The sequence below is a fragment of the Cydia pomonella genome, chromosome 25 (assembly GCF_033807575.1).
Source record: "Cydia pomonella isolate Wapato2018A chromosome 25, ilCydPomo1, whole genome shotgun sequence".
In the NCBI taxonomy this organism is placed as follows: domain Eukaryota; kingdom Metazoa; phylum Arthropoda; class Insecta; order Lepidoptera; family Tortricidae; genus Cydia; species Cydia pomonella.
Window position 1 is genome coordinate 7161520 of NC_084727.1, and position 242352 is coordinate 7403871.

The following is a 242352-nucleotide window of genomic DNA, read 5'->3' on the forward strand; positions in this document are numbered from 1 at the left end:
CTAACCATTGTGTTGGGTAGGCACTTTTTTTTTACTTAGGCACTATCTCTCTACTCTCTGGTAATTCTGTGGGCAATTTTAAGTGACCGGCCGGCGTCTCAGAAAATATACTACTATAAAGATTGTCAACGTAAAAGATTGCTATCTCGCCCATGATGCCGGCAGTCAATGCCACTGTGCGAGCGAGACAGAGTACAGGCAGGAGGGGGGGGGGGGGAGCAGGGCAGCTGCCCTCCGAAGAGCTCAAATATTTTTCGTGCTTAGAATCGTTTTAAGTATTCTAGCTAGTCGTTACCAAAAAATTGCCTATTGCTCAAATGTTCAAATACTTAATAAAACCGTATTTGATTTGATCTTTAAGAGGAATTCCTAGTTGTGATTTTTCCATACAAACGCTCTCGACTGTTTCCTCCCTGGATTTTTAACCTAGAGCAATGATTTTTTCAAATAAGATCAAAATCATCAATATCTGTGCCGCTATGTTTTGCTTTTTTGGATTATTTTATTTTGAAGAAACTTACAGCGCCTCGAAAATCGCAAAAACGGCTCAATTGAATTGGCTGTAAAAAAAGGCACAGTATACAAATATTACAACAAATATCCAAAAAATCAAAACATAGCGGCATAGATTATTTCTTCCTTTTGCAATTTCCAAAATTTCATAATGATTAGTTCCGTTTTGGAGGAGGAAACAGTCGAGAGCGAAACCTCGATTTTTGAGTTTTTTGCGAGTGAATTTCGGTCCGAGCTGCAGTTGTCCTTATCGCACGAATTGGAGGCGGAGACAGTTGCTAAATATACGTACACAGAAGGAATAGTGATGGGCATAACATCCTTATTAGGGATTGCAGAACCGGTACTGTTTTAAAGAACCGGGATTTCCCGGTACTTTCGGAACTGGTCTAATTATTTCATTATTTTAAATAAAACGACAGCATTTTGCGATTTGACCACCTTTCGTATTATAATTTAATAATCACATTTTCTTTTACTACGTAGTAGGCAATTTTTTTTTTAAATTTAGTATTTTACATTGCTCACACTTGCGCGTCACAAGTAAGAGATAACTACTTTGATGTTTGCCACTAGATAGCAAATTTAATAAAATTACATTGACGAGGGGATTTATATATAAATATCGCAGTCGTATTATATAATCCGCCGTATTACATTACGGCTAGCCGATATCAAAATAAGGGCCATTTGCGAAATGCGGCGGTTCAACGATTAAGGTATGTTGGGTAAATACCGGATGCGGGTGAAGAACGTAGGACATTCATTTCTCCCTAATTTGCCAGTGTCCCCGCGTCGCTCAGGGAGTCGGGCTTGTGCTATGCGCAATCACAGAGAGCAAGGTAAATTTCGCGAATTCTTCCTTCTATCCGATCTTCGCCCTGTAATTTATTTTGCGTATTGTGATGAAACTGTGTTTGTTTTTGTGATTGTGTTAACAGACCTAGCACTGCTGTAGACCGATATCCGATCTTTACCTATTTAAAAAACAGCAGTGATTGTCAAACTTTAATTTTTCTTTAATTTACCTACTGACCTACTTAATTATCACATTTATTGTTTTCTTGATCACACTTTCGTACCATTATTTTTATCCAGTACCACTACCAGCGCGACGGTTACTGACAATGTAATTTTTCTCATTTCCGCAACCCAAAGGTTGCCTGGAAGAGATAGCTTTTTAGCGATAAGACCGCATGTTTTCTTTTGTATTGTTTTCTTTTATTGAGGTGTGCAATAAAGAGTATTTATATTGTATAGGGATGATGATATATGTTGAATTTTATAACAAGATCGAGTAAAATAGATAGCAAATGAGCAATTTTTCGCAATAAAGTACCTACACATACGGATGCATATATAAATGTGCACGCATACATACATTGCTAGTTTTGGATACAAAATAGAGATAGGGCTTCGAAATTAGTTTCCTTAAAATGCTTCAAGAGGGCTCTCTTTTCCAATATATTTACTTTACTCTTTACATACGATCGTTACATTTTATCAAAAAAAAAAGAATGTATATCAACTATAGATATAATAAATATACATAATTGCAAAATATAACCAACAAAATCACAATTTTACTTATTTGCCATACTTCAAGATGTCTGATGCTCTCAGTGATCTTGACCTTTTTAAAGAACTACTTAGTCTTTTTGATTTCTAAGTTTGATTCTTATTTTCTTGGCGATCTTCATTAAAAATGACTGGGCACGATTATTTTTTATTTTGATTTTTGTCCCTCCTACTTAAGTACTTAATATCTTCCAGTACATTCCATTCAATAAACAATCCATTTACACTTTCACTAAACCTGTACAGTTCACGAGATCTTAAATTGTCAAAACTTCGAAACCTAGCTATTATTTTAGTGGTTTTTCTTATATTATTACTTCGGGTAAACCTTACAATAAGACGTTTCTTAGCACATTGTTTACTTATCGAATTGCCTTATGACATAGGTATCAAAATTTGAGAGCCACAATTTTACCAATTTTTGCATCAGGGTTAAGATCGGATACAAAAGGGTACACACCGGACCTATTTCTTTGTGATACCTTATTCTCTTTCCATTAGAAACAACTTTTTTTCACCATCCGATGTTCTCCCTTGATGGCAAAACACTCGTTACCCTAGAAAAAAGTATGTCTCATCTTTACACAGGTACAAAACTAAAACCGTTCTATATTGAAGATTACCAAAATTCTGGCCGAATCTACGGTTATTATTTAACGATTCGCTCCGTACTTCAAGAATCTGTCATGTGCTGAGATCTCGAAAAAACATTTTTTCACGAGTTCTCTCAATTGGTCCCAAAATTGTCCGGCATTACCCCAACATACTTTACCCAGATTGTCATTGCGATACGTTCTTCAATAAGGCGGCCCAAGTTTAGCCCCATCGGACTACAAGTTAAATAGATTGTAGTTTAACAATAGGTATATTTATACCTACTTACAAAATTTCACAACACACCATGATCACTCCCAACTTACTGATACGGATAGGTACAGTCAAGTGTAAAAATATGGGTGTACACATCTTACTCAAAAATATGTCCCATAGCATCTTATTCCAGTGTAATAAGAGCGTAGTACCATATTTATGAGACGATTCTTTCGATACATATTTTTGCACTTGACTGTACGACGACGACCGAAGCTGGGACATCATTCTTTTTTGCAGTTTTTATCTATATGGTAATTAATAGATACAATATAATATAAAAATGAAAAACAATATTATGTGATAACAACAAAAACAACTTGCGTCGGGCAGCGCAGAATAAATTCCGTCTGGCTCGCGGGCGATGTCGACGGAACGGCGCGGCGCGCAATGAGCGAGCGCACGAGTCTCGCGTCTGTGTGCGCGCACTCACACTTAGATAGCTCCGGCTCCCGCCCACCGCAGCACGACAGAAACATAGCTTCAAAAATTCGAGATTTGAAAAGTTGCTCAGCTAGGAATTGCTCTTAAGTATGTATTTTGAGGATTCGCATGTCGAATTAACATTCCCATATCTAGCCGTTTTGTATAAAAGACACGGCGACAAGTGACACGAAAAACATTAAAATTGGGTACTCGACACATGTTGAATATTAAAACAAAACTTAGCTAAATGGATAGAAAACGAGTCATCTATTTTAAAGAAATACAAGGCTCCAAAGTCTCAGAAAAATATTTTTTTTTACTTTCAAAATGAAAATGGTATCATTCGATTCCTTACATTTTATTGAAAAATAAATTGTATGACAACTATATACATAAACGCTATATACAATTTTCTTGATCTTTTATGTAGACTTATATGATGTGACGTCACATCACCTTATCATTTTGTTAGAGGCGTTTCAATCGTCGAGTGCGAACGTCAGACTTTAACTCTCATTTCTGACCTTTGTGTTGCTTAAATGCCATGAGTCCTATATAGACATTTGATCCTCAGGAAAATCAAGATCGATTGACATTATTTACAAAAAACTGACAAGTAGTCAATTTGGAGCAAATTTTTAGTAGCCTTATTATAAAAAAAATCTTTATAAAACTGCTTTAATTACAAATTTAAGGCCTAAAATTTTAATAAGAATATAAAAGTAACAACATCAATTATTATTCTTAACATTTACTGAGCAGTTCGAAGTTGTGTCTTTTATACAAGATGGCGGCGCTAATATATTCTATCGTTGTCTTGTACTTATACAGGACAACAGCGGTCAAAGGGTTAATCCTGTCCACTTTAACCTTTTCGCCGCCACGTCAATGAAGTAATAGTGTCATCAACGCCACGTAAAAAATTGCACGAATACAAACCTGACCAAAACGACTTGATATGAAGTCGTGGCGTGTGGGGCACGAAATTTAGGGACTTTATATCAAGTTAATGGCGGCGAAAAGGTTAAACAGAAATAGTTGTGAAGCAAAGAAATTTCAAGCAATTTTACGCATTCAACGCCATCGCGAACTACGCGCTACGTTCGTAGCCATTAATACGTTTTTCCACTTCCGAAAAGCGCCTCCGAACAGGGATATAACCGCGAAAATTGAAGTCCGCAAATTGCAGGCATATTTCCTGTTCCTCTAATTACGCCTTAATTGGAGTAAAAGAGAAAAATCCCCGCAATTTGCGAAATTCGGTTTTCACGGTAGGCCCCCAGAACCCCCGTAGCGTAGCAGTGAATAGAGAATTTATTCTTATGATAAGACAAAAAAGCTGTCAATGTCACGCAATTTATTTAATTAATGGGTTTGTTGTAAACATATATGCAAGTCAGGCGTTACTTTTTTAGTTATACTAAGAAATTGTGGAGTTTTTTTGTTGTTAATATTGTGGGACATCTTACACTGCTCAACCTAGTCCCAAACTAAACAAAGCTTGTAATATAGCTACTATTAGACGATAATATATACATACTTATATAGATAAATACATACACATATATATAGAAAACAACCATGACTCAGGAATAAATATCTGTGTTCATCACACAAATAAATGCCCTTACCGGGATTCAAACCCAGGACCATTGGCTTCATAGGCAGGGTCACTACCCACTAGGCCAGACAGGTCGTCCAAGGCCCCACAGCACACAGTGCGTAAGCGTCACCTAAGCTTATCGTAAAAACGTTATGAGTACGAGACGCGTAGAGTTCTGAACACCAAGCGTCGCGTAAGCATAATCGTTTTAAAAGTGAAATCTCATTAGTTGAAATCATGGCGTCAGATGTCTCCGGTGGATATATTGAAAAATACTTTCTCGTCATAAGATTTTTTACGAAGAAGTTTCGTTGTTTACGCCTGTATTACGCTACGCTTGTACAATCACGACTACGACGATGCTTTGTGTGTGGACTCGTTTGAATTTGTTTGTGCTTATAGCACTCTTGTTCTACGCGCGTATTACGATATGCTTACGCGTCTCTTATGCTTACGCTCCGTGTGATGACCTTATTTAAATTAAACAAGCTACTTACTGTTAACCCCAATGATTCCGCTATTTCTGTGACAGTATATCCTTCTTCTTTTAGGAATATAATCCTATGTTTTGTGTAATCATCCAAGCGATACATTTTAACCTTCTCTTTCTCTTTAGGTTTTTCTGTTTTAGGGTTCTCCATCTTGGATATTAATTACATACACTGGTTTATAAATTACGTTGGTTGACACTCCAAATAATGTTTCAGGATTTTGCAGTGATATTCATCTTCAATACATTGGGCATCTGCAGTCTCTGAAAGAAATAAGTTGACAAATGTTATTTTAGTTGCAAATTAATTGATAGGATTTACTATGAACACTAACTACTACAAGTTATGTATTTATACAAAATTAGACACGGTGAACAGTTGACATAAAGTCAGAGGTAGGTTGGAAGCAATGGAGACTATCTTATGGAAATTAATACATATATAAATTAAACAAATGCTCAATAGGTACAACATAGGCACCGTGTTTTTATTGAATTCCGTTAACTTCGGGGTATCGGTAAGTATGTTTAAGGAAACTATATTATTATTTTTTAATTATTTTTATTTTTATAAAAGTAATTAAATGTTGCATATAGCGTTGTTATAACACGGACATCAACTAAACAATTGAAAACTGTGACATATCAATGTCATTTCGAACATCAATCGTCCGATAGTACTTACGTTTAGTAGCAAATGTATGAACTCATACTAAACACTAATCAAAATGTAAACAGGCCCTAAGGCAAGTGTACACGCTGGTAAGGGCTTTATAAGATATAAATTAATTATTGATTATCACCGAAATGGAGTTAATTAGAATACTTAATAATCTTTGAGAAAGTTACTTAATTTAAGCTCAGGGATGCACCCTTGAAATTAACGGAAATAAAAAAAAAACATGGTGTATAGAGATCGAAAAACAAGGAAGTCAGACACAACATGTAAAAAAACATTGTTACCTAGCAACCATTATTCTGAGACAGAATGAGGTTTTAATAGACATAATTTGTAATTATCTTGAAATAGAATGAATGAATGATGATTGAATGTTTTGAATTCTGTTCTGGTAAGAACATTTCTTTGTGTTTATCATATTTGTTTTTAAGTTATGCATTTTATCTATGTACTTTTCTATATGTATAAGTATGTATATTGTTGCGTCGTACCCCATAGCACAAGTACAGTGTTTTCATAAATATTTTGTTGTCATGTTATGCATATTTTCTATGTTCAATTATAATGACATTTATATATATTATTGTCCTATAATATTTAATTACATAAAATTTCTATTATTTAATAAAGGCAGTATTCGAGCTTTTGTAGGAGTCTAAATATAGCAAAAGTAAATAATATCCCGAAATAGAACACAGGCCTACATTGAATAGTTAACTAATTTTTCAGTAAAATTCTTCCAAATTTAATGATATTTCATTAAAAAGGCAACTAGGATACTTAAAAAGAAGTATTATAAGATTTACAAGTTTTACAACCAAGGCGTTGTCTGCGCCCATTTTTGCTGTACACGTAACAGGTCATATACATATATACAACGTGTGACCCAAAAATATCCATCCAGAACTTTTACTGATTATTGAGTACCGTATGAAAACTTAAATCGTCTAGTTAATGACGTAATAGTAAAAGAAGCTTTCTATTTACTTTTAGAAACAAATATTACGATATTTGCATAATACTTACAGTATAGAACCGAATCAGTTCGCCATACGAAGTAACCAAGTCACTTATAAGAAGACACTTCAATTTAAATATATATATATAATTTATTGTAGTTATATTACAATCAAGGAGCGAATTAATTGTTGATTTATATTATGTTATTGTTTTGATTCATCATTAATCTGAGAATCTGACAACCATTATTAAAAGTGAAGTGAAATGATTATAAATAGAAGAATGTTCAGGAATAAAAATATTCTTTTTTTAATAAATTTCGTGTTTTTATTGTGTTTGAAAATAATTACAAACAATCCATACTATGATTAATCCCAAATTACGTTACTGTTATTCATTATTTGCTTTTTAAGGTTTTATTATTGATATCAAATAAGTAAAATTGTGAGGATAAAATAAAAAATTACAATATTTTTCGAGTTCTGAACGTGTTTAATTGACATTTATGGAGGTGTTGCCATACAATTAAAATCGTTTTGCTAGCGACATCTAGTGTTGAGTAGGATAACCAAAATTAAATTGTATTAGGCTTGGCACAGACGCAAGGAATTTTCATTCAGCTTCAGTGCGGAATGATAAGTGTGAACTGAACGCAAATTGCGGGGGGACCTTTCTCTATTACTCTCACTAAGAAGTAATCAGAGTGAAAAAATAATACCCGTAATTGACGAACTTACATTTTCGCGGTTATAGCCCAGAAATCGAATGAAAATTTCGTATGTCTGCGCCGGGTTAGGTGGTTTCGCCTCCGCTTAGACCACATATACATAACACCCTTGTAATTTAGCCAAAAATGGTTTTAATTCGAATTATTAAATAAATGCTTATTTTTCCATGATTTATTATCGTGTATCATCTCCATGTTGCACATGCTCATGCTGACTTGACGCACCTTGATGTTTGACCATGTCAATCACCTCATGGCCTCATGATCCACCTTTTTTTTTTTTTTTTTTTTTTTTCTATGTATGGACTTGAAGGCGGTGTTGCCCATAGCCAACGTCAAGTAAAAGGGTGGGAAATAAACGCGGAAAGGAATAAAGGATATTCGGAATTTGGAAAAAGTGGTCAGGTCAGGTATGCTTAATAAAAAAAAATACAATGTGATAAATATACTTAATATTATAAAATAGGTACTATACTTTAATGTTATTATGGAAGATGAACCAAGCTAAGATGTTATATAAATCGGGGTTAATAAGCAAGGAAGGAATGTCTATTGGAAAGGGAATATGTTTAGATTGTAAAGTTTCCATAAAAACAGTGCGATCGTATAAGGGACAAGAAAAGAATATATGGTTAATATCAGCCTCATCAGCACCACAGTCACATTTAGGGTCATTTATAAATTGAAATCTAGCAAGATCAGAAGGAGCAGATGTATAGCCCAATCTCATGCGTGTTAAACATGATATTTCACGTCTTTTAAAGTTTTTATTGTAAAACCACGGCTTTATAGGGATGTCGCTTTGAATCTTAAAGTAATAACTTCCTGATTCCAGGCTGCTCCAAAACCAAAAGAACTCCCAGGCTAGCCTGAGATATCTTTTGGGGAGCAACAGAAGATCATGGCAATAGTTTTTATACGGAAATATATCACCAGAAGCAACAGCATCTACGGCCAGACGATCAGCCTTCTCATTTCCGGGAATTCCACAATGACTTGGCACCCATACAAAGTTTACAGTAAGCCCTTTCTTTTCGCATTTTAACAAGAGTTCTCAGATATCATATAACAAAGGGAAATTATATGCCATTTTAAAAGGTGACTTTAATATAAGTTGGAGGCAACTTTTAGAATCTGAAAAAATTACACATTTATTTAAATTAAACATGCAAACGTACTCAACAGCTTTATAAATACCAAATAGTTCTCCAGTAAATACCGAAGACTCTGGAGGGAGTTTAATTTTTTCTACAACATTATACTGGTGATGAAATACACCAACCCCAACACAACTATTTGTAGAAAGTTTTGATGCATCTGTGTATATGTGGTGCCAACCAGACCAATTTTCGCCCACTAAGTTGTTAAATACAGGTTTTGCACTTATTATATGCTTAATAATATTGGAGTCTAGAATAACTTGTGGAGAGATAGTCAAAGAGTCAAAGTCTTTCTCGTATATAGGAAGGGAAATATATCTGACAGTAGGAGAAGACAGAGACTTAAATTTAAGGTAGCTATTAATTATACAAGGACGAGTTCTATTACGCCAATATGGAGATGTCTGTATGTGATCATAAAGAGTCAATAATTTTGTGATCAGAGGATGTGATGAAAATTGCATAGTCCTAAAAATGAATCTGTCAGATAAAAATTGACGTCTTAAATGCGTAGGTGGGTCAACACACTCCACTTGCATAGCATTAGCAGAACTGGTTCGCATAGCACCAAGGATTGTCCCAAAGAGCATATAATCACTACGTTTTAAGAGACGGGACTTCCATACTAGCGAGTGGAATCCGTTTATTTCGCAAATCATTACCAAAATGTACGACAAAGAACTGTCAAAGAACCATAGTACCAACATAAGCAATTTAAATAGTGTAGTACGCTACACGCTTGCGTTTCTTATCGATATCGATATAATGGGGAGGGCTGAAATATAGACTCTTGTCTACAAATTTTGTACTCGAAATCAAGTTAGGATCGAGTCCACATTTAAGTTGTATGTTATATAGTGGATAGTTCTATGAGTGGACTAATACGAGGTCGAGCTTAATGTGGACTCGATTTTTTTTTAGAACACCTTGTTGTTCTTCACTAGGAAGGATCAAAGTAGCACTTTTCTTCCCTACTAGGAGGGATCACTTTTTTCCTCTTTTTGCATACTTCTTAGGTTTTCTTTTTGCATACTTTGTTAAATGAAATGGGGATGCGTTGTGATTTGATTTTGTTATTATTTTTTCCTGCACCAACATACACAAATGTCTCTGTTTGACCCAATGGTTGACTGGTAGAGAATGCCTTTTGGCATTAAGTTCGCCATTTGTACATTTTTCTTTATGTGTGCAATAAAGTTTAAATAAATAAATAATTGTTAATAAGAACATAATATGACATCGCATTATATATACTACTTAAGTTAATTTAATTTTTGTTTGACATACCATTTTTTTGTAGCATGTACTTAATAGATTAATAATTTTCATTAGAGTTGTAAGTACCTACTTACCTGTTAACATTTTGTGCCCTATCAGGGCGTCATGTACCAACTACCTGTTACTAACATCTTTTGTAATGAACATGACATAGAATGTTGAATAAATTGAAATTAAAATTGAATAGGTTAAATTCAATTTACACAAGAAAATAAAAGAATTTACTAAAACACATAGGAAACAAATAATAGGTAAATTAACAGACTCTCATAACAAACTAGTAATCGATAACGAAAAACGATGTAAAACATGGGAACTGTATATTGAGCAACTGTTCGAAGATGATAGAGCAGATTTGGATACAAACGTGATGGAAACCCAAAGCAACGTGGAGGGGCCACCAATACTCCAAATAGAAATTGAAAAAGCAATAAGAACTATGAAAGACGGAAAAGCTGCTGGCCCAGATGGGATATATGTAGAACTATTAAAACTATTAGATGACGACAATTTGAAATTATTAGTTAAAATATACAATAATATTTATGATAATGGAACATTACCAGAAGACTGGTTAAAATCCACATTCCTCGCGCTCCCTAAAAAGGCCAACGCTAAGACATGCGGCGACCACAGGCTCATCAGCCTGATGAGCCACGCCTTGAAAGTATTTCTTAAAGTGATTCACATGAGAATTTATAACAAAATCGACAAAATTAATTCAGATAACCAATTTGGATTTAGAAATGGTTTAGGAACTCGAGAAGCCCTAGTTGCAGTTCATGTGCTAGTGCAGAACAGTTTGCAATATAATAATAAAGTATATGCATGTTTCATTGATTTTGAGAAAGCATTCGATAACGTAAAACATGACAAATTAATACATATACTCAACAGGACAGAAGTGGACAGCAAAGATCAAAGAATTATCAGAAACCTGTACTGGAACCAGTCAGCCCACATTAAAGTCGGAACATCTGGCACTAATGATATCAAAATACGTAAAGGAGTGAGACAAGGATGCATCCTATCACCATTATTGTTTAATCTTTACTCCGAAACTATATTTCAAGAAGCTTTTGATGGCGTTGAAACTGGTATCAGAGTAAACGGTACAGTGATAAATAACCTCCGATACGCCGATGATACCGTTATCTTAGCTCACTCCCTACAAGACCTTCAACAACTTTTAAACCGCTTAAATACTGTCGTGGAAGATTACGGTTTAAAAATGAACATAGCAAAGACCAAGTACATGATAATGAGCAAGAACGCGGTGGAATCGACCACGCTGTCTATCAACGGTAAGCCACTTGAAAGAGTCAAACATTACAAGTATTTAGGAAGCTCTCTTAATGAAAAATGGGACCCACGGAAAGAGATACGTACAAGAATAGAGATAGCAAGAAGTACATTCATGAAAATGAACAAGCTATTCACCAACAAAGATATAAACCTGAAACTCAGATGGAGAATGGTTAAATGTTACGTGTTATCTGTATTTATGTATGGTGTCGAAGGCTGGACCATAAACCGAACCATCGAGGCAAAAATAAACGCTTTTGAAATGTGGCTCTACCGAAGAATGCTAAAAATATCATGGAGAGATCGAATAACCAATGTAGAAGTTTTGCAAAGAATGAAGAAAAAATTGGAACTTTTGGAAACAGTAAAGAAAAGAAAGATCTCATACTTTGGACATATATATCGTAACAATAAATATGTAATTCTAAGGAAAATAATAGAAGGCAAAATAGAGGGTAAAAGAAGTAGAGGAAGAAGGAAGCTAGCCTGGATGGATAACATTAAAAGCTGGACTCATATTAAGGACGCTGCTAACCTGAGCAGAATAGCAAAAGATAGAAATAAGTTCCGAGAGATGGTCGCCGACGTCAGATGATGACATGGCACAACAAGAAGAAGAAGGTTAAATTATTTAATTTAATTACCATTAATTATTTTTTTATTTTTTTATTTGTACCATAATAATTTCCTCATAGGTGATGTGAAAAGCAGTATGTAAATTTATCACGTGGTAGCAAAAATATTTCCACCTTAGGGTGGTATTCCACCTATCCAATTTATTGGTCCAATGTCATTGCGTCTCACTCTGTCATTAATCAAAATGCCATACACATTGGACAAAGAAATTGCATAGGTGGAATACCACCCATAGGCGTTAACACTTGAATACCTCACTACGCTAGGATTCTATTTTAGAATACCTCGTTACACTCAGATTGTAATTATAAAATCCTTCACTATTTTTTTTCTTACTTTTTTTTTATTAAAAGCACTATTTTGATCTGCAGATACATGTTTCAAGAAATGTAACTTTTATATGGGAAGATGTATCAGGTCTTCGTTCCCAACAAATTTAACCCACTGCCTGCATCTGAAAACATACAGCCTTGGTTATGTACAGTTTATATTCCAAGTGTTTGCTAATGAGATGATCAACTGATTATTTAGCGCTAATATGCATCTATAAATCAAATCAAATATGTTAAATAATGACCATTAATGCATAGATGATAGATAATTTTCCACTGAAAATCTTCGACGAATTAATTTTGTATCATATTGCATGCAAGTTCTCAGGAAATTTCACATATTTTATTTGATTACTTACACTGATATACAAATAAACATACAATTATCGATAGTTTTAGTACATCCCTAGTTCACAACTAAAAATAATATAAAATATCAAATTTTCGATGTGTTTAAAGCCTGCTGCACCAAAATAAGGTCAAAAGTATCTAAATCAATACGTACCGGTCTTTATCCAAGGGAAATTTCGCCATAAAATCCCTTATTTCGTGATTTTCTCGAGTGGCTCGCTTGCCACATATTTCACACTTAGTAAACCGTTTTCTCGGTGGCATTGTAACAAACTCGTTCTTTACTCTGAACACGGTTCACTATTTTGGATATTTTCACTAAATAATAAAGAAATTGCACGAAATACCCGAACAAAACATTGAAGGCTTCATAACAAACAAAACAATTAGGCTGACAGTTGACTTGATGTAAACTTGACAGAATAAATAGCACTGACGTTTTATTTTTCTTCGTTGGCAAAGATTTGCGAAACAAGTTCCATACAAAACATATTTTGTTCCTAGTTGCGTCAGCCTGGATTGTCCTAAGTGACTTATTCTGTATGACAATGATCCACCTTACGTACTCATGGATATTTGATTATGGAAGGTAGAGGCAAGGAATAGAATCTCCATAGGCAGAAGTGTTGCAAAAGTGTCCAGATGTCTGCTATAAATAATAGTTCCAAATCTCTCCAGAGTAGCGCTAGAGTAGCTAGGAACCTAGGCATTAGTGACGGAGTGAAGTGCGTGTGATTATATTTTTTTCTCAAGTATTCTAGGTATTGTAGCGCCACCTATTAATTATGGTTTTTTGTCGGACACTTTTTGGTATATGGAGATTCCATTCCTTAACTCTACCTTCCATATATTTGATTCATGACTTTGACGTTTGTGTTGTGCTGCCAATTACTGCCAATGTTAAATGCTAATGTAGAATAGAAATCACAAGACCGATTATCGTAATTACTCATTATTTATGTTTCACCCAGTGACCTCAGTGAGTCAGCTATATGCTTATCCTCAATACGTTCACGATACTTCTACAAGTGGCGTTCATTGTGTTTATGTCACTGCTTTCTATGAACATTATCCGTCACTTCACTAGCGCGAGGAGAATGGCTTTGATCGCTCCAGCCCTGTTCGTGAACCATGGAGGCGGACCCATGCCGCTTTTGGGGGACAAGGATCACGCAGGTCTTACGAACTTTCTCAGAGACGGTCTGAAGAAACATGTGGACTTTAAAAACGTTAAGGCGATTATTTTAGTGACCGCGCATTGGGAAGAGAATAAGGTGACTATATCTTCTGGTAATCATCATGATTTATACTTCGATTACTATGGTTTTCCACCAGAATCATACAAGTATAGGTATGATGCGCCTGGCGATCCGAAGTTAGCTGCGCGCATTCACGAAACATTGAAGAAAAGCGGTATAGACTCGCGTCTTGATCCTTCGCGAGGCTGGGACCATGGAGTCTTTGTCCCAATGATTTTAATCAACCCTGATGCTAACATACCTATAATACAGGTATCTGTGCTAAGCAATCAAGATCCGGAGCAGCATTACAAGCTTGGCCAGGCTTTGCATCAATTCAGAAAGGAAGGTGTTGCTATAATTGGTTCTGGAATGTCATACCATAATATGAGAGAGTTTTTTAACAGTCGTAAAGCAGGTAGAGTTATAAATAAAGAGTTTGATGACTATTTGAATGATGTATGTACAGCAGAGGAGGAAAAAAGGAAAGAGGGGTTGATATCGTGGAGAGAGGCAACAGGGGCGAATGACGCTCATCCCCCGCGCGCAGCGGAGCATTTTATGCCCCTTGTTGTGATAGCGGGAGCCGGAGGCTCCAAGCCTGGTGAGAGGATTTTCAATTGGGACATGAGTGGTGTCTTCAGGTTAAGTGCTTTTATATGGAAGGAGGAGTAAACATGGTATTCTGTTCCTAACATGTTTAGGATTAGGTCAAAAGTATGTTTAATTGCAAGATAAACTAACTGCCCCACTTAAAATACTCTTTCACATATTATCAATAACTATAATTTAACACATTCGCTACCAATGTTTTCGTAGTGCTACGCTCGTAGCCAATGCCAGAGTTTTCCTGCTGTGTAGAGGAAAGCAACTACAACCAGAGAACCCGCCGAGCGGGTTCCCGGTACTCAATGTGATAATTAATTATTTAAAAACCCCTATGCTAATCATAAGATTTTAAACCATTTTATGATAATGGCTTACATTGTATCATTTTGGAAAAGAGCTGATACTCTTCAAACTGCTGGATTGTTTTTATGAAATATTTTTTGATGTGTGTTTTTCAAGTAGTCACACTACTATACAATGGGTCTCTACCCTCTGGACATAAATGAATAGGACGTGTCGATTAGGGTATTTCTAACCTATGTACAAAGTCTCATTCCAAACGCTGTATTAACAGAGAAATTAATGATTTAATACTTCGCAACAGCCTGTATTTAGATGCAATTAAAGAGTATTGTCATGAAAATTGGTCCATCCGTTTGAGAGCTATGATGCCACTCTCTTTTTGCGTCGAGGATTTAAAAAGCTAAAGTATTATTTTGTAGACCTTTATAATTTAGGGCCCTATGTGTACCTTGCATGTTTTAATTGTGATTTGCCCCTTAGAAAAAAAATACTTGATTTAACACACTCAATGCAAGAATACACATTTATTACATGTGTCAATTTTTTTACACATTTTTACGAGTATGCACCGATACATCATGTTCACTTCAATGTTTTACATCAATTGTCCCTTATAGCATATTTATCAGAGGTACATATGCTTTATATTGTACAAGCTGCTAAATTACATGGACACATGAACGAAATTAACTCATGAAATGGCCAAATTGGTCATGGGCTTTTGTAGCTCACTGCACATGAGGAGGTGGCCAGATGGTAGCCAACAAAGCTGCCAAGGTAATTTTGCTAGATTCCAATCCGGATGCTTAAATGACTGTGATCTTGCCAGGTGATTAAGAGAACCAAAAGTATACTTTGTGATTAAAATTTAAAGCAATAATCTTTTGCTAATTCCTACAACAAATTAGAAAATTAAAAAGACTGGTATGTGACTGAAGTTTTAAACTAAAAAGCAGTACATTTTATTGATGCTTGCCTGCTTTTAATTCAGTTGCGGGGCAAGACCAAAGTTTTGTGTGGGCAAGGTACATTTAGCGAGGCCCTCTGGTGGCGCAAAAAAGAACGAATTTCTACGTTGCGTCCGAGTTTACGTATTTGAGGCGTGGGGACCGCAAGGGCCTGTTTTTACTGGCCTGGGTTATTAATTATTGTTAAATTTGGGATTACTAATACGTTGATACTCGAATCAATTTGATAATTGTGCTAATATCTACTAAACCCGAAGCACTTAAATACCTTCAATAAAAGAGCTTACCCCCATGTTAAACGTACTTACGACCCCTCTGGTTTTGTATTGGCAATGGGCGATGGTAATTGCTTGTCATCAAGCAAATTCTCTGCTAGTGCATCCTTCTATATCATAAAAATACTGCAAGCTCCAACAGTTAGTAAGGCATGTTGCTACTTGACACCAGATGCCATGAGTGTCGCGACTGAAGAAAAGAGTATTGGTCAACAATTTACAACTAATATTACAAACAGGAGTTGAAAATAGAGTTCCGGTTATAATATTAGCTGAAAATTGTTGAACATTAGACTTAGTTCATCGCTACCTCTATTGTCCAGTAGCAGTACTGATCAATCAGCTACTTTACGCTAGATGGCGACTACGAAAATAATAAGCGTTTTGGTAAAAAAACTGATGTATGGAGTAAGCACTATATGCTTACTTATTCTCTATGCATTGTCTAAAGTAGAAAGTGCTTCTAGTTTACTAGATATTTTCGAAATTACCTCACGTACAAACTTATCCCAAATGCACCTTAGGTATAAATCTAGCTACAATTATTTTAAACTTTATAAAAAAACATAAACTTGGGCTTGGGACATCTGTATTTATAAGACAATAACTATGAAATTACTTAATATAATATCACAAGACACTATGAGATTTATGTTTACTTATTATTGACTTCTTGTAAATGAGCATAATAGGTTTTCAGAAATAAGTGTATGAATAGGCGAGGCGATTTACTCACGCGTATGCTCGTTCTGTGTGTACCCGCCTAATTACCTTTTTTCAAAAAACGAATAACTCTTAGGTTATTTCGATTCAGAATCACGATGCTTGTTGATTAAAACATTAGTTATTTACGATACAAGTGCGGAAAGTAGGAAATTCGCAACGAGTGGAGATTAAATAAAACACGACCGACACAACACGACGAGATCGAATTACCTATTCGCACGTGTATTGTACAACGTTTTACAGTACAGTCAGCGTCAAATACTTTGAAGCAACCAAAGTAGCCAAATAGTTCGGTACACCCTATATTTAGTATGGTGTACCGAACTATTTGGCCACTTTGACTGCTACAAAGTATTTGACGCTGACTGTACATATGGCCCTTTAAATATTCGACATACATAGGTACGGAAATTGCTTATTCCCCCACTAGTGAGGGAAAGTAGCACCATATGATGTATAAAGAATAAAGTGTCCCCAGTTTATCATACAAATTTTGGTTGTCAGTTGTATGTCGGTCCATACAAAATGTATGTGAAAATGCGTCAAAAAACTGTCAATTTTAGGATATTTTTTTTTCCTTTTTAAATCGATAGTCCTCGTAGTTCTGAGGTTTTCGAAAAGAAAATGGTACACTTTTTTCTGAAAATGCTCTTAACTCATAATAAGGCGGATCCTCGCCCGAGCGCGTCTCCTCGGCCGAGGCACGTCTCAACTGGCCGTTTTATGCGCGAGGAAATTGCCTCGCGCGTAAGCTCGCTCTGTGTGAACCCGCCTATAGACCTTATTGCGGTTACAATAAAGTTAATTTAAGTATGACATTGTTATACGAGTTTTACATGAAAGTAGTTTTTTGTTGTAAGGTATAGCGTGCCTGAAGCAGTTATTTAATTTTAAGAACAATAATATACACATTTGTTAAAAAAATATATAAGTAAGCTAGTTTTATTTACACCTACGCTACCATTAGGTAATTAGTCCATGACCATATGCTATTTAGAAAATCGCTGCCGACTTAGCCTGGTCTGACTAGGAAAAAATCCCCATACAGTCAACCAATTTGATTCCTAAGCCCCTATAGAACCTTGTCGCTATATCTACAAGATGCATGACATAAACATCACTCAATAGGCCGTGTCGTAGAAGATCAAGTTGATTTATTATGACATGGTCCCTAGGAATGAAATTGGTCGACTGTACAGTTAGCAGCAGATATACCTGAGCGGGCAAGGTGTCCAAGAAAACATATACTTCAATCGTCGCACAAAATATGGACATCTAAGTTGTCTTTTTCACGTAGGCTTTCAGTTCGTCACACCCTTATTTAACCACAATGACAATAACGGCTAGAAGTCAGTGGTACGTAAGCACTCAAATGCAAGCTGCTGTCAATATTTATTTAATTATTTATTATTATTTTATTTAAAAAAACGCACGCACGCACGCGGGTGCTATTTGTAGGTGAAATCCGCCGCACGCGTCCGCTTCAGTTAGCGTTGCTCATACTATTTTTCGTTAACCCGCTCGTCCGCTCCGTGCACCCGCGCCAGCTAGCGGAGGCCCTTATCAATGTTTTTTTTTTCATTAGGTTTCCCAGAATCAGTAAACAATTATGTAACACATATATAAATTTCTGGCAAAAAGAAAAAATCATGCATTCAAGGGTTAAATATCTATACGGACGAAGTGCCACAAATATGTATACACGACCTTATTGCCAATACATTAAAGTTGTGTACATATTTTTGGCACTTTGTCCGCGTCGATATTTAATATGATGAAACAGCTCAAAATAAAAGGCAACAATACTTCTCCAAATCGTTTATTCATACAATATTTATAAAGTTCATCAATAACCTAGTATTATATGTAATGTATAATAAGTTACACTTAAGATGTATTACACCGCTGATTATCATTAGTTAATTCATAACAAGTCTTAACCTTTTCACCGCCATATCAATTATATATATAAAGAACTAGACGACCTGTCTGGCCTAGTGGATAGACCCTATGAAGCTGATGGTCTCGGGTCCAAATCCTGGTAAGGGCATTAATTCGTGTGATGAGCATGGATTTTTCCTGAGTCACGGGTGTTTTCTATGTATTTAAGTATTTATATATTATATATACCGTTGTTTAAGTACCCACAACACAGGCCTTTTTGTGTATTAGTCAATTTATGTAATAATCTCATATAATATTTATAAAAAAAACTTCAATTTGATTGTCGAAATACCATACAATAAACGTACCATTGTCGAGAGCGCCCTCTATGAGTGTCATTTGGCCTGCTGTCAAATTTAATAGCCAAAAAAAAATATGTTCTATAGGTATGGACTATGGAAGGTAGAGGCAAGGAACAGAATCTCCATATACCAAAAAGTGTCCGACAAAAAACCATAAATAGGTGGCGCTACAATACCTAGAATACTTGAGAAAATAATCAAATCATAGACAGCGCACTTCACTCCGTCAATAACGCCTAGGTTCTTAGCTACTCTGGAGAGATTTGGAACTATTATTTATAGCTGACAGCTGGACACTTTTGCAACAATTTTGCCTATGGAGTTTCTGTTCCTTGCCTCTACCTTCCATAGGTATGGACACGAGAGCAAGTCACGAAATGATGTAATGATAGCCAGCATTTGAAATTAGTCTGCCAAGCCATTTCCGTCAATAGAAATAGGCGGCAAAAGTAGCAGATCAAATAACGCTTCATAAATAGGTATTATTCTGGAACAGGTTAACAAAAAGTGATGTCTTCAATATAGAACAACTGATATTAATTAGTATTTAATTTGTAAATAGTAGGTAGTGATATCTTATTCTCAAGTACAAAGCCTGCACCTAACAAGTCTCTTTTTGACCCAGTGGTTGACTGGTAGAGAATGCATTAAGGCATTAAGTCCGACATTTGTACTTAATATTTTATGTGCAATAAAGTATAAATAAATAAATAAACAACTAAGACTGTAAAAGACATACTTTTGAATGCAATTTTAGACGTCAAACGTCTCTTGGGCCGCCAGCGCTTTAGGGTCTATGCCGGAAGCAGGGGATTTGGGGAAGGTGTTTTATATTTAGATGTAGTCGTTTTTAGTTTAGTTACTTAGGTTTTAAGGTTTAGTTTTATGTAATTTTGGTTAATAAAGGAATTATCTATATTTGGAAAAGTTATCCGGAATATCAGATACTTTTGGCGCGTTGTTTCATCCGCTACTTTTGATGCCTACTGTACTATAGAAAATATGAATTTCGCGCCTTTTTGTACTAACAAACTTGTTTAACCGGCTATAGTATTATTTTTTCGTATCGATAGCAATTTGAACCGCCAACTGACAGATGGACCAAAAAGTTTCTTCGAGGTATTTTTAACTTAATATCGTGCGCAAGTCACATTCACTCGTTCATTCATTCAATACTGTTTTTGCGATTAGTAATCTCTGTAGCTTATGGAAGGTAGAGGCAAGGAACAGAAACTCCTTAGGCAGAACTGTTGCTAAAGTGTCCAGCTGTCAGCTATAAATAATAGATCCAAATCTCTCCAGAGTAGCGCTAGAGTAGCTAAGAACCGAGGCGTTATCGACGGAGTGAAGTGCGCTATCTATGATTAGATTTTTTTCTCAAGTATTCTAAAACGTAGTGATTATATGCTCTTTGGTATTCTAGGTATTGTAGCGCCACCTATTTAGGGTTTTTTGTCCGACACTTTTTGCTATATGGAGATTCTGTTCCTTGCCTCTACCTTCCATAGTGTAGCTGAGCGTGTAATCATTCACTTCAACTTTCTTGACTCTTTCGCGCCATCTATTGTCGACTACGAAAATAATAAGCGTTTTGCTAAAAAAACTGGGGGCCTACCGGGAAAATCGAAATTCACCAATTGCGGGGATCTTTCTCTTTTACTCTCACTACGACGTAATTAGAGTGACAGAGAAAAATGCCCGCAATTGACTAACTTCGATTTTCGCGGTAAGCCTCCAGATGTATGGAGTGAGCACTCTATGCTTACTTATTTCTCTATGGTCATACTTAGATACATTCGGAGTAATTTCGAGCTGACAGTACTCGAATGGATTTTGCTTTTCATTAATACAGCTACAGCGGGGAAAAAGGGTAAAGATTTGTTAGAACTGAGGATAATTAAAAGGTTGCCGTTACCTTCTTAAAAAAACATGATTTTTTAAAAGTATTTTACATAACAATAAGCCAAAATGGGGTTAGGCCGGCAATTTAATCAAAGAGAATTTGATATAGAGGTGTATTGTCAAAGAAAACTTTGTAGCCACGTAAATTTACTGTCATCTTTCACATAATTAAACTTTTAGAACGTCATTTGACTTTAATTCTTATTTTTTCACTGATGTGTTCAACTACGCCACTTTTTGATATTTAATAAATTGAACACATATCAGTGAAAAAATAAGGATCATAGTCAAATGGCGTTCTAAAACCGCAGCCAAATAACACTAGACCCTACTCATAGTGTTGTGTTCCTGCCGGTGAGTAAGGTTGCCAGAGCTCAACGAGGGGGGGCGGGTTTAGGGTCGGCAACGCGCATGTAACTCCTCTGGAGTTGCAGGCGTACATAGGCTACGGAGACTGCTTACCATCAGGCGGGCCGTATGCTTGTTTGCCATCGACATAGTATAAAAAAAAAGTTTTAATCATGTGTCGAAAGATGGCAGTATATTTACGTCGCTACAAAGTTTTCTTTGACAATACACCTCTATTTCAAATTTTCTTGATGTAAGATAACCATATATAATGTAAGTTTGCTTAGTGTATATTTTCTGCTACAGATCGTGTCATTCACGAAGACGCTTGGCTTGACTCGTAATGTCATGTTATTAAAGGTTAGATTTGACAAATCTGCGCGTCATCGTGGATGACACGAACTGTAACTTATGTTAGTCAGTCTGTCGATTGTGCTTGGTGCACCGAGCGGTGCCAGCGCAGTTTCAACCCCATAGTTAACCCTTAAAACGCCACAGATAGCGAGCAAAGGTTTAAAATGTATCTCAAGAGGGAAGAATAGCTTTTCGAATCTAACGAAATAACGATAATTTTTCAATGAAACTCCATTTCGGGAGAAAACGGTTTCCGCTAAATCTTAACATATCAATTTGATTTTGATGTCGATCGCTTCAGCATAATATATTCTAGGTAAATAGGTTTCGCTTTATGAAAAAAAAAAAAACATTGTGGTAATAACAAAGATTTAACTAATCTATCAAATAAGTCTGCATGCTTGCTTACTGCTAATATATTATATGTATAGTTAATTGTTATCTTATAAGTGTAATTTTGTAATTTCTTCAGACAATAAATACTCTTTAGGGCTCCTCTACACGATGGCCCAGCGTAGGCCAGTCCAAGGGACGCAGCTATGCGGTGAAATGAGATAGCAATAGTCCCGAGAGAGTCCCTAGGACTGGCCTACGCTGGGCCATCATGTAGAGGAGCCATAAAACCGAACATACTAAAAATGGAAAATATTTAGAAGTGGAAAAACGTTTTCTCTTTTTGTATGGACGATCGCGTGGTATAACTTCCCTCTTCATATTCTAGTAATGTTTACTATTGCCATAGAGAAATAAAAAGTAATAGAGTGCCCACTCCATACATCAGTTTTGGTACCAAAATGCTTATTATTTTCGCAGTCGACATCTAGCATCGAGTAGTGGAACTCTCAGTACTGATACTCGACAATAGATATCGCGGCAAACAAAAAGTCTAATGCTTAACGTTTTTCAGCTAATATTATAATCAGGGTAACCGGAACTCTATTTTCAACTCCTACGCTTACTCTGGATATATTAGCTGAAAATCGTTGAGCATTAGACTTTGTTTGCCGCGATATCTATTGTCGAGTAGCAGTACTGAGAGTTGCGCTACTCGATGTGTTATGTCGACTGCGAATATAATATCATTTTGGTACCAAAACTGATGTATGGAGTGAGCACTCTATTAATTCTTATTTCTCTAAGCTATTGCGGAATATATTTTAAAATCGTAGTGGCGGTCATTTTTTTTTTTCGATATGAACACATTATGTCACTCTTGGCTTGCCATTATAAAAAAAAAAAAATGAAAATAAGATTTACGACTATTTTGATTTATTATGAAATAAACAAAACATGCCTTGTGTACATTTGTTTACTAAATTATTTACAAACCTTATAACTAGTAGCCTATTCTGACGTGTTACGAGCGCGTACAAAGTTTTTATGTCTATACTCTGTATCTAGGTATTTAAATAAAAGTAAACAAACATTTTGTGCATTTTCGGGTAGTTATAACATTTATTAGTTAACCAACCAAATACAAAACCGCCTGGATCTGTGACTGAACCTGACTTTAACCTACATTATTTGATCATGTAATGTTTTCATCTACCCTCAACTGGCTTAACCTTTTGACCGCCAAAGACGTCATATGACGCGCGCGGCTACAGCCCAATATCAACCTTCCAGCGTACCGACAAGGTTCACGATTACGCGCCGCGTACGATACGCGTGGCGTTCAAAGGGTTAAGGCGCCATTTGAGGGTAGATTTTGTTTACTTTTATTTAAATACCTACAGATACAGAGTATAAAGTAATATAAGAGCATGAATGGCGGTCGTGAGTTGCAAGATTTTTTAGTATAAAAATGTTTATTGGTACTTTTTGGAGATTACATACATTTAATATGTGTGAAGTAATGTTAAATGCATTTCGCCTTAGGGTTTTATGTCCTGAAAAGCACTGTATTCATGGTGTAATTGGTGTCGGATCTTTTATAACATTTTAAATAATTTAATAATTATTATTTTGGGGTGTCAGTTGTATTTCTCGTTGCAAGATACAAGTACGTGTCGCGTAAAAATATCTACCGACACCTTTTTGTGTCATTTATATAGAAATAAGTTTCGTTTTTGAACAAACAAGATAAGGGCGATAATAGAAAAAGTATTTTTTGTCGCGAGAGGCGTGTACAGTCAGCTGCAAAAATATGTATCGAGAGAATCGTCTCATAAATATGGTACTGCGCTCTTAATACACTGGAATAAGATGCTATGGGACATATTTTTGAGTAAGATGTGTACACCCATATTTTTACACTTGACTGTACTTCAGCGTCACAAGGCCTACCATACAAAATTCTCTTATTTTTTAATTTGACTTATCGTATAGTAAATTGGGATTGTAATTTAGTTATATAACAAAAGTTTATTGTTTATAAAATGCTCTAAGTAGATCAGGATAGATAACTCACCCTGCCTGCATAGAAACTTGTAGGGGGAGAAGTAAGTATGTAAACACTTTATTGTACGAGAAAATGAAATATTGATCATATCAGATAGAACATAATTGTGTAGTACAAAGGCAATTTATCTCTAAGAAGGGTTCAGTTATCTCAGCAGCTTACTTTGCTTTTTGCTTTGAAGGCTTCCAACCTTCACAGTACTTTGGGCCTTACGGAGTTCGAAATAATTATTATGTTGTTACGGGGGAGTAGAGTACGCTAGAAAGACATTTCAGCATTAGAGGGCGTCGCTAGGGGAAGGCGGCACAGGGGGCAGCCGCCCCCTAGAATATAAAATTTGTGGTGCACAGGGGGCAGCTGCCCCCCTTAGAGAATAAAATTTGTTACTAAATGTATGCCCCTTCCCTTCCCCTCCGCCATAGCAACTGCCCCCCCCCCCCAACCCATCGGCTGTCAACGCCCTAGGGCATTACCCGTCAGGCAGGTACGGCGGGAGCGTGAAGGCCGCTACTGGTGCAGCTGGTGCGGCGCGAGCACGGCCTGCGCGAGCGGCAGCGCCGACGTGATGGCGGGCGACGCGGCGCTCACGGCCACGCCGCCGCCGCAGAAGATCACCTGCACATCAAATTATAAGTCCACTGAATTCAATATGGAATAATGGCATGTTTTTATCAAGGAAGAACGTCTGCGATCGATGCCAATTTAATACTAATAAAGAAATAATTTCTTTATTCAGACACTCAGTGGTCCACATTTGTTTGTTTGTATATGTATATCTTATAAGCTAGGTTATTGTATTTGTACAATAAAATAAAATAAAAACTATTTTAAAATTGTATTTAATTATTTAATAAACGTCCCCACTTAATGGTACTTAATAATTTATGGCGCGTATAGTACGTCGATTCCTCTCTCTGCGGCCCTGACTACTGGCGGCACCCTAGGTTAGGTTTTTTTATAATGTGTTTATATTTTGTATTGTTTTAACAAACCTTACCTAAGATCAAATTTAAATAAAGGGAATAATAATTTTAGTTAGAATGGGATAGCACATCGTAACTGGTCAATTTCCAATATGACTTGGAACTTCGTTAGCCGTTTAAGAAGTATAACACTCTTTCAGTAGATGTCGCTAGGGTCTTCTATAGGCCTATATAGTGGAAAAATTCACTGGCTGTGAATGAGGTCTTAATATAGTTGTTAGCTTTGTAGCTGGCCCCCAACGGCTTATCCTTTGTCTACTGTTAACTAAAACCGCGCGTGCCACTTACCTTACTATACGGTTACTGAGTGCCAGCGAGTCGAACGCTATCGAAACAGTTTAAAATGTGTCCTCGATATGAACAAAGGCGCGTTATCGGAGAGCGCACCTACACTGGTTTTTTTAACCTTTGGACTAGACAGCGCGGTTTTAGTTAACAATAGACAAAGGATAAGCCGTTGCGGGCCAGCTACAAAACTCACAACTATAACACAGATGGTAGAACACTGGACTAGCGATCCAGTGACCGTGAGTTCAAGTCTCACCCAAGACAGTAATTTGTCTACTTTTATATGTATTCTCGTGCAATAATACTCAAAATATAACACATACTAATCGTATAGAAAACGCCTGTGCAATACCGCGTCTTTTCAGCCATCGTATTTGGTATAAAATATAAAAACCCCTGGCACTTACAGTTGTGATTGTAATCAAAACGTTAAAGACTGCAACATACCTGTTGCACCTGCGGGCTGGGCTGCGGCGCGCCGGGCGCGGCCAGCACGTACTGCTGCCGCACGCCGCCCACCTGACACACGTCACTCAATGAAAATGATTTATTTAAGTATCAAAATTAGATCTTATGACATAGGGAGCGTGCATGAACTGTAGGAGGCAGCACAGGAGCCGTCAGATTTTTGGCGCGAGGCGTAAATGTGATGTTTTTTGTTCCGATGTAGCCCACAAGATGGCGGAACCTACTATGCACAAGAAAACAAGTGACGTGTAAATGTACATGTTTATGGTTCCGATTCAGGCCACAAGATGGCAGACCCTCCAACGCACACGGTCCCTATAGTAGTAGAGTATAACATTTTTAGGAGCATTCTATTGTTAGATAGCCTAAGAATAGTGTCCTAAGCTAGGTAAATAAACCGCCGCTATATCTAGCAATGCAGCAAAGGTTGGTTGGGACACAAATATAAAAATTAGATAATCCGGATAACTTTGTTTGGCATTATCGAAAGTCATAATGTAATCATAGTCATGTTATCATTAGTCATAACTCTGAAACAGTTAACTTTTCAGGAATATCGTTAGGTTATCCTATAGATAGGATAGGTTAGGTTTGTTTTATGGCAATCTTGAAAAGTTACGCGTTTCTGAGAAAAACCAAATTACGGCTAACGAAAATGCGGACAAACAATACATTATGACTTAAAACGTTATGGTAAACAATAGAGTATATACGTATAGGTACTCGTACAATATCAGCTATTGTTTGTGACAACATTTTTTTATAGTTCAGCAAGTATCAACTACCCGTATTATATATGTCTATATATATTGAGTATTGGAGTATTAGTATTATTTATGAAGTGAAGTCGGGGAGGCGTGTACCTGGTGGAGCTGCTGCTGCACGGGCTGGCGCTGCGCCGCGTCGGCCTCCACCACCACCTGCTCCATGTAGTTGCCGCCCGCTGCAGGGAGAAACATAACATAAGATAATAGTTAGCATATATATGTTAGAGCATATGCTGAGTGGTGTCCAATTGTAGCCTCTATTACAGCATCATCACTGTAACTATTGCATGTTAGTATAAGTTACAAGTAGTTATAACTGTTTAGTGTATTAGATCTTCTTTCTTACTTTTTTTTTGTTTTCTAATGTGGTGCTGTTTGTAGATGGTTTTGCAATAAACGTTTTTCTATTCTATTCTAGTTACTTGTTTTACGAGGGGCCAATCTTCTTGTTTAACCGCTCGAGATAATAAGGCTAAGGATAAGGTTGCAATGATAACATTAGGTTAAGTTTATAATTATATAGTCAATAACTCTGATTATTGGTTTGTCGCTTATCTATCGCATTAGGTTAAACCTGCTAATAGATTTAAGTTTTATTAATAAATAAATAAATAATATTGATACCTGAGCGTTGCGAGGATTAAACATACTTTGCCTCGGAGTAAAATCCAAAAATTGGGTACTTGACGCATGTTAAATATTATAACAAAATTTAGCTAATGTGATAAAAAATGGGCCATTCATTATAAAAAAGTGAAGTTTTAAAAGACATATTGAGATTATAAAAAAAAGGCTTCAAAGGTTCAAAAAAAAATTTTTTTTTTCAAATATAAAAAAGAAAATTATACCATTCGATTCCTTACATGTTATTGAAAAATAAATTGTATGACAATTATACACATAAACGCAATATTTCACGGTCAAAATAGCAATTATCTTGATCTTTCATACATTTAGGACAGACTAATGTAATGTGACGTCACATTAAAATATCATTTCGTTAGAGGCGTTTTAATCGTCGAGTGCGAGCGTCAGACTTTAACTCTCATTTCTGGCCTTTGTGTTGCTTAAATGCCATGAGTCCTATATAGACATTTGATCCTCAGGAAAATCAAGATCTATTAATATTATTTACAAAAAACTGTCAAGTAGCCAATTTTCACCACATAAACGCGAAAAAAATACTGACTGTGAAATACCATAAAAATCAAAGCAAATCAAATCCAAATGAACGTAATAAAAACAATATCATTCAAAATCATAATTTAAAAGTCAGATGTATTAGATAACATAAGAAAACAATTTAAAAATTGCATCTTATTACTTTGCCCCACATGTGGATAAAATGCAAATTTCTCATTAGTTTTTGAACAACCAGGAGAATCTTTACCAGTTGATGTAGTGAAAAGATAGTTTATCTACACACATATCATAAACCTTCTATGATACCTAAAAATCCGTAAAAAATGGCCACCATTAATATAAACTGTTTTGTTACAACAAATTTATCTGTGAAAATGTTGTGATTGCTTCATTACTACATCAAAATCAATTTAGTTATATACATATAAAAAGAAAGGAATTCGATTCGACCTCTATTCTAATATCAATCGAGATGCCTTTTTGTTCGACATAAAAAGTAAATTGCTTACAATTTCACCGAGGGTTCCATACTTTTAGTATTTGTTATTATAGTGGCAACAGAAATACATCTGTGAAAATTTCAACTATCTAGCCATCACGGTTCATGAGATACAGCCTGGTGACAGACGGACAGACACGGAGTCTTAGTAATAGGTTATTCCCACTTGTTACCACTAAGTTGTTACCAGTGGTAACTTCTGGGAATTTTTTCCCACCTTTTACCACTCGTAACTACTGTGCAATAAAATCCCACTAGTTCCGAACAACTCGGATTGGTGGTAAAAAGGTGGGATTTTTTTTCCAAGTATTTGTAAAAAGAATTCCCAGTAGTTACCATTGGTAACAACTTGGTGGTAACTAGTGGGAATAACCCTAGTACTAGGGTACCGTTTTACCATTTGGGTACGGAACCCTAAAAAAACTCACCGGCGGGTTGCGGCGCGGCGCTCTCGCAGCCGAACAGGCAGTGCTGCACCGTCCAGCGCGGCTCGAACGGGATGTGCGTCTTCACCTGCAACATTGATTCCATAATATACCACCAGGTATAGGTACCATAGACAATGACAGGATTAACGTTTCATATCTGACGAAATAACGGTAATTTCGGGAGAAAGCGGGAGAAAATCTCGTTGATTTTGATGTCGATCGCTTCAGTATAATAAATTATAACTTTAGCTTTTTTTTAATTATGCTGTATATCGACCGAACTATCGCCTTATGAGTTTCAATCGTCGTTATACCACCTTACCACCTGCGGGGAGTCACCCGCATGTTGTATATCGACCGAACTATCGCCTTATGAGTTTCACTAGTCGTTATACCACCTTACCACCTGCGGGGAGTCACCCGCATGCTGTATATCGACCGAACTATCGCCTTATGAGTTTCAATCGTCGTTATACCACCTTACCGCCTGCGGGGAGTCACCCGCATGTTGTATATCGACCGAACTATCGCCTTATGAGTTTCACTAGTCGTTATACCACCTTACCGCCTGCGGGGAGTCACCCGCATGCTGTATATCGACCGAACTATCGCCTTATGAGTTTCACTAGTCGTTATACCACCTTACCACCTGCGGGGAGTCACCCGCATGCTGTATATCGACCGAACTATCGCCTTATGAGTTTCAATCGTCGTTATACCACCTTACCACCTGCGGGGAGTCACCCGCATGCTGTATATCGACCGAACTATCGCCTTATGAGTTTCAATCGTCGTTATACCACCTTACCACCTGCGGGGAGTCACCCGCATGTTGTATATCGACCGAACTATCGCCTTATGAGTTTCACTAGTCGTTATACCACCTTACCACCTGCGGGGAGTCACCCGCATGCTGTATATCGACCGAACTATCGCCTTATGAGTTTCACTAGTCGTTATACCACCTTACCACCTGCGGGGAGTCACCCGCATGCTGTATATCGACCGAACTATCGCCTTATGAGTTTCAATCGTCGTTATACCACCTTACCGCCTGCGCACGGTGGGCTGGCCATAGGCCATGATCCAAAAAAATGCATGTGGTAGTTTTAAATTTCTAATGGCTGTTTCTAATTTGCCGATAAACGTACTTTAATTAGGTATAAATAGTTCCTGTATAAGTAATTACCTTCATTCTATAACGAACCTAGAAAGTGAACACAACTCCCGTTAGTACGCGCTCTCTTATCAGAGACTCATTAAGTGATCGGTGATTAGTGGTGCATTCCTGACTAAGTAGTGATTTTAGTGACTATTATTAATATGGAGCTTAAAGAATCAGGTATGTTGTTTTAATTTACATAGATTGTTTAGCATTATAATAAAATATATATTCATAATATTGGGTCTACGCCACGGCAAAAAGTCGTATGAATAATGATTAGAATATTTTGTTGACTTAAACTTTTAGTTAATTTGAGACACGATTATAAATACGAGACTAGCATTATTTTGAAGCTCAATATTTCTAGATTAACGGCCATAAACTTGTTACTGCCTCAATTTGCCTATTTAGTATTTATAAGACTGCTACGCCTGCGTAGGCCAAGGCGTAGCACCTACTACGAAAATATTACGAATGGAAATTTACCTTTTTCTTTCTTTTTTAAGGTGATATGTACGTCGGATCTTTTACAAGGGGATTCGTATTTGAACTATGGCTCTCTACTAGTGGTTCAGATACAGAAAGACGTCGTCAAGTGCTACAACAACTAATAGGAATGGTGCCAGAAGTAGAAAATGTGGATACAAGTAATTTGGATAACATCATAAGGTACATTTGTAGTCGACTTGTAATTTATTGGAAATCTTCTTCGCGAACTAAGTGTCTAGTTCTTAGGAAACATTCGGACTGGTTAAATGAGAAACAAAATGTTAATTTGCCAAAAAATAATAAGGTGACTGAGAAGACTTTAATTATTGAATCGGGACAACCATCATCATCGCGCGATTCGGAACCCTCTACTTCAGCTCGACGGCCAATAAAGGACTTTTCGGCTTGTAGTAAACGGTCAAAACGCAGAAGGTTAGCAGCACTAGCATCCTTGGATTCATCAGCAGACAACGAACTGAGGAATAAAGCTAAATTAGAGACCAATGCTAATGAAGTCAATCCTGACGATGTGCTATCTCTTCTCACAGAAGCTAAACTAACAAAACATCAATATTTGTTAATACGTGCTTTTATAAATTCTCGGGCTAATCCTGTTTTACCTTCGTATGGTAAGGTAACTGATGCGAAGAAAAAGTGTTACCCAGAAAATATTAAAGTTACCGAATCCACAGCTGAGGTGGAGTTACAAAGCTTGCTGGATCATACAGCTACGCGTATAGTCGAATTTCAAAAGGAACTGATAACAGCGATACCTGAAGAATCCATGGGTGATGTGACATTAATAGGAAAGTGGGGCTTTGATGGTAGCACTGGTCATAGCGAGTACAAACAAAAATTTAGAGTATAAATAAGGTCTTATTTTCTGTTTTTTTATTATTATTATTTTACTAGTTTTTATTTTTAATTTTACACATGCTTGTTTGTTATAGTATTTAACATATTTTAAAATATATTTTTATTGTTTTAAGGTAACATAAACAACAACATAGACTTTAAAGGATTTACTAACTTTAGTTTTATATGTATGAATCTGTTTTTTTTGTAAGAATTTGTGAATAAATTAAGCATGATATATACCCTAACACGTGTTTTATTTAATTATACTACCTAATAATTAGCTGTATTACAAAAACAAACAAAGAAATCAAGAAAATTTACAAAATAATAATTATGACCGCCTTACTAAGGCGCGCGGGCCACCGTGCTGCGGGGAGTCACCCGCATGCTGTATATGGACCGAACTATCGCCTTATGAGTTTCAATCGTCGTTATACCACCTTACCGCCTGCGGGGAGTCACCCGCATGTTGTATATCGACCGAACTATCGCCTTATGAGTTTCAATCGTCGTTATACCACCTTACCGCCTGCGGGGAGTCACCCGCATGTTGTATATCGACCGAACTATCGCCTTATGAGTTTCAATCGTCGTTATACCACCTTACCGCCTGCGGGGAGTCACCCGCATGTTGTATATCGACCGAACTATCGCCTTATGAGTTTCAATCGTCGTTATACCACCTTACCACCTGCGGGGAGTCACCCGCATGTTGTATATCGACCGAACTATCGCCTTATGAGTTTCAATCGTCGTTATACCACCTTACCACCTGCGGGGAGTCACCCGCATGTTGTATATCGACCGAACTATCGCCTTATGAGTTTCAATCGTCGTTATACCACCTTACCACCTGCGGGGAGTCACCCGCATGTTGTATATCGACCGAACTATCGCCTTATGAGTTTCAATCGTCGTTATACCACCTTACCGCCTGCGGGGAGTCACCCGCATGTTGTATATCGACCGAACTATCGCCTTATGAGTTTCAATCGTCGTTATACCACCTTACCGCCTGCGGGGAGTTACTCGCATGCTGTACGTCTATCGAACTATCAACTTATGAGTTTCACTAGTCGTTATACCACCTTACCGCCTGCGGGGAGTCACCCGCATGCTGTATATCGACCGAACTATCGCCTTATGAGTTTCAATCGTCGTTATACCACCTTACCACCTGCGGGGAGTCACCCGCATGCTGTATATCGACCGAACTATCGCCTTATGAGTTTCAATCGTCGTTATACCACCTTACCACCTGCGGGGAGTCACCCGCATGTTGTATATCGACCGAACTATCGCCTTATGAGTTTCAATCGTCGTTATACCACCTTACCACCTGCGGGGAGTCACCCGCATGTTGTATATCGACCGAACTATCGCCTTATGAGTTTCAATCGTCGTTATACCACCTTACCACCTGCGGGGAGTCACCCGCATGTTGTATATCGACCGAACTATCGCCTTATGAGTTTCAATCGTCGTTATACCACCTTACCGCCTGCGGGGAGTCACCCGCATGCTGTATATCGACCGAACTATCGCCTTATGAGTTTCAATCGTCGTTATACCACCTTACCGCCTGCGGGGAATCACTCGCATGCTCTACGTCTACCGAACTATCAACTTATGAGTTTCACTAGTCGTTATACCAACTTACCGCCCGCGGGGAGTAACCCGCATGTTGTATATCGACCAAACTATCGACCTATGAGTTTCACTAGTCGTTATACCGCTTGATATTGATTTCAGAAATATATAGCAATGAATTAGTATACCTTGAGCTCGGTGGTGAGCATGAGGATATGTCGGCAGGGCAGCCGGAACACCTTGCTGAAGAGGCAGGAGCACTCCTGGGTGGACGTGCCGTACTTGCAGATGGCCACACTGCTGTGTCTTCTGGAACAAGGTGTGCTCTTACTATCTGGGTATACATCTTCAACCTAGCATTTTCCAGGCCTAGCGCCAGGGTCCACTTTCCTACTTAGTCTTCTCCACCTTGCCCGGTCTTCGGCATCCTCAGGTGTAAGATTGTTCTTGTTGATTGGTATCTGGGTATACATGTGTTATAAAAATAATGACTAACATTTGTGTAAAGGGCCAGCCAGATGGTGACCAAGCTTCAAACGTTCCCTTCCCTTTTTAGGGTTCCGTCGGCAAATGGCAAAAAACGGAACCCTTATGGATTCGTCATGTCTATTTGTCTGTCTGTCCGTCCGTATGTCACAGCCACTTTTTTCCAAAACTATAAGAACTATACTGTTGAAACTTGGTAAGTATATGTATTCTGTGAACCGCATTAAGATTTTCACACAAAAATAGAAAATAACAATAAATTTTGGGGGTTCCCCATACTTAGAACTGAGACTCAAAAAATTTCTTTCATCAAACGTCTGGGATAGGTCTTCAAAAATGATATTGAGGTTTCTAATATCACTTTTTTCTAAACTGAATAGTTTGCGCGAGAGACACTTCCCAAGTGGTAAAATGTGTCCCCCCCCCCTGTGACTTTTAAAATAAGAGAATGATAAAACTAAAAAAAATAAGATGTACATTACCATGCAAACTTCCACCGATTTTTTTTTTTGTTATTGCCTCTCATTTGATTGTCAGATCATATGCTATTGTTTAAAAAAAAATCGTCAGCCGGTTGTATCGCGGTGGTAAGAACGTCAGCTGGTCGCATGAACATGTAAAAAATAAACGCTTTACTTTTTATGAAAGTAATAAAAAAATAATTAAACATTGCTGTAGCATTAAATCAGGCGTTCCAAATAAACGGTTACACAATTTACACATTACGCATTCTTTGTGGACATAAAGTGGTAAGGCGCGTATTTTTTACATGTTCATTTTACAGCTGACGGTCTTTCCACCGCGATACAACCGGCTGACGATTTTTTTTTTAATACTACGTCGGTGGCAAACAAGCATACGGCCTGCCTGATGGTAAGCAGTCTCCGTAGCCTATGTACGCCTGCAACTCCAGAGGAGTTACATGCGCGTTGCCGACCCTAAACCCAACAGCATCTAAACTATCATCTGACAAAGTATCAGCCGGCAGGCGATGACTGACGATATATGGTCCTGGCCCACGGTCTAGTAGCTGCAGGAGGGAGTCCTACCTTCCAGCCCGGTCGTCGAGGCACTTCTGCGCGATCTTGGTCTGGTGCGACATCAGGTTGTACGCGTACTGCGTTATGGTGTCCGTGGGCGACTGCTTTAGTGTCTCCGTGTCCTGAAATAATAATTCATTGTCATACAAAACGATGGATTCATGTAGACCGTTGTACAAAAAATTAAAAGTCCTTCGGTTGCCAACGTTGTACATTTACGAAACATGTCTCTTTGTGAAAACTCATATTAGTCAGTATAAAATATCTAAACGTAGGTCAGTTTCTAAATTCCATGGACTCAATATCAGTTAACCATGTCATAACTCTGCTCATTTTGAAAAATCTGTTCTTTTCATGTCTGTCAAAATCTTCAACCACTTGCCAAATGACCTAAAATCCCTGCATTGTCAAGGATTCAAAAGCAAATTATTTAAGTGGCGTTTACAAAAAATGTTCTACTCAGTCAATGAACACTTTGTATCCACCAATGCTTAAAAAGAAAAAAAATGTTACTCCATTTTATTACCATTGACATTTAAATAAATAAATAATAAATATTATAGGACATTATTACACTAATTGACCAAGTCCCACAGTAAGCTCAATAAGGCTTGTGTTGTAGGTACCTAGACAACGATATATATAATATACACCGTGTTTTTATTGAATTTCGTTAACTTCGGGGTATCGGTAAGTACGTTTAAGGAAACTAAATGGCATAGTTAATTTTCAAAAAAAATATTTTTTTTGTTTTTTTTTTTACAATTTTTATTTTTGTAAAAAGTAACTAAATGTTGCATATAGCGTTGTTGTAACACGGGCATTACATTTAACTCAACCAAACAATTGAAAACTGTGACATATCAATGTCATTTCGAACTTCGATCGTCCGAGATAGTACTTACGTTTAGTAGCAAATGTATGAACTCGCACTAAACACTAATCAATAAGTAAACAGGCCCTAAGGCAAGTGTACACGCTCGTAAGGGCCTTATAAGATAAAAATTAATGATTGATTATCTCCGAAATGGAGTTAATTAGAATATCGGTGTCTTTGAGAAAGTTACTTAATTTAAGCTCAGGAATGCACCCTCGAAATTAACGCAAATCAAAAAAAAACACGGTGTATAATTATAAATACTTAAATACATAGAAAACAACCATGACTCGGAAACAAATATCCGTGTTCATCACACAAATATATGCTCTTACCAGGATTTGAACCCGGGACCATCAGCTTCATAGGCAGGGTCACTACCCACTAGGCCAGACCGGTTGTCAATAAAAAAAAAAATATTATGAAAAAATGTATTGGCCACTTTTCTATATGCATGACACTGACCTATTATTATTATTTTTGTATGTCTTTTCCATCACGGAACAATGGTGTTCCGGATCTTTGGGAGGCGTGCACGGAGCCAAAGCCAACACGTAGAGGCCCTTTTGACACTTTAATGAAATGTAAGGGGTACACCTAGCGGATGTTGCCCTTGCCCGCTTCAAGTTATTATTATTATTAATATTAACTTTTTTTGCTCGTCTTCCAACTGGTTGGCCACGTTGAAGAACAGATAGACGATCTCGTCAGGCTGCAGCTGACTGCGGACCAGGGTTTGGAACTTCTGGACCCTGAAATATAGTGTTACCCTCAGTCTGCTGACAGCGAAGCTTCGTCGCTCGTCTTCCAACTGGTTGGCCACACTGAAGAACAGATAGACGATGTCGTCAGGCTGCAGCTGACTGCCGACCAGGGTTTGGAACTTCTAGACCCTGAAATATAGTTTTACTCTCAGTCTGCTGACAGCGAAGCTTCGTCGCTCGTCTTCCAACTGGTTGGCCACACTAAAGAACAGAGAGACGACCTGATCAGGCTGCATTTGACTGAGGCCCAAGGTTTGGAACTTCTAGACCCTGAAATATAGTTTTACCCTCAGTCTGCTGACAGCGAAGCTTCGTCGCTCGTCTTCCGCCTAATTGGCCATGTTGAAGAAAATAGAGACAAATTCATCTGGCAGCATCTCACTGCGGACCAGAGTTTGGAACTTCTAGACCCTGAAAATAGTCTTACCCTCAGTCTGCTGACTACGAAGCTTCCTCATTCGCCTTCCAACTGGTTGGCCACGTTGAAGAACAGAAAGACGAACTCATCTGGCTGCGGGCCAGGGCTTGGAACTTCTAGACCCTGAAATAGTCTTACCCTCAGTCTGCTGACAGCGAAGCTTCGTCGCTCGTCTTCCAACTGGTTGGCCACGTTGAAGAACAGAGAGACAAACTCATCTGGCTGCATCTGACTGCGGACCAGGGTTTGGAACTTCGTCACCAGTCGTTCTAGACCCTGAAATATAGGAATTTAGTGAACACATTCTATTCCTCTCAACAAACGGTTAGGGTTTGCTTCAGGGATCAGAAAATCTATAGACTTTCTGTAACGCCATTTTGAAGTACTTACATGGGGTCGGAGAAAATTATAAGCTTATTTTGAACTACACAGACAAATGTTAAGATTTGAATACCTTTTGGTATTTTATTTATCGTATGGCGGTTACACACTGGTTACATACATATAAAAAAAAATCACAATTTACATTTCTGCAGATAAATACTTGCATCTTTTGTCAGGTGTTTAAAATCTTCAGCTGGTCCGTTGTATTTCGTGACGGGACACTTGAATACCATGTGCTGCACCGTCTGCTCTGGGTGTCCGCATTCGCACGCCGCAGACTCGCTCCACCCCCACTTGTGCCAGAGGTACGCACCAGTTACCGAAGCCAATTCTGAGGCGGTTAAGTCTGCACCATATTTCTTGGTTTTCCGTGAACCCTTGAGACCGTTTCCCTGGGTTCAACTCAAAAATGGTGTTGTCTACACTGTGCTGAGCTTCCCATTCTCTCATCTACGCTTGGTTGTCCTGATGTGATGGGTTGTGGGTGTGAAAGATTTTTGCAGGTGGGTTTCGAGACTTGAGTCGGGTGTTTTGAAAACTGCTCAGGTCCTTATGTATCGGCAGTGAAGAATTAAGTACCAGAAGTTTTTGTGACCTCTCGTATAAGCCATTTCTGTCTCCCGATGTCCGGTTGTGAGATGTTACTAAGGTCAGCCAATACAAAGGCGTTGGCGAGATGCAGCCCGTGATTATCCTCATTGTACTGTTAAGCTCAACATCCACACCAATAAAAATGTATGACAGAGTTTACCGTTCATAATGGTTTACCTTGTGTAGTATATTAGTATAGTTGTCAGGCTCGAGCCACGAGTCCAGCTTGGCGATGGCGCCGCCGGGGCGAGTCAGGGACTCCCACAGTCGGAGAGTCCCCGCGCCCGTGCCGATGATGCCGCGTTTCAACACCTGGAAAAACATAATAGGATTTTATACAATCGTCATATAATAGAGAGCTTTTCAGTCGAGTACCGTGTTTAGGCAACGAAGCTTGCTGAGTTGCCTAATTAAGGTACGAGATTGAAAAGCTTGATTGTATACAATACTTTTTCTACAAGTCGTCTAAAATAATACTTTTTTACTACAAAGACTAAGTCTTCTTCCTCGCGTTGTCCCGGCATTTTGCCACGGCTCATGGGAGCCTGGGGTCCGCTTGACAACTAATCCCAAGGTTTGGCGTAGGTACTAGTTTTTACGCGACTGCCATCTGACCTTCCAACCCAGAGGGTAAACTAGACCTTGTTGGGATTAGTCCGGTTTCCTCACGATGTTTTCCTTCTAGTGACTAGTAAATATCAGCTGATATTTCGTACATTAGTTCCGAAAAAGTCATTGGTACGAGCCGGGGTTTGAACCCGCGACCTCCGGATTGCAAGTCGCACGCTCTTACCGCTAGGCCACCAGCGCTTCTAAAGACTAAAGGAAAATGGGTAAGTATCTCAGTAGACAAAAATATACGTAGGTCACTAGATAAGACATACACAAATATGAAACAAATACACACATATATATATATATATATTTAAACTATATTTCCATAGACAATGTTCGGGCGGAAAACATTTACTTTATTTTTAAATTTACTTATTTAAAAATAGATTTATAGTTTGAAAACGTCGGCGTGGGCTAAAGGCGATTTACGCATATTGTATACAACATTTTCATTTCATATAAAGTTAAATAAATGTAATACTTACTATATTTAAAAAGAATGTAAATGTTTTCCAGCCAATGATTGTCTATGGAAATATAGTTTTAAAAAGTATGTGATAGGCCACCTGTTGGTTTATATTTGTCTAATGCAAAACTTTATCTAGTAACCTATCTAGTACACAAGAAATAAACGCGCGACTCCGCGCCCCGTGCACGTTTAGTCTTTTCTATGGGAGCGCGGCGGCTCTGATTGGTCATTTTTTAGGGTTCCGTACCCAAAGGGTCAAACGGGACCCTATTACTGAGACTCCGCTGTCCGTCCGTCCGTCTGTCACCAGGCTGTATCTCATGAACCGTGATAGTTAGCCAGTTGAAATTTCTACAGATTATGTATTTCTGTTGCCGCTATAACATAAAATACTAAAAACAGAATATAATAAATATTTCTTTCCAATCTCGAGGTTCTCATCCAATCACCGAAGTTAAGCCACGTCGGGCGGGGTCAGTACTTGGATGGGTGACCGTTTTTATAGACAATGGTACGGAACCCTTCCTGTGCGAGTCCGACTCGCACTTGGCCGATTTTACGTTACAGTTGACTACAGCATATCGAAATGAATATTATAGTTGAGTTGGGAGCTCATGCATAAAAAGTACACAATTATAGTTTGGTATACGAAATCTTAATTCAACCGTTATAGTCGACGAGTAGAAATACATAATATAATAGATAATAAACATATTCAGCATAAGTCTTGATCCTAGTAGCGACATCATCAGCCACTAGAGAAGCATCTTCCCTTCCCACCTTTAGCTCAACACTTCAACCTTGTCCTAGTCATCTTGGACGACGCCATTGGGTTCTTTATCTTTAGTAGTGTCGGAGTATGTTTTCCTTACCAAGCAGCGACCCCGTCAGCCGCTACGGAAGCATGTTCCTTACGGATCCAGATCTTTATCTAACCCTTGATTCAGCCATTTAGCGAGAGGACGTCTTGAGGTATTAGGTCTTGTAGTTTGTCTTCTTACCAGCAACTGAGCTGGTGTGTGCTCTCCACAGAGCATAAGTATGGATTCTGGCAGTGACGTCGTCAGCCACTAAAGAAGCATCTTCCCCACCCAGTTCTTTCTTAAGCTATCTTCATCAATTCGTAGTCCAATAATTTAGAGAGAATATCTTGAGATGTGTCTTTTAATGTGTTATCCTTACCTGTAGTTTTGCCAGAGTATGCTCCTCCGTCAGCAAGGCTAGTGTATAAGTCCTGATCCATGCAGTGACATCGTCATTCTTTCTTTAGTTATCTTCCTCCGACCCTTAATCAAGTGGGAATACCTTAGGACGTTAAATGTTTAAAGATATATTTGAGTTATCATACCTGCAACTGAGCCGGAGTGTGTTCTCCCCGCAGCAAGGCCAGGGCATAAGTCTTGGTCCTGGCGGCGACGTCGTCAGCAGCCAGAGAAGCGTCTTCCCTCCTGGCCCAGTCTCCGCAGAGACGCGCGCAGGCGCGGGCCGCCTGCCACACGGAGCACGTCACGTGGGAGGACGGGAACGCTGCGCGCACCGACTGACAAACAAAACGTTCCATTTTTTATTATTACTACTATACAGTTTTTATTGAGATAACAATATACATAATGGATATATACAGATGATTACTATAACTAGCTTATATCTAAAATAGGCCCTTGAGGCATTGTACCAAGGATCCTGGCGGCATTTCCTCGTTTTTAGGGTTCCGTAGCCAAATGGCATAAAACGGAACCCTTATAGTTTCGCCATGTCCGTCTGTCTGTCTGTCCGTCTGTCTGTCTGTCCGAGGCTTTGCTCCGTGGTCGTTAGTGCTAGAAAGCTGAAATTTGGCATGGATATATAAATCAATAAACCCGACAAAGTCGTACAAAAAAATCTAAATTTTTTTTTTTTAGGGTAAACCCCCTACACGTAAAGTGGGGGTGAATTTTTTTTTTCGCTTCAGCCCTAGAGTGTGGGGTATCGTTGGAAAGGTCTTTCAAAACTAATACGGGTTTTCAAGAAACATTTTTTGATAAAGTGAATATATTCGGAGATAATCGCTCCGAAAGAAAAAAAAAATGTGTCCCCCCCCCCTCTAACTTTTGAACCATAGGTCCAAAAAATATGAAAAAAATCGTGGAAGTAGAGCTTAAGAAAGACATTAAATGAAAACTATAGCGGACATGATCAGTTTAGCTGTTTTTGAGTTATCGCAAAAAGTTTTCCCTTCATAGTAAAAAGACTTACTTTAATTAGGTACTGATTATGCAAAGCCTATTTGTTTAACTCGGGTGAAAGGTACCGTTTCATCCCTTGGTTAACAATTTACTATACTTTAAGCTCCAGTTTAGCTTATTGTGACGGAAGAGTAACTACGGAACCCTACACTGAGCGTGGCCCGACATGCTCTTGGCCGGTTATTATTATTTATTAGCCCCCTTATTCATAAACGTCTACTAAAGTTGACAAGCCGCTAATAATCGTTTCTCCCTTTCCGACGTATTGGTATGATGGAAAGGGACAAATGATTATTAGCGGCTTGTCAACTTTAGTAGACGTTTATGAATAAGGGGGTTAAACTTTACTGCACATTAAAAAATTGGTTGCTTTGAGGCATTCTTCAAGGCTCGGAAACCGGTTAAATTTCTAAACCGTACTTGGGGAAAAACCTTTTCATTTCGGTTTCGCTCGAAAAACCGTTTTTTATGAGAACAGTTCCTGTCAAATTAACCGTATCTGCCCCAAAGAAGGCTAAAACGGTCCCATCAGCGGGAAAAGTCACGATGTTTTGGGATTCTAAGGAAATAATCTTTATGGATTTCTTACAAAAAGGTAAAACTATCACTGTGCAGTACTACTATAGTGAGTTATTGGACCGGTTAGATAAAAAAAAAACTAATGGAGACACGGGCCCCATCTGGCAAAGAAGAAAGTGTTGTTTCATCACTTGTGTTGTTTGTGGGACTTAGTCAATTTGTGTAATAATGTCCTATAATATTTATTTATTTATTTATCACGACAAAGCACCAGCACATTCTTCTAGAATTGTCGCTGCCAAACTAACCCAACTACGTTAAGAATTGCTGCCACACCCACCTTACTCACCGGATCTGGCACCCTGTGATTTTTTTCTAATTCCGAATATGAAAACATGGCTCGGGGGAATGAAATTCTGGTCAAATGAGGAGGTTATAGCCGAGACAGAAGCGTATTTTGAAGAATTTGACAAATCCTACTTTTTAAGGGAGGGGAAGAGGAAGGGTTACAGAAAACAGCAGCCAAATAACACTAGACCCTACTCATAGTGTTGTATTCCTGCCGGTGAGTAAGGTTGCCAGAGCTCAACGAGGGGGGGCGGGTTTAGGGTCGGCAACGCGCATGTAACTCCTCTGGAGTTGCAGGCGTACATAGGCTACGGGGGCTGCTTACCATCAGGCGGGCCGTATGCTTGTTTGCCACCGACGTAGTATTAAAAAAAAAGGGTTAAAGTGGCCGAAACGCTGGGAAAAGTGTAAGGACCTCGAAGGGGACTACGTTGAAAAAAAAATCAAAAAGTTAAAAAAAGTTAAAATACGCGTGATCATTTCTAACGCGGGTACTTTTTGATCCACCCCCGTAATTAAACAGACTGACATCTCACCTGCTGACATTTAGTCGGGTCTGCCACGACGCACCGCACTTGTCGCCAGGCCGGGTTGCAAGACTTGAAAGTGTCGAGGAGCCAAGTCAGATCGTCGCCGATCAACGCCGATATACCTGTACACAAAGAGGCTTTAATTACAGATGTCTCCAAACTATGGACTGTGAACCCAATTTGGTCCATGAACCTTTGGCCTGCGGACAAGCCCCCTGGCCATAGACCTTGGATTAAAAAAGTTTAGAGATCTTTGCCCTATTAAAATTAAAAATTGTTTATTTCGGACCATTAAAAAAATCCATAGCGATATTAGTAAAAAATCTTAATAGCTATCTTATTATCTATGTTAATCAACTACAAACTAATCCATGCCTTACCACCTCACCAAGAGGCTTTGCCCTACTTATCCCTCCCAATCACCACACCGACCCAGTATTTAGTGAGCGGGCAGTCGAGTCTCTCGGCCAACGTCCTCGGCATGCTGTTGTTGCTACCGCGCACACGTTTCAGCAGAGGCAATTCGTTACGTACCTCGTACTCTATTACGTACCTGCGCTGACGATGACCGACTTCCCGTTCCCGTCTTCAGCTAAGAACAGGGTGACGTTGTGTTTCACGCTGGGGCTGGCCGTCCCGCCCACTGTTGGGATGGTGCTGTTGAACTCGATGCCTGTAGAAAAATAGTCTTTTTAGACTTTAAGCTCCGGGAAGGGCTTTAAAATACCATAGCTCACGATCACAATCCTTAACTTATAGGGACTGCGCGCGTTGGAGAGTCTGCCATCTTGTGGCCTGAATCGGAACCATAAACATGCACATGTACACGGCACGTGTTTTCTTGTGCATAGTAGGTTCTGCCATCTTGTGGGCTACATCGGAACAAGAAACATCACATTTACGCCTCGCGCCAATAATCTGACAGCTCCTGTGCTGCCTCCTACAGTTCATGCATGCTCCCTATAGCTAATTGAAAAGGTTCCACTGGGTACATAGACAAGATGCCAATAGGGAGTATTACTGCAATGTTCTGGCACCAGAGAGCAGCACTATTATATCATAGAGTAACTTATACATACTATGCCTTAAACAGGTTTTTGATGTTTTACTAAGACATTGATGCATCAAAGCGGTTTGTTTACAGAGGCCAAACGCGAAAATCTAAATTTCGTTATCTGGCCTCTTTATCGCCGAAATATGCAAGAGTGATAGAGAGGCAGATAACGATATTCCTTTTTCTGGTTTCGTAGTAAGCCCTCAAAATATGGTAGTGGCGTCCTCTACGCAGAGTTTGCGTAATATGTATTGTTAATGCTCCGTAGCGAACGAAACGGATCTGTCTCTGTCGCACTAATAGCGAAGAGTGATAGAAAGATAAAACTACGCTACGCTATGGTGAGTTAACCTGTCGCCTACCAAGCTGTCGGCACCCGAGCAAAAAAATCGAAAAGCAAGCTTTGATTTTAATAAAAATGCTTTTCGATTGGGGTTAAAATGGCTGGAGATCTCCGTGCGTAAATACGGGGAAAAAATACTGGACGGAGATCTCCGGCCGGGGTAGATCGAGGGATGCTTTTTTCAAAAAAATTATATTAATTTTTGACCGGAGACATCCGTTCGAGGCAGACGACAGGTTAAGACTGTAAGTACTAATTGATTGATTTTAAAGAGATGGCAGCACATGTTGTGGTAAAAACGAAAACCTTTTTCCTAAATATTTACATTATCTGATATATGTAAAGCAATAATTTCAGATGAGTTTTCAGAATCATCATATCAGCCTTTCTTCCATTTCGCTACTTGTCCCGGTCCTGAGCTAATCTCATCCAGAAATGACCCGCAACGAATGTCGTCCACCCAACGAGCCAACGGACGAAGTTTTCAATAAGTAAGTTTTCTAACCTGTTTCAATGCAGAGGAACTGAGGAACTGCGTTGAACGCCATCTGCATGCTTGGAGTCGTGAGGTACACGCACTGGATGCAGCCCGATGGTGAGTGGAGTAGCTTCACTCCAGCATCTGCAGGTATCAAGAAAAGTGACCCCCTTATTCATATACGTCTACTAAAGTTGACAAGCCGCTATAATCGTTTGTCCCTTTGTGTCGTGTTTGTGTTCCAAAGAGTATACCAAAAGGGGAGGGAGCGTGGGGGGGGGGATGGTAGGGTAGGGTCGGCGACGCAGCAGTATTAAAATACACTATGAGTGGGAAATTTCGTCAAACCCGGTAGGGTTAGGTTAGTAAATATGTAAAGAAATAAACACTTGCCATAGTTGAGCTGGAGTTTCCTCACAACAAAGTCATACTTCTGGTTAAGCCAGCGGACGGCGCCGGTGCCTGTGGCCACCAGCTGCTCCTCTGTTGTGATCACCGAGGGCTCAGAGCTGCTGACAAACAGGGTTTCATCAATTATTATATTATAACTTTAATGTATGGAAATAGATTCTTAGTGGATGGTATGGATATGTACTATAATTATTAAATTATACTTTATTAGTTTGACAACTGATTTGGCCTAGTGGCTAGTGACCCTGCCTACGAAGCTGATGGTCCCGGGTTCAAATCCTGGTAAGGGCATTTATACGTGTGATGAGCATGGCTATTTGTTCCTGAGTCATGGGTGTTTTCTATGTATTTAAATATTTATATATTATATATATATCATTGTCTAAGTTTTCAACACCTGATTTTACCTGATTCTGCAACAATCATCTGCTATAGATTTGGTGGCCAATATATATGTCTAAGTACCCTCAACACAAGCCTTATTGAGCTTACTGTGGGACTTAGTCAATTTGTGTAATAATGTCCTATAATATATATATTTTTTTATTATTATGATAATAAGAATTAGTGTAAGTCATCATTTTCCTTGCGTTGTCCTAGCATTTTTGCCATGGCTCATGTGAGCCTGAGGTGCGCTTGGCAACTTAGAATTTAGTCAAGTTTTCGATATCTTGTATAGATCTTGAGATATTTAATTTATTTATTTAATATATTGGCATAGGCATTAGTTTTTACTTAAGCAACTGCTATCTGACCTTCCAACCCAGTAAAAGGGAAGGGAATAGGGCCCTATTTGGATCTTTTCGGTGAAGATATATATAGAAAAATACAATAAAACCTCATTGGTATTGTTACCTTTCAGCATTCTCTGTAGGCGGGTTCTCGATGATGGCCACCTCATACTCCTGCGGAGCCTCCACAGTCTGTTGGTTGTTGCTCATCTCATACTGCTGATAAGTGTTTGGTTGTTCCTCTACTTGTTGCTGAAACATAGGAAATAAATAAATTTAATTTTGGAATAAATATGAGGACTCAGGATTCAATTAGTTTAGTAATAGTCCACATCCTTCCTTCCTTAAGTCTAGATTAAAAAGAAATGTTGTAAGGACCATTATTGCTTTTTATGCTAAGTAATTGATATTGCTATACAGAGCTGTCATGTAACGGACACATTTCGGTTCATCTTTTTTTCACTGCATGTGTACTGCACATGTGTGTTGATAGCTTATTTGTCTTATTATTCAGTTGTTATAGTAGTTAGGTAACGAGTAACGTTAGGTTACGTCCGAGTAATACGAGTTAGGTAACGTAGGAAAAACACTTACATTGCTAACTTCAGGTGTACCCTGAACAAAAGTGGTTCCTTCCTCCTCCGGCTCCCCTTTAACATCATAAATGGTCTCTGCCATTACAATACGGCCTGACGAGTCCATAGTCCACATGCCACCAAACGCAAAGTTCGAGGGATTACCGCTTTGTTCGTACAGAATCACTGTATTGGGTCCCAGTTGGACAGGCTCTCCTTTCATATTCACAAACACTGGCTGCTCGAAATTCCCTTCCACCAGCTGCCCGGTGTGCACTATCTGCTGCCCTTGCTCCACAGGCACCTCCACAACTTGATTTACTACCTCCACTTTGTCTTTTTCCTCGTCAGTCTTCGCTCGGCTCACCATAATTTTTTTCTTCTCGCTTTCCCCAGGATCGTCACTTTTCCGCTTTATCACAGTTTTCTTTTTGTTTTTCTTGTCCATTTTTATTTGTTACACTATTTAATTGCACTAAAACGCGCATAAAATACGCTGAGACGTGATATTATTTAAATATTTGGAAATAAAAGTAACTATAGTAAACAGAGGTACGCCGCACCCATTTGACAACATTTTTCCTGCAGATTAATGTTTTAATGTGGAGATATTAAAATAAATATAACTACTTCACTAACTGCTGCATTATTAACAGCAAAAATGCTTGTTTGATAACATAAAATTGAGATAAAACCGCCGTATTTAAGTGCGAAAGGGACAACTCGACTCAAAGAGACGCCATTTTTAATCGCCACACATTTTACTATTAATGTTGCCATGTGAAAGCAATTTTCTCGTAACATTCATCGATATGCGATACACTTTATGGTTTGTTGTACGGTTGCGCTATTCGCTATGATGTTATTTTTTATTAGTGAAGATATTGAAGCTTCAATTAATTGCCCACCACCAAAATGGCTACGCCTTGAGTATTACATTTTGTACTGAGAACAGACAATGGGGGGCCTACCGCGAAAACCGAAATTCGCAAATTGCGGGTATCTTTCTCTTTTACTCTAACTAAGACGTCATTAAGAATGACAGAGAAAAATGCCCGTAATTGGTGAACTTCGATTTTTGGGGTTATAGCTACATATTATTAATCTGTGGTTATAGCCCATAAAGTCAAAGAGAATGTAATCACTACTTCACTACGTTTTCATAAAGTGTGGATGTAATTGGCAAGGTCCATGGGCAAAATCAAAAAATATAATGTCAGTGTCAAATAAAATGTTTAATTGAAGAAAAGATTCAGACTCACTGCAATTTTTATACTTAATTTCTCACATTTTTGCAGTCCGCAGTGTAACAAATTACTATTGGTCTAGATTTTTTTGTATTTAGCGTTTCGATACTTTTTGAAATGGATCCAATCACAGTTTTACAAAGTAGAATTGAACAACTTGAAGCAAAGTTAGGTTTAGCTGTGAGTCCGACTCCAGACGGTCAACAGGGAGATTCTGCTACCAGCCATTTACTAAACACGGCTCAAACTATAAACAATGCTACATTGGGACACGAAAAGCTCTCTGAAGCTGTGAACATGGCCCACGAACTGAATAATTACACCAACCCAAATTTTGTTGAAATAAGTGAGCAGAGCAATAAGCACAAGCAGGTGGTGACAGCTGCGGAGCCCGTGCTGCACTACCACTGCTCTTGCATGCACCGATGCAAACAGGCTGTTCCAGTATTAGAGTCTGAACCAATACAGCATGTTCCGGAAATGCAGGCATCTGTTGATAACATGCACCAAGCTGCAGCAGAAGTGAAGGCTGAGGCAGATGCAGTATCGCTTGGAATACAAGAAATAGCAGAGACATGCGGTGTGGCGGCGGCGGCAGCGTCGGAGCAACTGGCGGGGGTTGCTCGGCACGTCGAGCAGGCTGAGCAAAAGCTGTTCCCGCAGCGCAGGAACGGCTTGGATTAGCCGCCATCAATCCCTCGGTTATACAATTTCCACTCTACGCTGCAAGTCAAATTTACATCTGGACTTCTTTCAGAATAATCTGGATATTGATATAATTTGTCTACATTCTTCATTTTATCACAGTCATATTTTTCCAACTGTCTTACTTTTTATGAATTGGTAAACTTTTAAAGTTGTTATTATTTAAATTTTATTATTTTTATGTGTTACAAGACTAATAAAAATTAAAATAAATAATTGTATAGTATTTGTTCAACTTTCGTTTGAATGTCAGTTTTAACCCATTCATGGCCACCACACAAACCGTTTTTAGGGTTCCGTCGCCAAATGGCAAAAAACGGAACCCTTATAGATTCGTCATGTCCATCTGGCTGTCCGTTTATGTCACAGCCACTTTTTAGCTAAAACGTATGACTCAGCTTATGGGTCTCTGGCCTGGCGCGTATAGTAAATAAATCGCCGCTTATGAAGCCGGCCAGTTGAACAACATTATTACTAACCACCTTTTCTCTGTGCCTATCAAAAAAAAGATTGCAGCTTGTAGGAATGAACATTTTTACGTTTTACTTATTTAACTATCTGTGTTTGTTGTTGTTTTTTGGGTAACATCTTGGAAGTTCAATTGACCCAATTTCCGATTAAGATGAAATTTTGCATACATATGTAAATCAGATGACAATGCAACATTATAATTAACATGGAGCAGATCTGATGATGAAGACAGAAAATGGCCATGGGAACTATGTGATAAAACAACGCAAACGTATTGTTTGGGGTTGTTACAATTGTCTCGATAAGTATTAGTTGCATGTGAAAAACAAAGTACAGTCAGCGATAAAAGCTTGTACCAAAAATTAAAAATAAAACAAAAAAGTTCCGGTGATTCATAGCCAAGGTCATAAAATACGAAATCACTAAACAGCACAGCGGGCTAAGTACGGTCGCATTTTTATCGTCTGTCACCATGCCTGTCATGTTCTAACAAGTATGTAAGTGCGAAAGTGAGAGGCATAGTGATAGGTGATAAAAATGCAACCATGCGGCCACCGCAGGAGCACTATAAAGTTGGCGACGAATAAATCGTGACTAAATAATTTTTCCCATATTACTCCAAATTACATCTCTAATAGGGATGGGATGAAACAATTCTTGAATCTTGAACTCCTGTGAAAATACCATATGAAAGATAATACCGCCGCTCGGATGCATTCATTGTTTATTTTCCAAGTGTGTCCGATAAGCTTACACTTGGTCGGTCGTTATCTTTGTTTTGGTAAATTTAATTATAATATAGTAACAATAGACCACTTAAAATGTATTATAGTACTTTATTTCTAATCTACGGTAGAAACCACGCAGACGTTTAAAAAAATACAATATTAGTGGTGACTATTTCAACTGCCTTGTTTTATATTGTAACGAAAACAAAAGAATGGATATTAATATAATTGTAAGTAGGTAATTGCCTACCCAATACAACGATCACCAAATATATGACATAAAAGTACAGTGGGATAAAATCCTCGTTGCCTTACCCCGCACACAAAACAAAATATTCTTATACTACGGCTTGGTAAATGTTGCTTGCCATCATCTAAACAGTAATCGGTTGTAAAATGGTACAACATCAAACAGCTTCAACATATAATAAGCTTTAAAGCCAGCCAATAAAGTTTATTTTGGCCTGCTACGGAAACATTTGTAGTTTTTACAAGTACCCATACCCGGTGACCCATACCCTGAGTCATGTCAATAACTTCTAAAATATACATATTTATGGTATTTTTGAAATATGGATTTTTTTGTTTGCTTGCAACGCGTACGTATCTAGAATTTTAGTATATTTACTATATTGCACTGATAGTAAACCAAAATTTCATTTATTGCATAGTCATGAACATAATTACAAAATAAGATGTTACAGATATAATATAGTATTTTATGCAACAGTTGTATAAGAAGGGTCAAAAAAGGCGAGTGGCGAACATTGTAAAGGAATACGCCACGAGCATTTTTTGACCTACTTATACAACGTTGCATACAATACTTTTCCTACGAGTCAACAAAAATAAATCTTAATTTCGGTAAACAAAGCAAAAGTATATAGCCAAGACGCGCGAGCATACCTTGTAACGCGCCCGGCCCGTCCCGCGCCACGGCCCGCCCGGTCAGCGGCACCTACTCGTAATTCATGAGGCCCTGGTACTTGCTACGTGCTAAATTCAATTTTTTGACAGTTTTTTCTCGATTTTGGCCACCGTAGACTACGGAGACTAACAAGCAACGCTAAGCGGTCTTCGTAGTCTATGGGTGTTGCTATGAGTGTCACATGCGTGTTTCTGACTTATGAAGTAATTGTTTTTACTATGCAACCAAATGAATATTTTGTAAGTTGGCAGCAATGCACTTAGTTTAAAACTGTATTCGTTTTGATTTTGTTAGGTTGGTAGCCATTAATCGCAGTAACGTTATAGCGATTAAAAGCACAAGTGCTGTTATGAGGAATAGACAATTCTTGAAACCTTTTATGTATGTTCTTATATTCGCGTTAATGAATGCATAAATGACAGATAACAGTAGAGGAGTAGGAAAAGTCAATTCATGACACCCTGTTAGGGCATACAATATTGCTATGTCATTTACTATCTAATACCTTCTAGTACATTTTGTCATATTATATCTACCGTAATTAGTGTGTATCAAAAATCGAATAATAATAACATTCTAAAAATAATATAAGACAAAAATAACATTCCTTACATTCATTTTTTAACAATAATTAAAGTAAATAAGTATATACCTAAATAAAAAAAATTGAAAATAAAAACATTTCATGCAATAATTTAAAATTTGATTTCACAATAAATTAAATATTTTAAATTCTTATTTTTGAGTATTTGCGCTATTTTATTTTGCCAGCTGTTCATCATTCAAAAACTCCTCAATTGAATAGTAGCATTTGTGAATTAACATGTCTTTTAGTTTATTTTTAAATAATTTGTCACTTGGTTCCAGTTGGATACTGTCCGGGATTATATTGAAAATTGAAATGCAGTTATATTGTGGCCCATTTTTGAAAATAGCTAACTATAAGAATTAAACTATAAGACTTAGAATTAAACTATACTGTTCAAACTTGATAAGTATATGTGTTCTATGAACCGCATTAAGATTTTCACATAAAAATAGAAAAAAACTATAAATTTTGGGGTTTCCCATATTTAGAACTAAAACTCAAAAAAAAATTGTTTTTATCAAACCCGTACGTGTGGGGTATCTATGTATAGGTCTTCAAAAATGATATTGAGGTTTTTAATAACATCTTTTTCTAAACTGAATATTTTGTTTGATTCATTTTATACAATGAAAAATTAGATACTTATTAGAGATGTTGCTAAATGTCGAATTACACAATAACTATGACAAAAAAACACATTTTACCACTTTGGAAGTGTCTCTCGCGCAAACTATTCAGTTTAGAAATAAGTGATATTAGAAACCTCAATATCATTTTTGAATACCTATCCATAGATACCCCACATGTATGGGTTTGATGTTTTTTTTTTCAGTTCTAAGTATGGGGAACCGCCAAAATTTATTGTTTTTTTTTTTTCTATTTTTGTGTGAAAATCTTAATGCGGTTCATAGAATACATCTACTTACCAAGTTTGAACAGTATAGTTCTTATAGTTTCGGAAAATAGTGGCTGTGACATAAACGGACAGACAGACGGACATGACGAATCTATAAGGGTTCCGTTTGGTTTTACACGGGGTCGCTCGACAACCGATGCTGGTGTTGAGCTAATTAAGCATATCTTCGATGCCTGGGAGGAGTCACGAGATGCTATAGGTATCTTCTGTGATTTGTCTAAGGCCTTCGACTGCGTTTGTCATGAAACATTAATCAGGAAACTACACTATTATGGAGTTAGAGGAGCGGCACTGGATTTACTTAAGTCCTACTTAAATGGTAGAATACAAAGGGTCGATGTGAATGGACAGCGATCACCGGGGTCATTGGTCTCTATGGGTGTACCACAGGGGTCAATATTGGGACCTTTCCTGTTCCTTATCTACATAAATGACTTGCCATTCCTTGTAAAGACCCACCATGATATAGTATTGTTTGCAGACGACACTTCACTTATTTTCAAAGTCAAACGACAGCAACAAGCTTACAATGATGTAAACGATGCTATTTCAAAAGTAGTAAATTGGTTCAATGTTAATAATTTATTGTTAAATGAGAATAAGACTAAATGTATTAAGTTTGTCACTAGTAATGTAAGGCATGTAAAAACAAGTGTCATTGTGAAGGATGAGGAATTGGAATTAGTTGATAGTACAGTTTTTCTTGGTATAACTTTAGATTCTAAACTCCAGTGGGGTCCCCATATTGCTACTCTTTCGAATAGACTGAGTTCTGCAGCTTTTGCAGTAAGCAAAATCCGTCAGTTAACTGATGTAAAAACAGCTCGATTAGTATATTTTAGTTACTTCCATAGCATTATGTCATATGGTATTTTACTGTGGGGTGGTGCATCAGATATAAATACCATTTTTGTTCTGCAGAAGAGGGCTATTCGAGCAATATATAAAATGAACCATAGAGACTCACTGAGAGATAAATTTAAGGAAATTGACATCATGACAGTGCACTGTCAATACATTTATGAGAATATTCTGTATGTGCATAAAAATATTGCCGATTTTAACAAAAATTGTGACATTCATAATATAAATACTAGAAATAAACATAAGTTCGCCGTGCCCTTCACTCGGCTCCATAAAATTAAAAAATCATTCATGGGTAATTGTGTGAGATTTTATAATAAACTTCCAAACCATATTACTGAGTTTCCAATTAATAAATTTAAGAATCATGTAAAGCGTAAACTTATTTCTAAAGCTTATTATACCACACAAGACTACATGAATGATAAAACAACGTGGGATTAATTGTGATTCGAAATGATTAATTATTTATTATATTTGAATAATGATGATGAAATGGATATTTTATTATATTTGTTTGACATTTAGAATTTATTCTTTAAACAATCTAGACTAGTATTTTTTATACATTTTTTTTTGTATGACTATATTTTGTGAAAGTTTTAGTATTAAATTTGATCTATGAATTATATTCATTAGTATTATATATGGAATAATATTTACAACATCAATAAATTGCTCTGATAATTAGATTAAGATAATTATATGTAATACTGTCTTACTATTCATAAGTGCTTGTTGCTAGGCCTACATGAATAAAGTATATTTGAATTGAAGTGTATTTGAATTGAATTGAATTGAATTGCCATTTGACTACGGAACGCTAAAAACGATCATTTCGGCGAGAAGGCCATTACATTTAAAAAAAAATTTTTACTCCCCCACCATGGTGAGATATCGTATTCGTATTTCTGTAAGGTTCGTTTTTAATTAGGATATATTGTAGGCCATATAGAACACCTCGCCTGCTTACCTACTTATTACTTACGCCAGTGCGGGGAAACTCCAGCGTTCGGACGTGCTCGGCTCCTTCGGCTCAGCATTGCTCCGAGCAATTATTAGGATTGGCAAAACTTTGCGTGCACAACCACAGATAAGACAATGACTTGAATTTTGACAACCCTAAATATCTGAAAGCGAAAGTGCTGTACATTAGAAACAAGTTGCATTTTATCCACATGTGTGGCAAAGTAATCAAATGCAAATTTTGAGTAGTTTCCTTACGTGGTCTGGTAGAAATGACTTACGGATGATAATTTTGAATTATAAATATTTAATGACGTTTATTGGATTTGATTTTGTTTGATATCATACAGTTAATATTTTCTTGGGATTGCTGTGATGAAAAATTTTGTGGGTCACTCGGGGGCAAAATTTGTTTAACCCTCGTGCTTTGAAACCCTCGCAACGCTCAAGATTCCATTTTCGAACCACACGCTACGCTAGTGGTTCAATTTTGGATTCTTTTGCTTGCTCCCTGTATCCGTATTAGCACAAAGTTGTTATAAATTTGCCCACTTGTAAAACAAATAACTTTTATTTTGTCAATCGGCCAGCACAAATCGAAAGAAAATAAGTTTGTTTAATCTAAAAAAATATACACAAAATAATTGTAAAGAAATATAGTATTGATATATGACCTCTTTGTTATAAATAACAAAATACATTTTTCTGGATTTTTAGTAAATCACATCCCACCCTGCAAATTAGGGGATGGAAGGTTGTCATAAGCAACTTACAAAAAGAAGAGAAATCCCACCACAAACATTTTCATGTAAAATGTTGCCAAGACGAAACCATAAGCCAAGCTTCACAAACTCTACATCTTATTCAAAAAAAAAAGTGAAAAATGTATTCACTGTTTATTACTTTTCTGTTATAAAAAAGACACTTGAGCTCCCGACTGATCTAAAATTCATCAAGGATTGGTTTTTATTTAAGCGTAAGTTAAAGTCGTTCTTACTGACTAGATAGGTAATAAAATATTTGATAGGTAATTTAAGGTATTTATAATTGTTATTTAGTATTAATTCAAATGTATTATTGTTTATTATTGTTATTTAGAAATTATATTTCATGTAATTTCTGACACAATGTTTGTATTGTTTAAGAATAATATTAATAAATGAAAATGAAATGAGTGAAGTTAATAGTTGCTAATTATTTATACGAGTCATAAAAGCATATACAATACTGGCGGAAGTTTCGCTCAATTTAGTATCGCAGTGGGCAATAAAGTTATGCATGAATTGAGCTGATTTTACATTTCTTTCATAATTAGGTACTTATTATAGTGAACTACTCGCTTAATACTCGATAAAAATTCTGATTGGAAAGGAATTCAAGAAGTAAGTACCTTATACTTTGTTTCTAATTTGTTTAACCGGCTCGTCAGAATCAGTGAGGTACCGCACGAACTGGACTCAAATATTTGCTGCGCCCTGCAACACCGTCGACGCAGCTGTATATAAAGTGTCTACATTACCTTAAGAAAGTCGATGACATCGTAAGTCCGGATTTGTCCTGAAGGTAGCGTAGGTGGAATCTCGACACAATGCGAATTTTAATTCGTTTGTGGTGAGCGTTCCGAGTGTTCCGATTGAACGTCTATTCAAGGAGGAGTTGTGGCCGAAGGGTGTCAAGTTTCGGCAGTTCCGAGGCCGGCTTCCTTAATACACTGCGGGGTTGCGTAATGGATCGCAACCAAAATGTGCATTATTGTCATATGCAAGCTGCTTGTAGCGATACTATCTTGTTAAATGGCAAACCTGCATGGTGCAGTCATCGCGCGCACTGGCCGGTAATAAAAAAATATGCCCTTTTCGTCTTTTGTTTTTCTTCGGGTGAAATCCCGACAATTTGAAGGCGAATCGCACGACTCAAATTACATTTATCTACCGTATTTTGACGACCAGTTTGGCCTAGTGGGTAGTGACCCCGCCTACGAAGCCGATGGTCCCGGGTTCAAATCCTGGTAAGGGCATTTATTCGTGTGATGAGCATGGATATTTGTTACTGAGTCATGGGTGTTTTCTATGTACCTATTTATAAATATTTATATATTATATATATCGTTGTCTAAGTACCCTCAACACAAGCCTTATTGAGCTTACTGTGGGACTTAGTCAATTTGTGTAATAATGTCCTATAATATTTATTTATTTATCTAATGTTATTCAAGCTTAAACGCTATATTATTATATAAATAAAACCGGCCAAGAGCATGTCGGGCCATGCTCAGTGTAGGGTTCCGTAGTTACTCTTCCGTCACAATAAGCTAAATTGGAGCTTAAAGTATAGTAAATTGTTAACCAAGGGATGAACCGGTACCTTTCACGCGAGTTAAACAAATAGGCAAATTTGCATAATCAGTACCTAATTAAAGTCTTTTTACTATGAAGGGGAAACTTTTTGCGATAACTCAAAAACAGCTAAACTGATCATCTCCGCTACAATATCTATATTTCATTTAAAGTTTTTCTTAAGCTCTACTTCCACGATTTTTTTCATATTTTTTGGACCTATGGTTCAAAAGTTAGAAGGGGGGGGACACATTTTTTTTTCTTTCGGAGCGATTATCTCCGAATACATTCACTTTATCAAAAAATGTTTGTTGAAGACCCCTATTAGTTTTGAAAGCCCTTTCCAAAGATACCCCACACTGTAGGGTTGAAGCAGAAAAAAAATGTCACCCCCACTTTCCGTGTAGGGGAGGTACCCTCAAAAAAATTAAATTTTTAGATTTTATTGTACAACTTTGTCGGCTTTATTGATTTATATATCCATGCCGAATTTCAGCTTTCTAGCACTAACGACCACGGAGCAAAGCCTCGGACAGACAGACAGACAGACAGACAGACAGACAGACGGACATGGCGAAACTATAAGGGTTCCTAGTTGACTACGGAACCCTAAAAAGATTTCTTATTTAATGGGCTGACCCTAACCCCTTTCTTCTCGTTTACAATTGAAGACTACTCATTTTCTTGACAATCGCTGCTGAAGTTTTCATCTGCTTGCGTCTGGGCCCGCGTAGCCCTCAGAAGCACCTGCTGCCAGGATTCGTCGTTTGGCTCGATGAAGATCAAGAACGATAAGGCCAGTGACGATATTTTATTGTTTTAGAGTAGACTCGCGTACTGGCAGATATTAGTTTATTTTATCGTACATATTTTTTACTATTAGAACCTGGTTTAATTTAGTTATTACCCCTTTCAATAGAATGTTGTCAAGCTTTACTTATTCATTAATCATGTTGTTGCAGTGTTTGCATGTCTACTTTTTGCGATTGCGATAGCACCAGCGGCAACCATTCAGAAAGATATTAAAAACGACCCCCTTGTGTTCATATCGAACCCAGTGGAGTCCGAGTTCCCTGGACATTGGATCCCGCAGAGCATCCTCAGATTAATTTTAAATAGACCAAATCATCCTTCTACAAAACAGCCATTGAAAAATACATTTAACAAACTGCTTAAATCAGATACAAGAAAATCAACTACATCTAAAACTCCTACTCCTAAACCTACTCCCACTATTACTAAACTTCGGAGCGGTGCTACTAAACCTACGTCACAAACTACCAAAGAATTAACTACGGAACAAACCGCAAGAACTACAACCACCATAACATCAAAAGTACAAACTACACCAACAACGGCATCAATACCGGCATTAACAACGCCAATAACATCAACACCGACAACGATTGCATCAACAACACCTGCAACACCAACAACACCGGTAACAACATCAACACCAGAATCAATAGTATCAACTGTAACAAACGAATTAATAACGGTACGGACAAAAAGAATAATAACAACAGAAACAGTAAACAATCAGGACCCTAGCAATTCTTTGCACGGCTGATAAAGCTATTGAAAATATTCTGGTGTACGAGTATACAGGTTGGAAAAAAATAATTGGCCCTGGACGGAAAGTGCCTTAAAACCTTAAGCTAGCTCATTTTACTTAAAGGAAACATTCTTTTATTTATAAAGAAACAAAACTCCATTCAAAGATCTTTTACAATTTGCTTGTCTAAAAATATTATTGTATTGATATTTTGTACGACAGACGAGTGTAAGACCTTATATTTCTTGTAGAAAATATAACATTAACATTAACTGTATCGACTAGCGAAATAAAATAGTGTTAATTTTTTGGACTTATAAGTCGGTTCCATTCTTGGGCAAGACAAGTAAATTAAAAAAAAATAATGCAGTTTGTTTCTTTTTTTTTAAATAAAATAATGTTTACCTTAAGTAAAATGAGCTAGATTAAGGTTTTAAGGCATTTTCGCTTCAGGACACATAAATGTTTCAACCTTATATATAATTATGTAGGTTAATATGTTTATTCAGATATGTAATATATAATAAGTACACTGTCAAGCATCTTCGCCAGTATAGTTGCCAAAGAGATTGGTCTATAATATGATGTATTAAAAGACTTGTAAGTAAGTTTATTTATTTTATTTTATCGCATAAGGCGGTAAGCGCCGTTTTTGGCCGTAAAATCTTACTTTCTAGAGTCTATATCTTCTTATCGGTTCAATAAATTGTATGAAAAAAAATGAATGTAAGTTTCGTGTACAACATTTTTAATATATGACTTTTTTCGTGTGACTTGTAGTTTCTCCATAAAAGAATCATTACGACAGGCCGTTTTGCCACTAACTTTGTTTACTATGTTTGTCTTATCTGTCAATTTGATTTATTAATTTGTAAGAAAGGAATAAAACATGAATTAACTAAGTGAGGCTTGTAAAGTTGTATGCTCTACTCATCAAATAACAAAACATCTGCAAAAGATGATATACAAATACGAGTGTAGCACCACCCGCGCGCTTGTGCTGGGCTGCATGCTTCATCTTATTTTTTGCGTGTTTTAACCGTGGTACCACGGCTTTTGTACCACAGGGGACCACGGGTAATTATTTTTCCCCGTAGACCCACTGCACCAAAATGGGACTACGGATAATAGGGTTGTTTCCATCTACAAATCTTAGGGCAGAATTGTATTCCAATAAATTCTTTTGGATTATAAGAAAATGATAAACTACTTTTAGGGACCTGTAATGACCATATTTTTGTAAATATTTAATTTAAAATATCTTTTGGCAGACGTCACGTGACCAAGCTCGAAACGTCATTGAAGATTCTGATGACGTCATAACTCTCGGATGGACACTTAGGCGATTGACAGTTAGGCGATAAACATCAAATGACAAATGTCAGTTGACAGTTCGTATCATCTACGTGTGTATGTAGTTATGTGTCAAACCGTAAACTGTGATGTCACACAATTTTCAAAGAGCGTTTTGGGCGCGAAAGCATCTGTCAAAATATATTTTGTTAATTTAACATATTTAAAGCCGTTTTTAGTATAAAAGTTGAATTTTAGGATACTAGAACGCAGCTGTTTACGTAGAATTAAAAAAAAAAAACAATATTAAGTTCTGAAGTATTAATATTCGGTGGAGTTAATCGGAAGCTGCATGTTGTGGTATTTTAAATTCAGATGGAAGTGTTTTTAATTTTGTGAACGGGTGATTTAACAAAGTATTGATATTGATATTTACAGTTAATTGAATGCTGTATAAAGTTTTAATGCGATGTAAAAGTCAAATATGTAAAGTATATGCAAACTAATATGAAATATATATTAACATTTGCACTGCGTGTGCGTGTACTTTCAAAATTGTTTAATTAATACATTATTTTCACGTTATCATGACGAAGTCTCAGTTATCAATAGCTGTCCAAGTTCAATATTAACCCCCTTATTCATAAATGTCTACTAAAGTTGACAAGCCGCTAATAATCGTTTGTCCCTTTCCGACGTATTGGTATGATGGAAAGGGACAAACGATTATTAGTGGTTTGTAAACTTTAGTAGACGTTTATGAATAAGGGGGTTAGTAATTAATAACTACGCACAAAATTCTTACTGTCGAAAAAACGATGTTTAATAGGGTTAGATAAAGATAAGTCTGAAGCGATTTTGATAGCCTAGACTTTGCAAGTGCTATTTATAACGTCAATCTTCTTTGAAATTATGACGTATAAATAAAACTTGCATAGTCTATACCATTAAAATCGTTGCGGACTTATCTTGGTCTAACAATAGCGAAAACTTGTTCTCTTTCTCGTTCATGGATTCTGCCTTATAAACAGTGGCGGATTTACCAGCAGGCTGAGTAGGCTCGAGCCTAGGGCGGCAGATTTTGGGGGCGGCAAATTTGGGGAACGATTTTTTTTTTACCTCATAGAAATCAAAAAGATTTTTCTATGACGGTTTTCTGATGTCTTACAGATAGAAGTCTGCAACAAATTTTGTCGATGACTTTTCTCTCTCACTTGTCATTGCACATTCCGAGAGTAGCAAACTTCTATATTCTAGAGTAAAACAGCTAGTTCGCCGCCCCTCAAGCAGTAATCGGCCTCTCGCCTCTGCGCCCTTTGCCCACACTTCTTATGAGTGAAAAGAGCGCAATTGTAAAAAATATGCCCCTCTTTTTTTATTCGAATATAATGAATAATTTAGTGAATAATTTTACCGATTTCAATCTTATGTATCGACTATTATGTGTTTCACATGCACTAGTAGCTTCAGAAAATTCGATTGGAATTAAAAAAAAATCTTGAACAGTAATAGCGAGATAGTCTTAAGTCAAAAAAATATTTTTTCCCCGAACGCGGTATTTTTTTTAATGCTACAATGTTATCAATGACGTCAATGTTGCATGTGCACGTGGCGAGCTTCATTCTCTATTCCAATAACCATGTGGGTTACCCCGGTTACCCGAACAGGCAAATCGAGGCGAAAAACGAAAACAAAATCGGATCAAAGGAAAATAAAGCACGAAACTACGGAACCTTACAAAAAATAAAAAAAATACTGTCTCGTGATTCAAGCGACTTATTTGGGTGTGTGCTGTTATTTTTCGAAGTGTTTCCTGAATTTTATGAATATGTTCACAGCACCGGTAAGTAAAAACTTTTTATAATCATAATAAATTATAATAAATCATTTGTAACGAATCAATTTATTGAAAGAGCCCTGCAAAAAATTTTTTCATTCCGAAACTTGGAACATGGTCACGTTAAATTTTCGAACATTTTCATATTAACTATAATTAGTATTTTAAAAGATTGCTCATGGCTATATTGTGATTTTGTCTTTTTCAATTAAGCAAACATTAAAAAATAGAAATAATAATTAAGAATAAACAATTCATCGGAAACTGATTTTTTCGTGATAGCATAGAAAAAAATTACGTTTTTACGTTAAGGAGGTTGGCTACATACGATAAAAATTTAATAAAATTTGGTGATCGTGATAATATTCTTTAGCATCAAATACGATGACAGATTTTTTTTTCAATTTTTCGTCTACATAGTTGTCGAATAATTTGAGTTTACAATATGCAAAAGATATGCCTATGTAAACTCTAGTGGTGAATTACTCGAAAACTATGTAGAAGAAAAATCTTTCAAAAAATTGTATATTCATATTTAATACTAAAGAGTATGCAGAGTATGCTCACGAACTCACCAAATTTCGTCAAATTCTAATCATTTTGAATTTTCCTATGCTTTTAACATTACAACATTGAAAACGAAAAATTATTTTACGTGCAATTTCAACGAAATTGCTGCATTGTAAAAATAATGTATGATATGACAATTGTTGAGGCAAGGGCGGCAAAAACTATTCAGCCTATACCTTGAAAATTTGTAAATCGCCACTGCTTATAAAACAGATATGTTAGGTATGAATAAAACGCACATTTCTACAAAAAATACTTTGTTCACAAAGATAAAAATTCAATCACACTTTCCTAATTAAGTACATAGGTATTCACGTAAAAATGTTCTTGATTTTACAATCTTACACCATGATCATGATGTCAACGCCATCTAGTATTTGCACCTACAAAAAATAAAGTACCTACCTATTATTTCCCGTGGGAACCCATCCTTATTTGTTTTATTTATCAACTTACTGTGACAGAATATGTAATAATAATTGGGTATTTTTCTTTTTTGCATAGATATTGAGGTTATGAAAAGTGTACTTACACTTAACAGTTACTTTAAATAAATCACTAGCGAATGGCAGTTTTGATCGTAAAATAAGTATAAACAAGACCTTATAATATGAACATAATGCCTTTTACAAGTTCTACGATCATACTTTACCACCAAAATTACTACAATAAATAGGTACTTACACCAAGTAAATAAATAGTATTACAAGGTGATAACTAACTCAGTATGGATAAAAATCGTGAATTCAGAATTAAAAAAAAAATTAAAATGCTATGTAAGCCATTTATAAATTTGTAAATATAAACGTCTCGAGACAGTAACAGTTTTAACCCCATTTTTTAAAACTTATTAAAGTAACATTAGACATGTTTGATATATATCTTCCTTGTAGATGTGTAAAATTCTCTATATAACAAAATACTTTGTTCTATCTGTAAAAGCACATAAAAATAGGTAAAAAAAAAACAAATTAGCCGCATTCTATAGTCTACCTGCTGCTTGATTACATTAAAACTCTCTAAAATGAAAATAAATCGTTATACCTACCTAATTTTTAACCAAAACAAACCAGACTACATAAATAGACCTCTAAAAGAATCTAAAGTACACTTCTTTGAATCGAAACTCAAATATATTCAGTCGCACACCTGTATCTAATGTGATCATTCGGTGATCCTTACTCAAGAAAAAGCTCATAAAACGTAGCTTGGTGTATCTTAGTACCACTTCCCTTGACCCGGTAACGTCAAGTGGATTACGTTTGGTTACATCCATAATATCCCAGCGCATGCCAGTAAATGTTTTATACAAACAAGAAATCTTCGATTTCTGGCATAGTATAGAAAATATGATCTGGCAATTGGTTTCTGCAAGCGTAAATATTGCAATTGAGATATGACCAAAAACCTGGATAGTCTGTAGACTACTGTATTCTACTTGACGCTATCTGCATAAAAAGCTAATAGGCTAAAGGAGTTACTACATCTATCCTTTCGCCGGACACTTTCTGCCATCCGGCTGCTAAGAGGGACAGGGAAACAACCAGTGAACGGAAATAATCCATTCACTGGAAACAACATAAACGCTGTCTCATTAGAAAGTCCGACGAAAATAGTTGCAATAACCCCTGGTAGACTAACGGACCTGACAGCTTAATAAACAATGAAACGCGTAAGCAGCGCAGATAAAACCAGAGTAAGAATGGAATAGAAGCTCCTATTAGCCAATCCGGGCACTGGAATGTTGCTGCCAGCACCAGTACATGCTTGCAAATGGCTGAACAGCTCAATATAGTTCTTAGCTGGCTGGTTGGTTGTAGCTCTGGTAGGTTCCGAGAAGCCAACGGCGGTATTCTTGAAAAGCAAGTCGCGGGTTCCGTCGAAGCTGGAGAAGATTTCCATGTTGACGTGCTGGGTGCCTGAAGAGGCGGCGTAGCCGAAGTACCTTTCAAGGGTATCGAGGAGAGTGCTGATGCTGTTGTAGGCTTCATCTTGTCTGTAATAGTTTTAATCCTGGTAAGGGCATTTATTTGTGTGATGAGCATGGATATTTGTTCCTGAGTCATGGGTGTTTTCTATGTATTTAAGTATTTATAAATATTTATATATTATATATATCGTTTTCTAAGTACCCTCAACACAAGCCTTATTGAGCTTACTGTGGGACTTGGTCAATTTGTGTAATAATGTCCTATAATATTTATTTATTTATTTTATTGACACTGTTAATATAGTCTGGCAAACCAGTAGGAAAGATGACATTACAATTTTGTACAGGAGAAGGAGTTTGAATCTCCCACCAACATTTTTAAAAATTGCCACCTTTTCTCACAGTAGAGTTGTACTTAAGTAACAAATTTTGCAAAGAATGTGCAAGTGCCACCTGAAACGACAAGTTTCTGAGAAAATACGACGTATCTTTGTATTAGTCAACAGGTAAGTACCGTATAATATTCTTTTCTTCTCGCTACGCTCGTGGTTCAATTTTGGAATCTTTCGCTTGCTCGGGTATCAATATTAGCACGAGCGGTTAAACAACAACTTTGCCCCCTTGTAAAACAAATAACTATTTCAGAGTCCATCTAAACCAACTAAGTGTCGAAGGGGTTTTCTATGAATCATGTTTCTAATAGTACTGTTATATTTTCTATACGCCGATTTGGTGTCGTGTCGGGGCAGAGATAGATCATACGGAGTCTAGTAAAAATTAATATAAAATTGTTACGAGTTCTCCAACGAACCACTACACTTACATAGCATGTGTTATGAGGCCTCATTAATTGATTAATCATTATTCTATATCGCAAATATTCAAATGACATGTAATTTTTAATAGTTTCAAGGTCAACATTTGTACAAGAGCATTAAATTGAGTGTCTGGGTTAAAAAAAATTAGAGTTAGATACAACCGTATGAGATCCAATGCATTAAAGCCCAAAAAATCGTAGAATCAACGGGAAGCCACAATCACAAAATCGGCTGCCACAATAGGTCAATGTTAGTTGAAGCGACATGTAAAAGGCCCTCCAATATTAATATTAAATACGTACACATAGACCGGCCTCAGTGGCGGTGGGTGCGTGGTATGCGTGTGGTTTGTGGGCTTCACCGGCCGTGCTGGGCGTTTAAGAGTAGCCCTTGAATGAGAAAACTACACTAGGGATACTTCGCTTTTAAAGCCCTATAGATATATTCTCATTAATTTTGTCAACCCTGATCGCTTTCTTTGGATTAGTCGTAATATTTGCCACCCACCCACCCTTTTTTCTTTATTTGAGCCTCCTTAAAGGCTCTCGGGGTCACTCTTTATAGAATTACAAGTTACAAAGGGAACTTTTCACGTCAGCAGCTCGAACAAGGATAATTTGCTGCTTAAAAACAGTGAGCAAAATCGCATTTTGCTCAATGAGTGAGACAAAATAACATTCAAGTGACCTTTATATTTGAATGTCATTTCAACGTGCGTGGCCTAATCAGACCGCATCGCTCCAAAACACCCTACGAGTCTTCATTCGTAATAATTAATTAATGAAATAAAAGATTAAAATTTAATAAAACACCATATTTAACGTACTTTATTATACAATCAAAACAATGAACTTACGCAAATTTACGCAATTGTTACGCAGTAAATAATTCTACTTAACTACTTTTAACGATCTCTACTATAGTTGACAAATAGTAGTATCCGCAATTCGGACCGCATCTTACAAAGTTTTTTTTTTTTCAAAAAAAAGTTGTCGATTGAACTGTCAATTGATGTTCGTTAATTCATTATTTTATTGACACTTCTTTCGTTTTGTTTCATTGCGGTACCTAATTAAAGTTATATGTTAGAATACCTTCAGAAAACATGAGTGAAATAGTGAAGAAGACGGAGTACATTTTTCAGTATTTTTTGTATTTTTTGATGGCTGACTGACGTGAAAAATTTTGTGTACTACACGAGATCTAAGTTATTTACATCTCGTGCGATTTTGAGTTCCTTGCTACGCTCAAGATTCTAAATTAGATTCTTAGAATCTATTATATTCTTTCGCTTGCACGCGACTTAAAACTAGCACTCGAAGAAATATCAAACTTTGCTCTCTTGTTGTACAAATAACTATTGTAGGTACTTAAACGGAGATTACGGAGACATTTGTAAAAGTTTGATGTCTGCCACACTATAACCCTTTGAACACCACGTCTTTTATATACAACGCGTCATTGTAAACCTTATTGAAATGCACCAAAGTTAATATTAGTTACACTGTAACTGAGCGTCAGCTATCAGTTGACGTCTTTGGCGGTCAAAGGGTTAACTCATTTCAAGGATCATTTGCATTTCATTCTGTAAATTCTCTTGGCTGTTGCTCAAGAGAATCATCCTGCAGAAAGAGGCAACAATGGAGGTTGGCCGATTGAAGTATTATACAGATGGCGCCAGTATAGGTTTTACCTGTCAGTCCTAAGAAAGGTGTCAAATTTGCTTTTTAACCCTTTATAAGCTATAACGATGTCAGGAAATATGCAAAATTGAACCCTATGACTTTGAAAAAAAGTTCATAATCAGGTGGGTAATATATTCCCTCTAGCTTGAAAAAGCTTTTTTGGGAATTTTATTGCCTAGATGCAGTTTAGTCAAATTTCAAGGGAATGGCCTAGATGCAAAGTTAATTTTGAATGTAAAATCATTATTTTGTAAATTTACCTTCTAGTCAACACCTCGGAGTCCACCACATAAGCCAGCAAGCAGTTGTCATCCACATTGACTCCGTTCTGAAGGGCCAAGGTGTTGTTACTGCAGATTGCGCGGAACTGGGAGCCTTGCAGATTCAGGGCGGCCAGGTAATCTGTGTAGGTTACAGGTTTGAAATTGAGATGGCAGCACTATTAGCAACAATATTATATGGGGTTATTACACCTACTGTTTCGCCCGCAGCGAATGTAAAAAACATGGAAGACGCATGCTTATAAGTAATATGAATAACGTACCCCTTACGAAATGACCGAACGGGATGGTCTTATTGAATTTTTGCGTACGAGTAGCAGATAAAGCGTTATTATTAGTTCCCTTTTTCATAGCGACTTTAATTCATGCCCACTTTTAAAAAGTCCTAAGTGCTATGTCAAAACTATAGACTATGGCGGGTAGAGGTAATAAGGAGGAAACTCTCTTAAGGGAAAACAGTTGCAAGTGTCCAGCTGTCAGCTATAAGTAACAGTTCCAAATCTCTCCAGAGTGGCGCTAGAGTAGCTATGAACTTAGCTGTTATTGACGGAGTGAAGTACGCTGGCAGTGATTTGAAATTTAGGACCAACTGGGTGGTACTCAAATAGGTGGTACTGTGGCGCCACCTATTTAAGGTTTTTGGACGGACACTTTTTCATTCACAGAGTGTTCTCCATAGCTCTACCCTCCATACTGTAGACGTTTAGTTGTTTCCCACCAGAGCTTGTTGTTATCATGAATCCAACTAAATACGTAGGGTGTTTTTGGTCTGTTTTCAGGACTGTTACTTGTTTTTAATTTCGTCGCATTGTGTATATTCTGTCCCTTACGGGCGCACATGTGTGGCAACTCTATAGTACAGTCAAGTGTAAAAATATGGGTGTACGCATCTTACTCAAAAATATGTCCCATAGCATCTTATTCCAGTGTAATAAGAGCGTAGTACCATATTTATGAGAGGATTCTCTCGATACATATTTTTGCACTTGACTGTACCTATACTTGCTTTTATCGCTACTGACAAGTCGTTCCAATGGTACCAACTTACCGGTGATGTTGGTGGTATCTACGAAGATCACATCCGCGTCGTTGTTGGCCAAGCAAGACAAGGAACCGTTGTTGCCGAAGTACAGGTTGTTAGAGTGGTCCCAACCACAGGTAACTACAGAAATAATAATAATTGTTTTAGTATTAACAAAGGAAAGAAGTGCTGCGAATTGGCTACTTGATTGTTTTTTGTAAATAATGTCACACGATCTTGATTTTCCTTAGGATCAAATGTCTATATAGGTAGGACTCATGGCTTTTAAGCAACACAAAGATCAGAAATGAGAGTTAAAGTCTGACGCACTCGACGATTGAAACGCCTCTAACAAAATGATAAGGTGATGTGACGTCACATCATATAAGTCTATCCTAAATGTATGGAAGATCAAGGAAATTTCCATTTTGACCCTGAAATATTGCGTTTATGTGTATAGTTGTCATACAGTATATTTTTCAATAAAATATAAGGAATCGAATGGTACCATTTTCTTTTCTATTTTTGAAAGACCAAAAAAAAAGTTTTTTTTTTTGAGATTTCGGAAACTTGTATTTTTTTATAATCTCAATATAATTTTTTAAATTGAACTTTTTTATAATGGATGTGTCATTTTCTATCCATCTAACAATTTTGTTATAATATTCAACATATGTCAAGTACCCAATTGTTGGAGAGAAGATAAACTGAGGGCCATATACAACACCTATATACTTGGTAATGTTTATCGCAAATAAATAAAAGAGACTAGATAAAGCAACATGATAGGTCAAATGATAAGATACGACACTCTCCCTAAAATTATATTAGAAGGCAAGATCGAAGCTAGAAAAGGAAAACCTCGAGCAAGCTACACGCAGCAACTAAAAGGAAAAGCAAATGTCGTGTCTTATAGGGACCTAAGAACTTGGCCGATGACCGCGTAAACTGGTGTCTGCTTTACCGACAAGAGCCATGCTCTTATATGATTATGATGACAAAATAAAGTAGAAAATTTTAAATAACAAAACGTTAGGTCCGGATTTAGAGCACTAGGCACTTGGTATGGCACTTAGAAGGGTGCTTTATTTCCGCATCTCAAAACCATTGCTAGGTTGCCTGGGCCCCTAGTTCAAAATGCTATTAAAATCATTGTCGACCTTGACTTATAGGTAAAGTTCTGTTTATCATTTATTTTATCTTAAGCAGTTTCACTTCAATACTATACGGAAGGTTAGGTTAGAATTTGCAGATGACTAAAAAGTAAAAAAGTTTTTGGGTAAATTTCATTCTTCGTACAAGTTTTTATTGCTTACTGTATTAAGCCCGAACTCAATTAAGTTGCGTTGTTTTATCGCAGAGTTCCTATGGCCACCTCCTGTCTCCGTCATAAGATCAGCTCGATGGTACTATAATATTGTATTGTCACCAGACTTACTTATGTACCTATGCAAATTTTCAGCTTCATCGGAAACCAGAAAGTATGATTAGATTACAGACCGACCGACACACATACACACAGACAACGAGACAGGTGAAACTAAAAAGCTTGTAAAAATAATAACTTACAGTTGCTAGCGGAAGCGGCAGGAGGCTTGCAAAGACTGCAGAGATTTGTGACGTTGTAGTTCTGAAATGGAAACAACACATCCATATGTCAGTACCAGTACCGCATTTATTAGAATGCCTCGCAATTCATCATGAGTCTCATTTCCAGTAAAATGCACAACATGGCGAAGGCCAAAATAAAATCTTGTCATGGTATACTCCAGAAATCAAGCGGCTGGGCGAAAAGAAACTTCGTCTTTATGAAGCTCTGTTGCATCGGGACTCCCTTGACTGTCTGACTGACTGTCTTATTGTTATAAGGGTCGGTCAGCTTATCTGTTTCCCGCTTTCACTCATAGCTGCGTCCTTAATCAATTTAGGCGAGCCACTTTCCACTCGATCGAGCAGGCCTCGGACCGTACCAAGGTCTGTTAGTTCTTATAAGATTACTCACAGACTGTCCAAGAGCGTGTGAGGCGTCCTGGGCACCGGGAGCGCAGGCGCCCTCGAAGAATTCGCCTACAGCTTTGGCGTAGTCGCATTCTTTGTCGTCCAGCACGCCGAGCACTTGTGCAGTACGCACGAACGACACGTAGGCTGAAACAATGAGCATTTTAGTCATAAATACAGAAAGAATTAAGTAAGTACCTACAGATTACTAAATAATCAGTGCTTATATTTATGATATATGCTATATGATAAAATATAAGCTAATATGATAGTATGATTCATAGTCATGACCTCATGATTACAGAAAGCTTAACTATATGATAATGTATGCGAGAGAAGGTTCTCGAAGCGTGAAATTTCCGAGCCGTTATTCACTAAAGCCAGAAGGGAAAAGTGTCAACGATTAACTTCCAGATGTCACCCTATTCAGGCAGGCCTGTCTAATATCTGAGCCGTTTCTAACTAAAGCCACAATCATCAGGAAAACTGTTATTGATAGGAATCTACTTACAGATGCCTCCATATTCAGGGAAGCAGGCCTTCCTGCCGCGAAGGTTCTCGAAGCGAGTAATGTCCGAGTTGTTTCTCACTAAAGCTACTACTCGAGAGAAAGAATTGGGGTCGGAGTGCAGGTTCTGAACTAGCTTCACTGGTGTCAGGCTGAAGTGTCTGGAAATTTTAATAAAAGTGTGAGTAAGAATTTTAATAATGACTAATATGTAAAAAGAAAGTCATGAAAGAAGTAATTACAAATATACGATAAAAGTTCAATATTCCCTATTCCATACTCAAAATTATGGAACATTGGTCGGTCTTACCAGCCACGATAGTAAAAAGCGGCCAAGTGCGAGTCGGACTCGCGCATGAAGGGTTCCGTACCATTTATGACGTATTAAAAAAATTTTACTTACTAGATCTAGTTCAACATTTTACCACTTTGGATACACATTTTACCACTTTGGAAGTGTCTCTCGCGCAAACTATTCAGTTTAGAAAAAAATGATATTAGAAACCTCAATATCATTTTTGAAGACCTATCCATAGATACCCCACACGTATGGGTTTGATGAAAAAAAATATATTTTATGACTTATTAAAAAAACTACTTACTAGATCTCGTTCAAACCAATTTTCGGTGGAAGTTTGCATGCTAATGTATATCATATATTTTTTTTAGATTTTTCATTCTGTTATTTTAGAAGTTACAGGGGGGGGGGGGACACAATTTTTTTCACTTTGGAAGTGTCTCTCGCGCAAACTATTCAGTTTAGAAAAAAATGATATTAGAAACCTCAATATCATTTTTAAAGACCCATCCATAGATACCCCACACGTATGGGTTTGATGAAAAAAGATTTTTTGAGTTTCAGTTCTAAGTATGGGGAACCCCCAAAATTTATTGTTTTTTTTTTCTATGTTTGTGTAAAAATCCTAATGCGGTTCATAGAATACATCTACTTACCAAGTTTGAACAGTATAGCCCTTATAGTTTCGGAAAAAAGTGGCGGTGACATAATCGGACAGACAGACGGACATGACGAATCTATAAGGGTTCCGTTTTTTGCCATTTGGCTACGGAACCCTAAAAAAGGAAAGGAAATGAAAAATCTTCATTTCAGGCAACTAGTAGCCGATAGACATATACCTTAAAACTAACATAGATGTTATAAAATATCTTAAAACTAAAAGTACAAAACACGTCATGGCTGCGATGCATTACCTACACAACCCCGCAGAGTCAGAGAGCCGGCCGCGCAACCGTCAGAACTTGACACTCTTGGGCCATAACTCCTCATTGGTGAAGGTCACTAGACGTTCAGTCGAAACGTTCACCACAAAATAATTAAAATACGCATTATGCTAAGATTCCAACTTCGCAACATATTTTACAGTACATATGGGGCTACTTTATAGAACTAGTGCGAGAAGTAGCATATTAAGTTACTGTGTCGAACATTTAAAGGGCCATATGTACTGTAAAACGTTGTACGATACATGTGCGAATAGGTAATTCGCAACTCGTGTCGATTTAAAACACTCCCTTCGGTCGTGTTTTAATTTATCGCCACTCGTTTCGAATTTCCTATTTTTCGCACTTGTATCGTAATGTACTATTACGACCTTCGTAAGGTAAATGATGATGATATTAGAGATGTATTTACACTTACTGTCTAGCGAGGTATCCGTAGTTGGAGGCAGTGGCTAGGAAGTCTACGTTGCGGTCTCGCACATCTCGCAGACATTGGAAGGTGTCGGAACGCTGCACGCATGAGATCGTTGGCTGTAATAAAAAAAACATTTTATTATCAAGCAGAAAATTTATGTCAGCATGATGGATCTTTTGGTCTCTTGAGCATATTGCGAATGAAGTCCTCGGATTACTTGACTCTTAACTTCAGACAATAGGGTTGTTTCATCTACAAATCTTAGGGCAGAATTGTATCCCAATAAATTCTTTTGGATTATGAGAACATGTTAACCTACTTTTAGGGGACCTGTAATGACCATATTTTTGTAAATATTGAATTTGAATTATCTAATGGCACACGTCACGTGACTAAATTCGAAACGTCATTGAAGATTTTGATGACGTCACAACTCTCAGATTGAAACTGTTGACAGTTAGGCGATAAACAACAAATGACAAATGTCAGTTGACAGTTCGTATCTTCTACGTGTGTATGTAGTTATGTGTCAAACCGTAAACTGTGACGTCACACAATTTTCAAAGAGCGTTTTGGGCGCGAAAGCATCTGTCAAAATATATTTTGTTATTTTAACATTTTTAAAGCCGTTGTACAGTATAAAAGTTTAATTTTAGAGCAACTTTTAGTTAATATAGAACGTAATACAAGCGTTTCAAAAAATTGGAAACAACCCTATTTTGAGTATTCATTCATACTATTTCACTTATCGCACGTAGGTACAGTTCGCATACGAAGACCGTAATACGAGGTTTGAGGAAGAGGGAGGGTGTGTGCTGCGGGTATCGTGGATGATGATATTTTACTTCTTCCCTTTCTCAGATTCCCAGGCTATAAGCCGTAGCTCTAGCCCAGTTGAACTTGGCTTAAGGGGAGGGGTGACTACAAGTGAGTTAAGTGTCACAAACCTTGATTCCCAAGCTGTAAGCGGCAGCTCGCACCCAGTTGCACTTGGCTAGTTCCTGTGTTGACACGGTGCACCACACGCGAGGAGGCACGCAGGAAGTTGCGCTGTCAATGCTTGTTAGCGGGCGGCCTGAAATGCAAAAATGTACGGGTTATTATATTTTCCACTTCATTTTTCAGATATAATATATTCATCAGTTTTCTATCCTCCGGGTAGCAGTCACACAATATTTAAAAACCTGTTTTGAATTCTATAGTAAAAACCGACTTCCATTTGCTCGCCTTCCGCCTAACGCCCGCCATGAGACATTTGCTCATTCTTTATTTGTGCAGGGTAGTGTCCTCACGTTTGCATGTTTAAGTTATGCATTTCTGTCGAGTTTTCAACAAAATAGAAAGAGACTGCGATAGAAACAGTTTTAAAAATTACTAACCTAAGTAGGTAACTAACCACGGTGACTTACAGAGACACATAGAGACCAGAAGGAAAACCAACTAGATCATATTGCCAAGCTATTGCTCCCAAAGGGCTTAGATAATCTCAATGCAATAGAAAGAGATAAGAGGTTATTAAATACAGGTCATTATCTGCTGAGAGACAGATAAAAGATGTCACTTAGTAGTCTGAGTAAAGTTGGCTAGATAGAGCAGAGTGTCCTCCATGGTGACTTGCGTGGTTGAGGACTGTAGCATCAGAACTGAGTACAGCGGTGAGCACCAAGAGATGTCCAAGGTGTGGCTTGGTGTGGCTGGCAGCTTGTATATGGTCTTCCCTTACAGAGTATTCCCCAGATAGACCTTAACTTACTAGTCTGAGTGAAATTAGCAGGAGAGAGCAGCGTGTCCTCCATGGTGACTTGCGCAGTTGAAGACTGTGGCACGAGAACTGAGTATAGCGTGGAGCGCCAAGTGTTGTCCGAGGGGTTGGTGCCGGCAGGCCACCAGGTGCGGAGGTTGGTCTGAATCTCGTTGGCTCGGGCACTGGGAGTGAATAATTATATTGTACATTTTCTGATATTTTATTTCTTTTAAGTTCAGTTAAGAATTATTGATCAATTATCAAACTTAGAGGTGGCTACATGGGTGTGATCTTGCTGATTTCCATACCAACTGTGCAGACTGTAAATGATGGTTTGTCAACAAATTTTACATGCGAGCTGAAGTCAAGGTGACTTTAGACCACAGGCAAAGCCAAATCAGCTTTGGCTACCGCCTGCCATCCGGAAAACTCTTTAGACATGCGAAATAATATTAGATAAATAAATATTTGAGAAATTTACATACATACGTTTAGTAGTCAAACTTCGACAATGTTCTTTAAATCTGTTGTAACCTAGGCTGCTTTTCGACTAAGGTGGAGATGAGAGGAAACGTGGGGGAATCATATATCTAATAGCATTGGTTGTAATCCTTCGGAGCGATCAAACAATGTTATAGTTATATTCCGCACGCCATACGTTGGAGCAAATGGCGCTCCAATGTTGCAAGACCAAGGAACAAGGCGCGTCGCTGGTTTCAAATATTGGCGTTAAAGGCAGACAACGTCATAAAGAGATGGTGGTTCATCTTTAAGTACTTACGTAGTAGCGACGATGGCGCTCCAGTGTTGCGAGACGAAAGCACAGGGCGCGTTGGTGTCTGCAAGGTTTGTGGCGTTGAGGGCTAACAGTGTGCCGTCGGGGCAGAGAAGCGAGAAATTGCCAATGACGTCGTTGTTGCGAACCTGTAGGAAGTAGGTAGCAAAAATAATGTGATTTCAATTCTTTCCGTGAGAGGCCATTTTTAATTGTTGAAGTTATGAATATTGTTGTGGTTAAATTCATAAAAGATAGAGTCTGTCCGGAAAGAGAAGAGTCGTGGAATATATTGGGTCACATACATTCCACGACTCTATTCTTTCCGCACAGACACTAGAGAATGCTTCCTACAATTAAGCATAGGCAAATATCAACATGTAGTTCTTGACTTTACAGATAATATGTTCAATATTAAATAAAACTGGTGATTAAATAAATTTACGTGCTGATGAAAAGGTAGTGCTTTAGAGCTTATATATTTAGTTTCTTGTTCTTGAATGGATTGACATTGATGCTGAATGATGTGAATGATGAGATCAATTGATGAGAAATAATAAATGTATAGATAGATGTACCTTGAAGAACTCGCGAACATGCTGCCACGACACATAAGTGACATTACCACTAGTCCTGAGACACTCCAACGCCGTGACGTCGGCTTTAATTAATGCTTGTGCTCATGATGGACAAGAACAGATGACAAGCGATGCGACTTACAGTGAAAAACTCGCGAACATGGTGCCAAGCCACATTAAAGACATCACCCAAGTCCTAAGACACCCCAAGGCCTTGACGTGGGCTTCAAATGCTTGTATTTATAATGCAGAAGAATAATGATGGAAGATGATGACTTACAGTGAAGAACTCGCGAACATGCTGCCATGCCACATAAGCGACATCACCACTAGTTCTGAGACACTCCAAGGCTTTGACGTGCGCATTGTTGTTGTTGATTCCAGCAACATTAATGCCCATGTCGATGGTGTAGTCGCACGAGGAGTTCGGGCCGCACAGCGCGCAGAGGCTTGGGAACTGACGCTCTGTAGAAGAAATCAGAGATTATAAACTGAAATAGATGTCACAACTTAAAAGTAACCAAGTCGTCAAGCTGTCCAGATAATAAAAGTTAAGAGTCCATCTGAGAGAGTTGTTAACGATAAAGTCCTGCAAACTTGCAGCGTCACTTTAAACTTAATGTTTCATAGGAATATTTCATTTATGAGGGCGCTGCCAATTCAGTGCAGACTTAGTTTAAAGTCACGCTAAGGATCGGTTGCAACAAATTCTCTGTCTATCGCCGTTAAAGCTCGCTAAACTTTATTTTATGGGATGTTTCATACTTTACTGCAGAGTGACGTTGATTAGTCTGCTAATAGTGGTTTGTGCAACAGGGTCTAAATCTGCCCCAATTTTTTATACGTGCGTAATCGTATTGGGTCAGTCCATGATAACTCTGAACCGAATAGGGTTGTTTCCATCTACAAATCTTAGGGCAGAATTGTATCCCAATAAATCTTTTGGATTATAAGAACATGTTAAACTACTTTTAGGGGACCTGTAATGACCATATTTTTATAAATGTTGAATTTAAAATATCTTTTGGCACACGTCACGTGACCAAACTCGAAACGTCTTTGAAGATTAGGATGACGTCACAACTCTCGGATAGACACTGTTGACAGTTAGGCGATAAACAAATGACAAATGTCAGTTGACAGTTCGTATCTTCTACGTGTGTATGTAGTTATGTGTCAAACCGTAAACTGTGACGTCACGTCACGTCACTCAATTTTCAAAGAGTGTTTTGGGAGCGGAAAAAAAGAAAAAAAAATGTTAAATTAACAAATTTAAAGCCGTTTTTAGTATAAAAGTTGAATTTTAGGGCAACTTTTAGTTAAGAGCCCTTAATCCTTGGAGCGTTCTCCGATTTCACGAAATAACGCTCGATAGATGGCGTTGGCGCTCGGTACGCGAGCGCCGGCAACGCGACGCGCGTTTCAATGCAGACTAGAATAATCTTGATAGTTTTCAATATAATTTCAAGCAACATTAATTTTAGTGTCATATGATATCATATGGGCACTCTTTATTTTATTGTTTAAGCACAGTAGTTTTTTTTATGTACACTACTACTAAGTGTACAGACTACAGAGTGTACTATAACCCTTGCTCTATATTCTGTCTCTTTCACACCAATGGAAAATGAAGAAGTTAGTAAATGACTGCAGGTATAAATAAAGTATATTAGTGCGATAGAGAGACAGATAGTGTTTCGTTGTCGTATCGTAAACGATTGGCATGTTGGCCACACACTTGCTTAGTGCCTAGCCAAAATACCAATCGTTTGCGTATATTAGTGCGATAGAGAGAGAGTAGTGTTTCGTTGTCGTATCGTAAACGATTGGCATGTTGGCTACGCACCCATGATAGTGACTAGCCAAGGTCTCATGATGGAGTCAGGAGTAGGTCACTAGAACTCCTAATCTACTCATTATAATTTCATCGTATTTGAGCTCAATAGATTTGCCCTGACGAGTACCATCGATCTAAATGAAGTCCAGGGTCTCATGATGGAGTCAGGAGTTGGTCACCAGAACTCCTAATCTACTCATTATAATTCCATCGTGTTTGGGCTCAAAAGATTTGCCCTGACGAGTACCATCGATCTAGATGAAGTCCAGGGTCTCATGATGGAGTCAGGAGTTTGTCACCAGAACTCGTAATCTATTTATCATAACTACATCGTGTTTGTGCTCAATAGATTTACTCCGACAAGCACCATCAAATTACCATTATGATGAATAGATTAGGAGTTCTGGTGACCAACTACTGAGTCCATCATGAGACCCTCGACTTAATCTAGATCGATGGTACTCGTCAGGGCAAATCTTTTTAGCCCAAACACGATGGAGTTATGATGAATCAATATCAATCAATCAATCAATCAATATCTTTATTGCTTACTGTTACATAGGAACATAGCTTAGGTACATAAATTGCTATACATATGGATCTATATATTTATACTTATACTCGTATGAATGTGCAAGGTATAGCGAAAGTAAGCTACCTTCCGTACTAGTTTATACTGTATTACGGCAAGGTATCCTCCTCCCCTTCACCTTCAGCCCGCGGTCCATGATGTCATAGTTGGACATCCCATGTGTTTGAGTGTATACAGTAAAGAAAGAAGAAAATAAATTAAAGGCTTATTGCAAGGTATGACAAGGCTATGTTATAAACTTAAGTACTAATTTTATATGCAAAAGGATTTGGATACAAAGTCGCACCCTTGGTGCAATAAAGCCACATCTGCATAATGATGACTTTTCAGGAGAGAGGTTTAAAGATTCTGACAATCAAAATTTGAAAATATCTCTTTTATGCTTAATGTTAGGTTTATAAAATTTTACAATAACTGTTATATAATTATACTCTATTTAATACGATGTAGGTTATTCTAATTATTTAATTATTTTCGGAAATCGTGGGTTGCATGTGTACTTACGGCTTTATTGTCCCAAACTGTAGCAAACGTAAGTAGACATGCGTCTTTATTGCATGGATATCCGCATGAAGTATGTGTACATGCATCTTTATTTACCGAAATGTAATTTTAGTGGAGGGACGCAAGTGCAATAATAGGAACTGTTTAATTTTTATATTTTTATATCAAGTCATAAAATTGTTAAATACATAAACGTAATTTTAAAAAGAGTCAGATATTTAGGTAACCAAACCGCAAAATAAAAATAATAAACTAGTAAAACATAGTTCAATCTCTGCTTACATGATTAAAATTATCTCTTTCCTTATAATTATGTAATCGAATTTCAAGTATTGGTAAAAAAAATTAGAATTGGCCCTCTTGTCTGCAGCAGTAAAAAATATTAAACTATTTGAAATACGAATATAAGTAATAAAATAATAGTATGTTAGCGTTTAATTTCGAAACTGGTCTGAATAATGTACTTAGATAAGAAATGTTATTAATACTGTCTTACTTATAATTTGACTGATATATAATTTGAATTAACTACATACTAGAGGGGTTTTACTGAGGCATTTTGTACATAAAATAAATTTAAGAACAAAAAAGAGATTTAAATTACTAACCAAACAGTACATAAATAAAGTACAAACTTCTAAAACAGAACTTAGGTTCTGTCACACATGATTAAATTAACTCTTTATAAATCTGATTAAATCTTATTCCACTATATTATGGTAATAAAACTTAAGAAATACTCCTCTTACTTGCAGCTATAATGCCTGTAATATATTTGGATGGAGAAATATTTTATTATTTGAAATAAGTTAGTAAATTATTTTAACATCTACACAAACTAGTACTAATTATTTACTTAGGTATGAAGTTTTATTAACTCAGACTTACCTATAAGTTGACTGGCATAATGCTGACATATAATTTGAACTCTACTGAAAGTACATGCAAGAGGTATTCTTCAGTTTTTTTTTTACATAAATTGAGATCAGTATTGCAATCAATATTACAAAAGTATACAATTAAATGATTCTAAGTACCTATGTGTCTTCAAAATTTATATTACTCCTACTTCTTACATCCACATGGGCTGTTTGTCGTCTTGTTCTGTTCTTAACAATCACATACTTCACCTTGAACGGGTCATCTTTACTAATTGATACCTCTCTTACACTCTTCCAACTTATGTTTTCATCTTGGCTGTTGTTTTTCCAAACACGGTAATTTAACTCGCTCTTAAAATCATAAAAACTGTTTTGTGTCATATTTTTGACCAAATAAGGCTCATGATCTGGTGATCTGACCCATCGGACTAGAAGTCTCCACTCTTCAGGCGTATAAATTGTCTTCAGTGACGACGCTTTCTCAATAGTTGAATGAACACTATCGCCTTCATTTTGTGTATGTCCTTTCTCAAGAAAGGAATGCGATATATTGACATTATATTTATTAGCGGCGTAAATAGAGATAATGAATATTTAATATTCATAATACCTTATGCATAATGGTAACATGCCAGTAGTGCTGTTATTTAAATAAATACATATAAGATATATGAAGACACCCGGTTGCACACTAAATCATAATAGGTATTACCTACATTTCAGTATAATTTAAAACTTTACTATAATTAAAATTACACGCAATATTATTTATTAATTGATGCCTATACTTTTATTTTATTTTATTTGCGTTTGGTACTCGTCCATGTTTAACTTAGAAATATACATATATGTCACGTGCGTGCCGTAGAAAATAAGGGTAAATTCGCTGTGACAGACAGATAGACAGACATACCCACGAGAGATCCTATAGTGCGTTTTTTTTTTTCAATTCGGAAATACGTACATAAATATTCCTAAAAAAGCTACAATTTCTTTCACCCACTATCATTACTACATGCGAAGTGAAAATAAAAATAAACAAAATTGCGCTGCTAATCACTTTATAGTATTTATGGGTAATCTATAATGATATATAAATTAAAATTAAGCAGATTGGATCTATAATTATACCATTTTTCTGTGCTTAAACTATTCAATAAAGATGTATGTTTATCCATTTCATGTAAAAAGGGCGCAAGTGTATATATCGAATCAATATTTTGTGGCTAATAAAGCTACATGTTTATTTGCGGTTGGGAATATTTTGTGCAACAAAGGCATATGTGACATTGTGACTACCATTTTTAAGTTATATAACAGTATGATACAAGCAGAAAATAACACCAATAAAACATTATTAACACGTTTCTTTCAAAAAATATGTTAGTACCACATAGACCCGTAAAAAACAGACGCAACTGAACTTACATCGTCGCGTGCGCAGCTAAGGCGCTTGTGGTAACATCGGGAAACAACGACGCACGTGCGGTAGCGGCATTATTTCATTTTCAACTGATCACATGCGTCGGTGTTCGCTTGCTTTATTTAAGAAACTAATAAAGATACAGAAAAAAGGATTTTTGTTTTTGATAGTATACAACATTTGTGTAACTTTCGCGAGATAAAATCGATTTTGGTATAAAGTCACATGTGGCTTTATTGCACCAAGGGTACGAAGTGTATGTGAAGTCAATGTGTGTGTGTGTGTGTGTGTGCTAATATGTGGTATGTGTATATGTATAAAAGCGCAAAATAGATCCTAAAGGGCGGCAAAACGTAGCATTAGACAGTACAACAGTGCACAAAAAAAAAATAAAAAAAAAACTTCATTCAATAAATCAATTTGAGGTCTTTGTTGCGGTACATATGCATCCCAACAATCAGGATGATATCTGGAATAGTGATTCTGTGCCTTCATAATTTAATTGCTTGAGATACGCAGTTACAGCAATTTTACAGCCTCTGTTGGTATACTTCTGCAGGTCAATATGTTTTGCTAAACGGTTGTACAGGAAGGGCCCTAAGAAGAATTGAAAGTTATGAGCAAATTTTGTTTTACAGGGTGGTATGCTAAAGACTCGATCCCGTCGTCTTTGTAGAGGTCTTACACCAGAAGTATCCTTGTGTTGTCTGGAAATCAGCGCCACAATGAATAGCTGTCTAACAGTCAGGGCATCAAACTCCTTATAGATGAGACCAGTGGGATAGTTTATTTTTTTAGAAGTGGCGACCTTGATTATCGCGCGCTGGGCGCGTTCAATTTTTATCAGGTGAGATTTCTTGGCTCCTCCCCAGGCTTCAATACCATATGTTAGTATGGATTGACACAAAGCAAAATAAATACTCTTTACTAGTGGTTCCCCGAGGTGTCTAATATTTTTAAAAATATAGATCAGTTTTATAACGCGTGTTGTAAGTAAATTGATCTGGGAGATCCAATTGAGATTTTGGTCAATAAGTAGTCCTAGGTACTTAGTAAGTCTTGTAGACTCTAGCTTATAACAACTACAAGAAGATAGGAAGGGATAACCACACGAGTGGGCCTTGATACTGAAAGTATTATCTGGTTGAGTAGAATTCCTGATGCTGAAGGTGATATATTTAGTTTTATCAAGGTTCAGAGAGAGGATGTTCAAGTTAAGCCACTCCATGACTTTAGCTAAGCCCAATTCCGCATTGTTTTTAACCTCGTTCCATGTGGATCCATGAAAGATTAAAACTGTGTCGTCAGCAAAAGTGGTAATGTCCGCATTATGTAGTTGTAGGTGACACAGTCCGTCAATGAATATAAGAAATAGGGTTGGACCGAGCACGCTTCCTTGTGGCACCCCGAAAGATAGAGGCTGCTCGTCACTCACGTATTCACCCACCCTGACAGTCTGTGTTCTTCCGCTGAGGTAACTATTAAATAACTGAAGTGGAATTCCTCTAATACCAAGATGTTCCATTTTATTTACAAGCGATGGAATAAAAACAGTATCAAAGGCTTTTGCTAAGTTTAAGAACACGCCCAGGCATTTATAATTAGAGTCAAGTTTACGAGATATTAAGCTAATGACGTGATTTAAAGCGTCTGACGTGGAGATGTGCTTCCGGAAGCCATACTGATTTTGTGAAATAAACTTATTTGATTCGAGATAATGCAACAGGCGCTTGTTCATAACCTTTTCCAGAATTTTCCCTAGTGTTGGGAGGAGGGAGATTGGACGATAATTATTTATGATGCCCCTGTCACCCGATTTGTAAATAGGAATTATTATCGACTTTTTAAGTGCTTCGGGAAAGACACCAGTTGCCAGAGCCAGGTTGCAGATGTGAGCTATAGGTTTAGATATGGAATCCACACATAGCTTAAGGAATGAAGATGAAATTCCGTCCCATCCTGTAGAAATGCTGTTTTTTAGGGATAGTATAAGGGTTTTTATTTCCGTAGCATCGGTCGGTAGTAAGACAATGGAGTTGACAGGGCTTGCATAATAATTATTGGCAGGTTGATTGTTTTGATGGTGGTTTGACAGCATTTTCTCAGCAAGATTTTGTCCTACGTTACTGAAGTATTCATTAATGAAATTAACTGACTCTTGAGGATTATGTTTTAATTTCAGAATATCAAAGGGTTGAGATTTTTGTTTATTAATGTGGCATATATCCTTTATTACTTCCCAAGTTTTCTTTAAATTATTTTTATTTTTGTTTATCAAATCCCGTTCATAATTACGCTTTACATCGTTTAGAATACGGTTACACGTGTTACGATATCTTTTGTATGAAACTTGTAGAATTTGATTTTGAGGTTGATTTCTAAGCTTTATGTGCAGTCGATCTCGAAACCTAATACAACGGAGGAGACCAGGCGTAATCCATGGCTTATGGGTCTTTCTTCTATTGGGCACTACGTGGGAACCAGTATGTTTATCTAAGATAGCTAATATCGAGGATAGAAATAAATCAGTTGCTGTATTAGCATCATAGCACTCCATGACTTGGCCCCAATCGACGGTTGATATTTCTTCAGATGCGGTTTTAAACATAGTTTTAGATTGTACCCTATATTTGTTAGTAGCAAGAGCCCCTAAATTGGAAATGGATGTAAATACGCAACAATGATCGGTAACGGTGGTTTCGCAAACAAAGGTTAGTGCAGTGAGTCGAGATTTAATAAGACAATGATCCAGACAGTTGTCAAGGCGCGTTGGGAGGTAGTGACTTGGTATAAGTCCATGAACAGCCGCAGTATTCAAGTAGTCGCAACTTCTGTTATCGTTAGTTTGTGGTTTTATATCAATGTTGAGGTCACCTATGGCTATTATATTTGGATAGTGCTTGATGCTCTGGAGTAGGAGGTCTAGGCTTGTGATAAAGGGGTCAATATTTCTAAAACAAGGTGGTCTGTATACCCCTAAAATCACAAATTTATGTCTAAGTGTAATAAGGAGGCAGTTTGCATCGTCCAGATCCGGTTCCGTTACTTGTGCGTCGAGTCCTTCTCTTATGTAGGCCACCACACCACTATTCTGATTAAGATATTTTTGCGTAGAATAACTTCGGTAATTAGACATAATTGGTATAACAGAATCTGCAGACAACCAACATTCTGTTAAGATAATAATATCAAATTCAAAATGGAACCTAGATAATAATATTTGTAAGTTATTGAAGTTACAGTTTAGGCTTCTTATATTCTGTGTAATGATAGTAAGATGACCTCGATTTGATTGTCGGTTTAATAAGTGAATACACTGAGTAGGGTCTTTTAATAGATGTGAGTCACCAATAACAACACTCTTGTCGATATCCGCAGATAAAACGTCTAAGGACATATTATTTTCTACTTATAGTGCCGGCAATAAGGCACAAAAGGAACATTATTTTTAATCATCGCGGATATTGTCAGAGTATTGTCACGGGCCGACCAACACAACACTATTATTGTTAGGTATGTTTTGCTTTGCCTTTTTATGTTGATTTGATATAAGGATCTTTGCTTTATAAAGTGTTTATTAGTGTGCTGGTGTGTGTGATAGTTTGTGGTATGTTGTGTGTGTGTCAAAAGGAAGTAATTGTAGTTAGAAAATACATATCCAATATAAATTAAATCGCAAAAATCTATAATTAGTGAAAAGAATAACAAAAGAAACGAAAAATATAGGTATTTTAGGCCAAATACCACGGTAAGTAACACAGACCCGACAAGTCATAAGGATTCATTAGCTAGTTGATTTGAGTCCGTTATCTCGATGCCTGGCTGGCCCTCTTCTTTGCGGACGTACAAGCGCCCTGCAGATGTCCACGAAGCCTTATATTGGCCTTTTTTCACTGCCATCCTAGTTAGGTATTGTAGCTTTTTGCAATTTGGAGTAAGTCTCTCTCCAATATAGATAGTGCTTTTTGTTGGTAGTCCAATCAAAGACGTATTAAAGCTGTCTGTAATATTTTCCTTATTATAACTGCGCAACGCACGCAGCAAGGCTATTTTTTGGCTCACACTTGAAAATTCAACTACTATTGGTCTTGGCGCGTTCGGTTTACCCCTGGCCCGATAAATCGAACGCACAAAGTGGGACTCAAAGTCTAGGCTCAAGGCCTGGTGAATTTTTTTGAGATGGTCCGCCGCTTGTTCGTTGCTGTCAGTTGGAATGTTTCGAATTTCCACGGTGGTCTCAAGCAGTTTCCTCTGTAGGTTTTCAACCTGTCCGCTCAAGTTGGAGATAGATGAGCTGGCCACGGCTTCGTTCACTTCAAGTGCCTCGACTCGTGTTTCTAACTGTGTATATTTTTCAGTCACATTTGTCAGCATAGTTTCGATTTTGTTACTCTGCTGCTTTAAGCTAACTATATTTTCATCCATCTTATTGAAATTAGCCGCCTGCTCTGTTTTGAAGTCCTTGAACATTGCCATAAGCGATGCCATCTGGCTAGAGAGGTTATCATCGGAATGTTTACGTTTTCGGAACAAGGCAGTGTTGTTGGATTCCATAATATTGGCTGTGTTTGTACTCAAATCAGGGTTTGAGCAACTCTCTGCCAGCGGCCTCGTAGGTGTTCCCATACTTTCTGATTATATTTTTATGTGCAGATAGTAGATATTTTGAGGAGATGTATTATTTTATTACGATAATCGGGCGTAGCAGATGTCTAGAACCGTGTAGTACCATGTAGTTAAAACCTCTGAACGTAGCCCCGTAGCACAGGTAGGTAGCACGTAGCCGATACCGCTTCTTCACCCGCGGCGCGGTTATTCTAGTTTACAAGATAAAATTATGTTATTTTTTTAAGACACGGCGCAATTAAGATGACGTAAGCCGTAGCACGTGTAGTAGATGATTGCGTAGCAAATTCGTAGCACTGCTAGATGTTACGTAGACGATAGCATGGTCGCAATAACAGGTAAAAACAACGCGAAATGCACTCGTCGCACTTGCACTCACGCACTTTTATGGTCACGAAGAGGTTAGCACATTTGTCCCGCCTTATTTAAGCCAATAGGAATTTCTAATTTTATTTTATTAGCGAAAAAACGAGCGCGGACTTGGGGACACGTCCGCTCATTGCGGAGACCGGAGGGGAAGGAATAGACTAGGAGTTCTGGTGATCAACTCCTGAGTCCATCATGAGACCCTGGACCTGATCTAGATTGATGGTGCTCGTCAGGGCAACTCTATTGAGCCCAAACACGATGGAGTTATGATGAGTAGATTAGGAGTTCTGGTGACCAACTCCTGACTCCATCATGAGACCCTGGACCTCATCTAGATCGATGGTGCTCGTCAGGGCAAATCTTTTGAGCCCAAACACGTTAGAATTATAATGAGTAGATTAGGAGTTCTAGTGACCAACTCTTGACTCCATCATGAGACCCTGGACTTTATCTAGATTGATGATGCTCGTCAGGGCAAATCTATTGAGCCCAAACACGATGAGGTTATGATGAGTAATTTAGGAGTTCTGGTGACCAGCTCCTGACTCCATCATGAGACCCTGGACCTCATTTAGATTGAAGGTGCTCGTCAGGGCAACTCTGTTGAGCCCAAACACGATGGAATTATAATGAGTAGATTAGGAGTTCTAGTGACCAACTCCTGACTCCATCATGAGACCCTGGACCTCATCTAGATCGATGGTGTTCGTCAGGGCAAATCTTTTGAGCCCAAACACGATGGGATTATAATTAGTAGATTATTAGTTCTGGTGACCAACTCCTGACTCCATCATGAGAACTTGGTCTTCATCCGGGTCAAAAATAATAATGCAAACCCTAACGTAATTTCAAGTGAAAATGCGTTTTTCAGAAAATCGCAGCCAAATAACACTAGACCTTACTCATAGTGTTGTGTTCCTGCCGGTGAGTAAGGTTGCCAGAGCTCAACGAGGGGCGGGAGGGGGTTAGGGTCGGCAACGCGCATGTAACTCCTCTGGAGTTGCAGGCGTACATATGCGGGCCGTATGCTTGTTTGCCACCGACTTAGTATTAAAAAAAAGTAACACTGAAAATCCATCAATAAGCGAGTCTGTTTGGCATACTGTAAAAAATGAACTTTTATTAAGATTTTCTAATCGCAGTATATAGCACTTCTCGGAACTCCGTAGCTGATTACGATCGCAACGAATGCCTGACAATCGAGCACAGGTCCGTCCTCTAAGCGCGCTCCGCGCGGACTGTGAGCGGGGCGTCGCTGCTGCGTGATTTATACGTGTTTAAAAAAAATATAAATTTACGGCAATGTAGGTCCCATAGTTACGATTTTTTTTTATAGGTTAACATAAAGTTACAGTTTGCTACAATATTATTTTTAAAGCAAAATATGCGTACAATTTGCGGAAATAAAATATAATAAAACCCTGTTTTCGCCAAAAAAATGAAGAAAACTCGGAAGGTATTTTATCAGTTTTTTCAAATGAATTTTCGATTGTTAATCATTCCAGCCCCTCGTACGAGATATGTTGAATCGAATTGTAGTCATTCATGTACCAAATGATTCTTGTTTATAGCAAAATTGAGAACCGAAACGCCACATCTCACTGCAAAATTTGGAAAAGACTCCCAAAAAACCTCATTAAAAAAGAGGTTTAAAAGAGAAAATGAAAATTTGAACTGTTGGAGCCCCTAGTTTAGGAAACGATTATTTAAGTACGTTATCAGTTTTTGAATAAATACTAATAGTTACGTCGTAATCTTGAATGAAAAAGGAAGCATTTTACAAAATACGCTCGTCTGTAGGAATAAGGACTCTTAATATAGAACGTAACGCAAGCGTTTCAAAAAATTGGAAACAACCCTATTGGAAAATGACAGTGTGATATTGCCACCATAAAAGTCGAACTCCTATGAAAATATGACGTCTACAGTAGGACTTCCCCATTTACTTGCTGGAAAGTTGTTTCAGAAGCTAAGAAGTACATGTTGACTTACTAAGTTCGGCATCAACGGTAGCATTGGCGCTCCAGGCTCCAGGGCGACAGGATTCTCCGAAGAATTGGCTCAGAGCCGCCACTTCCATCTCCTCGGCTGTCTTGAACTTGTAGTCTGCCTCTGGGCAGCGGTCGGTGTTGGCGGCCTGAAACAACAATGTATTATAGAGAATAGAATAGAGAATAGAGAGCGTTTATTCGTGGCAAAATAAAAGAAGAAAACAGCATATTACTTATCTCTCTCTCTTCTCGAGTCTAAATTTCCCATTAATGTGTACAGAAAGATGGTTTGTACTCACGGATGCGGAGATACTGCGGATTGAAGATTTATACACTTTATAGAATTTCTGTGTAGAAAATTGTTTTGTTGACAATAGACAATTGTACGTAGATAAGTAAATGCAGGTTTCTTTCACAGAAGAGCAAGATGTAGGTAAGGCGCCTATACATTCGAGATGCGAGTATTCAGGGTTCTCAATGGTGCCTAACGAATTAGTGGCTCTCTTGTTTTGGGTTATGTCCATGGACGACGATGGCTGCTTTTCATAAGGCGGATCGTCTGCCAGTACCATTAATGTAAATGCGCGTTTTGCAGATATGCGAACCACTGCCTTCCTTAAGCGTGACTTTCAGCACTCTATCCTTCACTTTCTTCTACTTGCAAAGAAGGACCCATTCAAATCTTGCGTTATTATTTCCTTCAACTTTTTAATCTTACCTGAGTTTCAAGTTGCTTCTCAACGCGCGGTGACCAGCGCAGCGCAGCCTCGCCTAAGCCAGGGTGGCAGTACTTGCTGCCACGCAGTCCCTCTAGTCCATTAGTGTGGGTGTTGCGGACCACCGCCACTGCCTGGAAGGACACCGCACCTGGAAGTTGATGGTCAATTAGTATGGATATGAGCACAATAAGACAAACAAAAAGTGCTGTATTAAACTAGTTTGTGTTCAACCCAACAAAAGTTTAGAAGTGCACCTAGAGCTCAAAACTGATCCCACGGGAATTGTGTCGCAAGCCTAGCCACTACTTAAACATACACCGGCGATTCCCAGAATGTGCCGTTTGTGGAGCGTCCTGGACAACACTTAGACTGACTCTACACCAGTGGCGGCGCGTCACAAATATTCGTAGGGAACCCGGAGCTAATTTTGCTTTCCTTTTGTCCATAAACCGATCGTGAAAATACTCAACGGACTGAAATTAGACAAGCCGGTGGGAATCGAGTTCTTTGAACGATCCTCCACTGCTCTACACTGACCTGGTTTAGTGATGTCCCTGACGGTGGCAATGACGCGGTGGTCGTTGGGTTGCGTCTGCGCGAGGACCAGGAGCTCCTCATCGCTGAAGAAGCCCACGTCAGCTGTGCCGCGCGCTAGTTGTAACGCGCAGTCCACTCTGAGAAAAAATATAAAAATGGGTTAATTTCTAATGGAGGATCAAACACCGATTTGTAAAACAAAAGTTGTTATTCCGTCACATCATAGGGATACCCGACTTAATACGATAAGCCTTAGTTTCCTCTTGAGAAATTGCGTTTGGGTAATGGCAGTTCCATTCGTTAACGTAACTAGTCTAGCTACTTCAAATCTTGGGGTTGAGTGGACGAGCGGACTCCATGGTTTCCTTAGAAAGCCGTGGCAAAAATGTCGAGAACAACGCTAGGAACGCTGATTAAAGGTTAAATACCGGTTGCAAAAGCACGCATTGGTTATTGGGTATTGTCCTAATAGCGACAGCAAATACCGCGGGCGAAAGTTCGTTCCACAGTTTAGCTGTGCGAGGCAAAACTACCAAAGTAAGATTAACTCCTACTTCCGGTTTGACGACCGGTTTGGCCTAGTGGGTAGTGACCCTGCCTACGAAGCTGATGGTCCCGGGTTCAAATCCTGGTAAGGGCATTTATTCGTGTGATGAGCATGGATATTTGTTCCTGAGTCATGGGTGTTTTCTATGTATTTAAGTATTTATAAATATTTATATATTATATATATCGTTGTCTAAGTACCCTCAACACAAGCCTTATTGAGCTTTAACTGTGGAACTTAGTCAATTTGTGTAATAATGGCCTATAATATTTATTTATTTATTTACTTAGTAAGTACTAAATATATTTATCCTCCATGTGGTGTCCGACAACGGCGACCTTTAAAATTTCCTCTTAATTAGTCTTAAAATTCCGGTCGCGCTGTGCACAATAAAGCTTCCCTTGGTCGCTATATGTGTATGCGTAGGACGGCTTAGGTCTAGACTTTCGTTGAAGGCGCTTTTGGTCCAGGTGTTCAAGTGGAGCTTCTTCAAAAGTAGCTACACCTTCTTTTACCTTATTGCGCCATTCTGATTTCTGAACCGCAAGGTTTTGCGGTGTAGTAAATACTAACCGGGATTCAACGGGGGTACAGATGGCTTGAGAATCACCCAGCTCCAAAGCTTGGCACTGGCTTGTTGATGACACACACACTTGATCTGAAATCATAAGCACAATATAATATAAGAAATCGTAAATAGTTGTATATGTTACTGTAAAAGCCCGAAGTACGGTAAAACCTAGGATATACCGGTAAGACCTAGGTTTTACCGATGCCGATCGGTAAAAGCCCGAAATGTGAAATAATTAATGTTCACTTCGGGCTTTTACCGACATGAATTTGGTAAATCCTAGGTCTTACCACGTCGACCGGTAAAGGTTGAATAATGCACTGGTTCTTGACATTATTAGATGAAAATCTTGTATCAGTGTAAGGGGCGTTACATGTAGCGCCATTTAGAGTGATGCTTCGTATTGTTTCGGCTATTTTACTAGTCATATAGATCTAGGTCTTTCGGTTTTGCTGAAAGTGAGAGTGAACTCTACTCACTGCAAATTCGAACGCCGTGAGTAGGGATCTAGAAGTCCTAAGAGTAGAGTGTCACATACCCTTTGTAAGCAATATGCCCAGTTGGTAGGAATTTTCGGGCTGTAGCTAGCCGCTGTAATGGGTAACAGAAACGCGTTCCGTATGTGCTTCGTTTTCGAGATGACTAGGGTGCACTGCATAATGCAGAGATTATCATATCGCGACCAATTGGCATCTTGACTAGGTATCAAGGTTTAGGTATAGTTTACAGTAAAAACAAATTAGGTATCTATTAATAGTTCTCGCTTGATGAATCGATCAAATGACACCCAGGGGCTTTCAATTAAATCATTCAATCTTGAGGATGCTGCCTGTGGGTGAAGTTTACACAACGAGCCTATAACGCCTTGCGCGTTCAATATAATAACATCTTGAGGATGCTGTTGCGGCTGCCGAAGCACTGCAGCGCGTCCGGCATGTTCGCTGAGGCGCGAGTAAATGACTTTTTGCCATCAGGCGGAAAAGAATCGCCTCCATGCTGAGACGGGTGCGCGGCAGCAGTAACAGCCTACTCAAGGTGTTGGCCGAGCACCTCGACTGCCCCGTTACAAAGTTTTGGGTGGAGGTGGCAATTGGGAGAACGAAATAGAGTATGGCAACATTGGCAACCTGCGCCCCTACTCTGCACACATCTTAGTGTTTAGTTATAAGTTCTTATTTTTATTTTTCTCTTAGTACCTAATTAGCATAGTTTTAAGTTTATACTAATAGTCGTTATGGATCAGTGATAAACGGTTTTTTTTTATACCCAGGGTACGAGACCAAAATTTAAATTCGTCCTTTTCTACATATTAAAGGTTGTGCTAAACTATTTACTTTTATACCTAACATTTTATTCTGTAAGAAAAGGAGACACTTGACCTGTCCGATGTCCGACGCGTCGCGTGTGATGTCACGGCGCGAAGCTCATGAACGCGACCGCACAGGACCGGACCCTAAAGGCAGCAGTGCACCAGCGCCAGAGTACTCTGAACGTACCGAACGAAAGAAAAGTACGGTAAGCGATAAAAACTTGTACAAACAATGTTTTTTGTTTCCAGAAAAATACTAAATCGTACTTTTCTTCCGTTTTACATAATCCAAAATTCAAGTGTCTAGTTTAGCTTCCAAGATTAAGTTTTATAAAAGCTTGGAAAAACTCAAGTATCCGAAAAACACATGTACAAAGAAACAACTTGATATAAATAAGAAATAGTTTGTATTCAAAATACTACTTATAAAGAAATGTGTCGGAGAACTTTCCGGAGAATATTTTTGGGAGTAATGAGAAATTTGCTCTATCAAGTTTAAAATATTTTTTCGAGACCAGAGGGCCTACCGCGAACCACGTTCGACGTGTTGCCTCTCTGTCGCACTTGTAAATTTGTACGTAAGTGTGACAGGAAGACAACCCGTCGAACGTGGTTCGCGGTGGGCCCTCAGGTCGCTTTACTAATATCAATAAAACACACACACGCATTTAATTTGAGCAAAATAAGGAACATTATCCTAATAAATAAGATGTTTGCCACCATCATGTTTTGGCGTACCACAGCCAATCGCCTGCACGATTCAAGTGTGTGCTGGGCCGTGTCATGGCAGATTGTGGTTGGCTCTCTCTTCATTTCATGCAAGTAATGACCGTAGCAACCGTGTCCGGTTGTTACCTGCGTCACTCTGCAGCTGGGCACCCCGTGTTCTCTATCGAGCCACTGGTCGAATGACGGGAGGAGAGCCCCTATACTGCGGACTCCATAGGAGGAATCCTCCAGGTCGCTCTTCCAGCGGTCCCTCAGTCTCATGACAGCCTGTCGTTGCTCTTTCTTCGCCACCTCTGGGTCGAGGCGTTCTCCACGCGCTCTGGCCTCTGCTCTCATATGGTAATTTCCAGCTATCATTTTAGCTTCCAGCTCCCAGGGTGGAGTGCCTGCCAGGGCTAATGCCACCGCGAAATACACCGTATGGTATTCCTTTATTATGCGCAAGGCCACCACCCTCAGCGGACGCCTTAGGAGAGGCTTGGCTTTAGCCAAGAGCCTGTCTGCCCAAATTCGTGCCCAGTATAAGGCCATGCTCCGAACAACGCCCAGGTACAGGCGCCGACAAGGGGCTTTCGGCCCACCCACGTTTGTTAATAGCCGGCTAAGGGCTGAGGCAGCACCCACGATTCGGGGCGCTAACCTGAGGAAATACTGTTCATAATTCTACCTCCGGTTAAGAACAAGACCCAGGTACTTCATGTGTGAATTGATCGGAAACCTCTCACCTGCAACAGCTATAGTTAAGTTCTCAGGTAGCGCCCTTCCAGGTCCCCCGAAGACAATTGCTTCAGTCTTCGGGAGGGACACATTCAATCCTAGGCGTTTGATGCGACCCACTGACATCTTTGTCACTACCGCCGCTCTGAAAAAGTTATCTTCCATGTGCCTTCTCCGCACAGCCACCATGGTGTCGTCAGCTTAGCAGATGGTGATCATGCAGGGAAACTGCCCCCCTCCCCCCTTATGGCCCAGTCATACCATATATTCCACAGCAGGGGGGTTTTCTCCCTGTCCCACCTTCCGTACTCCAGAGAGAGCCGCCGCGGCTTGTTGTTGAAAAATTGTAACTAAACCTACAGCAAAACCAGAACAATAACAGTCAGCACTATGACTATTTTTATGAAATACGAGTGTTAATTATATTACCAGTGGGAGCGGGACAGTAATAAACAGTGTAACGATGCACGTTATTCTAATCAAAGTAAGATTAGGTTATACTGTGCGCGACTGTACAATCGCGAGAGTAGTCTCAGCGTAGCAACAACGTTAGCAGTTTTGATCGCGCGGTACGTTCAGAGTACTCTGGCGCTGATGCACTGCTGCCTTTAGGGTCCGGTCCTGTGCGGTCGCGTTCATGAGCTTCGCGCCGTGACATCACATGCGACGCGTCGGACAGGTCAAGTGTCTCCTTTTCTTACAGAATAAAATGTTAGGTACAAAAGTAAATAGTTTAGCACAACCTTTAATATGTAAAAAAGGACGTATTTAAGTTTCGTCTCGTACCCTGGGTATAAATAATAAATAAAGAAAACCGTTTATTTCAGATCACTGATCCATAACGACTATTACTATAAACTTAAAACTATGCTAATTAGGTACTAAGAGAAAAATAAAAATAAGAACTTATAACTAAACACTAACAGGTGTGGAGAGTAGGGGCGCAGGTTGCCATACTCTATTTCGCTCTCCCAATTGCCACCTCCACCCAAAACTTTGTAACGGGGCAGTCGAGGTGCTCGGCCAACACCTTGAGTAGACTGTTGCTGCTGCCGCGCACCCATCTCAGCATGGAGGCGATTCTTTTCCGCCTGATGGCAAAAAGTCATCTACTCGTGCCTCAGCGAACATGCCGGACGCGCTGCAGTACTTCGGCAGCTGCAACAGCATCCTCAAGATGTTATTATATTGAACGCGCAAGGCGTTATAGGCTCGTTGTGTAAACTTCACCCACAGGCTGCACGTGTAGAAAGTCTGACAGTAAGCTCTAAAGAGCGTCAATTTAACTGATGTATTACACCGTGCGAACCTGCGGGCAAGCATATTGCCTCTCACTGCCGTCGCTCTTTTCTCCTTTTCCAGATCCAGATCGTCATTCAATTCAGTTGTAAGCATATGCCCCAGATACTTAAAGCTATCTACAACTTTTTAGGGGTACGCCACACAACATGATCCTCGGCTCCGTAGACGGGTTATACTAACGATCTTTGAATATAACAACCTGACTTTGGGCCGTGTTGTATTTTAGACCATGCTGCCCGGCGTATTCCTCACAAATATTGATGAGCTGTCGTACCGCGTCAGCCGAAGGCCCCAGCAACGCCATGTCGTCAGCGTAACTTATATTGTTAAAACACACATCATCTGTATGGCAACAGACATGTGCCCTGCTGAGTGCCTCGATCAACTCGTTTACGTAGACGTTGAAAAGGAGAAGGGATGTTAGCCCTCCCTGTCTCGCTCCACATTGTGGTTTGTACTCGTCAGACTCCTCTCCCGCCCATCTTACTCGATTGACCTGGCTGTTGTACCAATGTTTACGCAACGCGACCTATTCAATGGAATCTCCCGTTTTGTAAGCTTATACTATAGCTTGTCGTACACAACCAGGTCAAACGCCTTTGACAAGTCCAGAAAGCACGCATAGATCGGCGTGTTCTTGTCCTTGTAGTACCTGACAGCTTGCTTAAGACACAAAATCGCACTTTCGGTCGAAAGCAGTCTTACAGAATAGAGTTGTGAGATTCCGGTTCAAATAACCCTTTAGCGGCGCGGATCCTTTGTTCCGACCGGCCGTACCAATACTTAGTTCCTAGGGACACAGAGGCCTCCTTTCGCATCCACATCAGCTGTCCACGGCGCTTAAAGATGTTCCTGGCTAACCAGGAGCGGCCCTCGGTACGACCAACTAGCATGACAGGAGAGTACCAACATACTACGGAACCAGACAGACAGATACTACAAACCACTACCATGACCCACGCTTAGCAAAAGGTTTTTTACTTAAAATAAAATTATTTAATTGAAAGCATCTGGGTGTCATTTGATCACCCAGCCATAGTCGCTTCAACAGGCGAGAACTATTAATAGATACCTAATTTGTTTTTACTGTAAACTATACCTAAACCTTGATACCTAGTCAAGATGCCAATTGGTCGCGATATGATAATCTCTGCATTATGCAGTGCACCCTAGTCATCTGGAAAACGAAGCACATACGGAACTCGTTTCTGTTACCCATTACAGCGGCTAGCTACAGCCCGAAAATTCCACCAACTGGGCATATTGTTTACAAAGGGTATGTGACACTCTACTCTCAGGACTTCTACATCCCTACTCACGGCGTCCGAATTTGCAGTGAGGGAGTTCACTCTCACTTTCAACAAAACCGAAAGACCTAGATCTATATGACTAGTAAAATAGCCGAAACAATACGAAGCATCACTCTAAATGGCGCTACATGCAACGCCCCTTACACTGATACAAGATTTTCATCTAATAATGTCAAGAACCAGTGCATGATTCAACCTTTACCGGTCGACGTGGTAAGACCTAGGATTTACCAAATCCATGTCGGTAAAAGCCCGAAGTGAACAATAATTATTTAACATTTCGGGCTTTTACCGATCGGCATCGGTAAAACCTAGGTCTTACCGGTATATCCTAGGTTTTACCGTACTTCGGGCTTTTACAGTAACATATAGATAGATGCCAGTACCATCGCAATCCCGTAAGGGATCAGGTCAGCTCGACCTTAGAATTGGTCAAAGAATAGTCTTTCTAAGATTGCATATAGCTGCTCCAGAAAATAACATATGGTTTTTTTTACGATTACATACGAAACTTCTAATCGATAAATTTTCTTTGTATAACAATTTTTAGCGATGAAAACTAGTAGCAGTAGGGCTTAGATGGTCAGTTCTTTATCATCTGTCACCATGCCTGTCACGTTCTAACAAGTATGTAAGTGCGAAAGTGACAATTGGCATGACAAGTGATAAAAATGGGATCATGGTCGCAGCGACGCAGACATAGATATACATATACGGTATAAACGTTATTTGAATGTTCTTGTAATCATGTTATTTTAGAACGTCGTTTTAAATTTCAATGATATTTTAGAACGTCGTTTTAAATTTCTATTGTATGACGGCGCCGGCGGCGGCTAGGTTCTTGAAACTCTTAAGTACATATTTATTATGCTTACATGATATAATTATTTGCCAGGCAACATGGCGAAATACCGTTTCTTCCCCCTTTATTTATAATCTGATAACGTTTTGCGTTGATAAATCGATAAGTTGTTAACTTTGGATCAATTATTGCATGGTGTGGTAGATTGTTAACCAAGGGATGAAAGGCACCGGTCCATTTCTGTCGAGGTAGTTAACCACTCGAACGCAGTCAGAGCGCCTATAGTCTGAGACTGAAATGGTGCCTTCACCCGAGCTAAACAATCTAGGTACTTTTAATTTCGAATACGAGGAAATAATTTATAATATACACGTGCATTTATAAAAAAAACACGGCTAAGTAGTATTTTACCAATTATTTAATGGTATTTTTAACAATTTAGAAAAAAATATCGTTATTTATTGAATCAAGAGTAAATTATCAGAATGGAAATTGTACAACAACTCCATTTAAAACCAAAATTTTAATTGCTTATCATAAAAAAAGGAAAAAAAAGTATCTAGGAAGTACGTGTTCTAGAGCAGAATCGTATCATTTTCTGCAAAGTTTTTAGAACAACAACGGTCCACTTTCAGTGTATGAGAAATTAAAAATACATTGATACGGGGAATTTCTTCTAAACATGTACTTTTTGAACACACTTGCTCAAAACGGCGTTTTTAGTCCATCGATTTCTGGCTCATAATCCTAGATATTAAACACGCGTGCTTTTTGCATATGTTATAACACTCGTGTTTTTTCATTATATTAAATATCCAACTTAGTTAAGAAGGTAACTGATTGCTAAAAATATGTATGGAAACGGAGCCTTCTTAAATTGGTCGAGTAGATTTTACAACGTGAATAGGGTTGTTTCCAATTTTTTGAAACGCTTGTATTACGTTCTATATTAACTAAAAGTTACCCTAAAATTCAACTTTTATGCTAAAAACGGCTTTAAATATATTAAATTAACAAAATATATTTTGAAAGATGCTTTCGCGCCCAAAACGCTCTTTGAAAATTGTGTGACGTCACAGTTTACGGTTTGACACATAACTACATACGCACGTAGCAGATACGAACTGTCAACTGACATTTGTCATTTGTTGTTTATCGCCTAACTGTCAACAGTGGCAATCCGAGAGTTGTGACGTCATCCTGATCTTCAAAGACGTTTCGAGTTTGGTCACGTGACGTGTGCCAAAAGATATTTTAAATTAAATATTTACAAAAATATGGCCATTACAGGTACCCTAAAAGTAGTTTAACATGTTCTTATAATGTGAAAGAATTTATTGGGTTACAATTCTGCCCTAAGATTTGTAGATGGAAACAACCCTATTGGCGGGAGCCGGCGGCGGGGCGGGTGGCGTCAGGCACTATGACAGATGCAAGACTTTTAATAACCGATTTAACATTTAAAATTTGATTAATATGAAAGTTTCTTTTTTCCTCGCAAGTATGTTGAAAAACGTCGTATGAAACGCGTGTGCTATGGTCATTACACACATCGGCTTTCTTATTGATTATTACACAACATCGCCTCGTGTGTAATGACCAACTTAGCACACTTGTATTAAAATGTACTATTTCCTTTTTTCGAGAACCCCTCGAGAAAACCTTGTCAGGAAGCTTATTACAATTCCACAAACGTCCGAGGGTATTTTTATTCCATAGCCAATACAAATATGTCCAGTAAGTACCTGGCTACAGTGTCCTTTACTCTGATAACATTATCGCTATCAGTTTGCGATATGATTATTGAGCGCTAGGCGCGGCAGCTGAATCACGATTCAGGCGGTAATACATTACGTGTATGCCTGTATGACTGATACATGATTAATGTTTTACTTCTAAGAAACAGGCGATCATTGTACTTAATGTAAACTGAAATAAACATAGGCGAATTTAATTTTTGGTGCAAGCTTTTATCGCTGAGTGTACTTTTCTTTCTACAGGCAAGAAAACCGAGGCCGTGGCCGTACGTGGGAGCAGTAATAGCATCTTAAATAAGATAGCTAATAAGCTTGATTGTCCTTTGTTGTGGAAACTCTGTCAAAGGACAAAATCTATGTTTGTTATTAATTACTAACGTAGGTTAGGATCAACTAACACTAATTGGTCCATTTGTTGTCTTAATAACAAATAAATAATACTCATCGCGACAATTCTAAAAACCCCAAACACAATTAGGTTGCGTTGTTTTATAAAAGAGTTCCTATAACCACCTCCTGTCTGATCAGCAGATCAGCTCGATGTATTTACTTAATATAAACTGAAATAAGTTTTTGGCAATAATTTCATTTTTGGTATAGGTAAAAAACTTAAGTAAGTCACCTGTTGTATGTAGTTGTGACGTGTTCGAATAGACATTTGATTTTGTTTGTGTGTGTCTTTTAAACATATATTGTCTATTCGAACACGTCACAACTACATACAACGGGTGCACAACACCTTACTTAAGTTTTTTACCTATACAAGCTTTTATCGCTGACTGTACTTTTCTTTCCACAGGCACCTATATTCATCGCGACAATTCTAAAAACCCCAAACACAATTAGGTTGCGTTGTTTTATCACAGAGTTCTTATGGCCACCTCCTGTCTGATCAGCAGATCAGCTCGATGGTACAGTCGAGGTCAAGATATCTTTACAATTGAGTGTTAGAAACATATTTAAATAAGTTTACACACAGCGTGACAAAACAGGCTTACAATGCACATGATAGTTATTCAGCGGACCCCAGGCAGGTGACAAAAATGCCAGGATAACGCAAGAAAGAAAAAAAAAAGGTTTTAAAAGTGTCCAGGTGTCAGCTATAAATAACATTTCCAAATCTCTCCAGAGTAGCGCTAGAGTATAGCTAGTTTTTTGTGATAAATTAATTTAAAAAAAAATCAGGCCCGACAACAGGATGAAATAGAATCTGGATGTAATAGGGTTGTTTCCATCTACAAATCTTAGGGCAGAATTGTATCCCAATAAATTCTTTTGGATTATAAGAACATGTTAAATTACTTTTAGAGGACCTGTAATGACACTAATGACCATATTTTTGTAAATATTGAATTTAAAATATTTTTTGGCAAACGTCACGTGACCAAACCCGAAACGTCATTGAAGATTCTGATGACGTCACAACTCTCGGATTGACACTGTTGACAGTTAGGCGATAAACAACAAATGACAAATGTCAGTTGATAGTTCGTATCTTCTACGTGTGTATGTAGTTATGTGTCAAACCGTAAACTGTGACGTCACACAATTTTCAAAGAGCGTTTTGGGCGCGAAAGCATCTGTCAAAATATATTTTGTTCATTTAACATATTTAAAGCCGTTTTTAGTATAAAAGTTGTGTGGTGTAGTATATAATTAGTACGTAAGCAATTGCATATATAATCGTGTAACCTGCCTAATTAGATCAGAATAAATCATAATCTTCATCGGAGCTGTTGTTTCATTAACGCCGTCCGTACAGTTGAATTTTAGGGCAACTCTAAGTTAATGTATTTAAGATAAACTAACCATGCATGAAATAAAGCACCAGATAATTATTAAAAAAAACTAAATAGGATATAAATATAAAAATGTGCCTTGAAAACCCTCTTATGGGAGAACAGTTTCAAAATTGTCCAGCTGTCAGCTATAAATAACAGTTCCAAGTTTCCCCAGAGTAGCGCTAGAGTACCTATGAACTTAGCTGTTATTGACTGAGTGAAGTGCCCTGTCGATGATTTGAAATGTTTTATCAAATATTCTAGGTATGGTGTAGCCACCTATTTAAGGTTTTTTGACGGACACATTTTCATACATAGAGAGTGTTTTCCTTACCTACCTTCCATACAACAAACGTAAAGGTAATGGCTATGTTTATAGCTGCTCTAGCACTACTCTGGAGAGATTTGGAACTGTTATTTATAGCTGACAGCTGGACACTTTTGCAACTGTTCTTCCAAACCTAAGAAAGTTTTCTCTCCCTCCATAGTAAAAGATGCACTTATGCAGCAGAAGGGGATGGATCTATGGATTTTTGCATCATTTATTTGTGTGTTGAAGCTCAGTATAGTGCCCTTTAAAATAATTTAGAATTTCTTGTCGGTCTGTAGGTCTGTAATTTTGCCGTGTACGATTTTAAAGGAAAAGTGCAAACTTATGTCGGTCTTATTTTGACGGCACATCAAAGACTTTCGGAGAATATTATCGTGATCATGATTATTGTGTCGATCGATCAGTGACTCACTGCCTAAGTAAAAAAAATAGAATAAAAATTGCAATAAATCCGGTTCGAAGGACCAGAAAATGTAGTGTATATTTTGTAATTTATGTATATATTTATATAATTAAATACGTATTTCCACTGGTTCGTTTATTATAGCAATGTACCAAAGATAATATAGTTATTCTATCTATCTATCTACTTTCGGTCCCGGGACTAATTTTATATAGAAAACCAGTAACAGGATCACACCCTCCGAACGAAACTTATATTGGTTACATCCTATTTATTTTTTATTATCTGTTGTATTCAAGGTTGTAAGAATGTCAGCTTTATTTTGAATAATCATTATCTTCATAACTACTTATTTAAAAATATATACATAAATAGGACATTCTTACGGATAGACTATGCCACAGTAAGCTCAAGAAGGCTTGTGTTATAGGTACTTAAATAAATATTTAAGTATATAGAAAACACCCAAGACACAGGAAATATCTGTGCGATTTCCACAAATAAGATAAGACATATATTACTATACATACAGGTCATAGATAGGGCTTGCAATCCGGATAAACGTTTTATCACGATATCTGTGCAATTTACTTTCCGGATTTAGATTAAGTTTATATCTAGTACCACTAAGTTATACCTTACACTGTTTTACACTGAAGAGCTCAAGTTTAGGGATGTACTTTACCGAAATTTTAAATGTATATGTGAACGTGGACGGAACTAAAATAAATGTTCGCGCTCCCATACTAAATACGTATAGGTACGGGGAGTGGTTTATGTGTGGTTTGCGAATTCTATCTATAGGGTCGTATATCTATAAGGTACATCTATATTTCCCGATATCAGGCCCAAAGTCAGTCCTGTTAATCGTCTTCCGTTTCACGGAATATCAGCACATCATTAAAGATATTTGAAATGTAAAAATTGGTTCATATGCAAAAAAATCAAACATCGAACATTTTTGGCAATTGGAGACCAAGTATTTTTTACACGTAATATTCCGTGAAACGGATAACGATTATCAGGCCCGACATCGGGCTTGATTTAGTGTGTAAGTAGCCCTTTATATGTAGTTTAAATAATCTCTAAAAATTAACGGCTAAGATAACACAACAACTAGCAACAACCTTCAAGATAAAATGTCTTACATCATCACCAAAAAAAAAAACCAAATGATACTTACATCTATTTTGCGCGACCACGCAGGCCAAAAGCATAGACAACAAAATACAACTTTTCAGCGCCATTTCACAACACCAATAGGTACCTAAATTAACACTATTTTATAAAACCACCTACTACCCGCTATATCTCGCCCTACTATGTATGAAATTCAGGATTTCAGCTTGCTAATACGGTTATCTTATCAATTTCGAAATTCAGTGTAAATGTAGGTGATATAATATTGAGTAGATAACGGTTATCCGTTCTATTGAGTAGATAAAGGTAATCAGTACGGTATCGTGTCATTCATGAAGACGCGTGGCTTGATTCGTATTGTCATATTATTAAGGGTTAGATTTGACAAATCTGCGCGTCATCGTGGACACGAAGTATATCTACGTAAATCCAGAGATAAGTGAGGTGATAAAGACTGCAGCTGTTAGTGTACGAGCTTATGTTGCAGTAGTATAGATCATGTCATTCACGACGACGCGTGCCTTGAATAGAATAGAATAGAAAAACGTTTATTGCAAAACCATTTACAAACAGCACCATATTAGTAAAAAAAAGAAAGAAAGAAGATCTAAATACACTAAACAGACTCGTAATGGCATGTTATTAAAGGTTAGACTCGAAAAATCTGAGCGTCAAAAAAAAAAAAAAATATTATAAGACATTATTACACAAATTGAGTAAGTCCCACAGTAAGCTCAATAAGGCTTGTGTTGAGGGTACTTAGACAACGATATATATAATATATAAATACTTAAATACATAGAAAACACACAATAAATAGATACAAAGCTCAGAAATAAATTAAAAGTGGAAAAATTCACTGTTTTGTGGGAAAATTAAGTTATTATGAAAGCATATCTTTGGTATATCCCGATAGAATTATTCATCATTCCGAGGCAAATAAATACTTATGCGTAAGGGGCTTAATGAAAAAAAAAATTGTGAACCTCCGAAAATCCTTTGACTAGATACGAACAAATGCGTCGGGCTGATATTCAACATCAACACAGGGACGTGAATATATCCATCAGATGTCAATTGATGGCGTTTTGATGTACGTCTAAGCTAGTGTTAATGTGTGGTTAAATGCCGAAGCGTCATAGCCATGCATAAACGTCTACTTTCATAGAATTTTGTCATTAGTGATGAAATTTTGACACTTCAAATGGCATGCAAAGTTTGCTTGGTTCAGCACCAGCCTTATCCTACGTGCTGTGGTAAGTAGTGGCGCCCTCTACATCAAAGTGGAAGGAATGCTATTAATTATCAGTGTTTTTCAGTAACTGGTCTCTGGTAAAACTTTAATAAAAAAATGCATTTATTTCAGACAAACGTGGTCTATATTTTGTTAGTACATCTTAAGAATTAAAAGCTATGACTAAGGTTAACTTAAAAAATAAATTTAAATAACTATCTTAGGTACTAAAAATAAATGCAGAGAGGACCAGTGGACCAGTTTAATGCAGACCGATAGAGATTTAAAATTAAAACACTTTATACTGCTTCGGTCATGCATCTCAATATATGCTCTATACCTTTGGTAATAAAGGTGATAAGTGAAAGTAAAATACTTTGTCGTAGAATTTATAATTTTGTTATTCCTACTTATGTATATAAGTACACCTATACATACATGTATATATTATGGTAGCATCTTTAATAGCCAGTGATCGGAACTATGGGAGTAAAACTTTAACAAAACTTATCAAGCGGACGTAAAAAGAGTGCTTAATAGCCTTAAACATATTCGAATATCTATGAATGTAAATATTTTTATGGCTGTAAGTACTATACTTTTCCTATCCCTATGGACATGAATATTTTTAGGGCTGTATGCACTATTTTATGTCCGCTTAACAAGTTTTGTTAAAGTTTTACTCCCATAGTTCCGATCACTGTTAATAGCAGTTGGGAAAACAATTTGGTGTTTTTAATGGTGATTAAAGATCTGAAAGAAAAAAGTTTATTATTTGTCGGTAATACATTATATATATAATATATACAAATCGTTTATTTACCAAAACTTTTTTACAAATTGACATACTTAACAGATTGAACTTAACATAAATTAGATTTTACAATTAAGATAATATCCATCGGCCCCAAACTAGGCGCAGCCTGTATCTCGGGAACGGGAAAATAGATTTTACTCAGAGAGTTTAACTAAACTGAATGGGTGTTTTTTGAATGAGAAATTTCCTATATAATATTAATTCAAGTACAAAAAGTGCATGCAGAAAAAATACAATAAAAAATAAAACATACAAGAAGGACATGCGTAAGTGAACTTATTTATATTTAAGGAGTGGACTGTGAGTGTGTGCGTGTAAATGTATACATACAAACACAATCAATAAAAATGAAATAAGTTTTTGTCAAAAATAAAATTTTTGGTATTAGATTTTATCGCTGCACTGACTGTATTTTTCCATCCACAGGCAAGTATTACTCATCGAGGCATTTCTAAAAACTCCAAAACACAATTAGGTTGCGTTGTTTTATCACAGAGTTCCTATGGCTACCTCCTGTCTTCTTCATCAGATCATACAATAATATTGCATTGTCACCCGACTTACATATGTACAGATGTAGTGAATAATCCTTTCTCATCGTATATTCTCGGAATCGTTCGTATTGGTCATGTTACTTCAATCAACCTCAGTACTTTTTTTATCGAAACTGACTGAAATAGCAAAACACGTTCGTGCGTTTCCGTGAAAATACGATGGGAAATGATTATTCACTGCATCTGTATGCAAATTTTCAGTTGTATCGGAAACCGGTAAGTGGGTCAAATTTATCTTGCAAGATTTGACCTGCACAAACATAGTTACGTACGTAGGTATATTGCAAGTTATTTATATAAGAGCTTGTAACTTGTAAAAGGGGCATAAATTCGTAGGATATTAATGAAATTATGCCCTGTCTGTGGTTAAACCTCGGCAGCACAGTAAGTCCCCGGAGTCGAGAGATACTGATGACAGATATTTTTTATAGCGAGTTTATTTATAAGGAAAAGGAACATAACATCAATACAGTAATATTTCCGGGTATATTTGAGAAAATACGAGAACTTACTTGTTTAAGCACTCATAATCTTATATAAAAGGGCACACTGGAGTGTAGATAAAGAAGCGAGACACACTTCTGAAGATGGGAGATATCTTTAGAGATAATCGCAACCTTCCACGGTCAAAAACACATCTATATGTACGAGTATAACTTCAGTAGGTTCATATAATAGATGGTAGGAGCTGTACCGTGCGCCCATGATGAACAGGATATACGCAATGCGACAAAATTAAGAACACGTTTTAACATTCCTGACAACATACCAAAAACAATCTACGTAATTTGGTCGGGTTCATTGTTACCCACCATAAAAACGGTGGGCAACGAAAAACGTCTATAGTAAACACCCTTATAATAGAACATTGATGTAAGTAAAGGGTCCCGGAACCTATATTTTGTGGCTCACGATCGAGCGCCTGGTACCTCATCTACCCCTATTACGTACATCAATGTAATAGAACAGGCACCAGTAATGGGATGGTATAGAGAAATCCTGTATAACAGGTATTTACCATCAGTTTTTAATCGCTGGCAACATTTTACCATAAACAAGAACCAAAGAGCTGCTTAGGTTTAATTTTTCCTTGATATTTGTTCGTTTGGAAATGAATGGCGCCATACATCCCATGACTGGAGCAAAAACAGTTTTAATTGGTTAATAATATTGAAACCAATTGCAGTAGCTTTCATTAAATACAAAGAAAACATAAATGACCAATTGGACATTCAACTTTTAAAGCGTAAAGCGGTAGACATTTTACAGGTGTCGGTGAAATATCAAAAATACTCCAAATTTTCTCTTAAATGTCCCATGATTGGTGCCGTTAACGTATGTCACTTAGGACGTTTTTAGGAGTAGACTGAAATGACAAGTGAGACTATGACATGGACAAACAATATACCGCTTTCTCTGCTACTCCTCCTGATAGTTCCGTAAGAGCATCTCGTTCGGTCATGGTCTTCGCAAAATGTTACACGCTCGTTTCCCTTACAAATCGTTCAATCCTTTTCTTCTATCTCGATATAGACCCTACCCACTCTACCCAGCAGTGGCGGGGCAAGACCAAATTTTTATGTGGGCAAGGTACATTTAGCGAGGCCCTCTGGTGGCGCAAGAAATAACCAACATTTGTACATTGTGTCCTAGATATACTTAGTATTTGGGGCGCGAGGCCCCTCGGACGCGAGGCCGTAGGCGGTGGCCCACGTCGCTCACGCCTAACGCGGCTTCTGCACCTAGCCGTACTTTACACATAATAAAAATAACTTATCAAACTTTACTTCGAAGCCCAAGTACCATGTTTACATATCCACCAGATAAGAAAGCGTATGATATCATTCACTTACAAGGAAGGGTACCCAACTGTCCGACTCCGATTTGATTCATTTTGATATGTTATAGAGTAGTCTAAAATAACGGACACGTTTTTTTTTTTAGCTGCCCAAACTCAACCTGTTAGGAGAAAATGGCCTTCAAAGTACTAAAAAGTTACTAAATCTTCTAACTCCTATAGAAAGTGATGCTCAAGCAACTTGCTAGTTAATGGCTGGTTTGAGTATATGTTTGAAAGCAGCAAATCAAAAAATAATGAGCACGTGTGTTGTTATATCTGCTTAAACTCAAGTTTTCCTAAAAAAATACCTGTCTTTATGTGTAACTGCAGCGATAAGATATTATAAAACTTCGAATGTCGATTTTTTTAGGAAAAAATGAGTTTTAGCCGATATAACAAAACACGTGCTCATTATTTTTTGCTGCTTTCAAACATATACTCAAACCAGCCATTAACTAGCAAGTTGCTTGAGCATCACTTTCTATAGGAGTTAGAAGATTTAGTAACTTTTTAGTACTTTGAAGGCCATTTTCTCCTATCAGGTTGAGTTTGGGCAGCTAAAAAAAAATACGTGTCCGTTATTTTCGTGTCCGTTCGATGCAACGAGGAAATACCGCCAGCATCCTTGGTACAAGTACAATGGCCTCAAGGGCCTATTTTATATTTAAGCTAGTTATTTATTTAATTTACCATTTGTACAGTTACTGTAATACCTCTGTATATATCTGTTATGTAAATATATTTTTTTTATTAAGTTTCAATATTATTTGAAGCATCTACTGGTCATGAATAATGTTCGTATTTCCTTTCGTTTTCTAAGAATATGATGCGTATTTCTTTTGTTTATATGAATCAATCGCTTTCTGTGTAAATTATTATCTCATTATTAATCGTCACTTTTACGTACTTGACTCAGAACCAAATCAAACATTGATGTCGGAACGTTGCAATTCATTGCAAATCAGATTTAACAAAAGAATCTACCGTAGGGAGCCCTAACTTCTTCGCCGTTAGTGCTCAACTTTGCCCTAGTAAAATATTAAAATAAAAAAATATTAACTAAAATTTTTTTTTGCTGATTATTGAATACTTTAAAATTTATTGAGATAACAATATACATAATGGATATATACAGATGATTGCTATAACTAGCTTATATCTAAAATAGGCCCTTGAGGGCATTGTACCAAGGATGCTGGCGGCATTTCCTCGTTGTATCGCAATACTGATACGTTGTGCGAGGAAGCCGCCAGCTCTTCGGTCACCAGTTAAAATAATAGTTTTACCAAGTAAGATATGTATGACTGACTAAGTCCTCCAAGACCACGCAGGTACTGGGCCCCAAAGTTTTTTTTAAAAATTGCCCAAATATATTACCACGATAGAATCGTCCAACTCATTTACGCGGGAACTAAAAAATGGCTCCTCTCCAACGCCTTTTATAGCCTGAATGAATTCTACAATATATTACTTATTATGATTTAATTGACATTCAATAAAAAAAATTATTTAATGTATCAAATTTAATTTATATTATATAATGCTCACTATTAATAATTAATTGACATATACAACTATTTATACCTACTCGTACTACCCGAAACTGTAATAATTAAGTAATCTAACCTCTAACTATAAACTGTAATAATAACTGCAGATTATTGCGTATCTTATGTTAATCAAATTGTGACGTGTAATATAAAAAAAAATATAAAAAAAATATTATAGGACACTATTACACAAATTGACTAAGTCCCACAGTAAGCTCAATAAGGCTTGAGTTGTGGGTACTTAGACAACGATATATATAATATATAAATACTTAAATACATAAAAAACACCCATGACTCGGGAACAAATATTCATGCTCATCACACGAATAAATGCGCTTACCAGGATTTGAAAATATTATAAATAAATGAGTATGAGTACAAAACAACAAAAATTACTAACATTCGTTACGTATTACATTTTGAATACAAAATAAAAAAGCGGCCAAGTGCGAGTCGGACTCGCGCATGAAGGGTTCCGTACCATTTAAGACGTATTAAAAAAAAAATCTACTTGCTAGATCTTGTTCAACATTTTACCACTTTGGACACACATTTTACCACTTTGGGACTGTCTCTCGCGCAAACTATTCAGTTTAGAAAAAAATGATGTTAGAAACCTAAATATCATTTTTGAAGACCTATCCATAGATACCCCACACGTATGGGTTTGATGAAAAAATGTTTTTTTTAATTTATTGACGTATTAAAAAAAAACTATTCACTAGATCTCGTTCAAACCAATTTTCAGTGGAAGTTTGCATGGTAATATATATCATATATTTTTTTTAGATTTTTCATTCTGTTATTTTAGAAGTTACAGGGGGGGGGGACACACATTTTTTCACTTTGGAAGTGTCTCTCGCGCAAACTATTCAGTTTAGAAAAAAATGATATTAGAAACCTAAATATCATTTTTGAAGACCTATCCATAGATACCCCACACGTATGGGTTTGATGAAAAAAATTTTTTTTTTTAATTTTTATGACGTATTAAAAAAAAACTACTTACTAGATCTCGTTCGAACCAATTTTCGGTGGAAGTTTGCATGGCAATGTATATCATATATTTTTTTTAGATTTTTCATTCTGTTATTTTAGAAGTTACAGGGGGGGGGGACACACATTTTTTCACTTTGGAAGTGTCTCTCGCGCAAACTATTCAGTTTAGAAAAAAATGATATTAGAAACCTAAATATCATTTTTGAAGACCTATCCATAGATACCCCACACGTATGGGTTTGATGAAAAAATTTTTTTTTTTTAAATTTTTATGACGTATTAAAAAAAAACTACTTACTAGATCTCGTTCGAACCAATTTTCGGTGGAAGTTTGCATGGCAATGTATATCATATATTTTTTTTAGATTTTTCATTCTGTTATTTTAGAAGTTACGGGGGGGGGGGGACACACTTTTTACCACTTTGGAAGTGTCTCTCGCGCAAACTTTTCAGTTTAGAAAAAAATGATATTAGAAACCTCAATATCATTTTTAAAGACCTATCCACCCCACACGTATGAGTTTGATGAAAAAAGATTTTTTGAGTTTCAGTTCTAAGTATGGGGAACCCCCAAAATTTATTGTTTTTTTTCTATTTTTGTGTGAACATCATAATGCGGTTCATAGAATACATCTACTTACCAAGTTTGAACAGTATAGCTTTTATAGTTTCGGAAAAAAGTGGCTGTGACAGAATCGGACAGACAGACGGACATGACGAATCTATAAGGGTTCCGTTTTTTGCCATTTGGCTACGGAACCCTAAAAAGACTAAATTATGTTTTTTTTTTTTCAAAATTTTAAGCACAGTCGTTTCAGAGATAAGTATGGGGGAAATGGTAAATTCCCTTCCCCCCGCCCACCCCTCAAAATGGCTGCCAGTTTTAAATACATTTATATACGTATGGAACTCTAAAAAGTAATAAAAACACGTTTACAGAGGGGCTTGCCCTTTACATGTTACTCGTAATTATATTAAATTTTAATTATAAGATAGAGCGTGCTGACAGATATACAGGCAGACAAACGAATAGCGGAGGCTTATGGCCTCTCCAAACCTCACCGAAAATCGCATGCAATTTGCGATATAAATAAATAAATATTATAGGACATTATTACACAAATTGACTAAGTCCCACAGTAAGCTCAATAAGGCTTGTGTTGTGGGTACTTAGACAACGATATATATAATATATAAATATTTATAAATACTTAAATACATAGAAAACACCCATGACTCGGGAACTCCATGCTCATCACACGAATAAATGCCCTTACCAGGATTTGAACCCGGGACCATCAGCTTCATAGGCAGGATCACTACCCACGAGGCCAGACCGGTCGTCTAATATAATATATTAGTAATATATTGCGGCATTTCATCGATCGATTGAATTCGTTGCTTACGAGTATTGCATGACTTTTGTTGCAAGGCCTGCAGCCTTTAGGTAGATTTTTGCTTGGAATTCTAGGTCAAATGCTGAAATGTGAACGTTAATGGACATATAATGTTGTACAACATGCTAATATAATTAACAACCATTTAGAGTAAGTAAAATATCGTGTTACGATAAGTAACCATTTAACTGAAATGGAAAAACTCATTTCGCATGTTTCATTAGAGGCCATTTAATACACTGTTGAAAACTGGAGGGAATAAGTTAAAAGAGTCTCAGGCTATCAAACCTCGTTGTCAATGTTGGTATTCATTGATAGGGTTAGCAAAACTATCTCCGGTAGGAAACCATAACTTCACCGTTGCGTTGGTGCCTAACTATGCTTATCCATCAATTAAATACTGAATAAACTGAATTTGAATAAACTTACATACATTATATACACGCAATAATACGAAAAAGAAAGGACATATATCAAACACAGGTACACCAAACTCATGGTTTAATATTATTTCAAGATATAATATTTTTGTAATAATTTATTGTTTCATTGGATTTTATTACAATTAAGATTTTTGTTGATCTAAGAAAAGAGCAGTACCTCTTAACAAAGGTAAAGATTTACTTAAGAGTCCTTATTCCTACAGACGAGCGTATTTTGTAAAATGCTTCCTTTTTCATTCAAGATTACGACTTAACTATTAGTATTTATTCAAAAACTGATAACGTACTTAAATAATCGTTTCCTAAACTAGGGGCTCCAACAGTTCAAATTTTCATTTTCTCTTTTAAGCCTCTTTTTTAATGAGGTTTTTTGGGAGTCTTTTCCAAAATTTGCAGTGAGATGTGGCGTTTCGGTTCTCAATTTTGCTATAAACAAGAATCATTTGGTACATGAATGACTACAATTTGATTCAACATATCTCGTACGAGGGGCTGGAATGATTAACAATCGAAGATTCATTTGAAAAAACTGATAAAATACCTTCCGAGTTTTCTTCATTTTTTTGGCGAAAACAGGGTTTTATTATTATTTATTTCCGCAAATTGTAAGCATATTTTGCTTTAAAAATAATATTATAGCAAACTGTAACTTTATGTTAACCTATAAAAAAAAAATCGTAACTATGGGACCTACATTGCCGTAAATTTATATTTTTTTAAAACACGTATAAATCACGCAGCAGCGACGCCCCGCTCTCAGTCCGCGCGGAGCGCGCTTAGAGGACGGACCTGCGCTCGATTGTCAGGCATTCGTTGCGATCGTAATCAGCTACGGAGTTCCGAGAAGTGCTATATACTGCGATTAGAAAATCTTAATAAAAGTTCATTTTTTACACTATGCTTAATTTGATTATTGATGGATTTTCAGTGTTACTTTTTTTTAAATACTAAGTCGGTGGCAAACAAGCATACGGCCCGCATATGTACGCCTGCAACTCCAGAGGAGTTACATGCGCGTTGCCGACCCTAACCCCCTCCCACCCCTCGTTGAGCTCTGGCAACCTTACTCACCGGCAGGAACACAACACTATGAGTAAGGTCTAGTGTTATTTGGCTGCGATTTTCTGAAAAACGCATTTTCACTTGAAATTACGTTAGGGTTTGCATTATTATTTTTGACCCGGATGAAGTCCAAGTTCTCATGATGGAGTCAGGAGTTGGTCACCAGAACTCCTAATCTACTAATTATAATCCCATCGTGTTTGGGCTCAAAAGATTTGCCCTGACGAACACCATCGATCTAGATGAGGCCCAGGGTCTCATGATGGAGTCAGGAGTTGGTCACTAGAACTCCTAATCTACTCATTATAATTCCATCGTGTTTGGGCTCAACAGAGTTGCCCTGATGAGCACCTTCAATCTAGATGAGGCCCAGGGTCTCATGATGGAGTCAGGAGCTGGTCACCAGAACTCCTAATCTACTCATCATAACTCCATCGTGTTTGGGTTCAATAGAGTTGCCCTGACGAGCACCATCAATCTAGATGAGGTCCAGGGTCTCATGATGGAGTCAGGAGCTGGTCACCAGAACTCCTAATCTACTCATCATAACTCCATCGTGTTTGGGCTCAATAGATTTGCCCTGATGAACACCATCGATCTAGATGAGGCCCAGGGTCTCATGATGGAGTCAGGAGTTGGTCACTAGAACTCCTAATCTACTCATTATAATTCCATCGTGTTTGGGCTCAACAGAGTTGCCCTGATGAGCACCTTCAATCTAGATGAGGTCCAGGGTCTCATGATGGAGTCAGGAGCTGGTCACCAGAACTCCTAATCTACTCATCATAACTCCATCGTGTTTGGGTTCAATAGAGTTGCCCTGACGAGCACCATCAATCTAGATGAGGTCCAGGGTCTCATGATGGAGTCAGGAGCTGGTCACCAGAACTCCTAATCTACTCATCATAACTCCATCGTGTTTGGGCTCAATAGATTTGCCCTGATGAACACCATCGATCTAGATGAGGCCCAGGGTCTCATGATGGAGTCAGGAGTTGGTCACTAGAACTCCTAATCTACTCATTATAATTCCATCGTGTTTGGGCTCAACAGAGTTGCCCTGATGAGCACCTTCAATCTAGATGAGGTCCAGGGTCTCATGATGGAGTCAGGAGCTGGTCACCAGAACTCCTAATCTACTCATCATAACTCCATCGTGTTTGGGTTCAATAGAGTTGCCCTGACGAGCACCATCAATCTAGATGAGGTCCAGGGTCTCATGATGGAGTCAGGAGCTGGTCACCAGAACTCCTAATCTACTCATCATAACTCCATCGTGTTTGGGCTCAATAGATTTGCCCTGATGAACACCATCGATCTGGATGAGGCCCAGGGTCTCATGATGGAGTCAGGAGTTGGTCACCAGAACTCCTAAACTACTCATCATAACCTCATCGTGTTCGGGCTCAATAGATTTGCCCTGACGAGCATCATCAATCTAGATAAAGTCCAGGGTCTCATGATGGAGTCAGGAGTTGGATACTAGAACTCCTAATCTACTCATTATAATTCCAACGTGTTTGGGCTCAAAAGATTTGCCCTGATGAGCACCATCGATCTAGATGAGGTCCAGGGTCTCATGATGGAGTCAGCAGTTGGTCACCAGAACTCCTACTCTACTCATCATAACTCCATCGTGTTTGGGCTCAATAGAGTTGCCCTGACGAGCACCTTCAATCTAGATGAGGTCCAGGGTCTCATGATGGAGTCAGGAGCTGGTCACCAGAACTCCTAATCTACTCATCATAACTCCATCATGTTTGGGTTCAATAGAGTTGCCCTGACGAGCACCATCAATCTAGATGAGGTCCAGGGTCTCATGATGGAGTCAGGAGTTGGTCACTAGAACTCCTAATCTACTCATTATAATTCCAACGTGTTTGGGCTCAAAAGATTTGCCCTGACGAGCACCATCGATCTAGATGAGGTCCAGGGTCTCATGATGGAGTCAGGAGTTGGTCACCAGAACTCCTAATCTACTCATCATAACTCCATCGTGTATGGGCTCAATAGAGTTGCCCTGACGAGCACCATCAATCTAGATCAGGTTCAGGGTCTCATGATGGACTCAGGAGTTGATCACCAGAACTCCTAGTCTATTCATCATAACTCCATCGTGTTTGGGCTCAAAAGATTTGCCCTGACGAGTACCATCGATCTAGATTAAGCCGAGGGTCTCATGATGGACTCAGTAGTTGGTCACCAGAACTCCTAATCTATTCATCATAATGGTAATTTGATGGTGCTTGTCGGAGTAAATCTATAGAGCCCAAACACGATGGAGTTATGATAAATAGATTACGAGTTCTGGTGACCAACTCCTGACTCCATCATGAGACCCTGGACTTTATCTAGATCGATGGTACTCGTCAGGGCAAATCTTTTGAGCCCAAACACGATGGAATTATAATGAGTAAATTAGGAGTTCTAGTGACCAACTCCTGACTCCATCATGAGACCCTGAACATCATCTAGATTGATGGTGCTCGTGAGGCCAAATCTATTGAGCCCAAACACGATGGAGTTATGATGAGTAGATTAGGAATTATGGTGAAAAACTCCTGACTCCATCATGAGACCCTGGACTTCATCTAGATCGATGGTACTCGTCAGGGCAAATCTATTGAGCCCAAACACGATGGAGTTATGATGAGTAGATTAGGAATTATGGTGACCAACTCCTGACTCCATCATGAGACCCTGGACTTCATCTAGATCGATAGTACTCGTCAGGGCAAATCTTTTGAGCCCAAACACGATGGAATTATAATGAGTAGATTAGGAGTTCTGGTGACCAACTCCTGACTCCATCATGAGACCCTGGACTTCATTTAGATCGATGGTACTCGTCAGGGCTAATCTATTGAGCTCGAATACGATGGAATTATAATGAGTAGATTAGGAGTTCTAGTGACCTACTTCTGACTCCATCATGAGACCCTGGACTTCATCTAGATTGATGGTGCTCATCAGGGTAAATCTATTGAGCCCAAACTCGATGGAGTTATGATGAGTAGATTAGGAGTTCTGGGGAGTTCTGGTGACCAACTCCTGACTCCGTCATGAGACCCTGGACCTCATCTAGATCGATGGTGTTCGTCAGGGCAAATCTTTTGAGCCCAAGCACGATGGAATTATAATTAGATTAGGAGTTCTGGTGACCAACTCCTGACTCCATCATAAGAACCTGGATGGACTTCATTCGGGTCAAAAATAATAATACAAACCCTAACGTGATTTCAAATAACACTGAAACTCTATAGCACTAATGTGCGCAAACGATTGGCATCTTGACTACGCAGCATGGGTGCGTAGCCACCATGCCAATCGATACGACAACGAAACACTATCTGTCTCTCTCTCGTACTAATATGCACAAACGATTGGCATCTTGGCTGGGCAGCATGGGTGCGTAGCCAACATGCCAAACGTTTACGATACGACAAGGAAACACTATCTGTCTCTCTATCGCACTAATATGCGCAATCGATTGGCTTCTTGGCTAGGTATCATGGGTGCGTAGCCAACATGCCAATCGTTTACGATACGACAACGAAACACTACTCTCTCTCTATCGCACTAATATACGCAAACGATTGGTATTTTGGCTAGGCACTAAGCAAGTGTGTGGCCAACATGCCAATCGTTTACGATACGACAACGAAACACTATCTGTCTCTCTATCGCACTAATATACTTTATTTATACCTGCAGTCATTTAGTAACTTCTTCATTTTCCATTGGTGTGAAAGAGACAGAATAAAGAGCAAGGGTTATAGTACACTCTGTAGTCTGTACACTTAGTAGTAGTGTACATAAAAAAAAAAACTACTGTGCATATACAATAAAATAAAGAGTGCCCATATGATATCATATGACACTAAAATTAATGTTGCTTGAAATTATATTGAAAACTATCAAGATTATTCTAGTCTGCATTGAAACGCGCGTCGCGTTGCCGGCGCTCGCGTACCGAGCGCCAACGCCATCTATCGAGCGTTATTTCGTGAAATCGGAGAACGCTCCAAGGATTAAGGGCTCTTAAAAAGAGGTACTAAACACTATATGTTATCTGTAAATTACTCTTGATTGAATATTTTTTTTAATACACAATAAATAGAGCTGCGTAAAATTAGTTTTAAGGTAATAAACGCACACGACACAATTTATAGTGGAATTATAATTTAATTTAGTTATGGCGAAATTATACACTGATAGCGAATTAAAATAGGGTACCTACGTAGTTTTGCCAATCCTTGTTTTAATAAACATTGAAATAGTTCGTGTCATCCACGATGACGCGCATATTTCTCAAATCTAACCTTTAATAACATGACGTTACGAGTTAAGGCAAGCGTCTTCGTGAATGACACGATCTTTAACGGGGTTTGGTTCACTGACTTCAGTTTGAGCTTCAGATTGTTGTTGCAGAATGGACAAACCAAAACGCAAGTTCACGCCGTTCCGCGCCATAATGGCTTGCGGCCGGGAATTCTGTCAGCAGACCTCTATGCATGGATTTATCCACATTGCTGCTCCTAACCGGTGGTGGGGGGAGAGGTCAGTAAATTTTAATCATATATCTAAACAAAGTTACCCATGTCTTGTGCAGTGGCGACATGCTGACATAATGACATTTGACAATTCTGTTAGCAGACTTCTATGCATAGCTTTATCTACATAGCTGCCCGAACCGGTGGTGGAGGGAAAAGACAGTGGATTTTAACAACATTGAAACAAAGTTAGCTCTTTTGTGCTTTATTGACTTGCAGCCAATTCTGCCAGTAGATCTTTATGCATGGCTTTATCCACATAGCTGCTTCGAACTCGTGGTGGAGGGAGAGGTCATTCGTCCGCCATATTGTCATTTTTGACAGGTTAGGCGTCGAAGGCAAAGACCCATCCAGCATTCAGCCCCGTTTGAAAATAGTGTAATAATATAAGAAACGCCTATTAAATTAATCAACTGAAGTGTTTTTGCATAAACAATTTTTTTTTATTATAAACGTCAGTATTGCATAAACAATTTTTTTTTATTATAAACGTCAGTATTTTTCCTCGGGGTAGCCTGATTCCCTAGAGGACGCGTCCCCAGGCGGCGGATAGGGGAAAACTCGATGGAGGATAACACCTCCATAGGGTAGGAGGGAAATAAAATACCTCCCGCGGACCAACAAGGCCGGAGACGGATACTCCGCATCAAACCCCTGCCCCGGGCTTCTCCGACATATTCGGAGTAGAGGCCGTGGGCAGCGCTGCGTGTTTAGGCTGGGGCATGCAGAAGAGACGGCGGCGAAAGAACCCCTAGCGGGTCAACGGCGGCGCTCGCACCTCGAGGATAGGTGTCAGTCTTGGCGTCAGGTGGCAACCGGCCGTAAAAACAACAATAGCCAAACAAAACCACATCTCCTAATTAAACATGGCAAGACACAAGAAACGAAATAGTATAATTGCTAGGGCGTACCCCCGAAGCGACGTAAATGCTCCGAATGCGAAAGAAGCGAACCGAAATGTTAGGGCGTTCCCCAAAAGCGACGTAGACAAGAACAAGCGTTCGCAACAGCAATTACGCATAGCAACGTGGAATCTAGGATCACTCACTGGTCGACAACAAGAACTGGCAGAAACTCTCCATCGGAGACGAGTCAATATTTGCTGTATACAGGAGACTAAGTGGAAAGGTGCAAAATCCAGAGACTTAGGACTGGGGTACAAACTTGTCTACTATGGTACTGTCAACAACCAGAATGGCATTGGCATTGTCTTGGATAAAGACCTGAAAAACCGCATAATAAACATTGATAGACGCACAGACCGTCTTATGTCGATCAAACTTGCATTAGATAATCAACCAATTATAAACATAATATCAGCATATGCCCCCCAAGTAGGGTGTTCAGAGTATGAAAAGGAAATATTCTGGGAAGACCTAGATGAACTTACCCAAATCATACCCCAAAATGAAAATAAAATCATCTGTGGAGACCTAAATGGTCATGTTGGGAAATCAAATTATACGTTTAACAATGTTCATGGGGGATATGCATATGGAAATCTCGATAAAGAAGGGATGACCATATTAGAATATGGCGCTCGGCATGACTTAGTTTTAGTAAATACATGTTTTAAAAAGAAACCCGAGCATATCATTACATATAAAAGTGGAGGAAAAGCCACACAAATAGATTTTATAATAGCAGATAGAAAACTAAAATCCCAATTTAAAGATTGTAAAGTTATTCCTGGGGAACCCCTGACTACTCAGCATCGAATCCTTGTAACATCATTCAGGCTGCCCAAACCTATTAAAACTATTGTGGATAAAACGGCCAAAATTAAATGGAAAGATCTAAACAGCGCGAAAGGAGAACCTCTTATTGCCGTCATTCACAAATACCTAATGGATGAAGTAGACCGAGACTACGTGTCGTCAAATGAAATGTGGGAAAATTTTGAAACTTTCTGTAAAGCCCAAGCAACAACAATGCTGGGTGTTTCCAAAGGTGGCGTCAGTACGGGAAAAGATCCTACGTGGTGGAATACAAATGTGAAGGAAAAAATACGTAATAAGAAACAGATTTTTAAAGAGTGGCAGAAGTCAAACGATGAAGATGGCAAAAATAGATATAAAGAAGCAAAATTGCTTGCTAAGCGTACCGTTGCTCAATCTAGGGCTAAAGCGCGTGAGGACGTATACAATAAAATAGAAAATAGTAAATCAGATAAAGAAATATTCAAAATTGCCAAGAAAAGGCACAACGCCACCCTAGACGTAAAAATAAACAAATATATTAAAGATAAAAACGACATACTTTTAACTGCAAATGCAGATATAAATAAACGATGGTATGAGTACTACGAATCACTGCTGAATGAGGAATTTCCGAGTGAACAACTCGTTCCTTTAGAACCAGTGCCGGGTCCCATAAATGATCCAACCATAGGTGAAGTACAGAAAGCAGTATCTCAAATGAAGAACAACAAGGCAGTTGGGCCAGACGAGATACCGGCAGAATTGTGGAAAACGCTGGGACCTCTGGGTATCGAATGGCTAACAAAGCTGTTCTGTCTCATTTTAAGAACATCAGAGATACCAGACTCATGGCGAAAAAGCCTCCTAGTGCCGTTCTACAAAAACAAGGGAGAAGTGACCCAGTGCGGAAACTATCGAGGAATAAAATTAACATCTCACACCCTAAAAATATGGGAGCGTGTACTCAACCAGAGAATACAATTATTAACATCCATATCACCAAACCAGTTCGGCTTTACTCCTTCCAAATCCACGACGGATGCAATACAGACAGTAAGAGTACTAATGGAAAAACACAGACTGAATAGAAAGAACCTTCATTTCATATTCATTGATTTAGAGAAGGCGTTTGACCGAGTGCCGAGGAGACTTGTGTGGCAAGCATTAAGAGCCCAAAATGTACCCGAGTATTACATCAAACTGATCGAAGATATGTACCAAGGGATCAAAACTCGGGTAAAAAGCCCAGCTGGTTTGAGTGACAGCTTTGAAGTCAACGTAGGAGTACACCAGGGATCGGCTTTGAGCCCGTTACTTTTTAACCTGGTCATGGACTATCTAACAAAAGATGTTCAAGCTCCTCTACCATGGAGTCTGCTATATGCGGATGATATTGCTTTAGTGGCCAATACGCCTACACAACTCCAGAAAGATCTATCGGATTGGATGACATCCCTCGAAAAATACGGTCTCCGCGTCAGCAAGTCAAAAACTGAACACATGGAATGTCTGTACGATCCAAACCCAAATTATAGGACAGCTAATACCATTTACTACCCCGACGGAACACCTGTACCAAAAGTGACACAGTTTAAATACCTGGGCTCATTGATGACAGCAGACGCCGACATCGATGCAGACGTAGCGCATAGAGTAAACGTGGGGTGGCAAAAATGGAGAAGCTTAACAGGAATCATGTGTGACCCTCGAATGCCAATCAAAACTAAGGGAAAGGTATACAAGACTGCAATAAGACCTGCTTTACTGTACGGCGCTGAATGTTGGGCGGTCAAACAAAGTCATGAACAGAAAATTCATGTAAATGAAATGAAAATTTTGAGATGGTCGGGGGGTGTTACTAGACTAGATAAAATTAGAAACGAACATGTAAGAGGTAGTTTCAAGGTAGCCCCAATACCTGAAAAAATAACAGAAAGTCGGCTAAGATGGTACGGACACGTTATGCGAAGAGACGATGACAATGTGGTTCGTAAGGCGCTGGAATTGCCTGAAATAAAACGCGGTAGAGGGCGCCCACCCGGCACCTGGTGGACAAACATGACCCGAACAATAAAGCATGCCAAGCTAGATATAAAGACAATCCAGGACAGAAGTGCCTGGCGTAAATTAATTAGGAGACCCGACCCCACCTAAAGTGGGAAAAGGCAAAGAAGAAGAAGAAGAAGAAGAGAAGATAAACGTCAGTATTTTAAAACTAAAACTCATTTATTTATACCTACTCAATTCGTATGCATTTTTCACATAATAAAAAAAAGCCGTATCCAAAAGGTCAAACGGGACCCTATTACTGAGACTTCGCTGTCCGTCCGTCCGTCCGTCCGTCTGTCACCAGGCTGTATCTCATGAACCGTGATTTTGAATTTTTTTTTGCCGTTTTTATAAATAATGGTACGGAACCCTTCGCACGCGAGTCCGACTCGCACTTGGCCGGTTTTTACAATAACCCCTACGACAACCATATAGGCCTTTGTCCTTTAGTACACGCATTAAATAAGATCTTTTTCGAGCAAGTGCGATGAAAAACCAATTAGAAAAACGTGTTGTAGTACACTGGCTCCTATTAGTTTCACAAATATAGCGTAGATATATTCTGTTACACTCCTTTAATTTTCCTTTTACAATGTTAACAAAAAATAATTGATGATTATTCACAGACTGCTGTGGGCGTTCGCAACGGCTGCAGCCATCTGGGGAGCCGTGGAGATATCTCTGGGGCAGTGGCAGAGGTACAACGAGAACCCCACAGTGGTGGCGCTGGAGAAGGACTTCAGATCCTGGCAGTTCTGTATGCCTGGTCTTACACTCTGTGCTGAGGTCCAGTAGTAGTAATCACTTTATTGTACAAAAATATTTTCAAATAAAATTTACAGAAAGTACCCAGCAAGCTCGGCCGAATTTGATCTTCGTATACAAACGGAGTATCGTTCTCATTTTGAAACTACGTGTTGAATTGTAATGAAACTTTGCACATACACATATAAGGTATATCTAATTGGGTACTTGACACATGTTGAATATTATAACAAAATTAAAAAATAATAATAATAATAATAAAATAATAATAATAATATTTAGTTAAATGTATAGAAAATGAGCCATTCATTATAAAAAAGGTTGAATTTAAAAATTATATTGAGATTATAAAAAATACAAGGCTCCGAAATCTCAATAAAAAAAAATTGTCTTTCAAAAATAGAAATGAAAATGGTACCATTCGATTCTTTAAATTTTATTGAAAAATAAATTGTACGACAACTATACACATAAACGCAATATTTCAGGGTCAAAATGGCAATTTCCTTGATCTTCCATATATTTAGGATAGGCTTATATGATGTGACGTCACATCACCTTATCATTTTGTTAGAGGCGTTTCAATCGTCGAGTGCGAGCGTCTGACTTTAACTCTCATTTCTGACCTTTGTGTTGCTTAAATGCCATGAGTCCTATATAGACATTTGATCCTCAGGAAAATCAAGATCGTTTGACATTATTTACAAATAAAAAACCGGCCAAGAGCATGTCGGGCCATGCTCAGTGTAGGGTTCCGTAGTTACTCTTCCGTCACAATAAGCTAAACTGGAGCTTAAAGTATAGTAAATTGTTAACCAAGGGATGAAATAGTACCTTTCACGCGAGTTAAACAAATAGGCAAATTTGCATAATCAGTACCTAATTAAAGTCTTTTTACTATGAAGTGGAAACTTTTTGCGATAACTCAAAAATAGCTAAACTGATCATGTCCGCTATAGTTTTCATTTAAAGTCTTTCTTAAGCTCTACTTTCACGATTTTTTTCAAATTTTTTGGAGCTATGGTTCAAAAGTTAGAGGGGGGGACACATTTTTTTTTCTTTCGGAGCGATTATCTCCGAATATATTTACTTAATCAAAAAATGTTTGTTGAAGACTCCTATTATTTTTGAAAGCCCTTTCCAACGATACCCCACACTGTAGGGTTGAAGCAGAAAAAAAAATTCACCCCCACTTTACGTGTAGGGGAGGTACCCTCAAAAAAATTATCGACGACGACGACTTACGACTTTGTCGGCTTTATTGATTTATATATCCATGCCGAATTTCAGCTTTCTAGCACTAACGACCACGGAGCAAAGCCTCGGACAGACAGACAGACAGACAGACGGACATGGCGAAACTATAAGGGTTCAAGGGTAGTTGACTACGGAACCCTAAAAACCAATTCTGTAATTTGTTAATATAGCTCCCGTTTATAAATCAAACGAAACAGCGAAAAAACAAGTTTTGTACGAAAAACTTATATTCGTTGTATTTTTACATAAACTAATTACAGTTACAGGACTAGATATAGGTACGGTCAAGGAATTTAATTTCCTACCCATTTCGTACCTTGTCGCAGTGACAAACAACATGAAACTCGCTAGAGACCTCATACTATTGTCCCCGTGACAAGGTACGAAATGGGTAGGAAATTAAATTCTTTGACTTGTCATGATTTATTTATGTTTACATTTAAGATAGCAGTTAAATAATAATTATACCGTGACAACATTATTATGTTACCCCGATTAATACAGGGGTAGTTGGAAAAAAAACATTATACTGTTGACAACACGGTAGTTTTAGCAAGTGGTGGGGACACGGTAAATGTTGGACAGGCTCGTTCACTTGGGTTGAGGCCGTCAAAGAGGACGCATCGTAATGAACTGGTTAGGTCAGAGTACCTGCAAGTATCCCGATTGTTGTAGTAGTAATAGTTTAGAGTAACCATGCGAGAAGAAGCACTACAGACTGTCCCTTATTCTATTGTAAATAAAAAGATTCAGGGCAATCTAGCTAGTCGTTTTAATATGACAGCGTCACTACGTTATATATGGAGAACCAAGCTTGCTGGGGACCCTTAAGGAACTAAATCTGTTAAAGTCTTTCACTATAAGAAGACAGAAATAACACATTTTATGTATCGACTCACATGAAACTTATTTCACAGAACAAAGTAGACGAAAATAAACTACCCTCAGTAATCAAGAAATACTGGAACGTGGACCCCCAAGACCCGAAGTACGCCCGCTACGAGCATTTCGTGCGTGACGTGGCGAACTCCAGCATGCTTCATCTGACTGATCTTCTGCAGCACGAGGGCGAGGACTTGGAGGTGGATCTGTACCAACTTGCTGTTGACGTAAGTTATTGGTATGATTGAAAAGTGGGAATGGTAGTGACGTGACCAAGCTAACTATAGACAGACTTTTAAGTGATATAGTTAGACTGATGAAGTGTCATCGTAAAAGTTCAACCTAACAAATCGGCAATAGAATTATTTTTCAGCACTTATAGTACACAATAATAATGATCCTCTATATTTTACAGGTTCTTCCGGAGTACAACATTAAACCTACCTGGTCAATAGCAAATCTTCAGGTTCCCTGGTTCACCGTCATGACCGAGGTCGGCGCCTGCTACGCCACCAACTCCCTGGCCATCCCTGATGATGCTATCGAGTCATTCGGGTAACCTTCAGGCTACTTTGTCTAGATTCAGATAGTTTCAGTGGTTATTTCTTGATGCACGACTTCAATATCAGTTGCTAGCCTTTTTGAAGTTAGTTTTTCTTTATTTTCACGAAGAATAATTTTAATTAAGTTTTTAAGTGTTGTTATGAGTACCTACGCAACATTCTGGATGACTCGTTTCTGACTGACCAAACAGTCATGTCACTAAACAGTTATATGCGCTTCGGGTAGGTTTCAAGTTTCAAGGTCTGGATCTGAAGCTATCAAGATTTGAGGAGTTCCCTCAATCCAGAATCAGAACTGAACCTTGGAAAAAATGTTCCAAAAAACCCTTACCTCCCTACTTCTTAAGAAACATAATGAAGAGGATAAATCGCCAAACTTGAAGTACGCGTCGTTGAGAAGTTTCGTTTTGGTCATCAAATGCCATTTTTTTGAAGGTTTGTTGAAGAAAATACAAAAAATTTAAGATTTCATAATTTCCCTCAACTTCTTTACAACAACTACTTTCATATAAAAAGATAATTTGCTAAATCGGTTTACAAATGACGGAGTTCTGAGGTAACATACATAAAAAAACCTCCTCTTTTTTGAAGTCGGTTAAAAAAGCGTACTTAATGCCATGAGGCATTCTCTGCCAGAATCTCTATGGTAACTGTGAACATGAACATGAAAGGGCCGCCACAATAGGACACTGCTTGGTCGATGTGGCACTCAAAAGGCCCACAACACAACAATTATAATAAAATAATAAGTGTGAACGTCATCTGTGAACAGGAAACCAGACGTGAACCAGACCAGCCTGTTCCCCCTGACGTGCAAGTACTCTTCACTCAACTGCTACATCACGATTGAGGTGCCGGTGCCTATTTTGGTAAGTTTATGCCTTTATTTGTTATTTGAACACTCAGGATGAACTACACTCGATGCAGAAGGTTCTCTGGGCCATTAGATCTTTCCGGTCGCCGGATTTCTGCTAAAAAGGACAAAGGGTACCTATACATCGTTTTTTTTTGTGTTCCGTTAATTTCAAGGGTGCATTGAGCTTAAATTAAGTAACTTTCTCAAAGACACCGGTATTGTAATTAACTCCATTTCGGAGATAATCAATAATTTATTTTTATCTTATAAGGCCCTCAAGAGCGTATACACTTAGGGTCTGTTTACATATTGATTAGTGTTTAGTACAGTCAGCATCAAAAGTAGCGGATGAAACAACGCACCAAAAGTATCTGATATTCCGGACAACTTTTCCAATATAAAGTAGCGGATCAAATAACGTTTCATAAGTGTAGACATTCTGTAACAGCTTACCAAAAAGTGATGTCTTTAATACAGATTAACTAAGACTAAAAGATATACTTTTGAGCGCGAATTTTAACAATTTATCTATCGATAAATATACTTTTGAGCAATTTATCTATAGATAAATATACTTTTGAGCGCGAATTTTAACAATTTATCTATAGATAAGTATATCTTTTAGTCTTAGTTGATCTGTATTAAAGACATCACTTTTTGGTAAGCTGTTACAGGATGTCTACACTTATGAAACGTTATTTGATCCGCTACTTTTGATGCTGACTGTACGAGTGTGTACATTTGCTACTAAACGTAAATACTATCTCGGATGATTGATGTTCGAAATGACATTGATATGTCATAGTTTTTAATTGTTTGGTTGAATTAAATGTAATGCTCGTGTTACAACAGCGCTATATGCATAATTATAAAAAAAATGTTTTTTGAAAATTAACTATGCCATTTAGTTTTCTTAAACGTACTTACCCATACCCCGGAGTTAACGGAATTCAATTTAAACATGGTGTATATATCAAATTAAATCAAATATCATTTATTTTCAGGGAACTACGGTTAATTACATATATACGTTCTATTCTAACTCTACATATGAAAAACTTTAAAACGAAAAGGTTTTTTGGCGACAAAGTTTTCGATTGCGCGGTGCAGGTACTTTGTCGCCATTAGTCGTAAGCGTAGATAGCAGGAAGCGTCCAGCGACCGGATGGCTCTAATAATTCCTTCCGTCTTTGTGCTCACGTAAGGATACATAGCTAAACTGCATTCAGCAACTGCATCCGATGTGGTCCAGATACCTGTAGGTGTACTGTTGAAAACATCTTGACTTTTCCTTGAGGCGAAGTAGGCAATTCACTTTTTCTTTCTTACAAAAGCTAATTTATTATTTAGAAATTCTAGAATGTCCTCGGAAAGTACCGTTTTCTAATATTACTTCCCAATAATGTTGGGCTACTAAAGTCCCACCGATGCCGGCGGTCAATGCCACTGCGCGAGTGGGCGAAGCATATACCTAATGCTTGTGCGATAGAAATAGAAAATGGCGTGTCAATGTACGAAATTCTTAGTCCTTAGCGTTCTTACTTTACTTACACAAACTTCAAATTCACTTACCAAGATTCTGATTTATGTCGCCGAAGCATTGTAGCTTGTCGCTCTCTTTCGCATCAAAACAACGGTATACTCCCCGTTTTTTGCAATAACACCACTTTCTACATCCAACAGTTCTACGTCCACTCTCCCTACGACATCCTGAATGTGAAGGCCGCTCCGTTCGAAGGTCGGCCCCGCCAGGAGAGGTCCACAGAATTCAGTGTTATTGAGAGCGGCTGCGGGCGTGGTGTGAGGGAATTGAACCCTAGAAGACGCCGCTGCTTGTATACCGACGAGCCACAAGCCAGAGGCCGACAGGTGAGACGAAAAATTATTACGATTGTCCTTATTTCACCTATTTGTGCAAATACATGATTTGATAGGTAGCAAACTATCCTCTTCTAAATTTTATAATAATTATTTCACGTTTCAAGCATCCGACTATGGAATTCCCTGCCTATAGACTTAAGGCGCGCTCAATGTCCTAATTATTTCAAGAGACTCATTAAACTTCACTTTTTACCTGCTCCGTAATACTTTTATCTGCTTCCTTTTCCATACTTATAGCTGGCATTTATTATATATATAATATGTATTTTAATATATGTATGTATATGTATTTATATATCTTTTTTATTTATATTTGTGTATGATTGTTTAGTTTTGTGTTTATTCTTTATTGCATCTGGAACACCTACTGACATAACATTTTTATTTATTTCCGCTACCCAAAGGTTGTCTGGAAGAGATCGCTTTTTAGCGATAAGACCGCCTGTTGTTTACCTCTTCTTTATGTGTTGTATTATTTGTGCTGTTTCTGTATAGCGGTGTGCAATAAAGAGTATTTGTATTGTATTGTATTGTAAACTAGAATTTGAAAGAGTAATCTGATAGTTGTGGATGTGACATTGTCCGAGAAGAAATCCTGCTAATTATACAATATATCTCCTTTAAAGAGATGCATGCCAACCAAGATTGCATCTGTCGCTTATATATAAAAATTTAGTTATAAGTACATGATACGAGTACATTGAAGATATAGACTGGGCTTTAGAAGTCGCCAGAATTCAGCCACTCTCGCTGCGGGCGTGGTGTTCGATAATTAAATCCTAGAAGAAATCGCTGTTTGGTCACCGAAGAGCCGAGAGCGAGAGGCCGACAAGTACCTTTTCCGTTAGGTCGTCGTAGAGAGGCCTATAGAGCTCAGTGGTTATCGGGGCATCTGTGGAAGAGGTGTGTGTATATATGAACCGCAGGCGAGAGGCCGACAGCCTAAAACTAAATACCTATTTTAGTGAGAATTTTATATCTAGATACTAAGTTGTTTGACTAATTTGTCATCATAATAAATAAATGGAATCAATTATACTTTTGTGTTCCATTCTAATCATAATCCGATCTTTTTCTGATCGTGATTATGATTAGAATTAACATAAAATAATTCCTAATGTGAAAAAAAGTGCTCAACTGTAAATACTGCACACTTCATAACGGGAGTTAGGACAGCAGGGTATAAAAAATACAAAAAGTTATTCCGATACCGGGAATCGAACCCGAGCCTCCTGGGTGAGAGCCAGGTATCCTAGCCACTAGACCATATCGGATTTAGAAGCTTCACCGAAATTAAGATACAACTTCTATATTTATTTTTAATCGTAGCTTACGTAGAGTGGACTACTAATGCATATCAACCTTATCGTTTGTTATTTACGGTTGATATTCGAACATACGCTGACTATATGTCTGGTCCGAAAATAAGCCAGTTTAATTATAAGCTTAATACTGTCTTATGTGTTATCTAGTTAGTTGTAGCAGAGACAGTGCCGGATTAAGAAATTTTGATGCCCTAAGCATTCTAGATCTTGGTGCCCCCTCTGCCTAGGCTCATTCAGATTACATTGACAACATTGATTTTTTTTGGTAAACTAAGTGACGTTCATGGTCGCATTACTGCTGCAATTTATGTTTTCAATCCATTACTTATTTAATCAAGGAAATTGACAGTGCTGCAGCAGTAACGTTGCAACAGTATGCTGGTGCAGTCGCCATCCTAATATCACCTTTATCAAAGCATGCGTGAACTAAATGACTGAAATTACCTATATCTATGATTATGTACTTGCCTTTCCGGCTAACTATGTGATTAAAACCTGCTTTGGTTCACTTCACAAATAAACCCTAGAAGTAACATGACTAAAAGTAACCCGAAAGTTACATAAGGACTGAGGCCCAGAGAATTGTACATTCGTATGTGCGACAGGGAGACAACACCTCGAACGTGGTTCGCGGTTGACCCTCAGTTGTTTCTACCGTGGCGGGCAATCGTGCGAAGCCGAAGGCTGTACTGCAGGATAGCAGTGCTTGGAATTGAACCAATGGTGGCAATAGGCAAAAAACGAATCCAACGGCCATGCCCATAAGGTTGAAGATCCGGAGTGCCCACTTGGCGCTTCCGAGCAAGACCTAAAGGCGGAGTTGCGAGAGAGCTGGGTTTTGTGACTGAAAAAATACCCAGTGTAAGCGAGGACTAAGGTCGAGCTACACACAGGGTTGAAAAGAGAGCTTTTCTGAGAAGCGCATTCATTTGAGGCCTAAGGTTGAGCTTCAGCAGGGCCGAGCTCTGGCAAGAATCTATGGCCAAGTGTCTTAAAAAACTAAGTCGAAAGCTGAGCTCTTCATAAAGCTTAAAGCGCGGTCCGATCGGCGCTTTTACGTATGAGGCCAAAGGCCATGCTGCAAGAAAGCAGAATTTGGAATTGACAAATTGTGTGAATGAGGCCGAAGGCTGAGGTCCTCACAAGGTTAGACGCCCGGAGAGTCTGATGGCGGGCCGCTATAAAAAAAAAACAATGGCGAATTGTACACAAGGCATAATGCTCAGCCGCGAGAGACGAAAGCCTGGATTTGGACACATGGCCAAATTTATGTGAGGCTTAAGGCTAACTTTTGCATAAAGTAAAAAGCCGAGTATGAATAAGACCGAACGAAATCGAGCCAATATGATCATGGCACTCCTGCTGCTCCGCATTTGGCCTCGCTCAAAAGGGCACTTGATTAGAGTTAGTTGCAGCCGATGAAATAGTCGTTTCGAACCGAAGATTTCCTTTGGCAGGATTGGCCCCTAGGAGTTAGGACCCAAGGGTTGATTTAGTTAAGAAGTGGAGCCACCAAGTTTTGTAGTGTACATTTTTAGAGGAGGGGGTGGGCTCTCAACTTTATCTTGTTAAAGTCAAAGTCAAAATATTCTTTATTCAAATAGGCCTAGCAACAAGCACTTTTAAATCGGCAAATTTTACAAATATCATCTTAATCTAAATATCAGAGCAATTTATTGATGCAGTTATTATTGTTCTAAAAAAAACATTGAACTATTATAGATATGGTAAACTTAATAATAAGAATTTCACAAAAAGATCGTCAAACATCAAAATTGTATAAAAATACTAGTCTAGAACCTTTCTAGAATAAAATCTAAATGTCAAAAAATACGGTATATATATACATTGAATTATCAATTTCGGTATATATATACATTGAGTTATCTACATCAGTTAAGCTAGTAGGCTATGTTTGGTATCGTTTTCGTATAAATCGGGAATGCCGAACTCATTTACGAGTATGGTATAACATTGACACTATTCCGAAGTGGAAACATGTAAACTTTTAATTTTTTTTTAATATTCCTCTTCACGCTTCAACCGTTGAACCAATTTAGTTGAAATTTGGTATAGAGATAATTAGTTTATTTAGTCCCAAGAAAGGACAGGTAAGTTTTAATCTAAAAAAATCATCGCTAAGGATGTGTAAAGGAGGGTGGAAGTTTATGTGGGGAATCAATAACCGCTGCACCTATTTGAATGAAATTTGGTATGATCTACATTTTAGATTTTGTCGAAAATGATACCAAACGTAACTTAGAATCTAAACTTAAACAGTTATTGACCTCCGACTGACCGACTTCGCCGAAGCTGAAACATATTACATCTTAGGAAAACAAAGATTAATTATGGTAAAGGAAAACTTTGGTTCAAATAAAACCGTATGCTTTTGGTTTTCGACCTTCGTGGGGCCCCAAACCTGCACTTTAGCCTTTGATTCCGTCATCAGTTTTTTTATAATAAAACTTTGACAATTAGTTCGCACGATAGCGGCTCTGCAGCTTGGCCGTGTGCAATACGTCGCAAACCAATCTGGTGTGCAAGAGCTCGGGCAGCATGAGTGACAAATTCCGATCCTCGAAAATCTGTTAAGACTTCGGTGCGAAGCCGAAGGCCGAGTTGCAAGAGAGCGAAATTCGGACACGACATAATTATAAATTAAGACAAAAGTGTAAATCTACTATTAAATTCGACACTCCGAGAAGGCTGAAGAACAAGCTCCACGTAGGGTTGAAGACAAGTAGCTTTCTAAAACTGAGCTCTACGTTGGGTGTAAGGCCCTTTGGCCCAAAGGCTGACAGATTTGCAGAATACTGGAAATCAAAAATCAACCACGAACCAATGGGTAAAGTATGAGGAAAAAAATCAGTATCGTCGTTGCGCTTCCCAAATCTGATTAGTGCGCGATTTTAATTATGTGTATTGTTGCTAGTTAACTATTTGTCAATCAAAAATCGAGCACATATCAGCTTTGGACAGCGCAACGACGATATTGCAAGCCTTATAGAATGAGCCTCCTCGTAGGGGCAAAGGCCTGCGTTGGAGACGCGCTTACGTGCCTTATACACGACGCACAAAGGTTCATGTACAAACTACCCGTTTTTTTTGCCAACGATTTTGGTGCCCCCCTAGACGTGGTGCCCTAAGCAAGTGCTTATTTTGCTTAATGGTTAATCCGGCACTGAGCAGAGATAATTAAATAATAAAGACCATCATAATTTTTTATACCACTACGCTGGCAAACAAGCATACGGTCCGCCTGATGGCAAGCAGTCACCGCAGCCTATGGACGCCTGCAACTCCAAAGGTGTTACATGCGCGTGGCCGACCCTTTAAAAACTTATACACTCCTTTTTTGAAGAACCCCATACTGTAGACCCTCGGGAAAACCTCGGAAGGGAGCTTATTCCACAGCCGGAGCGTTCGCGGGAGGAAATTCCAATGGGAAATGGGATGGAATTTTAATGGGGGAATTTCCAGTTCGTAATGACTGTTTTATTTATGTAATCAGTCCAACGGATATTTGATTTGCCGGAGCATCGTTTGCATGCAGGCCCCTTCCAGGTGGTAGCTTTCAAGGTCCAGCTCGAGTAAGACAGCCTGGCAACATGTCCAGCCCATCTCCATTTTTGACATTATCTATGAAAAGGGACCTTATTGTCGATGGCGCTTACGCCGCACTGCGTAGCGTGGCGTTGTTTATAATATGGGAGCATCGTTGATAATGGCGTAAGCGACACCGACAATAAGGTCCCTTTTCATAGATAATGTCACATTTTTGTGTTTGGGCGTGCTTGAGAGCGTCTATTCGTTTTGTTACAGCTCTTATATTTATATGATGTTTAGCAAGCTTCTCTGCATCGTTCTCTGGCATGTAGCTATTTTAGAGTTAGTTTTTGCAGTGTTAGTGAAGGCACAAGTTAGTGAAGGCAAAATACACACCGTAGCACTAACTTTTTTCTCGCTTTTTATATTCATATTACTTTTATTATTCAATTAATAATATTAAAATGTAAATCTTGAACAAAATAATGTGTGATGCGCGTAGTGCGATAACCTCTTACGAGCGCGCGCCTCGCCTACAGCACTGCATCAGCGTATTCTGAAAGAAAAAGAGTTGTGAATAGTGATGATCATTTTGGATTTCATACAATGAAATTAAAAAGCATCAATAATAACATAACGAAGGAAGACGACAAATCGCCAAGCGGGAGTTATGCGTCGTTAAATTGAAGAGTTGTAGTCTGACCAGCATCAGCAGTTCCACTTCATCAAATTTCATTTTTTAAAACGTAAATGCTTGATTTGTTGATGAAAATATAAAAATCACTATATGCATGCCTTTCACATTTGAAGAGTTTCCTCGATTCCTCATGGATCTCATCATCAGAACTGAGTATTGACAAAAACGGGACCAATCTGTATATGTGTATACATATTCAAACAAAAAAATAATTTTCTAAATCGGTTCAGTAATTACGGAGTTATGAAGTAACAAACATAAAAGAAAAAACCAAAAAAAAAAACATATAACCAAGTCTACAAGTATGGGGTTCTTCAAAAAAGGAGTGTACAGGTTTTTAAAGGGTCGGCAACGCGCCTATGAATACCTCTGGTATTGTAGGCGTCCATAGGCTACGGTGACTGCTTACCATCAGGCGGGCCGTATGCTTGTTTGTCACCGTCGTGGTATAAAAAAATAACCGAATTGAGAATCTCCTCCTTTTGAAATCTTGAAGTCGGTTAAAAACGTCTGGAATAAAAGGCATTTTAGTAGAAATAGTTTTGTTAATAGTAGATGTGACCCACAAATACTACAAACATCACAATAAAAGCTTATGAATAGTCTTGGCCCAGTGCATACACGCTGTGGCGTAGTGTGAACTAATTAAGCCGTAGGTAAAGTCGCATCTACGAGGCCCTTTTCTTTCAATGTGTATTCCCAAGGAAATAAAAAGGGTTGGCTCTAACGGGGCCCCCTAAAGTGCGAGGCTGTGGGCGAAGAGTTTCATCGCCCTCGCCTAACTACGCCACTGAGGATAATACCAACCTTGAAAACCTCCCTGATGTGTTACAATATCGGGATGTTAGATTATAGTATTAGGACACTCCACAAACATGCGTGAGGACGGTGATCGCTCTCTCCACCAACAACACAGATAATTGACCGTTGTTAGATCTTATTACGTTGCAATAACGTTCACGATTGATTAGTCAACTGTATCAGCAATGGTGCACGCTAAATATAAGTACCAACCTTAAAGGCCTCCCTGAATTTATTAGACATGATGTGGTACAATATCGGATTGATGCACGTAGACAGATAGTAGAATACTCCAGAAACATACGTAAGTATTGTGATGGCTCGATTTATCTGCTCGAACTTCACTCCGTTACTCGTTGCGTATATTATCAGTAGTCTTTGGGCGTGGAATGGCGCCCAACATATAAAGAATGTCACTACCACGGCGACTGAAACAAAAACTCAGTTCATGTGTCGGCTGGTCGTTTCTTTCACCGAAAAGTGACTGATAAATATCAAATGATATTTCGTACAAAAGTTTCGAAAAACTCATTTGTGAGCCAGGGTTTGAACTCGCGACCTTCGGATGGAATGTCTCAAGTCCTTACCCCTAGGCTATCAACGTATATATGTCAGCGGACGATTGTAAGATCAGGCAGATTCCTGTGTAACGTTTTGACGGTAGTTACATTAAACCAATAGATAGGTAGGATAGGATCGTTAGGTTGCTTCAGATGCCTGAAGGGAAAACTGTCCAGAAATAGGAGACCCGCGTAGCATTTTCACGTTTCATGATATGCCTAGGAATTTCACGATCTAACAGATCTTACGATCGGCCGCCGACATATATAACGTTTGATACTTTCGCGTTTTAATCCCCTTTAGACTTGACCGCTAGGAGCAGGACAGTTGTCTAATGCTAGGAGCAGGACAGAATAATATTGCCGGAGATGTTGCCGTAAAAAGGTTAACCTTCTTAAACAAATCATCATCAATATGCGCCATGCGCTGTATTATTATTTAATACGCCTATATGCGTTCGGCTAAATGAAAATTTCTAGAATGAAACATCAGACAATGTTATGAAAGGTTGTGCATTACGCTAAAATGAAGCACTCGGCGTTGTAACATGCTGGTTTTTAACATTCCTTACCTAACATTTTTATCACCCGTCTCGTTGACTGACTATGCTTTTCCTGAACCTGAGCAGTGACTCTCATTTCAAGTGTCACATTTGGCTTATCCTTACTCAAATCTGATTTCTTCAACGCTAGCCCGATTAAACAACAAAGTATTGTTATTAGCACCATGGGCGCCAAGAAGAATAGGAAAGTGGAGATTTCAAAGTAGTGTTTTACGATTGTTCGGACTTGGTGGCAAGTTGTTATTCCGATGTGAGTGCTCACGCCGAATTCTAAGGCTCCTGGGAGCGCGGATATTAGCGCTACGATCCATAGCGCCACCAACTGCAAGAAACAAACGAGTAGGTACACATTATATTTGATTGCAAATAGGTATAAAATAAAGGGTGAAGCATAAGTCTCCGAACACCGTACATGAAGCAGTAAGCAATATTAAAGTTTTCTAGGTTTCATAGGAGAGCTAGGATAGTTATGTTGTAATGTACGGATTCTAAGTGTTCTGTACAGCGAGCACTCAACTCTCAAGTATCCACTCTTTGTACACTTCAATGTTTTGTCCACCGAACAAGTACGGGGCGACCAGATGGGGATCTATATCGAACATGCATGTCTACGAGCGGCCTATCTCAAATCCCTCGGAAGCTCGACGCTACTACTGCAATACGCTATGCCGGTCAAAAAACGGGTAGCGTCTTTCACGCAAAATGATGCAAAAACAGGCAAAACAAGATGTTGTATCCAAAGCCTCTAACTATAACTTCTTACGAACCGCATCAGGGGTCGTCCTAATACAACGCAACTACGCGATTATCGCAAGTTCGGGCAAATTTACAAGCTTTTATTTACTTTCACCTGACCGTTGTCTGTTTGTAATCAAATCTTGCAAGTTAAATTTGACCCACTTCCCGGTTTCCGATGAAGCTGAAAATTTGCATACATATGTAAACCGGGTGACAATGGAATATTATGGTACCATCGAGATAATCTGATGATGGAGACATGAGGTGGCCATAGGAACTCTGTGATAAAACAACGTAACCTAATTGTGTTCGGGATATTTAGAATTGGCTCGATGAGTATTAGTTACTTGTGGAAAATAAAGTACTGTCAGCGGTAAAAGCTTGTTCCAAAAATGAAATTTTTGCCAAAAACTTTTATACTCGTGCGAACGCCCTGAGGGCAAATTAGGGTTTCAGTTATTCGAAATGGCCTATTAAGTTAAATGGTGGGTAACTATTTAACAAACCTGCTTCGCCGCCCGCGACGTCTTCGCCATCTTACGTGACAGAAAAGGAAAGCAAATAGCCAGATACCGTTCAATCGTGAACAACGTTATTGTCATCACGCTCACATTAGTAGAAGTCTCCGATATCAACGCACGAATCGGGCAGAACGCTGGATCAAACGGGTATGGCCATTTCCACCATAGCCAATATGTTTCGTACGGAACTCCGAATAAAAGAAAAATTATATCAGATATCGCCAAGTTAAATAAATAGCAGTTCGTCGTAGTATGCATGGTTCTGTCACGAACTATTACTGTGCATGTAATTATGTTTCCGAAGAGTCCAGTTGCAAATATAACAGAGTATATAATTGTTATAGGTAACAGTATATACATCGGGTCTCTATGTGGCCCGAAATCTACATGGAGAAGAAATGTTGAATCATTTACAATTCTGGATATTCTGGATATGTTTGATTTGAAATCCTCCATTGTTATTTTCACATTGGTATTACGCACATTACTTTCTAGATATATTGTTATGCAATGGTGTAAAGTTGGTGTTTCAACGAGCAATACTTTCCAAAATTGAACTACGAGCGTATCGGAATGTTGGTATTACGATACACACTTTTGCTTTGGCACAATGGTGTGAGCAATGCATTCCAAGATTGAACCACCAGCGTATCGGAACGTTGAGCGTTGAAGTTTCAAGATACCATATGCATATAAAGTTAATTGCGAAGAAAAACACATATTTTGTCACTTCACTTCTTCTAAATACTACTAAATATATGTTTTACTACATGTTATATTTGTAGATACTACATTTCAAATCCAAATTAAGTAACATAGTTAAATACGTGTCTATTAAAATCTTATTTACTTTATTACTAACGACTAAAGTTACAACTTAATAGTGGTTTCTAAACTGATGCGTTAAAAATTAATTATGTACGCAATTATGCTAAGCAGAACGCAGAACAGGTATACTTATTATCATAAAATTACATATTAAATATTTAGTGAAATATTTCCTTCAGGGTAAGCAAACCTTATAAAACATTTAATACATATTTACTCCTTAAATCGAAGGCGAAGGACCCGCGCGAAATCGCCGTTTCATACAAACGTAGTCCTCATTTTCCTTTCTGGATATTAACATAATTGTAAATATTTTTATACGATTTGTTGTATTTTAATCATAGCTACGCCGGACCGTTTGATTATTATCGATTTATATTTTATAAAAGACTTAAAAAATTGTATGAAACTTGTTTTTTGCTCGTAACTCTTATAATAATTAAAAAATCGACAATATAATACATCAATTTGTGTAAAAATATTTTTCATTATGTCAATATCCAGAAAATGAGGGCTACGTTTGTATGGAGAATCGCTCGTCGTCTTTCCTCTTAATAATTTATTTTTTTATTTGCGAAACAAACGGCTTATGCATAGTATACATTAAGATTAATAATACAGTAGCCAAAACAATTTCCACTAAGAATATGAATCATATATGCTCGAAAGGAACTTAAAAAATACTAATATATAATAAAAAAAAAGTGTATACCTACTAAAAACAGCAATAGATGATGCAACCCTGCTAACAATTATTATAGTGAAATAATAGTATTATTATTTGATACACTTCATCAGGAAAACAAATCTATCAAGCTTCGTCCTGAAATAGTTATTTGTGCAACAAGAGAGGAAAGTTAGTTTTTCTTGCGAGTGTTGATTTTAAGTCCTGAGTAAGCGAAAGATTCTAAGTTAGAATCATGAGCGTACTGAAGGACTCAAAAACATGAGATGTAAAATAACGTTGCTCTCGTGTGACACATACAACTTTTCAGCTCAGTAGTGAGAACATATTAAAGGTTAAAAAAATTCAACATCAAGTAAAGTTAACCACATTTATTTACATTCATGAATGAAAAGCATCATCATTATGACGAAAGCTTGTCTCACTCCCTAGAGTGAGGAAAGTCGCACTTTCGTTAGGCTTGTTCGAGCTTCTGAGGTGAAAACATCATTTCTCTACTCGTCGACTGTAATGGTTGAATATGAAATAAGATTTCGTATACCGAACTTTAATTGCGAACTTTTCATGAATGGCCCGCCTCAACTATAAAATTTCTCTCGATACGTTGTAGTCAACTTTAACGCATTTACTGCCAACGTTTTCGTAGCACTACACGCGTAGCCGATTCTAGCGTTTTCCCGCTTTGTAGAGGAAAGCGACTACGAACAGAGCGCCCGCCGAGCGGGTTCCCGGCACTCAATGTGTTAAAAAAAGTTGATCAATCACGTGCTACCGCGCTCCCATAGAACGCTCGGGAATTTTTGTCTTTTGTACTACTTTTTTGTCTATACTATACTTACCAATTTTCATTACTTACTTATATTATTTTTGATGACTCTTAGAAAAAGTATTGTATATAAAAGTGATATAATCAAGCTTTTCTATCTCGTACCTTACTTAAGCAACTCAGCAAGCTTCGATGCCTAAACACTGTACTCAACTGAAAAGCTCTCTATTATATCACGAATGTATAAAATACTATCTTTTAGTACTTTTTGTTATGTATATGTTGAGCATGCATCCAAGAAACAAGTCTTTACGAGTAACATAGTTTGTGCGATATACACAGGTAAGTAAGCGGTGGTGGCCGAGTGGATATGACGTCCGACTTTCAATCCGGAGGTCGCGGGTTCAAATCCTGGCTCGTACCAATGAGTTTTTCGGAACTTATGTACGAAATACCATTTGATACTTACTACTAGCTTTTCGGTGAAGGAAAACATCGTGAGGAAACCGGCATACATCTGCGAATAAATTCAAAGTTGTATGTGAAGTCCCCAATCCGCATTGGGCTAGCGTGGGGACTTATAGCCCGAGCCCTCTCGCACATGAGAGGAGGCCTGTGCCCAGCAGTGTGACGTATATAGGCTGAATTATTATTATATTATATTATTAGCCAACCCTAATTCAGAAATTTGCGCACGCGACAAATGTGCGGGCTTTTATGATATGAATATTTATGTAACATACGGGCAGGTATTAAAATCGATACGATATGCATTGAGGGCTCCCTACCCGAACATAAACAGAACCCTATCACATTTTATTAGCTTACGATTACGGGGTAAAATATAACATACCCAAGACAATGTTATTCCAAAAAAATGTGCCCGAAATGGCGCGAGAATATTTGATAAAATACCACAAAGCATTCAATTAATACAGCTTAACAAGTTTTAAAATGTCTTAAAACTTTTGTTATACTCTATAAAATAATTTTCAGATGATAATGACTTGTAAATAATGTACAGTCAGTATACAATCAGTCTATGCAGGAGGGCCACCTCTCTCTGCATCTGACTGTACATACTTTATATTTTGACATTCATTCTCTCAAAAAAATGTATGCCGTAAGGCGCCACATAGTAAAACAGTACTCAATATCTAGCGTCGTAGCGGAATTTACTACTAATGACAATAGATGTCGTGACGAACGATAACTCTAACGCTTAACAATTTTCAGCTGATAATAACCGGATTAACCGAACTATATTTTCAATTTCTTCTGCTTGTAATGTTAGTTGTAAAATGTTTTGGCAATACATTTTTCGTCAGTCGCGACATTTGTGACATCTGGGGGCCTACCGCGAAAACCGAAATTCGCAAATTGCGGGGATCTCTCTCTTTTACTCTTACTAAGACGTAATTAGAGTGACAGAGAAAAATGCCCGCAATTAACGAACTTCTATTTTCGCGGTAGGCCCCCTGGTGTCAAGTAGCAGTACTGATAACTCCACTACTCGATGTTAGATGTCGACTACGAATTCTAGCAGTCTTCAACCTTTTCGTTTTCGTAAAGTTATTCATTATAATATATTTTTATTACTTGTAGGTGTATAGCACTAACAGCTGCCGGCGTTCGTGCCGAAACCAAGAGGCCCTGCGTGACTGCAAGTGTAAACCCTTCTACAACCACTACGAAGGTATTACAGTTCGAGTCGAATGGTGTAATTCTTACTAAATTTTTCGGTAGATGTCGCTCTAATAATCAAGGCGATTCTGTATCGTTCTAGAGTCGTAACTGTGTAGTCTGTGTATAGTATTTTAATGACAAAGTGTCTAAATGTATTATAATGACACCTCCTCACTACTCACTATATTCTGTGCAAGTTGGTGTGAAGTTAACTTAGATTGTAACAGTGTTTTTACGATATTTGTATATGTGGATGGTGGATGTTTATTTAGTCACCTGCAATAATTTGCGGGCTGATTATAGGTCTGAGTAACTTTTACTATGGGACCAACCCCGAAATCGAGAAATTATAATTTACTCCCCCATAGAGAATGTCAAGGTCAGACAGCCAAAATGTATGAAACAGCCAATTTTTTCTTTGGCGATTCGGGGTCCCATATATAGTAAAAGTGTCTCAGTATGACCATAGATGCCAATATATTCATTCCGTAAATTATTGCAGGTGGCTAAATAAACAGCCTGTATAGTGTGCTGTGTCCTGTTAATGGTGTAATCTTGATCATTTAAATGTCTAATAATGTTCACTGTATAGTAAAGGCAAAGAAAATTGAGTATAGAGGCGTATTGTCAAAGTGAATTCTGTAGTCAACTTAATTTACTGCCATGTTTCGACACAGGATTAAAACTCCTAGAATGACATATGGCTATTTAACCCATGTTATTTCACTGATATGTGTTAAACATCAAACGGTGTCGCCATCTATGTATTCGAACATAAAGTTTCTTGATTTTTCGATGCACGTTTTTTTTTCGCAACAACAGAATAAATAATAGTATGTATCTATTACCGTACAGAAATGACTCTTTCTACAAAACCGAAGTTTGACAGCGATTCAGGGACAAATTATGCTGTCTCTTTCTAATTTATAGCACTTTCGGCTATTTAGGGTAGTCAAAATTCAAGTCGTTATCTTAACTGCGGTTGTGCACACAAAGGGATGTTAAGTTGTGCCAACCCTAATAATTGCTCGGAGCAATGCTGAACCGAGAATGCTCGAACACTCTAGTGTCTTCCCACTGGCACTAATTCTTCACACTTCAAATGATAATTTGCTTACTTGCCCATAGATGGCGTTGCGTGCTCGCTCCGCGGCATGCGTTGCCTCGCGGAGCGCTCGGCGCGCGAAGCGCAGCGCACTACCTCCGAGGCTGCTCGCGTTAAGGCCGCGAAACATGCGGCGCGCTCACAACCTATTGTCACTAAAGGTACCAACATACGTCAAAACGTCTCACTGTCTAACAAAACGTATATTTCACAAAAAAGGTCAGTCTCGCTTTCTCACCCCCGAAAGCCCTGGATAGCGGTGCCGTCATATAGCGGCCGTCTCCATACTAAATAATACGGCTAAATATGGATGACTAGTATTTTGTATCGAGACGGCCGATATATGACGACACCACCCCTATCCGAGAAAATATCTTAACTCATGGTATCAATGACGTGTTTTTTTTTCGCTCACACACGACAAGATTTTAATGACTGCTCAGAAAAGCAGTCGTGAGCTGAGCGCGTCAGAAAAATTGATATACACATGTGAGAATATCCAAGATAATAATTAGCACCTTTGCATAAAAATCTCTATGCAGGGGTGGTACCTTTTATCTCTCTCTCGAGACTATTTTCATATATTTCGATTCGTGTTTTTTTATCAACGATTGTAATTTTGGCTTGGCCCCCTGGGGGCCTACCGCGAAAACAGAAATCCTCAAATTGCGGGGATCTTTCTCTTTTACTCTAAGTAAGACGTAATTAGAATGACAGAAAAATGACGAACGCAATTGACAAACTTTTTCGCGTTTATGCGGTTCGAAAACTTTATGCGATTATGTTGTATTGCGTGCTCATTGCGCGACATGCTTTGCCTCCCCGAGCGCTCGGCGCGCGGAGCGGAGCGCGGAACTTCCGAGGCAGTTAGAGCAAAGCGAAAAATTTGGCATGATTGTAATGAAACCTATGCAATATTAACGATTTTATTTCATTAAAATTTACTTACTTACTTGAAATAGGTGACACAGAAGTAGCACCGCCAGCGAACGCTGTGGACAGCTGCAAATGTCCTCTGATGTGTGTGGATGCGCTGTTCGAGATGCTCTCCTCAGTTTCGAAGAAACTGTAAGATTTCTACTCTTTATCTATACTCCTAGACTCTAGACAGACATAATCAACGCTTAAATTTAAAATTCAATGTTGCTAAATCAAAATTGAGGCTTAAGGGGCCCACTGATTATCAGTTCGCCGGACGAGATCGGCTTGTCAGTTATTCGCAAAAGCTGACTTTCGCGAATAACTGACAGGCTGATATCGTCCGGCGAACTGGTGAGCAGTGGGCACTTTAACAATGACTGGCCGTATGATTGGTGTGGAACTGTCTAAAACTCTTTCTTCTTACTAGCGTTTGTCCCAGCTTGTTGTCACGGCTGATCGGAGCCTAGGCTGCGCTTGGCAACTAATCCCGAGAATAGGTGTAGGCACTAGGTTTTTACGAAAATTACTGCCATCTGACCTTTCAACCCAGAGGGTAAACTAGGCCTTATTGGGATTAGTCCGATGTTTACTCACGATGATTTCCTTCACCGAAAAGCGACTGGTAAATATCAATGATATATCGTACATACATAAGTTCCGAAAAACTCATTGGTATGAGCCCGGGTTCGGGGTCGTACGTTCTTACCGCTAGGCTACCAACCCTCGAAAACGTCTAAAAACCCTTTATCCCCTCGAATATTCTAAATCTAAAGAAAAAAGAAAGAAAGAAGAAAGGCCAGGTCAAGAGCACCCTAAACCGACGAGCGTGTATGAGGAATGTCATGACAGTGAAGGAAGCGAAAGAGGTATGTCAGGATCGTAGCAAGTGGAAATCCGTGGTCTCTCCTTCGGGAAATAGGTGTGATTATATGTATGTATGTATGTATTCTAAATCTAATAGTACCTGTCTACAGCTTCGTTAAAACCTCGCAAAGTTTTCGACCAGGTTTTGTTCCTATAACCTGTTTAGGGCCGCGGCTGAGTGAGTAAAAGTTACTTTGGGCGGGTAAACGGCTAATAATTTATTCCGTTATCACTAGTGTTCATTATAATTCATAAGTGCAATAGAATAGATTAGAAGAAACTTTATTCAAAGAATGATTAAAGTTAATTTATTATTAAGCATCACTGAAAAGGTCTCCACTTAGCTTAATGTCAAGATACTACCTAAGGATCTCGACGCTGGTCTTCCGTGGAAAGTGTCCGAGCTGGTCTTAAAAAAAAGAAACAATGTAGGTAATCAAAACCATCTAAGGATACATTCGGTGAGTGTTTTTTTAGAGATGGACCCTTCAGCATCAATGGAGTCACTCGCGTCAAGGTTCAGGCTCCTCGTACCCGCTACACCAGAGAAATTGTCTTCTACTTCCAGGATCTTATTGGTAAGTGGAGTAAGTGCAAATGGAGAGTAGAGGTACCTACATTTTGATTTTTTTTTAATTTCATTCTACGTCGGTGACGTCGGTGATTATAAGCAGTCTCCGTAGCCTATGGATGCCTGCAACTCCAGAGGAGTTGTTTGCGCGTTGCCGACCCTAACACTCCGCACCGTCGTTAATCTCTGGCAATCTTACTCACCGTCAGGGTCTAGTGTTATTTGGCTACGGTTTTCTGTAAGGTGGAGGTACTCATACTTCCCCAGTTCTTCTTCTGCTTTGGATCTGGAATGACATCCGCTGTGCTGTGCCCCACCACACAAAGCGTGATGACATTCTCATTTATTCACAGCCTATTTAGAATCCGTATCAAATGCGTTTAAGTCATTGACATATATCTCAGGATGGGTTTTACGGGCAATAAGATTGTGGCCAGTACAGCGGTGTCACGCACACGAATTCGAGCCAACTATGCAGTCTAACGCCACAACGCGATTGGTTGATGAGTTCGCATCACTCGCGCGATTGTTCGAACTAGTTCCGTTAGACTGCATGATTGGCTCGAATTCGTGAGTGACACCGCTAAACCAGCACCATTTTTAGTACCCGTAAGGCCCGTCTTTAGATATATGGCAATGGTTTTGTATGTAATTTGTGTTGTCCACAGTTTCGTTCGGTGGTGCCACGGGTCTGTTCCTAGGAGCCAGCTTCATCAGTTTTGTTGAGATCGTGTTTTTCGCGGCAGAATGGCTCATTGGGCCTGCCCGCCGTGACCACAAGGAACTGCCGGTTAGTAATGTTATTAGTGCTTCCCGTATATAATTCAGTTTTATTCATACGGGACTTTCATAAATAAATTATGCGGGATTGATACGAAGCGAAATGGATGGTGGTTTTCTATTACTACTTTACTTACAATGTACCTATGTATGTAACTATACTTTAAGTTTGTACGGTCACGTCTGAAAATATTGATTCGAAAAAAGTGCCAAAAATATGTATACACGATTTTATTGCCCATATATTAAGGTAGTGTATACATATTTTTGGCACATTTTTCGTATCGATATTTTCAGACGTGTCTGTACAGGTTAAATTTGACCTACTTTCCGCTCTCTGGAGAATCTGCAAATTTGCATACAATGGTTCTGACAGCTAATACATATCGACAAAAAAATACAAATCGACATGATGTCATGAAATGAATTTTCTTCTACTAGTCGACTGTAATGGTTGAATTAAGATTTCGTATTTGAATTCGGGCCGCCAACTCACTTCTAATATTCATTTCGATTTAGTCAACATTCGCTGTCTTCTTCTTCTTCGTCGTTCCCTCATGCCTGAGGATCGTGACCAACAACTATGTCCCTCCATATAACGCGATCAAGGGCTATGTGGGCTGCCCTCTGCATGGAACCACATGCTTGTCTTATGGAATCCGACCATCTTGCAGGGGCTCTTCCTCTAGCGCGCTTGCCTTCAACTTGACTCAGTATGATGTACATTCGCTGTAGTCAACTATAAAAAAATTACCAATCACATGCCACCGCGCTCCCATAGAAAAGACTAAACGGGCGCGGGGCGAGACTAAATGTGGCATTATCTATGAAAAGGGACCTTATTGTCGATGGCGCTTACGCCGCACTGCGTCGCGCAGCGTTGTAATTGTATCGGAGCATCGTTTATAACGGCGGAAGCGCCATCGACAATAAGGTCCCTTTTCATAGATAACGTCACAAATAACCGCGTGCACATCGCGCGTTTATCTATTTTGTACTACATTTTTGTTTACGGAAATACTTACAAATTTTCATTAATTGTTTAGATTTTTTTCTTCTTCCTCGCGTTGTCCCGGCATTTTGCCACGGCTCATGGGAGCCTGGGGTCCGCTTGACAACTAATCCCAAGATTTGGCGTAGGCACTAATTTTTACGAAAGCGACTGCCATCTGCCCTTCCAACCCAGAGGGTAAACTAGGCCTTGTTGGGATTAGTCCGGTTTCCTCACGATGTTTTCCTTCACCGAAAAGTGACTGATAAATATCAAATGATATTTCGTACATAAGTTCCGAAAAACTCATTGGTACGAGCCGGGGTTTGAACACTTTGAACCCGCGACCTCCGGATTGCAAGTCGCACGCTCTTACCACTAGGCCACCAGCGCTTAGATTAATTTTTTAATTGTTTAGAGTTTTTTAGTAAATAAAGTGTTATTTTAGATGACTCGTAGAAAAGGAATTGTATACAATAGTGATATAATTAAGCTTTTCAATCTCGTACCTTACTTAGGCAACTTTGCAAGCTTCATTACCTAAACACGGTACTCGACTGGAAAGCTCTCTATTATATCACTTTTTAATACTATTGCTAGGAATGTGTTAAAAAAACACTGGTGGCCTAGCGGTAAGAGCGTGCGACTAGCAATCCGGAGGTCGCGGGTTCATACCTCGGCTCGTACCAATGAGTTTTTCGGAACTTATGTACGAAATATCATTTGATATTTACCAGTCGCTTTTCGGTGAAGGAAAACATCGTGAGGAAACCGGACTAATCGCAACAAGGCTTAGTTTTACCCTTTTGGGTTGGAAGGTCAGATGGCAGTCGCTTTCGTAAAAACTAGTGCCTACGCCAAATCTTGGGATTAGTTGTCAAAGCGGACCCCAGGCTCCCTTGAGCCGTGGCAATATGCCGGGACAACGCTAGGAAGAAAAAAAAATGCTAGGAATGTGTTCTCCTGAATCCTGAACTCCTTATTGTATTATACAAATATTTTGTTTTTTATTTCTTGCGATACATAAAAACAGTTTTAACGATTCAATAAATAAACACCTATTTGTAAAAAGACAACTTTGAATTCTTAATAACACATTTTTAATTATTGTAGCCAGTTTAAGAAATTTTACTTTCTATAAGCTATTTATAACTTAGATCCCTCTGTATTCAGGTGAAGAAGACCAAAGTATCCCACGAGCAAGCCAGGATCCAGCATCTTAACGCCATTTTGGAGAATCAAAGCCTTTCTGCAGCACCAAGCTACTGGCATTCGCATCTTCATATTTGAACTAGACAAAATGCTGGTCTCCACCAATGAAGAGCTGCTAGATACCCGGAGCTAGTAATAAAGATAGTACCTATAGCTAATGGAGAGGGGTTCCTTTGCCCTCAACATTGTACAGTCAGCATCAAAAGTAGCGGATGAAAAAACGCGCCAAAAGTATCTGATATTCCGGTTAACTATTCCAAATATAGATAAATTTCTAAAATTCGCGCTCAAAAGTATATCTTTTACAGTCTTAGTTGTTCTATATTAAAGACATCACTTTTTGTTAAGCCGTTACAGAATGGTAGATACTTATGAAACGTTATTTGATCCGCTACTTTTGATGCTGACTGTACCTATATACATATGTATTTGGAGCTTACTAAAATAGGTAGGTATACCTATTTTTAGTTCATAGTTCGTTAACAATTTTACAACAGATTTATAAACACAAGAAATAATTCCCGCACCCAAGACCCCGGGGTATTTTTACAAGAATTTACGAACAAGTGTTAATTAAGCCCGAAGCCGAAGGTCAGGGCTTAATCAACACGAGGTCGTAATTCTTGTACCGCTCGTGGCACACACAAATCTGATTTGAAGTTAGGTCTGAATTTGAAATTAAAAAAATCTATCTAATTCCATCTCAGTATGCTGGCATCAAACAAAAAAAAAAAGAAGTGGCGATAAATTAAATCACGACCGAAGGGAGTATTTTAAATCAACACGAGTTGCGAATATTCGCACGTGTATCGCACAACGTTTTACAATACATATGGCTCTTTAAAGTTTCGACATATGCATGGAAAGTGCTCATTCCCGCACGTGTGCGGGAAAGTAGCATCATATGTACTGTAAAATAATATACCAAATTAACTGTCAAGTTTCGTTACACTTATTAATCATTATCGTATACTATTTCAGGGGTTAGCTATAATATATTTAGTCCAATTACTAATAATATTTATCTATAATAAAAAACAACGGTCATTCGCGGATGGTCTAGAACGCAAAATGACCACAACATTTTATATAGGTAGGTTAGGTTCGTTAGGTATCTTCAAATGGCCGAAGGCCAAACAGTACAGAATAGGAGCTCCGTCGACATCGCTACAAAGTTAAGATAAAACGGAAAAAATTATGTGAGCATTTTGCGTTCTAGTCCGTTAGAGCGGTAGACTATAACCGATGTAGGTAAAATATTACACTAGTCATTTTGCGTTCTAGACCGTCCGCGAATAATCCAAAAAAAGCGGCCAAGTGCGAGTCGGACTCGCGCATGAAGGGTTCCGTACCATTTATGACGTATTAAAAAAAATCTACTTACTAGATCTTGTTCAACATTTTACCACTTTGGACACACATTTTAGCACCTTGGAAGTGTCTCTCGCGCAAACTATTCAGTTTAGAAAAAAATGATATTAGAAACCTCAATATCATTTTTAAAGACCTATCCGTAGATACCCGAGACACGTATGAGTTTGATGAAAAAAAAAATATTTTTATTTTATGACTTATTAAAAAAACTACTTACTAGATCTCGTTCAAACCAATTTTCGGTGGAAGTTTGCATAGTAATGTACATCATATATTTTTTTTAGATTTTTCATTCTGTTATTTTAGAAGTTACAGGGGGGGGGGGGACACAAAACACAAATTTTTTCACTTTGGAAGTGTCTCTCGCGCAAACTATTCAGTTTAGAAAAAAATGATATTCGAAATCTAAATATCATTTTTAAAGACCTATCCATAGATACCCCACAGGTATGGGTTTGATGAAAAAAAATTTTTTTTTTAAATTTTATGACCTATTGAAAAAAAACTACTGACTAGATCTCGTTCAAAATAATTTTCGGTGGAAGTTTGCATGGCAATGTATATCATATATTTTTTTTAGATTTTTCATTCTGTTATTTTAGAAGTTACGGGGGGGGGGGGGGGGACACACATTTTACCACTTTGGAAGTGTCTCTCGTGCAAACTATTCATTTTAGAAAAAAATGATATTATAAACCTCAATATCATTTTTGAAGACCTATCCATAGATACCCCACACGTATGGGTTTGATGAAAAAAGATTTTTTGAGTTTCAGTTCTAAGTAGGGAGAACCCCCAAAATTTATTGTTTTTTTTTCTATTTTTGTGTGAACATCTTAATGCGGTTCATAGAATACATCCACTTACTAAGTTTGAACAGTATAGCTCTTATAGTTTCGGAAAAAAGTGGCTGTGACATAATCGGACAGACAGACGGACATGACGAATCTAGAAGGGTTCCGTTTTTTGCCATTTGGCTACGGAACCCTAACAAAAACAATACTATACTATAACATAAAAAAAAACAAGGCATAATTCCGTCGCCATATTGATTGCCCTGCTAGTCGTGCACGCTGCACCGCCATTACATATTCATCGCAGTCACGCTATCTTTGTTCTATCTGATTATTGTTCATAATTTATCGTTCAACCCACAGAGTTAAAATAGATACAGAGGTAAAATCGATGGTACGAAATTCAAACCATTTTGGTTTCCATGCATTAGAATATAAATTACTAGCGAACGGCCCCGGCTTTGCACGGGTTAACAAATTATACACTTAAACCTTCCTCAAGAATCACTCATCGATAGGTGAAAACCGCATGAATTCGTTGAGTAGTTTTTGAGTTTATCGCGAACGTACAGACAGACGCGACGGGGGACTTTATTTTATATGATGAATGCTAATTATAAAGTAGAAGACTTTTTGCAAGACAAATGAATACAATTTTATTTTTTTGTCGTCTAGGAAAACTTGATCTGTAAGTATTAAAAATAATTAGGAATAGTTGATATGGAGAGAAATGTATTTATTTATAAGAAGTGTCTGTCTTTGCTACACCAGATATGGGTATCGTGTATTGAGATAATTTTATTACCTGAGACCAGACATGTGTACATACACGTAAGCAATTAAAATTAAATTAAATTAAATTAAATTAAATAATGATGTTTATTTTAGCGAAGTGCCTAAGTATTGTAGAATAGAATAGAATAGAATAGAATCATTTATTCATGCCAACATTGTACAAGCAAGTAGTAATTGACGAAATAGGCAAAAGGAATATAAGCAAACTAGCAACACATTGTCACATAAAATCACAACACATTATTAGTTACTAGCGTGATGAAGAAAGCCTCTGCATTATATAGTGCCTCTACTAGAGACTTTTACAACTCTTTTATAATTAACTAACTTCTGCCCGCTTAGAATATCAATCAATCAATCAATCAATATATACTTATTTCAGACCAAATTCCAGTCCATATTTGTTAGTTGGGTACAATAGACCTTACTTATATCTATGTTAGTTATCCTAATTCTATCTTAATAATACCTTATTTACAATCGTGGTGCATCGGAGCATGCAACGACGCCCAATGTCGTTTAAAAGGGTTATCCAGCCTATCTCCTATTGCCGCTAAGAAGCTGTTGGCGCTGCCTCGCACCCGACACATCTGGGACGCTACTCGTTTGCGCATTATTGTATAAAATTCATCCATGAGGGCCTCAGCAAACATGCCGGATGCGCTGATGATGCTGATGGGATGGCAACCCCAAAAGCATTCTATATCCGTTATTGAATTGGACACGCATATGTACTTCCATAGAAAATTATTTCCCCTTTCATCCGATTAAGGGATAATTCCCGGGGCTAAAACTATCCTATGTCCTTTTCCTGGACTGACAAAAACATCTAAATCGGTTCAGCAGTATAAGCGTCAAGAGTTAACAAACAGATTTCACACAACTCCTTTGCTTGCATGTCAAACAAAGACCATGGAATTCTTGCCGTGACTGCACGCAAAGCAGACTATAATTAGGTCACCTGCTATTGATCCTGGGTCCCTGGTATATGACGGGTACAGATATGCAAGTAGCAGAAAGTTTGCTAAAGGTTGGAAGTTTTCGGAAACTTTAGGAAAATTTCACAGGACACAAAGCAAACTTACATTTCGAAAAAGGAAAATATCGATTCCTGATTTTTTTCCATTTCGAAATTTCGTAATTTCGGAAATTTTCTGACAGTATTGTACATCAGTAAAGACACAAAACTGAAAAAAAAAAACTATAAAAACTTTTTGTTGACACTTGAAAACTTATCTCTCCGACTTTGCACGCATGTCAAATAAAGATCCCGGAATCCCGACTGCCGTCACGCGATCCAGCAGCCTATAATTAGGTCATCTGCTATTGATCCTGGTTCCCTGGCACATGACGGGTCTATTACACCCATCGTCAGGTTAATTATAGAGCAAGGGACAATTATTTTTCAATATATGTACGTTTTAATGACTGCTCAATATTAAAAGAGGAGTACATTTTATGATCAGGGGACGATCAGGTAAGACTAGTAAATACCTACCCTACAAAGTATTTGTGCGTGAGTTTTTCATAGTACTAATTTAGATATCACAACCTAAACAAAATGGTTGTAAAATTTATTTTCCAAGGGGCAAAGTTGTTGTTTAAGAGGATAGATTAGTGGTAATTTTTCCATACAAACGTTCTCGATATTTTTTCTCTGGATTTTGGCCCTAAATATTTTTTTATGAGTTCAATATTACCAGTATCTGTGTTTGTACGTTTTGCTTTTTTGATATTCTTGTTTTTATAAGAACTAAGTTACATCAAACAGCGCTAAAAACGGCCAAATCAAAACACACACAGATAAGTTCCCAAAATTTCGTTACGATTGGTTAAGTTTCAGAGGAGGAAAATGTCGAGAAAGAAACTTCGTTTTCTGAGATTTTTACGCAGGATTTTAGCCTAAGGTGCAGTGTCCTCAACAACGGGGCGCACTCCGGGAGTTCCGGCAGAAGTGAAAACTTGAATATTAACGTTGTGCATTTTTGATATTTTGGAATGGTTAGGAAATAATATTACACAAATTGCTTTAATAATCAGTATAAAAGTATTATCATTTATGTAGTAAAATACAATATTTATTTATTTCGGTCTGGCTTCAATGACATTGTAACAGTTTTTCGATCAGATCACGTGTCCGTCTTACGAATTTTCAATCTGACGAATTTGTCGGTCATGTGACCTATTTAACATTTTTTTTCCCCATCACAAAAAGTGCACAGCGCCGCTAAAGAATTTTTCACTTCAAAAACGCGACGAAGATATTTTCCTAAAATTGTCAAATCTGCGAAGGGGTTCAGCTAGTAATGGTATATCCTCTTAACTCCTCGAGCTAAGATTCATACCCGAGCAAGCTAACAGTAAGCGTTACGAGGTTTCAAGGCACGAGGGCTAAACAAACTTTGCAAATCCAAATGAACGCTAATCAACATTTATCAGCCACAATCATCAATTAAAAGTACAATACACCAGTCAACATGATACTCTTTTAGATAAAATGCAACGTTCGCATTTGTTTTTCAAGAATAAATACAGCTTTTACGAGCTGGTGTGGTGAAAAATTAGTCATCTGTACTTACACTGACCCAAGGGGTTCAACAGTAAGCAGAGCTTCTAGGGCTTAAAAGACACAAAACCTGCGCGGTTACCAGAATATTGACTGGACACTGTAAGTTGAACAAACACATGTTTCAAATTGGAAAGAAACAAGATGCAACATGCAGGTTCTGCCAGGAGTCAGAGGAGACAGCAATGCACATTCTCTGTTCCTGTGGACCACTACTGTCAAAAAGAAGTACCCACTTCGGGCGGCACGTATTGCAAGTATTGCAACCCTATGAGGTACAGAACATTACGGCCCAAAGAATCTGAAACTTCCTGGATTCAACGGCCATTATAGTTAGGGAGGCGAATAGGGGAATTTTCGGTAATACTCGAGCGTGGCAGTTTAAGATATGAGAGATACCTTAGACCTAATAGAACAACCTAGTAAAGTATTTAGCTCTATATGTAGTGACGCGCGCCTACGATAGACGATCAGATTAGTAAAAAAAATCGATAGTCTGAAATACTCGAGCGCGTCAGATTAAGATATTGGGGGTTGATTTTAGTGTTTTAAGACTAAATTTAACTAATCTGACGATAAGTCCTTGACGCCGCCGAGTTATAGGGTCGCGAACTTGTAAAAAAAAAAACGTTAATCCGGCATTCTCGAGCGCGATTTCTTTTAATTTTATTTTGAAGAATATAATCTAAAACTTACTAAAAATACAAAATCTGCCGGTTTCCGCATGACCGGAAGTGTGGAGGAGCCATTTAGTCTTCCGAAAAACGCGTTGCGGCATATAAGTCGCAACGCGTAAATAATAATTGATATGAAATAACGATGATTAAATTATGTGAAAGAAGAAGAAGATGAATTGTATTGAGCAAAAATGTAAAGGTCATATATATTAATTATTATTTCCTTTATTTATTTTTGGTCTTAGGCTAGGTCATTTATAATATGAATATAAAAGTAAAATATAAAAACACTCACAAAACAATACAAAAGATATATAAACACATTATAAAAAACCTAACCTAGGGTGCCGCCAGCAGCGGGGCAGGGCCCAAGCTGCCGGTGGTCAGGGCCGCAGAGAGAGGAACCGGCGGACTATCCGCGCCGTGTCCAAGATCATCGCCTTCTGCATCTGACCCTTGATCCAACCACCTAGCGAGAGTCTCTCAAGGTGTTGGTCGAGACTCTTCGCTATGAGACCGTTCGCTGAAACGACTATCGGGACAATGATCGTCGAATCAACATCCCACATGGCGGTTATCTCGTGAGCCAAGTCTAGGTACTTACTGGACTTGTCCTTCTCGGCTTTCACGAGATTCTCATCATGGGGGATGGTGATGTCGACGAGCACGGCCCGGCGTTGCGATCGATCTATTATCACTTAATATTATTATTAATAATTATTATTATTATTGTAGTTTGTGGGCCTTTGACTGCCACGTCGACCAGGCATTGGTCTATTGTGACAGCCCTTTAAAGTTCATTACTGATGCCCGTTGAATCCAGGAAATTCCAGATTCTTTGGGCCGTAATGTTGTGTACCTCATAGGGTTGCAATACGTACCGCCCTAAGTGGGTACTTCTTTTTGACATTAGTGGTCCACAGGAGCAGAGAATGTGCATTGCAGTCTCCTCTGAGTCATGGCAGAACCTGCATGTCGCGTCTTGTTTCTTTCCAATTTGAAACATGTGTTTGTTCAATTTACAGTGTCCAGTCAAAATTCTGGTCACCGCGCAGGCTTTGTGTCTTTTGAGCCCTAGAAGCTCCCTAGCAGTTTTGCTGTTGAACCCTTTGATTAGAGCTTTCGAGTGTTCTTGTCCTTTTACGAACTTCCACCAATCGTTTGCCCTTATTTTTTCTAAATTGCTGAGCAGTGAATATGCATCCCGTTTTGTGATTCCACAGATCGGTTCTGGGCCGACCAGGGGTGTGACTGCGCCCTTTCTAGCAAGTTCGTCCGCTTCTTCGTTTCCGTTAATGTCGGAGTGCCCTGGTACCCATCTAAGTGTGATTTTGTTGGAGTTTGTCAGTGCATTGAGGTTTGTTTTACAGTTCTGGACTAGTTTTGAGTTTGACTCAAGGGATTCTAGTGCCAGCAGAGCAGCCTGGCTGTCTGAGTTGATGTAGATATGTTGGTGTCGTAGGTTTTTATCCAGGTTAATCTCCGCACATTTGTTGATGGCGTAGACTTCAGCCTGGAAGATTGAGGCCTGTGTGCCCATGCTGACGCTGGCTCTGAGCTTAGGTCTCTCACCATAGATCCCACATCCTACACCAATGCCTTTCTTGGAACCATCCGGGTACCAAATATGGCTTCCCTCTTAGACGTACATTTGGTCGTTGGTCCATTGGTCTCTAGGAGGTATTTCTACTGTGTACAGTTTAGTGAAATGACATTCAGTGTGCGTGTCATCGGTGGGCATGCTAAGGGTTCTATTTGCAAAAACCCAGGCCTTTAGTTTGGTTAATGCTTGAGAGCGCCATTTTGGCCTGTTTAGCATGCATATTCTGTAGACGCACTGCTTAGCCTCCTTTTGCACCTGCAAGTGGAGTGGTATAATATCCAGCAGTGCGTCTAGGGCCGCCCCCGGTGTCGAGGAGAAGGCCATATATAACAATACAATTATAATACAATTTTTATATCATTTCATTTTTTTATACAATAAATAATACAATTCGTACTATATTTCATCTACATTTACGTTGGTTGCATCTATCGCTTTATTGTCATTCTTAAAATCCCCGTTTTATCAAGGAGAAAGAAAGGAAAAAAAAGAAACCAAAAAACCTTTTTCGGTCAGATTAAGAGAACCCACCAACATTTTTGTCAGATTAAGAAAATATGCTTTCAGGATACCGAGATAAACCTCCCCTATGAAAATCTGACGCGCTCGAGTATTTCAAAAAAACTTTTTTTTTTTGCATTTTCAAAAATTCATCGTAACTTATCGTCACGCCGAAATCGTCAGTTTTTTTAAAGGGAGCTTCCTTGGGGCCTACTTAACACCCCTTCCGAAAATCTGACGCGCTCGAGTAATTTTTTTTATTTTGAATTTTTGACTACTTTATATTCCTACCCCCACCACGCAAACCGGCAGATTAGTATACCGTTGTTATCAGAGGCACTTGGGGCATACGTAGTATGAATATCTGACGCGCTCGAGAATGCCCAAGTAACTGTTTTTTTTAACATTTTTGAAAAACCGTACACGCCAAACCCACCGCTAAAATGGTTTTTATCATACGAGCTTTTCTTTTCGAAATTATTTGATCTTTCGATTTTGATAGGTCTCGACGGCGCCGTTGAATTACGCCATTTAGCTACCTCGCCTCCCTAACTATTAGTAATGAACTTTAAAAGGGCTGTCACAATAGATCACTGCTTGGTCGACGTGGCACTCAAAGGCCCACAAACTCCAATAATAATAATAATACACTGACCCAAATCACTATGCATACAGTAGGTACACCCCAATGATTGCAAGACTTGCGTGTACAGTTCACTTCGTAGGTCGTATGGCTCGTCGGGAAACCATTAAAGTTTCATGCTAAACAAAGAGTTGCTACCGGGTTATTCCTGGTGTTCAAGCTTTAACAACGGTTATACACGCGTGTATTTTAATGTGAATAACTGCATAATACTTACTGTCTGTTTAATTGTTAAATGTCTTGTTTAAAAGACGTAAGCTTTAGAGCCATTTAACGATTTCGAAAGAAATTTTATCTACCGGGGCCTAGATGAAACGTTATCATTTATCTTACCGTTTCATTTCGTTTTCTGCAAAAGATTCTCGCGAGACCTCGCGCCATCCCACCCCGGTACGACGTCGTTAAGGGCAGGCAGTGCTGTCGCTACTGCTGAAGCTGCAAATTGTTGCAAAAACGCGTCTTTAGGTGACAGCTACGTATTTGTGGCGTTTGCCGTAGAAACCTTAGGTCCTTGGGGACCGGAGGCCTTAAACCTTTTTCAAAAATGAAAATATCTTCTGATCCGCTCCACTGGTGACCACAGGGCTGTCTCTTTCCTCGCTCAGCGCATTGGAATTGCAATCCAGCAAGGAAACGTGGCCAGTCTTATGGGCACACTACCAAATGGCAGCGTCATAGGAGATATCTGTACATATAATTTAGGCCCCATAGGTTTAGTTAGTTCCGACTTCCAAGGCTAGAACTTTTCTAAGGACATGCTCCAGCATTAAATTGAAAAGAAATGGCGATAGAGCATCGCCCTGTTTTAACCCCGTGTCCACTCAGAAAGCATCCATCAGATCGCCCTGAACCCGCCCTGTATATAATTAATAGGTACAATCCAATATATGTATACTTTATGGTCACGTAATAAAGTTTATTGAGCATTTTTAACAATTACAAAACTTAAAAAACTTACATTTAAATACCTGTGAGGCTTACACAGCTTATAGTGGAGTCCAGACGGGACAATTTTTCGCAAATATGATTAAATTGTCCCATAATATCAGGCCGTGCGGACGCAAACACCAATTTAGTTTGCTGATTTCGATCGCCGATTATGACCAATATTACCAATAAAATGGACGTGCAGAGCTAGATAATAAAGCTCTGGAAAATAACAATAAAACAAAAATTGGAGATTAATTTCTTTTCTCATAAAATTGGTTGATTTGATCACCCCGTCTGAACACAACTTAAACATATTACAGGAACATTATGCAAAGGGGCGGGCACTATATGACATAATGAGTATAAACTTTGTGAGCTATGTTTAAATAATCAAGTTACTTACTGACACTACTTGCATCATCCCACTAATCCGTGGTTAACCGGTTAAACCTGGAGTTCCCATGGTTACCAGTACAATTTGACACTGGGTTAACGGTTTAACAGGTTAACCCCGGGTTAGTAGGATAGTGCAAGTGCACTAACTTTACTTTATTACTACCAGTACCTAGCAGAAATTAAAAATATCTGCAGAATCTGTAAGGTAAACGTCCCAGTGCAAATGCTGGACCTGCTAATGCCCTATAGTTGATATTTCCTACAATTATGTAGGTGGTGTGTTGACGTGCCCAAAATGAGCTCGGAAATTTAGTTGGAACAGCTACACTCTGTTAACAGTAATTAAAGATATCCACTTCAGAACACATAGTCGCTGTGGCCGAAATCGGTCAGGAGTCATCATCATCATTCTGTCACCTGTAATGCTACATACATACATATAATAACGCCTATTTCCCGGAGGAGTAGGCAGAAATTACGGATTTCTACTTGCTACGATCTTGATACCTCTTTTGCTTCCTTCACTTGACAGTAATTCAAGAAGTAAATTTAAAGATGACATGCACTGGGCCAGTGCCGAGCTCTCTAACGTCTACCTACCTACAATCGCCATCTATTATATCATAACAACCAAGATGCTATACACATCAGACATGCCTCTATTGTCAAGACGTAACAGTACATTTTACAAAAGTAGGAGTATTAGCACAAAAGCACAGATAATTTCACTTATAATTGTAATAAATTTAATGAACTATTGGCAGTGTTTCATTTAACCTACTACCTACTCATAAAAATCCTTTTCGTTTTTACTGACTAATGCTCATTTTAAATATAAATCCAGGAGTATGAGGCCTTTTGAGTTGTTTAGGCTTGGACCCCGCTTAGTCAAGACTTTTTTTTTAATTTAATCCTCCATGCCCTGCCCCCGATAAGTAACATATTTCAGGGGGCCTAGCCCAAGGTTGGATCCAGGAGCAGGCTGGGCCTAGGAAAACAGTAGATATTTTTCTAAACTGGTGAACCTCGCCCTAACTATAAAGCTGGATCCGGCCTTGGCCTAGCCAACACGACAATGTGTAAAAATAGTCACTTGTCATGCCAAATTCGTTTGTTGATGTTAGATTATCATCTTGGCTAGCAGTAAAAACCTTATGTATAAGAGATCCTGAAAGTCATCTAGCTAAATCTGCTTCAACTAAACAAAGATTTCCTTGTCACCAGAGTCAAATTGAGGCGGGCCTTGCTGTCTACTTTACTTTGCTTCTAGGATACTTTGTCTGGGCCATGCAGAAAAGAAGACACTGGCATGGTTGTTAGAAGCCCAAGACTTTTTCGTTTTGACTATTTTAACCAGCAAAAACCATGAGAGTCCATCAAGAAGCTAGATCTTATTTTCAATCGTGGATACGTCCATGACTACTTCTGTGTATTGAGAGAAAAGAAGACATTGGTATTGATTGTGTGAAACAAGTAGAAATTCGTCAATCAGTATTTTAAGCTAATTTTTCAATTCCAGTTTGAGGTCTTCTTGCCGGTGGAGACCAGTCTGCCATGGAATTAAGTCTTCTCCACCCAGCCGAGTCTTCCTCGGCCCAACACTAGCATAAGTACATCATCTTGTCCAGGTCCTGGTGACACGCGTGATAAGTGCCACGACCGCTTCCTGGAGGGTTGAGGAGTTGCTGGAAAAATACAGTATATAATCTTGGTTTTTTGTATACAAGTTTCCATGATGCTTGTATCTTATAAATAATAATAATAAATATTATAGGACATTATTACACAAATTGACTAAGTCCCACAGTAAGCTCAATAAGGCTTGTGTTGAGGGTACTTAGACAACGATATATATAAATATTTATAAATACTTAAATACATAGAAAACACCCATGACTCAGGAACAAATATCCATGCTCATCACACGAATAAATGCCCTTACCAGGATTTGAACCCGGGACCATCAGCTTCGTAGGCAGGGTCACTACCCACTAGGCCAACCGGCCGTCAAAATTATGAAAGCAAATAAAGAAACTGAACTGAATAATGAATAGAATCAGGCCTTATTTTGCGGAAATCCATACTAAGAAAAATAAAAATATTACTTTGCGTTATTATTATCCGCGAAGAGATAACGTGCGTGCTAGTGAATCAGTGCCAATGCCAATCCGTTATACTTACTTGCGTATTTTTACATCAAATTAATGTTCCCACTCTCCCACCGCAAAAATAAATCACCTCCAAAAGTACAAAACTCGACGCGTGTTTCGTCTCTCTACTACGAGGCATCCTCAGGGCTATAACCGCGAAAATCGAAGATCGTCAATTGCGGGCATTTCTCTCTGTCACTCTAATTACGTGTTAGGGAAAGTAAAAGGGAAAGGTCCTCGCAATTCGCGAATTTAGGTTTTCGCGGTAGGCCCCCTGGAGATGTTGATGGTCTGACGTCCCGTTCGACAACTCGGTGGAGGGGCGGGAACATTAATTGCATGTAAAAATACGCAAGTAAGTATAACGGGTTGGCACTGATAGACTAGCACGATATCTTTTCGCGGATTAGCAAAGTTAGATTTTATGTACATGATTTTACAATGAAATAAATGAAAATGAAAATGAAAGTAATATTTTTGTTTTAATGAACTGAACAGCGGTGGCAGCATGGTTCCATTTTTATCACTTGTCACTATGCCCGTCACTTTCGCGCTTACATACTTACTTGTTAGAACACTTAGAACGTGACAGGCATGGTGTCAAATGATAAAGAGCCGACCATCTTAGCCGTACTGGTTATTTCATGATATTTGGTTTAATGCGTATTTGCAAAAGAACTTAATATACTTATTCGGTAGTTACCCTCCAAAGAATGAACTACTAAGGGCCAGTTGCACCAACCACAATTGGGTACTTAACACATGTTGAATATTATAACAAAATTTAGTTTAATGGATAGAAAATGAGCCATCCATTATAAAAAAGTGGAATTTAAAAAACTATATTGAGATTATAAAAAATTACAAGGCTCCAAAGTCTCAAAAAAAATTTTTTTTTTGTCTTTCAATAATAGAAAAGAAAATGGTACCATTCCATTCCTTACATTTTATTGAAAAATAAATTGTACGACAACTATACACATAAACGCAATATTTCAGGGTCAAAATAGCAATTTCCTTGATCTTCCATACATTTAACACAGACTTATGTGATGTGACGTCACATCACATTATAATTTTGTTAGAGGCGTTTCAATCGTCGAGTGCGAGCGTCAGACTTTAACTCTCATTTCTGACCTTTGTGTTGCTTAAATGCCATGAGTCCTATATAGACATTTGATCCTCAGGAAAATCAAGATCGATTGACATTATTTACAATAAACTGTCAAGTAGCCAATTGGCGGACTGACCTAAGAAACTTACCATACTATAAAATTTAGCAAAACGCGTTAACAGTGCTTGTTGGTGCAACCGACCATAAAAGATAACTCATGGTAGAATGATCCGTGTCCGGGCCGATGCGTCTGACACTCTTTCTATAGAAATCATCATCATCATCTGCACTAACTGCAAGTTTCTGTTTGACCCAATGGTTGACTGGTAGAGAATGCCTTAAGGCATTAAGTTGGGGCGGTGTAGCCAGCTGGTTACCTGATTGATAGTCCAGTAACTCTACTTACCGCCGCCGCTGCTGCCGCGGCGCGCGTGTCGATAGCTCCGTCGTCGCAGCAACGCACACGACGATACTACGACATGTGTCGCTACTAGCGACGCATATGCTGCGGTTTGGTAGCGGCGTAGCCAGCCTGCTATAGTTTGGAGACAGTCCTAGAAAACAGAAAGTAGAAAATAGAGATCGTTCGATACCTCCTTTAGCACTTTCTCATTCAGGGTCTTTTAGAATTCCAATATATACAATCGGAAGTTTCCTAAAGTTACCCTAGGACTACCCTGTTTGGATTCTAATATCTATCAGAATCTGCAAGAACTGGCTTTCCTATAACAATATTCAATTGATAAAATAAATGTTGCTATGTATTTTTCTACCTACTCCGCCTACTTGCAGAAAAAATGCTTGACTTTTTTGCCAACCAAACTTAAGGTATTATTGGAATAAAACAATTTTCCGTCAATATCTTGGAAAACTAAATAAAATGGCGATATATTTACAATAACAATATACATAATGGATATATACAGATGATTATTATAACTAGCTTATATCTAAAATAGGCCCTTGAGGCATTATACCAAGGATGCTGGCGGCATTTCCTCGTTGTATCGCAATATTGATACGTTGTGCGAGGAAGCCACCAGTTACGTCAACCAGACGTTTCGCGATTTCTCCAAAAAACTTGTGCGCGCTGGGACCCCATGGATCTAAAGTTTCAACGCCAATAAAATTATATTCCGGAGATACAAAAGTTAGTAAGACATGCATGAGCAAAGATCCGAATCACATGAGTCGATTACCACCGTTGATATTAATATTTAAGGACATTTAAAAATTGACCTGATTGAGTGCACCCATTCGCGCGACAAGCTTTTATGAACATATAAATTGTGTACATAATGAGGTTATAAGTTGATGATTAAAATTTTAAAGGAAAATTTTATTTTAAAATAAAAGCTTTAAATAAAGCTTTAATTTAAAAAAAAATGTACTTTTATTTTATTTTTACTTTTTAGTTATTATGAGTTACTCTCAACAATCCCTTTCATTTGATACCCATATTGTAGAAGTGCATTAAAAATAACTATTCCGCCATCTTGGATGTTCCGCCATATTGGATTTAGAATAACGTCACATATTTTTTCGAGTAACTGTCAACAATCCCTTTCATTTGATACCCATATTGTAGAAGTGCATTAAAAATAACTATTCCGCCATCTTGAATGGTCCGCCATGTTGGATTTAGAATGACGTCACATAATTTATCATGCATTGTCATCCAAACTAAACGTGTATACAAAATTTCAGCTCAATCGGCTGAAGATATCTACTTCAAAATAAGGTTATATTATTGTATAAATAATTAATATTAATAATAGATCTCGTTCAAACTTCAAAATTGAGTTGCAAGATTCCACCCGAACAAACATACATACATTGCAAGTTAAATAAAAGCTTTTAAAAAAAAGTTGATATGTTTTAGACCTAACCTTCTGGTACATATTGCCGGCAGTGCAGTTGTCAGGCAAGCCGGCACGTCCACAACAGGACCATGGTAGCTTAGATGGTATGGTTGTAGTTCCGCTGGAAAAATAACAATGATAGAATAGAATAGAATAGAAAATAATATTTTTTATTCGTAAACACAAACAAGACACATTAAATTACATGATATAACAAAAACAAAAGAAAGTATAAAGTGCCACGAAATGGCCTCATCTCAGCATGTTGCTGTTGGCTTCCAGCGCTGATCTTCCGTTGAGACCGTCAAGTGAGAAAAATCACGAAACGTAACAGACAAGAAGGAAAAAGATATAAAATAATATAGAGTGAAAAAATTTAAAAATACATAAAAGATAACGACTAAATTAAGTAAAGATTATTTATATCGTCGTAAACATAACACTGTATCGGTCCGGTCCAACCATAAATTAATAAACAAATTATCTTCAACCTTATAGATATACAGTGTATAAATCTAATCCGGGCGATAAATTAAACCAGTTATAGAATAAGTTTTTTTACGTTACACTTAATTATGAAATGTGATATGATTTATATAATTATTATTGGCAAAACACCTTTTGCAATCAAACTACTTCTATTTCGATACTATGTAGTTGTTAATACTGAATAAAAATACGGTCATTGATTAGTCTGTTACCACAGTATTGCATTGATAAATCCGGTGTAATATTCCATGTTTTATTATAATACTAATTAACCTAATAAATAACTTTATGTAAGAGAAACATATGTCATAATTCATTAAATAATAACAAAAAAATTTACAACCTTTTAAAAGTAGTAATAAATGTAATCTTTGTTAAATAGTTTTTACACCAAAAATGTTAATCAAAAGGATTGACTTGGCGGGCAATATGGCGGCCGCCTGTGAAAATTAAAAAGTTATATATGTTTACTTGGCATTCTCGCAGCAGCTAAACGCGATGCGAAGCGCGTGTGTCCACTGCCCATCTTCTGTTTGTAGACCTTTCTGGAAACAAAACAACCATAGAAGATGTTAAAAAAAACATGTAAGTATGGTATACACCCCTATAATGGACGTTGCACTAATAATGAAAATAAATCACAAATCTTGCAAAATTAGTTTTCACTGACAAGTATTTATTATGATTTTATTTCACTTTTTTTCATATTTTCTGGACCCATGGTTCAAAGGTTAGAGGGGGGGGGGGGCACACATTTTTTTTCTTTCGGGCCGACTATTTCCGAAAAATGTTGGAACCTTATTCATTTTGAAAGACCTATCCAACAATACCCCACACCATTGAGAGTGAGTTCTTCTTCAACCTAGCGTTTTCCCGGCCTAGCGCCAGGGTCCGCTTTCCTACTTAATCTTCTCCACTTTGGCCGGTATTCGGCATCCTCAGGTGTGAGATTGTTCTCTTCCATGTCCGCTGTCAAGACGTCCAGCCAGCGCTTCTTAGACCTACCGCGGCCGCGTGATCTAGGGCCTTGGACAGTAAGTACCACACCATTGAGTTAAAGCAAAAAAATAAAACTAAAAACATTTACCCCCCTTATTCATAAACGTCTACTAAAGTTGACAACCCGCTAATAATTGTTTGTCCCTTTCCGACTTATTGGTATGATGGAAAGGGAATAAGGAGGTTAGCATGGGAGATACCCTAAACATTTTTTTTGTAGTTTTTATTTTACTGTTCGGTCACAATGCTTGATTTATGTATCCATGCCAAATTGCAGCTTTCTAGCACTAACGATCACGGAGCAAAGCCTCGGATGGACGGACAGATGGACATGGCAAAATTATAAGGGTTCCTAGTTGAATACGGAACCCTAAAAAGGGACTTCTAGAATGAAAACACTGACCTCAAGTAGCGTGGACGAGAAGTAATAAAACAGCGCACACTCCAGCAGTAGCAACAGCAAAATGAGCGCGGAATACTGTGAAGAATTTCTTAAATGGCATTTAAAAGTTTAGAGGTAAACAAAAAACACACATAAAAGTAGTAAATTGAGTAATATAAAAGCAGTGTTGGTTAAGACTCGAGTTATTTGAGTCCTCTGCCCTAAGACTCGATTCAGTTTTTTAGACTTAGTCTAAACATGAGTTTTTTCAACTAGATATAATTTTATCGAGACTTGAGTCCTTTTCAGAGAGCTCTCAATAAAAAAAAAAACGAAGCGTATTATCTTCACATACTTACTCGTAAAATTCATGAGTTGGGTACACAAATCAAACAAATTCGTTTGTTTCCTTTACTAATTTCGTTTATTAATTGAAGATAAAATTGTTAACTGAGAGTCCTTTTGAGTTGCACTTTAAAATGGCTTACGTTTTAAGTTCAGAGTCTCGTAAAAAAGAGTCATGTTCTTCAAATTTAGTCTCAAAAAATTCAACACCAATTTGTTATTACCCACGGGAGGCCGACAAAATTTGTACCTTCTCTTGTAAACTTGGATGGTCTCGAAGAGGTTTTCGATACTTGCTATAAATGTGAACGATTAGCATCACTTCATGTCAGAAAACATTTCTTCACACAGTACTTTTTTGAGTTTTTCAGCTTACCATGACAAGCAAGAATTGTGATTGTGTCACCGCCCCGCAGAACCCCATGAAGGCCACGAAGAAGAAGAAAAGCGCCAACAAAGCTAAGCCAACGCCCAGGGATGCGGTCAACGTGTGTGGCGCCAACAGGGTCTGCAATAGAATGTACTACTACTACTTAGCTTAGCTTCGCCACTCTACTTAAAGTTGTATAATGTACATGCCGTTTTTAGGGTTCCGTACCTCAAAAGGAAAAATCACTGTGTTGTCTGTCCTTCCGTCTGTGTATCTGTTCCTTTTATCTCGGGAAAACGTGGAGGTATCGACTATCGTGTTGAGAATAAACCATTACTTCGTATAGGTGCATTAGGTACTAAGCATTTTTGTTTATGCATTAAATGTACTATATATTACTCTAATCGCACGGACATCTATGGTTATTTGGGGCCACCATGTATACATTGTGTATTTTTGATATAACCGCAAACTTAAAGTAGACATCATTAAATACGACGTTCTGAGTTAAAGCAAAGTAGTGGATACATTACTTGCTGAATTATTTTATATGGAAAAATAAAAGTCTTCCATTTTTAGGGTTCCGTAGCCAAATGGCAAAAAACGGAACCCTTATAGATTCGTCATGTCCGTCTGTCTGTCCGATTCTGTCACAGCCACTTTTTTCCGAAACTATAAGAGCTATACTGTTCAAACTTAGTAAGTGGATGTATTCTATGAACCGCATTAAGATGTTCACACAAAAATAGAAAAAAAAACAATAAATTTTGGGGGTTCCCCATACTTAGAACTGAAACTCAAAAAATCTTTTTTCGTCAAACCCATACGTGTGGGGTATCTATGGATAGGTCTTCAAAAATGATATTGAGGTTTTTAATATAATTTTTTTCTAAAGTGAATAGTTTGCGCGAGAGACACTTCCAAAGTGGTAAAATGTGTGTCCCCCCCCCCCCCCCCCCCCGTAACTTCTAAAATAACAGAATGAAAAAACTAAAAAAAAAATATGATATACATTGTCATGCAAACTTCCACCGAAAATTGGTTTGAACGAGATCTAGTAAGTAGTTCTTTTTTTAATACGTCATAAAATTAAAAAAAAAATTTTTTTTCATCAAACCCATACGTGTGTGGTATCTATGGATAGGTCTTCAAAAATGATATTTAGGTTTCTAATATCATTTTTTTCTAAACTGAATAGTTTGCGCGAGAGACACTTCCAAAGTGAAAAAAATTGTGTCCCCCCCCCCCGTAACTTCTAAAATAAGAGAATGAAAAATCTAAAAAAAATATATAATATACATTACCATGCAAACTTCCAACGAAAATTGGTTTGAACGAGATCTAGTGAGTAGTTTTTTTTTTAAAACGTCATATAATTAAAAAAAATTTTTTTCATCAAACCCAACGTGTGGGGTATCTATGGATAGGTCTTCAAAAATGATATTTAGGTTCCTAATATCATTTTTTCCTAAACTGAATAGTTTGCGCGAGAGACGCTTCCAAAGTGGCAAAATGTTGAACAAAAACTAGTAAGTAGATTTTTTTTTAATACGTCTTAAATGGTACGGAACCCTTCATGCGCGAGTCCGACTCGCACTTGGCCGCTTTTTATAATAACTATGAATGTGTGTTCATTAAAGCCTAAACTAACTATCCTTTCGTATCAAAATAGACGCTATAATAAAATTATCAGAAAAATATTATAGAAATGTCAGAATTAAAGGTTAAAAAGATTCGCGTTCGAAAGATAAAGATAGTTTATCATTCAAGTAGGCATATTACAATGCGCTTATGAACGTCAAATAAAGCTACACCGGCTCTAACCCTACACCTCTGACCCGAGAAGATTTAAATCCCCCCTCAGTTGGAGGAGGGTATCCCAATATGGACCAGCAAGAAACTCGGCGGGACACATCTTTTCAAAACATTACATCTTAAAATAAAATAAAATAATAAATAAATATTATAGGACATTATTACATAAATTGACTAAGTCCCACAGTAAGCTCAATAAGGCTTGTGTTGAGGGTACTTAGACAACTATATATAATATATAAATATTAATAAATACTTAAATACATAGAAACCACCCATGACTCAGGAACAAATATCCATCACACGTATAAATGCCCTTACCAGGATTTGAACCCGGGACCATCAGCTTCGTAGGCAGTGTCACTACCCACTAGGCCAAACCGGTCGTCAAATAATTAACATGCATTAAATAAGAAAAATAAAATACAATTTAGATTACTATAGAAATCATGGAATTACATACAGTAGCTACTTTTCTGCATAGAAATTTGATTAAAAAAATATATATGTCATAAAAATATATGTAATTTACAAAACCTATCTTCAAAGCGCAAAAGTTTAAGTGATATAAAATAATTCAGTCCGAAAGCGGTAATCGCATCGCCCCAATACCTCGCACGCCCTCAATGATTACCAATATTAGATAACAATTACATTCATTGCTTCATCAGCTCTGACCCGGATCCTCGATCGCTTTGTCCGGACGACCCGGTTCCGGATGGAATCGAACATGATACGGCAATTTGTGATATGTGATCCGATAACGGTGTAATGCCACTTTTATGTCGGTTAATGATTTTTGGGGCGATATCTGATAAAAAGGGTAATTTAGTGGGTCAAATTCCATAAAATGGAAATCGACAGTATACTAATTAACGATTCAGGTACATTTCACTAAAGCTTGCATCATACAGATTTTTAGTTTTTTTTTAAATATTTATTGTTATATAAAAAAATACGTACATTAACAGTAACAAAAAAATTGGAAAAGCATAAAATGAAAGGTTCGCACATGCATTACTTCCAATAACTATATACATAACGGCTTAAAGTAAAGTTTCTCAAACATTTATTAAAATATTATGCTTTAAATAATAGTTATACCAAACCACAGATTATTTTGTTCGTTTGGAACCATAGTTGGGAAATTTTGGATTATCAAAAGTTAAGGGTCGGTACAGTCAGCATCAATAGTAGCGGATCAAATAACGCTTCATAAGTATCTACCATTCTGTAACGGCTTAACAAAAAGTGATGTCTTTAATATGGAACAACAAAGACAGTAAAATAAATACTTTTGAACGTGAATTTTAGAAATTTATCTAGGTATATTTGGAAAAGTTATCCGGGATGTCAGATACTTTTGGCGCATTGTTTCATCCGCTACTATTGATGCTGACTGTACCTTCGTTCGCTGTCGGTACCTAGTACCTGCTCGAGACTACTTTCCATTTGTGATTTATAAATATTGAATAAAAATAGATATCGACGATATAACATTAAGTATTGACCTTTGGATAAGAAATAACAAGAACCCAAATCTGTAAACATGACCCATTTACTTGGATGCACTAATACGACTATATGACTTGCGCTTCTCGAATAGGAGCCTCGCGGTATGGAATCGTCGATGATCGATGGCACGGTGCCGCCGTGCGGCTGACACCGACTTACTATTTATAGAATATTGAATTCGCAACTACCCGCACTTGTGTCTATTGAATTAGAGATGTGTCTTTTCTATTGTTACATAGGTCTTAGGGGTTTACTTGGACCCACCACATAATAAATAATAAAACTAGTAGCTCTGTGAGCTGTAGACCTCGCGAGCATAGCTTATGGCTCCTCTACACGATGGCCCAGCGTAGGCAAGTTTTAGAGGCGCATTTATGCGTTAGAGCAGCGGTTCCTAACTTGGGGGTAATTACCCCCGTAGGGGTAAATCTGGTATTTTACGGAGGTAATAAGCTCAATTAAATATAACAGAAATTAGACCTGTAAGAAAGAATATTGATATTTATTGGGAGTAGGGGTAAAATCGGGTTCCCTAGTTAGTCATAGGGGTGGCAGAACTGACAAGGTTAGGAACCACTGCGTTAGATAGCGGTGATTGCGGAGCAAGTGATATTGCTATCTCATTTCACCGCATAGCTGCGTCCCTTAGATTGGCCTACGCTGAGCCATCGTGTAGAGGAGCCCTTAAAACTGAATAAATGTAAGGCTCCGCTGTTTAGAAGAATTTATAAAAACTAAATTGACAAAAAAACATAATTATCGAATAGGATGGTCCAACTTTGTATGTAGAAAAAAGTTGAAAGGGTTTTATCTTCACATGGCTCCCTTTATAGAACAGTAATCTATGTGCCAAATTTGAACTCATTTGCGAATGATTAGGTTGTCGCTATGATTTTGTGATTTGCAATATCCTCATACAAATAAAAAAATGCAAAGTTACCTAAAACAAAAAAAACGATCGCCATCTTTTTTAGCATACTTATAAATAATAAATAAAATGAATAAAGAGCCCTTAAAGACATTTTCAAAGCAGAATTATTGATGGGTCAATTTATTTTCATACTATTTTGTATAGCAGTATTGTTTCATTTATAGCGACCTCTAAATAATGTTAATTGCTCTTAATTTTTTATAGATACTTTTTCGTATACCTATTAGAATTTAAAAAGCCCGCACGGAAAAGGAATTTTCATTAATTATTAACTAAGAAAACTTTGTAGACACGTTAATTTACTGCCATCTTTGGACACATGATTAAAACTTTTGGAACGTTATGGTGCCATCACTCGAAACGATGCTGTCAAACATTTGGCCTTTAATCTATTAGATGGCGCCACTTTAGGTCTTTAACAATTATAACATATATTAGTAAACGAATAAGGATCAAAAAGATCATCAAGGAAAGGAAAGTCAAATGGCGTTCTACAAATTTTTATCATGTGTCGAAAGATATAGCAGCAATTTTACTGTAGCAACAAAATTTTGTTTGACAATCCACCTCCATTTCAAATTCTCTTTGCCAACGCCTACAAAATGGGAAGAAAAGAGAAAATACTCCCTTTCCCGTTTCCAAACGCCCACAGTTAGTCGGTCATCCCCTGAATGGTAAAAGTAGAACCACCTCCATCTTCGTCGGCAGAAGAAGGGCCATCAGAGCTTCACTCTGTAGTGTTTTATCTCTATAGGATTTGGCAATTTAATCCACTAAAACATCATTTTGCTACATCGAATACCTTGACTAAAATATCAACAGAAGATATACATATAATGTGTTCCTGCAACTTAGTAATCTATATGCACCTAAATTTTCTAAAAGAATGCCACGAACCGTACCGAAACTTTCTGCGGCGACTGCACAAATATGTTAGAAAACCGTTTCCCTCTTTTAGCTATGATATATAATTTTTTTTTATTAAAGCAATATAACATACATTTACGTTTAAACTTCTATTCCTAATATAATATCAATATTCCAATCTACAACTACGTCTCTATAGCAAAGCCAAAGTTGATAAATTAATCCAAATGCAAAAACTGCTCAGATTTTTTTTTTAAATGAACCCGTTTTCGCCTGCGCAACTGTCCGTCTCCTTGAACTTTAACGGCTATAAAAAAAGTTCAGACAATAAAACTGAAACGAATACGCTTTGCTCGCGCTTCGTGGTCGCTTGATCAACAATACGAAATTTAAATACAAAAAAAATACAAAATGTTACAATTCAGGGAATAGATCCAGGGTCCTCTTCTCTCTCCCTGTTACAAAGCTTAGTCAATAAAAAATAGGAAATTAAAGTGCAAAAAAAAAACAAAAAAGATTTTATTGTTCGGGATTTGAGCCCGGAACCTCATGATTGTAAAGCTAGTGTATACCAATTGAGCCACGAATGGATATATATAACACGGTGAAATTAGGCTACTTATTCTCGAGTAAAATCTAAATATCTAAATACCCCCTAAACCAGCGTTCTAAAATATCTGAATTTCTCGCAAATCACTCTGTAACCATGTCTCACAAGGAGGAAACTCTTATGATATCGATACGGCTATTTGTTTAGGCGCGACGTACCATGACTCCGCCATTTTGAAAAAATTACAAAAACTGGATCGACAAAAAAATTCTATTTGATCATAGAATATGGTCGCAAAATTTCACGCGAATCGGTTGAGAATTGCGACCTGTAGAGGAGAACATCCGGACATACGAAAGCAGATTGCGCGAGTCAAAACGTAGACCTACGCTACGCTTCGGTCAATAAATATTTATAAATACTTAAATACATAGAAAACACCCGTGACTCAGGGACAAACATCACACGAACAAATGCCCTTACCAGTATTTGAACCCGGGACCATCAGCTTCGTAGGCAGGGTCACTACACTACCCACTAGGCGAAACCGGTCGTCAATATGGAAGAGCGATAGAGGCACAAAGCGTTTCGTTGTCAAAGCGATAGCGATTATTACCTTGTGTAAGGATACTGTTTAGTTTATATAGATATTTTGTCATTATAATACATTTTTCTAGATTAAATAAGCTAACTATAGTATTAAAAGTATTTGTAACGATCGATCACGTGAAGAGTCACGTGATCGATCCCTCCATCTTAAATATTGAACGAGCATTCGGGAGGTGACATTCGAACGATGACAGTCGAACGATGACAGTCGATGCAAATTACAAGTGGTTACGTTGATTGTATTATTAGCAGGTCAGTACGTTTTGTTTTGTTAGAACTCGATACAATATAATTGCTTGTCTGAGCGACAAGCGTACTACTGTCGTGTGGTTAGTTAGATTGGAAGAGGTTATATTCATTGTGCCAAATAAATGTATTTAGATCACACCTACCGTTCTTTTAATATTATGGTTAGACCCCTTATACTTGGCTAGACCGGCAGCCTAGAGGTTTAAAAGATATAGAGATTGAAGGGAGACGGCATTCATACTATTTCCCCTCTGCCAAAGCATAGGTACAACTAACTATACATGGCGGTGCACGTTGTGACACTTGTGACTCGTCCGTACACAAAAAGAGGTCGAGTTGTGTAAGATTTGTCTTTGACGTGTGTCATTTTCTATGTATTTATTTGTGTCGTCATTACAGATTGGATTTTGTATTTAGTGAGTGTGAAGTGCGACGTCCCCATTCACTTACCTTAACCACAGGGCTGTCAATCGTGTCAATGGCAGTCGAGAGCGTGGTAGGCGAGACGATCACCCAAAGGCTGAACGCGAACACCGCTCCGCACGCCATCTATGACAAATCAATTGTTATCTTATACCTTTAAACGAGCAATTCTTGTATATATATATATATATCCGGGATCTCGGAAACGGCTCTAACGATTTTGCTGAAATTTGGTATATGGGGGTTTTTGGGGGTAAAAAATCGATCTAGATTAGTCTTATGTTTGGGAAAACGCGTGTTTTCGAGTTTTCATGCGTTTTTCTTTCGACGCAGAATATGGTCGCTAATTTCGTATTGCTGGCCACTGTCCGTCTGGTCCAGCGGGTTAAGACGCGGACTGCTAAACGAGTGTTACGGGTTCGAATCTCGCCCGGTGACTAACTTTTGTTTTTTTTTTTTATATGTTCAAGTTTATATATAATTTTTTAATTTTTATTGTTTTAGACAAGTTTAATTTAGTAAAAAAAATGTAGTTAAGATTATCACCTATACACCACCATATTAGAATAAATAGTTATAACCGAGCAAAGCTCGGTCGCCCAGGTACTTAATAATTAAGAAGAATGAAACAAGAATCTCGGAATTGTTATGTTTATAACTAATCTCGACCGACGGTTAAAAATTAAAAAGATAAGCAAATGTGACACAATACAATTACGATCCCCGAGCACCTGAGATTCTATTTTTAAGGTTCCGTACCCAAAGGGTAAAACGGGACCGAATTACTAAGACTCCGCTGTCCGTCCGTCTGTCTATCTGTCCGTCTATCACCAGGCTGTATCGCATGAACCGTGATAGCTAGGCAGTTGAAATTTTCACAGATGTATGGGACCCTCGGTGGGCGAGTCCGACTCGCACTTGTCCGGTTTTGTACTTTTTGTGCAATAACTACTTAGCACTGGATCTAGATTCTACATTTTTGACCCGAGAAGATACCGGCACACAAAACTCTGCAGCACTTTTTTTAATACATCTTACATTTAAGAACAAACAAAAGAAAAAATAAAAGAAATAATATAGAGGCGGTATTATCGCTAAGTACCGCTAGGTAGGCCAGTATTATAACTGGAGACAGATGGGGTAGATCGTGTCATTCACGAAGACGCCTGCCTTGACTCGTATTGCCATATAATTAAAGATTAGATTTGACAAATCTGCGCGTCATCGTGAAACGAATTATAACTATAGACAATATTATAATATGAACTATTTCCTTTTTGTAATATTATCCTTCCTGTACTTAATTAACTTATCTTATTCCTATTCATATTTGTTTATTGCTATCATGTTCAAAAATACAGGTGTTAAAATAAATACATTAGTAGGTACATGACACCCTGCAACCTTACATTTATTTTTACTTTTTTTATAAAACGTGTCTCTAGGTAGAGTCAGACTAAGATAAATTGGCAGCGATTTTGACAGGCCAGACAGTACAAGTGTTATTTTAAAAGCCAAACTTCTAGGAAATTATGACGTTTACTTAACACTTGCACAGGCTGGCCTATCAAAACCGCTGCCAGTTTAACTTGGTCTGAGTCTACCTAGAGACTCATTTTATAAAAAAAGTACAAATAAATGTAAGGTTGCAGGGTGTCATGTAGGTACCTACTAATGTATTTATTTTAACACCTGTATTTTTGAACATGATAGCAATAAACAAATATGAATAGGAATAAGATAAGTTAATTATGTTCTTAGTTAATTTATCATTCTAATTACTTTTTAAATTATTTATAAAGGTTTTCAAGTTTCTAATTATAACAAATGTGTAAGTGGATAACTAGGTATATAATTATGCTTTTGTACCTATATTCTGTTTTTTTATTCCGTAAACTAAAATGACATTTCATGTGGTACTTATAAATGTCATGTCTTACATATGAAACGTTATTTAGTCTACGGAATAAAATAACAGACCTTACGAGATTTAGGCTTGTATGTTTAAGAATTATTACTTACATTTTATTTGAGATCAAAAGCCCAGAAATCAAGGTCTTATTCAAGTAAAGTACTAGAGACAGGTGCAAGGTGATCGCGTGATAGGTCTCAGCCGAATCTGAAGGCCTAAGCAAAGCTGGCCTTCGTTCCTGAATATTTCAGTACCGAAGTTTCGTTGGCTCTGTTGATATTACTCCACGTGCTTTGATTATAGGTGAAAGACTTCTTCGTCTTCTTTAAAAAATGGTTTTCATCAAGATGATTTAGACAATAATATTATGATTAAGAACGTTCACCCTTAAGACGTTGATAAGGGACGTCCACCCACAAGATGGACAGACGACCTTATTAAGGTCGCCGGAAGACGCTGGATGTGGGTCGCTTTCAACCGGTACATGTGGAGGTCCAAGGGGGAGGCCTATGTTCAGCAGTGGACGTCTTATGGCTGAGATGATGATGATGATGATGATTATGATTAAGTGCTGAACATGACGTTTTAGGTATTGGCTTTTAGTAGTGGGGCGACACTCCTTCGTTCGTCATTTCTCGGCTTCGCTCGGTTAGGCTCGGCTTTGCTCCGAGCAATTATTAGGGTTGGCACAACTTGACGGCCCTATACGTGCACGACCACAGATAAGATAATGACTTGAATTTTAACCCTACATGGCCGAAAGGCTATAGCTACACCCTTCTAGGGTACATGTTCACATAAATTGGTGTAAATACTGAATTATGTTGTCAATGTTGAGCAAATAAATGAAATGAAATGAGAGGGATAGTGCCATGAAAGGGACGGCATTATAAGAGTTCCATAGGCCTGCTTTCGGTTGGAAACCGTCGGACGAACGCCGTGGCTCCGGGCGCCCTGTACACTCTTGGCAACGGTCCGTCCTAAGAGAGCTACGAGCGGTCGGGTTGAGCTGGAGCGAGGCCAGAAGGCAAGCTGAAGATAGGAAGGCGTGGCGCTAGCTTCTGAAGGCCCTTTGCACCTCTGGACTACCTTAGGATAACAACAACAATAAGTCAACAAGTACCAACCATGACAACAAAGTTGACTACTAGCAGCACTGTCGCTGCGAGTTTTGACGCTCGTCCCGTTTTGCCGCCCATTCTTATATGATCTGAAACAAGTAAATGTATCTTGATGAAATTTTGTTCAGTAACAAACAAATTTAAAAATATATTGGTCGCGATCCTGTGGCACGCACAGCCATTTCGTTCACCCTTACGCTCAGTAAGAACCAGGCCGCGTAGTCAACATGCCAATCGTTAACGCTCCGTAGCGTAGCGTAGTCATCTCTCTCTATTCCTCTTCCATATTAGTGTGACAGTGACAGTTGCGTTTCGTTCGCTACGGAGCAAGAACGACGGGCAGGCCGCGTAGCCAACATGCAAATCGCTTACGCTCCGTAGCGATCGAAACGCTGTGAAGTGCGAGGCGTTAGGGGTAGTAATTGGCGTAGTGGAGCTGGTTGACTCGACGTAGCTGGTTGGCTGGGCGGTGGTGCAGCCGAGTGGCGGTAGCTGTTGTGCGGCGGCTCGGCGTCTTAACTGAGGCTGCCTCGAGCAGCTTGGCTGGTAGGGCTGCCACAAGGTGCTCGAGCAGCCCGACTGGCAGGGTCGCCATGAAGTGCGAGGCGTTAGGGGTAGTAATTGATACTCAGGAGCTCGGTTCAATACTAACTGATTTATTCAAGTTATACAGAGTTTATATAGTAGTCATCTACGGGTACTGACATTTAACAAATGCATAAATAATTAGTATTTAAGTCCTTCAATTAGGTCGTAAACTTTGCATACGTTGAAATTCTACGTCATGCCTACAGTACAGCTGGATCGCACTAATATCGAAGGGTGATAGAGAGACACACAGCATTTCGTTATGGTAGCGATAACGATTGTCACCTAGGCCTAGGCCGGCTGAACCCACGGGGTCTTAAAGCAAACCGGTGCACAGTCAGCGTCAAAGTTCTAAGGCTGACCTCCGCGTAGAGCCATGACCCGGAATACACATGACATGCATATGTACATGACAATGCAATATTAAATAAATGACTAAATATACAATCGAATTCAAAGACAAAGCTCCTTATTAGGCTGCGTTTCTATCATAAATGTACGAGGATAATTATCGAGGGATGTCTTTTTTAAGAACCAATAGAAAATTGCCCACAAGAGCTGGGCTCAACGAGGATAGGTAAATGAAGTGATTTTATTGGTTTTGAACATAATATTCTTCGCTACGTATTCTCGCACATCTCTGGTAGAAACACAACCTTAGCTAATCAGAAGCCATCGCCGTAAACATGTACATACATGTTATCTTGCTCCCTTGTGACCCAATGTAAAAGTACTATTCCAGCCAACTAACGGACGTCCTAAAGAAAACGATCCATTGTAGGTAATCTAAGATCATCAACGTAAAGAAACTTCAAATGGCTCGTTAGTACGACAGAAAACAATAATAAACGCGATGATTGACGATCACGTAGGTAAACATTGTGTGACCCTAATTTCGGGTTTGGGATTGAAGGCTTGTACCGTCCCAGCGGAAATTGTTTCGCTGCAGGAAGACAGATATGACCACCGCCATGCAATGGTTATTTCGACTGTTTTCAACATTTGGCGGCGGATTTTTCAGAAACCTAATAAATCAGCGAAGGTCGAAGGCCGAGATCCACAAAAGCCTGACGGAACCTTTTATTTTACTATTACCTTTTCGGCAAAACGTCCTAAATAAAGACATTGAAAGAAAACTCATGGTATGGCAATAGTACGGTCAAGGAATTTAATTTCCTACCCATTTCGTACCTTGTCACAGTGACAAACAACATGAAACTCGCTAGAGACCTCATACTATTGTCCCCGTGACAAGGTACGAAATGGGTAGGAAATTAAATTCTTTGACTGTACACTGTGCAACGAGGGGGGTAAGTGCAATTTTGCAAACGAGGCCTTTGTCGTTCAGTACGCCTGCATCTGCAAGCGTGATGAAAAATAGCTAATCGGACGTAGGTGCTCTGTTAAAATTTGTTTTCTCAACTTATGCTCTGAAGAAAACAACCTTTAATTCGACAAAGAAACTTGAAAAGACTCGTTAGTACGGCAAACAATAATAAACAGTGATTGACGAGGCAGGTAAACATAGTGTGACCCCAATTTCAGCGCACCATTTGCCATTAAGTAGGGCGGATCACAAATGCAAGTTTGCAATCATTATTTGTATAAATAATTATGTGGGTGACAGTTTTGAATGATTCACGGTTAGTTTCACAAGACTTAAAGCGAGCGGGATATGGACCGTGATTACATTTTGTATTGTTTTTGAGCTCCCGATATTAACAAAATATCCCGGTCACTAACAAAATATGAATTGTGTCGTCCGAAATAAATTATTTTTTGTTTTATTTATTAAAGGTAAGGTAATCACGGTCCATATCTCGGTCGATTTAAGTCTAATATCTCGGGGTGACTTGAAGCTTGGTGTAGGTTCAATTTAAGCTCTGCTAGGCAACGCTTTCCATAAGTATATTTATATAGCTTATTTTAATTTGCTTGGAAGCCTTTCAATAACTTATCGTATTCAAGCAAGCTAGGGCGCATTTTGATCTGGCGTTACGGAATTTATGGTTGTTTAAATAATAAAAAATAATCGCTGAGTTCCCTCAAACATGACCGTGCTAATTTTTAGAAATAATATTCATATTTTTAGATTTTGAGCAATATTTATAATTTTTTTAAGTGCATTTTAGACCTATGTTCGTGTTTTTTTTTCTATTAAGCGAAAGTCAAAAACTGAAGCAAACGCTGAAGTCCCTAGAGAAAGGCCTCAAGACACATCTTTTCAAAACATTACATCCTATAATTAACATGCATTAAATAAGAAAAAAAATTACAATTTAGATTACTATTACAAATCATGCATTTACATACAGTAAGTAGCTACTTTTCTTTATAGAAATTTTATAATATATATATATATATATATGTCATATCAAATCATACAAATAGTCTTTCAGAAAACATAGAATTCTTACAAAGGGAAAAGAAAAATAAAATTAATATTGAAATAAGGAATATACATTATATAAATCTGACAGATTATACCTACAAAAAATATTCGATGTGCTTTCTTACCTGAGCTGTGTCACCTATACATACAATGATTTCACATATACACATAATACAAAGATATATACAACTCCATATAAGATAAATAAAACCTAACTAAAAACGTGTCTCGAAATATCAAGAAAAAAATATGCTCGAATAGATGGCGATATACCTTTGGCCTATACTCGAGTAGATGGCGACACCGTTTGATATTTAACACATATCAGTGAAAGAACATGAATCAAAAAGCCATATGACATTCTAAGAGTTTTAGTCCTGTGTAGAAAGCTAGAAAGATGGCAGTAAAAGTTGACTACAAAATTTACTTTGTCAATACGCCTATATCCTATCTTGCCGACACCTATACCTATACATATCATATTATTTAATCTGATTGTTTTTGTTTTACTGCCCTCCAGTGTGTAATTTAGTAATAAATAGATAAGCTGAAAGTTGGTTACAGCCCGAGGCCAAGCACAGGAAACCGGAAATAAGTTAAATGAGACTTTTACGAAACTTCGCGAACTATTTCACAAGTTGGGATCACTTGGAAAGTAAAAGTAGAACGGGAAAATACCTAATTTAGTAGGTAGATGACCCACCCGGAGTTATAATTTGTATTATAACTTACGTTTACTTAAACATATAAAAAATAGCTTTTTAAAAATCAGTATGTTATGAAAGCAAAATAATGTAAAGCCCGACCAGAAATATATGAGCATTGTCAAGAGGGCGCTGTTATTCTCATGTATAGGGTGACAGTTCAGTTTTGTATGAAAAATGTAGTTCCAATAAAATTCCGCAATATGGCGCGTGATCATATATTACTAGTCAGACTTTAAATGATCGTATCAGATTTATTATTGTTACATATTTGCCGTGACTTATAATTCAACAGTGTTTTTCAATAAAAAGACTCGTCAAAATAGTCATAGTGTTGTGTTCCTGCGGGTGAGTAAGGTTGCCAGAGCTCAACGAGGGGGGCGGGTTTAGGGTCGGCAACGCGCATGTAACTCCTCTGGAGTTGCAGGCGTACATAGGCTACGGAGACTGCTTACCATCAGGCGGGCCGTATGCTTGTTTGCCACCGACGTAGTATGAAAAAAAAATCGCTTACATTCTTTCTAATGTTAAGAAAACGCACCATAATATTAATACATTTTCGATCATTATTAATAAGGAAAATAGTCAGATTATTAACAAGAATAATAACAATAGATTTAAAAATTAAATAAAATGAAATTCAAATTAAATGTCACAGAATTACTTTAGGTATAGCTTTAATTACTCTTTTAGGTATAGGTTAACTGGAAGAGATCTCTCTTAGGGATAAGTTCGCCTTTATACTACACATAAATTTTCTATCTAATGTAATCAATTTTCATTTTTCTCGCACAATAAAGTGTTCTCGTACAGTAAAGGAAAGTCGCCTCCGATGGTATGGCCATTATAAGCCGCAGACCTCAACTTTCGCTTCGCTTCAACCTCACTGTCCAAGGCCCTAGATCACGCGGCCGCGGTAGGTCTTAGAAGCGCTGGCTGGACGTCGTGACAGCGGACATGGAAGAGAACAGTCTCACACCTGAGGATGCCGAAGGCCGGGCAAAGTGGAGAACATTAATTAGGAAAGCCAGGGTCCCCTGGCGCTGGGCCGGGAAAACGCTAGGTTGAAGAAGAAGTAGAAGAATAAAGTGTTTACTTATTTATTTATAATCTCTAATTGGAAACTTTAAAAAAAAATAGTTTAAGAATATTCAGGCCTGTACATAAATACACGAGAGAGTGAGATAAATAAGACACTGCACCTACTTAATCATTCTGGTTTAATCCATTGGTTGACTGGTAGAGAATGCCTTAAGGCATTAAGTCCGCCATTTGTAACTTCATGTATTGTGCAATAAAGATTAAATAAATAAATAACTAAAAAGCGACCAAGTGCGAGTCAGACTCGCCCATGAAGGGTTCCGTACCATTTATGACGTATAAAAAAAAACTACTTACTAGATCTCGTTCAAACCAATTTTCGGTGGAAGTTTGCATGGTAATGTATATCATATATTTTTTTTTGATTTTACATTCTGTTATTTTAGAAGTTACAGGGGGGATACACACATTTTTTCACTTTGGAAGTGTCTCTCGCGCAAACTATTCAGTTTAGAAAAAAATGATATTAGGAACCTAAATATCATTTTTGGAGACCTATCCATAGATACCCCACACGTATGGGTTTGATGAAAAAAGATTTTTTGAGTTTCAGTTCTAAGTATACCCCCAAAATTTATTGTTTTTTTTTAAATTTTTGTGTAAAAATCTTAATGCGGTTCATAGAATACATCTACTTACCAAGTTTGAACAGTATAGCTCTCATAGTTTCGGAAAAAAGTGTCTGTGACATAATCGGACAGACAGACGGACATGACGAATCTATAAGGGTTCCGTTTTTTGTCATTTGGCTCCGGAATCCTAAAAATGGCGGTATCATTTTTGGGCGCGTAGGTTCCCATCCTACCGACTGCGCCAAACGTTAATTTGAAAATGTATATGTAAAAAGAATATAAAAAAACTACCCTATAGCAATTTACTGTACAGAGGCACATAACAAAGTCCGTCATTGGCCAGAAAGACAAAGGAGTAAGTCCGGAAAGGTGAACGAACCTATGAATTATAGATATACCAGCCGCGATTCCCGTGGGACGTGACCGGTGCCAAGCAAGACAGGTCAGCACTTATCTAACCATAACTATAATGAACAAATAATATGTAAAGAATTTAATCCAAAGTAAAATCTAGATATAAAAGCAACCTTTAAAACCCCAATAACAAATAAATCCGTCCATGAGGGCGGCTTGTGCATGTGCCCCAATTTAAAAACGAATAAAAAGGGTAACATTAAGCCCATCGTATCTAATAGTTATAAGGCTTTTGATACATCTTATATTACGATAATTTCTCTCTATATCTTGAATTTGGATTAAATACTAGTAGATACGAAGGAATTAGTTATTCGGAGTTGACCAAGGCAGGTCAGCTCCAGGGCAGGCTAGCTATTATAAATCATAAAATAAGTAAAAAGTTTAAAACATAAGCCTATGGCTAGCCATAGCCAGGCAAACCAATTTATCAGTACAGAAGGCGCGAAATTCAAAATATGTATAGAATAGCGTCTCTTCTTGTCTACATAAAAAAACTACTCGTACAATTCGTCTCAAACAAAGATTAATCAATCAATCAATTAATCAGTCTTTGTTTGAGACGAATTGTATGAGTAGTTTTTAGGTTAGTCTTTGCTACTTCGAGCAACAGCGGGAAGGGAGACGGCATTCATACTATTTCCCCTCTGCCGAAGCATAGGTATAACTGTACCTATGGCGGTGCATGTTGTGACTCGTCCGTACACAAAAAGAGATCGAGGTGTGCAGGATTTGTCTTTAACGTGTGTCATTTTCTATGAGTTTGTGTCGTCATTAGAGATTTGATTTTGTATGTAGTGAGTGAGAAGTGCGACTGTGTGCACGTTTCCCACCGCAAAAAATGGCAGAATGATATGTACGGTAAGATATCGCTTGGGCTCCTCCGTTCCGAGGTGTCGGAAGCCGGTGTTGCTCGAAGCTTTGCTATGATACGAGTAAGAGAAATTCAACCGACATGGTGCCAAAATGTACTTAGAGTCTGTGCGGAAAGAAAAGAGTCGTGGAATGTACCCAACTTTTAACACCGGAGAATCAAATTAGTAAACGATACGGTGTGTCCCGATAACGATTAACTATTACTTATCACGGTTTTCTCATAATGGCGCATCATCTATACTTAATGGCCACTTGGGTAAAAACACATTAGTCCACACTAAACAGGGAACTGGGTCAGATGTCTAATTGAAGTTTTGCGGCCATTTGGAAGCAAACAGTTTATATTGACCATGGTAATTAGGCTAGGCATCGATAGAATTAAAATTCTTATATTTTTTTATAGATGGATTGGGTGGATTCATATAAAAAAAAACCGACCAAGTCGGACTCGCGCACGAAGGGTTCCGTACCATTATTTATAAAAACGGCAAAAAATTACGTTTGTTGTTTGGGAGCCCCCCTTAAATATTTATTTTATTTTATTTTCAGTATTTGTTGTTATAGCGGCAATAGAAATACATAATCTGTAGAAATTTCAACTGGCTAACTACCACGGTTCATGAGATACAGCCTGGTGACAGACGGACGGACGGACGGACAGCGAAGTCTCAGTAATTAGGTCCCGTTTGATCCTTTGGGTACGGAACCATAAAAACTAAAACTAACTGCAATTAAAATAAATAAAGCTAAAAATTCAAAATACCTACCAAAATTTTGCTTTTTTGATAGGGTGCCACACACAGGCAGCGTTCCCGCACTGGATTGGAAATTGCAATTGGCTACTTGACTGTTTTTTGTAAATAATGTCAAACGATCTTGATTTTACTGAGGATCAAATGTTTACATAGGACTCAAGGCATTTAAGCAACACAAAGGTCAGAAATGAGAGTTAAAGTCTGACACTCGCACTCGACGATTGAAACGCCTCGCCTCTAACAAAATGATTAGGTGATGTGACGTCACATCATATAAGTCTGTCCTATATAAATGTATGGAAGATCAAGGAAATTGCCATTTTGACCTTGAAATATTGTGTTTATGTGTATAGTTGTCATACAATTTATTTTTCAATAAAGTGTAAGGAATCGAATGGTTCCATTTTCTTTTCTATTTTTGAAAGACAAAAAAATGGTTTTTTTTTTGAGACTTCGGATCCTTGTATTTTTTTATAATCTCAATGTATTTTTTTAAATTCCACTTTTTTATAATGGATGGCTCACTTTCTATCCATTTAACTAAATTTTGTTATAATATTGAACATGTCGCCCGTTGCCTCCCTCAGCCGCCTTGTGGAGCATCTGTGCGCCTCTGCCCCACGAACCAAAGTGTCTCGACGGAGTATTAATTACTTAATTAATAGTTATACGATTACCTACCTTATGCACCACTACCCCAAAGTAAGATAAACGTCCCAGTATTCGACATGCCCAATACAACCATCGATGACACGCAGTTGTCACCTGTAGCCTTACCACGAGTTTGACACCGACATATTCGCTAGCTCATTTCACTTTTCGATGCATCTCGCTCGAACTAGCATATTAGCTAGCGAATATGTCAGTTTCACACTCATGCTAAGACTACTGTATTGTTAATTTTGGGACCCGGGTACGTCCTTAAACTACGTCCAAAAGAGAGGTATGGGCATTGTGAATGTCATCTCGCTTTGTGTGGTAGGGCACAGCCAGTGGATGTCATTCCAGATCTAGAGCAGAGCCCAACTGGAGAAGTACCTCCACCTTACAGAAAACAGCAGCCAAATAACACTAGACCCTACTCATAGTGTTGTGTTCCTGCCGGTGAGTAAGGTTGCCAGAGCTCAACGAGCCTCAACCCGCCCCGGGTTTAGGGTTGGCAACGCGCATGTAACTCATCTGAAGTTGCAGGCGTACATAGGCTACGGAGACTGCTTACCATCAGACGTGCCGTATGCTTGTTTGCCACCGACGTAGTATTAAAAAAAAGCTGGTTTAAGCATGACATGTTTACTCGATGTCTTGACTGTGACGTCTACGCGTCTACCTTACGCCTCTTTTATTTTTTTTTCTATATCAGTAGGGAAATACCAAATTAATAATGTACAAAAAAAAAAAAAAAAAAAAATTAGATAATTTTTAAACTTGCTTAATCAAATTGAAATGTCATTTGTTTGGTGTCATATAACACAAGGGTGTGCCCCGTAGAAATTTAAATTTCGAAAACTTAGAGCCTCCCCACACTAGCGTCTTTACAGCGTCGGCGTCTAGTCAGCGCTATGGAGTTGCAATGGAGTATTTATTTATTTATTTGTGTACATAGCCATAGTAATATAAAAACCTTAGATATAAGAATACTAACGTAGATGATAAGATAATGAGCTATTATGTTACTAACCATGTATTATGAATCCTTGTTATTTGAAATAAATGATTAATAATAATAATAATATGGAAAATGGCGTTGCTGCGCAGTTGCGTCAACGTTGCGTGTCGAGCAGCTACCATAGAGTTCACTAGAGTTAGACCAAGATAAGTTAGCAGCTTTTTTGACAGCCCCGCCGCCCTAGCCAACGTGACAATCGCTATCGCTTCGACAACGAAACGCTTTGTGTCACTCTAACTAAAACTGCCATCAGTACCTTTCAAAAACAAACTGTTTGATTGGTTAGTCAAGCAATGCTTCTATAGCATAAATGACTTTACACTAAGTAAATCACAATAATGTTAGTAATTAAATTTATAATAATAATGTTAATAAGTAATTAATATTATGTTATTGTTGTTATATAATAATCATTATTAAGTAAAATTACATAATATGGTAATTTATGTTACTTAATATCATGCTTTGTTTTTGTTAAGAAATGTACTTTACATTGGATTTAGATCTAAAATAAGTACCTAACCAAATATTGTACGCCTTTGTAAGGCAGGATATGGAGAACGTGACTCATATACCTAAGACCTTTGTAGAACCCATAACCATACAATAAAATATTTTTGATTTGAAAAATATTTTTGATTTTGATTTGATTTTGATCTATCATTCTTCCATATGTGTTGTATTGTGTTACTGTAGTTTGTAATACTTAATCTATGTACTGTATACCTATGTAATTATTTTATCGTGTGTGTCAAATTCCATACTGTCGAATTAGGATATCCTGTAACGATGGTTGTGTGTATGTAATAAATAAATAAGTTATATACTTAAGCCTTCCTCAAGAATCAAGAATATTCGTGCGACAGTGACAGTTGCGTTTTGATCGCTACGGAGCGCATTTACACGTTGGCTATGCTGCCGACAGCGCAAGTGTTATTTTAAACCTCAAACATCTATGAAATTATGACGTTTACTTAACACTTGCACAGTCTGGGCTATCAAAGTTGCTGCCAACTTAACTTGGTCTGACTAGACGCCGACGCTCTGGAGACGCTAGTGTGGGGTGGCCCTAAGAACCGCTCTACACACATTTATTTTTATTTTAATGCTTACTTACTTATGTCTTATGTAGAATAGAAAAGCATGTATTAAAATTACAAAATTAATATATTCACCTTCATACACGAAAAAATAATCACATCCACACAAAACTGTAAATTTGTTATAGTAAAAAGTTTTTCAGCGGTAAACTTTTCGTAATTAAATCCGCAGCTCGACCTGCGTCCTGCGCTGAGGGCGTCCCGGCGGCTACTGAAAATACTTGTTTACACGCCGAAGGGTGGTGGTTTATCATTTATTTCAGGCGGTTAACGTAGTAAGACAGTGTTAGGTATTCTAGTAAAATCTAAACAAAATATACATCTTAACATTTATTAAGAATAACTGTACATATTTATATGTTGAACCCGCATGAAATTCCGTTTAGTAGTTTTTGAATTTATCGTGAACATTGCGGTGGGGGATTTTGGTACAAGCTTTTATTTAACTTGCCCTGTTAGTATGTATGTGTAGATTAAATCTTCGAAGCTTGACCCATTTCCCGATTGAGCTGGAAATTTGCATGCATATGTAAGTCGGGTGATAATGCAATATTATAATACCATCGAGCTGATCTGAAGATGGCAACGATAGGTGGCTAATTGTGTTTGGTGGTTTAAGAATTGTCTCGATGATTATTAGTTCCCTGTGGTTAATGTCTCCTCTACACGATGCACGATGGCCCATCGTACGCCAGTCTACGGGACGCAGCTATGCAGTGGAATTAGATAGCAATATCACTTGCTCCCTCTAACGCATAAATGCCTCCCTGGACGGCCATCGTGTAGAGGAGCCATAAGACAAGTTCAGTTAGCGATAAAAACTTGTACCAAAAATGCAATTAGGCCAAAGTTTTTTTTGCTTTTTTTAAGACTTATTATTTATTGTGTTTGTATTTAAATGATGTATTACCGACAAACTTTCATTTGCTCCTTTCGATTTACCAAAAACTTATTTATTTTATAAGTTGCAGTGATGTTTATTTTGAACTTACTTACCTGATAATACTTAAAAAAAAAAATCCTCTACGAAAAATTTAGGAAAATTCTCTTTTTAAATTAAATTTATGGAAAACGAAGCGTCCCATTTCTAAAATGAACTTCCATTGTTGTCTGTAAAATTTCGAAGAACTTATTCAACTTTTTTGCAAACTTTCTGCTACCTGTACATCTGTATAGTTCGTGTCATCCAAGTTAACGCACAGATTTCTCAAATTTAACCTTTAATAAAATGACAATGCAAGTCAAGGTACGCGTCATCGTGAATGACACTATCTATAACTACTTACTTGCAGATCTGTCACAAATGTCGCATATTTAACCAGTCCTTAGGTAATAATAGATCCTTAGCTACCGTCCAGTTAAATCCCGCGGGCAAAAAGTAGATAGCAATACTGGCAATACTTCGGATCGGAGATCTGGCGGCTTCCTCGTACATCGTATCAACCGTCCAGTTAAATCCCGTGGGTAAAAAGTAGATAGACTTCTCAATACTGGCAATACTTTTGCAGAAATCTCGAAGCGTCTGGTTGACGTAAGGTGATCGGAGAGCTGGTAGCTTCCTCGTACAATCAGTAAGGACCTATTTTAGATTTAAGCTAGTTATTGTAACACCAAGTGAATGCCAGTAGAGAAGCGTGGGCTGCGCAGGCCCAGGGGGAGATGGCGGGACGACTTTAACACTTTTCTTTACAACTGGCCGGAGGCAGCACAAAATCGGGAATTATGGAGAAAGGCCTTTGTCCAGCAGCGGGATACTCAAATAGGCTAAAAAATGTAACACCACTATATGTATACTGAAAGTGGCAAATTTTGTTTGTTTACTATAAAATGGCGATAAAATAATCGATTTTGTTTAAACATCATTATCGCAGCTGATTTCGCAGTAGCGGGACGCAAATAATTGTGCTCAGTACCCCTAGTGTAACTAATTTCGACAGCGAAACGTGACGTACGCGTTTGCGTTAAGTGTCATTTTGTATGAGATTTTTGACTTTCCAAAACGTCCCGCTTGGCGCGCTGTTCAAAAACCCATACAAAATGAGACTAAACGCGTACGTCACGTTTCAAAATCGAATTTATTTACACTAGGGGTACTGATTGGAGAAGTGTTCTATTGTTGGTAGATTAAAGTTCTATAAATTAATTTAAAAACACGTATAAGTTCTACATATGTATAGTTTTATTATTTGGGCGCTTGTCGGTAAGTTCCTCATATTGTTTAAGTAAATATTTAAGATAAAAAAAAAACTAAGGCCCGTTATTGTTTTATTTATACTTTCGCTTTTTAACTACGAGTATTTCAGTACCTATTAAGGGCCCTCCACACTCGTGCGCGAATCGAGGCGCGAAGCCGCGAACGTGAGTGTGGATGGCCCTCGCGTCGATTTCGCAGATTGTTCCCCATTTTTTGTCGGTATTTGGCCCGCGTCAAAGGAGACGCGAAGCGCGAACTTGCACGACTCCACACTCGCAATCTATAGTCTGGAGGGGGCTTTACGGTTCATGAGACACAGCCCGCTGACTGACGGACAGCGAAGGCTTCTTGTAATGTAGCGTATGACCGCAGAATAAGAATAGTACTAGCGTACAGAAAAGTAACTTCATTCAGGGGCGAATCGTGCTGTGCCTTTCTTATGTATGGTACTATCCCTTTCGGCTATTTTGGGTTGTCAAAATTCAAGTCATTATCTTATCTGTGGTCGTACACGTACAGGGACATCAAGTTGTGCCAACCCTAATAATTGCTCGGAGCAATGCTGAGCCGAAAGGAGCCGAGAATACCCGAAAGGAACAGGTTTGCCCCTAGTATGACACCCTTTGGATCAGGAACGGAACAAATGTAGAGGTGCGAGCTCGTGCATAGACTGAATTGTGCCATAGATTAAAAATTTCCAGTCTATTTGGTAGTGTAGGAATATTAAAGCTAGGAGTAGGTATCTGTGGGCACGGCAGTGCCCCCGCTAAGTCTAGCAAAAAAGCGGCATGACTTGGCCATTTCATGAAAACACAATGTATCTCACAAGTAATACAAATTATATTAAATTAGATTGTTTAGTGCGATTTCCAAGTCAATCTGTTTATTTAAAACATTTAAAAAAATATTGATATGGTCGCTATAAGATGCTGTTAGGTTAGCTAATTACGTAATAACTTAAGACAGAAGGTCCCTTAAGTAGGGACTGAATAAATTAACCGAATTGGGTTTACATGGATCTCACAACATTTTACGGTAGGAGAACTGAGTTGCGAGACTTGTTTTTAGGGTTCCGTAGTCAACTAGGAACCCTTATAGTTTCACCATGTCCGTCTGTCAGTCTGTCTGTCTGTCCGAGGCTTTGCTCCGTGGTCGTTAGTGCTAGAAAGCTGAAATTTGGCATGGATATATAAATCAATAAAGCCGACAAAGTCGTACAATAAAATCTAAAAACTTAATTTTTTTTAGGGTACCTCCCCTACACGTAAAGTGGGGGTGAACATTTATTTTTGCTTCAACCCTACAGTGTGGGATATCGTTGGAAAGGTCTTTCAAAACTAATAGGGGTCTTGAACAAACATTTCTTGATAAAGTTAATATATTCGGAGATAATTGCTCCGAAAGAAAAAAAATGTGTGTCCCCCCACCTCTAACTTTTGAACCATAGGTCCAAAAAATATGAAGAAAATCTTGGAAGTAGAGCTTAAGAAAGACATTAAATGAAAACTATAGCGGATATGATCAGTTTAGCTGTTTTTGAGTTATCGCAAAGAGTTTCCCCTTCATAGTAAAAAGACGTACACCCACAGTTCATCCCTTGATTAACAATCTACCATACTTTAAGCTCCAGTTTAGCTTATTGTGACGGAAGAGTAACTACGGAACCCTACTCTGAGCATGGCCCGACATGCTCTTGGCCGGTTTTATTTTTTACAAGTTGTTTTAATTAGCTAGGAATATAAAAGATAGGAAACATTCGCGGCACTGATAATGCGTAACCTGTGATCTACTAACCATATTTTAAGTAGATAAGGTGTTCTTGCGAAGTTAGGTGCGAAGGTCGAATGGGACGAATCCCGAAATGTGAAAAAATTCAGTCCCATAATAAAAATATCATATCAATAAAGACATTCACGGCGTGTAACTTTTGATGTCAATTTTTAGCTGATATCCTGTACTATCATTTAAAAATAAAAAAAAAGAACAGGTCATTGACCTCGTTTTCGAAAACAAAGATAACATGTCAAAATAAAGCGGCCAAGTGCGAGTCGGACTCGCGCATGAAGGGTTCCGTACCATTTAAGACGTATTAAAAAAAATCTACTTACTAGATCTTGTTCAACATTTTACCACTTTGGAAGTGTCTCTCACGCAAACTATTCAGTTTCGAAAAAAATGATATTAGGAACCTAAATATCATTTTTGAAGACCTATCCATAGATACCCCACACGTATGGGTTTGATGAAAAAAAATTTTTTTTAATTTTATGACGTATTAAAAAAAAACTACTCACTAGATCTCGTTCAAACCAATTTTCGGTGGAAGTTTGCATGGTAATGTATATCATATATTTTTTTTAGATTTTTCATTCTGTTATTTTAGAAGTTACAGGGGGGGGGACACACATTTTTTCACTTTGGAAGTGTCTCTCGCGCAAACTATTCAGTTTAGAAAAAAATAATATTAGAAACCTAAATATCATTTTTGAAGACCTATCCATAGATATCCCACACGTATGGGTTTGATGAAAAAAAAAATTTTTTTAAATTTTTATGACGTATTAAAAAAAAAACTACTTACTAGATCTCGTTCAAACCAATTTTCGGTGGAAGTTTGCATGGTAATGTATATCATATATTTTTTTTAGATTTTTCATTCTGTTATTTTAGAAGTTACAGGGGGGGGGACACACATTTTTTCACTTTGGAAGTGTCTCTCGCGCAAACTATTCAGTTTAGAAAAAAATGATATTAGAAACCTAAATATCATTTTTGAAGACCTATCCATAGATACCTCACACGTATGGGTTTGATGAAAAAAAATTTTTTTTTAAATTTTTATGACGTATTAAAAAAAAACTACTTACTAGATCTCGTTCAAACCAATTTTCGGTGGAAGTTTGCATGGGAATCTATATCATATATTTTTTTTAGATTTTTCATTCTGTTATTTTAGAAGTTACGGGGGGGGGACACACTTTTTACCACTTTGGAAGTGTCTCTCGCGCAAACTATTCAGTTTAGAAAAAAATGATATTAGAAACCTCAATATCATTTTTAAAGACCTATCCATAGATACCCCACACGTATGGGTTTGATGAAAAAAGATTTTTTGAGTTTCAGTTCTAAGTATGGGGAACCCCCAAAATTTATTGTTTTTTTTCTATTTTTGTGTAAACATCATAATGCGGTTCATAGAATACATCTACTTACCAAGTTTGAACAGTATAGCTTTTATAGTTTCGGAAAAAAGTGGCTGTGACAGAATCGGACAGACAGACGGACATGACGAATCTATAAGGGTTCCGTTTTTTGCCATTTGGCTACGGAACCCTAAAAAGTGAAGTTTTAAAGACAATTTTTATTTATGTTATTAATTCTCGAGTAATTGTGGGACATTCTCTGTGGCGTTTATGCTTCAAATTTATGCCCTAATTCATAAGCTGTCGATTGATTTTTTTTAATGTGCGATAGGTAAATGGACAAATAATGGTACATTAACCAAGTGCAGTATTTAGTGTTTGGCAACATAAAACTTTGAAAGGGTATATTTTTTAAATGGTTGAGAAAAAACAGGTATGAGGGGTGATTTGTCGATAAAATTCATCGTACTATACGTGGGTAACGGCTCCACTATACGTTGACAAACACATTGTATATATCGTATTTTGTTTTAAACTACTTACAATAAAATATGTGCCTGTATTATTGTATCAATTTCAGCCACGGCGCCTTTCTCGGTGTTTGCTGAGACCGGAGTGTGCAGGTGAGAGTATATAATTTTTACAAACTTTTGACATAAGTATCTATATCTACATACATTAGGTACCTAACTTACCGTAATTTTTAAATGACCTTTTAATACACGTTTGAGTTCGGTAGGTACCATCAAGTGGTAGGAGAGGTATTAATAGTTCATAGTGTATTGCTGTCAAATGATATCTTTTTTTCCTTTTTTTTTAGAAACTTTAGTTTGACGAGGAATGAATTTTTGACAACTAAATGTAATTTCCAACATTTCGATAAAAGTTTACACAACCCCGCAATCAGCGTTCAATAAATTGGACATTAACATAAAAAAAATAAAAATAAAGTAAAAAGAAATAAAATAAAAAGTTTGCAAATGCTACACTTAAATTAAAATGTATGATTTCTAATAATAATAGTAATATGGTTCTGGTTCTGGTTATGGTTCTACATGACATTAAAGGTCTCTAAGGGGCCTCTACGTGTTTGATCTATATCCCCACGCAAGCCTATCAAAAGACCGAGATTTATAGGCCCGTGAAATTCAAGGAGATACAAAAATAGAAACAAAATATTAAGAATTGGTCATTTTTATCTGTAATACATTGTTATTGTTGTGATTATTTTATTATATGTTCTATTATATGTCTGATATTGTTGCGGCAAGCAAGAAAGTTTACTCAATTTCATGGTAGATGGCGCTACTCTGCATACATCGCGCATTACGAGTTCCCAGCCACCTATATAAACGGCGGCGGATTGTCAAGCTTTTTATTTTTGCAATATTCTTTAACGAATGAACATGTATACGCGTTTAAATGTTATAATATAAAAGTGTGTTGTAAATGGCGTCTCAATTCTTATTTCACAAAATATGAGTAACTAGAGTGTACAGATATGGTCACTATAAAATGTAGTTAGGTTAGCTAATTACGTAATAACTTAAGACAGAAGGTCCCTTAAGTAGGGACTGAATAAATTAACCGACTTGGTTTTACATGGATTTACGTGTTTGATCTATATCCCCAAGCAAACCTATCAAAAGACCGAGATTTATAGGCCCGTGAAATTCAAGGAGATACAAAAATATTAATAAAATATTAAGATATGGACATTCTTATCTGTATTTGCATGCATTTAAGTATGTTCTATTGCATATAATAAGATTGATTGATTGATTTAGTTCCCAATTACTCCACTTAACTCTATATTAACTTTATTTCGGTTCTGTATTTTTTAAGCATTTGCCATATTGGTTTCAGTGAGGGTGAAACCAATATGGCAAATCCCCGCGGACGCCAAGTGTAACGGAACGCCCGACTGTCCCGACGCGAGCGATGAGACACACGCTCTCTGCCATAACCACTAGTAAGTATCTACTATGACATTTAATAAAACAAAGGTGCCAAGCGCGCACCGGATGTACAAAGACTTAGCCTTATAGACGCCACAGGTGACCATAAGGCTGGCCAGTATTTTGCTCAACGCATTAACGTGGCAATGCGGCTAGCCTTCTGGGCACATTGCCCATCGGCAGTGACTTGGAGGACGTGTTTTATTTACAGGTCTTTATTTTAAGTTTATTTATAGTTTGTATTATTATTTTTTAGCTTATGTATAATTTATTGTTCCATATTTAGTAGATATGACGTTCCTAAAACGTTATAATAATAATGTAATGATACTGATGATTATAAATGGATACTTAGGGGGATGTGGGACAGATTTGTACACGTTTTTTTTTTAAATCTATTTTAGGGCGCAAACTCGTAAATATTTTTCTACTTAGTGACAGTTTACTGCGCAGCGCCGGGCGGCGGCTGGGCAGAATGTTTTGACAACTCTGCTGAAAGGACATATATTTTTGTACCGTATTCCTTTTCCTTTTTTTTTCTTTTTTTTTCTTTGGTGCCTTGATTGATATTTATTGAGATACAATTTCACAGCATTACAGCTAAGGGGTGCCAATACGCTGTAAAATGAAGTTATAATAATGCTTTAAGTTTTAGTATAATAACTGATAAAGTTATACGATAATTGAGGGTTTCACATTAGTATGAGAGTACTAAAAGTAGGCGGGGGTCAGTTTTACTTTGGTTTTACGTCTTATAAGTATAAAAAAATACTAATATTTCTACAGTATTTACCTACCTGTTTTGCTTCTAGCTGTCACCCCAACTCGTTCCGCTGCGCGTACGGCGGTTGCGTTGGCAGCGCGGCAGCGTGCGACGGCTGGGCGGAATGTTTCGACAACTCGGATGAAAGGCTGCTGCGGTGCAGAAATAAAACTGGTGTTCTAGAGTAAGTAGTATTTATATCGAATCTTTATTTAAGTATATATCGCCTTTCATGAGTTTATCTAACTAGGCGCCTGATCTCTGAAGAAAATATTTTATGCGCTCACAGCGCGTTCGCTAGCTCTAATTATGTACTTTTATCTAATCGTATTTGTGGTAATTAGGTACATCAATCGTTGTAACGAATAGGTATCTGTAAAAGCATAGTTTCAAAAGAAAACATATTCCTTTCGTAAAACATATTTTTTTGTCTTAAATCTCTAAAACTTCTTTAAGTAAACCATTACCAGTTATTATAACACGTTGTCGTAATGCCTCTACGAAACATTTTCGCTACAGCCAGTAAAACCCACTTACCCAAAAACTTAGCATAGAGTCGAACCAAGCTATTGGCTCAGTTGCATTGGTCAATAACTCGGTCGATATAAAGCGTGCGGGAACTCCCCGCAGGCGGTATAACGATAGTGAAACTCATAAGTCGATAGGTCGGTCGATATACAGCATGCGGATGACATGAGTTGCAGGCGGTAAGGTGGTATAACGACTAGTGAAACTCATAATGGCATGCGTTTTGGAAATCTCTCGCACCCTGCATACGGGACCTATCGTCGAATGAAGGTAGTTCCCCAAATGCGGGCCCTATGGCATGCGTTTTGGTAATCTCCCGCACCCCGCATGCGGGCCCTATCGACCAATGAAACTGAGCCTTAAGTAAGTCATGTCATAATTAATGTCAATATTCTATGAGTTTATTACGTTAATAGTGTCACTCTGCCTTTTGGTTCCATTCACGTCGGTGCAAACTTAGCTCAGACAGACGGACAGTTAGCTTAGCGGTGAATATGTTAAAAATTCTGTTGTTTATCCAGTGGTGAATTCAAGTGTGAAAACGGTGACAAGATACCAGTATACCAGCTATGCGACGGCGAGAAAAACTGCGCAGATGGTACAGACGAATCCGTTCGCGCATGCGCGGGGCGCCGCTGCGGGAAGGGCCAGTTCCAGTGCAAGTACGGCGCGTGCATCCCAGCCCATACAAAGTGTGATGCGGTATGTAAAATTAAGCGGATCCCTTTGTTTAACATAATTATTGAAAGTCATAATGTAATGATTGTCAGATTATGATTAGTCATAATTCTGAAACCGTTAATTTCAAGATTTTCGTAAGCTTATCCTATAGATAGGTTAGGTTAGATTTGTTTTATGGAAATCCTGAAAAGTTATGCGTTTCTGAGAAAAACCAAATTATGACTAACGAAAATGCGACCAAACGATACGTTATGACTTAAACTATTATGGGAAACAATAGAGACCCCATTATGAAATATATTTTTACCTATCAACCATATCCATGCCCCTTCTTTTGATTTTATTTGAATTTTATAAGAGTTAGAAGCGGAAACTAATACCATGCAAAATTTCAAAAGCTTGTAACTGTTATATCCAGAGAGGAAAATTGGGAATCCGTGTGTATAGAGATGCGATCGTCCCCTTTCGTTAAAGGCTCGGCCCGGATCTGGAGCGTTCTAGCTTCATCATCATTCTCGAGACCCTACCTTTCTAGACAGATAAAAAAATCTTATTAAAATTTTCGGACTAGGGCACCTTGTTCGATTCCTGGCAGGATCGCCATGTGCGGATGGCATTAAAGAAACAACAGCTTGAATGTTTTTTTTTAAATGATATATTCTGATCTAACTATGTAGTTCTTGCTTACTAATTACATACTACCTACACCATAACCATGCTATTTTATATGTTGTATTGTAATGTGACAGGACGGTCACCGAGACTGCGCTGATGGATCGGACGAAGATGATGTTCTTTGCAACAGACCGCAGACTGTGATCACCAATAGGTGAGTTCAGATTGATATAACTTGCTTTTATTAATCCTACAAATGAAATTAGTACAGGATCACCGCACGGCACGAATGGAATCAACGGAACTTTCAGTGTATGAGTGACACATGTATGTATACAGTCAGAGCCACCATTTTATTGGTGATTGTCATATACACATAGATATTTTCATTCGCTCATTCGTTCCATTCGTGCCAGGTCTTGTGAATTGACCTATACTATTGCCATTTTGAAAATGTTCTAAGCAATACCCTAAAATCACTCCTTAAAGAAAACTCATATCTACTATATTCCAAGGACAGATTTCCATTTGAATGTCCAGGGGTTTACAAAATCGACTGTAGATGTCTATTTATTGTGTATCTTAGACGGACTCTAACGCCTTGGCGAAGTTGGCCACCAAACGCACGCTCCTAGTGGACACACTCATCTTTGACGCCGACCTATGTTTATTAACTAAATGTACCGTGTACCTGATGTACCATCGGATGGATCGATAACAGAGGGCCTACCGTGAAGCAGGGATCGGAACCGGTTTTTTGCAAAAACATCGAAATAACCATATATTTCGGTTTATTTTATACTCTAAATGTAGGACTCAGTTGTGTTTTCAGATAACGGCTTCGTATTATTAGATTGCCTAATTAGAAATGAAGTAATTAACAAAGAACGAAAAAATACCGTTTTCGTTCCCATACAAAAAATACCGGTTTCCGATCCCTGCCGTGAAGACAGACGTTCGTAAATTGCGGCCATCTTACACTCTCTCTCATTACGCCTTAATTGGAGTAAAAGAGACAGATGCCCGCAATTTGCGAACTTCGGTGTTCGCGGTAGGCCTTCAGCGTCAAGCCCGACGCTTGGACCATACGTTCTGTGTCCTTAGCCCTCGTATAAATTGTGGGGGCATCAAGAAAATGACAGAGACGTGACGCTATTTTTTAACACTCCTTATATAGCCTATACGCCGATGTTTGTCATTATAAGATTTGAGAACTTAGCTTTAAATTCAACAATATATAATACAAATTTCTGTAGGTTATTAAGATAGCTGCCATACGCGTCACGTCCTTGACAAAGTAAAACTTTTTGAGGAATGTCCCTGTCGCACTCAGTTTGCAATCTAACGAATAATATTTCTAGCGACGTGGAATGCTATCTGCCCTCCTGGCCAGATCACGGTGCATTCATCATGACACTTGGGCCAACACACGCGATCTCCCACCGATTTCTAAGTTTGACCTTCATCGTTGAGTGCGAACCACCATACCGCCTGGAGGTTCCCGAAGAAATTCACTGTGAGCGCGGCGAGTGGTCCGCACCTATTCCTGAGTGTAAACGTAAGTATAGTCCGTCGATGTCAAGTATGCATGACAGGAGTTTATGGTCGTCCATAAACTCCTATGAAAATGTGATGTTCATGCTGCCTTTCAACGGAGACTGAGTGGAGATGAAGGGAATCAACGACTCCATCCATAATCCAGCGAAGTGGAGAAGAGATATGGATTACAACGATTTGTTGGTTCTCCTCGTCTCCACTTATTTTTTTTTTTTTTTTTAATTTATTTAGAAACCAAACAGTCGTATAAACATATCAACAATGCAATACAAACGATGTACCACAACAAAAGGTAAATACAACAAAAAGACCTGGAGGTTCATAAATTATAAATTATGTTAACTGATATAAATATAGTTATATAGCTACTTAATGCAAATTTTTGAATCTGATAGAAAAAAAATAACTGATATCTGTACTCATATATTAAACAACTTACTTTTAACTATATCTTTTAGACTTGCCAACGAATTTTGAAAACAATCTACTTCGAATAGATTTTTATTATAGTAACTAGGAACTCGTCTGAAAAAGGTATGCCTGGAATAGTTTTTGACCGAAAAACTAATATGAAACAGCGATCGAGGGCGTAAGGGGTGATGCGGACAACTGAAAGTAACTAATCTTAGTAGATTAGGGCAATTAATAATATTTTTTAGAATTTTAAACAAAAACATAACGTCTAAGTATATCCTACGGTTAAAAAGAGAAGGTACACCAAAATGTTTCGCCGCCAACGTTGAATTTACAAAATAAGTACCTGTTCTATAACTTAAAGATTTTAAGAAAATGTTTTGAATTCTCTCCAAACGGTCAATATGGACTTGGTATTGTGGTGTCCAAATTACACTCCCGAATTCGAGGATACTCCTAACTAAAGAATAAAATAATAATTTATAAGTATTTGGCCGTTTGAAGGGCTGTCCTACACGAAGAATCATTCCTAACCTTTTATATGCACGTTTACATAAATTATCAATATGCTCATTATAGTTTAGTTGCGAGTCCATAGTGATACCTAAGTCCTTAATGGAAGATACTCGTGCTATGTTATTACCAGACAAATTATAATTATAAATTATCGGGTTGTGTTTCCGATTAAAGCTGATAACAAAACATTTTTCTGTGTTTAAAAACAAATGATTATTAGAGCAATATAGAACAAAATTATCTAAATCTTTTTGCAATAATAGGCAGTCTGCCTCCGAAGACACGGCTTTATAAATCTTTGTGTCATCAGCATATATAAGGTGTTCAGAGCTACGGAAGCAAGCCGCCATATCATTTATATACAGGATAAAAAATAAAGGACCAAGGTGTGACCCCTGAGGTACTCCAGAGGGGATGGGGAGAAAACGAGATGTGTACCCTTTCAAGGCCACGGCTTGACTACGATTAGAGAGGTAAGATTTAATCCACCTCAGGAGGTCACCGTGTATACCGAGGTCGAGAAGTTTCTTGATCAAATTATTATGGTTAATTTTATCGAAACACTTCGAAAAATCGGTATACACGGCATCCACCTGGCCCCCAGAGGCTAACCTATTAATAATAAAATCAGAAAAGGTAAGTAGATTGGTGTCAACACTTCTACCCTGGCAAAAACCATGTTGACTGGGCGCGATATGATGACAAAAAGCAGCTGTAATTTTGTTATAAACTATTTTTTCTAAAATTTTTGCGAAAATATTTAATTTACTAATTGGCCTATAGTTTGTAACCAGGTGAGCATCCCCGCTCTTATAAATAGGCGTAATCAGGGCTCTTTTCCATACCACAGGGAAATAACCACCTGACAATGATTTTTTATAAATTAGAGTTAGGGGTGCAGCTAACTCTTGGGCACACATAATAATGAAATAAGGATGGATCATGTCGGTACCACTACCCTTCCCAGCGTTTACTCTCTTCAAAAATCCATAAACACAATCCTCTGTAACATCAATGCAACTAAGATCTATAAGTGAGTCCTCAGGTACAGGTAGACAGTCAGGAGCGACAGAAAGATCAGGCACAAAAACCGAGTTGAAAAAGTCATTGAAGTAATTACTTATAGTAAGACCATCGTTGGATGTATCGTTTAGGTATGACATTTGATCGGGTACATGATTAGTTGGAAATTTAGATTTCATAAAAGACCAAAAATATGATGGATTACTATATATTTTATCTTCAGTTAGTGAAATATATGTTTTATAACACTCAGTAGCCATCTTATGCTCCCTGGATCTTAAGAGTACGAACTCCGCCCTATCAAGGGGATTTCTATACCTTTTCCACCGTTTATGTACTGATAATTTTTGTTTACGAAGCTTGATAAGTGCACAAGAAAACCAAGGCGGGTACCCATTATTCGAGTTAACACATTTATGAGGAATATAACTTAAAATAAGTCTTTTTAAAACAGAATAAAAATAAGAAACCGATTCCTCAACATCCATATTTAATAAACATGCCCAATCGGTTTCGGACAGTTCCTTACGGATAGAATTATAGTCGCCGCGGCGGAAAATAGGCTTAATAGTATGGTTCGGTTTCAATTGAGGTGAATAATTTAACGAATTAAGAGCCAAAGATATATGTAACGCCTTATGCTGTGGATCCTCCGGCGTAAGCGGGGACGAACTAGCACTAACCTCACAAATTACGTTAGCCATAACGAGATCAAGCACTCGTCCATTTATATTATAACACGAATTAAATTGGCTTAATCCAGTCAAAGCGATGAAATCGGAAAGAACTATTGCAGTTGCGTCAACATTAGGCTCCATAGTAAGAGTATTTGAGTTTGGGCACAGGGACCAACAGGCATGAGATACATTAAAGTCGCCTACAAAAACAAAAATATCATCTGGATTGGCGTGCATTATCCTAGCGGCATTATCGAAAAAACAGCGTAATGAATTAATATGGTCATCATTGTGAGGAAAATAAACACAAGCTATATGCAATAGTGGGTCGGCCGGTCGGCGGCGGACGGGCGGCGAGGCGCGGGGAGAGCGAAACTTATCTTCGCCTTAGTCGAATAGCAGCTTTATACTGGCCTTGTTACACTTAGTCTAAGCAGACTTAGCTTACCTACGGACTCTACAATAGTACATTACTAAAGAGGTCGGGATGTAGGGACTTGCCGGCCGAGTGTGATATAATCAGCCAAGCGAAGCGAATCCGAGATGCTTTTCTTCGCTAATATTTTTCTCACAAAATTACAAAGTACAAAGCATGACGCGTGATGTGCGCTCAAGATCATTATGCTGGCCTAGGCCGACAAAGTTGTACTCATTTTTATTGCCGGCGCACTTAGTTTAAACGCGCGCAATGCGACGTTTCGCAGCCGATTGTTACGAAGGTCAATACGATATTTCCACGCATTTTGATCTGCATACGTGTATTCTATGTGAGTAAATTCTTTGAACATTACTTAGAATCATTTTTGAGAAAAAGATCTAAATAGAAATTAGTTTCATACCTAATGATAGTAGTGACACCATGTTATTGTATTATCATCTGTGCTAAATTATTTTTGCAAATTTGAAATCGATACGGCTACTAAAAGTAGTTTAATGTTAATATTGACTTGCAAGATTTTATTAAATTGTTAGTTCATCAGTTACAAGTGTGTTATTAATACAATCTTAATTCTAGTGCCACCTGCCGGGTCGAATCTTTGCGTGTTACCAGATTACCCGTACGTAGGGTCGTACTCTGTGTCAGGAAGGCCGGACGCACGCCCCGGAATGATGTTTGACGAAGTGACAGTGAATGTGACGTGTAACGCGCCGTACAGTCGGGTCGGGCCCGAGGAGCTGCAATGCTATTACGGCCATTGGTCTGCAGAGAGATTTAGCCATTGCTGGTGTGAGTACACTATTAAGTAATAATTCTGCAATCGTAGTAAATTCGGACGCTAAGCAAAATTTACTGCTAAAATTGTATTTAAGGTCCCCAAACAATTGGCTCTTCAAAAATTCTGAAATTGAAATTGAATTGAAATCGAGAAGTAGTAACCGATAAGTTCCATTATCTTCTCACGCCATGCTGCGACAGACACCACGCAATCCGCCACCACATATGTACACAATCCTATATAAAGAGACGGACGGCGAGGCGGACTGCAATATAAAAATGTCAATGAGGGGCTTTAAACTACATGAAACTTCGCATGGACATTTACGTAACATAAATCTATGTCTGAAACTTGTTTTCAATGCTTAAAATTGTATATAAAAAATGTGTACTTATATAAAACTTCTATTTGACAATTTATTCTCACAATTTGATATAAAAACATTACACAAATCTTAATCTAAATCTAAATATAAATACAGAAACAAATTACATTATATTATTAGATACATGTTATCTACAAGGAATAACTGCGTTTGGGAAACTCATCTAACAAATCATGATCAGAATGTCGTTTTAAAATTAGAACGTAGTTTCAATTTTATGGCGGCTAGATTCGTGTAACTCTTTAAATCCGGGAAAACGGAAGGCACCGAGGTGAACTCCAAATTATTTTCCAGATTTCTGCGAAAATCCACGCCACCCTAGCGTCACATATTATTGCGGGGACAACTATGACCAGGAATGCGGTGATTTAGTGCAAAGTGGTGACAGTGCACGACCAAAATGCAACGACAATTACCATTCTACTAGAGAGCTTCAGAGTGTGAAATGCTTCGATAATGGTTGGTTCTTCCTTCAGACCTGCGAACCTGACATCGGTATACCGGAACCTAACATCACTATTTCAAAAGAGGTTATTACATTTATCCGGCCGCTGGGCACTTTTAAAAGTCGAGTTTTCCGTTTTACGAAATGTGGTTATAATATTTTACTTACTTTTTCAAACAATAATACTTTAGTTTGCATTAATATTTTCAATGAATTGTATTTTAGAATTGTTGATGTGCTTGTTTTTGCTTGTATGTAAATTCCATGTTGACGTGTAAAAGTGCCCTTGTGGCCTATTTGCTGAATAAATGTTGAAGTTGAAGCTGAAGTGAGAACATCGTTACTAATTATTCAAAATTTTAAAACTTGTCCTTTGTTTATTTTAACACTACAAAAAAATATATTATGTCGGTAGTCTTTTTTTATTTATTGGCAAAACGGAAAACCTGAAAAAGGTTAGATCTGAGAACTCCTATAATAGCTTGACTTTGTGTAGGTACTCATGTAAAATCTAAGTGGTTCGCAGACGATCAAGCTTTCCAAACATATAATATATGTACTTGATCCTGACGACGTAAGAGACGTTTGTCATTTGTCAACCAGTCTTCCTCAAGTGCGAATGACGCAATGACAGGCCAAAAAATATGACAAGCGCTTTCATTCACGTAAGGCCGCTTAGTACTCGTATACGTTCGTTGTTATCATCGGACAAATTGTTGTAACCCGGTCCAGTGTCCAGTGAAAACAGCGGTGCGTCGAGAACAGTTGTTGTGATCGAATACGACGTTCACGAAATACCGGAACATCGATGAATTTTTTTATCATTTATGATAATTTATTTTTACAGGAGGATACTTTGGACAACAGTACGCCAACTGTTATCCCCAACTCGACTCCCATCCCAGATGTGTAAGTTCTTTTTACAACATTATTAAACAGTAACCTTAAATATTAACCTAGAATACTAATAATATCCTCTACCCGCAAAAAGGAGGAGTGAGGAGAGCCGAAACGGTCATTCTTTCGATTCAATTTTAAATCTTTATTTTGAAATATCAAAATCCCATTTGTCTTGACAAGTTTTGATATGTTATGCTAGCTGTTAGATATCCCTACGCATACTAGTAGTAATTCAATATTGTTCATTCATTCATTCTTTTAAAATTATGGTCAGTCCAGTGAGACTATTTCGCCTAATACAACTAAAATTGTACAGTTAGTACAAACAATGTACAGTTATTTTATTAGCTATTGTAAAGCGATAGCTGAACTTTACAAGTAGCACGTGGACTACCGGCCGTGTAAATTCTGCAGATTGAGAATACCCTCTCTTGTAAATTTGGATTTGTCTGTCCACAGAATGCTTCTTAAAAAGTCACGGTCTTCTAAATCTGTGTGCAGCAATAAACGACAAAATTGGACACGATTTCCAAAGTCGTTATCTTCAAGACCTGTAAATTAAAAACGAATCAGATTTTTAAATGGGATTTTTAGTACACGATAACATGAACAAAACATAAAAACTGACTTTGCTCGCTGAGCCGAGATTCAGTTTGTAATTACAGGTACCTGACTCTCATGTCAAAGTGTACGAGTTAAAAGTAATTCAAACGTTCAATACCTTGTACTGGAGTGTAGTGAAATGCGTGTTTGTTATTTTGGCGAAGAACTTTCCACACCTTCCAGATAGAAACTTCGAATAATGCGGCTACATCTCTGATACTTCTAGTCGGGTCTTCCTCGAACATTGCTAAAATCCGGTTGTCAACTTTAACACTGTGTCGCACCACAATCCCTCTTGGTTCATTCACGTTCAAATTTCCAGTTTCCCGTAAGCGTCGGTAAGTGTTTTGAAACGCCATCAAAATGTCTGCGTATTCTTCATTCGAGAATGTAGCCATTTTCGATTAACTAAAAGTCAACGAGAAGAGACTAACTAAAACACAAAATAAACTTAACAAAAGACAACAGTATCAGAATTACAAATGTATTAGCCACTAGAGACAGTCAAATCGCGACTAAAGACGAATCTCATCCTACCCTCAGCTGCACGGCTCGCCTTTGCTAAGCTGATTTGACGTTTAACCCATGAAAGAGAGAGACAGCTGCACTTACTGTAATGTGTGAGAGGGAGATGGCAGTCCTTATCTGTTTCGCACATGTACTTTAAAACAACGTACATTTTCTTATCTTATCATGCGTAATTGCGTTATCAATTACGCTCAAGAATGTGAAAGTTGATCTTCAACTCCAAGTTCAAAATTACTAAAGATACCTACCTAGATTTAACTTTTCACAACCTGCAAACCAGGCCGTCGAAACATGAAAACACGCGTGTGAAAAGACACAGGAAATTTCAAAGGAGATACAGCGTCAATGTTCGATCCCGGACACATCCGTCACTTTTCGACTAAGTTCTAAACATGCATTTATGTATTTTTTGTGTACTTTCGTCAGTAGTGACTAATCTGTACTTTAGTTTTTGTTTGTAGTGTCTATCTAAAATACTTTAAAATGATTTTTTTCATTGCAGATGAAAATGTACCCAAATTTATTATAAGGTTGTTTTGATCACTAGTGTCAAAATCAAACAAAAATTAAAGTTAAGTACAGATTCGTCACTACTGACGAATTACACAAAAAATACATAAATGCGTGTTTAGAACTTAGTCGAAAAGTGACGGATGTGTCCGGGATACTTTGCCGGTTGCGTCTGTTACGAAAAATCGCCAAAAAAACTAAGTTAATCAAATGATTTTAGTATGATTGTACATCATACAAAAAAAGACAAAACAGAATGTTTTACAACAATTTTAAGAACGTAGGCTTGTTTAGTTTTTTTTTTGTTGCAAATCAAAGTTGACCTTTGACTAAATTTATGCATGTTGTAAAACCTTTGAGGGTCAAAAAAAGAGATAGTGTTGATTTGTTAGACCTGTACCCCAAAAGCATAAAATTGTTGTAGTAATTCACCGAATCGCATTTCACCTCGATCTCATATTTAATTTTCGCATTGTGTCTCAATAGTTTTTTTTTCTAGTGGTTATAAGTTTTAGTCGCATTTCACCTCGACCGTACATTTAAACATCGCGTTGTGACTCAATCGTTTATTACTTTAGTCGCATTTCACCTCGATATGTATTGGCGACGTGATTCAACGCAACGTCAACGTCACATAGATAAAATTTTAATGAGTTTGATAGCACTTGAGGCTTAATCCTACAAGTACAAAACGTGTTTAAAAAAAAACACTTAATTTTAGTGCAAGCATCAAATTAACGTATCAAGTTAAATAGAGTCCCAAACAAACGTCGATCGCGGCGAAATGCCTCTTCGGTAACATACTACACGAAAAATTAAAATACTACAAATTAATTATACTAATGTCAAAGGCTACGGGAACAAGTGCGTCAAGTAAAAAAATCCAGTGATATCTTTTTCATTCAAGGTGAAATGCGATTCGGTGAATTACTACAACAATTTTATGCTTTTGGGGTACAGGTCTAACAAATCATAGTGTTGTGCAACGTTACACATAATAATGAAATAAAAATAATATCTCTCTACCAATTACTTTTTTAATTTATGTTTAAACGAGCCGGGCCAGAAGATTTATCAAAAACAACAAAATTATCGAAAAAAAAATCAACGGGGGCCAAAAAAATGTTTAAAGGGCGTGGGGAGATAGGAAACAACCCCACTTACCCGCCATTTTAATTTGGCTAACGATGGACCAAACATCCTGTATTTTGTATAATATATTGAATAAAAACTATATAAACTTTCAATTTGATATCTTATACCAATTTCACAGATCTACAACACCGAAAAATCTCTGCGTGTTGCCCGAGAACCCAGAATACGGGACATACTCAGTGTCAGGAAGGCCAGACGCACGCCCTGGTATGATGTTTGATAACGTCACGATGGTCGTGTCGTGTGAATCGCGGATGCGCCCGGTCGGTCCGGTGGAGATGCATTGCTCTGACGGCAAGTGGTCTGTGGACAAGTTTACTTCCTGTTGGTGTGAGTAGTCAATTTATTGTAATTGTATAATTAGGGTTCCGTAGCCAAATGGCAAAAAATGGAACCCTTATGGATTCGTCATGTCTGTGTCTGTCTGTCCGTTCGTATGTTACAGTACAGCCACTTTTTTTCCGAAACTATAAGAACTATACTGTTGAAACTTAGTAAGTAGATGTATTCTGTGTACCGCATTAAGATTTTCACACATAAATAGGAAAAAAATATACTTAGAACTGAAACTCAAATTTTTTATCAAACCCATACGTGTGGGAAATCTATGGATAAAATGATATTGAGGTATCTAATATATTTTTTTTCTAAACTGAATAGTTTGCGCGAGAAACACTTCAAAGGGTAGGGTAGGGTAGGGTGTATACATATACCTACTTTTTAGGGATATCCGAGTTAGTTTAACCCTGTAACGGTAGTCAAAAGTTAAACAAGTTTTGTTTATTCTTTCCCAGATTTCTGCGAAGTACCACGCCATCCCAGCGTCACTTACTACTGTGGGAACAGATATAACGTAAAATGTGACGATTTCGTTATAAGTGACACCTCGGTCTACCCAAAATGCAACGACTTTTATAAAACTACTGTACAGATGTTGCACATGTCATGTATCTACGGAAATTGGGACTTCGTTGAAACCTGCGCTTTAGATTATAATGTTTCGTTAGATGGTAATAATATGACGGTTCGTTTAGGTGAAAAACTGGTGTTACATTTGTCTGGATCTGAGTATTCTTTGGCAGTGGATATAAATTCTGAAACAATTATAAATAAAACTGTGCCTGAACCTAAACTAGAGTTACGTGACTTTGACTATACTGACTATTGGGGCTAAATCTATTATCTTTCAGTAATATTCTCCTGTATATTTCCTTCTTTTCAGTTTCTGTCTTTTCTATTTTTTTGTTTTTTAAATATCGTTTTTTATCCTTATATTCGAGCGATAGAGAGGCAGATAACGATTTTAAAATGTTCAAGCTGTGCAAAGAAAGGTATGTTTTTTCCCTGTTCCTGTTAGCGGCAAGATAACATAAAGTGTCCGGCGTAAGCATAGTTTTAATATCCGCGTTACACCTTAGTTACTCATTGCTTTTGTATATTAGAAAAATAATTAGCCGTACATACACTTTGAACGTTCGTCAATCTGTCGAAGGGCGAGGTAGCTCGAATCTGGGCAGGGCGGTGCGTGGCCGTTTTGTATCATAATACTATCACTTATTCTGTGTCTTAGGTTTAAGTTCTGCCAGAAGCAGCGATTTTTTCGTTTAACAAAAAATTATACAGAGAAAATCGTAAACAATGAATAAATGAAAAATGAATGAATGAAATGATGAATTTCGAATGTTACTTGCGATCTTTATGCATAGTGTACACAATAACCTCCTTTATAGTTTTGTTTTTTTTTGTCTCTCAAACACTGCAAAATGTATTTTTTTTAACACAAATATGTAATAAAACGATTTAAAACTTTAGAACTTGGTTTTATTTTGTCAGTATTTATATAAGTTGAGCATACGCCTTAAATATAATCATTTTTACATATCTTTTTATATCAAGCCCCGTACGAAATAGTAGGTATTCCGGGCGAAGAAAATGTTTATGTTTAGCGTATATGATAGTTTATTTAAAATAAAAACTTTAAAATATAAATTAATGTCATAACACTAAAAAGAGCTTGACGTTAATCGTGAGCAAATTGACTATTACGTAACAAAAACGTCCTAATAGTTATCATCTTCAATCTTAATTCCCAGCGAAATGGAGAAAATTGACTGTTAACTATTAGTATTAGACTGTCAAACACTTGGATTTTTACATTAAAGATCACAAATGATTTTAATATTCTTGTTGTTGTGTTGTTCTTTAACGTCTCTAGAGAAGACTCAATTCTGTATAGTTTGCTACAGTTCAAGCTTAGATAAAAATACAAAAGTAAAAAATACATCAAGTCTTAGAGGCGAGGACTTTCTTTTACCAGGACTACACTCGAGAGCAATGAATGGACATTGAGATAGAAATGTATAGATTATCAATTCTCCACATTAACATACTCGTGGAGTGTTTTGAGTTATGACGGCCCCCAGTCTAGTTTGGTATGCGTCGGTACCAACTACAATTATCAACTCCTGTTATTAAGATGTTTCCTAACAAAGTCGTCATGCTTAAGCAGCTGTGTAAAGCTGGTATACGAATTAGCATTGCATTTGTGTCCGTTGCTAGGAGCAGTAGAGACCACTCCTCGGAGATACCATCGTTGCACGCTGCGTTCGACCTCAGGAAATACTAGCCCGCCGCCGCTGTCACCTTTGCAGAGGGCCGTGCCTGTAAGATGGGAAAATTCCCTGATATTTTAATGTGGGACTATCTCGTATGATTGTTAAGTCGTAAATTTACGGAGACAGCATCTTCGGTCTTTTAGCAGTAGGCACGATATATTTAGGATATAAGGTCTTGCGGTATAAAGAATATGGCTTAAAAATGAGGCACCAAGGGTTGAGGCTCACTCAGAATTTCTTTGAACTATGTACGAAAGATTAGATCTGGGAAGTTGAGGAAGAAAAACTGGAAAGCGGAATTCAGGCTCCAAAATAGCAGAAACTGCCCTGGATTTCACCGATATAAAGGCTAGGATGAGGTAAAGAGAAAGATAAACCCACCATTCCTAGTGCCTGCGCATATTTTGTCGCTGGTAATGTAGCTACGGAAGTCGAAAGGAAGGTCAGCGATGCACTGCTCCACGTCCACGTACGGCAGTTCTGTCACCTTGAGAACTTGTGATGCATTGCCATCTTCTGAAGTCAAGCCCCAGCCGGCCACCTGAAATAAAAAATAAAGATAAATGTGATAGAATCATTCAATTGGAGTATAAAAAGTATGACCGTAAACGTTAAACTCCTACAAAAATACGTGCACTACCACACTTTGGCCTGTGAAATAGACACCTATAACTATTGTTTATCGACTAGGATTCATTTTCTAGTTCTGCGTTAGAAGGTGAAGGCGTTGCTTCCTTTTCGTCGTTCGGCAGTTGAGACTAGAAAATTTTCCTTTTCCATATTCTCGAATTGACCTGTCACTCATCGAGCATGCTATTAAAAGAGAAGCAGACAGAAAATACTTGTCAAGCGCCTAGGGCTGCCATCTGCCCGGGTTTCCCCTTACTTCTACACTTACTTATTGTTTTATCATTAGAAAAACTTCACAGAAGTAAGCTGCCTTGGCCCAAGTGGTTCCAAATTGGGCATCCGGGGAGCGCCCCAGTTATTTTTAATTTTAACGGGTTTATGGCGTGTTTTAAAGCTACCATGCGTCTGCGAGCCGCGTCCGCGTTACATTTTGCTGCGGACTTCATATGCCGGGCAGCACTGTGGTTAACACATTGAGAAAAAGGTGACGATTGTCAATGTCTTAACCACGGTTTGCCTTATTGTTTTAGATTTTAATGTTATTTGTTTAAGGTTTGTGTTTGTTTATTTTAATAGTACATTACGATACAAGTGCGAAAAATAGGAAATTCGAAACGAGTGGCGATAAATTAAAACACGACCGAAGGGAGTGTTTTAAATCGACACGAGTTGCGAATTACCTATTCGCACATGTATCGTACAACGTTTTACAGTACATATGGCCCTTTAAATGTTCGACACAGTAACGTAATATGCTACTTCTCGCACTAGTGCTATAAAGTAGCCCCATATGTACTGTAAAAACTATTTTAATTATATAATTATGACTCATTATGGTACTTGAAATAAATGAATTTATGTTTTTTTTTTAACAAAAATGTAATGTGATAAAAAATGAGCATCACCACCATCACGATCATCACTAGCGGAGTTGCACATCACCAGTGCAACTCCGCTAGTTCCCTGTTTCTTGAACCAGCTTGTGTCTGTTTTAGCTATTTGTATCTCTAGTGATCGCTCTGAGTTCCTACCTTGCCAACATTCCCAGGTCGAAGCTGCCGCTCTTCAAACAGCACGCTAAAGTCGACGCAGACGGGGCGTATATAGTTGGCCAGCACCACTGGCGTCACCAGAATGACCAGCGCGATGTCATCTTGGAAGTTGCTGGCCGCACCAGAAAATCGAGGCGGCACCTTTATGTCGCTTACCTGTAAATTATTGTATGTACCTGTAATATACCTATTGGATTATTTTACTAGGATTACTCTGTTCAAGGCTAGAGTTCTTAAGTTATTTACCTATTAATAGAGTCATTCACTAACTTACGGAAGGTGGAGATAAGGAACGAAATCTCCATGTACCAAAAAGTGTAATCAAAAAACTTTAAATAGGTGGCGCTACAATACCTAGAGTACTTGAACAAAAAAATCAAATCATAGACAGCGCAATTCACTCCGTTAATAACGCCTAGGTTCTTAGCTACTCTAGCGCTACTCTGGGGAGATTTGGAACTATTATTTATAGCTGACAGCTGGACACTTTTGCAACAGTTCTACCATAAGAGATGCCACTCCTCTTAATTCCACACTCCATACACTAACTGTTAGTCTGTTAACTCTAAAAAATCGTTTATCTCTATTACGTTGATCATTTTTTATCCTTGTCATTTAGACATTTGTCTTTGGCAGTGAAAGGAATATTTAACAAAGGTTTACTTAACTTTAAGACTAAGGGGGTATTTTTTTTAGATTATAAGAGATCCAGCTAGTAAGGTAGAAATATAACGGTGACATATGGGGATTTTTCCATATGGTTGTACACTTGAAATATAAAAGACTTGTGCTGAACTATGTTTACTGTACAGACATTACGGTCGCGGATATCAATGTGAATGAGAAAATAAAAGATGCATTGTTTTCACATCGCTTCAAGGCCATTTAATCCAATGACTTGATTCAGATTTAACGACTTGTTATAGTTTTGATCTAATTCTATCTTCCTTTAAGACCGCTCACGCTGGGACATGCCAAATGAAGTAAAATCATGCATCAGACGCGCGCTAATCACCAAGGCGGAAGGAAGGTATCAAAACTAGTTTGAAGTCGAAATTAAACTTTCGTGAGACATATTCTAAAATATTTAGATACCACGGTTACACTCACTTGAATTGCGCGCCGCTCGCTTCACCGTTCGTTGCTTGCGGGTGGCGTGCAGTCACGGAGTCAAGCAATTCAATTCAATTCAATTCAATTCAATTCAATTCAAATTCAATTCAAATATACTTTATTCATGTAGGCCTAGCAACAAGCACTTATGAATAGTAAGACAGTATTACATATAATTATCTTAATCTAATTATCAGAGCAATTTATTGATGTTGTAAATATTATTCCATATATAATACTAATGAATATAATTCATAGATCAAATTTAATACTAAAACTTTCACAAAATACAGTCATACAAAAAAAAATGTATAAAAAATACTTGTCTAGATTGTTTCTAGAATAAATTCTAAATGTCAAACAAATATAATAAAAACAACAAAGGAAATACATGCATTGGAATATCCATTTCATCATCATTATTCAAATATAATAAATAATTAATCATTTCGAATCACAATTAATCCCACGTTGTTTTATCATTCATGTAGTCTTGTGTGGTATAATAAGCTTCAGAAATAAGTTTACGCTTTACATGATTCTTAAATTTATTAATTGGTAACTCAGTAATATGGTTTGGAAGTTTATTATAAAATCTCACACAATTACCCATGAATGATTTTTTAATTTTATGGAGCCGAGTGAAGGGCACGGCGAGCTTATGTTTATTTCTAGTATTAATATTATGAATGTCACAATTTTTCTTAAAATCGGCAATATTTTTATGCACATACAGAATATTCTCATAAATGTATTGACAGTGCACTGTCATGATGTCAATTTCCTTAAATTTATCTCTCAGTGAGTCTCTATGGTTCATTTTATATATTGCTCGAATAGCCCTCTTCTGCAGAACAAAAATGGTATTTATCTCTGAAGCACCACCCCACAGTAAAATACCATATGACATAATGCTATGGAAGTAACTAAAATATACTAATCGAGCTGTTTTGACATCAGTTAACTGACGGATTTTGCTTACTGCAAAAGCTGCAGAACTCAGTCTATTCGAAAGAGTAGCAATATGGGGACCCCACTGGAGTTTAGAATCTAAAGTTATACCAAGAAAAACTGTACTATCAACTAGTTCCAATTCCTCATCCTTCACAATGACACTTGTTTGTACATGCCTTACATTACTAGTGACAAACTTAATACATTTAGTCTTATTCTCATTTAACAATAAATTATTAACATTGAACCAATTTACTACTTTAGAAATAGCATCGTTTACATCATTGTAAGCTTGTTGCTGTCGTTTGACTTTGAAAATAAGTGAAGTGTCGTCTGCAAACAATACTATATCATGGTGGGTCTTTACAAGGAATGGCAAGTCATTTATGTAGATAAGGAACAGGAAAGGTCCCAATATTGACCCCTGTGGTACACCCATAGAGACCAATGACCCCGGTGATCGCTGTCCATTCACATCGACCCTTTGTATTCTACCATTTAAGTAGGACTTAAGTAAATCCAGTGCCGCTCCTCTAACTCCATAATAGTGTAGTTTCCTGATTAATGTTTCATGACAAACGCAGTCGAAGGCCTTAGACAAATCACAGAAGATACCTATAGCATCTCGTGACTCCTCCCAGGCATCGAAGATATGCTTAATTAGCTCAACACCAGCATCGGTTGTCGAGCGACCCCGTGTAAAACCAAACTGCTTATTATGCATTAAATTATTGACGTTAAAATGTCGTACTAATTGAGAAAGAATTAATTTTTCAAAAATCTTACTGAACGTTGGTAGCACAGATATCGGTCTAAAGTTAGTGGGGTCAGAGTTGCTACCCGATTTAAATAAAGGAGTTATTTTACTATGTTTCATTAAATCAGGAAACTCGCCGCAATCAACACTGTTGTTAAATATAATTACTAAGTCAGGCGCTATAATTTCTACTAAGGATTTGACAGCATGGACAGAGACTCCCCAGAGGTCATTCGTTTTTTTGACATTAACCGAATTAAACGCCTTTACTACATCGGAGGTACAAACACGTTCAAAATGAAAATCTCCACAACACTCTGGAGCGTTATCTTTTAATAGAGTAACAGCAGATGAGGGTGATGAATTTAAATCCTTAGTTGTGAAAACTGGTACGTCAGTGAAAAAAATTTCAAATTCTGTAGCTACTTCTAAATTGGAATCTATAATTTTGTTATCAATATTTAGTTTAAAATCATTCACTCTGTGTTTCGAGCGACCAGTCTCCACATTGATTACTTTCCAGGTTGCTTTAATAATGTTGGTACTATTTTTTATTCTTTGACTTAGATAATTTCGCTTAGCTATATGACAATCTATTTTAAACTTTTTCGAATATTGCTTGACACGTTCTTTAAATTCATCACTCGTGTTAAACCGCCGTTCCTCATACAAGGCATACAGTGCACGTCTTCGTTGATGTAAGTCCGCAGTAGCCCACTCACTAAAAACTGATGCACCACTAACTACGACCGATTTTGAAGTAAATATCGCATTATAATGATCCATAAAAGTGTGAAAGAATGAATTATACATACTATTTGGACCCATATCGGAAGACAAAAAGGGTAGCGCCTGAACTAAACTTTGCTTCATTCTTTCTACGCGGTCCGAGGTTACTGGTACAAAAGTTATTTGTTTTCTCACAGTATTTTTCCTTAATGTCTCAAATACCATTAATTGACCTAAGTGGTCTGATTCTAAATTACTGATAACTTTTTTAGTAATAGGAACAATATCAGTGAAAATATTATCTATACAGGTTGCACTAGTAGCAGTCACTCTAGTAGGCTCCATAAACATGTGGTTGAGATTACCAGATTTGAATAGATTCAACAATCTACAAGACATTGTTGAATTTTCTAAAATATTTACATTAAAGTCGCCGCATATAAATAATTTCTTACTAGAAGATGATATTTTAAGTAGCACAGAATCCATTACACTTTCAAATATTTCAAAATTACTTAATGGCGGCCTATACACACAGACAACAATAAATTGCTCCAATTCTACTGCACTTAGTTCTATAGTCCGTTCAACAGACATGGATACAATATCCTTACGTTCCTTAAATTTTAACTGACTATTTAATATAATTAACGACCCACCATGTATGGAACTAATTCTGGTGAACGAACTTCCCACCTGATGATTATTAAATTGAGGCATTAATTCATTATTTGTTAACCAATGTTCAGTAATACATAAAATATCAACATAAAAATCGTTCATAAAAAGTTCAATCTGTAAATCTTTTCCTCTAATACATTGAATGTTTTGATGCACCAGGTGGATATACTTTCCATTTTTACAGTATTTTTCATTATATTTATTTAAAACTAAATTGCCAGAGACAGAATCTTTTGTCTTAACAGCTAGTTTAAATCATTGGTTATGACTGGAACCAATTCCAAGCTCACACTGGGCTGCTCAATAGGAGCAGAGTTGTCTGCCAAATTCTTGGCAGAAATGTCAAGTAAATAGGATAGCGATAAAGCTATTTGTCTCTTGTAATAATTTGAAAGGTAACACTTACCTTTAGTCAAAAACACCATAGGCATATGGTATTTACTAACAAATTTGTTAGTGTCAATTATGATAAACTTACTACTATATGTACAAAGATTATATAGAGATATATTCAACTTATGTCTAATGTTATTTTCTGCCTCTGACATTTGCTCACAATAGGGGAATGTGAAAATAATAATTTGATGCACTGCAAGTGAATTTAACTGTTCAAAGTATTTAAGTAAATTATTTTTGTTCACATTTCCCCTATTACCCATAAGAATTAGCAGTGTTGTCTTAGAATTAATATTACTGTCATTTAAAATTTGTTTTAAGATATTTTCAAAGCTACTGTGAGGCAGACAATTGCTGATTGTACTAAGTCCCTTTAGGTGATAGTTTAAAAATGAGCTCATATTGCTCCCAATTTCATCACAATACATAATAATATTAGGTTTAGGTGTGCTTTGTTGTGGAGTGTGGAAGGAGCTATTATCATTTATTTGCTGTTGTGGTAAACTGTCACACAGGCTTGGATCGAGTACACTGGTCAACAAATGTCCAGTCGCTTGCTTACATGCACATGACTGGGCATTGGTCAGCGACTCAAACCGCTCTGAATTGTGCTTAATCTGGGATATTAAATCATCCATGGCTAAAGAATATTCATTAATCACCTTTTTCGAACTCTCATTTATTGTTTCTAGGGATTGTATAGAATCCTCCAAACTCTGAACTTTTGATTTTAAAATCTGTGTGTCAGTTTCATACTGTAGTTTACTATGTTCTAATTGAACAGAATACAAGTCTAACTTATCCACTAAATTAACATTAATTTTACAAAATCTCAATTTCTTAAAAAACAATTTATTCATTTTTGATAATCTCTGGTTTTTTTTAATCATTCTATTTAATTTAATATATTTTTTGAGTTTGTTTCCGCTGCAATTTACTAGTCTTGTGGTGGATTCATTGATTAAATCTATACTAACAACAGGGTTTTCAATTGGAGCGGCAACCAACTGTGAGTCGGGCCGGACCAGTTCCTCGAATAAGTTTTGAGTGTGTGCCGCTGCAGCAATATTTTGGGCCTCCTGTAGCTCGTAGATTTGCTCGTGGGCGTCGTGCAGTGCTCTCTCTAATGAGTTGATGTCTGTCAAGGCCTGTTCATATGCTGCACTACACTCAGTAAACTTGTCAACCGTCTCCTGGAGCCGGGCCCGCTCTGAATTTACATCATTGTAAACATTTTCTAAAGAACATAGTTCCTTCTTTAACTTCTCTATACTATTAAGTGATAATAATAGTTCCTTTTCACTATCCTCTCTTTCACTAAGCAATTGAGCACACAATTCCTTGGATTTTTTTAATTCCAGCAAGGTAATTTGGAGTTTGTCAGCCTCCTGCTGGCGAACCGCTGCAGCTGCTCTGCGAGTTAGCATTATAAATGTATTTTATAGTAGGATAGACCCAAAACAAACCAGGGAATTGCTTACTCAAGCTAAGCGATATTACGAGCGTACTTACATGAAATAGTGACGTTTCACTATGCCTACACTGTGTTCTGACTCTGCACAATGATTTACTACGCTGTAATACAAACAAAATTGGTAATAAATAGCGATAAAAACATAGAAAATACACCGAGACGAACACAAATTTAAATTTATAACCTACAACGGCTACAAATTTAAGATATTACAAGACACTTGTAAACGTCACTAAAGCACTTCACTTATTATGTATACATTAAAATTAACACTAAAACTATTTAATTCACACCAAAATGGCTTAATATTACATGAAATATAATTAAATATAGAATAATTAAAAGGGACCTAGCAAAATCAGCTGCTGATTCTTTGACAGCCAGGGTTGCCCTGAAGAAGGACCCCCGATGGGTTCGAAACATGTCGCCAATCTTCTTTCTCCTTGCCTTTTCCCGTTAAACCGGGTCGGTTTTCCTTATTCTGATTTTCCATGCAGTTCTATTCTGAGCCTCTTCTTTACGTAAGTTAAGGCTTTCCATATCCTTCTCAACAGTTTTCGTCCATGAGGTAAGCGGTCTTCCTCGCCCTCTTTTTATATTATTCATTTTTTTAAGCATTTTCTGACGATGTGATTTTCCAGCCTTCACATTATATGACCATACCACCTCAGTCGGGATTCAGGTATTTTATCTGTGCCTGCCTGTGATCTATATGTTACGTATCTTGTCCCTGAGTGTCACTCCCGCTGACCACCGAAGCACTCACATTTCTGTGGTGTGTAGCTTCTGTTCATGGCATTGTTTGGCTGGCCAGGCTTCACAAACTTACTTACTTACTGCTGCTTTGCCTTTAGTTCTGACTGACATTTAGCATCACATAAGATTCCAGTAAGTTATCTCCATTTGTACCAGGCTACCGAAACTCTTTGAGCCATGGTATTTGAACATGTTCACTTGCGGAATTGCAGCTTCATCGACGGTAAGACATTACGCCAATAGCGACGAATAATTCAAGTAAGTGTAACCGTAGTATCACAATTTCATAAATTAGAACCGATCTCCAAGTCGATGTTGTATCAAAACCAGTTAAAACTCATAATTTTTTAAAATAAGAATCGACCAAGAGACGATAGATTAGACGGGTCTCTAATGTTTCCCAAAAAGTTTTAAGTCATAATGTTTTGTTTGTCCGCATTTTTGTTACTAGTTAGAAACCAGTAACTTTTCAGGATTGCCATTAAACAAACCTAAACTAACTTATCTATAGGATAACCTTACGAAAATCCTGAGAAGTAAACGGTTTCAGAATTATGACTAATGATAATCTAGCAATCATTAGATTATGACTTTCAATAATTATGTCAAACTAAGGGATCCGAGATTAGACCCTTACGTCTGATTTCTGTCCGCCCTCCTGAATATTCCACGGCCGGTACAGCTTGCCCACGCCCACCGCGAAGTACTTCGCCGGCAGCACGCGTTCCACGTCGTTCCAGAAGCAATGCGCCGCTGATGGAAAAAGAAGATCAGCTAAGAATATACCCTATACTAAAACTAAAAGATAGTGAGTTCAAGTTTTTAATGTAATATCTAATGCGTGGGTGAATCTCTCGTCACAGATTCGTGCCACAGTAGTTCGTTATTGACTTGCCACAGTACTTGCCTGATATAATGACTGTAGTTGAAGCCAGTGATCCCCCGCAGATCTGCATGAAAGGCGTAAATCTCTTGTCATATATACCGGCGTGCCAGGGTAGTTCACCACGCTCTGCATTCACGCCGTTGATCACCAGCTGTTCGCCTTTGGGCGTCAGGGTTCCACATTCTGTGGTTTAAAGGCGGGATTAATACAAGGATTTTTTTGTTTTTTCTTATTGATATAAAGCATCACGGCGTTAACGATCACTTCATAACAAAGTTTTTAAAGATTCAGCCCGGACAGTTGTAGCGTAAGTCATCCGTTACTCGTATTCATATGTAATCTAACGTTTTAAATGCTACCCCATCAAAACTAATAGTTATTTAATCATTTAGAACGCATATAGTCATTTAGTACAATGGTGAACGAACGCGCAGCTATCTCACACCGCGAATTTTTAACAAGATTTCCTTTGAAGACGAGTGTAGCAGCAAAAACGTGTTTAAAACGAAACTGAAAAAGTTGCTACTAAATACCTCTACTCAAAACGTGCCTCAACTTAAAAATAAATAAATAAATAAAATATAAAACAATCCCAATCTTGGGCAACCAGTTTTCACAGATAAGAAAAACAATACAAACCTACATACATACATATAGTACTTAGAATAAGTCATAATCAAAAATACTTACATAAATAAAAAAATAGTTCATAAGATAAGATCGGGTACACAAAAACTGTGAGTGCAACATTCGCCGATAAACGTTATGTTTGGCGAAATATTATGTAAATGTATATTGTACCAACTTTTTTGATAAATAAAATAAAATAAAAAAGTAGGCATAGGCAATAATTACTCAAAATTGGCATTCACTTTCAAAGTTCAAAATAACTGTTGAAACTATAGAAAGTATATATTTTCGTCTTTTATTAAGACTTAGGTTAAAATGATCTCCATTTATCATAATTTCCACTTTACTTGCAATCCAAACATGTAACACTTCTGAATATAAAATTAGAATTATAAAATGTTTAAATGGTAAAAATATTTATTGACAATAACAATATACATAATGGATATATACAGATGATTACTATAACTAGCTTATATCTAAAATAGGCCCTTGAGGCATTGTACCAAGGAAATGTTTAAATTAGGTATTAGTAACTTACTTCAACTAACAACAGCCTCCTTCTCGAAACAAAAATAATATCAAGATGAATATTTGCAAGATATATTTTAAATAGATGTATCTCTCTTGTATACATATAGTTCTGTCCACACATAACCATAACAGCCATAAGCCATAATAACAGTACGGAAAACTAATCTGAACTAACAGTGACGGAATATATATAGACGTAGCTCTTAATGCATTTTTGACTTCAGAAACGGTCCACATCACTGAAGCCCTATAACTCTTTTCCAGAAAATATCGCACCAGGGTATGTCTTTAATGGACCCGGGTATGTCCTTAAACTACGTCCAAAACAGAGGTATGGACACTGTGAATGTCATCACGCTTTGTGTGGTAGGGCACAGCACAGCGGATGTCATTCCAGATCTAGAGCAGAGCCCAATTGGGGAAGTACCTCCACCTTACAGAAAACCGCAGCCAAATAACACTAGACCCTACTCATAGTCAGTGGGGCGACACTCCTCCTTTCGGCTTTTCCCGGCTTCGTTCGGCTCAACATTGCTCCGAGCAATTATTAGGGTTGGCACAACATGACGTCCCTATGCATGCACGACCACAGATAAGATAATTACTTGAATTTTGACAACCCTAATTAGCCGAAAGGGATAGTGCCATATTAGAAACAGGACAGCATGATTCGTCCCTGAATCGCTGTCAAACTTCGGTTTTGTAGGAAGTGTCATTTCTGTACGGTAGTACGAGTACTATTATTTATTCTGTGTCATAGTGTGGTGTACCTGCCGGTGAGTAAGGTTACCAGAGCTCAAAGGGGGTGCGGAATGTTAGGGTCGACAACATCTCTGGAGTTGCAGGCGGGACGTATGCTTGTTTGCCACTGACGTAGTATAAAATATATTTATATACCCCGCTCGCAGCTTTGAATATCGTGGAATAATTTTTGAGCTCTAGCCAGACTTTATAGTTATTCTACTAACCGAGGACCGAGGCTTTGCGGCTGTTATGTCAGTGGGGCGACACTCCTCCTTTCAGGCATTCTCGGCTTCGTTTGGCACAGCATTACTCCGAGCAATTATTAGAGTTGACACAACTTGACGTCCCGCGTGCACGACCACAGATAAGATAATTACTTGAATTTTGACAACCCTAAAAAGCGGAAAGGGATAGTGCCGTATTAGAAAGGGACAGCATCATTCGTCCCTGAATCGCTGTCAAACTTCGGTTTAGAAGGAAGTGTCATTTCTGTACGGTACGGTAGTACTATTATTTATTGTGGTTATGTGACGTATGCAAGATGTGTTATGATCAACTCGAGAACATCTCGAGAAGGTATAGATAGGGTATAACCCTACCGATAAGTGTTCGTGCGAGTGGCGAGGCAAATGACAAGGCAAATATCACGAGGTCATTTTTTCTGAGTTAAAAGTAATATGGGAGCGTGCACGACTGTCACGCAACCTAGTGTCCGCAATTCTAGGGGAAAACGTCAATTCACTACATCTTATAAAACTACTCCAAAACTAAACACTACTGAACGGATTTTCATACAACTTTCATCTATCAATAGAGTGATTCTTGAGGAAGGCTTAAGTATATAACTTGTTAAGGTTTTGTGTAAATTGTTTGAAATATAACGATGTTGTCGGAAAAAATCACGCTGGCTAGGAGCTTTAATCGAAAACGCTGCCTAATCCGTTTGAGCTATAACAACACAATGTATGGTGGGGTTGTTTCTCATTCATAGGTCTACAAAAAAGTCCGCGATGTGAAATGTCTATCTTTTAAGGATAACTTACTATATCCATTCTTAACTTCTAGAAAAAGATCATGTAATATGTGGCATTTGCAAAGCTATTTACATGGATACATTATTAACAATTATCAAAATAAATACGTTAGTTATATTAAGCATTTCATACAGATTACAATGCTCCCTTACACCATACAATTTAAATGAATATTTCAGGAGTAATCGTAAATCAAAGTTTCATTTCGAGCCATATAATTGTACGAAATGTTAAAGACGCTATCCGCAGTTAGTTCAAATTTTTACCACCTTATGCGCTGGGATCGCTTTACTTACCCCCACCACGCACTTCGCACGGTCCCAATAGGTAAAAAACTTAAGTAAGTCACCTGTTGTATGTAGTTGTGGCGTGTTCGAATAGACAATACATGTTTAAAAGACACACACAAAACAAATGTCTATTACGTACAACAGGTGACTTACTTAAGTTTGTTACCTATACTTATAGTCAAAATTTGCATCGTCATTCGTCTCGAGTCTCGACACACAATATTTCGTTAAGTACTGTATGTATAAAAATATGTTTTCAACGTATATATAAATATAGCCTTGACTTTAGCAATCACTTGATGAGTTTTTTTTGTAATTTTACTACAGATATTAAAATCAAAAATCCAAATTGTTGATAATATTAAATAAGTACGTAAATATACTAAATATATCGAGGATGTTAAGAGGATGGATCAGGGTAAATTAAACCAAGAATTCATGCATAAAAAGTTTTATTAAAAAGTATAAAAATCCATCCTATTAACAAAAGACATAAAAATAAGTACATAAGTTAGTTTACATGTGTGAAACTGGTGTGAACTGATACCAAATAAAGTAAAAAATAAGAGTAAAGTTCGTGTCATTCACGTTGACGCGCAGTTTTGTCAAATCTAACCTTTTATAACATGAAAATACATCTCAAGGCATGCGTCTTCGCGAATGACACGATCTATAAATTTTTACTTAAAAGATAAAATCCTGTTTTCAGCAATCACCCCACTCTACAAGTTCCCAACTGTCTATAGTAAACACCCCTATAATGGAACAGGCACCAGTAATGGGAAGGTATAGACAAATCCTGTTAATTGTTTAACATCAGTTTTTAATCGCTAGCAACATTTTACCATAAACAAGAGCTAAAGAGCTGCTTAAGTTTAATTTTTCATTGATATTTGTTAGTTTGAAAATTACTTGCGCCATACATCCCATGACTGGAGCAAAAAACCATAGTTTTAATTGGTTAACAATATTGAAACCAATTGAGGTAGCTTTCATTAAATACGTAAAAAACATAAAGGACGAATTGGACATTCAACTTTTAAAGCATAAAGCGGTAGAAATTTTACAGATGTCGATGAAATATCAAATATCCTCCAAATTTTCTCTTAAATGTCCCATGATTGGTTCCGTTAACATATATGGTCCAAGATTAAAGAATGACTCACTTTAGGGCGCACCGGGTCCGTGCCGAGGCTTCTGACACTTCGTTTTCTATGACGGGTGATCGGTTACCTGGGCTATAACCGCGATAATCGAAGTTCGTCACTTGCGGGCATTTTTCTCTGTCACCCCGCAATTTACGAATTTCGGTTCGCGGTAGAACCCCTGATGCTTTCTATAGAATTTGAAGTATCGGACGCGTCGACCCGGACCTGGACCTTTCTAGCATGAGTCATCCTTAAACCTCTTACCGCATGTAATAAAAAATATTTGTTGAAATTTGGACTTTAATAGTTGTCAATAGAATTGAATATCATATCCGCCATATATGGCTCCGTATGTGGTAAAGGGTTAACTCGGATATCTTCATTTAGACGTGATTATTATTTGAATGCCTTTGTTCTACTGGCAAAATATGTTTATAAATGGGAAAAAAACTCCGAAAATACCAAAAATAACTATTTATAGTTAGGTATACTCTGTATCTTTACGTATTTAAATAAAAGTAAACAAAATCTACCCTCAAATGGCTCCTTAAGCCAGTTGAGGGTAGATGAAAACATTACATGATCAAATAATGTAGATTAAAGTCAGGTTCAGTAACAAGATCCAGGCGGTTTTGTATTTGGTTGGTTAACCAATAAATGTTATAACTACCCGAAAATGTACGAATTGCTAGTTTACTTTTATTTAAATACCTAAAGATACAGAGTATAATTTAATATTGAACTTCTGAACGGTAGTTGTAATATTGAACTGTATTTTGGATGTTTTTACTAAACTCAAAACCTATGAACATAACATAATTATTATAGTACACAGTCTAAAAGACCAACTTCCTTATGATATTAGCCTGATCTTATTTAATCCTAACCTATACTTACAATATATGTAGAGTATTGGAAAAATAAATTCGTAAATGTATCATTAAGTTTTAGGAATCAAGTGAAATTCATAAAACTGAAAGTACAGCTAGAAATGGAAATAATTAATACCCATATCTTTGGCACTGTATCAACAATTTTATAGACTTTCGTCATAGGCATATTTCGACATGCTAAAGTAACAAATGTGTTCTATTAATATCCAACAGGACCTCCATTTGTTTGAAAAGTCTGGACAAATATGGTTAGTTCGCTGTTAATTTTGATTTGATCATTAATCAGCTCTTTTCATACAATTATGTGTGCATTTAAATGTCTACAGGACTCTTTTGGTGATCCCTGTGAAAATCCTGAAGCATACTTTAATAATTAAAGCATACATTAAGCTATAAAAACAGAAAACAAGTACCTAACATGACAATCAAACTCCATCAAAATTAATCTACTAGGAATTAGAATTAGGTTCCAGTATAAATTGCACTATTATTTACCGACGTACGAATAGAGAAATTACTGAAAAGAATCCTATGAATTTTCAATATCTTTGATATGATTATCATTATCGTAGAAGCTATTCTTTATATCAGCAAATCTCTGTAATAATGTTTCATTGGTCACATTATCCCCATCATCTCCATTCCTCCACAGGTCCTGATCTATATCATAATCAGCATCAACTTGAGACGTAGTCACACCAGGAACTATTATTTTATTCCCATTTCCAGGGACATCAACAGCTAGCACAGTATTTACAGGATTAGATGTATTAAATACTGATACAGTATATTTAGGACCACTTACGTGTACGATAAGATGACCGTTAACATAGACAGAAACGTTAGTGTTAAGTGTAACGTTGGTTAAAGTACCTGGTTCGCAAGTAGCCACATGGTCCCAGGATCCGTCGATGCAATACATGTAGCTAAGGACGCCATTGTGGTAATAGTTGTCGTTGCAATGGGGATGGACTTCGGTGCCGCTTGGCTCATATTCATTGCATTTTCTGTCGCCGCTCAGAATGTTGGAGTCGGTGATTTTGCAGGAGTAGGTGACGCTGGGATGTTGAGTTAGCTTGCAGAAGCCTTGGAAAAGGAGACATATTTATTATTAACATTGGATAAGTCATAAAAGAATCACTGTTCGTGGCTGTCTTGCGCAAATATCTAACTTTATATAAGATTTTACCTACAGGGACACACATGACATAACATTATAATGAAGAGCTCCGCAATATATCCTAGTTGAAGATACGGCCTAGAAAATTGCCTAACTGTTTTATATCTTTATTTGAGCCTGATGTCAACCTGCGGTTTATCTAACTGGACAGTAGACATGTTACGCATAACGGCGACAAAATTAAATAGTCTAGATTCACTTTTTTCACCTTTAAGGGATTTAGGCGCATGAAGGCAAGCGTTATCGACATAATCAGAGAGCAGCCAAAAAGGGCAGTAGACAGAGGCATGATGTAGTTAATGCAATAAGGTTTTAGGAGTAATAACCGTCGGCCCATTGGAAGATTGTAGCTGTAATCGTAGAGATTGTTAGGGCACTCTGAACTAAGACCCTCGCTCCTGTCAATTTATCCAACCCGTGAAAGGAGGCGAAAACCTGGCTGCGACACTCGAGTCAAATATTTTGGAGATCCCTGTTATAACTGTAAGTATATGAATGAATGTTGCTTACGTTTACATTCCGGTACAGGAGCGTACCACTGTCCGTTAGCGCAGTGCGACTGCGCCGGGCCGTTGGGGCGGTAGGGCGGCTCGCACGTCACGCTCAGCGTCACCGAGTCGAGCACCAGCCCTGGCCGCGCCGCGCGCCCTGCCACGGTGTACGTGCCGTGCTCTGGGAAGTCGGGTAACACGCATTTGGATGCCCTATGGAAAAAAAAAACAATTATTTATTCCCCACTCTTTTTAAGGCTCCGCACCCAAAGGGTAAAACGGCACACTATTACTAAGACTCCGCTGTCCGTCCGTCTGTCCGTCTGTCACCAGGCTGGATCTCATGAACCGTGATAGACAGTTGAAATTTTCACAGATGATGCATTTCTGTTGCCGCTATGACAACAATTCTAAAAGTACGGACCTTCGGTGAGCGAGTCCGACTCGCTCTTGTCCGTTTTTTGTGTTTTATAATTAAACCAAAGATTTTAAATAATGTTTAGGTTCATTTTTATAATCTTAGGGTCCACTTCATAACATATATTGAAAGTATTTACCTATAATCATTCAGTAGATTTTAGTCGATATAACTTTTTTTTCTGGTTGATACGTGAATGCCTTGTCTATACCAAGAATTTACGCTAGAACAATCAGAGTCCGAGCCGAGGCATCCAACATTCATTTGTTATGAGTGATCACGTGATGCTTTCAGTTGCGTGAGTCATCCTTAACAGTTCGCTTCATTCCTCACGAAGTGCATGTACTTAGTTCATGGTACGCTTGATATCCTAAATATTTTTAGGATTAGTATTATAAGTAAGATGAACTTAGGTATTAACCGAATTTTTATCAATCCACCCAGTAGAACTAGTTTTGCCCATGACTTTCCTTTTTTACTTGGTCCATTTCTGTGTAACAAGATCTCCACAAGTATTAATTTTACCCAGCTTACAGTGAATCGGTGTAAAGCGGAAGTTACATCTTTTTTGAAATTATATGATTATGATGAGGCCGAAAAACTTCTAAAAACTACTGTCTAAAAATGTTAACCTAACCCAAAAAATTATTGCATAATATTCTTATATACGTTGGCCTTCACTCAGATATTACATATATACAAATCCATCCATACATGCTTCTCGTGGTATTTAGAATCTCACATGAATGTGATGACAACTACATACAAGCACATACACACACACACACACACACACACACACACACACACACACACACACACACACACACACACACACACACACACACACACACACACACACACACACACACACACACACACACACACACACACACACACACACACACACACACACACACACACACACACACACACACACACACACACACACAACACGCGCGCGCGCATATATAAACACTTATTTGAATTTCTTTCACTTGCAACCTGTATATGTATATATACTATATTCTATTTATCTTTATATAAATATATATAACTAGTACTGCGGAGATACTGACTGTGTATATTGTGTCTAGACTTAGATAGATTAAATGTGTTCTGGGAGAGGTGGTGCATCCTGCCGTCATACAGTTCTTACTAGTACGGAGGAATCATTTCCTACTCTTACGAATTATATACTGTAAAGTTAAACATGTATTAAATGGAAATAAATAAATTGAACTAACGTGTTTGTGGGCGTCGTCGTTCTGTTGCAGAGCTCGTCCGCCTCGTCTGAGCCGTCTGCGCAATGCAGAGTGCCGTCCTGTCAACATAAAATTAGAATTCAATATTCAAACCTGGTGCGTTTTACAGCCTTTTACTAATTTGATTCGAAGCTATGCCACCAGGGAACACAATATCGTATCTCAACTGTTCAATATTCAAGTTCATAGTTCAGCAAGCTGTAACCTTTCATATACCTGTATACCCCGAAATTGAGAAAAACAATCTACCGTCTCATACATTTCGGCGAATCATTATGTTAAATGTTTTCTATGGTGCAGTAAATATTTATTTTCCCAATTTCGGGGTTGGCCCCATAGTAAAAATTGTTCAGCATGACCTCATATGTATGCCATGCCGGAACGCATACCCGCATTTGTTAGTAATAAACTCAATTATAAATACGTTACAGCAGGAAACGTGCAGATGCCTCCCACATGGTAGGCGATTAGGTGATCTGTGTTCGAAAGTTATCTACATCTCTAGTTATTCTACGGTGTTTCCACGTCACACCTTTGATCAATATATGAATTCACGTCGATTCATCATCAATGAATACACTTTGTTATATTCAACCAGACAACTTGACGTCAGTCGAGCGCAAGTGTCAATTGTGGCTTTTATACTTTTAAGCGGGCGGTTGTTTTATGCGATTAACGCAGCGTTAAACGCGATGTATTTGCCGTAGACCATTTACATCAGATAATAAATTATCTGATACAACATTGTTTTTAGCGGTAAACGCAGCGGTAAGCGCATTATGATTTTTTCCTACATTCCGTTGATCGCATGCGTTCAACACTGCGTTTATCACATTAAAAAACCGCGCACTTTAGACTTTTAGACATTATAATATTTATCAGGCTTAAATTAATTCTAGGTCATCTAATCAGCAATCGCCTCACATACTTGGAAAAGCAAAAATAAGCTCCCATTACTTCAACAAAAATTACCTCATTACATTCAGCATCAGCATCGACGCATGCGCCGTACGCACACTGGAACAGATACGGTGCGCAGCGTCGTCCTGCGCAGGACTCCAACGTCTCATCAGAACCATCTGCACAATTCTTCACACCATCGCACAGGTCTGTGGATGATATCTTCTCACCATTCTTGCAATTAAATTTGCCTCTGAAACATAAAAAAAGGTTTTATTAATTTCATTTTAATTAACCAATTCAAAGCATTTGATTGGGTTTGATTGGGTTCAACATTGGTATTTTTTTCCTACACTAGCCACATTCCAGCCTCCTGAGTCCTGACTAAAAATCTGAACGAATTATGAGACTAAAAAAGCCGAAATAACTCACAAAGATGTTATTAAGTTGAGTTAACGAAAACTCAATAGTAATGCTTGGAGTACCACAGGGTTCAATGTTGAGACGTTTATTTAGTCTTTCTTTGCACATAAACTTTATTGCACATAATAAAACAATGTACAAATGGCGAACTTAATGCAACTTGCATTGGCAATACGACAACTAAAGTTATATCTGTGTGTACAAAAAGTGCAAAGAGAAAATAATGTAATAAAAAGGGGTCATGCAGGTTGCTCGAAGTTTGTGGAAGAAGCTGCTGGTTATGGAGCGAAACATGTCGAGCAATATTTGACTAAAACTGCAAGGGTGACCCCGTTTTAATATATTTAATCTATCTGTGTTTCGAGGAAGCTTGTTATTAACAAAAAATGATTTATGTATACGTTTCTCACTTGACTACTTGCGTCTCGTTCCTGCAGCGCGGCAGGAGCTCGTCAGAGCCGTCCGCGCACTCCTGCGCACCACTGCACGGCGCCGTACCATCTACGCACGCGCCGTACGAGCAACGGAACAGGTTTGACTGGCACCTGGAAGGATAAATCAGTTTTATAGATCTTATAGTCCAACAAGCAAGCCGCACACACATACACACACACACGTTTTATCTCAAGAACTCTTTAGTCATGGCATGAAAAACCGCAATGTGTCTTACCGCATATTTCGGCAGAGAGCGTGCGTTTCGTCGCTCGCGTCGGGGCAGTCGACCACACCGTCGCACTTGCCGTCGAAAGGAATGCAGGTTCCGTCGCGGCAGCGCCACTGGTTTTTACTGCAATATAAAAATATATACACGTCGCTGGTGAGTAGTGGCCCAGCAGTAAGAGCGTGCGACTTGCAATCGGGAAGTCGCAGGTTCAAACCCCGGCTCGTACCTACCAATGAGATATTCGAAACTTATGTACAAAATATGATTTGATATTTTTCAATTTCTCATGCTCTGGAAGTGGGTCGTTGTTGTTCTAAAAAGTGTGCAGAAAGTGATCCGTTTCTGTTCTAGAGCATTTTACTTTCTAGGTACGTTTTTTTTCTCTATTTTTACGATAAACAATTTAATTTTTGGTTTTAAATTTTTGTACACTTTCCATTCTGATAATTAACTCCCCATTTCATAAATACCGATATTTTTACCCAAATTGTTAATTGAAAGTACCCTCAAAAAATACTATTGAAGTTTATGTACTTCGCAGTGTTTTTTTGTTACTGCACTGCTATTATGACGTCACAATGATGGCGGCTGCCTTTTTGGCGTGAACATTTATCGTTTTTTAAACATATTTTTTTGCTTAAAGCGATTTTTTTTTTCAGGGAATAAAAACACCACTTAGCTATCGAAGCTATACGAATATACATAAATATATTTAAAAAAAATTAATAGCCTATTAGTATTAACTTACCGACAGCCGGACTGCCGCCTGTGTCGATGCAGCACCAGATCCTGAAGATCTAATTGATTTCTGAAAAAAATGCTTAAAATCGTCAAATGGTCTCCAATAATTTACGACTTGTGGTTTAACACCAAATGTTCTGGCCTTTTTTTACGGACTATATCATTATACCTTTTCTACTCCTTCTACTACTTCTTCCGGTAGTTCTGATTTTTTGCAGACTTCTTTATGATGTTGGCCCAATGAATAATCCAGTTTGTGAGCTCGAGCACCGAACGCAACTTTGTCAAAATCGAAAAAAAACCGCTAAAATGTCGGTTTTATTTTAAGATTTGGGCGATTATAACCCTAAAGGACTAATTTAACATCATGGAAAAGTCGGCAAAAAATCAGGACTACCGAATTTCACGCAAACGGACCCCGTTACAAAAGGTTATAAAATTATTGGATTATGGACTGGCTGGCCACGTAAATAAAAATAATTGTAAGTCAATAAATAGATAACACGGTATCTTCATGAAATAAACAGCGACAGGCGACGTTGAATCCATACTACTACAACGTCTGAAACTTTAGTGGGTAGGTACGCGAAAGCGTACGCGAGCCGTGGCTCACGGCCCACGGGTACCGTGCGCGCAACCCGTACTACTGCAACATAGTTAGTTAACGAGCTACGCGCGATGTTGTCACGAACAGTACACGAAAACCATACTACTGCAACATGTGTAACTGTACTCACGAACTGAGTGCGCACGTGTATTCATCGCTGCCGTCGGCGCAGTCACGTGCACCGTCGCAGCGCCGGTCCAGGCTCACGCATGCGCCGTCCGTGCATGAAAATTCATTCTTACTGAAATATATTATATACAGAATAAGTAATTATTAATTTATGGAGGATGATGTCAAAAGGGTTTAAGAAAAGTAGGGGTTCCCATTCCAAATGTTATCAATAAAATATCACATTTGTTGCCAAATTAAAGATACCAAACATTTAGGATATGCGTTTAAGGCAGGTATATATGCCGAAAACTAGTTATTACCTGCAAAAGTTTATCCGGTCGGGGTAGACCGCTGTCAGAACCGGTGGGGAAGCTGAAAACAAACAAATAATTTAATTTTAATAAATAAAGCATCAAACAGTTTCAAAGGGGTCGGATAATCGGGTACGTATAAAAGCTTAGCCATAGAAAAATTAGAATTTTATTTTAGTTCTTTACTTCCTGTATCTTAGCAAAAAAGCGGCCAAGTGCGAGTGGGACTCGCCCATGAAGGGTTCCGTACTATTATGACGTATTAAAAAAAAACTACTTATTAGATCTACAGAAAGAGCGAACAGGAAGAGCGAGTTCTCCTGACACAGGTGTCTTCATACCTACTAGGAGGGCTCAACACTTGTAACAATTGTATAGGTACGTGTTTTTTCACGAAATAAATTTTATTTTATTTTATTTAAAAAAAAAGATCTCGTTCAAACCAATCTTCCTATAATATTTATTATATGTTATCTGAGCATAGCTCAGTGTCCCAGTTATTATATGTATATATTTAAGAAATATGGTTAAGGTGGTTGCTTTATTAATGGTCTGTGCGATATTGATACCAAGTACGTGAGGTATGGAAAGAACACTTTGATGAGCGTTGTAAAGAAAAAGGTGTATGGTACAGGACTATGCAATGTGAACCTCCTCATATTCCTTGGTTTATGAATGCTAAGATAAGTAGGAAATTGATTAAGATAGGATTAAGACTTCGTTCAGGACACATTCCTTTAAAAAAGTTCGCTTTTATGATGAAAAAAGAGCTATCCCCGAACTGCGAAGCTTGCAATCTTGTAGAGGATGTTCAACATGTATTGGTGGAATGTGTGCGGAACGAAGGTAAAAGACAAATATTGTTGAAGTCAATAAAGCTTAATAGGTTAGATGTAGGCGCGTTCCAAAGCATCTTGGCGACACCAAATTCAGAAGAAGCAAAGGAGGTATATTTATTTATCTATAATTCTATTAGTCAGTATACTGTCAGGCCGTGATTGATGCGTGATTGTAATTTACATAGTTTAAGGTACGATGGGACTGGCATAATCTTTAGATTAAAAGTCCCTAAATAAATAAAAGACAATAAAAAATAAAAAATAAAATATCGATACCGTTACGGCCCCGAGTGCCAGGCAAAATGCATACCTATTGAGAATCTTCGGGTGGGGAATTCCCTTAAAATTAATCTTGTTCTGAGGTCACAGACACGAAACGGAATTACGTGAATACATGAATTTACGCCGTTTTATAGGATTTTCAAACAACTTCGATACAGTGACAGATGTAATCTCAATACGATTTATAACCTTAAAATGGAAAATCTCGCATATTCAAAATGACTATTATTTGTATTGACTTATGTCAATACAAATAATTTTCACATGCCCCAAAGCCGAGATTGATATCTAATGTACCAGCGAAGCGACTGACATGTCTCTGAATGTACCATATGTTCTTGTAAATAAACTTTCATTCATTCATTCATTCATTCAATGATAGACAAAAGACTGATATTTAATTGAGACTTGTATAGCTATTGTAAGATAAGAAGTCAATATTAACGAAGCTAAAACCTACAGTTTTACTGATAACCGTAGTATTATACTTACATATAATCGTCAATTCACATTCACAACTGTTAAAATTACCTTCTTAACTTACACCAACTATAGCGCATTCTTGTATAACATCAGAAGTTGAAAATTGAAATATTTTTGGCATAACCATGGCTACGTTAAGAGAAGGCTATGAACTGTCGCCTGCGGTATTTCCGGACCGATACGACCTTCAAACCTTCAAGAAAAGAGCGTACTCCCATCTTAAAGGCCGGCAACACACTTACAACCCCTCTGGTGTTGCAGGTGTCCATGGGCGGCGGTAATCGCTTACCATCAGGTAATCCGTCTGCTCGATTGCCTCCTCTACCATATTAAAAAAAAAAAAAAAAAAAATTGTTAGTGACTGAAATTGATATGTCTGTACATAGCACAATACACTTGCACTTTGAATTTTCTTTCATCGCGTTGTTATAGAACTGAGAATACTTGAGATTCTGTCAAAATTCTGTCAATCTGCCGCTAGGTAGGTTCCGTTCGTATGAAATACCCTTGAAAAACTATTATTTATTCGTTATTTGGTCAAATCCACTTTAGATAAACATTTCAGGCGTTACTAAAATGTGTCCTGAGTTATAAACTGAAATAAATATCATACACTAAAGATAAAACATTCCGAATCCACCGCCAGCACCGACACCACACGTTAGCCGCGTAAACTGAAGACGAGGGGTCGATTCCCGCCTCGGCTACCGGTGGATTTATTTGGTATATATATATAATCAAAAAGTATATCATAAAAATTATTTGATTAGTTCCCTAGTTGTGTGTGGAGTTACCAAGAAATCACGTTTTCAATGTAACAATCACACATCTCTACATCGACACATTTTAGGTCGATCAGAAAACAAAACGCTATACTTAAGCTAAATTTTCGATTTAAAATGACGTGGAAAAAAAAAATAAAAAATAAAATAAAAAAAAAAATTTGTTCAATAAAAATTATAATTATATTTCAATATTATATAAATCTGATTAATTCTTTTTAAATAAGTTAAAATAATTCGACCTGTAATGATAATGAACTTTGAAATAATTATATTGTGTAGCTAATGTTTTCATCTATAAAATAATAATGTGCGATTAAATAGATATATTATAATGAGTTGACATGTAAAATAACTATATTTTATCAATAAAGTTTTGATTGATTGATTGATTGGACAGATTAGTGTCGATCAGAAGTTGGTTCGTCCATTGTATGTATCTGTTTTTCATTTGGGACATTAAGGAGAAAATTTAAATATTCATACGAATTAAAAATTGAATGTCCTATTCCTCCTTTATGTTTTCGATATATTTAATTATAGATACTGCAATTAGTTTCATTATTATGAACAAATAAAAAATGTGTTTTTGCTCCAGTCATGAGATGTATGGTGCCATTAATTTTATAACCGTAAAATGCTGCAACTTTGCCATTTAAGCTCAATTTTGCCTATTTCATTTCAATTATGATCTCTCGAATTTGCTTAGTTTTTTCTTGTTTTTTATCATTTGATAGTAATTTTCATTATTCTGGCAACACATATTTCATATTTTTACAATGGTAACTCCATTGTTGCTCCGCCAGTTACGTAATATAAGTCGGCGTGAGGGGCAACATTTTTTTAGTGTCTCGCAACTTTTGAATTTTTATCTACGAAAAAGGTGTTTTTTGAGAAGTGGTAACGTCCCAGGGTAAGTAAAGACTGTCTATTTCCCGTAGGTTTAATATTTTCAAGAAAAGGACATGATTTCAGCATAATAACGTACTAGGCAATATTGGGCAGTGTTTTGGAAACTTGAATGACACAATTTTGCCTGGGTCTAGGGCTGTCACTAGCTGAATTTTATAAATGTACAGAAAAGAGTAAAAATAAGCTTGCCTAAACTGCTTAAATTAGTTTATTTATTACAAGCTTTTTATTAACTTGCAATGTTTGTTTGTTTAAGTCAAATTTTGCAAGTCGATTTTCACCGACTTTCTGTGTGGGTACCTATGTAGATCTGCTGACAATGCAATAATAAACTAACGTTAACAAAAAAAACTTATGGGTATTAAAATGAAAATTATAAAAAAAAACTTATTGCAATCTGTTATTATATTTCTATTGTAGTTACTTGTAATTGTATATTTATTGTATTATAATTATGTTGTATGTTTACAATCAATTTTCAACCACTTATTAGCGACCAATTGAGGTGTTTGACATACTTATGTAACTTGGGTGACAATGCAATGTTTATGGTACCATCGAGATGGTCTGATGATGGAGACCGAAAATAGCAACTTCTAAACTACACATAATAAACCCACTGTGTTTAGGCTCATTTGATTTGTCTTGCAGTTATCTTTCTTATCGAAATCTGGGTTGTGAGGTGTCAGGTCGATTACAATTGGAGTTCAAAGGTGATGGGTGATTAGAACTTTACAATGAAATAGAACTTTACACTATAATAATGCACTGAAAATTAGCAAAATAGTGTATCTGCAATGTACTTGTAATAAAAAAAATTAAATAAGTTCAAATTATTAAATACTAAAAGAAAAAGAAATCAAACAACATTATATTACATTTGTTTGTTGATTATTTTGTAACTAACAATATAAATAGATTTTTTAAATAACAATATTTTTTTGGCACAACCCTACAGTTAACGATATTTTTGTATAGAAACTTTGTGGAACCTGCTACAACTTTACCTATTGCATGTGAAAAAAAAAGTATTAAGCTTATGGCCATAATTTGACTCCCAGGGACAAGCATAATGTCTCATGCACAAGAGTAAATATTATTGCAAATAGCAACACATTATTTATGGAGATATCCGTCTAGGCAAAGTTACGTCTTAGGCCTACAACTTTGCCTGCCACTTTGATTGCTTGTAAATCGGAAATACAGTATGATTAGGTATTAAGATTTGAGTATTATCTGGTAAGGCATAGGGTATGTTTTCCGACTAATACTCATGAAACTCATAATGAAAAATAGGTTCACAGATATAAGAAAAAAACGTCAAAATCCAGGCAAAGTTGCAGCGTTTTACGGAACTAAAAATAAAACAAGCATCTATACGGCTCTTATTTGTGGTAAAACATTGACAGTGTCTAAAAACTAACAATAAATACTTATATAAAGGATTTTTCCATACCATCCCATTACTGGTGCCACATCCATTATATCTTATAGTCTAATCAAATCAGTTTATAGCTGAATCGTCAGACCTTGTCCGACAATGGAGACCTTACGGATGGCGTGCAGCGCCCATTGTTAAAGAAAGCGCCCTTTACCTTGCGAACGGGGGCACGAGTCACCGTGCCTAGATCATGCCGTTACTAGACTATAGTATTTTTTTTATTTTTTTTATATGTTAGGAATATCTTACACACAACCTAGCCCCTAACTATGCAAAGCTTGTACACTCTTTTGAGTACGAGCTAAAATAAAATATGGTGAGGAAACCGGACTAATCCCAATAGGTCTAAATTACCCTCTGGGTTGGAAGGTCAGATGGCAGTCGCTTTCGTAAAACTAGTGCCTACGCCAATTCTTGGGATTAGTTGCCAAGCGGATCCCAGGATCCTCCCATGAGCCGTGGGAAAATGCCGGGCCAACGCGAGGAAGATGATGATGATGAGTATGTATATTATTAATGTAAACTGGACCCGGGTACGTCCTTAAACTGCGTCCAAAAGAGAGGTATGGGCATTGTGAATGTCATCTCGCTTTGTGTGGTAGGGCACAGCACAGCGGATGTCATTCCAGATCTAGAGCGGAGCCCAACTGGGGAAGTACCTCCACCTTACAGAAAACCGCAGCCAAATAACACTAGACCCTACTCATAGTGTTGTGTTCCTGCCGGTGAGTAAGGTTGCCAGAGCTCAACGAGGGGGTAATGCTAGGGTCGGCAACGCGCATGTGACTCCTCTGGAGTTGCAGGCGAACATAGGCTACGGAGACTCTTTACCATCAGGCGGGCCGTATGATTGTTTGCCACCGACGTAGTATAAAAAAAATAAACTACCTATGTAAAATGTTACAAATCATGTTTTGTATTTTTTTTACTTCATAATTTGCCACACATAATATGAACTATTATGAATAAAGATATGATATGATATGACATCTTAGTCGGTCACTCATTACTGAGGATCGTTGGTTTTGCAGCTCCTATGATCTAGCTGTCTCCATCAGTCTCGATCTCCCGTAGCCCTCAGCGCTTGGAGTTTGCCTGGCCACTTCAGGGGTGGCCTTCTTAACTTGATCGGACCATCTAGTTGGTGGGAGGCCCTGCGGTCTTTCGCCTTCCACTTTTCCAAGCACAACCACTTTCTCCAGATGATATCACATACTTATATACATATAAAACTAACATAACTCAGGAACAAATATTTGTGTCCATCTCACAAACAAATGCCCTTAACGGGATTCGAACCCAGGACCAACGGCTTCACAGGCGGGTCAATACCGACTAGGCCAGTCTGGCATTCAGGTCGAACATATTTTAAAACAAGTTACTGACAAAAATGGCTCTCAAGTCTATTTAGTCTTCTTTAGATTCAATTCAACCTCTGCGTGCCTAGCTAAAATGTCAATCGCTTACGCTTCGTAGCGAACGAAACGCCAATGTCTCTGTCGCACTAATATAGTGATAGAGAGATGACTACGCTACTGAGCCTAAACGATTGGCATGCTGGCTAGGTACCCTGATCTGATCATTCAGTTTTTTTTTGCTATTGGACCAACTCTAAAATCTCGACAAAAAATAGTTATCCTTTAGTAAATATCGACATTTAATCAAGAATTTATCTACTCCGACATTCAATGTCGAGGTCGGTGAGGTTATCAGTCGCCTTATAATAATTTTAGGTGGTTTTCACACTGCTCCGCACTTAGGAGCGGCGTCCTGTGCTGCGGTTAATATTTAACTTTGTACCTATTGTAGAATCTTGATTTGTATGCAAAATCCGCATGGTATAACCAGTGGGGCGACACTCCTCCTTTCGGTCATTCTCGACTCCGTTCGGCTCAGCATTGCTCTGAGCAATTATTAGGGTTGGCACAACTTGACGTCCTTTTACGTGCACGACCACAGATGATAATTACTTGAATTTTGACAACCCTAAATAGCTGATAGGGATAGTGCCATACATTAGAAAAGGACAGCATGATTCGTCCCTGAATCGCTGTCAAACTTCAGTTTTATAGGAAGTGTCATTTCTGTACGGTAGTACTATTATGTATTCTGTGGTATAATACACTGTGTCCGCCTGTCCGTGTGAAGGTGCGAATCGCACGACGATCCGCGCTAATAAGGCTTCGAATGCACTGCGATTTAATTTCTTGCGGTTTCGGAACCGCAAAGTGTAACGTACGGCATGCTTCATAAGCGCACGCCACGCACTGCAAGACTGAAGCCGCAAGGAATTAAGGCTGAAACCGCAAGAAATTAATTGCAATGCGTTATATGTAAGCCTTACAAACGGAGATACTGTGCGGGCCGCAGGCTATGCCTCTCCGAGCTCCGTAGTACCATAAGGATTTTTGTACATAAACGGGGTTCAGACGTGCACCGCAGCTCCGGACTGAGATACGGATTCGTCGATCCGCATGCCGCAACGTAATGCGGTTGCCGAGCTTTATAACATTCCAAGAAATATAAAAAATCTATGTCTTAATCAGTTTGAATTTTCAAATGTCATGAATTTTTAAATGTTAAATGTACTAAAATTATCGTCACACTATTTTCTCCCGTAAATGAAAAAAAAAAACGACATCCTCCCGTAAATATTACATATATCAAATTGTTAAAAAAATTCTATAATGTCGACAACTATAACTATTATAGAGAGAACCGGTCGTCTACTATCCTCTTAAATAAACTACAAAATAAGTCTCAGATAAATAACAAATGTCTGTATAAAATTGCGCTCGAAGTTCAATTGACCTCCAGCCAAACAGGTTATACGAAAATGATGCACGTATCATTTAAAATTACCAATAGTTAAACCAAAAAAACGATAGATGTTCATACTCTTATTAATTGACGTCATCTCAAATAAAAAATAAAAAGAAGGTCCGTTTCCGCCGTTCTTGAAAATACATACCTAAACTTGCCCAACTCACTAGGGTTGTTTCTGTATTAAATTCGAATTTTAAAAAGGAGTAGATAATATAAGTTTACAGACATACATACATCGAATCGTTTATACATACAGAGACTGCATTATGACGTACATGACAGTAGGTACCTAGTACCTACGTAGCGGCGGGGACGTCGGCACGACTAAGCTCTGCCCGAGAGTGCCCGAGAACGCCTGTAAATGTGCGTCTGTGTGCGTAAATGTCACGTCTGTGTGCGTGCGGCGAAAATGGCACTTTGTACGATGCGAACTCTCTGCTCCGGCGCGCGCCGCCGCTATTTACTTTGTGACGTCATTGTAAAGGGACCCACTGATTACTAGAGGGCCTACCGCGAACCACGTTCGACGTGTTGCCTCTCTGTCCCACTTGTAAATTCATACGTAAGTGTGACAGGGAGGCAACACGTCGAACGTGGTTCGCAGTATTCAGTTCGCCGGATGATATCGGCCTGTCAGTTATTCGCGATTGTCATCTTTTGCGATTAACTGACAGGTCGATATCGTCCGGCGAACTGAGGGCTTACTGCAAACCACGTTCGACGTGTTGCCTCCCTGTCACACTTACGTACGAATTTACAAGTGCGACAGAGAGGTAACACGTCAAACGTGGTTCGCGGTAGGCCCTCTGGTAATCAATGGGCCTCTTTATGTGTGACATGAGAAATATAAGTAAAGAAAGTGTGATAACTCCATACATCAATTTTCTTACCAAAACGCGAGTTATTTCGTAGTCGACATCTAGCGTCAAGTAACTCAATTTATCAGTACTGCGAGTTGATAATAGATGTCGCGACGAACGAAAACTCTACTGCTCAACAATTTTCAGCTAATACAAACCGAAATGTATTAAGCGCTGAAGCGCTGGTGGCCTAGCGGCAAGAGCGTGCGACTTGCAATCCGGAGGTCGCGGGTTCAAACCCCGGCTCGTACCAATGAGTTTTCGGAACTTATGTACGAAATATCATTTGATATTTACCAGTCGCTTTTCGGTGAAGGAAAACATCGTGAGGAAACCGGACTAATCCTAACAAGGCCTAGTTTACCCTCTGGGTTGGAAGGTCAGATGGCAGTCGCTTTCGTAAAAACTAGTGCCTACGCCAAATCTTGGGATTAGTTGTCAAGCGGACCCCAGGCTCCCATGAGCCGTGGCAAAATGCCGGGACAACGCGAGGAAGAAGAAGACAAACCGAAATGTATTATAACCGGATTAACCGAAACTGTATTCCGCTTTCAACTTCTTCTGCTTGTAATATTAGTTGTAAATTGTTTTCGTCAGCCGCGACACTTGTGACATCTGGTGTCAAGTAGCGGTACTGATTGAAATTCACTAATAGACATTAGATCTCGACTACGAAATAACTCGCATTTTGGTAAGAAAACTGATGTAAGGAGTAACCACTCTTTCTTTGCTTATATGTCTCTATGGTACTGAACTACGTAAATCAGCCAAATGTGAGTCGGAGTCGCGCACCGTGAGTTCAGTTCCATCACACCTTTATAGTTTGGCTAGGGTAGCTTGTCAGTAGAGCATAGACAGAGATAAGCGTATGGGTTTTTTACGCTAACTTCCAATTAAAAAGGAATGGGTATATAGTAGAACTTCGATAATCCGACGCTGACTTAATTTATCCGAACTTTATTTAGGTGTTTTAAATTTATATTTTATTTTATTATATATTATATTTTTTATTATATTTTATTATATATTATATTTTTTATTATATTTTATTATTTTATATTTTAAAGTTAGTTTGTACGTTAAATTTTAATACCTATACTGTACGTCTTTATGTGAAAATTTGTTGTTTTTGTTTACTCTCGTCCCAAAGAATCCACATTTTGATCCGAAGATCCGAACTAGTCTCAATACCAATTAGCTAAGATAATCGAGATTCTGATAGATTATATTGAATGAATAGAATCAGGCGTTACTTTGCGGAAATCCATACTAATTAAAACAAAAAATATTACTTTTCTAATCCGCATAAAAAAAATAACATGCCAGTCAATCCGTGCTAACCCGTTATACCTAATAATTGCTGGCGTATTTTTACATACGATTAATGTTCCCAACCTCCCACCGCAAAATATTATTACTTAGCGTATTTATGTTTGTAAAAATACGCAAGTATAGGGACCGTGCGCGTTGGAGGGTCTGCCATCTTGTGGCCTGAATCGGAACCATAAACATGCACATGTACACGTCACGTGTTTTCTTGTGCATAGTAGGTTCTGCCATCTTGTGGGCTACATCGGAACAATAAACATCACATTTACGCCTCGCGCCAAAAATCTGACGGCGGCTCCTGTGCTGCCTCCTACAGTTCATGCACGCTCCCTATAACGGGTTAGCACTGATTGACTAGCACGTTACCTTTTCGCGGATTAGCAAAGTAATATTTTTTGTTTTCATTCTGACAAATCTTGTTTGCAGACTAGGTGGACCCGGGTACGTCCTTAAACTACGTCCACAAGAGAGGTATGGGCATTGTGAATGTTATATCGCTTTGTGTGGTAGGGCACAGCACAGCGGATGTCATTCCAGATCTAGAGCAGAGCTCAACTGGGCTTTCAGAAAACCGCAGCCAAATAACACTAGACCCTACTCACAGTGCTGTGTTCCTGCCGGTGATTAAGGTTGCCAGAGCTCATCAAGGGTCGGAGGGGGTTAGGATCGGCAACGCGCATGTAACTCCTCTGGAGTTGCAGGCGTACATAGGCTACGGATACTGCTTACCATCAGGTGGGCCCTATACTTGTTTGCCACCGACGTAGTATTAAAAAAAAATACACCTATTATTTGATCTTGAGACTAACTCACCCTTGAACTTTTTTTATCTTTTGTTAGCATGATAATGTCAATTTAACTTATATATACTATTATAATTCAATTTATTGTGGTAAGGCATAGCCACAGAAAATAATATAGCTTATGTATAAAAAAGCTTGCTTAACCATGAGAAGAAGTAACGAACAGACAGACAATCGGAATTATACCAAGGTACAGTAAACAAAGTAATTTCCCTTAAATGTTCTTTAATGGAAGGTTAAGTGTACCTACTCATTAGCAATTTGCATAATCATTCATTTCTTATTGAACTAGACTAAAAATAACTGGTAATTTTACCTTCGTAACATATTAAATCCCTTTCATTGAATTTTTAGGTTATGTTTGTTTATAATTGTGTCTATCGTATTAATGAGTACCTATTTATGACTTGTTTACGTCATTCACTTTAAACTATAATCTATTCTCAAGCTCTTTTGTCTATCTACTAAAATAGCAGTTATATTGGCCAATTTACTATTTGTAAAAAAAATACTTCCCAATATTTTATACGATTTTTGTACAAACTACAGATTGCTTGCACAAATTGGAGCAATCAAACTACCTTTATCTGATATTAAAAACGCAATTAAAAAACGATTAAACAACAATCAAAAAGTTCAAGACCTAAAACATGATAAATAAATTAGATATTTATGCGAATTTAAAACAAAAAAGACAGATCATTTACACGAATTGAGGCGATCTAACTGTCGTTTTAGAATGTACAAACAGGCATAGTCAATTAATAATCGATAAAAACTAATAAAACTCAAGACTTCAAATATCATAACTAAACATTAACTCACCAAAAAACGCCAAAACAATTAAATAACGGAACATTTTATTTACAACACACTTTATCACTTATCACAACCACACTTTACCGAATGGACATGCATATGTCATTAGTTTGATATCAGAGGAACTATTATTAGTTTTCTAGTAATAATAAAACACGTCAGGGCCAGAAAACCATCTCGCTGGGAAGTCCTTAGGCGACTGAGCAATACCAGTTTCTTAATCGTTTTCCTGTTATGTTGGCCGGTTTTGTTTTTTTTTTTTATTTAACTTAGCAATTGTGATAATTAACTATGTATGTGTCATCGCTCTCATCTTTATTGTGGATTATTTAAGATAGTTTCACAGAATTAATTAAGTATAAACTGAAATATGTCATATAGTCATATATTAGAGAAAACCACTGGAGGGCATCGTCACTTATTTTACTGACTGCAGAATTTCAAAGTGTTTTAAATCGACACGAGTTGCGAATTATCTATTCGCACATTTATCGTACAACATTTTACAGTATAAATAACCCTTTAAATTTTCGATGTTACATAATGTGCTAATTTACGCACTTTGACGACCGGTTTGGCCTAGTGGGTAGTGACCCTGCCTACGAAGCTTATGGTCCCGGGTTCAAATCCTGGCAAGGGCATGTATTTGTGTGATGAGCATGGATATTTGTTCCTGAGTCATGGGTGTTTTCTATGTATTTAAGTATTTATAAAATATTTCTATATTATATATATCGTTGTCTAAGTACCCTCAACACAAGCCTTATTGAGCTTACTGTGGGACTTAGTCAATTTGTGTAATAATGTCCTATAATATAAAAAAAAAATGTACTGTAAAAATATTTTTTAATACAGTTGCTCAAAAAGTAAAACTAGTGCGCCAATTCTCCCATGAGCCGTGGCAAAATGCCGGGACCACGCGAGGAAGATTATGACAGTTGCTCAAAAAGTAGGTACTTTACGTAGCTGTTTAGCGTTCGCAAAGTTGGTTTTTACGAACTAGTGGTTTTTACTTTTCGAACTTTTTTTATAGTACATTACGATACAAGTGCGAAAAATAGGAAATTCGAAACGAGTGGCGATAAATTAAAACACGACCGAAAGGACGTTGTGTTGTGTTGCACGATGAATCTATTTACCACTCAGTATCAACTCCTATGTTTCCACAATATAACTTGAAAAATGTTTCGGCACTGTTTGTCTTCTCCGTAGTACATTTATTGTATCTTTTCATGTAATGACTGTTTTTTGCCATAATAAAATAAAATATAAATAAAATAAAAATTATTTAGTGTTGAGATATGTAAAACTAATGGCATTCAGTGAGTAGTGATAAAAATGTGATTATGTTTACCCGAATATTTGTTAATTAGTCTGTCGGTACTCGCGAAAATGACCCTTCCTTCGTACCCGCCAATTCTAATCATGAGAAAGTATAAATATAACGTACCATGGGGTGGAAGATTCATTCTCGCTATGGCGCTTGAACCAGTAACATTTAGTACGAAGGCTACTGTTAGTTTAGATTGTTGAAGAGTGTTGAAGTAAGAACTTGAAGTAAAATATCACTTATCATAACACGAGTATCAATATTAGCACGAGCGGTTAAACAACAACTTTGCCACCTTTTAAAACAAATAACTATTTTTATGTTGCTACTACCTACTGTCGTCACGATTGATAATTATACACCGTGAGGGTGCATCCCTGAGCTTACATTAAGTAACTTTCTCAAAGACACCGGTATTCTAATTAACTCCATTTCGGAGATAATCAATCATTCATTTTTATCTTATAAGGCCCTTACGAGCGTGTACACTTGCCTTAGGGTCTGTTTACATATTGATTAGTGTTTAGTACGAGTTCATACATTTGCTACTTAAGTACTACAGTACCTGGGCGACCGAGCTGATTTATTGTAATATGGTGGTGTATAGGTGATAATCTTAACTACATTTTTTTACTAAATTAAACTTGCCTAAAACAATAAAAATTAAAAAAATTATATATAAACTTGAACATATAAAAAAAAAAACAAAAGTTAGTCACCGGGCGAGATTTGAACCCGTAACACTCGTTTAGCAGCCCGCGCCTTAACCCGCTGTACCAGACGGACAGTGGCCGGTAATACGAAATTAGCGACCATATTCTGCGTCGAAAGAAAAACGCATGAAAACTCGAAAACACGCGTTTTCCCAAACATAAGACTAATCTAGATAGATTGTATACCCCCAAAAACCCCCATATACCAAATTTCAGCGAAATCGTTAGAGCCGTTTCCGAGATCACAGAAATATAAATATATATACAAGAATTGCTCGTTTAAAAGTATAAGATATCTCAGACGATCGGTGTTCGAAATGACATTGATATGTCACAGTTGTCAATTGTTTGGTTTAAATAAATGTAATGCTCGTGTAACAACACCGCTTTATGCAACATTTAATTACTTTTTATAAAAATAAAAATAGTAAATAAATAACAAAACTTTTTTTGTTTTAATTGATTATGTCATTTAGTTTCCTTAAACGTATTAGTTTACCGACACCCCGAAGCGAACGAAATTCAATAAAAACACTGTGTATACAGCAATGCGTAATTTAGCTTCCTAGTACTAATTAATGGTCCCCAAGTAACCCGCGGACGAACAGACGGACATGGCGGAACAATAACGGCTCCTAGTTGACAACGGAATCCAAAAGGAAGTATTTTAATTAACCATAGATTTATGCATTTCAAATTCTGACATACGAGCTAAATTCATCGTGTGAAAACTGTAGACTTATATGAAATGTTTGTGAAACAGCAACAATGTGTCAATATCAATTGGTCTTGATGCCGCCGCCGACATGATCGCCAGCTGTATTTAAATCTGATTGTTCCGTTGACCTTTTTGTTTTTGTCGGGGATATTGGTTCTGTTACTATTGGCATTGTTGTTGTTGGCGTTGCTGTTGTCGTTGGCGTTGTTGTTGTTGGCGGTGTTGTTGTTGGCGGTGTTGTGGTTGTTGGCGTTGTTGTTGTTAGCGTTATTGTTGTTGGCGTTGTTGTTGGTGGCGGCGTTGTTGTTGTTGTTGGCGTTGTTGTTGTTGGCGGTGTTGTTGTTGTTGGCGTTGTTGTTGTTGATACCGTTGTTGGTGGCGATGTTGTTAATGCTGTTGTTGAGATTGTAGTTCGTGCGGCTTCTTTAGTAGTTGTTTTGGTAACAGTTGTTTGTGATGTAGGCTTAGTTAATTTCTCAGTAACTACTATAGTAATGGCACGAGGCTTAGTAATAGGGGAAGTAGGTCTAGGAGTACGAGTAGTGATTTTTGACTTAGTTGGTTTTCCTGATTTTGATTGAAGTAGATTGTTAAATAAAATTTTCAATGGTTGTTTTGTAGAAGGATCGTTTGGTCTGTTTAAAATTACTCGAAGGATGCTCTGCGGGATCCAATGTCCAGGGTACTCGGACTCCACAGGGTTCGATATGAACACAAGGGGGTCGTTTTTAATACCTTTCCGAATGGGAGCCGCTGCAACTATCGCAATCGCAAGTAGTAGACTTGCAAACACTGTAACAAAGTAATTATTGAATATGTAAAGGCTGGCAACATTCTATTTGGCCCTGAGGGCCTACCGCGAACCACGTTCGACGTGTTGCCTCCCTGTCACTCCTCCCTCCCTGTCATTCATCCCTCCCTTGTTAAAGAGTCTCTTTACCACTCTTTGTCAGTAAAATAAATTAGTACCACTGGAAATCCACTACACGTTGAAGGCAAAATGAGTATTTTCAGGGTTTAGGTATATAAATACGGTCGATTCATAGTACCTACGTTCTACGATTTTGTACAGGTACTTAGTGATTGCTTGTCTTTTTCTGAGTGATTATACCAAAATTCATTCTTTCTTCTGGATGGCACTATATCTTTAAATCTTTTCTTCTTAGAAAAGAATAAGATAGTTTATTTTCCAATAAGACATATTAAAATGCGCTTATGAATGTCAAATAAACTACGCCGGCTCTAACCCTACACCTCTGACCGAAGAAGATTTAAATCCCAATATAGGACCGGCAAGGAACTCGGCGGTCTCTAAAAAATCTTGTCAACTAGCCTACTACAAGTTGCAACGAAAACATTAATAAACGAACTGTGTGCAAATAAAAAATACTTACTTCTTGCCAGATATAATTCCTATCATGCATCAAGCGAATACTTAAGGTGCTACTATAGGTAATTATAAAAGAATTGTAAAATCAGCTCAACAAATTAATGAAATTAGATGTGATCATTAATTGTTAAAGCATTTACGATATTGACTTAAGTTTCGGTTAATTTAGTAACGTAATAGGCAATTAATGCAAGAATTGACCTGGGCTATAACCGCGAAAATCGAAGTTCGTCAATTGCGGGCATTTTTCTCTGTCACTGTAATTACGTCTTATTGAGAGTAAAAGAGAAAGATCCCCGCAAGTTGCGAATTTTGGTTTTCGCGGAAGGCCCCCTGATCGAACAAACCTAGGCAACGTTTGAGACAAACTACAGAAGGCCTACCGCGAACCACGTTCGACGTGTTGCCTCCCTGTCACACTTACGTACGAATTTTATATGCGACAGAGAGCCAACACGTCGAACGTGGTGACTCGCTCGCTCTCTCGGCACGGCATACGACGAAAGTGAAGGACCCGCGCGTAATCACCTTTTCATATAAACGTAGTCCTCATTTTCCTCTGGATATTAACATTAGTGAAAATGTTTTGACACAATAAGTTGTATATCAGCCACAGCTATAAATATTATAGGATATAAATATTATTATAGGACATTATTACACAAATTGACTAAGTCCCACAGTAAGCTCAATAAGGCTTGTGTTGTGGGTACTTAGACAACGATATATATAATATATAAATATTATGTAATAAATACTTAAATACATAGAAAACACCCATGACTCAGGAACAAATATCCATGCTCACCACACGAAAAAATGCCCTTACCAGGATTTGAACCCGGGACCATCAGCTTCGTAGACAGGGTCACTACC

General features: G+C 37.8%; 10 protein-coding genes and 1 non-coding gene across 14 annotated transcripts; 4 read left to right on the top strand and 7 right to left on the bottom strand.

Annotated features, from left to right (window-relative positions):
* The first annotated feature begins 13685 nt into the window (after positions 1 to 13685).
* Positions 13686 to 17267, top strand: LOC133531631 (uncharacterized). Its single transcript, XM_061869951.1, has one exon. The coding sequence runs from the start codon at positions 13901 to 13903 to the stop codon at positions 14819 to 14821; it is 921 nt and encodes a 306-aa protein (XP_061725935.1). The 5' UTR covers positions 13686 to 13900; the 3' UTR covers positions 14822 to 17267.
* Positions 17268 to 24747: 7480 nt separating this feature from the next.
* On the bottom strand, positions 24748 to 46581 carry LOC133531327 (uncharacterized). Of its 3 annotated transcripts, none has more exons than XM_061869464.1 (15): positions 45834 to 46581; positions 45364 to 45491; positions 44491 to 44609; positions 44125 to 44241; positions 42776 to 42895; positions 42229 to 42344; positions 39949 to 40140; positions 37694 to 37828; positions 36680 to 36817; positions 34492 to 34604; positions 33145 to 33265; positions 28855 to 28939; positions 26881 to 26960; positions 25997 to 26068; positions 24748 to 24893 (listed from the first exon to the last, which is right to left on the bottom strand). In XM_061869464.1, the coding sequence occupies exons 1-15, from the start codon at positions 46260 to 46262 to the stop codon at positions 24786 to 24788; spliced, it is 2073 nt and encodes a 690-aa protein (XP_061725448.1). In that variant the 5' UTR covers positions 46263 to 46581; the 3' UTR covers positions 24748 to 24785. The 3 variants fall into 3 exon arrangements, with proteins under 3 accessions (XP_061725448.1, XP_061725449.1, XP_061725451.1); XM_061869465.1 differs by having other exon boundaries at positions 44491 to 44606; positions 45834 to 46580; XM_061869467.1 differs by having other exon boundaries at positions 33145 to 33262; positions 45834 to 46580.
* Positions 46582 to 46998: 417 nt separating this feature from the next.
* On the top strand, positions 46999 to 48001 carry LOC133531573 (uncharacterized). The gene has a single exon (XM_061869879.1). It carries the CDS (start codon positions 47179 to 47181, stop codon positions 47743 to 47745), a length of 567 nt encoding a protein of 188 aa, XP_061725863.1. The 5' UTR covers positions 46999 to 47178; the 3' UTR covers positions 47746 to 48001.
* Positions 48002 to 61059: 13058 nt separating this feature from the next.
* LOC133531448 (transferrin-like) lies at positions 61060 to 100187 on the bottom strand. 2 transcript variants are annotated; one of them, XM_061869676.1, is made up of 16 exons: positions 100036 to 100187; positions 88414 to 88498; positions 87294 to 87430; positions 86756 to 86904; positions 86039 to 86183; positions 74095 to 74279; positions 73243 to 73385; positions 72471 to 72643; positions 71665 to 71792; positions 70721 to 70833; positions 69064 to 69221; positions 68557 to 68699; positions 68124 to 68184; positions 66582 to 66695; positions 65513 to 65654; positions 61060 to 62815 (listed from the first exon to the last, which is right to left on the bottom strand). In XM_061869676.1, exons 1-16 carry the CDS (start codon positions 100097 to 100099, stop codon positions 62473 to 62475), a joined length of 2283 nt encoding a protein of 760 aa, XP_061725660.1. In that variant the 5' UTR covers positions 100100 to 100187; the 3' UTR covers positions 61060 to 62472. The 2 variants fall into 2 exon arrangements, with proteins under 2 accessions (XP_061725660.1, XP_061725661.1); XM_061869677.1 differs by lacking the exon at positions 61060 to 62815 and adding an exon at positions 63803 to 63956.
* Positions 100188 to 114170: 13983 nt separating this feature from the next.
* On the top strand, positions 114171 to 144246 carry LOC133531537 (uncharacterized). Its single transcript, XM_061869805.1, has 12 exons — positions 114171 to 114451; positions 118820 to 118979; positions 121133 to 121324; positions 121513 to 121652; positions 122433 to 122529; positions 124200 to 124385; positions 137036 to 137126; positions 138245 to 138382; positions 139184 to 139289; positions 140484 to 140584; positions 141246 to 141367; positions 143522 to 144246. Exons 1-12 carry the CDS (start codon positions 114324 to 114326, stop codon positions 143636 to 143638), a joined length of 1578 nt encoding a protein of 525 aa, XP_061725789.1. The 5' UTR covers positions 114171 to 114323; the 3' UTR covers positions 143639 to 144246.
* Trnae-cuc (transfer RNA glutamic acid (anticodon CUC)) lies at positions 125600 to 125671 on the bottom strand. The gene has a single exon. It is a non-coding gene; the product is annotated as a tRNA-Glu (tRNA).
* On the bottom strand, positions 129535 to 133885 carry LOC133531538 (pyrokinin-1 receptor-like). The gene is made up of 4 exons (XM_061869806.1): positions 133137 to 133885; positions 131902 to 132214; positions 130983 to 131197; positions 129535 to 129827 (listed from the first exon to the last, which is right to left on the bottom strand). The coding sequence occupies exons 1-4, from the start codon at positions 133605 to 133607 to the stop codon at positions 129786 to 129788; spliced, it is 1041 nt and encodes a 346-aa protein (XP_061725790.1). The 5' UTR covers positions 133608 to 133885; the 3' UTR covers positions 129535 to 129785.
* A 10437-nt stretch (positions 144247 to 154683) lies between the features above and the next one.
* Positions 154684 to 182248, bottom strand: LOC133531385 (CD63 antigen-like). Its single transcript, XM_061869582.1, has 9 exons — positions 181786 to 182248; positions 171549 to 171631; positions 168537 to 168635; positions 161557 to 161688; positions 160857 to 160931; positions 159926 to 159999; positions 158993 to 159086; positions 157510 to 157657; positions 154684 to 155524 (listed from the first exon to the last, which is right to left on the bottom strand). Exons 2-9 carry the CDS (start codon positions 171618 to 171620, stop codon positions 155400 to 155402), a joined length of 819 nt encoding a protein of 272 aa, XP_061725566.1. The 5' UTR covers positions 171621 to 171631; positions 181786 to 182248; the 3' UTR covers positions 154684 to 155399.
* Positions 182249 to 184719: 2471 nt separating this feature from the next.
* On the top strand, positions 184720 to 203111 carry LOC133531308 (modular serine protease-like). The gene is made up of 11 exons (XM_061869442.1): positions 184720 to 184732; positions 188914 to 189019; positions 189818 to 189952; positions 190818 to 190998; positions 191727 to 191806; positions 192954 to 193150; positions 196795 to 197007; positions 197676 to 197911; positions 198674 to 198735; positions 201641 to 201852; positions 202317 to 203111. The coding sequence occupies exons 1-11, from the start codon at positions 184720 to 184722 to the stop codon at positions 202694 to 202696; spliced, it is 1815 nt and encodes a 604-aa protein (XP_061725426.1). The 3' UTR covers positions 202697 to 203111.
* A 210-nt stretch (positions 203112 to 203321) lies between these two features.
* Positions 203322 to 237699, bottom strand: LOC133531328 (modular serine protease-like). The gene is made up of 15 exons (XM_061869468.1): positions 237332 to 237699; positions 225959 to 226010; positions 225658 to 225768; positions 224928 to 224987; positions 224186 to 224302; positions 223926 to 224060; positions 223165 to 223345; positions 222175 to 222251; positions 220529 to 220722; positions 219712 to 219924; positions 213587 to 213748; positions 213317 to 213432; positions 205799 to 205975; positions 204519 to 204678; positions 203322 to 204183 (listed from the first exon to the last, which is right to left on the bottom strand). The coding sequence occupies exons 1-15, from the start codon at positions 237363 to 237365 to the stop codon at positions 203981 to 203983; spliced, it is 1992 nt and encodes a 663-aa protein (XP_061725452.1). The 5' UTR covers positions 237366 to 237699; the 3' UTR covers positions 203322 to 203980.
* A 2101-nt stretch (positions 237700 to 239800) lies between these two features.
* LOC133531755 (salivary glue protein Sgs-3-like) lies at positions 239801 to 242122 on the bottom strand. Its single transcript, XM_061870142.1, has 2 exons — positions 241481 to 242122; positions 239801 to 240878 (listed from the first exon to the last, which is right to left on the bottom strand). Coding segments are annotated over exons 1-2 (732 nt in total). The 5' UTR covers positions 241482 to 242122; the 3' UTR covers positions 239801 to 240147.
* Positions 242123 to 242352: the final 230 nt, after the last annotated feature.

Excerpts from the sequence above, each read along its gene's own strand:
- LOC133531631 (XM_061869951.1), top strand. The coding sequence starts at position 13,901 with ATGCTTATCCTCAATACGTTCACGATACTTCTACAAGTGGCGTTCATT.
- LOC133531327 (XM_061869464.1), bottom strand. The coding sequence starts at position 46,262 with ATGGACAAGAAAAACAAAAAGAAAACTGTGATAAAGCGGAAAAGTGAC. Across the intron at positions 34,605-36,679 it reads TCGCTGTCAGCAGACTGAGG|GACACGGAGACACTAAAGCA; the intron begins GTAAGACTATTT and ends TTATTATTTCAG. Across the intron at positions 26,069-26,880 it reads TGCAGCAGCAGCTCCACCAG|GTGGGCGGCGTGCGGCAGCA; the intron begins GTACACGCCTCC and ends GACGTGTGTCAG.
- LOC133531573 (XM_061869879.1), top strand. The coding sequence starts at position 47,179 with ATGGATCCAATCACAGTTTTACAAAGTAGAATTGAACAACTTGAAGCA.
- LOC133531448 (XM_061869676.1), bottom strand. The coding sequence starts at position 100,099 with ATGGCGCTGAAAAGTTGTATTTTGTTGTCTATGCTTTTGGCCTGCGTG. Across the intron at positions 71,793-72,470 it reads TGCTAATTTCACTCAGACTA|GCCGCCCGCTAACAAGCATT; the intron begins GTAAGTTAAGGT and ends TTTGCATTTCAG. Across the intron at positions 69,222-70,720 it reads TACGGATACCTCGCTAGACA|ACACTTCAGCCTGACACCAG; the intron begins GTAAGTGTAAAT and ends TAAAATTTCCAG.
- LOC133531537 (XM_061869805.1), top strand. The coding sequence starts at position 114,324 with ATGGACAAACCAAAACGCAAGTTCACGCCGTTCCGCGCCATAATGGCT. Across the intron at positions 137,127-138,244 it reads CTTCTACAACCACTACGAAG|ATGGCGTTGCGTGCTCGCTC; the intron begins GTATTACAGTTC and ends ACTTGCCCATAG. Across the intron at positions 139,290-140,483 it reads TCCTCAGTTTCGAAGAAACT|AGATGGACCCTTCAGCATCA; the intron begins GTAAGATTTCTA and ends GTGTTTTTTTAG.
- LOC133531538 (XM_061869806.1), bottom strand. The coding sequence starts at position 133,607 with ATGGAGGATTTCAAATCAAACATATCCAGAATATCCAGAATTGTAAAT. Across the intron at positions 131,198-131,901 it reads ACGGGTGATAAAAATGTTAG|TCGCCGTGGTAGTGACATTC; the intron begins GTAAGGAATGTT and ends TTTTTGTTTCAG. Across the intron at positions 129,828-130,982 it reads AATTCAGGGAGGCCTTTAAG|AATACGCTGATGCAGTGCTG; the intron begins GTTGGTACTTAT and ends TTTTTCTTTCAG.
- LOC133531385 (XM_061869582.1), bottom strand. The coding sequence starts at position 171,620 with ATGGGCGGCAAAACGGGACGAGCGTCAAAACTCGCAGCGACAGTGCTG. Across the intron at positions 168,636-171,548 it reads TAGTCAACTTTGTTGTCATG|ATGGCGTGCGGAGCGGTGTT; the intron begins GTTGGTACTTGT and ends GATTTGTCATAG. Across the intron at positions 160,932-161,556 it reads CACAATTCTTGCTTGTCATG|TATTCCGCGCTCATTTTGCT; the intron begins GTAAGCTGAAAA and ends AATTCTTCACAG.
- LOC133531308 (XM_061869442.1), top strand. Across the intron at positions 191,807-192,953 it reads CAGACTGTGATCACCAATAG|CGACGTGGAATGCTATCTGC; the intron begins GTGAGTTCAGAT and ends TAATATTTCTAG. Across the intron at positions 193,151-196,794 it reads ACCTATTCCTGAGTGTAAAC|TGCCACCTGCCGGGTCGAAT; the intron begins GTAAGTATAGTC and ends TCTTAATTCTAG.
- LOC133531328 (XM_061869468.1), bottom strand. The coding sequence starts at position 237,365 with ATGTTCCGTTATTTAATTGTTTTGGCGTTTTTTG. Across the intron at positions 220,723-222,174 it reads ACGACGACGCCCACAAACAC|GGCATCCAAATGCGTGTTAC; the intron begins GTTAGTTCAATT and ends TTTTTTCCATAG. Across the intron at positions 213,749-219,711 it reads TGTGGCTACTTGCGAACCAG|AATGTGGAACCCTGACGCCC; the intron begins GTACTTTAACCA and ends TTTAAACCACAG.